This window comes from Xyrauchen texanus, chromosome 9, assembly GCF_025860055.1.
Source record: "Xyrauchen texanus isolate HMW12.3.18 chromosome 9, RBS_HiC_50CHRs, whole genome shotgun sequence".
Lineage (NCBI taxonomy): Eukaryota > Metazoa > Chordata > Actinopteri > Cypriniformes > Catostomidae > Xyrauchen > Xyrauchen texanus.
The window spans coordinates 6,878,343-7,119,733 of record NC_068284.1 but is presented as its reverse complement, the minus strand read 5'-3'; the positions used below and the strand labels follow the sequence as shown (position 1 = coordinate 7,119,733).

General features: G+C 39.5%; 7 protein-coding genes and 1 long non-coding RNA gene across 11 annotated transcripts; 6 read left to right on the top strand and 2 right to left on the bottom strand.

Moving 5' to 3' along the window:
- The first annotated feature begins 42,217 nt into the window (after positions 1-42,217).
- LOC127648994 (oocyte zinc finger protein XlCOF6-like) lies at positions 42,218-95,706 on the top strand. Its single transcript, XM_052133868.1, has 6 exons — positions 42,218-42,254; positions 42,412-42,627; positions 48,587-49,346; positions 62,885-63,481; positions 69,652-69,689; positions 94,625-95,706. The coding sequence occupies exons 2-6, from the start codon at positions 42,543-42,545 to the stop codon at positions 95,377-95,379; spliced, it is 2,235 nt and encodes a 744-aa protein (XP_051989828.1). The 5' UTR covers positions 42,218-42,254; positions 42,412-42,542; the 3' UTR covers positions 95,380-95,706.
- On the top strand, positions 53,161-54,276 carry LOC127649578 (uncharacterized). The gene is made up of 3 exons (XR_007971307.1): positions 53,161-53,368; positions 54,012-54,083; positions 54,252-54,276. It is a non-coding gene; the product is annotated as an uncharacterized LOC127649578 (long non-coding RNA).
- Positions 95,707-103,369: 7,663 nt separating the features above from the next.
- Positions 103,370-215,709, top strand: LOC127649569 (gastrula zinc finger protein XlCGF57.1-like). Of its 2 annotated transcripts, none has more exons than XM_052134733.1 (3): positions 103,370-103,401; positions 103,520-103,666; positions 209,009-215,709. In XM_052134733.1, exons 2-3 carry the CDS (start codon positions 103,582-103,584, stop codon positions 210,628-210,630), a joined length of 1,707 nt encoding a protein of 568 aa, XP_051990693.1. In that variant the 5' UTR covers positions 103,370-103,401; positions 103,520-103,581; the 3' UTR covers positions 210,631-215,709. The 2 variants fall into 2 exon arrangements, with proteins under 2 accessions (XP_051990693.1, XP_051990692.1); XM_052134732.1 differs by lacking the exons at positions 103,370-103,401; positions 103,520-103,666 and adding exons at positions 193,855-193,890; positions 194,115-194,270.
- LOC127649577 (uncharacterized) lies at positions 108,619-117,627 on the top strand. Its single transcript, XM_052134755.1, has 5 exons — positions 108,619-112,729; positions 113,040-113,311; positions 113,771-113,991; positions 116,749-116,908; positions 117,418-117,627. Exons 1-5 carry the CDS (start codon positions 112,656-112,658, stop codon positions 117,555-117,557), a joined length of 867 nt encoding a protein of 288 aa, XP_051990715.1. The 5' UTR covers positions 108,619-112,655; the 3' UTR covers positions 117,558-117,627.
- Positions 118,283-132,087, top strand: LOC127649575 (gastrula zinc finger protein XlCGF8.2DB-like). The gene is made up of 3 exons (XM_052134752.1): positions 118,283-118,335; positions 118,555-118,699; positions 127,189-132,087. Exons 2-3 carry the CDS (start codon positions 118,624-118,626, stop codon positions 128,136-128,138), a joined length of 1,026 nt encoding a protein of 341 aa, XP_051990712.1. The 5' UTR covers positions 118,283-118,335; positions 118,555-118,623; the 3' UTR covers positions 128,139-132,087.
- LOC127649571 (gastrula zinc finger protein XlCGF57.1-like) lies at positions 135,017-140,182 on the top strand. 2 transcript variants are annotated; one of them, XM_052134744.1, is made up of 3 exons: positions 135,017-135,068; positions 135,281-135,434; positions 138,233-140,182. In XM_052134744.1, the coding sequence occupies exons 2-3, from the start codon at positions 135,350-135,352 to the stop codon at positions 139,393-139,395; spliced, it is 1,248 nt and encodes a 415-aa protein (XP_051990704.1). In that variant the 5' UTR covers positions 135,017-135,068; positions 135,281-135,349; the 3' UTR covers positions 139,396-140,182. The 2 variants fall into 2 exon arrangements, with proteins under 2 accessions (XP_051990704.1, XP_051990705.1); XM_052134745.1 differs by having other exon boundaries at positions 135,034-135,068; positions 135,286-135,434.
- Positions 145,488-152,617, bottom strand: LOC127649576 (gastrula zinc finger protein XlCGF8.2DB-like). The gene is made up of 3 exons (XM_052134753.1): positions 152,603-152,617; positions 152,217-152,404; positions 145,488-148,972 (listed from the first exon to the last, which is right to left on the bottom strand). The coding sequence occupies exons 2-3, from the start codon at positions 152,299-152,301 to the stop codon at positions 148,035-148,037; spliced, it is 1,023 nt and encodes a 340-aa protein (XP_051990713.1). The 5' UTR covers positions 152,302-152,404; positions 152,603-152,617; the 3' UTR covers positions 145,488-148,034.
- Positions 164,726-179,682, bottom strand: LOC127649574 (gastrula zinc finger protein XlCGF8.2DB-like). 2 transcript variants are annotated; one of them, XM_052134750.1, is made up of 3 exons: positions 179,637-179,682; positions 179,160-179,318; positions 164,726-166,420 (listed from the first exon to the last, which is right to left on the bottom strand). In XM_052134750.1, exons 2-3 carry the CDS (start codon positions 179,242-179,244, stop codon positions 165,387-165,389), a joined length of 1,119 nt encoding a protein of 372 aa, XP_051990710.1. In that variant the 5' UTR covers positions 179,245-179,318; positions 179,637-179,682; the 3' UTR covers positions 164,726-165,386. The 2 variants fall into 2 exon arrangements, with proteins under 2 accessions (XP_051990710.1, XP_051990711.1); XM_052134751.1 differs by having other exon boundaries at positions 179,160-179,315; positions 179,637-179,673.
- Positions 215,710-241,391: the final 25,682 nt, after the last annotated feature.

Here is a 241,391-nt window from a genome sequence, read left to right as displayed (position 1 = left end):
TCCACTCTGAAATAAGAATGTCATTGTAAAAGTTGCAGACAGTGGCAACCTTCTTGTGACCTTACTGTGACCTTCATAAAATAAAAAGGACAAAAAGATGTTAGTAATATAATATAAATAATAACAATATAAATAGTTGCTGGAAGACACAGAAACACTATTTAAACTGATGTTTGTGCAATAGTTAAGCAGGTTGCAGTATATTCACACTGAGACTGAAATAACAGCAGAAGAAAACTGAACTTGGTGACTGCTAGTCCTGTGAGATCTTCACTTGAAACCCATGAGTCTTCAGCTCTACCCATGATCATAGATTGACATCTATGTTAAGGTACGTGCATTCAACTTACACATAAAAAGTACAGTAGATCATGTGACTTTATCAACCAACACAATAAAGACATTTGTGCATCATATGTACAATCTGGAGGGCTGTCTTCAAGGAGAGAGCTTTCAGCTCGACTGACTCTTGCGGCTCTAATGGGGCTTTCCGAAGACCCAGGAGGACCACGGAGAGATCCCATGAGGGGAAGAGGTGCGGCCTAGGAGGATTCAGCTTCCGGGTGCCTCTGAGGAACCTAATGATCAGGTCGTATTTTCCTAGGGACTTACCATGCACTGCGTCATAGTGTGCAGCTATGGTGGCCACATATACCTTTAAGGTGGAGGGGGACAGCTGCCCTTCCATTCTGTCCAGCAGGAAGGAAAGCACTGACCTGACTGCCCATCTCTGGTGGTCTTCGTCTCGGGGAGAACACCAATACGTGAACAGATGCCACTTCATAAAGCTGCCTCGTAGAGGGAGTCCTGGCCTGAGTGATCGTGTCTACCACTGCCAATGGTAGGCCACTTAGGTCTTCCACGTCCCACCCAAGGGCCAGACATAGAGGTTTGAGAGGTCTGTGCATGGGTGCCACATGGTACCCCATCCCTGAGAAAGAAGGTCATTCCACAGGGGAATTTGCCAGGGAGGGCTGTTGCGAGGAGTGTGAGGTCTGAGAACCAAGTCTGGGTGGGCCAGTATGGGGCCACGAGGGTAACTTGTTCCTCGTCCTCCATGACCTTGCACAGGTTCGGTTCAAGTAGGCTCACTGAGGGAAACGCGTATTTGCACAGCCCCCAGGGCCAGCTGTGTGCCAGGGCGTCTGTCCCGAGGGGGGCTCCCATCAGGTAATACCAGAGCGGGCAGTGGGAGGATTCCAGGGAAGCAAACAGGTCTACCTGTGCTTTGCCGAATCATCTCCAAATCCGCTGGTCCACCTGTGAGTGGAGTCGCCACTCTCCACTGAGCATCGCCTGCCGCAGCAGCATGTTCACTGTGGCGTTGAGGCTGCCCGGGATGTGAGTGGCCCACAGCGACTCCAGGTGAGGTGATGGCGGGCGAGTTGCAACATATGACGAGAGCGTACACCTCCTTGGCGATTTATATATGCTACTGTTGCTGTGTTTTCTGACAGGACCAACACATGCTTGTCTTGGATCAATGGCAATAGCCTCCACAGGGCGAGCAGTACAGCCAGCGATGCCATGCCCACCTCGGGACTCTGCTGCAGTCTCATATGCATCAGACCGTGTTGCGTGACCGCTGCCAAGGATGCCATATGCCCCTGGAGCCTCTTAAAGTGTTTCAGTGGAACCACTGTCCTCCGACCTGAATGACTTCAGACAGTTCAGCACCGACTGTGTGCGTTCACTTGTGAGGCGCACTATCATCAAGACCGAGTCTAACTCCATGCTGAGAAAAGAGATGCTCTGAACCGGGAAGAGCTTGCTCTTTACCCAGTTGACCTGAAGCCCTAGACAGCACCAGGTCCCTGTGCATGCACAACAACACTCGAGAGTGTGCTAGAATCAGCCAATCATTGATGTAGTTGAGTATGTGGGTGCCCACTTCCCGTAACGGGGCAAGAGCTGCCTCTGCTCTTCCTGAAGACATGAGGGGACAGGCCAAAGGGGAGGACCTTGTACTCATACACCCAGTCGTCATAAGCAAACCGTAGGAAGGGTCTGTGTCGAGGTAAAACCGAGACATGAAAATATGCATCTTTCATGTCTACCGCCGTCTAATGCAGGAAAGAATACCGGTGCTATGGAAAACATCTTGTTTAGTACTTGTACCTAAGCAGCTACTCCATCTGACCTCTACGACTTCAGACCAGTTGCCGTAAAGTTTTTATCATACATATATTTAATTTATTAATATTACTGGTTTTAATGTATAAATATATTGCACAGATCTTTTATTTGATATTCAGTGCTTGTTATGTGGATCTGAAATCTGCTTTTAGTATTATTGTTATTCTTAATCTGTTGACTGATCATGAGAAAATGGTGCCACGAATGGCTGCCTTGGTTTGGAGCTCTTCAGTTTTGTTTTTGTTTTGGTTTGTTTGTCTGGTGTTTAGAAATCTTTTTCCAGTCAGTTTTACCAGGGACGAACTGCTGAACATTCGGCAGCATATGCCAGTCAACCTTTTACCAGTTTTCGAATATTCTGATGTTTTGCATTCTAGACAGAGGCGCAGCTGTATTGTTTAAATGCGCTATGAAATGCAGGTGAGGGAGACGAGCCGGTGTGATGTTCAAACTCCATCGGCGCGGCTTTCGTACAGCGCTGCCGAGCATTCATCTAGCGAATCTCCACTCTCTTCCTAACAAAATGGCTGAACTACATCTCCTCACATGTACAAACAAGGACTTTTCAAACTCTGCTGTCTTGTGCTTCACAAAAACCTGGCTGAGTGAAGCCATTCTGAACAGCGCATTACATCTGCCGGGCTTTCAGCTGTTCAGAACGCATCACATCGCAGAATTAACGGGGAAAACGAGAGCCGGTGGAACATGCTTATCCATCAATGAAAGTTGGTGTACAGATGTAACAATGTTAAAAATGATGTGCTGTCCTAATTTGGAAGAGCTCTTTATTAACTGTAAGCCTTTCTACTCGCCACGGGAGTTTTCCTCATTTATTCTGGTGAGTGTGAATATCGATCCAAATGTGTGTGTGAACAGCATGTCAACAGCTGACTGATCAAATCACAGACACAGAACAGCAATTCCCGGACTCATTTATTATTATTCTTGGGGATTTTAACAAAGCAAATATCACACGTGATCTGCCCAAATACAAACAGCACATTACATGCCCAACCAGAGACAGGAACATACTGGATCATTGCTACACAACAATAAAGGATGCATATTGCTCTGTCCCTAGAGCAGCTTTGTGACTCTCTGATCACTGTCTGGTTCATCTTCTTCCAAACTACAGGCAGAAATTAAAATCAACCAAGCGAGTAGTAAGGACTGTACAGAGATGGACCAATGAAGCAGAGCGGGAACTACAGTCATGCTTCAATTTCACGGATTGGAGTGTTTTTGAGGCTGCAGCCACAGACCTGGACAAGCTCACAGAAACTGTTACATCAAATATCAGTTTCTGTGAGGATATGTGCATTCCTACTAGAACTTATTTATCATTTAATAACGATAAACCATGGTTTACAGGAAAACTCAGACAGCTTCGCCATGCCAAAAAGGATGCTTAGAGGGGTGGGGATAAAGTCTTGTATAATCAGGCCAGAAACACACTGGCTAATAGAAGTTACTCTGAGAAGCTGGAAAACAAGTTTTCAGCTAATGACCCTGCATCATTGTGAAGTGGCATGAAACAACTCACAAATTACAAGACATATGCAAGGATCCTTTTTGTTGACATCATTTCGGCTTTCAACACCGTGGTGGTGGTGTAGTGGTCTAATGCATATAACTGGTAAACTGGTAATCAGAAGGTTGGTGGTTCGATCCCCACAGCCACCACCATTGTGTCCTTGAGCAAGGCATTTAACTCCAGGTTGCTCCGGGGGGGATTGTCCCTGTAATAAGTGCACTGTAAGTCGCTTTGGATAAAAGCGTCTGCCAAATGCATAAATGTAAATGTAAACACCAGCATCCCAGCTACATTGTTCATCCAGAACAAATTACACCAACTCTCTGTTCCCATGTCTATCTGTAAGTGGTTCACCAGCTTTCTGACAGACAGGCAGCAGCTTGTGAAACAGGGGAAATTCACTTCTGGCACCTGTTCAATCAGCACTGGTTTACCCCAGGGATTTGTGCTCTCCCCACTACTCTTCTCCCTCTACACCAATGACTGCATCACCAAGGACCCCTCTGTCAAGCTCCTGAAGTTTGCAGACGACACCACTGTCATCGGCCTCATCTGAGATGATGATGAGTCTGCATACAAAAGGGAGGCTGAACTGCTGGCTGTCTGGTGCAGTCACAACATCCTTAAGCTGAACATGCTCAAAACAGTGGAGATGATTGTATACTTCAGGAGGAACACCCCAACACTGACCCCCTCACCATTCTAAACAGCACTTTGGCAGCAGTGGAGTCATTCAGGATGCCGGGCAGTACCATCTCACAGGATCTGAAGTGGGAGACACACATTGACTCCATTGTGAAAAAGGCCCAGCAGAGGTTGTACTTCCTTCGCCAGCTGAGGAAGTTCAACCTGCCACAGGCGCTGCTGATACAGTTCTACTCAGCAGTCATTGTTTCTGTCCTCTGCACTTCAATTACTGTCTGGTTTGGTTCAGCTATGAAATCAGACATCAGAAGACTACAAAGGACATTTCAGACTGCTGAGAGGATTATTGGTGAACTATCCCTTTAACCAGTAATCACAAACAACTGTGATAGGTCCATCTTGAACATCGCTGCGAAATGTAACAGATACCATGTGGCCACACTGTCAACACTTCAGTAGTAGTATGTAAAATAATTTACACCTGAATAATGACTTTAATAGACAACTAGAAAAAGTTCGTCGAGACAAACTTTAAGTTGGCTTGTGAAAGTTTGGACCAGAAAGTTTGAAGTTTAAAGTAGTTTGAAGTTTAAAGTAGTTTGAAGTTTAAATTAGTTTATAGTTTAAATTAGTTTAAAGTTTAAATTAGTCTAAAGTTTAAATTAGTTTGAATTTTAAAGTAGTTTATAGTTTAAATTAGTTTAAAGTTTAAATTAGTCTAAAGTTTAAATTAGTTTGAATTTTAAAGTAGTTTGAAGATTAAATTAGTTCAAAGTTTAATGTAGTGTAAAGTTTAAATTAGTTTGAATTTTAAAGTAGTTTATTGTTTAAAGTAGTTTGAAGTTTAAAGTAGTTTATAGTTTAAATGAGTTTAAAGTTTAAATTAGTTTAAAGTTTAAAGTAGTTTGTAGTTTAAAGTAGTTAAAAGTTTAACTTAGTTGCTAGATAGATAGATAGATAGATAGATAGATAGATAGATAGACACTCAGATAGATAGATAGAGAGATAGATAGATAGATATTTACCCTCAGATAGATAAATATTTACTGTCAGATAGATAGATAGATAGATAGATAGATAGATAGATATTGACCCTCAAATAGATAGATAGATAGATAGATAGATATTGACCCTCAGATAGATAGATAGATAGATAGATAGACAGACAGATAGATGCTAGCACGTTTTTAGCATTTTTTAGTACTTCGCTAGGTGATACTAGCAAGTGTTAACATGATGTTAGCACGTTTTTAGCATCTTTTAGCACTTCGCTTGGCGATGCTAGCATGTGTTAGCATGATGCTAGCACATTTTTAGCATGTTTTAGCACTTCGCTAGGTGATGCTAACATGTGTTAGCATGATGCTAGCATGTTTTTAGCATGTTTTACCACTCCGCTAGGCGATGCTAGCATGTGTTAGCATGATGGTAGCACGATTTTAGCATGTTTTAGCACTTCGCTAGGCGATGCTAGCATGTGTTAGCATGATGCTAGCACGTTTTAGCATGTTTTAGCACTTCGCTAGGCGATGCTAGCATGTGTTAGCATGATGCTACCAAGTTTTTAGCATGTTTTAGCACTTCGCTAGGCGATGCTAGCATGTGTTAGCATGATGCTAGCACGTTTTTAGCATTTTAGCATTTTTTAGCACTTCGCTAGGCGATGCTAGCATGTGTTAGGATGATGTTAGCACGTTTTTAGCATGTTTTAGCACTCTGCTAGGCGATGCTAGCATGTGTTAACATGATGCTTAATGACGCTTTTAAGCATTTTTTAGCACTTCGCTAGGCGATGCTAGCATGTGTTAGCATGATGCTAGCACGCTTTTAGCATGTTTTAGCACTTCGCTAGGCGATGCTAAGCATGTGTTAACATGATGCTTAGCACGCTTTTAGCATGTTTTAACACTTCGCTAGGTGATGCTAGCATGTGTTAAGCATGATGCTAGCGACGTTTTTAGCATTTTTTAGCACTTCGCTAGGCGATGCTAAGCATGTGTTAGCATGATGCTTAGCACGCTTTTAGCATGTTTTAAGCACTTCGGCTAGGCGATGCTAGCATGTGTTAGCATGATGCTACCAAGTTTTTAGCATGTTTTAGCGACTTCGCTAGGCGATGCTAGCATGTGTTAGCATGATGCTAGCACGCTTTTAGCATTTTAGCATTTTTTAGCACTTCGCTAGGCGATGCTAAGCATGTGTTAGCATGATGTTATGACGCTTTTAGCATGTTTTAAGCACTCCGCTAGGCGTATGCTAGCATGTGTTAACATGATGCTAGCGACGCTTTTAGCATTTTTAGCACTTCGCTAGGCGATGCTAGCATGTGTTAGCATGATGCTTAGCACATTTTTAGCATTTTTAGCACTTCGCTAGGCGATGCTAAGCATGTGTTATCATGATGCTAACACGCTTTTAGCATGTTTTAAGCACTTCGCTAGGTGATGCTAGCATGTGTTAACATGATGCTAGCACGTTTTTAGCATGTTTTAGCACTTCGCTAGGCGATGCTAGCATGTGTTAGCATGATGCTAGCACGTTTTTAGCATTTTTTAGCACTTCGCTAGGCGATGCTAGCATGTGTTAGCATGATGCTAGCACGTTTTTAGCATGTTTTAGCACTTCGCTAGGCGATGCTATGATGTGTTAGCATGATTCCCAAACAAATGACTCTAATGAGCCGGTTCTTTTGAATCTACAGTGTGAAACATACAGTGTGACCAGTGTAGTCTGATTCCCAAATTAATGACTCTAATGAGCCAGTTCTTTTGAATCTAAAGTGTGAAACATACAGTGTGACCAGTGTAGTCTGATTCCCAAAAAAATGACTCTAATGAGCCGGTTCTTTTGAATCTACAGTGTGAAACATACAGTGTGACCAGTGTAGTCTGATTCCCAAATTAATGACTCTAATGAGCCAGTTCTTTTGAATCTAAAATGTGAAACATACAGTGTGACCGGTGTAATCTGATTCCCAAATGAATGACTCTAATGAGCCGGTTCTTTTGAATCTAAAGTGTGAAACATACAGTGTGACCAGTGTAGTCTGATTCCCAAATGAATGACTCTAATGAGCCGGTTCTTTTGAATTTACAGTGTGAAACATACAGTGTGACCAGTGTAGTCTGATTCCCAAATGAATGACTCTAATGAGCCAGTTCTTTTGAATCTACAGTGTGAAACATACAGTGTGACCAGTGTAGTCTGATTCCCAAATTAATGACTCTAATGAGCCAGTTCTTTTGAATCTAAAATGTGAAACATACAGTGTGACCGGTGTAGTCTGATTCCCAAATGAATGACTCTAATGAGCCGGTTCTTTTGAATCTACAGTGTGAAACATACAGTGTGACCAGTGTAGTCTGATTCCCAAATGAATGACTCTAATGAGCCGGTTCTTTTGAATCTACAATGTGAAACATACAGTGTGACCAGTGTAATCTGATTACAACATTAATGACTCTAATGAGCCAGTTCTTTTGAATCTACAGTGTGAAACATACAGTGTGACCAGTGTAGTCTGATTCCCAAATTAATGACTCTAATGAGCCGGTTCTTTTGAATCTACAATGTGAAACTTACAGTGTGACCAGTTTAGTCTGATTCCCAAATGAATGACTCTAATGAGCCGGTTCTACAGTGTAGTGTTAAAAAAGTTGAACTTAGTTGCTAGATAGATAGATAGATAGATAGATAGATAGATAGATAGATAGATAGATAGATAGATAGATAGATAGATAGATCGATAGATCGATAGATAGATATTTACCCTTAGATATATAGAGAGATAGATATAGATAGATAGAGAGAGAGAGATAGATATTTACCCTTAGATATATAAAGAGATAGATATAGATAGATAGAGAGAGAGAGATAGATATTTACCCTCAGATAGATAGATAGATAGATAGATAGATAGATAGATAGATAGATAGATAGATAGATAGATAGATAGATAGATATTGACCCTCAGATAGATGCTAGCACGTTTTTAGCATGTTTTAGCATGTGGCTAGGAAGATTTTAGGTCATTACTTTTTGGCTGCTTGATAAAAGAAATCCTCTGAGGAGAGAGAGAGGGAGAGATGCAGGGCTGACAGGCCCTTTTTGTGTGTGTGTGTGAAAATGTCAGTTGGAATTTGAATTTCTGAACATTCCGCAATGTTAAGTCAATGGGAGTTTTTTCTGAGTTTGATCATCATTTTTAGGAAAACCGTAAGTCCGATCAGTTAGAAAAGATATAGCACACTATTCGGGATTAGTCTGAAGGTCTGTGCCGAGTTTGGTGCCTGTAGCTTAAAAGCTCTAGGAGGAGTTAGATATAGAAATTTCAGAGTAAGAATAATAATAACTAGAAAAAGTTAGTCGAGACAAACTTTAAGTTGGCTTGTGAAAGTTTGGACCAGAAAGTTTGAAGTTTAAAGTAGTTTGAAGTTGAAAGTAGTTTGAAGTTTAAATTAGTTTATAGTTTAAATTAGTTTAAAGTTTAAATTAGTCTAAAGTTTAAATTAGTTTGTGTTAGCATGATGCTATAGCGTTTTTAGCATGTTTTAGCACTTAGCTAGTCGATGCTAACATGTGTTAACATGATGCTAGCACGCTTTTAGCATGTTTTAGCACTTCACTAGGCGATGCTAGCATGTGTTAGCATGATGCTATGACGCTTTTAGCATGTTTTAGCACTCCGCTACGCGATGCTAGCATGTGTTAGCATGATGCTAGCACGCTTTTAGCATTTTTAGCACTTCGGCTAGGCGATGCTAGCATGTGTTAAGCATGATGCTATGACGCTTTTAGCATGTTTTAGCGACTCGCTAGGCGATGCTAGCATGTGTTAGCATGATGCTTGACGCGTTTTAGCATGTTTTAGCGCTCGCTAGGCGATGCTAGCATGTGTTAGCATGATGCTTGCTGACGTTTTTAGCATTTTTTAGCACTCGCTAGGCGATGCTAGCATGTGTTAGCATGATGCTAGCGACGCTTTTAGCATGTTTTAGCGCTCGCTAGGCGATGCTTAGCATGTGTTAAGCATGATGCTTGATGACGTTTTTAGCATTTTTAGCACTCGGCTAGGCGATGCTAGCATGTGTTAGCATGATGCTAGACGCTTTTAGCATGTTTTAGCGACTTCGGCTAGGCGATGCTTAGCATGTGTTAGCATGATGCTTAGCACTTTTTAGCATTTTTAGAACTTCGCTAGGCGATGCTAGCATGTGTTAACATGATGCTAGCATGTTTTTAGCATTTTTAGCACTTTGCTAGGCGATGCTAGCATGTGTTAGCATGATGCTAGCACATTTTTAGCATGTTTTAGCACTCAGCTAGTCAATGCTAGCATGTGTTAGCATGATGCTAGCATGTTTTTAGCATGTTTTAGCGTGTGGCTAGGAAGATTTTAGGTCATTACTTTTTGGCTGCTTGATAAAAGAAATCCTCTGAGGGAGAGAGAGAGGAGAGATGCAGGGCTGACAGGCCCTTTTTGTGTGTGTGTGTGAAAATGTCAGTTGGAATTTGAATTTCTGAACATTCCGCAATGTTAAGTCAATGGGAGTTTTTTCTGAGTTTGATCGTCATTTTTAGGAAAACCGTAAGTCCGATCAGTTAGAAAAGATATAGCACACTATTCGGGATTAGTCTGAAGGTCTGTGCCGAGTTTGGTGCCTGTAGCTTAAAAGCTCTAGGAGGAGTAGCGTATAGAAATTTCTGAGTAAGAATAATAATAATAATAATAAGTTTAAATAGGATTTCAGTAAGTTGGCTTTCACAAGCCAACTTAATAACTAGAAAAAAAAGTTCGTCGAGACAAACTTTAAGTTGGCTTGTGAAAGTTTGGACCAGAAAGTTTGAAGAAGTTTAAAGTAGTTTGAAGTTTATATTAGTTTAAAGTTTAAAGTAGTTTGTAGTTTAAATTAGTTTGTAGTTTAAATTAGTTTGAAGTGTAAATTAGTTTGTAGTTTAAATTAGTTTGAAGTTTAAATTAGCTTAAATTAGTTTAAAGTAGTTTATAGTTTAAAGTAGTTTATAGTTTAAATTAGTTTAGTTTAAATTAGTTTAAAGTAGTTTAAAGTTTAACTTAGTTGCTAGATAGATAGATAGATAGATAGATAGATAGATAGATAGATAGATAGATAGATAGATAGATAGATAGATAGATAGATAGATAGATAGATAGATAGATAGATAGATAGATAGATAGATAGATGGATTGATTGATTGATTGATTGATCCTTGCTACCCTGAGTACCATGAACAAAGCCAGAAGTCTTTATGTTGTTCTGTTGCAGAGATATGTGATTTGTTACTCGGTTGCTAGGGTAACCCAAGGTGGTTGCTAGACAGTTACCATAGTGATACTTATCAAGTCTCATTGACATCCTGATTGAAATAAATCAACCCAGAAGTCTCTATGATTTTCTGTTGCAGAGATATTTGATTTGTTACTCGGTTGCTAGGGTAACCCCATCTGGTTGCTAGGCAGTTACCTTAGTGATACTAATGAAGTGTCCTTGCCATCCTGATTGAAATAAGTCAATCCAGAAGTCTCTACGTTTTTCTGATGCAGAGATATGTGATTTTTTTACTCGGTTGCTACGGTAACCCCATGTGGTTGCTAGGCAGTTACCATAGTGATACTTATCAAGTCTCCTTGCCATCCTGATTGAAATAAACCAACCCAGAAGTCTCTATGATTTTCTGGTCCAGAGATATGTGATTTGTTACTCGGTTGCTAGGGTAACCCAATGTGGTTGCTAGACACTTACCATAGTGATACTTGTCAAGTCTCCTTGACATCCTGATTGAAATAAATGAACCCAGAAGTCTCTACGATTATCTGGTGCAGAGATATGTGATTTGTTACTCGGTTGCTAGGGTAACCCCATCTGGTTGCTAGGCAGTTACCATAGTGATACTAATGAAGTCTCCTTGCCATCCTGATTGAAATAAGTCAATCCGGAAGTCTCTACGTTTTTCTGATGCAGAGATGTGTGATTTGTTACTCGGTTGCTAGGGTAACCCCATGTGGTTGCTAGGCAGTTACCATAGTGATACTTATCAAGTCTCCTTGCCATCCTGATTGAAATAAATGAACCCAGAAGTCTCTCTGATTTTCTGGTGCAGAGATATGTGATTTGTTACTCGGTTGCTAGGGTAACCCCATGTGGTTGCTAGGCAGTTACCATAGTGATACTTATCAAGTCTCCTTGCCATCCTGATTGAAATAAATGAACCCAGAAGTCTCTCTGATTTTCTGGTGCAGAGATATAGTTATTGCTAAGCGGTTGCTAGGGTACTCTGTTTAGTTGCTAGGGAGTGGCTTGACAGCTGCCAATCATGAAACTCCAAAGGCTGCTTGTCAGTATGAATGATATAAACCAACTCCCATGCCTCTGTGACATTCAGAATGGAAGATAGCCCTCTATGGATTTTGGTTGTTAAGGTGCTCGACAATGGTTGCTAGGGAGGGGCTAGGAAGTGTTGAGGTGATTCATGATTGGCTGTTTGCTGCCCCGAGTCAAACGAGACCACCCTTGTGTTTCTATGACACTTCTGTCCGGAGATATCCCTTTGATATCTTTCATTAGAAGTCTATGGGAGTTGTTGCTAAGGTGCTTTAAATTGTTGCTAGGGCGTGGCTTGATAGCTTCACAATGATCCCGAGAGACTGATTGGTCGTCTGAGTAAAATGAGCCCGCCCCCTTGTCTCTATGACACTGTGATCCAGAGCTATGTTCAATACAAAATCCCTATGCAATGAGGGAGATAGAGAGGGAGAGATGCAGGGCTGACAGGCCCTTTTTGTCTTTGTGTGTTCCCAAATTAATGACTCTAATGAGCCGGTTCTTTTGACTCTACAGTGTGAAACATACAGTGTGACCAGTGTAGTCTGATTCCCAAATTAATGACTCTAATGAGCCGGTTCTTTTGAATCTACAGTGTGAAACATACAGTGTGACCAGTGTAGTCTGATTCCCAAATGAATGACTCTAATGATCCAGTTCTTTTGAATCTACAGTGTGAAACATACAGTGTGACCAGTGTAGTCTGATTCCCAAATTAATGACTCTAATGAGCCAGTTCTTTTTAATCTACAATGTGAAACATACAGTGTGACCAGTTTAGTCTGATTCCCAAATGAATGACTCTAATGAGCCAGTTCTTTTGAATCTACAATGTGAAAAATACAGTGTGACCAGTGTAGTCTGATTCCCAAATGAATGACTCTAATGAGCCAGTTCTTTTGAATCTACAATGTGAAACATACAATGTGACCAGTTTATTCTGATTCCCAAATGAATTACTCTAATGAGCCAGTTCTTTTGAATCTACAATGTGAAACATACAGTGTGACCAGTGTAGTCTGATTCCCAAATTAATGACTCTAATGAGCCGGTTCTTTTGAATCTACAATGTGAAACTTACAGTGTGACCAGTTTAGTCTGATTCCCAAATGAATGACTCTAATGAGCCAGTTCTACAGTGTAGTGTTAAAAAAGTTTAACTTAGTTGCTAGATAGATAGATAGATATTTACCCTTAGATATATAGAGAGATAGATATAGATAGATAGATATTTATCCTCAGATAGATAGAGAGAGAGATAGATAGATAGATATTGACCCTCAAATAGATAGATAGATAGATATTGACCCTCAAATAGATAGATAGATAGATATTGACCCTCAGATAGATAGATTGATAGATAGACAGATAGATGCTAGCACGTTTTTAGCATGTTTTAGCACTTCGCTAGACGATGCTAGCATGTGATAGCATGATGTTAACACATTTTTAGCATGTTTTAGCACTTCGCTAGGCGATGCTAGCATGTGTTAGCATGATGCTAGCACGTTTTATCATGTTTTAGCAATTCGCTAGATGATGCTAGCATGTGTTAGCATGATGCTAACACGTTTTTAGCATGTTTTAGCACTTCGCTAGGCGATGCTAGCATGTGTTAACATGATGCTAGACGCGTTTTTAGCATTTTTAGCACTTCGCTAGGCGATGCTAGCATGTGTTAGCATGATGCTATGCACGTTTTTAGCATGTTTTAGCGCTCGGCTAGGCGATGCTAGCATGTGTTAGCATGATGCTAGCGACGTTTTTAGCATGTTTTAGCGACTCGCTAGGCGATGCTTAGCATGTGTTAGCATGATGTTAACGACGTTTTTAGCATGTTTTAAGACTTCGCTAGGCGATGCTTAACATGTGTTAACATGATGCTAACACGTTTTTAGCATTTTTTAGCACTTCGGCTAGGCGATGCTAGCATGTGTTAGCATGATGCTAAGCACGTTTTAGCATGTTTTAACACTTCGCTAGGCGATGCTAGCATGTGTTAGCATGATGCTAGCGACGTTTTTAGCATTTTTAGCACTTCGCTAGGCGATGCTAGCACGCTTTTAGCATGTTTTAACACTTCGCTAGGCGATGCTTAGCATGTGTTAGCATGATGCTATGCTACGTTTTTAGCATGTTTTAGCGACTCGGCTAGGCGATGCTTAGCATGTGTTAACATGATGCTTAGCATGTTTTTAGAATTTTTTAGCACTCGGCTAGGCGATGCTTAGACGCTTTTAGCATGATTTAGCCCTTCGCTAGGCGATGCTAGCTTGTGTTAGCATGATGCTATGACGTTTTTAGCATGTTTTAGCACTTCGCTAGGCGATTTTAGCATGATGCTAGCACATTTTTAGCTTGTTTTAACACTTCGCTAGTCAATGCTAGCATGTGTTAGCATGATGCTTAGCATGTTTTTAGCATGTTTTAGCGTGTGGCTATGAAGATTTTAGGTCATTACTTTTTGACTGCTTGATAAATAAATCCTCTGAGGGAGAGAGAGGGAGAGATGCAGGGCTGACAGGCCCTTTTTGTCTGTGTGTGTGAAAATGTCAGTTGGGATTTAAATTTCTGAACATTCCGCAATGTTAAGTCAATGGGAGTTTTTCCGAGTTTGATCGTCATTTTTAGGAAAACCGTAAGTCCGATCAGTTAGAAAAGATATAGCAACTCGAGTCAGAACAGTTTGAGTATCTGAGCCGAGTTTGGAGTATGTGGAGTTAAAGCTCTAGGAGGAGTTAGATATAGAAATTTCACCGCTAAGAAGAATAAGCGGAATAATAATAAGTTTAAGTAGGATTTCAGTAAGTTGGCTTTCACAAGCCAACTTAATAATAATAATAATAATAATAATAATAAGTTTAAATAGGATTTCAGTAAGTTGGCTTTCACAAGCCAACTTAATAATAATAACTAGAAAAAGTTCGTCGAGACAAACTTTAAGTTGGCTTGTGAAAGTTTGGACCAGAAAGTTTGAAGTTTAAAGTAGTTTGAAGTTTAAATTAGTTTATAGTTTAAATTAGTTTAAAGATTAAATTAGTCTAAAGTTTAAATTCGTTTGAATTTTAAAGTAGTGTGAAGTTTAAATTAGTTTATAGTTTAAATTAGTTTAAAGTTTAAATTAGTCTAAAGTTTAAATTAGTTTGAATTTTAAAGTAGTTTGAAGTTTAAATTAGTCTAAAGTTTAAATTAGTTTGAATTTTAAAGTAGTGTGAAGTTTAAATTAGTTCAAAGTTTAAATTAGTCTAAAGTTTAAATTAGTTTGAATTTTAAAGTAGTTTATAGTTTAAATGAGTTTAAAGTTTAAATTAGTTTAAAGTAGTTTGTAGTTTAAAGTAGTTAAAAGTTTAACTTAGTTGCTAGATAGATAGATAGATAGATAGATAGATAGATAGATAGATAGATAGATAGATAGATAGATAGATAGATAGATAGATAGATACTCAGATAGATAGATAGAGAGATAGATAGGGAGATATTTACCCTCAGATAGATAGATAGATATAGATAGATAGATATTTACCCTCAGATAGATAGATAGATAGATATTGACCCTCAAATAGATAGATAGATAGATAGATATTGATCCTCAAATAGATAGATAGATAGATAGATATTGACCCTCAGATAGATAGATAGATAGATAGACAGACAGATAGATGCTAGCACGGTTTTAGCATTTTTTAGTACATCGCTAGGCGATGCTAGCATGTGTTAGCATGATGCTAGCACGTTTTTAGCATGTTTTAGCACTTCGCTAGGCGATGCTAGCATGTGTTAGCATGATGCTAGCACGTTTTTAGCATTTTTTAGCACTTCGCTAGGCGATGATAGCATGTGTTAGCATGATGCTAGCACATTTTAGCATGTTTTAGCACTCGCTAGGCGATGCTAACATGTGTTATCATGATGCTAGACGCTTTTAGCATGTTTTAGCACTCGCTAGGCGATGCTAGCATGTGTTAGACGCTTTTAGCATTTTTAGCACTCGCTAGGCGATGCTAGCATGTGTTAGCATGATGCTAGTACGTTTTAGCATGTTTTAGCACTTCGGCTTGGTGATGCTAGCATGTGTTAGCATGATGCTAGCACTTTTTAGCATGTTTTAGCACTTGGCTAGGCGATGCTAGCATGTGTTACCAGTGTAGACTGATTCCCAAACAAATGACTCTAATGAGCCGGTTCTTTTGAATCTACAGTATGAAACATACAGTGTGACCAGTGTAGTCTGATTACAACATTAATGACTCTAATGAGCCAGTTCTTTTAAATCCACAGTGTGAAACATACAGTGTGACCAGTGTAGACTGATTCCCAAAGAAATGACTCTAATGAGCCGGTTCTTTTGAATCTACAGTGTGAAACATACAGTGTGACCAGTGTAGTCTGATTACAACATTAATGACTCTAATGAGCCGGTTCTTTTGAATCTACAGTGTGAAACATACAGTGTGACCAGTGTAGTCCGATTCCCAAGTTAATGACTCTAATGAGCCGGTTCTTTTGAATCTAAAATGTGAAACACACAGTGTGACCAGTGTAGTCTGATTCCCAAATTAATGACTCTAATGAGCTGGTTCTTTTGAATCTACAATGTGAAACATACAGTGTGACCAGTGTAATCTGATTACAATATTAATGACTCTAATGAGCCAGTTCTTTTGAATCTACAGTGTGAAACATACAGTGTGACCAGTGTAGACTGATTCCCAAACAAATTACTCTAATGAGCCGGTTCTTTTGACTCTACAGTGTGAAACATACAGTGTGACCAGTGTAGTCTGATTCCCAAATTAATGACTCTAATGAGCCGGTTCTTTTGAATCTACAATGTGAAACTTACAGTGTGACCAGTTTAGTCTGATTCCCAAATGAATGACTCTAATGAGCCAGTTCTACAGTGTAGTGTTAAAAAGTTTAACTTAGTTGCTAGATAGATAGATAGATAGATAGATAGATAGATAGATAGATAGATAGATAGATAGATAGATCGATAGATCGATAGATAGATAGATATTTACCCTTAGATATATAGAGAGATAGATAGTTAGAGAGAGAGAGAGAGAGAGAGAGAGATAGATATTTACCCTCAGATAGATAGATAGATAGATAGATAGATAGATAGATAGATAGATAGATAGATAGATAGATAGATAGATAGATATTGACCCTCAGATAGATGCTAGCACATGTTTAGCATGTTTTAGCGTGTGGCTATGAAGATTTTAGGTCATTACTTTTTGGCTGCTTGATAAAATAAATCCTCTGAGGGAGAGAGAGAGAGGGAGAGATGCAGGGCTGACAGGCCCTTTTTGTCTGTGTGTGTGAAAATGTCAGTTTGAATTTGAATTTCTGAACATTCCGCAATGTTAAGTCAATGGGAGTTTTTCCGAGTTTGATCGTCATTTTTAGGAAAACCGTAAGTCCGATCAGTTAGAAAAGATATAGCACACTATTCGGGATTAGTCTGAAGGTCTGTGCCGAGTTTGGTGCCTGTAGCTTAAAAGCTCTAGGAGGAGTTAGATATAGAAATTTCAGAGTAAGAAGAATAATAATAATAAGTTTAAATAGGATTTCAGTAAGTTGGCTTTCACAAGCCAACTTAATAATAAGTTTATGTACAATATCAGTAAGTTGGCTCTCACAAGCCAACTTAACTAGAAAAAGTTCGTCGAGACAAACTTTAAGTTGGCTTGTGAAAGTTTGGACCAGGAAGTTTGAAGTTTAAAGTAGTTTGAAGTTTAAATTAGTTTATAGTTTAAATTAGTTTAAAGTTTAAATTAGTCTAAAGTTTAAATTAGTTTGAATTTTAAAGTAGTTTGAAGTTTAAAGTAGTTTATAGTTTAAATTAGTTTAAAGTAGATAGATAGATAGATAGATAGATAGATAGATAGATAGATAGATAGATAGATAGATAGATAGATAGATAGATAGATAGATAGATAAGTGTCATAGATAGATGAGTTTATTAGTTTAAATGAATAAATTTCACTGAGTTTTTTTCATAGAGTTTTTGAGTTTAGAGTTTATAAGTGTATGAATTCATGAGTTTATAAGTATACAAGTTTATAAGTTTGAGTTTATAAGTTTAAATATAAGTCTAAAAGTTCAGAGTTTATTCATTTAAGAGTTTGTAAGTGTATCAATTCATGAGTTTAATGAAAGTTTATGTTTAAATGAAGTACATTTAGTAGTTTGAAGTTAAAATTAGTTTAAAGTTTAAATTAGTTTAAATTAGTTTGAAGTGTAAAGTAAATTTTATTTTACTTTAATTTTAATTTAAAAATAAATTATTATGAGTTTAATACTTTAAGTGTCATAGATGAGTATTTTGGGTGGTTGCTATGGTGTTGCTAGGGTGTTCTAAGGTATTTTGGGTGGTTGCTAGGGTGTTCTGGGTGGTTGCTAGGGTGTTGTAAGGTATTTTGGGTGGTTGCTAGGGTGTTCTGGGTGGTTGTTTGTCAGTTGCTAGGGTGTTCTGAGTGGTTGCTATGTGCACACACACACACACACTAATGCACATAAACACACACACACACACACACACACTAACTCGCTCACACACTTACACACTCACACACACATACATGCTCACTAACTGTCACACACACACACACACACACACACACACTAATGCACATAAACACACACACACACACTAACTAGCTCACACACTCGCTCACACACACACACACACACACACACACACTAACTAGCTCACACACTCGCTCACACACTCACACACACATACATGCTCACTAACTCGCTCACACACGCTCACACACACACACACACACTAACTTACACACTCAGTGTGTGAGTTTAGAGTTTATAAGTTTGTTCATTTGAGTTTAAGAGTTCATAAGTGTATGAATTTATGAGTTTATTAGTGTACAAGTTTGAGTTTAGAAACAAGAGGATTTTAACAAAATTAGTTTGAAGTTTAAATTAGTTTGAAGTTTGAATTTAGTTTAAAGTAGATAGATAGATAGATAGATAGATAGATAGACAGACAGACAGACAGACAGACAGACAGACAGACAGACAGACAGACAGACAGACAGATAGATAGATAGATAGATAGATAGATAGATAGATAGATAGATAGATAGATAGATAGATAGATAGCTAGATAGATAGATAGATAAGTGTCATAGATAGATGAGTTTATTAGTTTAAATGAGTCTCAATGGCTCATATAGTATATAGAATGGCAGTTTGATTTAGTCTCTGGTTTCAAGGGATTTAGATTTGAATTTTTGGCAGTTGAGGAGTTTGAAAATCTGAACATTCCGCAATGTTAAGTCAATGGGAGTTTTTTCCGAGTTTGATCGTCATTTTTAGGAAAACCATAAGTCCGATCAGTTAGAAAAGATATTGCATACCGAGTCAGAACAGTTTGAGTGTCTGAGCCGAGTTTGGGTTATGTGGAGTTAAAGCTCTAGGAGGAGTTCGAGTTGTAAATTTTTGACAGAATAATAATAATAATAATAAGTTTAAATAGGATTTCAGTAAGTTGGCTCTTACAAGCCAACTTAATAATAACTAGAAAAAAAAGTTCGTCGAGACAAACTTTAAGTTGGCTTGTGAAAGTTTGGACCAGAAAGTTTAAAGAAGTTTAAAGTAGTTTGAAGTTTAAATTAGTTTAAATTAGTTTAAAGTAGTTTATAGTTTAAATTAGTTTGTAGTTTAAATTAGTTTGAAGTATAAATTAGTTTGTAGTTTAAATTAGTTTGAAGTTTAAATTAGTTTAAATTAGTTTAAAGTAGTTTATAGTTTAAAGTAGTTTATAGTTTAAATTAGTTTAGTTTAAATTAGTTTAAAGTAGTTTAAAGTTTAACTTAGTTGCTAGATAGATAGATAGATAGATAGATAGACAGACACTCAGATAGATAGAGAGATAGATAGATAGATATTTACCCTCAGATAGATAGATAGATCGATAGATAGAGAGACATTGACCCTCAGATAGATAGACAACAGACAGACAGAGAGACAGATAGATAGATAGATAGATAGATAGATAGATAGATAGATAGATAGATAGATAGATAGATAGATAGATATTGACCCTCAGATAGATAGATAGATAGATAGATGGATTGATTGATTGATTGATCCTTGCTACCCTGAGTCCCATGAACAAAGCCAGAAGTCTTTATGTTGTTCTGTTGCAGAGATATGTGATTTGTTACTCGGTTGCTAGGGTAACCCCATATGGTTGCTAGGCAGTTACCATAGTGATACTTATCAAGTCTTCTTGCCATCCTGATTGAAATAAATCAACCCAGAAGTCTCTACGATTTTCTGTTGCAGAGATATGTGATTTGTTACTCGGTTGCTAGGGTAACCCCATCTGGTTGTTAGGCAGTCACCATAGTGATACTTATCAAGTCTCATTGACATCCTGATTGAAATAAATCAACCTAGAAGTCTCTATGATTTTCTGGTGCAGAGATATTTGATTTGTTACTCGGTTGCTAGGGTAACCCCATCTGGTTGCTAGGCAGTTACCTTAGTGATACTAATGAAGTGTCCTTGCCATCCTGATTGAAATAAGTCAATCCGGAAGTCTCTACGTTTTTCTGATGCAGAGATATGTGATTTGTTACTCGGTTGCTAAGGTAACCCCATGTGGTTGCTAGGCAGTTACCATAGTGATACTTATCAAGTCTCCTTGCCATCCTGATTGAAATAAATCAACCCAGAAGTCTCTCTGATTTTCTGGTGCAGAGATATGTGATTTGTTACTCGGTTGCTAGGGTAACCCCATCTGGTTGTTAGGCAGTCACCATAGTGATACTTATCAAGTCTTCTTGACATCCTGATTGAAATAAACCAACCCAGAAGTCTCTACGATTTTCTGGTCCAGAGATATGTGATTTGTTACTCGATTGCTAGGGTAACCCAATGTGGTTGCTAGGCAGTTACCATAGTGATACTTATCAAGTCTCCTTGCCATCCTGATTGAAATAAATCAACCCAGAAGTCTCTCTGATTTTCTGGTGCAGAGATATGTGATTTGTTACTCGGTTGCTAGGGTAACCCCATGTGGTTGCTAGGCAGTTACCATAGTGATACTTATCAAGTCTCCTTGCCATCCTGATTGAAATAAATGAACCCAGAAGTCTCTCTGATTTTCTGGTGCAGAGATATAGTTATTGCTAAACGGTTGCTAGGGTACTCTGTTTAGTTGCTAGGGAGTGGCTTGACAGCTGCCAATCATGAAACTCCAAAGGCTGCTTGTCAGTATGAATGATATAAACCAACTCCCATGCCTCTGTGACATTCAGAATGGAAGATATCCCTCTATGGATTTTGGTTGTTAAGGTGCTCGACAATGGTTGCTAGGGAGGGGCTAGGAAGTCTTGAGGTGATTCATGATTGGCTGTTTGCTGCGCCGAGTCAAACGAGACCACCCTTGTGTTTCTATGACACTTCTATCCGGAGATATCCCTTTGATGTCTTTCATTAGAAGTCTATGGGAGTTGTTGCTAAGGTGCTTTAAATTGTTGCTAGGGCGTGGCTTGATAGCTTCACAATGATCCCGAGAGACTGATTGGTCGTCTGAGTAAAATGAGCCCGCCCACTTGTCTCTATGACACTGTGATCCAGAGCTATGTTCAATACAAAATATCTATGCAATGAGGGAGAGAGAGAGGGAGAGATGCAGGGCTGACAGGCCCTTTTTGTCTGTGTGTGTGAAAATGTCAGTTGGGATTTAAATTTCTGAACATTCCGCAATGTTAAGTCAATGGGAGTTTTTTCCGAGTTTGATCGTCATTTTTAGGAAAACCGTAAGTCCGATCAGTTAGAAAAGATATAGCACACTATTCGGGATTAGTCTGAAGGTCTGTGCCGAAGTTTGGTGCCTGTAGCTTAAAAGCTCTAGGAGGAGTTAGTCTTGGTAATTTTAGTCTCAGAAGAATAATAATAACTAGATTAAAAAGTTTGAGTACAAACTTTAAGTTGGCTTGTGAAAGTTTGGACCAGAAAGTTTGAAGAAGTTTAAAGTAGTTTGAAGTTTAAAGTAGTTTATAGTTTAAAGTAGTTTATAGTTTAAAGTAGTTTGAAGTTTAAATTAGTTTATAGTTTAAATTAGTTTAGAGTTTAAATTAGTTTAGAGTTTAAATTAGTTTAGAGTTTAAATTAGTCTAAAGTTTAAATTAGTTTGAATTTTAAAGTTGGTTCTTTTGAATCTACAGTGTGAAACATACAGTGTGACCAGTGTAGTCTGATTACAACATTAATGACTCTAATGAGCCAGTTCTTTTGAATCTACAGTGTGAAACATACAGTGTGACCAGTGTAGTCTGATTACAACATTAATGACTCTAATGAGCCAGTTCTTTTGAATCTACAATGTGAAACATACAGTGTGACCAGTGTAGTCTGATTCCCAAATTAATGACTCTAATGAGCCAGTTCTTTTGAATCTACAGTGTGAAACATACAGTGTGACCAGTGTAATCTGATTACAACATTAATGACTCTAATGAACCAGTTCTTTTGAATCTACAGTGTGAAACATACAGTGTGACCAGTGTAGTCTGATTCCCAAACAAATGACTCTAATGAGCCGGTTCTTTTGAATCTACAGTGTGAAACATACAGTGTGACCAGTGTAGTCTGATTCCCAAACAAATGACTCTAATGAGCCAGTTCTTTTGAATCTACAGTGTGACCAGTGTAGTCTGATTCCCAAATGAATGACTCTAATGAGCCGGTTCTTTTGAATCTACAAATCAAGAGATATGTGATTTGTTACTCGGTTGCTAGGGTAACCCCATCTGGTTGCTAGGCAGTTACCATAGTGATACTAATCAAGTCTCCTTGCCATCCTGATTGAAATAAGTCAACCCGGAAGTCTCTACGATTTTCTGTTGCAGAGATATGTGATTTGTTACTCGGTTGCTAGGGTAACCCCATCTGGTTGTTAGGCTGATACCATAGTGATAGTAATGAAGTCTTCTTGCCATCCTGATTTAAATAAACCAACCCAGAAGTCTCTAATATTTTCTGGTGCAGAGATATGTGATTTGTTACTCGGTTGCTAGGGTAACTCCATCTGGTTGCTAGGCAGTTACCATAGTGATACTAATCAAGTCTCCTTGCCATCCTGATTGAAATAAGTCAACCCGGAAGTCTCTACTATTTTCTGGGGCAGAGATATGTGATTTGTTACTCGGTTGCTAGGGTAACCCCATCTGGTTGCTAGGCAGTTATCATAGTGATACTAATGAAGTCTCCTTGCCATCCTGATTGAAATAAGTCAATCCGGAAGTCTCTACGTTTTTCTGATGCAGAGATATGTGATTTGTTACTCGGTTGCTAAGGTAACCCCATGTGGTTGCTAGGCAGTTACCATAGTGATACTTATCAAGTCTCCTTGCCATCCTGATTGAAATAAATCAACCCAGAAGTCTCTCTGATTTTCTGGTGCAGAGATATGTGATTTGTTACTCGGTTGCTAGGGTAACCCCATCTGGTTGCTAGGCAGTTACCATAGTGATACTTATCAAGTCTCCTTGCCATCCTGATTGAAATAAATGAACCCGAAGTCTCTCTGATTTTCTGGTGCAGAGATATAGTTATTGCTAAGCGGTTGCTAGGGTACTCTGTTTAGTTGCTAGGGAGTGGCTTGACAGCTGCCAATCATGAAACTCCAAAGGCTGCTTGTCAGTATAAATGATATAAACCAACTCCCATGCCTCTGTGACATTCAGAATGGAAGATATCCCTCTATGGATTTTGGTTGTTAAGGTGCTTCGACAATGGTTGCTAGGGAGGGGCTAGGAAGTGTTGAGGTGATTCATGATTGGCTGTTTGCTGCCCCGAGTCAAACGAGACCACCCTTGTGTTTCTATGACACTTCTATCCGGAGATATCCCTTTGATGTCTTTCATTAGAAGTCTATGGGAGTTGTTGCTAGCACGCTTTTAGCATGTTTTAGCACTTCGGCTAGGCGATTTTAGCATGATGCTAGCACATTTTTAGCCTTTTTAGCACTTCGCTAGTCAATGCTAACATGTGTTAGCATGATGCTAGTACGTTTTTAGCATGTTTTAGCATGTGGCTATGAAGATTTTAGGTCATTACTTTTTGGCTGCTTGATAAAAGAAATCCTCTGAGGGAGAGAGAGAGGGAGAGATGCAGGGCTGACAGGCCCTTTTTGTCTGTGTGTGTGAAAATGTCAGTTGGGATTTAAACTTCTGAACATTCCGCAATGTTAAGTAAATGGGAGTTTTTTCCGAGTTTGATCGTCATTTTTAGGAAAACCGTAAGTCCGATCAGTTAGAAAAGATATAGCAACTCGAGTCAGAACAGTTTGAGTGTCTGTGCCGAGTTTGGAGTATGTGGAGTTAAAGCTCTAGGAGGAGTTAGATATAGAAATTTCACCGCTAAGAAGAATAAGCGGAATAATAATAAGTTTAAGTAGGATTTCAGTAAGTTGGCTTTCACAAGCCAACTTAATAACTAGAAAAAAAAGTTTGTCGAGACAAACTTTAAGTTGGCTTGTGAAAGTTTGGACCAAAAAGTCTGAAGAAGTTTAAAGTAGTTTGAAGTTTAAAGTAGTTTGAAGTTTAAAGTAGTTTAAAGTTTAACTTAGTTGCTAGATAGATAGATAGATAGATACATAGAGAGATAGACACTCAGATAGATAGATAGATATTTACCCTCAGATAGATAGATAGTTATTGACCCTCAGATAGATAGACAGATAGATGCTAGCATGTTTTTAGCATGTTTTAGCAATTCGCTAGGTGATGCTAGCATGTGTTAGCATGATGCTAGCACATTTTTAGCATTTTTTAGCACTTCGCTAGGTGATGCTAACATGTGTTAGCATGATGCTAGCACGTTTTTAGCATGTTCTAGCACTTCGCTAGGCAATGCTAGCATGTGTTAGCATGATGCTAGCACGTTTTTAGCATTTTTTAGCACTTTGCTAGGCGATGCTAGCACGTTTTTAACATGTTTTAGCACTTCGCTAGGCAATGCTAGCATGTGTTAGCATGATGCTAGCACGTTTTTAGCATGTTTTAGCACTTCGCTAGGCGATGCTAGCATGTGTTAGCATGATGCTAGCACATTTTTAGCATTTTTTAGCACTTCGCTAGGCGATGCTAGCATGTGTTAGCATGATGCTAGCCCGTTTTTAGCATTTTTTAGCACTTCGCTAGGTGATGCTAGCATGTGTTAGCATGATGCTAGCACGTTTTTAGCATTTTCTAGCGCTCGGCTAGGCGATCTGCTAGACGTTTTAGCATTTTTTAGCACTCGCTAGGCGATGCTAGCACGTTTTTAGCATGTTTTAGCACTTCGCTAGGCGATGCTAGCATGTGTTAGCATGATGCTAGCACGTTTTTAGCATGTTTTAGCACTTCGCTAGGCGATTTTGCATGATACTAGCACGTTTTTAGCATGTTTTAGCATGTGGCTATGAAGATTTTAGGTCATTACTTTTTGGCTGCTTCATAAAATAAATCCTCTGAGGGAGAGAGAGAGGGAGAGATGCAGGGCTGACAGGCCCTTTTTGTCTGTGTGTATGAAAATGTCAGTTTGGATTTAAATTTCTGAACGTTCCGCAATGTAAAGTCAATGGGATTTTTCCAGTTTTTGATCATCCACTGTGGGAAAACCGTAAGTCCGATCAGTTAGAAAAGATATAGCACACTATTCGGGATTAGTCTGAAGGTCTGTGCCGAGTTTGGTGCATGTAGCTTAAAAGCTCTAGGAGGAGTTAGTCTTGGTAATTTTAGTCTCAGAATAATAATAATAACTAGAAAAAGTTTGTCGAGACAAACTTTAAGTTGGCTTGTGAAAGTTTGGACCAGAAAGTTTGAAGTTTAAAGTAGTTTGAAGTTTAAATTAGTTTATAGTTTAAATTAGTTTAAAGTTTAAATTAGTCTAAAGTTTAAATTAGTTTGAATTTTAAAGTAGTTTGAAGTTTAAAGTAGTTTATAGTTTAAATTAGTTTAAAGTTTAAATTAGTCTAAAGTTTAAATTAGTTTGAATTTTAAAGTAGTTTGAAGTTTAAAGTAGTTTATAGTTTAAATTAGTTTAAAGTTTAAATTAGTCTAAAGTTTAAATTAGTTTGAATTTTAAAGTAGTTTGAAGTTTAAAGTAGTTTATAGTTTAAATTAGTTTAAAGTTTAAATTAGTCTAAAGTTTAAATTAGTTTGAATTTTAAAGTAGTTTGAAGTTTAAAGTAGTTTATAGTTTAAATTAGTTTAAAGTTTAAATTAGTCTAAAGTTTAAATTAGTTTGAATGTAGTTTGAAGTTTAAAGTAGTTTATAGTTTAAATTAGTTTAAAGTTTAAATTAGTCTAAAGTTTAAATTAGTTTGAATTTTAAAGTAGTTTGAAGTTTAAATTAGTTTATAGTTTAAATTAGTTTAAAGTTTAAATTAGTCTAAAGTTTAAATGAGTTAAAGTTTAAATTAGTTTAAAGTAGTTTGTAGTTTAAAGTAGTTAAAAGTTTAACTTAGTTGCTAGATAGATAGATAGATAGATAGATAGATAGATAGATAGATAGACAGACACTCAGATAGATAGATAGAGAGATAGATAGATATTTACCCTCAGATAGATAGATAGATATAGATAGATAGATATTTACCCTCAGATAGATAGATAGATAGATAGATAGATATTGACCCTCAAATAGATAGATAGATAGATAGATAGATAGATATTGACCCTCAAATAGATAGATAGATAGATATTGACCCTCAGATAGATAGATAGATAGATAGACAGACAGATAGATGCTAGCACGTTTTTAGCATTTTTTAGTACTTCAGCTAGGTGATGCTAGCATGTGTTAGCATGATGCTAGCACGTTTTTAGCATGATTTAACACTTCGCTAGGCGATGCTAACATGTGTTAGCATGATGCTACGTTGTTTTTAGCATGTTTTGGCACTCCGCTAGGCGATGCTAACATGTGTTAGCATGATGCTAGCACGTTTTTAGCATGTTTTAACACTTCGCTAGGCGATGCTTAGCATGTGTTAGCATGATCTTGCTAGACGCTTTTAGCATTTTTAGCGCTCGCTAGGCGATGCTAACATGATGCTAACACGTTTTAGCATGTTTTAGCACTTCGCTAGGCGATGCTAGCATGTGTTAGCATGATGCTAGCACGCTTTTAGCATTTTTAGCACTTCGCTAGGCGATGCTAGCATGTGTTAGCATGATGCTTATGACGTTTTTAGCATGTTTTAGCGACTTCGCTAGGCGATGCTAGCATGTGTTAGCATGATGTTAGCACGTTTTTAGCATGTTTTAAGACTTCGCTAGGCGATGCTTAGCATGTGTTAACATGATGCTTAAGACGTTTTTAGCATTTTTTAGCACTCGCTAGGCGATGCTAACATGTGTTAGCATGATGCTATGCACGCTTTTAGCATGTTTTAACACTTCGGCTAGGCGATGCTAGCATGTGTTAAGCATGATGCTATGCACGCTTTTAGCATTTTTTAGCACTCGCTAGGCGTCATGCTAGACGCTTTTAGCATGTTTTAACACTTCGCTAGGCGATGCTAGCATGTGTTAGCATGATGCTAATGACGTTTTAGCATGTTTTAGCACTTCGGCTAGGCGATGCTAGCATGTGTTAACATGATGCTTAGCATGTTTTTAGCATTTTTAGCACTTCGCTAGGCGATGCTAGCACGCTTTTAGCATGTTTTAGCCCTTCGCTAGGCGATGCTAGCTTGTGTTAGCATGATGCTAGCACGTTTTTAGCATGTTTTAGCACTTCGCTAGGCGATTTTAGCATGATGCTAGCACATTTTTAGCTTGTTTTAACACTTCGCTAGTCAATGCTAGCATGTGTTAGCATGATGCTAGCATGTTTTTAGCATGTTTTAGCGTGTGGCTATGAAGATTTTAGGTCATTACTTTTTGGCTGCTTGATAAATAAATCCTCTGAGGGAGAGAGAGAGGAGAGATGCAGGGCTGACAGGCCCTTTTTGTCTGTGTGTGTGAAAATGTCAGTTGGGATTTAAATTTCTGAACATTCCGCAATGTTAAGTCAATGGGAGTTTTTTCCGAGTTTGATCGTCATTTTTAGGAAAACCGTAAGTCCGATCAGTTAGAAAAGATATAGCAACTCGAGTCAGAACAGTTTGAGTGTCTGAGCCGAGTTTGGAGTATGTGGAGTTAAAGCTCTAGGAGGAGTTAGATATAGAAATTTCACCGCTAAGAAGAATAAGCGGAATAATAATAAGTTTAAGTAGGATTTCAGTAAGTTGGCTTTCACAAGCCAACTTAATAATAATAATAATAAGTTTAAATAGAATTTCAGTAAGTTGGCTCACAAGCCAACTTAATAATAATAAGTTTAAATAGGATTTCAGTAAGTTGGCTCTCACAAGCCAACTTAATAATAAGTTTAAATAGGATTTCAGTAAGTTGGCTTTCACAAGCCAACTTAATTAATTAATTAATTAATATACTACACCTGCAAATGAAGCTTGATATTTCAAGGTAAAATTCATGCACATGGACGTTTATATTCCTTTGTTTTTACTAAATTATATCTCAAATGTTGTGATTGTTTAAAACATGTATTTTACATTCTCATGAGCTGAGGATCAGTATTAATGCTGAATAAATCACATTAATAATTCAAGTAAATGTATAGCAAATGAGTTCTGATAATAATGTCTTTCATTATTGGGGGTGGATAGGGTTCAAAACAGTGTTACTCTGAATGCAAACTTTAATACAGTGAAAAAGACACTCTATTAGCATAACATATATTGTATATAAATATATATAAATAAAAAAATTAATTCAACATTCTTTTTAATGTCCATGTTCTAAAATAAAATATTTTATGCCATGAGTTCATTTACTATTACTATTGTTTTAAATGGCCATGGAATATGAAGCAATGTGATGACAATTTTACCTGGTTGCAAAAAGTAGTCCATTAATTTACCTGATGAACTTTCACCATTTTCTGAAACTTTATGCTTCACAGAGCTAATGTGTGCTTCTAAATCACATGCACCTTTATTAGCAACTGACACATAAGTGCCAGCTTTACATGTCATACATTCTGCTTCCCATAGATCTCGACCTGGACGAAAGCATGGGAATTTTTTGTGCAAATCTTCTGTAAATTTGCACTTTCGTTTGGGCATTGTTTCCACTCAGCTGTCATTTGCTGCTACTGTCAAGCAACTGTTCAATGTCGAACACAACAGCGCTTCGTGCATTTGTGGAGAGATTGACAGGCAGGCATTTGGAAAATTGTTGCTGCAAGTCTCTTATAATTGACCAATTGGTGTACGAGAAGGCGAGACTTACAAAGAGGGGTTAAAGCAATGCAAATATGCACACAATCAAGTATTAGACCAGATGACTTCCCGGTTCAGAAAATGTAAGAAATTTAGACACTTTTTTAAGGTACGAAAAGGAGGACGTATGGTCACCCTACATAATACATGTACATTATACATTTCGTTGTGCATGTTGGGGTTTGCTGACATTTCCAATTTGCTGTTTTGGAGAGAAGGCATGTAGTTGAAAAGATGGAGTGCTCCATTTCACAAGTTTAACAGTTAGCAAAAAGTTTGCAAATCACTTACAGCACCTTTACTTGTTCTTGAGAAATGTATGTACATGCCATTTCACTCTAAAAAACACATTTTCTCTTATTTAGATGGTTTGAGGCACAAATGTGTATGGGATCTTGCGGGCTCCTCAGACAGAGGTGCTGGTGGTCAGTGCACCCTGTAGTCCTGGCAATGGCAACGAACGCTCAATGAAAATACTATGAGGTCAATTTGAATTAATATTGCAATTAGTGCTGCAAAAACTAATCTACACTCATGACCACTTTATTAGGTACACCTGTACAGGTTATTCATGCAATTATCTAATCAGCCAATCGTGTGGCAACAGTGTAATGTATAAAATCATGCAGATATGGGTCAGGAGTTTCAGTTAATGTTCACATCAACCATCAAAATGGAGAAACATTTTTTGATCTCAGTGATTATGTTTGTGGCATGATTGTTGGTGCCAGATGGGCTGGTTTGAGTATTTCTGTAACTGCTGATCTCCTGGGAGTTTTGTCAAAATGGTACCAAAACAAAAAATATCCAGTTAGTGGCAGTTCTGCTGATGGAAAATCATGCCACAGTCTAAATCACTGAGATCACATTTGTCCCATTCTGATGGTTGATATGAACATTAACTGAAGTTCCTGACCCGTATCTGCATGATTTTATGCATTACACTGCTGCCACACTATTGGCTGATTACTTATCACATGACTAATTAGGTGTACAGGTGTTTCTAATAAAGTGGTTGGTGAGTGCATATAATAAATAATGAAAATAATCAAAAATAAATTTCACTATTGTTTACTTGGATACGTGCACAGATAAGTTTTATCACTTTACAGATGTGAAAAATGCATTTGCATGCATAAACTCATTTGAAAAATCACTTTAGATGAGTTAAAGTGATAAACAATTCACAAATCAAGTTTTCCAAAGCATGGGAGCACTTTATCTTAAACACTTCAAGAAGATCATCAAAAGCATATAGATTAATGAGCGCTTGTGCTGTTTAATGTGCATGAGTTTCTCTCCAGCACATAACTTAAATGTTGGATAATGCATATCTGTTTATTTTATATGTGTGTATTTTCCATTTTGCTAAATAGTTTGTTTATATAAAGTCTTCATTAAACTCTATAGACTTTACTGAGCATGCTAGTGCATGCCCATCTGCATAAATGTTTTATATATATTCCTTACATTACTCAAATTGTCAAACAAAAAATCTGAAAGATTGTTTAAAAATATTTTTGTTGTAGTTGTTTATTTTTCTGGCTAAAAGAGGGTTCCCCGTCTGTCACTCACTTTGACATTGTGTCGAAGAAGCGACACTAGGGTTTCTCTTGAGAGCCTTTCGCATCTCTGAACTTTGACAAAAGGCCAATGAGAAATTGGCAGACAGAATTTGCATGTCCTGCCCCCAGACATACGGGTATAAAGGGAGGGAAATGCGTCTGTTTCATTCAGAAATTTTTTTCGGAGCTGACCGGTTGTGTGGTAGAGTTCCCAATTGGTTTCTTTTTCATCTCTGGCATCAGCGTATGCTGTTGGATCTAAGGCGCATATCAGTGGCTTTCTCCTTCTCCTGCATCAGTGGCTTTCTCCTTCTCCTTCAGCTTTGCCCCTTGGCGCTTCGACAGCGCAGATTAAAAGATAAATTTTCTTAAGAGTATTTTTCTCGAAAAGAGCAATACACAGCGGCATTGAACATCCTTTTCAGGACGCGTCTTTATAAAGATGCCTTTCTGCCCCTGTGTAGTTCGTGGGTGTGTTCGAGTGCTCTCCGCTCCTGATGGTCACAGGCGCTGCCTCGTGTGTCTTCGCAGCGATCACACCGAGGCAGCGTGTGTAGGTGAAACTGACCCCATCAGTTTAGTCAAAAGGTGGTGCTATAGAGCCCCCGTCGACACCTATTTACTAACTTTTGCCCAGGCCTAATGGCCAACAACTCTGTGTGTGTCAAAATTCATGACATTATAAGCATGCCAAGTGCCTCAACCACACATATATTGGAAGAAAGGAATGATAACGTTGCCATGGCAACAATATTTAAGATATCAAGAATCACTTCATAATTTGACATCAGCAGTGTCTTGACATTGTTGTAAACAATTTGGAAGCAATTCATGTACACATAAGAGGGCAATTTCGAAGTCTGTTATAAGTGTCACACTTCCTACCACCAGTTGGTAGCACTATGACAGTGACCCACTAGAGCCATGTGATCAACCCCCAAGACCAAACACCAAAAATCTCAATTTTGATCTAAATTGCACAGTGCACACATAAGATACTTCCTGTTTCCCTTTTTTGCCATATATTGCCTTGTAATGGCAACACCATTCAATATATAAAAAATTATTTCAAAATTTTGCATCTTCAGTGTCTTGGCATAATGTTGCCCACATTTAGGGCCAGTCACATGAATCCCTAGGAGTATTTAAAAGTTCAAAGCCTGCAATTTTCAATAAATCTAATGTCTGAGTTCCTGTTGGACGGAGCTAAGGGCCATAATGATAAAATTAGTCTAGCTTGATGAAAACTATACATGTACTAATTTTGGTGGCTGTTGGTGAAAAAGGGGTGCTATAGAAATTCTCTTAAATGCCACTATTACAGATGGCACTACAAAGCCCCCCTACAGCCCCTTTCCCTGCAACTTTGCCCAGCCCTAATGGCCGATGACTCTGTGTGTGCAAAATTTCACAAGTTTTCACATGTGAAGTACCCCAAATGTACCGAAAATCTTGAAAATAATAATAATGAATATAGCTGCAGCGGCGATTGTCAGGGGACAAGCAAGTATGGCAAGATCACCAAAATAATCAAATTTGAGAGAAAAGATCCTGTGGATGCTTTGGGCAGAGCTATTTTGGTGTGACAATTCAACTGCTTTGAGTTTGAGCTTTGAGATTTTTTTTTTAAGATATAACATCCCCAGTTTAAAAAATGCACTTAACTTGGCATGTAAACTCGGTGTTCTCTTGTTTATATGTTAAGTTTGAAAATTGCACTCCCAAAATACAGGCCAAGTAGTCATTGTAGGCCATGCCCCAAAACACTTTGTTTATAAATTTGGAATGATTTGACATCTAAAAATTCTTTAAACAACTTTTTGTCAGGGGCTCTGTAGATGATGTGTTCCTAATTTTGTGTCAATACAGTTACTTGTTAATTCAAGTAACTGTATGATTTAGCTGCACTGATGGATTCAGAAAAGATTCAGAATTGTATTCTAGCCTAAACGGATCTGGAGATTCGGAAAAAAATAGCTAAATATAGCGACCGATTGTCGCAATTTATTTTATACAACTTCATGTAGACACCCTGCTTATGTAAAGTAAGTTTCATAACCATCGGCCCTTCCCAATATGAGTTATTAGGTGCTGAAATCTGATTGGCCGCTGGTGGCCATATTTGTTGATTTGTCTAATCGATTTAAGAATATGTTAGCACTTGAACCAAAGAAGATGCATATTCAATTTGAACTACAAGGCCTGTAGGATGACGTCTTCACTGACCTCCAAAGCCTACAGCGCCACCTGACAGGCCGCTTCTGCCCTGCATGCCATAGCCCTCCTGCAAGTCCACCAGGCCAAGGCATTTAAAGATCTGCACTTGGGTAGTCCTGATCCCGACGTGCTGCACGAACTGCACTCAGCAACTGACATCACCCTCAGGGCCACGAAGGTCACAGTGTGGTCACTCGGGCAGGCGATGGCCACTCTCATGGTTCAGGAACGACATCTGTGGCTGAACCTGCTCGAGATACGCGAAGTGGACAAGACACGCTTCCTTGATGCACCTGTCTCCCAGTTCGGTCTTTTCGGCGACACCGTTGAGGACTTCGCCCAGCAGATCTCCGCGGTGAAGAAGCAGACAGAGGCCATATCACACATCCTCCCCACCGCAAACCTGCCACCACGGGCCACGCTCCATCTGCTCACCAAGGGTGTCCTCGTGTGGCTAAGAAACGTGCATCTCTGCTTCAACCCGGGCCCAGCTCTCAGCCCCTGCGTCAAGCGCCCCGCAAGAAGCGCATGCCCCCCCGTCTTGTGGACCCCTTCGAGGACCCGGAAGGCTCCCAAGCGGTCCTGAGAAAGGTGACGGCTTACGACCGATCTTGGACTTGCGAGTTTTCAACTGGGCCTTGCACAAACTCCTGTTCAAAATGCTCACGCAAAAACACATTTATGTCCGGCATCTAGATTGGTTCGCAGCGGTAGACCTGAAGGACGCGTTCACGTTCGACGGCCAGGCGTATCAGTACAATGTCCTCCTCTTCGGCATGTCCCTATCCCCTTGCGTCTTTACGATGGTCGCAGAGCATCTCTTTTCTCGACTGGAGTTAGACTCTGGTCGCAGAGCATTTCTTTTCTCGGCGTGGAGTAGAGTATGACAGCACGCCTTCAGGCCGGGCACAGCGGTCCCTTTAAAACTTTTCCAGAGGCTAATGGGGCATATGGCGTCCTCTGCGGTGGTTGCGCCACTGGGGTTGATGCATATGAGACCGCTTCAGCACTGGCTCCAGACTCGAGTCCCGAGACGAGCATGGTGCCGCAGCACGCGTGTTCTTGTAGCCAGCACAATCATGATGTATACTGAATTATCAGAATGTACTGCAATGAGATTTATCTTATTCTGCTCCGGGTTTATTGGGCCAAATACATATTATTTTTAGTGAATGAACATGATCTGATTGGTATGGAGGCCTGGCTAGAGGGCTACAATCAGACTTACATTACAGGTTTGTATAGACAGTAATTCTGTTACGTTTGAGCAATGAGGCAGACGAGGAGGTACGGATCCAAACGCAGTTCAAACTTTATTAAATGAACAGCACAGGAAAAACACAAAGGAACAGCCCACGATGGGGAAATGAAACATAAAAGTATAAACTAAACACGAGATGAACAAAGAGGGCATTCGAGGGAGAATCACACACCAGGTTGACATCAAACAACGATCGACAAAGACAGCACAAAGACACGGGGTATAAATAGACAAACGTGGGAACGGTGGCCAATGAAAGAACAGAACTCAAACAAGGTAACAAGGTGATAAACAGAAACCAAAGGCAAATTAACCAGGGCAGGTGTAAACAATGAACAGTGAATACGAACGCTAACAGAGGGTTGTGGAATCAAATAAAGGACTAAAGTGACAACAAGATGGAAAACGAGAGGGCAACAGTGAAACGAGACAGGGTGGACTATGGAATTAAATAAGGGACTAAAGTGAAAACTTAAGAAGTGAAAAGTGACAAGATAGAAAACAAGGGGGCAACAGAGAGACAAGACAGGGTAATCATTACAAATTCAAAATGTGAAAATGAAAACCTATATTATTCCAGACTGTGAGGGACCGAGCAGTCAAGGAATGAGGGCCATGACAACAGTTTCCCAAAATAGTCTTTTAATTAATCAGACCAAAATAATTCAGATAGAAACAAAAATAAAGTCCAAATAACTCAAATCCATGTTCAGGCCAATAAAAGAGGTCAACAGATCAAAACTAAACTCCAATATGGAATATGAGAGAACTTAACTGAACTGACCTTCCAAATGAAACAACTGGGACACATTTATACAAACGGACTAGTCCACATTAACACACAAGGGGAAAACAGAAAACACAAACTTCAAATACAATTACAAAATTCATTACAAGGCCAGTTAAAGAATTAGAATAAAATAAAATGCATATATTGAAATAAACAAATAAAAACAAAGAAAACCAACAAATTAGAAAAGAAAATCCAAAACACAACCACCCCATTTCCCCACAGTCGATCTGCTGTTTGGTAGCGGCAAGCAGAACTAAAGCAGCGGTCGAAGCACCATGCCGGTCCTTAAAACACTCGGACCACGAATCCGGAAACTCGCCGACCACTATTCACAGCCAACAGCTCCAGCCATCCACTCCGCAGCACCACAGTGGTAACTTAAACTCAGAAAATTCAATATTAATACAAGTATATGCCGTACACCATAAACTAGAATGTGTGCACTCCACTAGTCAATACAACACTAGTCAATGATGCACCACAACTTAAATACCTAAATATTATTACCATATACCTATGATATGAATACAGAGACCATTACAGTTTTTTACGATTGCTATGACAAATTTTTCAATACTTTTAACAATTTTCCAAAACTCTTAACACAGTTAGCACTACATCCGTATGTGTAAGCTATACTATTAACACATTTCTTGTTGCTTTAACACAAAATGCATACAATTAACACAAATTTAAAATGCTTGAACTTCTTTTACACACAAGCTCAAACAAGACCAAAACAATGGATTTTTACTGCCAAATTTACCAATGCTTTAACATTGTCAAAACAGATAACACCAATGTTCTAAACCTAACCTTACAGGCTAAAGTCAAGGTAAACAGCTGTTTATATTGTGAATTGAAACACAAATATATCCCCTGTATTTTATTCTACTGTTACAGAGAAACAGCTGATTGAATTATGCAAATATATAAATCACAGCTGATTCCCATCTAGGAAACACCATCAGGTGTTGAGGTTCTTTCAATCGCATGACCATATGGTATAATGTAAAAGAGGACCTTTTGGGCTGATCTTTTGTGGAAAGGGAACAATATAGAGCAACAAAAGAAAGAAAGAAAAATGTCTGCACTAGGTAGAGGAAGACGTATACCAGGACAAGGGAGAGGAGTGGGACAAGGTCAAGGGAGAGGAGTGGGGCATGGGCAAGGGAGAGGAGTGGGACAAGGACAAGGGCAAGGGAGAGGAGTGGGACAAGGACAAGGGAGAGGAGTGGGACAAGGGCAAGGGAGAGGAGTGGGACAAGGACAAGTGAGAGGAGTGGGACAAGGGCAAGGGAGAGGAGTGGGGGGAGGGAGAGGAGTTAGAATGCATGGTGATGCTCAAAAACATTAGTTACCCTAGCCAGAGCTAGGATAACTAATGAAATAAGAGCTACTATAATAGACCATGTCATAAACCACGGGCTACCATACAGAGAGGCTGGTGAACGAGTACAGCCAAATCTCAGCCGGGACAAGGTGGCATCAATTGTTCGGATTTTTAGAGAAACCAACAGGTAGGATATTGCTTCTCCTACTGCAAAGTGTAAATAATTTTACCATGTATTACGGTGACTGTGTGCCTCCGGTCTCTAATATGTCACTGTATTTTGTTCCTCTAAGGATTCAACGTCTACCTCCCTCAGGGGGCAGAGGAAAGCTCCTGAATGAAGAACAGGAACTTGCTATTGTCAACATGGTGATTGCTGACAATGAAATAAAACTGAAGGACATTCAGTCCAGAGTTGTAGAGAACAGCCTTGTCTTTAGGAACATTGTAGCAATCAGCACAACATCCATTTCTCGGACTCTAGCTAAACACAGAGTCCAAATGAAACAATTATACAAAGTTCCTTTTGAAAGGAATGGTGAGCGCATCAAAGAACTCTGTCACCAATACGTCCAGGTAAGGTTAGGCAATACAGTCATTACTGTACTATACATTGTGTGTTTTGCAGTAAACTACTCTATAAACTTGGAGTACATTAGGACATACAGTAGATATACAGCAAAGCATTTACATACACGGTGTCTGATTACTTTCAGAGAGTAATGGAGTTGGAGGCCAATCAAGTCCCACATGTAATGATCTACATTGATGAGGCTGGCTTTAACTTAGCGAAAAGGTGTCGGCGTGGAAGAAACATAATTGGCAAAAGGGCCACAGTTACTGTGCCGGGCCAGAGAGAAGCCAACATCACCATTTGCGCCGCAATCTCCAACGATGGTGCACTCCGGCATAAATGTGAGATTGGCCCCTACAACACCAACCGGATTCTCCTGTTTTTAGAAGACCTGCATGAAAGACTTGTGCCAGAGGTAGAAAGGGGACAGGTGAGAGACCACTTGCCAATATACGTGATCACATGGGACAATGTGGCATTCCACCATTCCCGTGCAGTCACAGCATGGTTTGACACCCATCCTAGGATGATGTCCCTTTTCCTTGCTCCTTACTCCCCTTTCCTCAACCCCATTGAGGAGTTTTTCTCATCCTGGAGATGGAAGGTTTTTGACCATCATCCACAGGACCAAATGTCCCTCCTGGATGCAATGGGTGCTGCATGCCAAGGCATCACATCTGAACACTGCCAGGGGTGGGCATTCCAAAAGATTCTTCCCACGATGCCTTGCCAGAGAAGACATCAGGTGTGATGTGGATGAGAACATGTGGCCAAATGCAGAAGACCGGGCAGATTAGAAGATGACTCTTTTTTTTTTTCTTCTTCTGGTGCTTTTTCTGTTCGTATATTTTGTATTTTCACATAATAAATGGCAGCTATATTGCATATTTTTGTTATCTTGCAGTAATGTCCTTTTGCAAATATAGTCTTTATTGCAGCAATTCTGTCTCTGTCTTCGTTTTTTCATTAACCGTTCATTCTCTAAAGCACTCTGAGATGGGTCTTTTTTTTATTTAATTTCTGCAGCAAAAGACCTAAACCCAACAAAACAAAAATGTAGAGGGGCTTCAAAACAAACTGCAGTGCAAAACAATCTATGATCAATACAATATACTGTCTGTTGTATAAGGGCATAGCTGACACATATAAAATAATGCAGTTTCTGTGATTCCATCTGATGTTAGTGTTTTTATGACATTGTGCTATGATTGACTAAATCTTCCTGTTGGACGAGAACATATGTTAGTGTTTTGAAAAATTATTTGATTTTGAGACATGTTTGCAGTGTTTTGGTAGACATAGTGTATTGTTGCTAGTGTATTATTGTATTTTGAAAATTAATGTTGGAGTTTAGTTTAGTGATTTTGAGCATGAAATTAAATGTTTTGCCAATTGTGTGTTGTAGGTGTGTTGGTGCATTAAGAGTTTAGGAAATTTGTTAAAAGTATTGAAAAAATTTTCATAGCGATTGTAAAAAACTGTAAGAGAACGAAAATAAGAAGCTCAAACAATATGCCAGATAATTTAAAGAAAGCATATGCACATGCGTGTGTATGTGCACGTGTGTAACATTACCGCTCATTGATGTGTGGCTGCCTCGTGGGCCATCACACAGACCATGAAATCCCTTATTTCATATTTCCACTCATTAAAGCCCTACTAGCAACTGTGTTTATGCATTAAATGGTCAATTAGGTCGTCAATGAGATTTTGTTTTTTGTCTTTGTATTCTAATGTTCATGCAGGCATGGAGTACTCACCCCTGCAGGGTCAGGCAAGTTCGTTTCAAGCTGCCCTCTCATTGGAGCTCAGCAGTGGTCTTAATTTTAGAAGGGCTAAATGGTCAGCTGTCCAACCTTTCCCTGGCAAACCTCTTCTGTGCCTTTTGTCAGAAGTTAGGGGTTCTCTGCACCATTCAGGGAAAGGTAAGTCACTTTGGATAGAAGAGTCTACGAATGACTACTTACTTGCAAAACATTTCAGAAATGCAGTCATGCAATGCAATCAGTTTGTTGTCCCTCAGCTCCAGAGGAATGACTGGGACAGTGCAGAGGGCTACACCCATGCGTCTCAGACATGTGAGCATCAGAATGGGACAATGGAGCAATAGAAGAAGTTGGCCTGGTCTGATGAATCACATTTCCTTTTAGACCATGTGGATGGCCGGGTGTGTGTGCGTCGTTTACCCGGGGAAGAGCTGGCAGAAGGATGCACTATGGGAAGAAGGCAGGCCGGTGGAGGCAAAGTGGAGCACTGGGAAATGTTTTGCTGGGAAACCTTGGGTCCTGATATTCATGTGGATGTTACTTTGACATGTACCACCTACCAAAATATTGTTGCATACCAAATACACCACTTCATTGTTATGGTATTCCCTGATGTTAGTGGCCTCTTTCAGCCGGATCATACGCCCTGCACACTGAAAAATATTTTCAGGAATAGTGTGAGGAACATGACAAAAATTTCAAGGTATTGACTTGGCCTCCAAATTCCAGAGATCTCAATCTGACTGAGCATCTATGGGACCTGATACAGAGTTACCACCTTCATATTGAATCTTACTAAATGGATCCTTAATAATAATATATTTAAACAAGTAAAAGGATGTGTTATGGGCGCTTGTTACCGTCCTTCCTATGCTGGTAAATGGGAGCATGATTATGTACTGAATCCTAGAACAAACCACTTTCTAGATAACATCATCTGGTGGGTACGTTACATTGATGACACTATCCTATTTTTTTCGGGTTCAAATGAATATCTAATAAAATTTCACCAATATCTTAATAGTACCAACTCAAATGTTAATCTATCCCTAGAGTACAATAAGGAAAAGATACATTTTCTGGACCTTGAAATCAGTAAGTTGTCTTTTTACATACGTCAATATTTAGGAAACCTACTGATAGAAATAGTTTTTCATGCTCCCATCCTCCTAAATTGGTACAAAACATACCTTTTGGGGGAGTCACGTGATGCCATGCGAGGAGCAGATGTGTAAACATCGAGCTAGTTTTTAATAATTTTTTATGTCATAAACTGGTGAGATTCAATACACCCTGCTACATAACTGTTCCTTGAAGTCAAAATCCTTGGGCTCTGGAGATATTAAAAGACACTTACGTGCTCAAGAAGAATATTTTTTTTCAACGGAGTTTGTTTTGTAGAAGAATAAACCTTCAATTCAATTTTGAGAATTAACTTACATTTTCTTTGTGTTTATTCTGCCTATTGGCTAGAGTTTGTTTAATAGATTATTTTCTGTTATGTAATTAAGTCTCACAAAATTTGTATAGAAACACCGGACTTGAGCAATCCGATGGCACATCCGATGAGGTAGGGTATGAAAATGATGAAACTAAAGTAAGTTTCTAAATACGATGATCTTATTTTGACTGAAACATTATAGGCTCCTGTAGATGGACACCAGATAATTCTTTGGATGAAGCAGGGACAGGAAAGCATAAAGGATTTATGAGTTTGAGTGAGGTAAGACTTGATAAACAAACTACATCCTCAGCCATCAGAGTCAGGTTTCAGACATCAGATGAAAAAGCATCAAGTCTCAGCTCTGTCAAGTCTGTGGAATTGCAGTACTGGCTTTGATTGTGTATGATAACAATGAATCAATATTTGGATATGAAATTAATAATTTAATTTAGGACACTACATAAACAGTTGGCAGTAACTATGGCTGCTGTGTGCTAATTACCTAGCGACTAAAAAGGACTATAGTTTGGCTTGATTTCCGTTGTTGTTGCAAGTAAACTTAATGAGTAAACTTACACCAATCATGTTAGATATCTAGTTATTCATTTATATAAATGGCACTTCTGCATTTATGAAGTTATAAAGTTAGACAGAGGTTTTCCTGATATGTAATGTGTAATATAGAAGAATGCAAATGTGTAAGAAAGTATTCTCCAGTTTTGTTATTTAAATACAATGCAATACCGCCTCACCTCATAAGCAGACTACGCAGTCTGATAGGGCACCAGCTCCCTAGGAGGGCACCATCTTACCCTAAGAGGGCAACAGAAAGTCCACCAGCTGCCCCTACTCGCACGTTTTAAGTTATTCAAGGACCCGAAAGCATGATCATATCATGCAAACCAACAACCCCGTCTACCTGGAACTCTGCGTAAGACATCAATTTGACCAGCGACAGCCCTGATACAGTGTATACCTTTTATGCCATAAAACATGTTGAGAATGTTCATGTACAGTATGTTGAAGATACTTAAATAAATATTTTCATAAAGATGAATATCTCTACATGTTTACCTTTCCCAGTACTTGTTGCAGTGTAGGAATAGTGGGGTACGCAAAGGAAATTTGTATAGTGCATTGTGTTGCACACATCTTGCACGCAGCACGCTTTCAATAAAAAAACAAATTTCTCTAATGTACAGTCATTTATAGCTTTTTCTCTGCACATGAATGCAGCAAGTGATGTCGAAGATGTTATCTGCAACCAATAATCTAGTGATTCTAGTGATTAGGTCAGAGAACTGTTGCTCACTGTTCAATTTTAGGATTGAGATGAAATTACAAGGATGGGTTAAAACTAAAGCTGGGGTGGTTTGCTGGAAGCAGAGGTATATGTTTTTCACATGCTTGATGATTTGAGATGTTTAACATGAATGTGGCCTATACCTGTGTGTAGAGTTTTTCTTCAGCAATAATGAACTATTGGATGAATGCACTTTAAATTTGGTGGTAGCGAAACTTTTTCGTCTTTAATCAGCCTGGTCCTAGCAGTGTCCCTGTGTGTGAAATTATTATATATTTATTTATTTATTTGAATGTGGTGGTGTGGTACCTCCCCTCACTACTGGCTTAAAAAGGTGGTGGCAGCAATTATAGCCTAACATGAAAGTGCCCACACACATACACTCTACACAACTAAGAATAATGTAAAACATTTCATACATTAAATATAATTATTGACACGTGATATCTGCAAGCAGGGGAACTGCTTAAAAGTAACAGAAAGGTTAAAGAAAAAGTGAAACATGAAAAAATGTATTATAATTTTATTCTGTCAAGTGGAACTCAAAACGATTTCACACAAAACGTTTTTATTTTATAACCCAACAAAATATAACTATTAAATATATCCCAATATATATATATTATAAATGTAAAAATTTAGCGAAACATTCATCTCTCTCTCTTTCTCTCTCTCTCTCTCTCTCTCTCTCTCTCTCTCTATCGCTCTCACACACACACACACACACACACACACACACACACACACACACACCACGCGCACGCGCTCGCGCGCACACACACATTTTATGTGGCTTAAAATATTACTCACCTGAATATATTGTATAGGATTTTCTAAATTTCGTCCATTATTTACGTATTTAAGTTTACAGTTAGACAAATAATTGTCTATGTATTTTGTGAAGCGTGTTAAATGGGACTTTTATTTTGCTTTTCGGAAAAAGACCCGAAAACTTTTTCCGCTGTTGATGTTGTTGTTGTTGTTGTGATGTCATAAGCGCTGCGCCGCGTCTCCTATTGCATAGGAAAGGTTTGTGTTTTTGAGCGTGTATAAAACGAAATAAATGTATGTTTTTAATTGTGCTGTAATAACATTGCAATATGACTGAGATCAATTTGATTTAGTAATCTTAAATTAATGTCGATTATTACTGAATGTAATATTGTATTGTTTCATTTGCTGATAGATGGTCTCTCATCCACACAGAGAAACAGAGTGATTTACTTTGTTTTTCATTCTGTTGATTTTTCACAACATCATAAACGTGACAGTTTCCAGATGAAACGACTGAGATCTGTGTGACAAACTGCTGTAAAGATGGAGTTTATTAAAGAAGAGAGTGAAGACATCAGTATTACACAAACATGTGGAATAAAAACTGAAGATACTGAAGAACAAAGAGGTTTGTATTTATTCTTGATTCTTTATTAACCTCACTTAGGTAATACAACTTCAGGCCATCGGGTTTTGATGTCAGTGAAATTACACTTAATTATTTAAGCCAAAATCCTCTCTAAAATGTCAAAATATATCAGTTTGATTTGATACATATTGCATACTTAACTAGAGAATGCATGAATTTAGTGAGACAGTTGCTGCTTCTGTTGCTTGTGAATGATGTTCAATGCATGGAGAGATACTTAACAAACAAGTGGCAGTCTGACTCTGAACATTGTCTTGTGTTACTACTTTTTACTTGAACAAATCATTCACCACAACTTCTCTCTTGGTGAATAATTTGTAATGTGAAATCTGGATAGTAAAAAAGTCATTTATGAATGGAAGTACAGACGGAAAATAGTTTTACCACTTGTACACACAGTGACTTTATCGCTTTATGTTACTAGTCTCTAGTGGCTGTTCCAACTGCTGTCATTGGTCGACTTCACTTCTGATCATATCTTGAAAATCTGATCACAGATTAGATGTATTTCCAGTAAAACTAACTTCTCTGTATTGCCTGCACTTGACTAGGGAGACTGATTATGTGAGCTCCACTGACTGGTCTTCTCTCCTTTTGGGTGTCACTGCCAAAAGTTGCTACTCATTTGTGTGTATAGTTAAAGTTCTCTAAACTCCGTCATGCCACTCACCATGCCCACATCTAGTCGCCACTGTTATTCGTATCGCTGAAAGTCGCTGCATGTGTGTACGGGGCTTTAGGCCTTTGACCTCAATCAATGCCAATTAATTTTACCCATAGATGTGGTGCTGGATAGTTTAATTTTAAAGAGCTAATTTGGCTACATGTTTGTACACAACAACCACCTCAATATTCAGATTAATATGCCTTGTTGTGTGCTGAGACACCTTTATTGAGAACCACTGATCTAAATGATCTTATCCTTGTCTTCTAGCCATTAACTATCAGCTTTGATGGAGCTTACATGAAAATGACAGAGTTAAAGGAATAGTTCACCCCAAAAATGAAAATTAACTCAATATTTTATAGTGGTGTGCACGAGTAATTGGCTGATTGAGAACTCGTTCTGCACCAGCTAGTCGAATATTATAAACGCTACTTGAATATTGCACATTTATTTTCCTTTACGCATTTGCCTGCCGTGAGCAGTGCTGAATTACACTGTTGCCTCTGAATCTCACATCAAATCTTTCAATTTAGTCCACTGGGGGGTGCTGTGGATCTGTGTCGTCGAGGTGCTGGATGAGAGAACATCTGAATCATCTTTAAAAACAAAGCTAAATGTGGCAATACTAATATTTTGATTCTCTATTGGTATCCAGTTCTTATTGGAGTCATGCAAACCAATGGATGATGACCTGCTTTTAATAGTGGAATGAAAATGCAAAGCGGTACGAGAAACTATGAAGCTTATCAGACCAGTATGTTTGATAAATATCTGAACACGTGCAGATAGGGTTGCGCGGTTTACCGGTACTAATTAAATACCGTGATACCAAACATATTTAAATGGTACTATATCATCTTGTTGCAAATTTCACTTATCATATTACTGTATGCTGTCTTTAGCATAATGATATGAGATGTGACAAATTTGGGCTGAAATCAGTGGATTTGAAAACCTGAAAACTCTGGATATGGCCAAGTGTGATCATTAAACAGCAGAAGGATCTAATTTAATTCAATAATATACAGTCACATGCGCTGCATGCTACAGAATGAACAAGAGGTGCCGCTGTGCTCTGTCATATGATTCCCACACACACGGGTGCACAAATGCGCATACACACAAACACTACACACTGCTGGTGCTTCATTTTCATGCAATGTGTTTAGAGTATAAACGGCTGTTAACACTTAAATGAACTGCTTGTGTGCAGTTCTGAGATTTCAGTTCAAGGGTCGTAATGGGGGCACTGTTGCCAACTGCTTTCAATGGAAAGTTGATAATAGTGATGAGTCATTCATGAACGATTTGTTCATTTTAAACAATCTTTTATATGACTTGAAAGAACGAGTAGTCTCAGAGAGTGATTCGTTCATTTCGTCATGGCCGCAAAAATCTGTGCTTGTATTTCATTCATTGGACGCAGGACAACCGCATTTGATCGGTACAGGAAACAGAAATGATTAGTTCACCTCACGAGTCAGTCTTCAGGTATGAGTCTTTCATTCATTTGTCACATGACAGACGCATATGTACCCATAGGCTCTGAGCAGGAAACAGAACTGATTAGTTCACCTCACGAGTCGGTCTACAGATCTGAATCTTTCGTTCATTTTTCACACAACAACTGCATAGACTCTGTATTGGAAAAATAAATGAGTTAATACTCCCAACCTTTAGTTTGATTGTATTTTTGCCTTTACAGTTTCAAAAAGCATTTCTGGTCTCAAATTTGAACTTCTTTATTACTTGCAATGTAAAAACTTCCAAATGTTTCTGTCATGGTTCTTTTCCATAACATTGTATCTGGTTATAAAGTGTTAGTTGAAGCTTCAAGTTTGCTTCTCACAAGTTGAAGGTAGTGTGGCTGCTTTTATGCCGCTCTCACCATGCTCACTGGAATTAGAAACAGGTGTTAGGCATAATTTAGCTCAGGTGTAAGCGCCCTTACCGCTTTCTCTCTCTCCGGATGGGCGCTTGACCATGCCCCCACTGCCACAATATCATAGACTTTAAAAGCTATTAGAAAACCCCATATTATTGACTTGACTATTGAATTGATTTTGAATAAACTGCCATTTATTTTTCCCTCATGATGCATCCTCTTGTAATATTTATGTCCTTATTTTGAACTGTAGACCCAAATCAAGTATGCCTTAAATAATTTCCCTTGAATTTACTGATAGTCATCGAATACCATTTTATTTTAATGTTATACTTAGCAGAAAATATCTTGTAAAACTTCCTGCATTAAATACATGAAAATAATTAATCATGACGATTCTTATGATTTTTTAAATGTACTTTATTGTCACACTACATGTATTTATCATGGTACAAACACATGCAACACAATGAACTGTAAGGTGTTATGAGAAAGATTAACATCGTTTGTCTTCTATGCGGAGCTTAGTTGTGGCCATGTGAAAACATTATTGATAGACTTGGATCCGAAGATCCATTCATGGACTAATCAGTTCTGTTTCTGGTTCAAAGCCTATATACAGTTGAAGTCAGAAGTTTACATACACTTAAGTCATTAAAACAAATTTTTTAACTACTCAACAGATTGCATATTAGCAAACTATAGTTTTGCCAAGTCGTTTAGGATATCTACTTTGTGCATGACATGAGTAATTTTTCCGAAACAGATGGATTGTTTCACTTTTAATTGACTATCGCAATTCCACTGTGTCAGAAGTTTACAGAAGTGTCTTTAAGCAGTTTGGAAATTTCCCGAAAATGATTTCAAGCCTTTAGGCAGTTATCCAATTTGCTTCTGATTGGCTAATTGGAGTCATGATGAGGTGTACCTGTGGATGTATTTTAAGGCCTACCTTTAAACTCAGTGTCTCTTTGCTTGACATAATGGGAAAATCAAAAGAAATCAGCCAGGACCGCAGAAATGTTTTTTTGGACCTCCACAACAGTCAGAGTTTCCCCCCCACAATCCGTAGGCGTAGGGAGGCGACTCTCTCATCCACCGGGGTAAACTCCAACGTAGTGGCGCTCAGCCGGGGGCTCGTGAGTATCCCCACACCCGCCCGTCGCCTCACACCCTGGGAAACTCCAGAGAAGAATAGAGTCCATCCCCTATCCAGGAGTACGGATCCAGAGCCAAAACTGTGTGTCGATGTAAGCCCCACCAGATCCAACTGGTAACGCTCCACCTCCCTCACCAGTTCCGGCTCCTTCCCCCCCAGTGAGGTGACATTCCACGTCCCCAGAGCTAGCCTTTGCTGCCCGGGTCTGGTCCGTTGAGGCCCACGGCCTTCACTGCCACCCATATGGCAGCGCACCCGACTCCTGCGGTTTCTCCAATGGGTGGTGGGCGCAAAGGATGTAGAGGGGGGTTTCACGTCGCCTCCATCTGGGCCTGGCTCCCGTTCCGTTTTTTCATAGAGTCTTTGTGAACCATTCTTAGTCTGGCCCCTCACCTGAGACCACTTTGCCTTGGGAGACCCTACCAGGAGCACATGGCTCCAGACAACACAGCCCTCAGGATCATAAAGGCACACAAACCTCTCCACCACGATAAGGTGCTGGTTCCCGGAGAGGAAGTGTAAATCAATCCCAGAAAAACAGCAAAGGACCTTGTGGAGGAGCTGGAGGATTCAGGTAGGCAAGTATCTATATCTACAGTAAAACGAGTCCTATAGACAACCTGAAAGGCTTCTCAGCAAGGAAGAAGCCACTGCTCCAAAATTGCCATAAAATAGCCAGGCTACAGTTTGCAAGTGCACATGGTGACAAAGATTTGAATTTTTGGTGAGGCTTACAAGCCGAAGAACACCATTCCAACGTGAAGCATTGGGATCGGCACCATCATGTTGTATGGGTGCTGTACTGCAGGAGGGAATGGTGCACTTAACAAAATAGATGGCATCATGAGGAAGGAAAATCTCAGAACATCAGCCAGGAAGTTAAAGCTCGTTCGCAAATGGGTCTTCAAAATGGACAATGACCCCAAGCATACATCCAAAGTTGTGGCAAAATGGCTTAAGAACAACAAAGTCAAGGTATTGGTGTGGCCATCACAAAGCCCTGACCTCAATTTGATAGAAATTCTTTGGGCAAAACTGAAAAGCATGTGCGATCAAAGAGGCCTACAACCTGACTCGGTTACACCAGTTCTTTTTGGAGGAATGGGTCAAAATTCCAGCAACTTATTGTGAGAAGCTTGTGGAAGACTGCTCAAAAATTTAAACAATTTAAAGGTAATGCTACCAAAAACTAACAAAGTGTATGTAAACTTCTGATCCATTGGGAATCTGATGAAAGAATAAAAGCTGAAATAAAGCATTCTCTCTACTATTATTTTGACATTTCACATTCTTTAAATCCTTGTAGTGATCCTAACTGACCTAAGACAAGGAATGTTTCCTATGATTAAATGCCAGGAATTGTGAAAAGCTGAGTTTAAATGTGTTTGTCTAAGAAGTATGTAAACTTCTGACTTCTACTGTAAGTTAAATACAATGGATGGGCTGTGATTTTGGCTATGTTTAAATGTAAAATGAACACTCAGTGAGAAAGTTAGAAGCAACAGAGCTTTTTTCGTGCCAAGCAGTGTACACATATGCCATTTCATCAGTGATGGCTCGAGTTAAAAATCTATGACCTCTGATAATTATTAAATTCTAATGAATTTAATAAAAAACTAAGCTAGTTGCACTATGTGGCGCTGCAGAATTTTTAGCAGCCTCAAGAGTCTGAGGTGGATGCCAGACACCAAGCAACAGTATGAGTACCTTATTATTGAAAATAATTGTTTCTAATTTTAGAAGATGCCATGCCGTCCTCCAGATGCATCAGGTGTGCAACCACCATTTAAGTGACCTTGCCGCTCGCACTTTATCAAATTTTTATTTAGAAATATGTATACAAAAATCATTGTGCGACGAGCAGCCCTATTTATTTCGGGAAAAAATGGCAATATAGATTGAAAGTCATTTTTAATTTTTGTATTATTGCTATGTGAAAATATAATTGATCCCAAGCCTAGACACTACATATCTTAGGTCCTATTCAACCAAATTTATTACAGTTTTTATCATCTTGATGTCTAAACCAGAATTTATTTGATTCTGTGGTGTAACAAAGCACAGATATTCCAGGTAGTCTCCGTTATGAGGTCCTACAAAGTGCATGTATTATTTTTAAAGGGATATTTGACACATTTGGTTTCAAAAGTTTTAGATTTATCATGTCACTCCAGAACACTGCTGAAACTGATTGGAAGTTCATGTTAACTGCTCATGTTCTTTTTAGATCAGATGGAGCTGAAAGAGGAAAGTCAAGAACTGAATGAAGAGGAGGAGAAACATCTGTATCAGAAACCTGATTATTTAAAATCAGAAGAACAAAGTTTTAATTGCTCACAATCTGGAAAGAATTTCTCACGAAAAAGACGTCAAAGAACAGGATCCAAAAAAGAATTCAGATGCCATCAGTGTGGAAAGAGTTACATGCATAAAAGAAGCCTTAATATTCACAGAAGAATTCACACTGGAGAGAGACCTTTTATATGTCATCAGTGTGGAAAGAGTTACATACACAAAAAAAACCTTAATCATCACAAAAGAAATCACACTGGAGAGAAGCCTTTAACATGTCATCAGTGTGGAAAGAGTTACATACACAATGAAAACCTTAATTGTCACCTGAGAATTCACACTGGAGAGAAGCCTTTAACATGTTCTCAGTGTGGAAAGACTTTCATGCATAAAAGAAGCCTCCAGATTCACATAAATATTCACTTAGGAGAGAAGCCGTTCACATGTCATCAGTGTGGAAAAAGTTTCACACTGAAAGATAGCCTTAATCGTCACATGAGAATTCACACTGGAGAAATGCCTTTCACATGTCATCAGTGTGGGAAGAGTTTTAGTCACAAAGGAGACCTTAATCGTCACATGAGAATTCACACTGGAGAGAAGCCTTTCACATGTCATCAGTGTGGGAAGAAATTCACACAGAAAGGAAACCTTAAGAATCACATGAGAATCCACACTGGAGAGAAGCCTTTCACATGCAATTAGTGTGGGAAGAGTTACAAAGCTCAAACAGACCTAAAAATTCATATGAGAGTTCATTCTGGAGGGAAATTACACCAGTGATCTGAGTGTGGCGAAAGGTTTGGAAACATAAGTAATAGTAAAAAGTAATAAATGCATGGTAGAATGGTGCTATGGTAGTATCGCGATACTAAAGCTTCAAAAATACTGGTGGTGTCACATAATTTTTAATCGGCAGTACCGTAAATTATGTTGGATGTGCGGTAGTAAATATTATTTTCACTAAAACCTTCATTTAAATCAGACCTATGTCTGCAATGACATTAAAAATATTGTCTTTTCGAGTGCCGTTACTCAGATGTGCAAGTTCAGGGAGGACGAGGAACAAGTATTCCTTGTGGCGCCGTATTGGCCCACCCAGACTTGGTTCTCGGACCTCATGCTCCTCGCTATAGCACCTCCCTGGCAAATTCCCATGAGGAAGGACCTTCTTTCTCAGGGACAGGGAACCATCCTGACTTGGAGGCCTCTGTGGTGACCACAACGCATCTGGACACTTGCTGTAGGGGAACTCCTGCCTGTAGAAATGCAAGGGCTGAATAAGTGGCGGCAGATGCTCGTAACAGCCACGCAATGTGTGCTGCAGCAACATGCCCATCTCGGGACTCAAGTCTGACCACCGCCGAGGATGCCATATGCCCTAGGAGCTGCACTGAATGCACGCTCACTTGTGAGGTACGCAATCATTGACACCGTATCTAACTCCATGGTGAGAAAAGAGATGCTCTGAACTGAGAGAGCTTGCTCTTTTCCCAGTTGACCTGAAGCCCTATGCGGTGCGTGAGCTTGAATCAGAATCACATGTGCTAGATTCAGTCAGTCATTGAGGTAGTTGAGTATGCAGATGCCCACTTCCCTTTACAGGGCTAGAGCTGCCTCTGTGACTTTCCTGAAGATGCGAGGGACAAGGGACAAGCCGAAGGCTCACCCTCATGCCATCACAGATGTACATGACTTTCTTCTGCAGAACACATTTGAAGAAAAGGTTCTTATTATGCATGTGGATGGTAACATGATTTTTGATGCTCCAAGAAGCACAGACAGTCAGCATTAACATCATCCATACGACTACAGTGGTTAAATGTCTTGTAAAGCGATACGGTCGCTTTTGTTGTGAAAAAGATAAATATTTAAGTACTTTTTAACTATAAATCTTTGCGTCTGTTGCACGTTTACAACAGGTGAGGTCACGGTGTCTTTCCAACGATGGCATGGCAACGTTCCATTCGTTGTAGCTGATACTCTCTACCTGAGCATTGCCTACATGTCTACCACCGTGTCTCCTGAGCTCTCGGTCTCTCTGAGGCTTGTTGGTCCAGCTTCCTCATCTCCCTGTGCTCCTGGTCAGAGTACTCCGGTTCAAATCAATATTGCTGTGCAAAAACTTGTATCTCCTCTTAAATCTAAACCTGAATCTTTATTCAGTAAAGATTCAGTAGTTGTAGTCTTATGGTCCACGCAATCCATGTGTCATTGAAAAATGTCTCTTTTAATACCATTTCTGTTCTTTACAGTAATTTGCTGATTTAAAAAAAAAAAAACAACAAAAAAAATTAACTTTTTACTGCAATCATGAAATACAGATGTGCTAAAGAAATTTCTAAAGATCCTCTTTCATTAATATGTGCTCACTGGGCTAAACTGCTGGTAGTATTAAGAGACAGTAGTGTTTATTTTCTTGTTCTAAATTCTTTGTACCAATGATGCATGTAAACAGCAAACATGTAATAAAACATTTGTATTGAATATATGTCATTTTAAAACATATTTATTGATGAAAACATTGATGGAATTTGTAAATATGTTAATTAAAAAGGGAATATAGTGGATCTAATGTATATACACTAGATGGCAGCTCAGTGGTTAAGGCTCAGGGTTACTGACCAGAAGGTTGGGGGTTCAAGCCCCAGCACCACCAAGATGCCACTGTTGGGCCCTTGAGCAAGGCACTTAACTCTGGGGTTGCTCTGGGGGGATTGTCCCTGTAATAAGTGCACTGTAAGTCACTTTGGACAAAAGTGTCTGCCAAATGCATAAATGTAAATGTAAATATACACAGATGAGCCAAACCATTATGACCACTCACAAGGGAATTGAATAAAGGTGATCATGTCTTAACAAGGTCTGGGCTGATTAGATAGTAAGTGAACAATCAGTTCTCGTAATCAACATGTTAAATGCAGGAGTAAAGACATGAGTGACTTTGACAACGGCCAAATTTATATGGCCTGACGACTGGGTCAGAGTATCTCTGAAATAGCAATGCTTGTGGGGTGCTCCCAGTCAGCAGTGGTGAGTACCTACAGACAGTGGTCACAGAATTGAAAAAGCACTGACAGAGTGTTGGGCGCCCAAAGCTGATTGATGCACGAGGGCAACGGAGGCCATCCTGTCTGGTCCGAACCAACAGAAGGTCTCCGAAAAGTCACAGAAAATGTTTATGATGGTTACGGGAAGAATGTGTCACAACACACAGTGTGTTGCACCCTGCTGTGTATTGGGCTGCTTAGCCGCAGACCAGTCAGAGCCATAACATGACCACCTGCCTAATATGCTGTTGGTCCTCCACGTGCAGCACCGACCCGCCAAGGCATGGACTCTACAAAACCATCTGACATTTACGCCCCACTTTGACAGCTGTTAAGCAGTCCATTGAATTTGAAAGGGACAACCACCATGATACTATATTCTAGAAAAGGAAGGATCTCAACCAGAGAGCCTTGCCCTGTATTCATTGACACATCAAAACAGCTTTGGCGTGGTTCTACTATAGGAAGTATATTTAGTAAAACTCTTGACCAACTGTTGCTGCATGACAGTGCATGAGAGGAACAGTTCGCATAGCCCCCTCTCGCAGTGATAGTAAAAACAGAACAAGAACAACAGAAGTTGAAGAATAGATGCATTTCCCAGCCTTGTTATTGTTAGTTTTCGAGGAGGTTGATAATATGGGGTGCCGTTTGTAAAGTGGCTCACGCTGAAAATAACAGCAACATTTTGTCACATTTAGCTTCAAACAATGTTTAAAAATCTGGTATGAATTTTTGACGGTCACTTTTTAGCACATTTACAACAATATTTGTTAACATAGAGATATTTTAAATAGTTAAATCTAAATATTAAATGCTACACTTAAATGTTAAATATAAATGTTAAATATAAATATAAATGCTATATAAATATAAATGATAAATATAAATATAAATGTTATATCTAAATTTTAAATATAAATCTAAATGTTAAATATAAATATAAATATAAATGTTATATCTAAATATTAAATATAAATCTAAATGTTAAATCTAAATGTTAAATCTAAATGTTAAATCTAAATGTTAAATATAAATGTTAAATATAAATGTTAAATATAAATATAAATGTTAAATTTAAATGATAAATATAAATATAAATGTTAAATCTAAATGTTAAATCTAAATGTTAAATCTAAATGTTACATCTAAATGTTTCGTGTGAAACTAAATATTTAGCTAATATGCAAATTTAAATGCCGGTAACCGGAAGTGCCAAAATAAAAGCTCGAGGAGGTCAGTGGGTAGTGTCAAATAACGAATAAAAAACATCTCATCAGGGAAATGGACTCTTGGACATGGATTATCATGATAAAAACTAACTAAAAGAATAAGCACGTTTGGATAAACTGTAACTGTAAACAGTAGACTACTTTGAGGTTTTAGTGTCACTTTTATGAAAGATGAGGGACTTATGACCTGTGGCCATTATAGCCAGCCACGAGGGGCTCACTTCGACTGATCTGTCATGTTTGCTTGCATAAAGGCCAGCAAGAGCCAATCCCTACCCGCCCCTGACCAGGAAAGGTACTGTCGGTCATGGCCGCTCTGTGAAGATGTCAAACGAATCGGCGTTAGCCGAGAACATCGGCAGAGCCGTCCTGGCGGCTATACAAAATTTTTCAACAGCGACAGCAACAGCCTCTGGGACACCACAGAACACCTCAGTAAGTATGTTTTCCAAATCACGTAGCGTTGGATTCTTGTTAAGGCTAACTTTACGAAACTAGCTAAGTAGAGATTTGCTACTAGCACCAATGCACTTTATGTGTAACACATTTGATTCTATAAGCCGTAAAACTCACACCGGTTAAGTGACGCAGTGGGATGAACTCATGAGTAAATAAATGTGAGTTCAAGATTATGTGAAGATGGTCTGAGCAGCAAAGCACACATTATATAATTTAGCGTAACAGCTAACGGAGGCTCACAAATGACACTGTAAATTGTCGGTCAAATGGAAATCTGCCTCTGTCCTCAGTCAGACATCTCACCTTGGTTTACCTGCTGGCATTTGCTCACAAGATAAAACCCGTTCTCTGCTTGGCTAGGAGAGAGAAAGAGTAATGCTGATGGAGGACAGAGGCAGTCACAATGATAAATACATTTAATCTAATGTTAATAAAGTACCAGAGTCAGAGTGCATACTGTTAAAAAACATAAAATGTATCTCTCTTTGTTTGCCAATCTCAACCCTGGTTTTTGACTGCTGGGCATATAAACATTAAAAACACATGGAATGTCTAATAATAATAATAATAATGTTGAATAATAAATAATGTTGCCCATATTTTGCTTTTGTCTCTTCAGGCTCCCACCACCTACAGTAACACACTGGGGCCAGCCACACCCACCACCTCCACTGGGACATCATATCGCTCGGTATACTTTCATACTCTTGTAACCTAGCTGGCTGTTTGTTGGTTTTTAATGTGTGTGGTGTAATGTTTCAGCATTAGTTCCAATCATGGTGGCATGTTTTACACAACACCAACATGTGACAAGATAACAATGTCTTTGGTATTTTGTTCATATTTTAAAACTCCTCAGGGCTCCAGCACCAGCGCTAACATACTTTTACCAGCAACAGACTTTGCTTCAGTGACCTGTCTTTCAGTAAGTATTCATTAATATTCATGTTCATATTTGTTTGATGGATTTCTCATTTACATTTCAGTAACCTCTCATCTTTTGAGTGTCAATTTTATTTAAACATTTTATTTTACATAAACATTAAAAAAAAAAAATGTACAGTACAATCTATAATTCTATTCAGTCAGAGAGATAATGAGTAGATGTGAATGCTCATCTGTTATAATGTCTGTAATTCTCTCTTTAATAACCATTGTTTGTTATAGAAACTTGCCAAATGTCATATTCTTTGCTGTGTTCTAGAATGACTACCAAGGAAGACATCAGATTTCCAAAGAGGAGCTCGAACATGTTCTTTCTCTGAAAACCACCTTTACAGAAGCGGCATCTATTCTTTCAATTTCAAGGCCAACTTTCTACAAGTTACTTCAAGACTATAATATGCCAACGTCAAAATTTAAGAGCATCAGTGATCAACAGTTGGATATTGAATTGTCACAAATAAAAACTGAACACCCAAATGTTGGAGAAGTGATGCTTATGGGACATCTCCGCTCCAAAAACATTGTGGTTCAAAGACAACGAGTAAGAGATTCACTCCGAAGGATGGACCCAATTGGTGTCCTAGCCAGGAGAAGAACAGCAATAGCTAGGCGAGTATACTCTGTCCCACATCCAAATTTCATATGGCATGTAGACGGAAATCATAAGTTGATTAGGTGGAAATTGGTTGTTCATGGTGCCATAGATGGCTACAGTAGGATGTTAATGTTTCTTCACTGCTCCAACAATAATCGTGCTGAAACTGTAAGAGATCTCTTTACTGCAGCTGTTCGACAGTTTGGCAGACCACTGCACATCAGGACTGATCACGGAGGAGAGAACGTTCAGATTTGGGAGGACATGCATGTGAGCAGGGGGATGGCTCTGTCTTAACAGGAAGTTCTGTACACAACCAGAGGATCGAAGCGTTTTAATCGAGACTTGAACAAAAACTGCAGCCATATTTATGCACCCATTTTTTATGAACTGGAATCCCTGGGTATCCTAGACATAGACAATGCAACAGACCTATTTTGTCTCCATTATGTCTTTCTACCCAGAATCAACCGCACTTTGGAGGAATTCAAAGCTGGATTTAACAATCACTCTATGTCATCTGAAGGAAATAGAACACCAGTTCAGCTTTTTACTCTGGACAGTGATTTGCCTCATCTTCACAACCCAGAACTCTCAACAGCAGGGGTAGTTTTTTGTTCCTCAGCAAACTCTCAAAGTGTACTTTCCCCATTGAATGACAGGGATTTGCAAGAACTGAATGATGCCATTAACCCTCTTCAAAATGACAACAACAATGGCAAAACATTGTTTCAGAGAACACAACAGTTTATTTTTGATAAACTTGTAAATGTGTGATCTCAGCATATAACATGTACAATTGTGTAACATTAGTCTTATTTCACTTTCAAAAGTACACTGTGAAACAAATTTCAGGGCTCTACAGATGTATTGATACATAACTGTCTTCCACTACATTGCAATACATTGTTCCTGATTTTTAAAGTACCTAAATGTGCAAAGTAAAACAACTCAGTGAAGTAAAACAATACTTGTCAGTGTTTTGTAATATCTTATATATTACATAACTATTGTCTCTTTATTATGTATTTCTTAGAAGATGGCTGTTCACAAGGTAAGAACAAAACGTGTTTTCAGTGATTTTTGTGATTATGCATTTTGCAGCTACTAAAAGGTTTGGTAAAGTGCTTGAGGAGTAGGAATAGAAGGAATTTTTTCAACACATGAACAAATACAATCTTCAGTTTATCACAAAATATTCAACATCAATAAATCTGAATATACATGGCTTTCAATGGTGAGGAGGGAATTCATAATTGTAATCTAAAAAGTACTTAATTTCTACAGAAGAACCTTACTTGAGTAAATGTCATTGTTAATTCCTTCACTACTGTTTCAGTATAAAAAAACTCTGGTAGTTAAATTCATCAACTATAATTGTTAAAAAACACACAACAAGGTTGAAGTAACTACATTAGTGATTTATTACTCTGACTGATTCCATATCCTTCCAATCATACAGTATAAAGAAGGGTCAGATACAGTCTCACAGAGGTAAACACTTTTTGTAATTAACATCCACAAACAGGAATATCGTTTATAACAATCAGAAACCACATGGAAACCAGAGCTGATAGCTTCATCAATCCTTTTATACTTAAACGTACAGCCAAACATTAAGTCCTTAAACTATAATGAACTGAAAGGGACTACGGTTGCACACTCTTGTTCAAGTACAGCTTTAAAATTACTGAGGTGTTCTGTGGTGTCCCAGAGGCTGTTGCTGTTGAAAAATTTTGTATAGCCGCCAGGACGGCTCTGCCGATGTTCTCGGCTAACGCCGATTCGTTTGACATCTTCACAGAGCGGCCATGACCGACAGTACCTTTCCTGGTCAGGGGCGGGTAGGGATTGGCTCTTGCTGGCCTTTATGCAAGCAAACATGACAGATCAGTCGAAGTGAGCCCCCTCGTGGCTGGCTATAATGGCCACAGGTCATAAGTCCCTCATCTTTCATAAAAGTGACACTAAAACCTCAAAGTAGTCTACTGTTTACAGTTACAGTTTATCCAAACGTGCTTATTCTTTTAGTTAGTTTTTATCATGATAATCCATGTCCAAGAGTCCATTTCCCCTGATGAGATGTTTTTTATTCGTTATTTGACACTACCCACTGACCTCCTCGAGCTTTTATTTTGGCACTTCCGGTTACCGGCATTTAAATTTGCATATTAGCTAAATATTTAGTTTCACACGAAACATTTAGATTTAACATTTATATTTAACATTTAGATTTATATTTAACATTTAAATTTAACATTTATATTTATATTTATATTTAACATTTAGATTTAACATTTAGATTTATATTTAATATTTAGATATAACATTTATATTTATATTTAACATTTAGATTTATATTTAACATTTAGATATAACATTTATATTTATATTTATATTTAACATTTATATTTATATTTAACATTTATATTTAACATTTAACATTTAAGTGTAGCATTTAATATTTAGATTTAACTATTTAAAATATCTCTATGTTAACAAATATTGTTGTAAATGTGCTAAAAAGTGACCGTCAAAAATTCATACCAGATTTTTAAACATTGTTTGAAGCTAAATGTGACAAAATGTTGCTGTTATTTTCAGCGTGAGCCACTTTACAAACGGCACCCCATATGATAAAGCCACAAACACATACTCAGCAGCTACAGTCACAGTATGTTAACGCTGTTTAACATAGAAAAGATGCCTTTTATCACGTGTCATTGGCATCTGGTTAGGACATGGTTAGACTGTGGCTGCCTCTCTGTTTGATTTCTCAGGATTACTAAATAGTAATCCTGTGAAATCAAACAGAGAGGCAGCCACAGTCTTAAGAGACAATAAGGCTGGGCATAGAAAAACATATATTCTTCGATTTAAACTCTTCAAACAAGTTTTGTAAACTGTGTTGTCTTCTGTTGTCACTTTTTTAGATAAACAAAACAAGTAATTGCTTGAACACCCCTTCTCACGAGTGGGAGCTGTGTATTCTGTTGCTCTTGAGGACTCTCATAAACATGCACAGTACAGAAACAGCAATATTTTCACTTAATAATACATTTAATTTTAGTTTGTTTCTCACCAAAATAGTATTGCATTCCTTCATAACAATTCATGATGCACATACAATCATTTATTAGACTTCTGAAATATACTTTTGTACCCTTTTGGATCTTAAAGTGGTAGTAACCATAAACTGCCACTGATATAATTAGTTTTTTCACAATTTCTCCCTTTTTTGTTTAGAAAAGAAAGTAATATGGGGTAATAACAACAGTTGGGTGAATACTTCATTTTTGGGTGAATTATCCCTTTATCATTATGTCATATAATATGTCATTCTAATGTGCTAATTTGGTACACAATATTAAGGATTAGGTAACAGTATATGATACAGACTAATGCTGAAAATGGGGCTTTGCATCAATGTAAGATAATAATAATATAAATTTATATTATAATTATATTATAATATTTCAAACAGTATATTATAATATTTCAAAACGTAATAATATTTTGCAAACATTACTAATGTTTTCTGCATTTTCTTTTATCAATTTATAGCATATATCCTTCAGTGAACAGAAGCATCAATTTCTTTTCTTTTTTAATTCTTTACCTTTCAAAATTGTAGGACACGATGCATATATTAAATGCAGTACAATATCAAAAAAAGTAATTTTTAAGGACATCAAAAAAAAAGGACATAACGGAACGAAATGTACAAATTCAAGTCAAATACTGGTGAATAACATTTTCTACTGTAAAATACCATTTATTAACATATACGTATATTTTGTGATCGGCGTGTTAAAAGGGACTTTTATTTTGCTTCTTCAAACAGCTGTTGTTGTGATGTCACAAGTACTGCGCCTCGTCTCCTTTTGCTCAGGAAAAGGTTTGTGTTTTTAAGCGCTTAATGTTTATAAAACGATACAAAAATTTTAAGAAGTATTTATTTATTTATTGTTTTTAAAATGTGCTCTATTTAAATGTCTAGCTCTAACCTTACCCTAACTCGCACCAGTATATTGCTAAAATCAATTTGCCTTTGTAATCTGAAATGAATGTATAGTATTCCTGAATGTAATAGTGTAATATTACTTTATGTGAAGTGATTCTAGTTTGTATCTGGTAAATGGCACATGAGTGTAATTTTCTGCGAGTATAGTGCATCTACACTTGAGGAACAGAGTGATTTACTCAGCTTTTTTACATTATGTCTATTATTCTCAACATTACAAAACGTGACAAAGTTTCCAGATGAGGAAGGAAAACTCCAAATGAAACGACTGAGATCTGTGTGACAAACTGCTGTAAAGATGGAGTTTATTAAAGAAGAGAGTGAAGACATCAGTATTACACAAACATGTGGGATAAAAACTGAAGAACAAAGAGGTTTGGATTTATTCTTGATTCTTCATTCATGTCACTTATGTTATGTGGGTAACACAACTTTATGCAGATTTTTCATTACATTTTTTTCCCAAATCGTCTGTTATCCATTTTTTTTTAATTCAATTTCACCATCAATAATCAAATTTATTCCTAAAGCTTTAATCAAATGGAAATAGAACAATTACTTTTCAAAATACCATTGCATTATTTCTTTTTAATCAAATGAAGTGCTTCAGTAAAGCTCCTCACTGCATAATCTAAAACACGAAATTGGTCTTATTTTTTTGTCAGATAAAGCGCTGCACAACAGAGCATCACCGTTAGGGTTGCCAACTTTCTGCAGCTAAATACGGGACATTCCAGATCAAAATACAGGACAACGATCAGCATATAAAACTCAACAATGGTGCCACAATACATGCTGGGGGTTGTTGTTGAGTTGCGTACTATTCGGACACAGAATGCATTACAGTATGAATCTGAAAATGAGTTAGTTGAGTGTCACCATTGTTGAGTGTCGTATGCTGAGTGTTGATGACTGTGTGCCAAATTGACTACTCATAAATCATCCTTTAAATGTCAAACAGCTTTGTTTTGATCCCTCCTTATGAGCACATTTGGATCATGCTACAAAATTATATTTCCACAGTAGTGATGTTTAGATTGTGAACGAATACGTTTTTTTAAACAAATCTTTTAATTTAACCAATAGTTCTTGTCATATTTCACGTTAACTGACGTCTATCCCTATTGAAGCCAATGAGCTCTAGTTTTGGTGGCTTTTTTTGCCTGTAAAGACTGACTATAGCACAGGGCAATTGCATTTGATTGCAGGCTGTGAAGAAACATAATTATTTCACCCGCTGAACGAACACACCCCTTCACTGAATCAGTCAAATTGGTCATTTGAGTCTGAGCGAGATGAGACGTCTGGTTCATGAACAAACTGCTGGTGTACTCATTTGTGAATGATGTGAATTTGTGACTTGGTCATCTCTTTGGTGTCGCTTCTGATGGGCCCCCACAAGTCAAGTCATTTTTATTTGTATAGCACTTTTCACAACTCATTTCAAAGCAGCTTTACAGAAAATAATGCTTTAACAGAAAAAGAGGCTGTAATATATTTATGTTTTCCGGTCATAATGGTGCAGTTTAATAAATACATGATTGTAAATTGTGCCTTAAAACAAACAAATAAACAAGTTAATTATATTTGTATTTAGACCCCAAGTGAGCAAGCTAAAGGCGACTTTTACAAGGAACTCCATAAGATGTTGGTTAATGGAGAAAAATAACCTTGGGAGAAACCAGGCTCACTGTGGGGGCCAGTTCCCCTCTGGCTAAAGATGAATATAATGCCAATATTAATTGTTTATGTGTAGTACAAGTCAAGATTTAAAATGAGTATACTAAGTAAGTGTCAGGGGCCAATGTTTAAACAAAGATTTTGTATGAACTGTAAGATTAATGATTAATGTCTTTAAAGTCCATCCTGAATTACCTATGGAAGTTCACACAGATGCATTGTTTGGCTGTTGAAGGCTTTAGTTGGTAATTCATTTATTATCTATGTATTCCATTTTAAGAGTGTAGTAAGGTGATTCAGGCAGAGGTCAGTGATGTACACTGCAGTACAACTGGCAGCTTGTGGCAGATACATTTCTGTTGGGGTCCATCTTAAGTCCAAGGTTCAGGCAAAGGCCTTTGAAGTTTCCCATGTCTTACGGCTGGAACTGGCATCAGTTTATCCGCTGTTAAGTCCATCATAGTAGACTGAAGTGATATCTGGCTGGCACGGGCTGCAGTTAGTCATCCCCACTCAGCAACATGTAGTAGTGGGAATCAGACATCTGGCAGGATTGGAGCTGGATCTGGCAGGCTCTGGTAACCTCAGAATAAGGCAGGGAAACAAATAGAATAATATTAGCGTAGATGCCGTTCACTTCAAAACAGGATTGTAGAATATGAAAAGTGTTTCCGGTTCCAGCAGACCTAAATAACGTGACATAACTATGAGTTGATGGATAAATTTGTTGTATGACTGGCTGAATAGATGAGTTTCGAAACATGAAAAATCTTTGTAAATAGTTAACAGAATTTTTAAATTAATAAGAATTTTAACAGGTAGCCAATGTAGCATTGATAAAATTGGGATTATATGATCATATTTCTTTGTCCTATTCAGACCTCTGCTGCTGCTGCATTATAACCAAATAAAGCTTATTTATTGAACTTGCAGGACAACCTCCCAATCATCCCTCCTCCTCCCTTACCCCTCGCCTCCCTCTTTCCGACCTATCCCATACCCCGGATTTCCCTTTGGAGCAGACGCCAGACAAGACTCTTTAAGCATACATTTGACCAATTGAAAGTAATTGATGGTCAACGCCTTCAGCCATGCATTTGACTCACATATCCGTATTTCTCAATTATAAATGATCGGTTGTATCGAGTGATGCCAGACACTCAGACAAAAGAAGATACAACCCAGTTGTTAGTACCAAATAGCTGTTGGGAAATGTTGTTCAAGGCGGCTCATCATAGTCCGATGGCAGGTCACTTGGGACTGTGAATAACACTAAGCCGTCTCATGGCCCGTTTATGTTGGCCGGGCATTATGAGCCCAGGCTGAAGAACGGCCCTCTGAAGAGGCGGGGTGTATCGTTCTGTCACTAAATATAAAAGAAAACAAATACAGTGCAGTACACAAACCCCATTTGTTCATGCTTATTATAGTATATACAGTATTTAATTTATTTTTATTTGAATGTCAAGATTAGAGAATTCAATAAACTCAGAACCTTTTCATGAAAGGGTTAAACATTCAAAAATCACTGCCTCAGGAAATGTCAGTATAGTGTAGGACTAGATAAATGTTTATAATATTTAAATATAATAAAAAATATATCTTGGTTAAGCATACATATAATTATATTTGAAAATTGCAGAGCATTTGACTAAATACTTCAAATAGAGGTAAGAATGCAGATAAAAATGGTTTTGCTTATGAGAGAGTAGTTGACATAACTTGTCCACTCCATAATCATTTTTATTTAACATCAAGAATTTAGGCAAAAAAAAAAACTCACATTTGTATAATGGAAGAAAATATCTTATGTCCTGTAAATGGTCACCAATTCAAATTTTTAACTATTTAAATCACATTTTGTCTAAACCAGTATATTTATATGGTCCCGAGGTGTAACAACTGAAGTTTTAAAAGGACAAATATTCTATGTAATGTCAATTATGAGGTCATACAAAGTGCATGTATAATATATAGTGATATTGGAAACATTTTGTTTTAAAAAGTTTTTGATTCATTATGCCACACTGTAGAAACTGCCTGAAATGTCATGTCGTCGTCTTATGTTTATTTTAGATCTGTTGGAGCTGAAAGAGGAAAGTCAAGAACTGAATGAAATGGAGGAGAATCATCGGTATCAGAAACCTGATCATTTTAAAGCAGAAGAACGACATTTTAATCGCTCACAATCGGGAAGGAATTTCTCACAAAAAAGAACTCCAAGAACAGGAGCCAAAAAAGAATTCACCTGTCCTCAGTGTGGAAAGATTTTCCTGCTTAAAGGAAACCTTAAGAGTCACAGAAGAATTCACTCTGGAGAGAAGCCTTTCACATGTCACCAGTGTGGAAAGAGTTACACACACAAAGAAAACCTTAATCGTCACATGAGAATTCACTCTGGAGAGAAGCCTTTCACTTGCCACCTGTGTGGAAAGACTTTCACTCGTAAAAGAGGCCTTCAGATTCACATCAAAATTCACTTAGGAGAGAAGCCTTTCACATGTCATCAGTGTGGAAAGAATTTCAGTCAAAAGGAACACCTTAAGAATCACATAAGAATTCACACTGGAGAGAAGCCTTACACATGTCATCAGTGTGGAAAGAGTTTCACGGAGAAAGGGACCCTTAAAAATCACATAAAAATTCATACTGGAGAGAGAAGTTTTGTATGTCATCAGTGTGGAAAGGGTTTTACAGAGAAAGGGAAACTAAATAGACACATAAGAATTCATACTGGAGAGAAGCCTTTCACATGCCATCTGTGTGGAAAGAGTTACACAGAGAAGGGAACCCTTAAGAATCACATAAAAATTCATACTGGAGAAAGAAGTTTTGCATGCCATCAGTTTGAATAATAGAGGTGCAGATACAGATACTGTTTGTTTACGTCAGATACTGAACTCACAAAGAAGTTCTTATTCATTCTTCACTCAGAGCCAAAAAGAAGTTCGAAACAGCTGAGCAACAGCATACTGTTTGCAAAAGCTGAGTAGATGCAAAAGTTGAGTATGATGACACTGATACTAGTGTATGGGTGGGTGTATAAAAGAGTGTTAATGGGCAGAATACAGACAAAAGAATGATAATAAGAGGCATTTCTCACTTTGGGCAGATGTGTGAGTGGATTTTGTCTACAGATGGCACATGAGTGAAGCAGCATATCAAACAACAGAGTGAATAGGCACTAAAGTGTATTTGTGTAGATTTCTTTTTTTTTGTAGACTAATTAAAAAAATAGCATGATCTATATTTGAACAATTGTACAGATGTAGGTGAGTTTGCACCAGCTCTCTAACTCTGCAAACTGTGTTCACGTTGATTGATTTTAACTGACCGAACTGAAATGGCCTCAAAGTAGGTGCAGCTTCAGGTCACACCCACCGATTACACGGACTAATGGCAGTAAGAAGGTATTAAGTAGGGATGGGCATTTACATTTACATTTATGCATTTGGCAGATGCTTTTATCCAAAGCGACATACAATCCCCCCGGAGCAACCTGGAGTTAAGTGACTTGCTCAAGGACACAATGGTGGTGGTCATGGGGCTCGAACCAGTGACCTTCTGATTAACAGATATGTGCTTTAGCCCACTACACCACCACCACTACAGTCATCAATAATTTGGTATTCAAAAATTAAGCTCATAAAAAAAACTAATATTTGAATATTCAATTATTTAAGGTAATTAATGAGAAAGAGGCGTTCTCAGTAAAGTATACTTATTTATATGCTCCATTTTAAATAATGGAATGTCCCTTACCTCAGCTAGCGTAGCCTTCTCGGATGCCATTTTTGTTGTTTACAGAAGCGTTGCGGGGATTACGTTGCTACGGGGATGCTGCTTTCTGACAAGCTGCACATTTACAAGAGTAAAGTGTACAACGCTTATACAGTACATTTAAACAGAAACCCAGCTTTCTCAAAGTAAACCACATTCTCACAATAACCCGCTTTTTTGGTGTCCATCTGAACGTACTGACAGAACCGTTTGCTCAACAAATGTGATCAACTTGTGTCCACACTCAACAGCGCCACCCAGTGCATTCTGTTATAACTGCCAGTTTTAGTTTGTGTGTTCAGGATTTAACATGCTTCTCACTGTATATATGGCCAGCAAAGCAAAACTTTTAAGTATTTTTACTATTCAAATAATTATTGCGGAACGAGTACTCAAGTATTCGAATACTCGTGCACATCCCTAGTATTAAGCAGCCGGTAAAAAGTTTGCACTGTTGAGCTGTTTCAAACCACTGAAACAAACTAAAAAAACACCTTCTTTTTGCCAGAGTTTGTTCTAAGCTAGAGGTTCTAAACGGGAGCCCCCAGGGTGTGTTCAAGGAGGCCAGGAGGTGCTAAGAGCTAATCAGTAGAGAGGGGGGTGTTATGTCACAAATGGGGGATGTTTCCATAATGTTACTAAAATCTATCATCAAGTTTTCTCTTTGCATTAAACCGTTTATCTAAAATTAGAATATACCAGTCCTCCATTGTACGGTTTGGTACACATTTATACCGCGGTTCATCTTAAGTCTAACGACACATCTTAAGGATCTTGTTTAATTTGGCAAATGGACAGGGGGAGTCACAACCTCCGCTAGTGCATCTGCATGGCTCTTTAGATGGATACACTCTGCCTGCCTATTACAGTAGGTACTCAATGAAAATGATACTTGTAAAACTTTAAATTCTCACATGTGAGACTCATTCGCAAAATCACCACCAGCATGCGCAAAGGGACACTTTTGCACCACAGTTTAGTAGTGTGAAGAAAGTGTGAGTTATTATGATTAACATTGTTAATATTATTATTTGTATTGTAGCTTTTACATTTTGATGTGAAGGAGATCTAACAATGTAAAATGAATGGCAGCATTAAAGTTAGAGCTTAGTCAGCTCTTGAAAATTACCATTGTCATATAGAAGAAAATGCTCGGATGTCAGCCTTTTTAATAAGTGAAAACTTTTGCTGAATTATTTATTTATCTTCCTGAAAATAAAAATGCATTGTGACAATTCATATTTTGATTTGATAGCCCTAGTTATAAAAAAAAAAAACACCACATTTAATTAACAGTGTTAGACTAATATAGAATGGTTCAATTGAAACCTTGCTCATAAGCGTAATGAAATATAAATGTGCTTATTTTGTTGTTATTATATGTGATATGCCTTTAAAGTTATGGAATTTGGAGTATGGTGTGGAGTAGTGAAAAGCTTCTTTGAAAACTCATGTGGACAATTAGCTTAGGGGTTGTGTGACTGGCTCTCATGCCCATTGCACATTCCTACAGGAACTGGTTAAAAACTCACTTTTCTTATACTATCTTATTGTTTACATTTTTTGTCTATTTGGATATATGTGGAGAGTAAAATACATCCAAGCAGATTCACAAAAAGTCATTTTGCGCTGGCACTGTCCTGTAAGATCATTGTTGGTAATTTGGTCTTATTATACTTTATATAATTTATACATGGTATTTTATCTTATATTTGTCACCACAATTGTGTTTTAAAGGTAAAATCATAGGCGGTACAGTCGCATACTGCTGCAGCATTCATGATTACATGATAAAGTTTATGATAACTAAAATACATTATACAGTAGCATAAGTATAGTTCACAATACTATGATACATTATTTGTTTCGTTCTATTGTGTACACTGCAGCCGAGCGAACTAAGAATATGCATGTAAATAACGAAGATGATGTTTGAGTAAGACTTCTGAAGATTTTGTTCTCCATTGGCTCACTTTTTTTTGCCCAAATATTCCACAGTTGCTACTGTGTTTGTGTTTTTTCATAGCTTTTTATCGTGCCTGCTACTGCATTGCACTGCGATCCCTTTACATCATTCTCTGGGATTCCCCCAGTGTACTTGAGCGCAATTGCTGATGTGAGGGACAGTAGTCGATTTTTAAAGTTTATGTGTTCTGGTGATTCATTTGTACAGTTCATATAAATTAAAGATACATTCTGTAGTTCTATAGCTATCTTTAGCATTGCTCTTCTTCGTGTACTTTAAGTACTGATGTGACAGTGGTGTTAGATGCTGTACTGACATTTATCAACCAGGATCAGCATGATCGTCTCTGCTGCCCCCGCCAGCTCTGGAATATCATTTGCATTTGAAAAATGTCGGAGTTGAGGTCATTTGTAAAGTTATTTATTACTTGTAAGGGGGTTAAGATGGGCAAGGAGGAGGCGAGAACCGGCTTGTCAATATAAATAATAATTTAATGAAAACTTAAACCAAAACATACAACCATAAACACACATGACGGACATGCCCGTAATTCTCTCTCTCTCGAACCGTCGTCACCGGCCGCCTTTATCCCTCGCGCGCCCCATCAGGCCAATTGGGGACCGGGCGTGCGACATTCTAGCCCGGCCCCGCCCCCCTCCGCTCCACATTACTATTATAATATACTAATTGCTTTGCTTAAAAACACATTTCAGAATCTTAGCGAACAAACCGTTAAGGACAGATTATTGTCCCTCAAATCAATAATCTTTGGAGACTGTAAATGTTTCACGTTATTTCTAAAGACAGTTATTACCTTTATTAGAGATCTGCTTTGCGTAAAATAAACCTCAATTATGTAGCGATACAGAATGTCATAGTATAGGAAAGATTAGAATTGTTCAAATTTAGCATGCCCATGAAAACAGGATTTGAAGAACTCGTTTTGTTTCCAAGTAAACCAACGTCATGGGTTTACTCAAAATCCACAACAATCGCTGGACTAAGCTACTAAATGAATGAAGATATGCCATTTCATAGATGTGGAGGTAGATGGGCCATCTTACTATAGCTGTGATAACAATGAAAAGAAAATGACACATTTATTTCCGGTTGCATTTGTAAACACGGCTGAAAACTAAAAAAAATTACTAACATGCGTTTACTACACACAAAATTTAAAAAGGTTTGATGGAAACTTGTATGAGTTTTCTGTAAATTCCACTGATACTATTTTAGAGACTGGTCTAAACAATTAATAATTGATCTCCTGTCCAACAAAATAGAAGCAACATCGGCATCACTACTCATGTTTTTCTCCATCATCAAATCTTTCCACCTTGAGTATCTGTACCAATGTTTACTCAGTTTTTTGTTTTTTTGGCTTTACTGGTCTTTCAGTCTTTTAGCTTCTGAACTTCTTCGCTTCTTTGCAGTACAGCTACTGAATCTCCTGATAATAAGTATGTTCCATTGTGTTGTTTTCGCTCTTCGCGTCATCAAACACTGCGCTAAGCATAGACACGCACATCGACATAGGCGGCAGCCAATGAGCGCGAGGATTCGCTGCTACTGCGTTTTGTGAAACATGACGGGTCATGTCATTTCAACACAATGTATAATAAAAACCCTTTTTTTTTATAGAAAACTATTATGAGTACAGTCTTTCATCTCATGTGAATGTACACCATTCAGATCACTCTTCACAAAAACACAATACGTAAGACTTCAGTTTCACTTGAACTCTGCATAAAAATCTAATTTGTCTTAATTTATATTTTGTTTTATATAAAAAACTTTTAGATCATGGCAGCAGTTACATAAAATAGTGTGTTTTATTACTTTTGTTTATTATAAATTATTATTTTTATTTAATGTTGCTAATCGATCATGTTTGATCTTGCTTGACAATGTGTGAATCCCTGCCAGCTGCTACTGCAGTTTTTCCTGGCTTTGAACCAGCCGAGCACGGACAAAGGACTATGAGTGTTAAGATTGGGAACTCTCCCTTTGCACCTTTCGCTTGTGGGGTACCTCAAGATTCCATACTGGTCCCAATTTTATTATCTCTATACATGCTTCCCCTGGGTTCTATTTTTAAGTAACACAACATTTCATGTCATTTGTACGCTGATGATACATGTCCCTCTTATTTCTGATGAAAAATTCTTCTATTATTAACTGAACATTAATAACTCTGATTAATCACTAAATTTAAATCAATGCTTACCCCTGGACGTTAGATGAGCTCCTTCTCTTGATATATTTTGAATCAAATTTTAAGACTTGTCTGTATTCTGTGACCTTTGTGTGAAAACAATTTGTGTATAGCTTGTACTTTTTCCACTCTTAATTGTTTTTATTGTACATGTATAGCACTTTGGTATTCACTTGTTGTTTTTAAGTACTTCAGAAATAAATTGACTCTAAGGGAAAGTTTGTATATTAGGTCCTGTAAATTGTCACCAATTCAAAATAGTTTTGAACCATTTTGATCACCTTTTGTCTACATCAGTATATTCATATGATCCTGCAATGTAACATATACATTTTTAAAGCCCAAATATTCCATGTAGTCTCAATTATGAGGTCATACAAAGTGCAAAGTATATATTTTATGGATGAATTGGAAACATTTTGTTTTCCAAAGGAGACATTATGTCACACCCCATGTCATCTACCCATGTAACCTACTTCCATGTCATCTACCCATGTAACCTACTTCCATGTCATCTACCCATGTAACCTACTTCCATGTCATCTACCCATGTAACCTACTTCCATGTCATCTACACATGTTCATTTTAAATCTGATGGTGCTGAAAGAGGAAAGTTAAGAACTGAATGAGTGGAAGAGAAACCTCCACATCAGAAACCTAAGCATTTCAAATCAGAAGAACAACATTATAATTTTCACAATAAATAATTATTTATTTATTATTTTGTATTAAGTGACATTATTTTTGTCACTAAAAGCACACCTATTTATATATATATATATAATACTGTACATTTTAAATGTGTTTGTGTTACAATGCATTATACTCCAAGGTATAAATATGAATAGGTAATTATTATAATTAATTATAATTGTGGGCTTCATAGAAAGTGTTTCCTTGATTTCTTTTGTAGACTAATTAAGCCAAAACAAATTGCATGACATTATCTTGGAAAATGTCTCTCTGTGAATGATCGTACTCATATATGTAAATTTGCACCAGCTCGCTAATAACGATACACGCTGGTGTGTTCTCGTTGACTGATTTTGACAGATTGTACAAGATAAACAGAGTGAGCTGTCAGTCTCAAGGTAGGTAGAGCTTCAAGTCACACCTACCGATGACGTGGGCCAATGGCAGTAAGGTGTTTAACAGCTGGTAAGACATTTTCCTAAAAGTTCACCAAGACCACCGAAACTAATGCAAAACCACCTTCTATTTGGCCAGATTTTGTTCTAAATGACATCGCCGGTTCGTTCTTTGATTTCATGTGAAGTATATCTGTGCCTTTACACGCATAAAGAATCCTTCAGATTCACAAAATAACTCACAAGCCTTTCACATGTCATCAGTGTGGAAAAAGTTTCACAGAGAAAGGGAACCTTAATGAACACATAGGAATTCACACTTGAGAGAAGGATTTCAGAATGTCATCAGTGTGAAACCAGTGTTCTGAGTGTGGCAAGAGTTTTGCAGAGAAAATCATCTGCGCAAGACTAACTTTCAGGAACTCTTTTTATGGCTATTAAACACCCTCTTACTGCCATTGGTCCAGGTCATCGTATGTACTGTATGACATGGAGCTCCAACTACTTTGAAGCCAACAACAAATTCCTATTTAGTCATTTAAGACACAGAATTATTAGCAAGCTGATGCAAACGTACCTACATCCGTATGATCGTTCGTGAAGAGACATTTTCCAAGACCTTTTTATTTATTTTATTAGTCAGATCTAATCTATCAAATCTATTCAAACACTCAAGTGCCTATTTATTCTAGCTATATACTTGTTTGATATGCTGCTTCACTCATGTACCGTCTACAGCTGAAAGCCATTGATAATAACAACATATCTCAAAAATCCTTTTGCTGTTTCTCAGTTAAAGCATATTTAAACACCATCTCAACATCTCAGTTAAAGTTAAAATTAGTACCATATGAATAAAGTGACACTATATTGTTTTCTTTTTTGCCATGACCCTGGACATTTCACTGTTCTTGTTCAAAACAAACAGATTATTTTGTTTGGAATTAAAAGGCACTATCAACATGGCGGACACGTAAATTACTCAAGTTGGTGGAAAGCAATGAACTCCACTTTTAGTAATTTGACTCACTTTACATTCAAGTAACCAATTTTGACATCAAAATGAAAAACAACTGACATAAACATCTCACAAGATATTGTCATCAAGGAATAATCAGCTGGTGTCACATATTGCATTACACTCAACTCAAACTCTATTTCAAAATCCCACTGAAAAGTGTATATGAATTCTGTAATTTAACCATCAATATATTGAGGTAATATTATCTACTAGAACACACTACACATAGAATTAGATTCTATTCTACAAGACTGTTTTGATCACGTGGACCGGGATATGTTCCGGTCCGCCTCTGATGACGACATCGAGGTCTATGCTGATAGCGTAACGTGTTTCATCAGGAAGTGCATAGATGATGTAGTGCCGACCAAACTATACGGATCTACCCTAACCAGAAACCATGTATTAATAGCGATGTTTTTGTGGCACTTAATGCGCGGACCTCCACTTTTAATCCTCGGAATGTGGAGGAGCATAAACAAACCAGTTATGCCCTCCGAGCAGCCAAATGCCAGGACAGGGACAGTTCAACACCACCGACTCTAGAAGCATGTGGCAAGGAATTAATATCACAGACTTCAAAGGGAATAAAAACTCTGTGAACACTGCTGCCTCTCTCCCGGATGAGCTTAATAATTTGTATGCTCGTTTTGAGGGTAATAACACAGCCCTCGTGGAGAGAGCTCCCTCGGCCAAAGCTACAGAGGTTAGTTCAATCTCCGTCTCTGTGGCGGATGTAAGCCATTTCTTCCAACGGATGAATATCCATAAGGCCACAGGTTCAGACTGCATTCAGGGCCGCATCATCAGAGCATGCATGAACCAACTAGCTGGTGTTTTTAACAGACATTTTAAACCTTTACCTCTCCTTGTCTGTGGTCCCTGCATGCTTTAAAACATCCACCATTGTGCCTGTACCAAAGCAATCCAAAATTACTTGCTTAAATGACTGGCGTCCTGTTGCTGATGACCCCCATCATCAGCAAATGCTTTGAGAAACTAATCAGAAATTACATCTGCTCTGTGCTGCCTGCCTCACTGGACTCACTGCAACAACCACTCCACTGATGATGCCATTGCATCTAACTACACACTGCTCTCTCCCACCTGGAAAAAAGGAACACATATGTGAGAATGCTGTTTGTAGACTACAGCTCAGCATTCAACACCATAGTGCCCTCCAAGATTGATGTGAAATGGCGGGCTCTAGGCTTAAACAGCTCGCTGGACTTCCTGTCCAGGAGACACCAGGTGGTTAGAATGGGCAGCAACATCTCATCACTGACCCTCAACACTGGAGCCCCGCAGGGCTGTGTTCTCAGCCCACTCCTGTTGTCCTTGTACACACATGTCTGTATGGCAACACATAGCTCCAATGCCATGTTTACGTTTGCTGATGATACGACAGTGGTAGGTCTGATCACTGACAATGATGAAAGAGAGGAGGTGCACACTGGTGTCAGGAGCACAACCTCTCCCTCAACATCAGTAAGACCAAGGAGCTTGTGGTGGACTTCAGGAGAAAAGGCAGATTACACAGCCCCATCACCATCAATGGAGCACCAGTGGAGAGAGTCAGCAGCTTCAAGTTCCTCAGTGTCTACATCACTATGGAACTCACATGGTCCGGCCACACTGAGGCAGTTGTGAAGAAGGCTCACCAGCACCTCTTCTTCCTGAGATGGGTGAGGAAGTTTGGAATGAACCACCACATCCTCACACGGTTCTACACCAGCACTGTAGAGAGCATCCTGGTATGGCAAAAGCACTGCCCTAAACCCAAAGCCCTGCAAAGGGTGGTGCTAACTGCCAGGCACATCATCGTAGGTGAACTTCACAAGACATCTACACCAGGCAGTGTTTAAAAAAAGGATCATCAGAGACTCCAGCCACCGAGCCATGAGCTGCTCTCACTGCTACCATCAGGCAGGTGGTCTCGTAGCATCCGGAACCGCACCAGCCGACTCCATGACAGCTTCTTCCCCCAAGCAATCAGACTTTTGAATTCTTGATCTCTCACAATCAATAATCAGCACTACACTTTATTAATCTCACACTGGACTGTTATAAATTATATTCTCTCTAAACAACACACAGGCAACAGCCTGAATGTCAATACAGCACAAAACAACCTACTGTAGTGTTTTATATATACTATTTTTATTGTATACTGTGTATTCTATATTGTGTGTATTGTATACTGTACATTGTATATTATTATTTGTATATTGTGTTGTGTGTAATTATGTGTATATTAGATATGTAAATAGTGTTGTGTAAATCTGATGTTTATTGTAAATTGGTATGTCTCATCACTGTCACGACTGCTATGTTGCTCAGAACTGCACCCAAGATATTCACCCACTGTTGCACCTGTGTATATGGTTGAGTGACTATAAAGTGATTTTATTTTATTTGACGAAGTATTGTTAGTGGAGCGTCTGTATTCTATTTATAATGTAGAGGCTGAAGAGACCACTGGTCCAGTAGATGGACATGTTGATGTGGATCGGGCTGGATAGACCACTTGAAAAGGAGATGGAGGTGTTGGTGCGGGGCGGGCTGCATATGCCACTGGAAGTGGAGACAGAGATGCTGGTGTGGAGCAGGCTGGAGAGTCCTCAAAAATGACAATTCTCATTTTTGTGTGAACTATCCGTTTAAGATGTAGTTGGACCAAACAAATTTTAAACTGGGCTCACATTGTTTCTTTAACTGTTTATGTAGTTCATATACTTGTTTAATCAAATGACATCTAATTGCAGCAGATGCTGATGTGGAGCTGGTTTTAGGGAGTTGTAAGTTGTAGGGATATATAAAGTTTCTTATGACACCACCTCAGGGTTCGGTTGGGAAAATGAGGAGACAGGGAGCAGTAACATGCTTAAGATACAGCTTTTATTATCTCTGCCTTCATGTGCAATGTACGCACACTTTTTAATGTTTTCCACTCATATAAACATAAACTACTTCACAAATACTCAGTAGATTCAACACTCAATGTACACAGATGGCAATGCTGCACACTAAATCTCTCTCTACTTCTCTGGCATGTTCAGCTGTTTTAAGGGCTTTCTCTGCTATCACTGTAATGAGAAACAGTTGTTAAAAATTATGTCAACCAGCTTGACGAGCCACACCACTCCCTCTCTCCCGCAAACAGACATATAACCACACCCCCATCACCAAATTGCTGATGTGGAGACTTGAGAAGAATTTTGCAACTTATGTGGGATGAGGGGAAAGTCTTCAAAATGGTGCCTCAATTGGTCGATGCTTGTTTTTGAAATTTTACGCCCCTCTCATCTTCCAAGTCAACACTCTTGTCTTCCACAGGAGTTATTGTATAGGGTCCCAGGAAGTTGTCCTCTAGTTTAAAATGTTTCCTCCACACCCTGTCCTCCAGTTTGAAGGCCAAGGTAATCCGGGCTGCATCAAGAGGAGCCGCCACCCCACCCTCTTTTGAAGAACAATGTTATGCATTTGCCAGTTCTTGTAAATTGGATGTGCAGTGATGGTCACATACCATACCAACTTTATTTGTTAAGCACTTTACAACAACCAAAGTTGACCAAAGTGCTGTACAGAAAAATATACATAAACATATGTACAATTAATAAGCATACAATAAAAACATTCAAAGTAACAAATACAATCAAGTAAATAAAGTCGACATCTTACTAGGTGTCAAAAGCCATAGAGAAAAGATGGGTTTTAAGAAGGGTTTTAAAAACAGATAAAGAAGAGGCCTGCTTAACATGCAAAGGCAGATCATTCCAAAGTCTAGGTGCAGACACAGCAAAGGCACGGTCCCCTCTCAGCTTACGCTTAGTTTTAGGCACAGTGAGGAGCAGCTGATCATCTGACCTGAGAGCGCGGACGGGTTTATAAGAGTGTAGAAGCTCAGAGAGGTATGGCGGGGCAAGACCATTTAATGATTTAAAAGCAAATAACAAAATTTTGAAATGGATCCTAAATTGAATAGGCAGCCAATGTAATGAAGCTAAAATAGGGGAAATGTGCTCATGTTTACGTGTGCCTGTTAAAAGACGTGCTGCTGCATTTTGTATCACCTGGAGACGGGTGATGGAGGACCCACTAACCCCCACATATAGCGAATTACAATAGTCCAGCCGTGTAGTTACAAAGGCGTGGATTGCAGTTTCAAAATGTTGTCTTGACAGAATTGGCTTTATTTTGGCCAGCTGCCTCAAATGAAAGAAGCTTGATCTGACAACAGCTTTGATTTGACTGTCAAATTTAAGCTCAGGGTCCACTTTAACTCCTAGGTTTGTAATGCTAGGTTTAATATAGGGTGCCAATGAGCCCAGATCTACAGGCGGGGTCCCAGTGGTGCCTCCAAAAACCATCACTTCTGTTTATTTATCATTAACATTTAAAAAGTTCAGAGCCATCCAGGCCTTTATGTCGTCGAGACAATTGAGTAGTTGTCCAACAGAGTTATCATTTTTCTTTTTAAGAGGTACATAAATCTGACTGTCATCTGCATAACAGTGGAATGAAATGCCGTACTTTCTAAGTATGGAACCAAGTGGAAGCAAATACAAAGAGAAAAGTAGAGGGCTGAGGACTGAGCCCTGTGGGACCCCACACAAGAGAGGAGCAGAGGAGGATACAGATTCACCTATGCTGACACAAAAAGTTTGATCCGCTAAATATGACCTAAACCACTCCAGTGCCATGCCACTGATGCCCACCCACTGCCTTAAACGTGAAATCAATATCTCATGATCCACTGTGTCAAATGCAGCAGTTAGATCCAAAACCACAAGGATAACACAGTCGCCAGAGTCAGTCGCTAAAAAGATATCATTAAAAACTTTTAAAAGAGTGGTTTCTGTGCTGTGCAAGGTTTTAAAGCCGGACTGGAAAACCTCTAGTATATTATGTTCTTCCAAAAAAAACAATAATTGACTGTGCACAATTTTCTCCAGGATTTTTGAAAGGAAGGGCAATTTGGAAATAGGCCTGAAATTAGCAAGAACTGACGGATCCAGAGCAGGTTTTTTAATCAGAGGTTGAACCACTGCATGTTTCAAAATTTCAGGGACCACACCCGAGGTCAGACTACTGTTTATAACTGCAACAACAGATGGTCCTACAGTGGGGAAAACCTCCTTAAATAGTCGAGGGGGAACAGCATCATTTGGAGAACCCGAGGGCTTCAAGTGACCAACTACCTCCTCTAAAAAAGAAAAAGTCACCGGCTCAAAATGATCAAAAACAACCGAGCAAGGGACAGAGATTGAAGGGTCTGAAGCTGAAGGCGCAATTTGAGACCTAATAGAAGTGACCTTATCAATAAAAAAGCTAAGGAAATTTTCACACATAGCAGGGGATGCCTCCATACAAGCATTCTGTGGTGCATATAAAAGTGAGTCAATGGTGTTAAACAAAACACGAGGCTTGCGACTATTTGCCAGAATAATATCTGAGAAATGTTTTCTTTTGGCATCTTTCACAGTTTCCTGGAAATGACGCCAGCAATCCCTTAACATTTGAAGAGACACCTGCAGTTTGTCCTTCTTCCACTTGCGCTCAGCTCTACGGCACTCACGTCTGGCAGCATGAGTCATGTCATTTAACCAGGGCTCAGATTTAGTTTTAGGCTGCCTGGATTTTAATGGAGCCACAGTGTCTAAAACAGTTTGGCAGGTGGAGTGAAACCATGAGCTAAGCTCTTCTGTGTGCAATACAGACTCAGGGGTGATGGTGTTCTGACTGAAAGCAGCCGAGAACTGAGCAGCAGTGGAAGGGTTAATCATGCGACAGCGCCTTGCAGCAGCGCGAGGTTTAAATGTATGACAGGCAAGAGCAGTCTCAAATAATACAGGCATATGGTCAGAAAACACTGCGTCACATATCTCTAGATTAAGAACAGGCAAACCATGTGATAAAACAAGATCAAGTGTGTGTCCATGTTCTTGTGTGGGTCCAGACACAGATTGCACAAGATTAAAAGAATCAATGAGGTTTAGAAAACCCTTTGTCATTGGCTTATCAGGACAACACACATGAACATTAAAATCCCCAACAATAAGAACACGATCATATTTAGGCATGATTTCAGCCAGAAAATCAGAAAAATCATTTAAAAAGTCCTTATTGTACTTGGGGGGCCGATAGACCACAACACACAACACTGTGTGAGAGCGACCAATCTCAAATAAACTCAGCTCAAAGCTGCTGAAAGCGGATGACAGCAATATCTGCTTACATTTATTATGACTCTTTATTTACAGTCGCTATTCCTCCTCCTCGGCCAGATTTTCGCGGGGAGTTAAGGTAGCAGCAATCATGGTGTAAAAATTCTGTGAAAGCGCTGGATTCACCATCACTCAGCCATGTCTCAGTTACACAGAGGAAATCCATTCCTCGGGACGTGAAAAAATCCTTTAAGACAAAAGTCTTATTTGCTAGAGATCTAGCATTTACCAGCCCAAACCTAGCAGTTACCGGCGGATCCGCAGCGCTGGATGTTCGTGAAACCCGACACAGAGACCGCAAGTTGCTGTTATTGACTCCGCGCCAGCGGGGACGAGGAGAGCAGGTGCCGCGGGGCTGGAACACCTCTTCCGGGCCGACGACAGGTATCAGCCAGGCGCCGACAGGGTCCAGCGAGCGTCGAGGCATAACGAGGCTAGTCACGACTCCAAACTCAGTCCAAAAAGGCGTAGAACACCATGCAAGACCGGCCTTCAACCTCACCAGCCGGCCACCACGACTTCCCCGGCGGCTTGTGCGCTTTCGTCGGCGCTCACGCCGAGAAGGTGAAGCCGGGGCGTGCCAAAGGTGAGCCGGGAGCCTCGCCAGGAGCGGGGGCAAGGTTTCACGTCCACCATCATCCAATTTTACTAAATATTCAACAGAAAATCGCAGATCCAGCAGTGTTTGGCGATCATACACCAGCAGAGAATCGACATCCCGAGCAAAAAGCAAGACAAACAGCAAAAACACACACAGCAATGACAGCGACAGGCGGCAAGCCACACACAATGGCGCCATCTTCAGCGCCTCAGTTAAATAGGACGTCCAGAAATGACTGGTGAGGGCAACACGGGCAGACTGGGAAAGCATGATCTACAGCTCCTCTTTCATAGACTGGTACAAATTGGGGATACATTTTTCACAGAAAAATCGATAGCTGGGAATTGAATGCGATGGATTATTTTGGAATGATAAGTGCAAAGTTCGGGACTCTAAAACACAATAGTGGCTGGCTGGACTGGCCAAACAGTAAGGCAATTAATAAACCACTGTTATGACAACTTAATTCAATAAAAAAGGATTAGTGCACAAGAATACATCCAAGAGAATAGATAAATGTAACTCCTTAGCGAGATTGTACGGCAGATTGTCTACTCTCTTGCTATCACCAATAAATACCACACTGAGAGCTAATGATGGCACGCTTGCCATAGGTTTCTGACCCCTGAATCATTTTAAGCTAGTCCTGAACATCCCTGCAGTAATAAGCAGTCTGCTCCCCAGCCCACACACACCTGTGATAATGGTACAGCCCACAGTACAACTTGCAAGATGAAAAAATAGAAAATTGGTGACAACTTAAAATCAAATAAATAAAAAACAACGAGGAACTAAATGTGCTGTATGCTTAATAAATAAGTAAATATACAGTATATTCTGATTTATTCATTTATTTAGGGATTTGGATTTTAAAAACAAAAGTAGAATATGTGTTGATAGGGGGTCATTCCTAAGTTCCCAGGGTCCTATGTTCTCCAGATTTATATGGCACATATTGAACACATGACAAAGGGCCCTACTTGCCCCTGATTTATAGGGTTAGTGGTTAGGGTTAATATTTATGAAACATAAGGGGGCCTGGGTTGCTCAGTGTGTAAAGACACAGACTATCACCCCTGGAGTCACGAGTTCGAATCCAGGGCATTGCTGAGTGACTCCAGCAATGCCCTGGATTCGAACTTGTTGCCTTACTGTTTGGCCACGAGTCACGAGTTCAAATCCAGGGCATTGCTGAGTGACTCCAGCCAGGTCTCCAAAGCATTCAAATTGGCCCGGTTGCTATGGAGGAGTCACATGGGGTAAACTCCTTGTGGTCGCTATAATGTAGTTCTCGCTCTCGGTGGTGCGCGTGAAGCCTCCACGTGTGCTATGTCTCCGTGGTAAGACGCTCAACAAGCCATGTGATAAGGTGTGTGGATTGACTGTCTCAGATATGGAGGCAACTGAAATTCGTACTCCGCCACCCGGATAGTAGCGAGTCACTACACCACCACGAGGACTTAGAGCATTGGGAATTGGGCATTCCTAATGAGAAATTTTATATATATATTATATGGATATTAGATTATATAGAATATTGAAATGGGTGCCTAGGGCCTGGGAAAATAGGACCTAGGTTTCCATGTTTTATGGAGACTTTCCATAGACATAATGGTTTTTATACTGTACAAACTTTATATTCTATCCCCTAACCCTCACAGAAAACCTTCTGCATTTTTACATTTTCAAAAAACATAATATAGTATGATTTATAAGCTGTTTTCCTCATGGGGACCGACAAATTGTCCCCACAACGACAACAATTTCGGGTTTTACTATACTTATGGGGAAATTTGGTCCCCACAAAGTGATAAATACACACACACACACACACACACACACACACACACACACACACACAAACACGTTGGTCTACCTATCATTATGAGGACTTAAATCCATAGACATAATTATTTTTATACTGTACAAACTGTAGATTCTATCCCCTAAACCTAACACAACCCCTAAACCTAACCCTTACAAAAAAACTTCTTGCATTTTCAATAAAACATCGTTTAATATGTTTTTTAAGCTATATAAATTATGGGGACACTACAAATGTCCTCATAAACCACATTTATAGCATAATACCCTTGTAATTACCAGTTTGTAACCTAAAATTTGTCCTCGTAAACCACATAAACATGCCATAGTTTATATACCTTACAATGGTACTCACCAGCATATATTTAATATGAACTTCTACAAATCGTTCCGTCATTTCCTTATTTTTTTTTATTAACCTATTTTGTGATTATTTAATTTAATCACAAAATTAAATTTTTTGGGACTTTTAATGGGACTTTTATTTTGGTTTTCTGACCCGCTGTTGTTGTGATGTCATAAGCGCTGCGCCGCGTCTCCTATTGCATAGGAAAGGTTTGTGTTTTTGAGCGTGTATAAAACGAAATAAATGTATGTTTTTAAATGTGCTGTAATAACATTGCAATATGACTGAGATAACTTTCATTTAGTAATCTTAAACTAATGTTGATTATTACTGAATTTAAAATTGTTATGTTTCATTTGCCGATAGTTGGTCTCTCATCCACACAGAGAAACAGAGTGATTTACTTTCTGTTTCTTTTTCATTCTGGTGAAGTTTTCAGATGAAACGACTGAGATCTGTGTGACAAACTGCTGTAAAGATGGAGTTTATTAAAGAAGAGAGTGAAGACATCAGTATTACACAAACATGTGGAATAAAAACTGAAGAAGATACTGAAGAACAAAGAGGTTTGTATTTATTCTTGATTCATTGGTTTTAAAAAATACTTAAATGTCAAATAGTAAATACTGCAAATTTCATTTTATAAAAAGTGACATATTCATGTTGTTACTTTTTTTTAAAGCCTTACAGTTGAATCTCAGAATTTCACACAATAAGTGACATTTATAGGTTATTTACACTTGGTCACTCGTGTGTCTTTACTGATCGGATTGCTATCCAATTGAAAAATCACATTTATTTTACACTTGGCCACATCAATACGTCTTCGAATATAAATTCGATCTTCATTTCCCACACTGTATGTGGGATTTTTTTATTTATGAGTAATAGAGCTCAGCGAGATGTAAAAAAAATATTTGATTGATAATCACCTTAAAAAATATTGTGATTTACGATTAAATCATCAAGGTCAGTTTGGGTCACTACTTTATTTTAAGAATGTGAAATGTCAGAATAATATTAGAGAGATGGATTTCTTTCAGCTTTTATTTCTATCATCACATTCCCAGTGGGTCAGAAGTTTACATACACTTTATTAGTATTTGGTAGCATTGCCTTTACATTTTTTAACTTGGATAAAACATTTTGGGAAGCCTTCCACAAGCTTCTCACAATAAGTTGCTGGAATTTTGTCCCATTCCTCCAGACAGAACTGGTGTAACTGAGTCAGGTTTGCAGGCCTCCTTGCTTGCACATATATTATCAGTTCTATGCACAGGTTTTCTTTCAGATTGAGGTCAGGACTTTGTGATGGCCACTCCAATACCTTGACTTTATGTGTTGCCTTGACTTGGAGATATGCTTGGGGTCATTGTCCATTTGGAAGACCCACTTGCAAACAAGCTTTAACTTTCTGGCTAATGTATTCAGATGTTGCTTCAATATATCCACATAACAGAAAGATCTTTGTTCTCATGTGCACTTGAAAACTGTAGTCTGGCTTTTTATGGTGGTTTTGGAGGAGTGGCTTCTTCATTGCAGAGCAGCCTTTCAGGTTACGTTAATATAGGACTTGTTTTACTGTAGATATAGATACTTGTCAGCCTGTTTCCTCCAGCATCTTCACAAGGTCCTTTGCTGTTGTTCTGGGATTGATTTGGACTTTGCACCAAACTATGTTCATCTCTTGGAGACAGAATGCATCTCCTTCCTGAGCGGTATGATGGCTGCATGGTCCCATTGTGATTATACTTGCTACTGTTGTTTGTACAGATAAACATTGTACCTTCAGGCATTTGGAAATTGCTCCCAAGGATGAACCAGACTTGTGGAGGTCCTCAAAATGTTTCTGAGGCCTTTGCTGATTTCTTTTGATTTTCCCATGATGTCAAACAAAGAGGCACTGAGTTTAAAGGTAGGCCTTAAAGTACATCCACAGGTACACCTCCAATTCAGTACACCACCTATCAGAAGCTCATTGGCTAAAGGCTTGACATAATTTTCTGGAAATTTCCAAGATACTTAATGGCACAGTAAACTTAGAGTAGATGTCCTAAATGACTTGACAAAACTATAGTTTGCTAATTTGAAATCTGTGGAGTGGTAAAAAAATTTGTTTTAAAACTTCAACCTAAGTGTATGTAAACTTCTGACTTGTAAAGACAATAATAATACAAATAAATAAGCCTAATAATTTCCCTTGTCTTCCCAAAATAATGCTGCCAAATATGTGTTTGTATTGCGTTTTGGTAATACAGTTAATGTTGCCAAAAGAAAATAAAACTCAATTTTAGGTTCAAGGAGAGCATGTCTTGCATTACTTTATGATTGAATCACTTTTCGTCTTTATTACTGATAATATATTGATACTGATAAGCTAAAGATATTTATTACTGAATCTGCAGAGTTGCAATGCTGATTCACATCACCTCCTGAGATTATCAGAGATAATTTGCAGTGTTCTCATAGATGACATTATTCCTGCAAACAGTTTTCAGACAAATGAAACAGAAAAAAATTGTGAAAACGTGTACATGTGCTTGTTCCACATGTCAGGCTCATGCTGCACGCCTGCACAGATTTTCTCAATTTTTTCTTTTTCTCCCCACTTTGGGATGCCCACTTCCCAATCGCCTCAATCCGGGTGGTGGAGGACGAATCTCAGTTGCCACCGCATCTGAGACCGTCAATCCACGCATCTTATCATGTGGCTTGTTGAGCGCGTTACTGCAGATATCTAGCGCATGTAGAGGCTTCACACTTTTCTCATGGCATCCACGCACAACTCGCCACACGCCCCACCGAGAGCCAAAACCACATTATAGCAACCACAAGAAGGTTAACCCTACGTGACTCTGCCCACTCTATCAACGGGGTTGCTTAGGAAGCCTGACTAGAGTCACTCAGCACGCCCTGTATTCAAACTTGTGACTCCAAGGCTGGTAGTCAGCGTCTTTACTTGCTGAGCCACCCAGGCCTCACCCTGGCCACTGTTTAATATATTTGCTGACTTCCCAAATCCTTGGTTTTGCCATTTCCCAATATTGTCGTTATTTGTCAGCAATCGGCATCAGCATTGTCAATATCCGATTACATCATCCTATCGCCCAGACCTGCAGAGTAACAACCTTACATCCAGGGTTAAAGTCATATCAGACCAGTCGCACAGGTATTGCGAGTCATCTTTCCTACTTTATGGATAACTATGCAATGTCCACAAGTAAGCTAATAATGAGATAATGAGCAATCAGACATTTAGGTATTTTAAGATATTTCGGTTTTTCAGAGAATGTATTTTTAACATGTGTATTTTGTCTTACTCTGCTGGCAGAGTTTTTATAGTAAAAAAATATACCAGTGCTTAAGAAGTAATCCAAAATATTTAGAATATATTACTGATTTTGAGTAATCAAACGGAATACATTACAAATTATATTTTACAGCATGTATTCTGTAGTAGAATACATTCAAAAGTAACCCTCCCAACCCTGGTCACAGGTGTATAAGGTCAGGTTATTTGATTCAGAAAATAAGCTGTTGTTCATGGAACTGAACATGAATAGGATATAATTAATTAAAACAATAATATCAGTCAAGTTTAACATTTACAGTACTTATTCTGTGCCTGAGCAATTTTGAGTTGTAGCTACCATTTTAAAAACCGGTGGACAGGCAACATTTGTCTTATTTTAATTGAAATTATTATTTAGTTTTTTTATTCTGCACCATGAATGCTTTATCCATGCATTTACTAAACCCCTCTGGTTAGAGTCAAAAGCTTACAATGGTGGTAAACGTTAATCAATGTTACACATGAGAAAGTCTTTCCCATTCATTGTTGTGCTGTGATGTTACTCTGTTGAGGAGTTTCTCCCTAATGGTAAAAGAAAAGACATCAATAACACAATTAATCTGTATTTTAACAGTTGATCATATCATAATAAGTCTTACAAATATAAACTCTAGTATTATATAGAAATAACAGGTTATCTGTTTAAATAATGCACACTGCGAGGTGATAATGCTGCCATGACACAAAGCTTAGCACACCTAAAGACGTTTTCAGGTTTTTATTTCAAGAAACTTTCAGGGTTTTCTCTCTAAAACACTCGTGAGTAGAACTACTTTCTTACGCCAAAGATTCAGTGTCTTGATTTGTTACAACCAACTATCACAAGTTAACCCATGGCACTCTTGAATACATGATTCTGATTGGTTAACAGATGTTCTAAGCCTTAGAATCTGAAGTGTTAAATTAATTATGAAGTAGTTCCAGGTGTGTTTCTGGTTTTACATCACTTCACCAAATTATCTAAGTTATTTTAAAGAGCCGTACAGGCTGCAACAGAAAAATAACCAAATAAACAAAAATATTAGTAAAGCAAATCAGATAATAATGTAAAAAAAATACTATATTATGCAAAATTACTTTTAATATAACCAGCAGTTTACTGCAAATATATAGTAGACTTAATGTAAAGCTTAAATGCATTTTTTTTTTTTACTGTATTCTACAAATACTGGCAGCTACTGTTATTTTAAGTAATTACATTACAGTTCAGGCAGCCAGATTGTACAGTTATATGACTGGCAGCCATTGTAACGGTATAAAGATAAAACAATAAAATAATATATATGTATATAATAATTTTTTTTAACTGCTACCCCAACTGTTTTAGATCATTTCAAATAAAAAAAATTTTAATGGCCGATGACAATATTTAGAGAATAAATAAATGAAAATATGCAAGCAATTTACCTGAAAGCACTCAGGCAATCGTTAATCACTATATGTCCCAATTTATGTGAAGCATACATTCAAACTGCAATCAGAGTGGTGGTGGCGGCGTAGTGGCTAAAGCACAGGGCTGTTAATCAGAAGATCACAGGTTCTAACCCCACGGCCACCACCATTGTGTCCTTGAGTAAGGCACTTAACTCCAGGTTGTTCCGGGGGGATTGTCCCTGTAATAATAATTGTAAGTCACTTTAAAACCGTCTGCCAAATGCATAAATGTAAAAAAATCGTTACGGCTGTTCTACTGTTTCAACTCCATGTATATTACTGCGCGCATCCATTTTCCTTTTTTCGCTTGTATACATCTCGCAGTTTGACTGCGTGCATTCGTTTTCTCTGTGTTTTATATCGATTTATTGCATCACTCTCAAACATCTGCTAAACAGGAACTAACACAAGAACAGCAAACAACTGCGTGAGGGATTCACATCGATCTCAAACACTTGCGCTCATCCACAACGACAACAATAAACAATTGCGGTAAGTCATGGCATCCACTCATATTATTGCTTCCTGCATTGCATGCCACATTATCACATAAAGGAATTAGTCAGGCTGACGGAGAAGGTTAATGAGTTGGAAACACGCATTCAAACACTAATGGAGGTCAGTGAGAATGAGATGCCGGTAGATACTGTTTCGCATGTGGTTAGAACAGAGAACAACACACACACATTAGTTCTGGCTGTAGAGCCCCTGCAGCAGGGTGTTTGGGGGACGTCTCCATGGCATACTCAGCAAAACAACACCACTTTCCTGTTCTTGTTAGGATTTCCAAACGATTCTCTCCATTCAGTGATGCACCCACTGAAAATCATGTTGAAAGCCTTGGTCATAGGTGATTTTATTGTAAGGAATGTGGATGTAGAGACTCCAGCCACTATCCTTAAATGCATTTCGGGTGCCAGAGCATCTGACATCATATCAAATTTACAAGTGCTGGCTAATGCTAAATGTAGATTTTCTAAAATTGTTATTAAAGATTAAAGATAATGTTAAAGAGGTATGTGAACTTGCAAAAACAATGTCAGACACTGTAATATGCTCTGGCCCCCTTCCTGCTCGCCGTGGTGATGAGGTTTATAGTAGATTACTGTCATTGGATGTCTGAGTGGGGTTCGGAGTATAGTATAGGATTTATAGACAATTGGAAGAGTTTTTGGGGTTGACCTGACCTGCAAAAGAGAGACAGACTCCATCCCTCTGGGGAAGGTGCCGCTCTCCTATCTAGTAATTTGAATCATAGTCTTAATAGTGAGAATATTTGACTAACTGGGGCTCATGTCAGGAAGCAGATAAACTGGCTAATCTGAACATCTGCTAGCTGCCTTGAGGCATCACACAGGTCACATAAACAACAACACTGTATCTGTATAGATATCACATAGAGACTGTGTCTGTTCCATGAACTACCAAACATAAAGCATTCCCTAAATCATTTAGGAAAAAAATTAGAAAATAACAAAACAAATTAAGATAAATATCATATAAATGCAGGGCTACTAAACATTAGATCTCTTTCAACCAAAGCACTCATTGTAAATGAAATTATTACAGACCATAGTTTGGATGCGCTCTGTTTGACTGAAACCTGGCTTAAACCGGATGATTATTTAAATGAATCTACTCCCCCAGGTTATTGTTATAAACATGAGCCTCGTCTGAAGGGTCGAGGAGGAGGTGTTGCTGCAATTTACAGTAACGTTTTTGTGTTACTCAGAGGACATATAAGGATATAAGTTTGTCTTTTGAATGAATAATGCTTAATGTGACACCGTCAGATACAATAAAAAATCTCTGTCATATTTTGCGTTTGCTACAGTATATAGATCACCCAGGCCTTATTCTGATTTCATTGGTGAATTAGTAAATCTTCTATTAGATCTAGTATTTAATGTAGATAGAGCTTTAATTGTTGGTGACTTCAATATTCACATAGACAATTTAAAATTACACATTGGGATTAGCATTTATCGATACTCTAGAGTCAGACAAAATGTGACAGGACCAACTCATCAACATAATCATATGCTAAATTGAATTCTGTCATATGGAGTTGATATTGATACTTTAGAAATTCTGCCACAGACCGATGACATCTCAGGTAATTTCCTCATCTCTTGTATGCTGCTATCAGCTAATGTCACTCACTATTGTTCAGGTAGAAATATTCTTTTGACAACAAAAGATAGCTTCACTAATAAGCTTCCAGATTTATCTCAGATATACTCAGTAACCCCAAAAGTCTAGAAGAACTTAAAATCAGAAAATATAAATACAGATTTCTCTAGCACTCTTGATAGTGTCGCCCCTTCGATTAAAGAAAAAAGCCCCACACCATGGTACAATGATCACACTGATGCTCATGCTCTCAAGAGAGCAACTCTGAAAATGGAGCACAAGTGGAAGAATTAGAGGTATTTCACGGTGCATGGAATAATGTTTGTAGCTACAGACAGCATATTTTAGCAAACTTATAGAAAATAACCACAAAAATCCTAGGTGTTTATTCAGTACTGTGGCTAAATTGGTTTGGTAATAAAGCTTCGACTGAACCAGATATTCCATTGCAACACAATAGTAATGACTTAATTAATTTCTTTACTTACAGTACCACAGAAAACAGTGTCATAATTTTCCTCATGAGCAACTTCAAACTTTCACTGTCATAGGTCATGAAGAGCTAACAAAACTTATCAAAACATGTATGTTAGATCCAATACCAACTAAGCTCTTAAAAGAGATATTCCTTGTAATCTCAGAACCTCTACTTAATATCACTAACTCCTTGCTATTGTCCCAAAAAACTTTAAAATGGCAGTTATCAAACCACTTATCAAGAAGCCACTGCTTGATCCTAAACTTATCAGAGTTACAAATTACCCGCTCTTATCATCTTTTTGCACTTAATTTCTGTTCTACTCTTTTTACATCTTAGTGCTGCCTTCAACCACAGATCACAACATTCTCTTGAATAGGTTTGAGAATTATGTTGGTATTTGTGGACTTGCATTATTATGGTTTAGGTCCTATTTAACTAATCAAATAAAAGTTAAGTATGAAGTGCCACAGGGATCAGTTTTAGGGCCTCTGCTTTTCTCCTTATAAATGCTTCCCCTGGGAGATATTTTTAGGAATCATGGAATAAGTTTCCACAGTTATGCAGACGATACCAAAAAAAAAAGAATTTATGCATTCATGACCTCAAAACTAGTTTATTGTAATGCATTACAGCGAGGGTGTCCTACAAGTTCAGTAAATAAACTTCAATTGGTTCAAAATGCAGCAGCCAGAGTGCTGACTAGAACCATGAAATATGATCATATTAGCCCCATTTTATCATTGTTACATTGGCTACCTGTTGTTTCATATTAATTAAAAAAATGTGTTAACTTCTTACAAAGCTTTGAATGGTCTAGCTCTGCAGTACTTTCATTATGATCGCAAAATTCTGTTAATAGTTTTTAGAATATCAAATCCACAAAAGTAAGTAGCCTCCTAAACTATGGAATAGTCTCCCTAACACTGAATGCAGTCTGGATGCAGACACACTCAGTTTAATTCTAGATGAAAAACTCATCTATTTAGCCAGGCATGCACATAATTTATCCATCAACTCACAATTATGCTGCTTTAGTTAAGTCTGCTGGAACCAGAAACATTTATCATGCTCTATAAATCTGCAAAATATGTAATGTATCTATGCTAATATTATTCTATTTGTTTCCCTGTCTCAATCTCAGGATTCATATCCCAAGGTTACCAGAGCCGGCCAGATCCACCTCCATTCATGCTTGATGTCAGACTCCACTGCTATATGTCTCTGAGTGATGATGACTAAATGATGCCGGTGCCAGCCAGACATCACTTCAGTCTATTATATGGACTTCAGGGGATGAACTGATGCCAACTCCAACCATAAGACATAAGATACTTCATATGCCATTGCCTGAACCTTGGACGTGGGATAGACCTCACCAAAATTACCCGCAGGTTGAACTGAATTTCACATGATCTCACTGATCTCTGCCTGCATCACCTTGGTCTAATGATGGATTACACTCTTAAAATGGAATACATAGACTTTCAGTTATTTGCCAACATAAGCCTTCACCAGCCAACTAACAAAGGACAATGTATCAATGTGAAATTCTGCAGTTAATCCAGGCTGAACTTAAAAGACAATAGTCATTCATCTTACAGTTCATACAAAATATTTGTGTAAACACTGGCCCTTAAAACTTACTTAGTTTACTAATTTTAAACAATGACCTGCACATACTCATGCTGGTTAGCCAGTGGGGAATTGACCCCACAGTGAACCTTGATTCACTCAAGGTTATTTTGCTCCATTAACCAAAATCTTATCACGTTTTGTGTTCCTTGCCAGTCACCTTTGGCTTGCTCACTAGGGTTCTAAATACAATGATGATTTAATTATTTATTTTTATACGTAATTTACAATCATATTTTTAAAAAAAATCTACACAGTGATGACTCGAAGATTTTTTAGATATTACAGTTTAATTTTCTTTTAATGCATGAGTTTCTGTAAAGCTGCTTTGAAAAAAAGTGTGTTGTGAAAAGTGCTATACAATAAAATTGACTTGACTTCATACAATAATGCAATATAGAGCTGAGAACTGTGAAAATAGCCCAGATGTATACAAGCTATGAATGTGAAGGATAAATACATCTGTATCCCGTCAACTGTTGGCCTGTGTGTTCGCCTCTGTAGTGATGCCGCTTAAATACAACTTAAATTGTTAAATACAAATAGGAGTGGTGGTGGCATAGTGGCTAAAGCACAGGGCTGTTAATCAGAAGTTTGCTGGTTCGAACCCCATGGCCACCACCATTGTGCTCTTGAGCAAGGCACTTAACTCCAGGTTGCTCCAGGGGGATTGTCCTTGTAACAATTGCACTGTAAGTTGCTTTGGATAAAAGCGTCTGCCAAATGCATAAATGTAAATGTAAACTTCCATGGGAAACACGGTGTCGCACAATGAGCATTTTCACCTGTTGCCCATGAATGGGGATCGCCCTCCAATTATTTTGCTGCTTAAATACGTAACAAGGAATATGCCAAAACATGGGACAATGTGTCTAAATGAGACAGATGAGATGCGGTTACATACTATACTACACAACTGTTCTTCTTAAATTATAAAATAATTATCTCTCATATCAAAAGTTTGTAAGAAATTGTGCATTACTTTGGTAGGTTAAAAAGCACAATCTGCTCTGCATTGGAGTCCTGACCATGGTTTATTTTGTGATTAAAAAATGGCTGACAATACAATTCCTTACATATCAAACAAATACAAGCAGAAATATTAGTATTAAATGTGTTACTTGTTGTGTCCAATGTTACTGGTTCTCTCTACATATTTCAAAGTTTCTTTGCAATGTCTGAATCATAATAGATTTCAAAAGAATCCTTAGAAAAATGTGCTGACCAAGCCATATAATCCACATTGACAAGTTCAGGAACAAAAATAAACATTGTCATACAGTCAGGTCCATAAATATTGGGACATTGACACAATTCTAATCTTTTTGGCTCTATACACTGCCACAATGGATTTGAAATGAAACGAACAAGATGTACTTTAACTGCAGACTTTCACCTTTAATTTGAGGGTATTTACATCCAAATCAGGTGAACGGTGTAGGAATTACAACAGTTTGTATATGTGCCTCCCACTATTTAAGGGACCAAAAGTAATGGGACAATTGGCTGCTCAGCTGTTCCATGGCCAGGTGTGTGTTATTCCCTCATTATCCCATTTACAAGGAGCAGATAAAAGGTCCAGAGTTCATTTCAAGTGTGCTATTTGCATTTGGAATCTGTTGCTGTCAACTCTCAATATGAGATCCAAAGAGCTGTCACTATCAGTGAAGCAAGCCATCATTAGGCTGAAAAATCAAAACAAACCCATCAGAGAGATAGCAAAAACATTAGGTGTGGCCAAATCAACTGTTTGGAACATTCTTTAAAAGAAAGAACGCACCGGTGAGCTCAGAAAGCCCAAAAGATCCGGAGAACCATGGAAAACAACTGTGGTGGATGACCGAAGAATTCTTTCCCTGGTGAAGAAAACACCCTTCACAACAGTTGGTCAGATCAAGAACACTCTCCAGGAGGTAGGTGTATGTGTGTCAAAGTCAACAATCAAGAGAAGACTTCACCAGAGTGAATACAGAGGGTTCACCACAAGATGTAAACCATTGGTGAGCCTCAAAAACAGAAAGGCCAGATTAGAGTTTGCCAAACAACATCTAAAAAAGCCTTCACAGTTCTGGAACAACATCCTATGGACAGATGAGACAAAGATCTACTTGAACCAGAGTGATGGGAAGAGAAGAGTATGGAGAAGGAAAGGAACTGCTCATGATCCAAAGCATACCACCTAATCAGTGAAGCATGGTGGTGGTAGTGTCATGGCATGGGCATGTATGGCTGCCAATGGAACTGGTTCTCTTGTATTTATTGATGATGTGACTGCTGACAAAAGCAGCAGGATGACTTCTGAAGTGTTTCGGGCAATATTATCTGCTCATATTCAGCCAAATGCTTCAGAACTCATTGGACGGCGCTTCACAGTACAGATGGACAATGACCCGAAGCATACTGCGAAAGCAACCAAAGAGTTTTTTAAGGGAAAGAAGTGGAATGTTATGCAATGGCCAAGTCAATCACCTGACCTGAATCCGATTGAGCATGCATTTCACTTGCTGAAGACAAAACTGAAGGGAAAATGCCCCAAGAACAAGCAGGAACTGAAGACAGTTGCAGTAGAGGCCTGGCAGAGCATCACCAGGGATGAAACCCAGCGTCTGGTGATGTCTATGCGTTCCAGACTTCAGGATGTAATTGACTGCAAAGGATTTGCAACCAAGTATTAAAAAGTGAAAGTTTGATTTATGATTGTTAATCTGTCCCATTACTTTTGGGCCCTTAAAAAGTGGGAGGCACATATACAAACTGTTGTAAATACCCTCAAATTAAAGCTGAAAGTCTGCAGTTAAAGCACATCTTGTTCGTTTCATTTCAAATCCATTGTGGTGGTGTATAGAGCCAAAAAGATTAGAATTGTGTCGATGTCTCAATATTTATGGACCTGACTGTATGTCAGATTACACAAAATGTCTGCAGTTATGAACGTTTCAACTCTTTCCTGGCATTGTAGTTGCTTTGTTTGTCAATAATAATTACAACAAACGTTCATTGATTTGTATAGGAATGGCTGTATCTGTCCAGCTCTTTTCTTGTTACTTACTCAAGCTGCGTACCAGTGGGTGGGACAAACAGGCGATGATGTAAATATTGGTGTTGTGCTGTCTTTGAGGCAGTCATGCATTAATGAGTACTCACTGTGACGTCACAGATTTACTGATGTTGAGAACGAGGCGTTTCTGAAGCTTGGTGTCAATAAATCCTCTTTTTAGACTGGTAAGGAAAGTCTAGGTTGCCACTGGAGTCCTCTTCCACTCCTCCATGATGACATCATGGAGCTGGTGGAAGTTAGAGACCTTGTGCTCCTCCATCTTCCATTTGAAGATGCCCCACAGATGCTCAATAGGGTTTAGGTCTGGAGACATGCTTGTCCAGTCCATCATCATCACCCTCAGCTTCTTTAGCAAGGCAGTGGTCATCTTGGAGGTGTGTTTGGGGTTGTTATCATGCTGGAATACTGCCCTGCGGCCCAGTCTCCAAAGGGAGGGGATCATGCTCTGCTTCAGTATGTCACAGTACATGTTGGCATTCATGGTTCCCTCAATGAACTGTATCTCCCCAGTACTGGCAGCACTCATGCAGCCCCAGACCATGACACTCCCACCACCATGCTTGATTGCAGGCAAGACACACTTGTCTTTGTACTCCTCACCTGGTTTCCGCCACAAACGCTTGACACCATCTTAACCAAATAAGTTTATCTTGGTCTCATCAGACCACAGGACATGGTTCCAGTAATCCATGTCCTTAGTCTGCTTGTCTTCAGCAAATTGTTTGGGGGCTTTCTTTTGCATCATCTTTAGAAGAGGCTTCTTTCTGGGACGACAGCCATGCAGACTAATTTGATGCAGTGTGTGGCGTATGGTCTGAGCACTGACAGGCTGACCCCCCACCCCTTCAACCTCTGCAGCAATGCTGGCAGCACTCATACGTCTATTTCCCAAAGAATGAGCGTTACACCGAGGCCTGTTCACTAGAGTGGAAACCAATTTGGAGGTGCAGGGTCCGTCATGGTCTGGGGTGGTGTTTCACAGCATCGGACTGAGCCTGTCCAATCTCAATGCTATGCGTTACAGGGAAGACATCCTCCTCCCTTATGTGGTACCCTTCCTGCAGGCTCATCCTGACATGATCCTCCAGCATGACAATACCACCAGCCATACTGCTCGTTCTGTGCATGATTTCCTGCAAGACAGGAATGTCAGTGTTCTGCCATGGCCAGTGAAGAGCCCAGATCTCAATCCCATTGAGCACATCTGGGACCTGTTTCCTGAATCAGAGGGTGAGGACTAGGGCCATTCCTCACAGAAATGTTCGGGAACTTGTAAGTGCTTTGGTGGAATTGTGGGATAACATCTCACAGCAAGAACTGGCAAATATGGTGCAGTCCATGAGGAGTTAATGCAGCTGGTGGCCACACCAGAAACTGACAGTTACTTTTGATTTTGACCCTCCCTTTGTTCACGGACACATTATTCCATTTCTGTTAGTCACATGTCTGTGAAACTTGTTCAGTTTATTTCTATCAGGAAGACACGCAGGCTTGAGTGAAGTTTAAGATGCCATTTATTTGATAAATGTAAAACAGGAAGTAATGTCTCTCTCTTTGGCGTAGGCCCCCGTCCGGCAGTCCGAGGGAGTTGTACCCGGAACCGTTATGTCCTGCCGGAGAAAGGAGGCAGGGGCGAGGAGCCAGACTTATAAAGCAATGGCTTACATGCGATTGGCTAGGCTAATGATGTGATGATGTACAGCTGCTAGTCTTCCCGCTAGAACTACGCTGCGCTTCCATGTCTGAGTTGTTGAATCTTTTTATGTTCATAGAAATATTTACACATGTTAAATTTGCTGAAAATAAAAGCAGTTGAAAGTGAGAGGACGTTTCTTTTTTTTTTCTGAGTTTATTTAGTTATTGTCCCACTGTTTAGTAATATTTAGTTGTGTTGAATATTGGAGTTTGCAGCATATGGTGCTGACAGAAATGTTAAACCAATAAAAAAAGTTTTGTATTTATGTCATTTGGGGTATTTTGTGATATTTTACAAAGGGTTTCATAATTGTTTTGTTTAATTTTGCACTTTTTAAAATGTATTCAGGATGAATGTGTAATTTGCACGCACCTCCTTCCCCCTCCCTCCAACTACCGTACAGCAGCATTCATTGGTGGTTATTGGCCCTTAACAACCGTGGTGGTAAAAAACAAATTGCCATTGCCTACTGGTTATGTAAATTAAAGTTACCTCTGAAAATCTTTGCAAGTGTGAAGCAGGCTTAACTGCCATATTTGAAGGAATTAACATAAGAATGACAGAATGAACCTTTAACAGATCAAAGATCACAAATAAACAGTTACTTAATGTGTATTGCTTTCTGCCAATAAGTTGTGTTTCACCTCTTTTTCTATATCACCTTATTCTGTCCTGAAAAGTGTTGTGACCATAGAATATGTGGGCCAACTAAGGCTGGGTGATTTGTATTAAAAGTCACTAAACTGACATTTCGCTTATGAGAAAGTTGTTCACATAACATATTCATGAGCTTTTTGTATTCAGCATCATGTTTTTAGATTGAAATGTACACATGTGCATAAGAGAAAGTGTACTTTACATCTTAGGTCCTGTAAATGGTCACCAATTCTTTTTTCTCAAATTTGCAATAATTTTAATTCCTTTTTGGGCTAAACCAGTACATTTATTATGGTCCTGCGGTGTAACCAATTAAGTTTTAAAGCACAAATATTCCATGTATTCTCAATTATGAGGTTGTACAAAGTGCATATATACATTTTATGGATGAATTAGAAACATACACATTTTTCAAAGGATTACCCACATGTACCCATGTACCCACATTTCATGTTATCTACTCATGTTCATTTTAGATCTGATGGAGCTGAAAGAGGAAAGTCAAGAACTGAATGAAATGGAGGAGAAACATCTCTATCAGAAACCTGATTATTTAAAATCTGAAGAACAACATTTTAATCGTTCACAATCTGGACATAGTGTCTCACAAAAAAGAAGTCAAAGAACAAGTGCCATAAATTCTCTCACCTGCCCTCAGTGTGGAAAGGAGTACACTCATAAAAGAGGCCTTCAGATTCACATAAAAACTCACACAGGAGTGAAGCCTTTCACCTGCCCTCAGTGTGGAAAGTGTTACACTCGTAACATAGACCTTCATGTTCACATAAGAACTCACACAGGAGAGAAGCCTTTCACATGTGATCATTGTGGGAAGAGTTTCACAGTGAAAGGGAACCTTAATAGACACATAAGGATTCACACTGGAGAAAGAAATTATGTATGCCATCAGTGTGGAAAGAGTTTCACACAGAAAGGACACCTTCAGGATCACATGAGTATTCACACTGGAGAGAAGCCTTTCAGATGTCATCAGTGTGGAAAGAGTTTCACACAGAAAGGACACCTTAAGGATCACTTGAGTATTCACACTGGAGAAAAGCCTTTCACATGTCATCAGTGTGGGAAGAGTTTCAAACAAAAAGGACACCTTAAGGATCACATGAGAATTCACACTGGAGAGAAGCCTTTCAAATGTCATCAGTGTGGAAAGAGTTACAAACTTCGAAGAGACCTAAAAATTCATATGCAAATTCATTCTGGAGTAAAATAACACTAGTGTTCTGAGTGTGGCAAGAGGTTTGTCGACATAAGTAATTGAAAAAAATCATCTGTACATTCACTGTGGAGAAAGGCCATTTAATTGCTAGTTTGTGGTTCAATTTATCACCTTAAAGGTGAAGTATGTAGTTTCTGGAATCACGAAGCATGTTATCAATGATTTTTCCTTATACCTCTTAAGTTGGTTTATACTTCTGCATCAAACCTAAAGCATAGGCTCCGGTTAGTGACCTTTGCAAAAGGTTAAATAATTATACATTTCATAAACAAATAAAACTGTAAAACTGAATAAAAGTGGAATTAAATGTATTTATTTAATTATTTGAGCATTAAAAACAAGTTCATAAAAGTACATTAACATGTTGAGAATTTATTCACATACATGTCTACCATGCAGAGAAAGATGAAACAAGGTATTAACTGTATGCTTGTTCTTGACTCGCTTAATAATAAATACATATTTTGGAATACTTTTGAGTGCTGAAAAAAAATTAAAATTAATGAGTAGGGGTGCACCGAAATCAGCATTACACATACACACTGGTCCTCTTGAAGATGATAGAGTGACCTTTGGAGGGTGAGTCGGTGGCAATCCTGAGCATTCACAAATTTTAACTTTCAGATATGCTGTAATTTAGATGAATATGCCAGTTTGTTTTAAAATGTGTAAGAACATGTGTATGATTGTGAAGCTGCCCGGTTATTCTGACTCGCTGCACTGTTAGCACGGAGAGGATTAAGACACTGCAAACAGGCATAAAAACAAATTAAACAACAATTAAACATGCAAATACAAATCTGAGTATACGTGATGTAATGTGCATCGCAACAATCAGACATTGTGTGGAGCGATAGAGACTGTTTGAGCGATCATGTGTGCTATTAGCTTCTCCCCCTTCAACATGAGCATTCTCCGTGTCAAATCAAACATGCATGCTCTCCAGGTGCTCTAAATATCTAATCAGTCACTCATTCCAGCCCTATTTGTAATCATTTTTAATTTAGAAATTTTTCCAGCAATTGTTTAGAGACAGATTGTTTAACTTTTAATTGACTAAATCACAATTCCAATGGGTCAAAAGTTTACATACAATAATGGCACTTTTCCACTGCACGTTACATTCGACTTGACTCGACTCTGCTCGCTTTACTTTTCTAAGCTTGCTTTTCCATTGCAGTATAGTAACCTGGGTGGGATTATAGGCTGATCATCATAGTTGCGTCGCCCCATCCAGCTCTCGTTGTATCATCTCCTCGGCTACTAACGAGAGGACCTCGTTTATTGACCAAGGCATGGTTTTGCGCCCAGCCATTTCTTTTTACAATTTAAAATTTGCGTGAACAAATGATACTGCTATCGATGTTAACTTTAAATCTAGCGGGTTGTTGTCCTGTGTCGAAGCTCCAGTGACACTGGTAGTGACGATTCTCTCTGACCAATCAGTGATCTGCAGGTTTTTGACGTCACATTTAGTATTGGCTCGGCACGCTTGGAACCTCGACCGAGGTGGTACTAAAAAAAGTACCAGGTACATTCCACAGTGGAAAACTCCAAAAAGCAAGCAGAGTCGAGTCAAGCCGTACCGTCGAAAAGCCACATTAGTTAACTTTAGGCAGCTTGGAAAAGTCCAGAAAATTATGTCAAGTCTTTAGACAATTAGCCAAGTAGCTTCTAATGGGAGATGTACTGAATTGAAGGTGTACCTGTGGATGTATTTTAAGTCCTACCTTCAAACTCAATGCCTCTGTGTTTGACATCATGGGAACATAAAAAGAAATCAGCCAAGACCTAAAAATAATTATGGACCTCCACAAGTCTAAGACAAAGATCCAAGCAAGTGTAAGAGTTACCGTCCAATTTCCCTGTTCCGGTTAGATATAAAATTTTGGCTAACCAATTAAGTAAAGTTATGACATCTCTTATACATATAGATCAGGTAGTTTTTATTTGGGGTCGTAGCTCTTCTTATAATATTAGGTGTTTCATCAATATCATGTGGTCAGTGGCAAATTATCAGACTCAAGTCGCTGCCATCTCACTTGACGCCAAAAGGGCATAATGCATATTGACGTCTTTTATTTGGAGTGGTAAGCGCCCCTGATTACATTTTAGTAAGATGCATAGTCCGATTGACAAAGGTAGGCTAGGCCTACCCAAGATTTTGTTTTATTATTATGCGTTCAGTCTCAGACATTTGGCTCATTGGTCGCTTCCACCTGAAAGAGCCCCGCCCTGGTTCTGCATTGAACAAGACGTTCTTGACCCTATTTTGCCTTTGCAAAACCTTTCTGTCAATCTAACCAGAGAAGTTAATTCACACCCCGTTATTTCACAATTGCACTGTTTAATTCAGATATTTATCTAATGTTGCCACGAGGCTATGGCTAAACCCCAAACTGCATTAATAATCCCCTTTTTGTTGGTCAGAGTGGATTGTAAGAGGTGTTAATACACTCTGTGATCTTTACAAGAGTGTTGTGATGAGATCCTTTGAAAATTTGGTTTAATATTTTGGGATCCCCAGATCTCAGTTTTTTAGGTATCTTCAGTTACGCCACTTGCTCTGTACTATATTTGGGAATAGCATACACCCCCCTATAGCAGCAGATACTCTAGGAGAGGCCATGAGGCATCAGTGTTTTACTCCTTATTGATTCAGAGTCTGGAGGACAGAGTATCAACCACTCTCAAGAGATTTAAACTTGGAATTGGAGGAGGGAGAATTGGCTAGGATTTTTTAAAACATAACAAATGCATCTAGAGATGCAAGGGTGCGCCTTATACAATTAAAGATTTTACATCATTCTATTGGACCCCCTCAAAATTGTATAGGCTTGGTCTTAAAGACACACCCACCTGCTGGCGATGCCAATCAGAGGACGGAGGTATAACCCATGTCTTTTGGGGGTATGTTGAAATATAAAGGTTTTGGTTAAAGGTGCAGTCTGGTGTGCGATGTGTTCAGGTATCGTTTTGCACCAGACTCTGTATCTTGGGTGATGGGGTGGTCATTGTGATTGAAAGTATACACATAAACAGTTGGGTCTTAACCAGATTCATGATCACCAGGCAGATCATTTTAGGAGCTGGAGGTTTGGCTGGAGTGTACTCTTTTCAGGAGAGGTGCTCGAAGATGGAAAGGATAGCGGCCTTTGAAGAAGTAGCATTCAGTCGCTAGTGCACCTCTTGAGGTCAGGAGAGTGAGGTTTACACACTGCACAGATATCTACCAGCTGGCTTCCGTTACACTCATACACTGTTCATCGGACTCTAACAAAAAGCATGTCACAAAGCTTCTTTTGCTGCTCATGGTGCCGATAATTGGCTTGATCCTGGTATCGCTGCTTGCAGCTACACTCACCTAAAGGATTATTAGGAACACCTGTTCAATTTCTCATTAATGCAATTATCTAATCAACCAATCACATGGCAGTTGCTTCAATGCATTTAGGGGTGTGGTCCTGGTCAAGACAATCTCCTGAACTCCAAACTGAATGTCAGAATGGGAAAGAAAGGTGATTTAAGCAATTTTGAGCATGGCATGGTTGTTGGTGCCAGACGGGCCGGTCTGAGTATTTCACAATCTGCTCAGTTACTGGGATTTTCACGCACAACCATTTCTAGGGTTTACAAAGAATGGTGTGAAAAGGGAAAAACATCCAGTATGTGGCAGTCCTGTGGGCAAAAATGCCTTGTTGATGCTAGAGGTCAGAGCAGAATGGGCCGACTGATTCAAGCTGATAGAAGAGCAACTTTGACTGAAATAACCACTCGTTACAACCGAGGTATGCAGCAAAGCATTTGTGAAGCCACAACACGCACAACCTTGAGGCGGATGGGCTACAACAGCAGAAGACCCCACCGGGTACCACTCATCTCCACTACAAATAGGAAAAAGAGGCTACAATTTGCAAGAGCTCACCAAAAAAGAATGAGAACATGGATCCATCATGCCTTGTTACCACTGTGCAGGCTGGTGGTGGTGGTGTAATGGTGTGGGGGATGTTTTCTTGGCACACTTTAGGCCCCTTAGTGCCAATTGGGCATCGTTTATATGCCACGGCCTACCTGAGCATTGTTTCTGACCATGTCCATCCCTTTATGGCCACCATGTACCCATCCTCTGATGGCTACTTCCAGCAGGATAATGCACCATGTCACAAAGCTCGAATCATTTCAAATTGGTTTCTTGAACATGACAATGAGTTCACTGTACTAAAATGGCCCCCACAGTCACCAGATCTCAACCCAATAGAGCATATTTGGGATGTGGTGGAACAGGAGCTCAGTGCCCTGGATGTGTATCCCACAAATCTCCATCAACTGCAAGATGCTATCCTATCAATATGGGCCAACATTTCTAAAGAATGCTTTCAGCACCTTGTTGAATCAATGCCACGTAGAATTAAGGCAGTTCTGAAGGCGAACGGGGGTCAAACACAGTATTAGTATGGTGTTCCTAATAATCCTTTAGGTTAGTGTATATTTATCATACATTTTTTTTTTTTTATTTTCACAGTTGTCACAGACGGATATTTTGCGAAACCCAAATGAAAGTTGGTTATACTGTACATGTTTTTATATTACCACTTTGTTATCTTAATTGCTTTTTCTTTTCGTTTGAAGTGAAATTTGAATGTAGAAATGTCTTTGGTTTAAGTTTATTTTTTTTTAAATTAATTAATTACATTTCCTATTAAAAATCACTAAAGCAAGAATATTAACAGATCCCTCATAGATAGATAGATAGATAGATAGATAGATAGATAGATAGATAGATAGATAGATAGATAGATAGATAGATAGATAGATAGATAGATATTTGTTATAAGAATATTGTGAACAATACTGTACCCTCTTGTTTAGTTGTACATTTGGCCTTCCACATCTCTTTCTGTCCTTGTTAGAGCCAGTTGTCCTTTGTCTTTGAAGATTTGTCTTTTAATTTCAAACATTGTATAGCCTTCATTCTTCAAAACAACGATTGACTGAAGAGTTTCTAGAAAAAGCTGTTTCTTTTTTGCCATTTTTTTTTTTTTTACCTAATATTGACCTTAAGACATGCTATTCTATTGCATAATGTGGCAACTCAAAAACAAAGACAAAGTTAAGGTTCATTTAACTAATCAAATAGCTTTCAGCTCTGTTTGATATAATGGCAAGTGATGATGATTACTCAGGGCTGTCTAGATTGATCAAAAATGTATTTTTTCAAATAGTGTTTGTGCTGTTTTTTTACATCAGTATTGTCCTGACTATACTTTGTGATCAGTTGAATGCCACTTTGGTGAAATAAAGTACCAATTTCCTTCCAAAACTATATAAATATGGTTTAATTAATATTTTCATGTTCAGCGGTGCTCTTTTTTTATTTGATTTAGAATAAACATGTAATGTGTGTGCCAACTCCCCCTCCCTCCAGCCACAACTCTGTTCAACATCGGTGATTGGCCCTTAACATCCACTGTCATAAAAAATTGCCATCAAAATAGCCCTACTTATTATGTAAACTGAAGTTATGCCTGAAACTCGTCAGAAATATCAGACAAAAAGAAGTCAAAGAACAAGATCACCTTCATTCTTCACACTTTTGTCCCATGATTGATATACAGCAAAGTGCCCCAAAGGACTTTTGTTTTCATCTCTACACATACTGTGTTGTTCAGCCAGTTGTGAGTGTGTTTTGGAAGTAGCTCTTGACCCCCTCTGTGGCAGGGTGGAGGGCGGGGCCGGGTAAGTGATCATACACACCCGGTCCCTTATCTGGCTAATCAAGCCTCCGAGAGGGATAAAGGCCGACTGCAGAGGGTTGTGCGGGAGAGAGAGAATGCGTTCTTGGTCACTCAACGCGTGAGTCACTCCTCTCCCCTCTATTGCTCTCATCTCTCCTTTTATCTCTCTGTTGCCTGTCACTCTAACACAGAACAGCTGTTAGTAAAATACCCACTGGTGTAACTCTTACCACTCTTTGCTCCCAGTCTCGCACTTCATTCACAAATTGGCACTCGACCATGCCCATGCCCCCACCTCCACATACCCCATCGCCCAATTCAGGTCAGGGAGCCATCTGACCTGTCTGCTACTCCTGTCATGGAATGTTGAAGTCTCTTTCCCTCTATGCAAGAAAACTTTGGCAGTCAGGGGTTCCAGATGTCAAATGTTAGGCTTTATTTAGCAAAGCAACAAAACCTGAGATGCCAGCTGTTCATCTGACTATCCAGTACTAGACTATAATAATGATAAATCGGATTAAATTCATGCAGTGGATACGGTATATTTTGTTAATTAATTATTTACAATAATCGATATTACGTTTGTTTAGTCTAGTTGTCATGTCTCTTTAAAATGTAAACGCCCTGCCCCACATATAAAGGCCCCTAAGTGCATGACATCATTGACATGACTGCTTGCTTGGTGCCGCTCTGGTGAAGCTTACTTTAGCTATAAAATGGAGAATAATAAACCTCCACTCGCAGTCGGGATGAGGAAGTCTCTTACTGACTTTTTTGAGGAGTAATTTTCTCTCTCTTTATCTTTCTACTATATCTATCCACTCCATGTTGGAGCTTTTGTATTCCTTTGGAATTGGAAACATATAGGCTTACTCATTTTTTATTATTAATAGGCCTGGTTCTACGGGGGTGCTAGAGATCGCGATGAAGATGAGAGACAGCTTTTTAGTGATTATAAAGGGAGCGCTCATTTTGTGCTTTCTATGCTATATATAATCCATTCAGAATTTGTATAAAATTAGTTTTTCATGCTGCTAAGAGGAGGACCAAAGGCCACGTACACAGTGCAAGTTTCGGGAATTACATCTGCATATAAATGCGGGATTCACTCTTGAAATAGCAATGACTGACATATTGATAACCATAGCATTGTTTGTTCCTGAATAAAGCAGCCTTCTTGACAGAAATGGTTCAAAAGTCTGCTGACTGACTCACTAACAGTCCCTTGCCGCCACCTACTGATGTAACAATGTAACTGCACTGAGATAGTTGTACAATCCAGCCTGTCTTATCAAATTTTATATTTTTAATATCTAATAAACTAGTTTCATGCATTTAAACAAGTCTTTTGGAACAAATAATATTATAACAATGTGTCACATCAATCATCCAGTTGTTTCTAGGGTAGTAGATACTACATTGGTAAATAAATGCTAGAATAATTCTGTTGAATGTACACTACTGCTCAAAAGTCTCTTCTGCTCACCAAGCTGTTATTGATTTGATCAAAATACAGTAAAAGAGTAATATTGTGAAATATTAGTGAGTCTGGAAGCCATCTGATTATGTTCTACTGTTTTTGAGACATTTCAATGTATTTTGGAATCACATGCTTTTACGGGTCTTCAAGTGCCTTATATGTAGTCCCCTGGTATATTTGCCATAGTTGCCCTTTTGGGTCTGCTGCTTTGCCACCCTCAAAATGTTTGCCACCCCCCTTATGGGGACACCCCATAAGACTTGATTCAATTCGAGCACTGCTTGTGTCAATGTGATATTTCAGTTAATTTATTTTTTATTTTTAATACATTTGAAAAGTTATCAAAAACCAGATTTTTGCTTTAGCATAAGGCTTCAACATAACAAAATGTGGAGAAAAACCCCCACAAAAAACAAAGGGGTCTGAATACTTTCTGAATGCACTGTACATTCTAGCATATATATATATTGTTATACATATACATACTATAATACATGTTACACATGAATACATATATACAAATCTGAGAGTAATACAACCTATAAGATACATTTAAATATTATACTATTTTCTAAATGTAAACATCAAGAGGAACTTCCATGTCATAAACACAAACATATATTTGATATGAATTTGTACATGTCGTTCTGTTTCCTTATTTTTACCTTGTTTTTATTGTTATTTGTTTTATAAATGTATATTTATGACAGCGTGTAAAGAGACTTTTATCTTGCATTTCAGAACAGCTGTGTTGTTTTGACGTCACAAGGACTGCGACGCGTCTCCTCTTGCTTTTGACAGGTTTGTGTTTTTAAGCACTTCATGTGTATAAAACGATATAAAATGTTCTTAATGTACTTATTGTTTTTAAATGTGCTTTAATAACGTGTTAAAAACATTTATTTGTATTTTTTGCAAGCAAACTTTCCAGATAAGGAGGAAAAAGGTGAAGTGAGATCTGTGTGACAAACTGCTGTAAAGATGAAGTTTATTAAAGAAGAGAGTGAAGACATCAGTATTACACAAACATGTGGAATAAAAACTGAAGATACTGAAGAACAAAGAGGTTTGTATTTATTGATTCATCATTAGAAGTTTTACTCCTAAAGATATTATTGTACTTATAAAATAGATGTATAAAATTGTGTTCACAATATCAAAATGATACCAGCAAAATTTCACAATTTTCGATAGCACAAAATAAAAAAGTCCTATGCATTTGAACACACTTGTTTTGTCTGTAAATATTTTACATTTCATTGTAAATAATACATTAAATGGAGTGATTTTTTTTGCACTCCTATAATCCAGTGGATACACAGAAATTAAAGGGATAGTTCATCCAAAAAAGAAAAATTCTCTCATAATTTACTCATCTTCATGCCATCCCAGCTGTGTTCTTCTGCTGAACACATTTCAAGGCAAATATAAAAATATCTAGGCTCAGTAGGTCCTTAAAATTAAAGTGAAAGGTGATCAGACCTTTGAATCTCCAGAAATCACAGACAGTCAGTATAAACGTCATCCATACAACTCCAGCGGTAAAATTAATGTCTTCTTAAGTGACACGATTGCTTTTGGTGTAAAGAAAGATCATTATTTAAGTACTCTTTAACTATAAATCATTGCTTCAGCTATTTCTCTTTAACCCTCCTGTTATATTTGGGGTCAAACTGACTAAACATCTTTGTAATCTCTTAAAAATATTATAAACATTTTTCTAGATTTATTAGAAGGCATAAATATGTATTTCTTGGGGGGTCACGTGACGCAAGATGGCGGAGTAGACATATTTCTGCTGAGTTGCTGTGAAGCCCTTTGAGTTTAACTTTTTTAGAAATCTGGGAAAATGTAGGCGTCGTGGATGCAAGATATGACAGAGAAAAGACAGAATCTAAATTACTCTCTGAAGAGAAAAAAAAATCTAAATGATCGACTCCCGTGCATACACCTAAAATTGCAGATGTGTTGTTAACGGCTGGCGAGATTGACACGCTAGTTAAGCGTATTACTTATGAAGTCCTCTGTCTTCCTGTCATGGAAGCTTTCTGTCGTGATGGCGCATGTTGTGGATGTGAAAAACCGCGTTGCCAGAGTTGAGTCTCGCATGGCCAGATTAAAATGGAATGTGCTCATTGCATCTCGACCCACCAAAGTTCCACAGGTGAGAGACCCCGTGCTGTGATCCTGAAACTTCATAACTTTCAGGATAAAGTCTGCATCTTACAAGCTGCTCGAGCTGCCGAAAAGCTATTGTACAAGCAACATATCATCTTCATTTACGAGGACTTCTCGGCTGTGATCATTAGGAAAGGGCAGGCATTCGGGGCAGTTAAAAACGCCTCCACGAGAAGTGAGTTGGCAGTAATCATCCGGCGGTCCTCAGAGTGCAGTATGAAGGTGTCAAGTTCTAACTTGGCACCTAACTTGGCCTGTCTCGACTCCCATTCACCAGATTGATACATCCTGTCTCAAAGTGGCTGAATGACTCTTAAACCAAACTAAGCTAATATTTTTCTAAGGGACCCGAATGATTTTAACTGTACCCGGTGATTTTAACTGTATTCTTTCGCCTGAATGAGATAAATCCACCTCGTCGAAAGAAAGACGATCTGGTAGGGCTTGTGTCCTGGAGACGTGTCAGGAACTGGGTTTGGTAGATACGTGGCGGGTTCTACACCCTGGGGAGTGGGATTATACATTGTTTTTCCAGAGTACACAAAACCAGCAGTAGAATAGATTATATTTTTTTCACCTAAAGCTTCCCTTCATAATGTATTGGACTGTGAGATTGTCATATATGATCATGCCGCTGTATTTCTTAATTGAACTCTTTCTAATGTCAAACATCATTGGGTTGCTTGGAAATTCCTTTCTTGCTTGCTCATGACCCAAATTTAGAATCTTACATCAAGGAGCAAATCGGATTGTTTTCAAAGACGGTAAAACTCTTGGGATCTCTCCTAACTTGTTATGGGACACTGCAAAAGCGTATATTAGGGGGTTAAATATTTCATATTTTTCAAACCTGAAAAAGAACAATTTGGCAGATCAAAGAAGGCTTCAAGTGAAGCTTCAAGATCTTCGTTCTAGATACAACACATCCCCTTTCGATGAACTGCTGGCAGAAATTAAAACTATACAAATCTCCCTTGAGGCAATTCTTACAAAAAAGGCAGAGAAATCATTATATTTGCAAGGCAGCGGTTGTATGAATTTGTGAATAAACAGAAATCTGGCCAACCATTTATGCCGGCACTCTCAGGCTTAGGTTATTTCCATAATTAAAGACAATGTTGGGAATGTATGTCACGATAGTGAAGCAATCAGTAGTCTTTAGGGCATTTTATAAGAAACTATACACCTCCCAACTGGAGTCAGGTCCAGGTGAATTGCTAGATAAGTTCTTTGCCAATTTGTCTGTTCCGACACTGTCTAATGAGCAAAAGCAGGTGATTTTTATCTTAAATGCTTAAGGGGACTGGCTAGTGGGAAAGCACCTGGGCTGGATGGCTTCATGGTGTAATTTATCAAAACATTTAAAGACTGTTTGGTTGCCTCTATGCATGATATGATACAGTACTCCTATGATTCTGGTAATCTGCCTAGTTCTTTGTTGGAAGCTAATATCTGTGTTCTCTTAAAGAAGGGCAAACCCCCTGAGGATTGTAGCTCTTACCATCCTATTTCTTTGCTTAATGTAGATTTTAAAATACTAGTGAAAATTCTAGCCACTCATCTTGAGTTGGTGCTTCCCACTATCATAAACATAGATCAGACGGGCTTTGTTAAGGGGAGATTATCGTCCCATAATATCAGACGGTTACTCAATATTATTAATCATTCAGGTCTTTGTGCCAAAGGTGGTATAGTAATTTCGTTAGATGCCGAGAAACATTTTGAGTGGCCAATTGAGTGGCCGTTGTTAGATTTGAATTTGGGGAGTACTTTTGTCAATTGGGTCGAGATTTTATATACACTCCCGACTTCTAGTATAATTACAAATGGTGTCCAATCGCCTAAATGTATCTCATCCCGAGGCACTAGACAAGGATGCCCGCTGTCACCATTATTATTTGTACTGGCTATTGAGCCATTAGCGATTGCTATCAGAGAAGATCCTGGCATTAATGGGATTTCCTTTGCGAAAAAGGTCCATAAAATCTCACTCTACGCAGATGATGTCCTAATTTATCTAGATTCACTACAGAATTCTATTGCCAGATTAATAGATTGGATCTCTGATTTTGGTGCTTTCTCTGGGTATAAGATTAATTTTGCAAAGTCAGAGGCAATGCCTCTCTACGATGCACACTCTCCGGACTTGGCAGTCTGCTACACTGTGTCCGCAAAAGTATTTTGTTGCAATGAATAACAGACACAACCCCTTTGGTGGCTCAGTGGATAAGCATTACTAAGGGAGTTATCCTTAATGAAGCCTATTCTACGGCGTTAAGAGATAAACCCTTTAAATTCTACAGGACCTGGGGCCCCTTTCTTAAGTATTTGGGTCTAGAGGTGGAACTTATGTTATCCTTGGGAATTCAAAATTTAGCTTGGAAGGAGTAGAGTTTTTTTTTTTTTAATTTATTCTATTCATTTACTTATGTACAGGTATTATGTAGGTATGGATATGTGTGCATGAGCACCTGTGGGCATGTATATATCTACACGCATATCCATTAAAGATTTCTCTGACTGGTATATATTGAATCCTTCTTTTAGAGTTTGATATGTACTATGAGCAGATTTCTATGTTAAGTAATACAAATAAGGGATTTAGGTGGAGGTTCCATATGTTTGTTATATGTGCTTCCTCCCTTTATGTCTTGTTTCTTTTTAAATTTATTTGTTCTGAACTATCCCTGTAATTGCCAAAAAATTGCAATAAAAAAAAAAAGTACTTCACATGTTTCAGAGGTTTCAAAATCCTTGCACACATTTTGACTACATTGGTGATGTTTGGGGTCATTTTGATCACAACCTATTTTATGGTAACATAGAAAAATGTACAGCTTTATTTTTCTCTACTGTTTTACCATTTCTTGCTGACTCTCTCCAATGATATTGTCAACTTATTACAAAAGTATCCTATACCTTTATGCCCTAACATGAGTTTTTCTATATTAGAGAGCTTTTATGAGTTTCTGGTCCCCTTTCAATGTTTCATGCCTCTGAAAACCTCTATTTGACAAACTGTGAATGCTTGATATCAACAGCTTTTAATAATATAAAGGCAGAAAACAAGTAATAATGTGTTTTCAAACATATGACTCTTTTTTTCCTATAAACATGATTCAAAAGGCATCGGTTTCAGATGCAATAAACATTTAACATGTACATGGTAAACTTTGTGCAAGGGATTCTGAATTTGTGTTTGACATGCCACACACTATCAATAGTGCCTCAGAAGATTTTAATTATTATTATTACTACAACTTATTGTTAAAACAACATAATAATGTGTTTACACACACTGTATGTCTACACTAATAAACACAGTTTTACAACCATAATTCAAAAGGCATTGCTTTCAGATGCATTAAACATACATTTACAAATGACCTGTACATTATGTGCACAGTGTTATATTTTAGCATCTTCAAAGTAGTCACCATTTGCCTAGAATTTGCAGAAATGTACTCTTGACATTTTCTCAACCAACTTCTTGAGGAATCACCCTGGGATTTGTTTTAAACAGTATTGAAGGAGTTCCCATCTATGTTGGGCACTTATTGGCTGCTTTTCTTAATTATTTGGTCCAAGTCATCAATTTAAAAATGTTTAACTTTATTTTGTAATGAAATACATTTATATGGTGACACAATTATATTTTTGTCTGCAAAACTAATACTAAGTTTAATGCTAAGCTTCAAACATTTAACCATACGCTTCAGATCAAAAGATTTTTAAGATCATGAGAAACATTTCAGTCGAGTTTTTCAAAACTTTTGACTGTTTGTGTGTGTGTGTGTGTGTGTGTGTGTGTGTGTGTAATATATATATATATATATATTATTAGTTTACATGGGCTGCACACTTCTCGGTGGATTAGTGCTCTACTCTGTCATCTCATAAAATGCTAATAATTGTCTATGTCTGGTATGGTGTCCAGTAATATGTCCATTAAATGAGCTGTCTGCTTAACACAGCCTTTGCTGCCTTTTTTCAGTTTAATAATCACAGTAGGACATATCACGATTTTAAATGTATTAACTGTGCATTTCAGAGTGAAGGGAGTAACAAAGCACATGCTCAGATTTATTTGTGAGCATTTGAAAGCAGTCGTGTGTCAGACAGACAGCATGCGGTTACCGGATTCAGTCGGATTTGTCATCTCCACAGTAGTCAAGAAAGTCTTTCAATCCAAAATACTTACTTTTCTGTGATAAATGTTAGGTAAGGGTGTGTATGAGTAGATGAGAAAGTCTGATGCTGGTGCAGGGCAGTTGTTTTCTCTTTCCCTCATCAGTGGTGTTAAGAATATCGGAGCCGTTTAGTAGTTTGAATTGGTCTAATTGCTCCATAGCACATTCAAATAGAAAATTCTTATGTGGAATTCAAATGTATTGCATGCACCACGATACAGAGGGAAGCCCAATTTAATCATGCATGTGAGCCAGTCTGCGCTATCCTATAATCGATGCTCACATTTTGAGGGAAGCCCATTTGACCTGAAAGCTTCAGTCACATCTGTGTCCCACATAAGAAGCATATTTATTGCTTATAAAGCAAGAGGAATATCTTAAGGTTGCTGTGAATGGACGTGCCTGGCATTAGAATGTCAAAATAAAGGTGCTTCTTTAAGAAATATTCATCTGTTTTTACACGTTGCATCAATGATATTGCATAATTGGGTATTTGATCGATGCATCAATCCAGATTGGATCGTTACACCCCAAATTGTTACTGTAGTAAAGTCATGGTTCATTTTTGTAATGTAAGGTTAGAGTTTAGGTTAGAGGCTTGATGTAAATGAAAACAATAAACACTGCAACAATGCCACTATAATGTATGTTAATATTTGGTGTGTAAATGACATCTGACACCATTTTCACACAAAGAAGATGCTTTTTTTGTTGCTATTTATGCAAACATACTCTGCCTAAAATAAAACATGTTTCCTTCAAGTGTTTCTCAATGAAGTAAATTGCTTCAAATTTTTTAAGTAGGTAATTTTTTCTAATGTCTGTTTTTTCCCAATTTCACATTTTTCTTTTTTTCTGAATTCTATGTTTAAAATTAGATAATCAAAATAGTGTCTTATCAAATTAAATTAGAAGAGTTTCTTTTTGAAATACCATTGCAAAGATCCTCACTACATCATCTAAAACATAAAACATTTCTTATTTTTGTCAAAATAAAGTGTTGCACAGCAAAGCATCACATTTTAAATGAAAACATTGATGAAAACTGCCATTCAGTACAACAGCACTCTTGCTTGTGAGATATACTCTTTGGAACACTATGGCTTTCTGTCTTGCTTTGGAACAGTAATCTAAATATAGCTGCACAATTAATCAAAAACTGCACAATTAATCAAAAAACGAATCACGATTATGGCTGCCACGATTGTGTAATCGTGAAAACTGACGATTACAGCATTCAATTTAAGTCTGCTCCTGTTGCGTCAATGGTTTGTACTTTACAATGTGTTTTTGCAGCGGTTGAGGATTCTAACCAATCACAGACAAGTCCGATGAGCAATGAAATAGCCATGGCCAATCAGAGCCACTTTAATTAGTCCTCCCTATTACGATCAGTAATGACAACTGATTCTAATGTGCACGTTTTAAACCATCTGAATGCCCAGATGCTTGCTTTATATTCCACCTCTGTTTATGGTGGCACACGAAAATTAATAGGCTACTGAAGAAACATCACCTGACATCGAGAAGAAGCTGTAGACAAAGAGCGAAAAGCACTTTGGAATTATTTTGATGTTAAATAAACAACACAACAAAACTAAAACACTCCTGTTCTAATCAAAGCATAAATGGTGTAAATAATAATAATTGATTTTTATGCTGATTAGACAGCTTTGTTTTTAATGAGAGCATTCCCGAGAGTAGCCTACAGAACATTATGCGGAGCATCATTGAGCTTGCTTTGGTCTCAAACAGTGTAAACCTGCTGTGAGTGACAGAAGACATTGTAATGGGAGAGTTCTGTGTACAATTTATAAAAAATTTATTAACAGTTTTGTTTTGTCATGTTAATAATTAGGCAAAAAATACAAAAAGCAATAAAGTAATTCAGCTGAAATGTTCTAAGTTTGTTTTGGAGGTGTAGGCCTAACCAACATAAAAATATGGCATGAATAGCATATTTCAGGAATCACCGTCATTATCGCGTCTGCTCTAATAAGGCCCATTAGCTTTAACATTTCCACAAATTGCACAAACTCTGACCACAAATTACTGTTTTAATTTCCAAAGTGCAACCACTGAGGCCAAAAATGATCTAACGATGATCTTACATGAACAAGAGCACTTTTGACGATCTAACGGGATGAATGTTCAGCTGTCCCGCCACTAAAGGGCTTACTGAACACAGTAAGTAACTTGGTCAGTTTAAATCAGCTGTTAAAAAGTTTGAATTTTGAATATGTCATTATTAGGTCACAATTAGCATTAATTCTATTTTTTCTATACCATAGATATCCATTTAAAATACATTTTATTTGACCTAACATCCTGAAAAGATGCTTAAAATAAACTGGAATGCAGCTCATATCCACCATTGAAATCTGCTACTCTGAAGAACTGCACGGCTCCTTATTCTTTTTTTTTTTTTGTGCCTGGAACCCTGTTTATATGTGCATCAGGTGTTTCAACCAAAAAGTCTTCCACATTGGATGCTCCTAAGCTTCCTCTGTCCTCAATCCTTGGCTCCTCGAGAATTTATACGTCCTTCATTATGGCGGAATAGCAGTACAGTGATGATGCACAATATCTGCTACTAACTGTTGTATGTACTTCTTGTGTCAATGGTTTTTAATCCACTGATTTAAATAATCACTGGAATGCTACTCTATATTTAATCCCATTGGTTTTTTGACCTGTAATTGCTTTTAATTTTAAGGGAAAAAACTACAATTCATATGTTGAGTTGGGTTCGGCTATTTGTTTGAATTACACTCGTAGTGCATCAGTACATTGTGGTGCATCGATCTTTCAAAGTAATTTAGTTGCATCGATTTTGGAATCGATTATCATTGCTGTTTTAATATATAATATACCCAATATAACCATCTCATATTACACAAACCTTATTTCACTTTGAAATAATGTTTTTGCTGCTGAGTTTACTCAGCAAACCTACATAAGATAAAATGGATGGATGGATGGATGGATGGATGGATGGATGGATGGATGGATGAATGCTGTCATGTTCGGCTTTCTGTGTCTTTATTCAAACCTTTTTGCATCCATGACAAAAGCTCATTCCTTCGACGATAAACGTGAGTCCAACCATCACCCCTGGTGAGATAAAACAGCAACTTGTCAGTGAAGAGCACTTTTTGCCAGTCCTGTCTGGTCCAACGAATGTGGGTTTGTGCCCATCGGTGACGTTGTTGCCGGTGATGTCTGGTAAGGACCTGCCTTACAACAGGCCTACAAGCCCTCAGTCCAGCCTCTCTCAGCCTATTGCAGACAGTTTGAGCACTGATGGAGGGATTGTGCATTCCTGGAGTAACTCGGGCAGTTGCTGTTGCCATCCTGTACCTGTCCCACAGGTGTGATATTTGGTTGTACCGATCCTGTGCAGCTGCCACTGAGAGGACGATCAGCTGTCCTTCATCTCTCTCTGTCTTAGGCGTTGTATCATTTGTTTTTTTATTTTAATTTTTTTTCAAAATGGCTATTGTAAGCAAATATCAAAGGATTTTGCCCTTCTGTAATTGGGAAGAAAATCCTTTTAATCAGTCTTGTTCTGTTGTCTGTAGTTCTGTTCTTTTCTACTCAGTTAAAGGTCTACTGAAGTTTAACATGTAGGCTATTTAATTTTTAAATGACTACTTTGAGGCACGACAACTCTTGAAGAAATCTCTGATGTGTAACACATCAGATCTACAGTCTGAAGAGGAAGAGGAGGAGATTCGGCCAAAAAGAAGCCCAAAGCCGATGTAAGTATACGTATATTATCCTTTATATTCTTCATTAACTTTTGGCCTCTATATTTTCTCAAAAACATAATTTAGTGTTATGATATGATAAACCCGACAACCACCACACAGGTAAAGCCAGCTGAAATGGAGTTAAATGGTCAGTATGTTTCCTGGTTTCTCAGAGAAACCATTCTCAACCAATTACACTGATTTACAACTTAAGTTCTTAGGCCAGTGAAAATATTTATGTAATTATTAAAAAGAGCATCTGCAGATCAAGATAAGATATTTACTGCTGATTGTTGTTTTTTTCCAATCTATTTTATAGTCATTTCTTGGGAGACTCTGATGAGAGCGAGGAGGAAGGTACTCAGAAAAAGAGAGCCAGGGGTCCAGGCAAACTTTTAACACAACCACCAGCCCCTGTTATCTCACCACCACCTTTTATCCCAAGTAGCGGCACTGTTGCTCCACCTCCACCCATTTCACCACCTCACTTTTCACAGAGGCCAGCAGAAGAGCAAACTCCTTCTGCAAGCAGGGTCTACAGACCTACCTGGCGGGGGGGAAGATGTGGATCAGACAGTATTGCCTGCTCTGGTGAGCAATACCTCATTGGATATAAGACTCAAATAGTGTTTATTTTGTCAGCTATTATTTCATGTATTCTTAGTCCTGTGTCAAATTTACTTTTTAGCTTTTATCATATTTAGTTAACCTTATTCTGTTTTTTAGTTCTTTTTTTATATGGGCATTTTAATCTAGTTTTATTCAATGAAAACGTTTTTGTCATGCTGTATAATGGTTAAAATGATAATCACTTAATCATTTAGTTGAGCTTCTGTTTATGTTTGCTGATCAATGTTTATATGTGAATAAAAGCCTAAATTAAATTATTTAAGGCCTATATTTAAATTTATATATATATATATATATATATATATATATATTAATTATTCCCATCTGTTCAGTGAATTGTGCCTTAATGAGTTGACCAATGCAGAATTAAATTTATTTATATATTACAAACTTTTTTCTTTCTTTTTTTTTTTTTTACAGCTGCAGAAATCCACATAATGAGCTTGCTGGAATTAATAAAACATCAACAAGAGCAAATCATGTCTAAAGTTAATTATTTGATGAGCAAGTTGAACCCAGCAGGCCAAGACATGGAAATGGCTGACAACCCAGTTGAGTTTCCATTAACATCAATGGAAGAAGTGGAGAATTTTGAGGAGTGGCTCAAAAATCCCGCAAATACTCAAACAAAGTTTAGTGTGGTGAGTTGTTTTTCCAAATCTCATTAAGGTGTAAGTTTACATTACATTCTAGCATTTCCTTACTGTTAAAGTGCCCCTATTATGTGATTTTGACAATCACTTTATTTATCATGCTTTTACAACTTTGCAGAACGTTTACATTCACAAACAGCTACGTATGTTACACACTGCATGAAAGGGAATATTCAAAAGCCATAATTGGGGCACTTTAAAATTACGATCATTTTGTTTACAGTGCAGGTTAACATTGGGGTGTGAAAAAACACATGCTATGTTAGTTAATTATTTTTAAAGGTACACTGTAGTTTTTTTATGTATTTTATTAGCTAAAATCAATGTCTTTATTCATAAATATGTCCTCATTGGTGTAAAATTACCTCTGCCAATGATCTGAGTTATCCTCGTAAGTGAAGAATTTCTTATCTTTGATTAAATGGGACGGGTAAGTTCATGGAGGCTTCTATGTCGTTCCGCCATCTTGAAAAACTATTATACCAGAGAGGGACAAAAAGCACTATCCTACCTCAATGCGTTACCACAACGCGTTTTCGTTCAAAGCCAGCATCACGAAATTTGAAAGGCTGCACTGCACGGTCCTTTATAATGCAGGATCATACTTATGCCGAGCCACAGGAGAAGGAATCCTTGTCACCAAAAAAGCAAATAATTTAATTTAAAAGAAAACTTGACCGGCGAATTTTAAAAAGTGTAAATATCGGGATAGCTTTTCCCAGGTGGAAATAGCTAATGAAGGAGAAAGACTTTGAAAGGGGAAGACTTTGAAAGACGCTGAAGCTGACTGCTTTCTTCTCGACAAGTCAGTCAACGTTACGGTCTAAATTACAAGCTTTTTTTCATTGCTTGGTTGTGTAATTCATTATATAGGCAGCATAACAGTAGAACGTGTATAGTTAAACTCGATGAACTGCTATTCAAAGACATGTTGTCATAGCTTCTTGGCACATAACGGCTACCATAGATGCAACACGCATTTGAAAAAGCAAGGCGCTAGAGTATGGAATGATTTTCCGGACATTATTCAAAAGGAATTGCAAATTGTATTTACAACTGTGTTTCCCATATCTTACGAGTTTTGGCCCTGTCATATTTAAATAGCAATTTCAATTACCATGTCTGCTTTTTCACTTTCTCAGCGTCGCATATGTAGCCAGCCAAAACTCAAGTGGAATACTAATTCCCTTAGTATTTCCATTGATGCCTTACACGGAAACCTGTCAATCAGGGTCAAGGGTGGGAGTATGCTATGGGGCGTGTTTGTCTTGGGAAGTGACATCACTCACAGTCGATGGTCAAGAGTCATTATATAAACAAGCATTAAAAGTAATGGACCAGAAATCTGTAAGATGGCATCACTGCATCATTCTAAGGAAGCATAATATCTTGAGTTTTGACAGTTTTGTAAATTTTTCTTTTTTAAAACTAATTTTTAAGTGTGTGAACAACGTTGCACCAGAAATATTCTGTCAACTAGTACATAAACAAAAGAGCGGAATAAGAACTAGAGGCACAATAAGTGGAAACTATAGCCGCAAAACGTAGAACAACATTTGGTCAGACATCATTTTCATTAAGAGGCATACATTTGTGGAATGCATCTGAAATTAAAACATTGACAGACTTCAAGGTTTTTAATACACATTTAAAGCAATGGCTGAAACTGAAACAACTTTGTGAACACTGACTGTACAGGACATAACACAATGCATACAAACATAATGTTGCATATGTGAGCACGCACAGACATATGCACCCTTTTGTGTTCTTGTATTGTTAAATGTGTCTAGACTTTGATTTATAGTGACTTCCACATCTACTTAAGCCCATATCTTATTTCATATATGGGATGTATTTGTTGTATGTATTTTATTCATTATAAATCTTAAACTCAATACTCTGTAATTTTTGTTTTAAATTTATAAGCCTAACCAGGGACAGGGGTTGCAAATTAGTCATGGCTAGAAACATGTATGCGTGGCATCTACTTTGTATTCTTTATAAAGCAATGTTCTATGCATTTGTCCCTGTCAAATAAACATTAAAATAAATACAAAATAAATAAAGAGGTGATGCCCTGAACAGACGCCGGTTTATTTGATCTTGACCGTCGACTGTGAGTGACGTCTCTTCCCAAGACAAACACGCCCCATAGCATAATCCCACCCTTGACCCTGATTGACAGGTTTCCGTGTAAGGCATCAATGGAAATACTAAGGGAATTAGTATTTCATTTGAGTTTTGGCTGGCTACATACGCGACGCTGAGAAAGTGAAAAAGCAGACGTGGTAATTGAAATTGCTATTTAAATATGACAGGGCCAAAACTCGTAAGATATGGGAAACACAGTTGCAAACGGACTTTGCTTTTCCATTTGAAATCTGGCAGTCACTGTACGTTCGCTTAAACGAAAATGCAAACGGTAATGCGCGATTTGCAATTGCGTTTGGATTATGTCACATTTTATGCGTCCACAAATTGAAAATGCAATTGCAAATACAATTTGCAATTCCTTTTGAATAATGTCCGGAAAATCATTCCATACTAGAGAGCACAATTCGTTTGAATGCAAAATACAATTTCACCGCTAGATGGGAGAAATTCCTACGCAGCGTACCTTTAACATTTTAAGCAAAATATCTTTTATCAGCCATTTTATAAATGTTTTTAATGGTCTTCCAGCCAATCAGAAAGTCATATTGTTATGCCTATAATAAATAACACATTTTTGTTACATTTTAGATTTCCTCCCTGGCAACTATTGGGGGCCATGACACCAAACGTGTCACATGGAACATCCTTTCCCGTATGTTCCATGACGATGTTGGGAGGAGGATCAATTGGAAGGGCATGAATGGGAAAAAATCATTCAATCAGATGGAGTCTAAAAAGTTACTCCTGTGTAAGTAAATGTATTAAATATTGTCTGGCTAAAAAATACAAGCTAAAAAAAACAGTTTTTTTTTTTAACAGTTTTAAACTGAAACAGTAACACTTTTTTTGTTTAAAATTTACAACATTAATGTAAGGAGCAAGTATATCATGAATCCATCTTCCAAAGTGTGATTTGTCTTATCCTGAATCACTACAATACACCTATAATAAGTGTTTATATTCAGACTATTTTAGACAGCGCGGGATGCCAACCGCTACGGAGTATCCCATTACCTGCCGTGACTTGCCATAGAAATAAACCAAGAGAAGTAGCTCTGGCTACAATGTTCTACCGCAAGACGCATACATTTCTATTTATTAACCGCTAGAGCGCCAAAAGTTACAGTGTACCTATAAATGTCAGATTGTACACTTTTGTTTTAAAGGCAGTGGTTATGTCTATCCTTTAAAAAAAACAACTTGGTAGATTCAATGTGATTTCATGTCATTTAATGAAAATCTGCTTGTGTATTACAGGTGCTGTGAGAAAGAGCCATGTCTCCCGTGCCGCCACCAATGACGAGATTACAACGAATGTAATACGTTGGTTCAACCTGGCAGCAGATAGGGGAAGCTCAAGGAGCCGTCCCACTGTCAGCATCCTGACCCAACAGTAGTGACTTTTTTTATTTTTTTAATGTTTTTTCATTTAGTAAAATGTTTTTCATTCAATAAAACAATGTTCTGGGAACAATTTATGGTTCAATTTCATTTTTCTGTAATGTCTATTCAATGTAGCCTGTACATGAATAAAACTATTAAAATAGTAAATACATTTATAGACTTTAATGACCTATTTTTTTTATAGTTTTATTGTTACTGGCTAAAAATTATGATTTTCAAATGTTGAATGATTTCATGTTTTATTAATATTAATGAAGGCAGACACATTAATAACTATTCAAGCTTTTAGTCTATATAAAAAACATTAGATTTGAAACATTTCTGTAGTTTTGGCCAGATTACTAGTTTTGAATGAGGGATCTGAAATGTTTTCAGACCGAAATGCACGGGTCCAGATCGGATCCGCGGCTGGTGAGCTGCTTTATCAGCGGATACGGGTAGGGTCTGCCGCGGATCTAGTCTGGATCCGCAATCCTTATCTGTTCCGGATTCGTTGCGCTGTGCAAGTGGACTCCGTTCCGGAGCTTGTGATACCTCCGTGGAAGATCCGTTCCGGAGTCAGTTTGCTACCTGGGAATGAATTATTATTATTATTATTATTATGTTAATTTTCTGGTTTTGGTCAGAACTTCTCTGGACAGGACTTTTATTCTGTTTCTCCGAACCGCTGTGTGTGTGTGTGTGTGTGTGTGTGTGTGTGTGTGTGTGTGTGTGTGTGACGTCATCAGGGCTGCGCCGTAACTTCTCTTGTTGTTGTTTAACTGCAAAAAGGTCTGTGTGTTTCAGAGTTTAATGGGTTTAAAACATTATTACCGAATACAAATTTCATCGTAATATTTTATGTGAAGTTCATATAGTTGTTCTCTCGTAAAAGAGAGATTGTGTTATTTTCTGTGTTGCTTTACACATTTCCACATGAGAAACAGAAAGAATAACTTCACATTTATTTTTCTTTCTGTTGATTTTTCCAACATCTTCAATGTAATGAAGAAAAGTTTCTAGATACGGAAAAAACTCCAGATGAAACGACTGAGATCTGTGTGACAAACTGCTGTAAAGATGGAGTTTATTAAAGAAGAGAGTGAAGACATCAGTATTACACAAACATGTGGAATAAAAACTGAAGAACAAAGAGGTTTGTATTTATTCTGGTTTCATCATTAGAAGTTTTACTCCTAAATATATTAATTGTACTTGTGAAATGTATGTATAAAATTGTGTTCACGATATCAAAATGATACCAGCAAAAGTTCATGTTTCTTGATACAAAAAAATATTTTAACACACTCATTTAGCCTTTCATTCATTCATTAAATTTCAGTGTAAATAATATATTACATGGAGTGACTTTTTGCACTCCCAAAAGTCCAGTGGAAACACAAGGGATAGTTCAGGCGAGTGGTCAGTGGATGATGCTGCTGCCCCTCCCCCCAGCGAGGGCGAGGAACGTTCACGCGCCACTGACAGGGAGATGCTCCGTGTGCTTAGGCAGGCAATCACTCTGAATGGTCTCCCCCAGAGAAACCTTAACAGTCTCACCTCGATGAATGGTTCCAGCAGTCCGGATGCCGTCAAACGGCAGTGTCCCGCAAATCTGCCCAGTTCTTCCCTAAAGTTCATAACAAACTATCCAAGTCCTGGCGCTCAACCATATATGGCGCACTTGTGCAGTTCCCTTTCATACGCCATTCTCTTTCATGTGGATCACGGGGAAGAAAACGGTTATGCCCAATTACCCCTTGTGGAGGAGGCGTAACGGCACACCTCTGCCCAGCGAGTAACAGGTACATCCATCCAAAGCGTGTCGACAAACATCCGCACTGGTGGGAAAAGCTTACTCAGCAGCAGAACAAGCTGGATCAGCATTCCACACAATGTCGTTTTTCAAGCCAAGCTCCTCAGGCAAATGGACTGAGCACTGCTTCGATCCAGAGATATTCAAAGAGCTCCGCACCGCAACAGATTTAGCGTTGCATACCACAAAAGTCACTGGGCAGGCCATTGGCAAGTCCATGGTCAACCTGGCAGTTCTGGATCGACGTATATGGCTGACCCTCACAGAAATGAGTGATAAGGAAAAAGCCTTTCTTTTGGATGCTCCAGTGTCTCCAGCCGGACTTTTTGGTGGCTCTGTGAATAAGTTTGCTGAGCGTTACATTGTGATTCAGCATCAGTCATAGGCTATGAGCCACTTCATGCCCAAATGGAGTATATCACAGCCGGTTCGCCCTCGCTCTGTTTCGAGCCAGCGCCCGACCAAAAGCCCCACATCTGCTGCCTCGCTGGCACCTGTGTATCAGCACGTGCATCAAAAGCGCTCCTGACAGGCACAACCCTTTGAAGCGGAAGCAGAGCACGCGGTTCCCTCCGGGTCTGCTCCAAAAAAGGCCTGATTGGAAACACAAAACACTGTTCCCCATCTCTCCACTACTGTTTGTCGGGAAAGGAATATTGTCTTGCACTCAAATAAATGCAATAAATAATGCAATAAGTGCAAAAAAGAATACAGCATTCATTGCAAATGCACGAGATGCTCACACATTCTCAATATAGAGCCCTTTTTTCCTCTTCAAAGCACACACATTATGCGTAACCGCTTCCCTACAGTGAGCGTCGCATCATGTCATACAGTGAGCAAACCAAATTGCTCCCTGTCCCATTATGCAAATGCGTGGCGAGCCCTAACGGGTATTTCAGAATGGGTGCAAAAACGATCGAACATGGTTATACTATCTAATTTTGCACAGTGGCCACCCCATTTCATTGCCGTTCTGTCTTCCACAGTTTCTTCCGAAGACGCGCCCTTGTTACGAGCCGAAATACATTGTGAAAAACGCAATAGAGATTGTGCCAAATTGTCAAGTACAAAAAGGGTTTTACAGCTGTTATTTTCTTGTTCCAAAGAAAGACTGCGGGCTTCGGCCAATCCTGGATCTAAGACATTTAAATTGTTTACTCAGAAATGGATCTTATCACATGTTTAGTTTGTGTCGATAGATCTGAAGGATTAACACTTTCATATCCAAATTGTACGACATCACAGGATTTTTTTGAGATTTGCATTTGAGGGAACAGCATATCAATTCAAAGTCCTGCCCTTCGGACTGTCTTTTGTTCTTGCTCATTCACAAAGTGCATTGATGTGGTTCTCGCCCCTCTGAGACTGAGTGGCATATGCATCTTGAACAACCTCGATGATTGGCTGTTACTGCCGGAATCACTGAATCCACTGAAACTGTTTCAGAATGCATTGGGATTTGTGGCGGCGGCGGATTCTGTTAGGTCTCTTACACATGAGACATCTTTAGTGCAGGCTGAAGCACCGGGTGCCCACCACTGTATAGCTGCTTTAGCACCATGGACAGCTCTTGCGTTTTACCATTGAGGTGTCTTGCTGGGACAAGTTGTCACTCAGCGTCTAAAGCTATGGGCTGTATTCCTAGACTTAAAAGCTTTCAGTCAGAAATATCAAACTGTCATGTCCTGGTCGATGCAGGCCGACAAGTTCAGAAAAATTAGGTTTTTCAGAAAATTCAAAATGGACGATGTCCAAAATGGCCGACATAGGGATTTTTCATATCGTTGGTCTCGCTATGCCCCACTGAATGTAATAAGACCAGTTTGATGATTTTATGACAAATTGTTCAGAAGTTATAAGCAAAAATTAGCTTTTTTCTCGTGACAAGTAGGGGGCAGTGCGCCAAAACGCAAACCTCAGGGCCTAATGCAGATGACACTTAGCAATTTCGGTCCCAATCCCTCAAAGCGTTGTGGCATTCTGACCGATCTATTTGCCTCAGTGGAGAATACCCACTGGCCCCTCTGGTACTCGAAGTCCCAAGTTGTCTGGCGGAAAGTGGTGACCATGGATGCTTCCAACACATGTTGAGGGGCGGTGTGCAATGGACGCCTGACTTTCGGCACCTGGACAGGTGCGAGGATGGCGTGGCACATCAACCGCTTAGAGCTATTGGCTGTAATTCTAGCCTTAAATGCTTCCAGTCAGAAATAGCGAGCTGTCATGTCCTGGTTTGCTCAGTCAACATGCCAGTTGTGGCATAAATAAACAGCCAAGGCGCAATTTATTCACCGCCACTGTTGAGACTGACATGTCACCTCCTCCTATGGAGCGAGCATCATCTCACCCTGAGAGTGACTTATGTCCCAGGCCTCCTGAATTACGGTGCGGGCCTACTGTCACGCTAAGGGGTTATACCGGGCGAATGGAGACTTCATCCTCAAACTGTAATGAGGATTTGGGAAATATTCAGCAAAACAAAAATTGATCTATTTGCCTCAGTGGAGAATTCCCCCACTGGGAGCGGATGCAATGGCACACAAATGGCCAGCGAAATGCAAATATACATTTCCCCCGGTATGCCTTACTCTCTCTGTCTTATACAAAGTCCGATAGGACAAGGAATCAGTTCTATTAGTTGCGCCGAAATGGCCCCACCTGCCATGGTTTCCGGAAATGATGGAGATGCTGTACAGCTTGCTCACCATGGGAAATACCACTAAGGAGGGATATCCTCTCAGGCGTGCGGTGCAATCTGGCAGCCGCAGCTGTGGAACCTGCATGTGTGGCCCATGAACTGGGTGCACTACACACACCAGAACTGACGTGTTCAGTCATGAACACCATTTTACAAGCCAGAGCACCGTCCATGAGAAGTCTCTACGCACTAAAATGGAAGGTGTTCACTGATTGGTGTCTCTTACATGGCAAGGACCCAGCAAACTGCCCCATACATGAAATTCTAACAGCGATTAGACACAGAACTCACACTGTCAACGTTCAAAGTGTATGTGGCAACTATATCTGCATATCACGCACATGAAGCCGGTGCCTCTATAGGCAAGCATGATTTAATCATAAAGTTCCTTAAAGGAGCAAGATGATTAAACCCACCTCGGCTGGCTACAGTCCCAACTTGGAACTTAACTTTAGTCCAAAAAGCTCTCGCAGGGCCCCACTTCGAGCATTTGGACTTTGTTGATTTGCGTATGCTCTTTATTAAGACCACACTACTGCTGGCTCTGGACTCAGAAAAACGGGTCGTTGACCTGCATTCACTATCAGTCGACAATTCATGTCTGGAATTTGGCCCGGTCTTTCAAGAGCCTCTGTCAAACCCAGGAAAGGCTATGTTACCCAAGGTGCTAACCATGCCCATCAAAGCACAGGTGGTGGTTCACCTTCAGGCCTTCTTGCCTGCTCCATTTAATTCAGATGAGGAACAATCATTGCATTGTTATGCCCTGTGTGGGCACTACATGCATATGTTGGGCATACTTTCCAGTTCAGACTATCTGATCAGCTCTTTATATGCTATGGAGGATGCACAAAAGGAATGTCCATCTCCAAGCAAAGGCTCTCTCACTGGATTGTCCATGCAATTGTCCTGGCTTATGAGTCACAGGGTAAGACTTGCCCAATTGGTGTTAAAGCACACTCAACTAGAGGCATGGCCTCCTCATGGGCATGGATAAATGGTGTCCTTAAAAGTCATATGTTTTGCAGCAGAATGGTTCTTTCCAAACACATTTGCAAGGTTTTACAACCTTGACGTAATGTCTCTCTTTTCACAAGTCCTCTCAGTTTAGAGCACTTGCTATTTATTTTTGAAATTATGTTTGCGGCGTGATGGGATTCTGTTCCCCAAATGCATAGCTACTCAATGTCAAGTGTACGGAGTCATAAGGGAACGAGACATTGCGAAAGCTAGCTGCACTACAAGACTCAGAGTTCTTGAGGCACGAGCTATGCGCTCCTTGTTCTCAGTCAGAAATTCTGAGGAAATGGTGTCTGTGCACCAGTTTTTAGAGCAGACAGTTTCATGCCCAAACAGGCGGGGCTCAACGCCATAGCCAATATTATAATATTGGCGTTATTGTAGAGAGGTTTCAACTAGGTTGTGTATGAAGGCACCCCCTTATGCGTAGCAATGCAATATCTCATTCCCGAGGTTACATACGTAACCGAGACGTTTTTTCTCTATTAGAGAGCTTTTAGGAGCTTTTGGTTCCCTTTCAGTGTTTCATGCCTCTGAAAACCTCTTTTTGACTAATTGTGAATGCTTGATATCAAAAGGCAGAACACAAGTAATGCGTTTTCAAACGCATTACTCTAAAGGCATCGGTTTCAGATGCAAAATGTTTTTATAAACATTTAACATAATGTAAACTTTGTGCAAGGGACTATTCTGAATTTGTGTTTGACATGCAACACACTATCAATAGTGCCACAGATAAAGGTATACACATTTGAATTGTATTATTATTAGGGGACAAACCCCGAAGGGGTAAAATACCCCTATTGTTTTCATTAGTTTTGATTATTATTATTATTATTATTATTATTATTCCACTATTGAGTCTATGGCAGCCCATAGAACCGGTAAAGTTAGAAAATTTGGCACACAGATAGAGAACAGTCTGATCTGTTACCACAGCAAAATTGGCATTTCTACCTCAAACTATCTAGCGCCACCAACTGCCCAAATTTGCACTTGCATTTATATTAATAACTTTTGAACCGTGAGTTCTAGAAATTTAAATCTTTTTACCTCTGATTCCTTGGCTCAATATAATTAGACTGAATATGTCATGTAAATTTTTCCTCTATTTTGAATTTTCTGAAAAAAAAACTTTTCTAACTCGTCCTAGGCCATTTGTCCGATTTGCATGAAAATTGGCCTGCATCATCTAGAGGCACTTATGACACAAAGTTATTTGTAGAATTTTGATAAACCATACCGTTTTCAAATGGCGCTTCAATAAATTAGATGATGAATGCGCAAAATTTAACTTGAGGCTGTATCTCCACAATGCTTTGAGGGATTGGAAAGAAACTTGGTAAGTGTCATCAGCATTAGGCCCTGAGGTTACCTGCAGTGTTTTAGCGCACTGCCCCTAGTGGTCACGAGACCTTTTTTCTTATAACTTCTGAACATTTTGTCATAAAATCGTCAAATTGGTCTCATTAGATTCGGTAGAGTATAGTGAGTCCAACGATGTGAAAAATAGCCTATGTCGGCCATTTTGGATGTCGTCCATTTTGAATTTTCTGATATACCTACTTTTTCAAACTCGTCCTAGGCCGTTTGTCCGATTTTCACGAAAATTGGCCTGCATCATCTAGAGGCACTACTATATATTTATAGTATTATATATTATAATATATATTTATATAGTATGCTGCGCATACTATAAATTTACTTATTAAACACAGCCTTTTGTGATTCACAGAGCTATCGCACGTCTTCAAGTGGCTTCAAGTGAATAAAATGCATGAGTCATATGAACTGCTTTAATGGTGTTTTTATGGATCTTTTATGTCATTTTTGGAGCTTGACGATAGGGCTGAAATGATTAGTCGACTTAAAAAATGTAATTGATGTAAGATGTTTAATATCCATATAATTTAAGTCAACAAGGTCTAAAACTTCCAAGCTCTAAAGATAAAGTTTCATAAAAGTAATTCATATTACTAGAGTGGTTTAATCCATGTCTTCTGAAGACATGTGAATAACTTGGGTCTTATAATCAGTGTGGGGTGTTTTTACTATAAATCTTGACATCTGTAGTCCTTGGCACGATTATGATTTAAAGCACAATTACTTCTCACTTGACATGCATTCACCTTAGAAGCAACATATAAGATATTTAGACTTGCTTTTAGAGAATAGATGTTGAATTTAAGTACATTTTGTCTTTGCTGCACTCGCAGAAATGAAAAAATACACGTATATACTTACACTCACCTAAAGGATTATTAGGAACACCATACTAATACCGTGTTTGACCCCCTTTCGCCTTCAGAACTGCCTTAATTCTACATGGCATTGATTCAACAAGGTGCTGAAAGCATTCTTTAGAAATGTTGGCCCATATTGATAGGATAGCATCTTGCAGTTGATGGAGATTTGTGGGATGCACATCCAGGCCACTGAGCTCCTGTTCCACCACATCCCAAAGATGCTCTATTGGGTTGAGATCTGGTGACTGTGGGGGCCATTTTAGTACAGTGAACTCATTGTCATGTTCAAGAAACCAATTTGAAATGATTCGAGCTTTGTGACATGGTGCATTATCCTGCTGGAAGTAGCCATCAGAGGATGGGTACATGGTGGCCATAAAGGGATGGACATGGTCAGAAACAATGCTCAGGTAGGTTGTGGCATTTAAACGATGCCCAATTGGCACTAAGGGGCCTAAAGTGTGCCAAGAAAACATCCCCACACCATTACACCACCACCACCAGCCTGCACAGTGGTAACAAGGCATGATGGATCCATGTTCTCATTCTGTTTACGCCAAATTCTGACTCTACCATCTGAATGTCTCAACAGAAATCGAGACTCATCAGACCAGGCAACATTTTTCCAGTCTTCAACTGTCCAATTTTGGTGAGCTCTTGCAAATTGTAGCCTCTTTTTCCTATTTGTAGTGGAGATGAGTGGTACCCGGTGGGGTCTTCTGCTGTTGTAGCCCATCCGCCTCAAGGTTGTGCGTGTTGTGGCTTCACAAATGCTTTGCTGCATACCTCGGTTGTAACGAGTGGTTATTTCAGGCAAAGTTGCTCTTCTATCAGCTTGAATCAGTCGGCCCATTCTCTTCTGACCTCTAGCATCAACAAGGCATTTTCGCCCACAGGACTGCCACATACTGGATGTTTTTCCTTTTTCACACCATACATTGTAAACCCTAGAAATGGTTGTGCGTGAAAATCCCAGTAACTGAGCAGATTGTGAAATACTCAGACACCAACAACCATGCCACGCTCAAAATTGCTTAAATCACCTTTCTTTCCCATTCTGACATTCAGTTTGGAGTTCAGGAGATTGTCTTGACCAGGACCACACCCCTAAATGCATTGAAGCAACTGCCATGTGATTGGTTGATTAGATAATTGCATTAATGAGAAATTGAACAGGTGTTCCTAATAATCCTTTAGGTGAGTGTGTATATACACGTATGCACTTATATTTAAGAGACATTCTCTTAAAGCAAGTTTAAATATCTTATGTGTTGCTTCTCAAGTAAATGTATTTAGTTTTTTAGACCATTTTAAATGGAAAACAAGAGAAATACTTGGTAACAATAGGACTTTGTTGCAGTGAATTTCTTTACTGAATTAAACTTAAGAAAAAGTATTTTTCCCCCCGTTAATTCAGTGAATGTCATTTAGAGGTATTTTTAAAAGATGATTTTTGTCCTCTTTATTGTTAATAAGCATGTTTAATACAACCTTTTAAGTCGGGACACAAGCTGAATAATTGGTTAAGAGCTAATGATTCATCTTTGCAATAATCGCAGAATAGTCACATAATCGTTCTTACAATCGTTAGATTAATCGATTATCAAAATAATCGTTAGTTGCAGCTCTATTACGGTGCCTTTATGTCCTTTTTGGAGCTTAATGGTGTTGAACCCCTTGACTTCAATTTTATGGATATATTCACTTCATATCTCCATTAAAATATCTTTAGTGTGCCTCTGAAGAACAAAAGTCATTCTAGTTTGAGATGCATAAGGGGGAGACTTTTTTTTTCATAAGTTTAACTATTTCTTTAATTGCTCTTGAATTTATTTTTAACAATTTAATATTTTTTACTTTAGACCTGATGGAGTTGAAAGAAGAAAGTCAAGATCTGAATGAAGAGGAGAAACATCAGTATCAGATGCCTGTTGATGTTATTACTGGTGATCAATCTTTTAGTGGCTCACAGACTGAAGAAACAAAATCCAAAAAATCTTTCACTTGTTCTCAGTGTGGAAAGCATTACACGTGTCAGGAAAGCTTGAATTCTCACATGAGAATTCACGCTGAAAAGCCTCCTTACACATGCAATCAGTGTGAAATGAGTTTCAATTGCAAAATATACCTCCTTACACACATGGAAATTCATGCTAGAATGAAATCTTTCATATGCAATCAGTGCGGAAAGAGTTGCAAAGGTGTAAGAGGTCTTGAAAAACACACAAGTATTCAAACTGGAGTGGAGTTTTATGTATGCTATCAGTGTGGAAAGAGTTACACAATGAAAAAAAGTTTGTATCATCACTTGGGACATAACACTAGAGAAGGGCACTTAACCTGCCATCAATGTGGAAAGAGTTTCACAAAAAAAGGAAACCTAAATGTCCACATGAGAATTCACACTGGAGAGAAGCCTTTTACCTGCCATCAATGTGGAAAGAGTTTCACAAAAAAAGGAAGCCTAAATGGCCACGTGAGAATTCACACCAGAGAGAAGCCTTTCATGTGTCATCATTGTGCAAAGAGTTTCACAACGAATGGAAGCCTTACAGTCCACATGAGAAATCACACTGGAGAAAAGCCCTTCACATGCCCTCACTGTGGAGAGAGTTTCAAATTAAAAAGAGACTTTAATTACCACATTGGAATTCACGCTATTGAGAAACGCTTTCATGTGCCCTCAGAATCAGAACCAGAAGGAGCTTTATTGCCAAGTTGTCTCACAGACTCAAGGAATGTGTCTTCAGTGACAGAAGCTTCCAGTACACCCAAACCCAAAATAGATTATTCCTCTTGGTTTAGAGAATAAGTTCTTTTGACAGAAAACACAATTTCTACACTTATTTTTAACATAATGGAGGAACAATATTTTCATATTACCCAATTAATTTGCCTCAAACAATCATCCATGTGATTATCTAACCAGCCAATCATGTGGCAGCAGTGCATTGTATAAAATCATGCATATGCGGGTCAGGAGCTTCAGTTAATTCACATCAACCATCAGAATGGGGGAAAATGTGATCTCATTGATTTGGACCGTGGCATGATTGTTGGTGCCAGATGGGTTTGAGTATTTCTGTATCTGCTGATCTCCCAGGATTTTCACACACAACATTCTCTTGAATTTACACCGAATGGTGCCCAAAACAAAAAACATCCAGTGAGTGGCAGTTCTGTGTATGGAAATGCCTTGTTGAAGAGAGAGGTCAACAGAGAATGGCCAGACTGGTTAGAACTGACAAAGTCTACGGTAACTCAGATAACCACTCTGTACAATTGTGCTGAGAAGAATAGTGCTGGGATGAGATGCGGGTTGGCACTGTTTTGGCGGCACGAGGGGGACCAACACAATATTAGGCAGGTGGTTTTAATGTGGCTTATGTGATGCATTTTTGCAATTTGTTAGTAATGTTTTAAAACTGTAAGGGTAACTATTAAGAGTCTTTGGAGTCCATCAAAAATGGACTTAAGAGATGCAGTGGTTGGTGAAGTGTCATTTGCTGTTTGACACTGACACTGACATTGACAACTACCATCTGCAGTTGGTAGAAGTTTATTCTTGGTGAAGATGATGCGGGCAGTGGTCCTCAAAGTGTTCCTCATTGGCTGGTTAGTGGTCATAGCTTTGTAGTAGTGGTGCATGAGGCTGGACTCAAAGCTGGGACTGGCAGGTTCTGATAACTTCGGGATGGAATTCTGAGATAAAGACAGGGAAGCAATTGACAATGTTAACACAGATGATTTTCATTTCATTTTACAGCAGAATAATAAATATGTAATGCAAGTACAGATTGGGGAAAAAATTGGGTGCACTACACATGCACTACAAACCATTTTTATTTTGTTTACAATTTAGTATAGTGCTTTTAAAACTATGGAACCTTTTATTTTATGTACTTTTACGAAAATACCAAACTTGTAGTCAAAAATCTCATCTGTATGAGTCATGGTTCCAGCTGTGTCACAGCAGTTGCTCAGCAGTCATTCCCCCAAAAGAAAGAATGGTCGAATTAGTAAACATTTGAATATATAGGCCTGGAAAAACTAAAAAAACTAAATAAGATCTCACCAAATGTAACAAAAGAATACCCAAACAATGTAAGACACAGACATGGGGAAATGAGGGCTATAAATGCACGGAACTAATGAACACAAACAATAAACATTTGGAAACTGTATGGCAGGGATGTAATTGTATTTCCATTGTTGATGTTGACCGCTGAGTCTTCTTGTCATTCCCTTGGCATAGGTCGGTTTTGATGTGATGGAGGAGTCAGGATAGATGACTTCTGCAAACATACTAGTTGTAAACCTATTTATGTAGCATGCAACATCACTCACTGCTTGGCTGGTTGTATTATGCCAAAAGACTCTGAGGTAGATTTGATTGTTGACTGGATATTATAAATGTTTGAATTCCTGAGACAGCAGACCTTGCTGTAGTATAATATGATTTGAATCTAGGAAAAACCCAACCTTTTTAATACTGGAATTCCTCAACATCATAAATTAACAGACCAAGCATCAACTTCCTACTGAAGGCCAGTCTTTTGACAATAAAATAGTCAAGACACTCTAAACATCCTAATTTAACCCTCTGGGGTCTGAGGGTGTTTTGGGCCCTGGAGAAGTTTTGACATGCCTTGACATTTGTGCTTTTTTCAGTTGCTTAAAAACATATTAATGGCTAAAGTCTGATAACACTGTATTCAGTACAAACTGGGCTACAATAATATGTGAGCAACATGTGTGTACATGTTTGTATTTATGAGAAAATAACATTTATGCGTGGTTTTTGCAAAAACAACAATTTTAAGTCACTGAAATAAGGCCATATAACACATACTAAACATTTGTCCACAAGACTTTTGAGAACTGGATCTTGTAGCCTAGAGTTTTTGATACAAAATGATGTGAAAATCATCCTGATCACTCATTCATACAAAACAATATAGTCATTTAACTTTTGTGTGACAATTTTAGAGCTGAATGGCAATATGCGAGGAGGCGTGAACGATCATGAATATTGATGTGATTCACACCTGAGGACACAAAGACCACTCCTCTGGGCCTATCAATGAGGGATAGAGAATGAATGTGAGGAGACTTAATGATCAAAATCAAGTTTTAAGTTAAAATAAGTAATCTGACTATATATTTTCTTTACATAAAACTACTTAATTTTAGACCTACACTACCGTTAACAGAAGGCTCTTCTGCTCACAAAGACTGGATTTATTTGATCCAAAATACAGTTAAAAACATTGTGTGAACTCATTTTACTTCAGAAATCATTATAATATGCTGAATTTCTAATATGGGCATATTTAAAGTGCATTTTACTCATTTACACCTGAAGACATATTTGCAAGCACAAGCTTTGTTGATGATAACGAGGCAGCATTAACATGTTAAAATATAATCTAACATTCATATTATTTTTATATAATATTACATATCATATTTATATCATATAGCATACAATGTAAATAACAACATTTACATGTAACTAAAACTTGCCTATTAGGACATATTTCAAATGTCAATACTTTGAGTCCTGTCTGGAAACAGCCCCGCTAGTAAAATCTGTATATAAATAGAATGTCAGCTAATGAAAACTAATTTACTTACTCGTCCGAAATTGTATCCTCTGCTTGATCAAATCTCTCTTCAAAATACAAATGTTCATCGGAGTCCCACTCTTCTTGTTAACTCATCTTACATCCAGGAGTTTACAAGCACGCAGAAAAGTTTAGTTGTGTTTGTTTACATCAAATCCCGCAGTCGGGGGCGTGTACTTTTCCCTTGATCGTCTCATTACATTAGCGTATGAATGGCGCGCTCTGCTGGTGGGTGGGATCACATTAGAGATAATGAAGCTGAGCCAGGAAAACCGTACATCGCTTTGTTTCATACAGATTACATTGCAGGAGAATATTTGTTTTAAATTTGAATTGTTTTATTTAAAAGTAGACATTTTAAGCTTTCTTTAGACATATGTTTCATGTTTGTGTGAGAAGAATTCACGGAGTTTAAGTTCATTTTAGTGACGTGTTTCTGAAATATGATCGTGAACACAGAGACTGCTGAAAGCTCAACCTTTTTATTTTATTTATTTAAAAAAAACACAAGGTTTTGATGTTAATATGAGTGTACACAAAAAAGAAGACCCTCTATAGTTTATAATCATGTATTGATTTTATTTATATGACCATAAATGACGGAGTATTTTAAGTCTATGTTGCTGCTATGTGGAAAAAAAACAGCAAAACGCGCCGGCGCGTTTGCCGACCCCAGAGGGTTAAAGCGAAAAGGGTCATTGGTCAGGATGGTCCATCAAAAATGGACTGAAGAGATGTCCTTCTGAACTTCCACACAGAGTTAAAGCAGACTTTTCCTTGAAAGGTGTCCAAAAGACCATCAGATTTGCATGATTTTAAAACTACACATTTCATCTTAATCCAGGAACATTCTACACAAAGTCACAGTACTTTACCGATTTAACATTATAAAATGTACAGAATGCATTTAAATCCCAGATTTATACAATACCTAATTGTATAAATTCTGTCAATCGCTTTGAACTGTGGTAACATGTATAACTGACAAATTAATGATTATAACCTGATGTACCTCTGTAAGGCATTGTCAACAGACTCCATAAAGTTCATTTTCACTGTTTCACTATTTAACATTCTGTCACTCTTCTCACCAACCTGTCTCATGTGTATATATAGATTAGATTTTATGTTTAGAATAGCAATAAAGTTTGTCTGTATTCAAAGATGATTGACTGTGGTATATTTTGATAAATAATCTCATCCCTGTTTCTAAAAGATTTAGCTTCAAAGCTGTACCTAAATATGTGTGATATTATTTTCAATAAGCCATGAAAATAATATCACTCCAATAAGTTAATAAATCATAATTCACTTATTAAAGCTAATTCCTTACAGTAGAAATTGTGGGTGGATACAACGAGACGTTGTATTACAATTTTAATGGTGGAGAATTTTATTCAAATAAGTAATCTAGTTATTTGTCATGTATCTAATTTATAATGGTTGTCAAACGTGACTAATTCCATTATATATTTGATTACATAATAATGTAATATAAGGACAGTTTAATTTAGTTCATAGCTCACATACTTCTAGACCCTAAATTCCCTTACATATAATGGTGTGAGAATGAGGGCACTTTAACGGTTCCCGTCTAAATTCATCAGTACCAAATATCCTACACCTTGCTACCAAATCAGTTGTGATGTGTAATATACAGTAGGTAGATATTATGCCTAATCTTAAAAATGTGGATATAAACATGAAATTAGACAAATCAAACAAGACCAAGGGCTGAGTGTCCTGAAGTATTTTCGTGTGAGTGCAAATTTATTTATTTATTTTTCTCCTAAATTTAGATTGCCCATGTTGTGGCAAAACAATAATTAAACAAATATGCATCAAGATAAGAGACATCGGGATCCAAATTATATTTTAAAAGATAGTTTATTCTTTTAAAAGAGGTTTGTTCACAAAAATATCGCGACAGCTACCTCGCAATAGGAACAAGACCTAACTCGCACAGAAAACACATGGCCTATTTATACCCCCCTGTCCTCAAAGTCCCTTCTTCCATAATTTTCCACTCATCCCAGTAAAACCAGATTTAGCTGGTTTTATAAATACAAAAAAGATACAGTGGACTGAGCACAGGACAGAAAGAGAGATGGGAGGGGGTAAGCATAGAAGTTATCATTTAGTCTTGAAGTTTAACAAATATCAATATATCAATCTCCTCTAAACTTTTCCACTGCGTTGTCTAACAACTACTTTCCAATAAGACAGTGAGTTTGCTCTGGCTGTTGCACTGGTCAATTATATTCTGCCACAATAATTTGTATGGTTTTAGAAAGGTATTAAATGTCATGTACCCTTTGCATTGCTGCGACTTCTGTAGTGAAATCTCCCAGATATATTTTGCATTTTCCAATAAAGCATTTGAAAAGAAAAAAGCTGACTTCAAGCATAGAACAGTCCAAGGACCATTATGGTAATTTTTGGGTTTTGTAAAGACTTAAATATTTTTGGGACTATGGCTACAGAAACAAAACATAAAATGTCATACCCTACTAGCACAAGGGAAATGTAAATACATTTCATAATATTTACATCAGCAAAGTGCTGTATCTAATCTATTTTGTGTTATTAACATGCACATATGTTTGTATGAAAGGAATGTTTTCTGAAAAGTGTCAAAGGGTCTGAGAAAGGTCACTTGGTAATGGCATTTATTTGCTCTACTTTTACAAATCACATTGAAAGTGAGATGTGCTTTTTCCGATTTTTCATCTTATTACTACTAAATGGTTCTTTTAATCATAATTGAATCATTTCTGGGATAATTTTTTTTGGGTTGGTTAGTTTAATTTGGATTATGATATTCGATATAACTGAGCATTATGTCTTAATACACATATCAACATTCTTCTGCAGGTCTATATCTACAGTATATTCAGCTTCTTAAAATGATTTTGTTACTATAACAGTAAAAATTATTTATGGTGTCTGAATTACCGTAATTACAAGATTTTGATGACTAAAAGTCATTCACTTCTTTTAAGAACTTGTAATTAAAGGTTTTAAATTCTAAATTCTATGAAAGCTTCAACTTAACATTTGTGACGTGCTGTAAAAAAATATGGCATCAGTATCAAAGTTAGATATTTCTTCATATTTCATTATATTATTCAATTGTTTTCAGAAGTTATTCTTAAACATTTAGTGGCAGAATAGCTCTGTGTAACTTGTGAAAACAGTGAAATAATAAAATGACAGATGAAGCAGAAACATGTGTCTAATATGAGTTAATGAATGTAGTGACAGAATATGACTGTAGATTACAATTACAACACTGAACTGTTAGACTTGTCACACCCCAGAATTTTCCAGAGATCACCCTCATTTTAAAGAAAGGCTGGTAGGAGAACAGAGGATTGATTGTTCATGCAACTCATTTTTCATGGAAATGGCTTTGTGGAATGATAACAGTAGGAAACTACAATTAATGCCATGTGACAATTTTAAATGTGTTGTGAAAAACTGATAAAATATAAAACAATATATTTGGAATAAGAGAACTGTAAATGATCATTTATTAAAATTTATGAATTCAAGAAGACAGTTTTGAAGCATTCTGACCCTTTAACTGAAATGAATTGAGTAATTCAAAATCAAAACAATTAAACTCTATTATGTGATATATTAATGACGTAATAAAGAAAACAACGTTAAATAAATATTTATATGTATTAAAACATACTAATTAAATAACAAAATAAAAACCTGTGAAAACAATCTCTGTAATGGATTTTGTGTCCACAATTGCACAACATTAACACAACTGCATAAAAACTGAGGACATATACAGTATATGACTTTACATGTATTGATATAATTATAATACCATAGATCTAACGCTTAAATTTGCACCTAAATGGGTTATGTTATTGTTTGTTACACAAGAGATATTAAACAAATAATGAAAATGGCCTACTAACACTTGCAACTTTATTATAATTATCATTATTATTAGTATTATTATTATACTTTTTCTGGTTTTAGACTTTTATTTTGTTTCTCTGAACAGCTGTGTGTGCGCGCGCGCGTGTGTGCGTGCGTGTGACGTCATCAAGGCTGCGCCGTGACTTCTCTTGTTGTTGTTTGACTGCAGAAAGGTTTGTGTGTTTCAGAGTTTAATTGGTTTAAAACTTTATTACAAATTTAATCGAACTTATGTGAAGTTCATATAGTTGTTCTTGTAAAATCCGCAACATGTTTGTGTTGTTTTCTGTGCTGCTTTCCACATTTCCACATGAGAAACAGAAAGAATAACTTCACATTTCTTTTTCTTTCTGTTGATTTTTCCAACATCTTCAATGTAATGAAGAAAAGTTTCTAGATACGGAAAAAACTCCAGATGAATCGACTGAGATCTGTGTGACAAACTGCTGTAAAGATGGAGTTTATTAAAGAAGAGAGTGAAGACATCAGTATTACACAAACACGTGGAATAAAAACTGAAGATACTGAAGAACAAAGAGGTCTGTATTTATTCTTGATTCATCATTAGAAGTTTTACTCCTAAATATATTAATTGTACTTATGAAATATGTATAAAATTGTGTTGTCACAATAACAAAATGTCAATAGATGACTTTCTTTCGCTGAACACATTTGAAGAGAAATATAATCAGTAGGTCCTTAAAATTCAAGTGGATGTTGATCAGACCTTTGAATCTCCAAAAATCACAGACAGTCAGTATAAACGTCATCCATACGACTCCAGCGGTAAAATTAATGTCTTCTGAAATGTCACGATCATTTTTGGTGTAAAAAAAATATAAATATTTAAGTACTCTTTAACTATAAATCATTGCTTCAGCCTTTTTTTTTTTCTTTAACCCTTTTTCTTTAAATATTTGGGGTCAAACTGACTCAACATCTTTGTAATCTCTTAAAAATATGATAAACATTTTAGAAAAACTTTTCAGACTTTTCCTAGATTTATTAGACAAACACATAAATATGTACTTCACATGTTTCAGAGTTTTTAAATCCTTGTACACATTTTGACCACAACCTATTTTATGGTAACCTGGAAAAATGTACAGCTTTAATTAATATAAAATTATTGATATTGTCAACTTATACAAAAGTATCCTATACCTTTATGCCCTAACATGAGTTTTTCTATATTAGAGCTTTTATGAGTTTCTGGTTCCCTTTCAATGTTTCATGCCTCTGAAAACCTCTATTTGACAAACTGTGAATGCTTGATATCAACAGCTTTTAATAATATAAAGGCAGAAAACAAGTAATAATGTGTTTTCAAACACATGACTCTATTTTTCCTATAAACTCTTTCAGATGCAATAAACATTTAACATGTACATGGTAAACTTTGTGCAGTGGATTCTGAATTTGTGTTTGACATGCCACACACTATCAATAGTGCCTCAGAAAATGGTATACACATTTTAATTAAATTATTATTGTTATTATTATTACAGCTTTTTGTTAAAACAACATAATAATGTTGTTACAAACACTGTAGGCCTACACTAATAACCACTAATTTTACAACCATAATTTAAAAGGCATTGCTTTCAGATGCATTAAACATACATTTACAAAAGATCTGTACATTATGTGCACAGTAGCACAGAGGAGGACTGAACATTGGGTATCAGTGGACATTAATATCACTGGTTTCTTTTTGAGGATCTGTGCTGTTTTTTGCAAATAAATATGTAAAATCTGTTTTTTATTAATGTCATAATTTTCCAAAATATACAGTGAATTAATTTGCCCTTTCTTACAAAAATAAAAAAATATATTAATCAAACAGCACAAAGTATTGTTTGTTAACACAATTGTGATTTTCCTATGCAAACCGGACATGCCATTATAAATATAAAATAAACATATCAATATCAAATGCCATGTTTTATCCTAATTCTTTGTATAAAAAGATTGGTCATTTTGACCCCAAACATTAAAGTTGTCACACAAATGTAAACACAACAGGAGGGTTAAATGTTTTCAACAGAAGATGGAAACTGTTGTTACTGTGATTTTATTACAAAATACCATGCCAACACTATGTAAATAAATAGAATATTTTATTGAGTGCTCTGAAAAGGGCAAATCCAGTATCCACATTGTGAAATCCATAACAAAAATAATGTCACATACATTTGCTTAGTGTTGTCATGATACCAACATTTCAGAAGTCTGTACCAATTCCAGTGAAATTTCAGTTCTCTATATTAATTTGAAAACATGGCCAAAATAAGCTAATATGGTAATGTACTATTGAATACACCTCGAAATTTAAAGGACTTGAAGGATTTGCTGCTAATTTCTTGGTGCCAGATACCACAGGACACCTTCGGGGGTCTTGTAGAGTCCATTCCTCGGGGGGTTGGGAGTGACACGCCCCTCATTTTTAAGAGTTACTCCTAAATTTCCACATTTTAGCATTTTTTTTTATACAGGCCAAGGCCTTTCATCTCAATACGCAGTTGATATAGACCTGCTTATAGACCCTAAATTGTCAAAAGTTATCAATGTGGCTTTTGAGTTTTGCCAAGGCATTCAAATTGTTGTCACGTTCATAATTTTTATATCACACAAACAATATTAATACAAGTTAATCTTTTAGCTTTTTTACCTTTTAATATGAAACTTCATATGAAAATATAAAGGATTTTTAAAGGGATAGTTTTAATAAAGGAATAGTTCACCCAAAAATGATAATTCTCTCATCTTTTACACTCCCTTTGCCATCTCAAACTTATATGACTTTCTTCTGTGGAACACAAATTAAGATATTTTCATTGATGTATGATGTGTTGATATCCAGACAATGTATGTCAGTGTGGTACAAAACTCCCAAACTCTGAAAAGAACATCATAGAAAGGCATCATATCTTGAGTGGTTTAATCCATGTCTTCTGGAGTGGTATAATCAGTTTTGGGGGAGAAACAGACCAAAATGTAACTCCTTTTCCCTATAAATCATGACATCTTTATACTCCTTGACACAATCATGATTTGAAGTTCAGTTAAACTTCCTCTCGCTTGGCAGATTAAACTACTTGAGTATACTTTGTATCATTTTTGGAGCTTAAAATTTTTGGACCCATTGACTTACATTGTATGAATATATTACATCATATCTCTATCAAAATAGCTTCATTTGTGTTCTGCTCAAGAATGTATGTTATTCAAATTTGAGACCGCATTGGGGAGAAAATGATCATTTTGTGATTTTATCATAAGTTAACTATTCATTGTTCTTGAATTTATTTTTAACAATTTCATATTTTTATTTTAGACCTGATGGAGTTGAAAGAGGAAAGTCAAGATCTGAATGAAGAGGAGAAACATCAGTATCAGATGCCTGTTGATGTTATTACTGGTGATCAATCTTTTAGTGGCTCACAGACTGAAGAAACAAAATCCAAAGAATATTTCACTTGTTCTCAGTGTGGGAAGAGTTTCAAAACAAAAGGAAACTTTAATCTTCACATGAATATTCACACTGAAAAAAACCCTTACACATGCATTCAGTGTGGAAAGAGTTGCAAATGTAAACGAGCTCTTGAAAGACACATGAAAATTCACACAGCAGAGAAGCCTTACACATGCAGTCAGTGTGAAAAGAGTTTCAAATGTGAAGTGTCACTCCGTAGACACGTGGAAATTCACTGTAGAGTGGCGTCTTTCACTTGTGATCAGTGTGAAAATAGATTCGAATCCCAAGTAAGCCTTAATAAGCACATGAGATCTCACTCGAGTGTGAACTCTTTTGTATGCCCTCAGTGTGGAAGGACTTTCCAATACAAATCAGGTCTTGTTATCCACATGAGTATTCACACTGGAGAGAAGCGTTACACATGCCACCAGTGTGGAAGATGCAGCAAAGGTAAACAAGCTTTTGAAAAACACATGAATATACACACTGGGGTAAAGCCTTTCAGATGCAGTCAGTGTGGAATGAGTTTCAAAAATAAAAAAGACCATGATTTTCACATAGCAAATCATATTAGAAATAAGTCTTTCACATGCCATCAGTGTGGGAAAAGTTTCACAATTAAAGAACGCCTGGATCGTCACACGAGAATTCACACAGCAGAGACGCCTTACGCATGCAGTGCATGTGAAATGAGTTTCAAATGCGAAGTGTCATTTCGTAGTCACATGGAAATTCACGCAAGAGGGATGTCTTTCTCATGCGATCAGTGTGGAAGGAGTTTCAAATCCCAATTAAGCCTTAATAACCACATGAGAATGCACAAAAGAGTGAACTCTTTCATATGCCCTCAGTGCGGAAGAACTTTCAAATACAAAGAAAGTCTTGCTAACCACATGGGAATTCACACTGGAGAAAAGCCTTTCACATGTTGTCACTGTGGAATGAGTTACAAATTAAAAAGAAACCTTGATAACCACATAGGAATTCATGCTAGAGAGAATCATTTTCACATGCCATCATAATTGGAATAAGAATTAGAAATGTTTTATTGCCAAGTTTGTTCATGGACTCGAGGACATTTGTCTCTTCCAGTACACACAAAATAGACCGTGATACACAGAATAATAAAATTAGTAAAATAAAATAAAGAAAATTCAATAGAAATATAATAGCAAACAGGACAGGGTAACACACTTACAAAAATGCTACATACACACCAGGCCTCAGAAATAACTGTAAAAAAGATGCTTTCAATTTACATGATTTAATCATGTACATCGATTCCACATGAATCAATTAAGTAACATCGACATAATTTTTCCTCTTGGTTTAGTTCATTAATTCTTTGTCAGAAAACATAATTAGTTTCCATAGTTTAAATACAATTTAAATGACCCAATTAAGTAGCCTCAAAGTGTCTCTGACGTCATTCATTTCTTCAGTTTTTTTTCATAGCTTTATGTCCCATTTCTGATTTACAAAATTAGGTTATGCTAGTTCGGTAATGGTATGTGTTAGCATGCTAAATTTTAAGTACTTGAGTAAAAAGTGTCGTGGAATATCGCGATGAATCTCTCTAAGTTGTAAGAAAACTCTTGAGTCTTGAGTTCCAGATGCCAAAGTTGTAGTTTATTGAACACCAACAAACATGAGACCGGCCAGCTGTCCGTTCTGACTCATTTTTCTAAGTTCTCAGTTATATACCTTTTTTGTTATCTTGTTACCCACTGTCTCTGACGCATGAGGTCACTGCCTTGTCTCTTTCCCACCAATATGTTCTACGTCCTTTGTTAATTAAATATTGGTGGGAGATCCTCGTCTATCTATTAAAAAGAAAAAGAAACATATATCTTTGGTAGCCTCTCATAACTTGACCTCATGTTACAGTTCATGGACAGAGTACATCAACTCCTAGAAACATCTGCGTAAACAGCCATGTCTCCATCAAATACTTTTTATCTTTTTCCTGCATTTTCAGCACATTCTCTCAATGGGCAGCCTTGTTTGTTCATACACATTGTTATTTGAAAGAAAACACCAGCTGCAAAATTATAATACATTTAGCTTATTAAAACAAGACACCATTCATATAACTGATTAAAAGTATCTTTGAAAAGATACATACCAGCACACCAAGGATTCTCATCAGTGTACTATTGATTAACAGAAACACTTTTTGTTTTTGAAGAAATACACTTGTTTTTCAAGGTTATATACCATTCTTTGTGTTCTCTGCAGTATCAACACTTTTAGTAACCTCATATGCTCTCTCCTGGCTCACTCAAAGGCCTGGAAACTCATATAAGTATTTTGATATATAAAAACATACTAAAATATTGAATGATATATAAAAACATACTAGAATATTAAAATATACTATAAAAGTAGTTAAGCAAAAGCTCCACTCCTAACCTCAATGGTTGCACAACGTAACAGAATCAGTTCTAAATCTCCTTTTCTCATCTTGTTCAAAAATAATACAACACTTAATTAAAAAAATGTTACTCTCCCAATCAAGTCCCACACAAAGCATTCTGGAAAATAGTTCTAGCAGGCATCTCATCCAATCACAATACAGTCCCCACTTCATAAACCTGCTTAACTGTCTCTCATTGTTGAATACTTCTGTTGGTTTCACCTCTTCTACCCCATCACCACCAGTTTAGGTCCCATCCTGGGTGGTGTTAAGCTGCGCTCCCCTGCCATAATTATTTCCCGGTGGTCCTGCGGAATGGGCTGCGATAAGTGTAAACAGTCCGCCGCATTATGCAGAATGGGCCGCAATATGCAGCAAAGTACAGCAATATTTTGGGCCAGTTTCTATGTAAAATCCATGCCCGATTTTTTTGTCCCAGTTTGCCCATGAGTGTGGGGTTGCTTTGCTGCTTCAAGTTAGGAAGACTTGCAATAATTGAGGGAAACATAATTGAGGGCTCTCTACCAGAAAATCCTAAAGGGGAACGTCCAGCCATCAGTCCGTGAGTTGAAGCACAATTACCACTGGATTATGCAGCAAGACAATGATCCGAAGCATAAGAGTAAGTCCACCGCTGAATGGCTCAAAAGAAATTAACGTTTTGGAGTGGTGTAGTGAAAATCCTGACTTGAACCTGATTAACATGCTGTGGTAGGTCCTTAAACGGTTCATGCTTGAAAATCCTCCAATGTGGCTTCACAAAAGCAGTTCTGCAAAGAAGAGCGGGCCAAAATTCCACCACAGCGTTGTGAAAGACTGATCTCCAGTTATCAGAAGCATTTGATTGCAGTTGTTGTTGCTGCTAAAGGTGGTACAACCAGCTATTGAGGTTAAGGGGGCAGTTAGTTTTTCACATGGGTAATAAAGGTGTTGGATAACTTTTTTGCTTCAATAAATATATATATTTGAAAACTGTATTTTGTGTTTGCTAAGGTTGTCTTTGTTTTATGTTATATGAAGATCTAAAAAAAATTGTATGAACAATACACAAAAATTTAAGAAATCATGAAGTGGCAAATAATTTTTCATAGCACTGTAAATTGAAAACAAATAAAAAATTATTTCTGTGCAGTTGTTGAACATACATGATTGGTCCACATTCACCCTACTTAATTTAATCTAGTAGAGTTCAGATTTTCAAGAATCAAATCACTTTATTGTCACACTACCAAGTACACAAGTGCAACAGTAGGTGAAAGTCTTGTGTGCAGTTCCGAGCAACATAGCAGTCATGACAGTGACGAGACATATACCAATTACAATAAACAATATATTTACACAACACAATTTACATATCAAATGTACACATACTTACACAACACAATAATAATATACAATGTACAGTAAACAATACACACAATATAGAATACACATACAATAGAAATTAAAAATAAGAGTATATAAAAAATATATACAGTAGTTATATTGTGAGATAGTAAGATTAATAAAGTGCAGTGCTGATTATTGATCGTGAGAGATCAAGAGTCCAAAAGTCTGATTGCTTGGGGGAAGAAGCTGTCATGGAGTCGGCTGGTGTGGGTCCTGATGCTGCGATACCGCCTGCCTGATGGTAGCCGTGAGAGCAGCCCATGACTCTGGTGGCTGGAGTCTCTGATGAGCTCTCCAAGCTTTTTTCACACGCCGCCTGTTATAGATGTCCTGGAGGAAGGGAAGCGCACCTCCGATGATGACCACCCTTTGCAGGGCTTTGCGGTTGTGGGCGGTGCTATTGCCGTACCAGGCGGTGATGCAGGCAGTCAGGATGCTCTCTACAGTGCTGGTGAAGAACCGTGTGAGGATGTGGTGGTTCATTCCAAACTTCCTCAGCCGTCTCAGGAAGAGGAGGCGCTGGTGAGCCTTCTTCACAACTGCCTCAGTGTGGACGGACCATGTGATTTCCTCAGTAATGTGGACACTGAGGAACTTGAAACTGCTGACTCTCTGCACCGGTGCTCCATTGATGGTGATGGGGCTGTGTTCTCCGTCTTTCTTCCTGAAGTCCACAACAAGCTCCTTGGTTTTACTGACGTTGAGGGAGAGGTTGTGCTCCTGACACCAGTGAGTCATTGTTCTCACCTCCTCTCTGTTGGCTGTTTCATCATTGTCAGTGATCAGACCTACCACCGTCATAGAATTACATTAATCAAAAGCAAAGAAAACAAGTAAAGAATATAAACACAGTTTTGTTGTATAGATTGCAATATGATTTAGTAAATAAAAAATTAAGAAATTCAGTGATGCTGGCTGTAATTTGCCCCTTCTAAAACACAGTGACATCTTTTCCATGGGATACATCTCCCAACATGGTTGTTTAATGCTGCGTTCTATTCAAGTCAGATTTGGGATATTCCTACTAGATATCTCTGGTCTCCAACCATAAAGGCAGTCCGTTGCCAGATGCTCGGAAGTGTCATGATCTGGTGGGTCTGCCTGTATCTTTCCTGTGTGTCTGCCTGAGTTTGTTTTCCCTCATGTGTTTTCCTTTTTCCTGTGTAAGTGGCGTCCCGCAAAACACTGCCACATGGCGGGATCGTCCGGCACTCTGTAGGAATATGTTGTCTCTGGTGACCAAAGCCTACAGTGCTGCTGGACAGGCTGCCTCTGTCCTGCATGCCATGGCCCTCCTGCAAGTACACCAGGCCAAGGTAATGAAAGAGCTGCATGTGGATAGTCCTGATTTCGGCAAACATCCTCACCCTCTGGGTGGCAAAGGTCACGGCGCAAGCAATAGGGCAGGCGATATCCACCTTGGTGGTCCAGGAGCGCCACCTGTGGCTGAATCGGGTCGAGATGAGGGACGCAGACAAAGTTTGATTTCTCAAAGCGCCCATCTCCCAGATTGGCCTATTCGGAGACACCATTGAGGACTTTGCCCAGCAGTTCACGGCAGTGAAGAAACAGATGGAGGCTATACAGCACATCTTGCTCTGGCGCGGCTCAAGATCCCATACCCCATCTGCTCACCGAGTGCGTCCCCCTGTGGCGGCGAAAGCCCAGGCGGCTCCACCACAGCCCGAGCCCAGTTCTCGGCCCCAGTGTAGAGCCTCACGGCCTGGCACGAGGACCCGGAAGCCTCCTAAGCGCCCATGAGACGGACAACCCTGAGAGAGAGATGTCTGCTACTGAGCTGATACCCAGACCACTCCATCCTCTGGTGGAGTGCCGGAAGGTAATCCTTTGTTTCATTTTATTTGTGTTCGCCACACCCTGAACTGGACCCCTAGTGAGTGACAGAAGGGAAAAGTCTTGGTTATTGTTGTAATCTCCGTTACCTGATGGAGGGACTGAGATGTTGTATCCATCTTGTTATAACACTGTACTAGCCACTGAATTGGCTGGGACCTTGTCTTGGCTCCTCAGCACAAAACCTGAATGAGAGTGGGATTTCCAGCTCCTTTTATACCTATATGTCCGAGGGAGTGGCATACAAATTCCACTCGCCAATTCTCATTGGCCTTTTCTTAAAGATTGCGGTGTTTTGTGGCTCTCAAGAGCAACCCTTATTGTCACTACATCAGCACACTTCTCGTTCCCTCCACCTTTGGGAATGGAAGTTACGACAATAACCACAACATTATATAATGTGATGGACCGAATCCATTTATCAACAGACCGAATCCATTTATCACCATTCTAGAACAGTCAAATCTAGAATTGAGCATGAGCTTGCACCAAGAAAAATCATTTTTGGCCAAAATACACATTGAAGCAAGAGAGGAGATATTTGCAGAAGATCTTCCAGGTATTTACTGTGGCATTACTGCAGATTATATTAGTAAATATTGTCAAACAAATGTTTTTGCTTCGTCAGAATGATGTAATACTATAAGTTCTGTCATAGCAAATTTACTAAAGCTTGGAAAGTTGTTTTTGCAGATGTTGCATGGGTTTAATACTGTTCTAACATAATGTTTTCTTCTTACAGTGTGATGCTGATACACCATATGAAAATGGCTTTCACCAGGATGGATCAAGTCCTGATCAAATGGATGGTGTGCAAAGGAATAAGAATCAAACGGGAGTAATTGCAGCCTTCAGTGCAAACATTCCTTTAAACATGACTTTGCTTTTGTTGTTGCTTTATATAAAAAATATGCTCACTTCCTGCAATGTGCTATTGCAAAGATATGAGTAAAGAATCATTCAAAGTTGTCCTTTATTTCAGAAGAGGCTATTAACACAGAAAAATAAAAATGGTCATATTTTACCCTCACGATGTTTCAGGAGATATTTTTCAGAATTATCACAGCCCGCCCTTTAAATGCAATGGCAGTGGATTGGGCCTCCGTTTAAAGCTTATAGGACCCAAAAGATCTCACACTCATAAACTAGTTCATGAGACTTGTGTCACATAAAATAAGAGATGCTTCTTCAAAGTGATTTGTGTCCACGTGTTCGTTTTGTTCTTTTCTCTAAGCTTTAAAGTGAGATACTTTCAACTGCCATTGTGTTATAAGATCGCCTGTGATGTTTGTAGAGTATTAAAGGGTACTTATGTAAAAATGTAATGTTTAGTAATATTTCTAAAGCAAAATGGCTCAAAAATATTATTTGTATCTTACTGTATTTGATGACAAATTGTGATTCGGAGATGTTTAAAGTGTTAAATAAATGTGATTACACATCAAGTTGGCAGTTTTGAATATGCTTTATTGAGTACAAATATGCCGTTCATATGGTACAAAATGCTTGTCAGTGGGGCAGTACCCTTAAAAGGCTAAATCTGCACCTTTTCCAGTGGTACATTATAGTACCATATCAGTGAGGTCCTAGTCACCAAGGGCACATATTTGCCTCTTAAAAGGTACAAGCTGTAAGGGTACAAACATTTTTACCCACATTTAAGGGTACACGGATGTACCTTTGAGGGTTCTTCCTCAGTGACAAGCCACTGTACCCCTTAAAGTACAAATTTTACACTTTCTTTTTTACTGACAGTGCAGGATAACAACACAGAAAATATGAATAAGTAATTAAAGACACACTTCTTTCAGCTGCTCCCATTAGAAGTTGCCACAGTGGACCATTGACTTGGCACAGGTTTTATACTGGATGCCCTTCCTGATGCATCCCCAGTGGCTGGGGAACTCTCACTCACACCTGTGGGGCTATTCACTTAACCGGCATGTTTTGAACATGTGGGGGAAACTGGAGCACCTGGAGGAAACCCACATAAACATGCAAACTCCACACAGAAGCGCCCAGCTGAGCTGTGAGGTGACAGTGCTGAGCCACTGAGCCGCCCTAATTAAAGTCATGCTAAAAAGGTTTAAATATACTTCGATCTATTCTTTAAAACTAGAATTGTTTGTAGAGTTTTGTCTTTAAAATACTCCTTAAACATAAACATAGGATCACCCATAAATGTTAGCTGGTGATGTTGGACAGTGGATCATGGAAATACACCAGAGTCATTGCATTAATAATAATGAGGTTGATGAAGATAGCCTGTGATCTACCTATAGCATTTGGAAGTTAATAGCCCTGTCCCAAATGGCGCACTTCATGCAGACTTTCGGTCTCGTGGACTTAAATTGCGCGTGCTCGCTGAGTCTACGAGTCCGTAGGCCGTCCCATTTAGCATTTTAACGCTCTGAAGTGTGCTCAGCAGCGCCCCCTTTGTACCCTTGAAGCGGTCTTCCGCGAAGCCCGCATAGATCCAGGCTTCACGCACTTCAAGTACCCAGGAGTCATTGCGAAAGGCCAATCAGACAACTGGTGTGAAGAGCGCTTTCGCTCACGGACACAGACAATTGATAACATGGCTGAGAAGAAAATATTTAAGTGTAAGTATCATTATGGTTTTTATGACTGTGTACATTTTACCAGTTGTAACCTACAGTTTATACAAACATTATGGTCATCGACCAGTGGTTGATGTCTCAAACATAGTAATAGCGCGCTGAATAATAATAGGCTGATCGCATAACGATTCATTATATAGAACCGAATGGCAGGGCTTTACTGAGTCATATGTAAGTGAAGTATGGATATTTAAACCTGTAAATTAAAAACGACATAAAAAAAACAAGGTGCACATAAAAAATATAAAATACACATATATATATATATATATATGTATATAAAGAAAAAAGAAAATTAAACAGTAAATCAAATAATAATGACTTAATGCATTAACGACTTTTGACAAGTTATATGTTTATCTACAAAGTCAATAACATTTACTTGCTTACCCTTTCCTCCGTGCATAACATCAGCATTTGTATGCATGAAAAATAATCTTGTCTTCTACGACGTCGGAGCATATAAATGTGATTTCTCTGCATGGCAAGCCATCTCACAAACACAATAGTAAAAACAACAACAATAGGCAGCATATTTCCTCGAACCGAACCTGCAGCTCCTGTCCAACAATAACCACGCTTCACGATCGAGTCTGTCCCAAAAATACTTCTCAATGCGCCCTTGTGGACTTGCGCGAGGGGCCCTATAAGTCTGCACTACATGACGTCACCAAAGTGTGGACTCTGAGGAAGTCCACAAGTCCGGAGTGTGCCATTTGGGACAGGGCAAATGAATGGCGCCAATTAGTCTAACGCTAACTACCACCCCTGAAGTCACGACTTCGAATCCAGGGTGTGCTGAGTGACTCCAACAAGGTCTCCTAAGCAACCAAATTGGCCCAGTTGCTAGAGATAGTAAAGTCACATGGGGTAACCTCATCGTGGTCACGATTTGTAGTTCTCGCTCTCAATGGGGCACGTGGTAAGTTGTGTGTGGATCGCAGAGAGTAGCATGAGTCTCCAAGGTGTCAGCACAATGAGCTACGTGGCATGATTGATGGGCTCAGAAGAGGAGGCAACTGAGACTTGTCCTCCTCCACCCTGATTTAGGTGAGTAACCGTGCCACCACGAGGACCTACTAAGTAGTGGGAATTAGGCATTCCAAATTGGGAGAAAAGGGGAAAAAAAAAATGCCACAAAAAAACAATGTGTAATTGGTGCATATTATGGCAATGTACAAGCATGTTAGCACATTAGCATCATAAATGAAGAATGTAAACATTCAAATTAAACATTATCTACTTCATATACAGTTTATTACTTTAAATCATCATCGAATGGTTAAAACAGTTTCTTTTTTACTGATCTCATGTGAATTCTACTTCTAAAATGAGGCCTGAAGTCATTAATAACACATTTAATGTCACATTAGCTGATGTTTTACATGTAGTCTTGTGCATTCTCAGATTGAACGCCTCTCCCAGCAGCATAGCTGGTGTCCGAATCTTCGCAAACAGTATGCCGTCGCTCAGCTGTTCCGATCTTCTTACTAGCTCTGAGCGAAGAGCTTTGCCGTGAGTGAATCGGAGACTTTAGGTGCTTCCTAAGGTGTCTTTCTTGTGTGAAACTCTTTCCACATGGAGTGCAAATATAAGGCTTCTCTCCAGTGTGACTTCTCAGGTGCTTCCTAAGATATCCTTTTAGTGTGAAACTCTTTCCACACTGATGGCATGTGAAAGGCTTCTCTTCAGTGTGAGTTCTTGTGTGCTCTTTTAGGTATGATACATAAGTGAAACTCTTTCCACACAGAGAACATGTGAAAGGCTTCTCTCCGGTGTGAAGTCTTAAGTGCTTCCTAAGGCTGCTTTCTTCTGTAAAACTCTTTCCACACTGAGTGCATATGATAAGCTTCTGTCCAGTGTGAATTCTCATGTGCTTCCTAAGATATCCTTTTAGTGTGAAACTCTTTCCACACTGATGGCATGTAAATGGCTTCTCTTCAGCATGAATTCTTGTGTGGCCATTAAGATATGATATACAAGTGAAACTCTTTCCACACTGAATGCATATGAAAGGCTTCTCCCCATTGTGAATGGTCAGGTGCCTCTTAAGATATACGTTTAATGTGAAACTCTTTCCACACTGATGACACGTGTAAGGCTTCTCTTCAGTGTGAATTCTAATGTGGATATCAAAGTTTCCTTTATGTGTGAAACTTTTTCCACACTGAGGGCAGGTGAATTTTTTTTTAGACCCTGTTCTTCGAGTTCTTTTTTGTGTGAAATTCTGTTCAGTCATTGAGCAATTAAAGGATTTCTGATGATGTTTTTCCTCCAAGTTATTCAATTCTTGACTTTCCTCTTTCAGATCCATCAGGTCTAAAATGTACATAAATAGTAAGTAGATTATTACAAATATGAAACAGGAAATACAACTGAGCTCCACTCAAAGACAGCAAAAGGCCAAATAAATTATTATTTTCTTTAGAATTATAAAGACACATTTTATTTTTTGTATTTCATTGGAAAAAAATGTCCACACCTAGTTTTATTAAGGGGCTGTATTTGCTGCTGTAAAGGCTTTAAAGCTTGATGTTGTTTGCTTGCTTTTTACTTTGAGGGCTTTTTTATCTTACCATTTAAAAGAAACCGTGTCTCATCTGTTGACACTTGACGGAAGTGGCTGAGGGAAATATCAAGGGACATCAGTGACAATCACTGCACATCTTCTGTCATGTTACTCGTTAAATATAAGAGAATGATCGCTCATCGCCTATTCTACTCAGTTTATGCAGCAATGCATATTCCATCCTGCTCTGTGCGGCGCAAATGTTAAAAGCATCCGAGTAGCACTTTCTCGCATTGCTCCACGATCATGCCAAGCTTGAAGAATTCTAAACACACCTGTACTGCAGAAAATAGTTGGTTAGGAAAACCCATGACTTTTCCAAAACAGTTCATGTTAACTTATTTGTCCATGACATTTCCAGATCTGAAAAATGTTATTTGTAAATTCCATGATTTTTCCATGATTTCCATGACTATACAAACCTTGTTATAACTGAATTGTACCCAAATTACTCAGAAACTAATATAATCAAATAAAAAACAGAATAGAAACATCAATACCATCACTACACTTAAGCATCACCTCAGTCTGTACTTAAAGCTGCGCTGCACTACATAAAATGTTTTGAAAATTAAACATTTTCAATAAAGATTGAAAATTATTCGAGGTTTGGCTTGATTTAGTGTTCATTGCAAAAATATAGAGATTTTTTTTATTTCTCAAGCAACTTCTTCAGGTTTCACCCTGGGGTGCTTTTTAAACAGTATTGAAGGAGTTCCCATCTATCCAGGGCATGTATTGGCTGCTTTTCTTTATTATTTGTCCAAGTCATCCATTTAAAAAAATAAATAAAAATGCATTAAATATTTGTTTGTTAAATAATTAAATAATTCATATGGTGGCACAATTATATTTTTGTCAACAAAACAAATTTTAAACATTTAAGCATACGCCTTCAGATCAAAATATTTTTAAGATCATGAGAAACATTTCAGTCAAGTGTTTCAAAACTTTTGACCAGTTGCATATGAAGATCAGCTTTCTCAGTGGAAAAATAGCATCCAATCGGGGGTATTTCTCCCTATTTCTCGGTAGCCGGTGCACAAGAGTCGATCACTATAGAAACCGCAATGTTCTTCGTCATTTTAAACAGCACCCATTGTGTAATTAATCAGTCTGTTGTGTCTCTCAGCTGTGATGAGCCTTAATGCAGAAGTTGTTCGTTTAAAGCGGTTAAAGCTATTTCTTAGCTTTAGTAGTGTAGTAGTAATACACACGATCACAAAGAGCTGTTGCATGTAAACAGTGGCTGACACGGACCCACTTCACGTCACCTAACTGGCTCATATTAGACACAAAAATGATCTTTTGCCACCACCTGCTGCTACATATGTAATGTCAAAAAGAAAAAAAAGACAAACAGTTGCTATTATCACATCTGCACTGCTCTTACACTTTAGTTTAGAATGGCACGAACACAAGCGGAGTGATACACACACACAGTGAAGCGTCAAAAGTGCTGATGCTGTAAGACCATCAGTGCTCATGGAACGTCTCTCTTGTCCAATCAGATTCGAGGACCAGAACTAACTACAATATCATGGAATAAACAGACCTGGATTTTTGCAGAATATGTAGACCTTCATATATAAGATTTTATAATTACGGTTTCAAAATTATTTTAAATTCCAAAAAAATTTTTTTTTCTAAAACAACACTTTCTTTTGTATTAACACATTTTACAAATATTTATGCTTATACAGACTGTGCAATAAATATTTATAAACAAAACATTATGGTGATCATTTACACTCAGTTAGTGTGGGATTCAGACCCAATTATCAAGTGTTTGCAATTATATGGTGCATGTGTTAATCATTACACTATGCAGCATTTCTAGCATTGCGAAATAGGCTGAACTAATTAATAAAAGAAAGAGAAGGTGCATTTTTATGTACAATAGTAGAAATTACCGATTCACCTGTTGTTAAACACATGAATCTCTTAAAAATCACAAAATATCAATATCTCTCACATTTCTTTCTTATAAACACAACATTAAAAAAAAAAATTCCTGTGGAAACAACTCAAGGTGATCGCCAAGGAATGTAAAATGACTGAATTCAAATCAGCAACTCTTCTTTGAATTAGTCTGATTTAATAACCCAAGTTATTGCTGAACTGACATCAGATTGCTTACAGCCTGCATTTAACACCAATTTATGGATGTTAAGGGCCATTATACGATTGGCTTAAGCCTGTCACACACCGGACGAGAAGCGTCACGCCGCGTTGCATATAGGACACATCGCAGGTATATCAAACACTGGGCACGTCGATGCGGTTCAGGTGGCAGACAGTACACACTAAAGTTACCAAGGTTTTCCCCTTCTTAAAGAATGAACAAGGCTAGTGTAAAGAAATCTATGTCCTTTGAAAATGATTTGGGTCAAATTTAATGGAAAATATGCGAGTTGCTGTCCGTGGCGTGGCAGAAATTTGAGCAGCCTTCGGAGTCATAGGTGGGCACTGACAGATGCCGAACGGCGGTGCAAGAACATTCGTCAAAATCAACTGTTTCGAATTTTACAACGCACCATGTCGTCCACCAGACGTGTCCTGTGTGTGAAACCCTTTAGAAGACTCACATGATCCAAGTTGATGCTCTCTCCTATGGCATACCATGGAGGTTGATATCTCAGTATAAAAGAGGCTGAGTTCGAAATGGCATACTACTCGTACTACTTCTGTCATGTGTCTGTTAAATGCTGTATTTAGACTATTCTCCAGCATCCTCCCATCTGCTGGTTTGTTCTTGTTTTTCTGTTCTTGTTGTGTCTCCATCTTTCCTTCAGTAGACTCTTCTTGTTAACACCAGGTGTCTTTGCTAATGATGTACATACTTTAATTGTCTATTTGGGCAACACTCAATACTATAAATTACAGTTTTTAAACTTCTTTTCATGTGTGTACATTTGAAAAATACATTTCTTTAAGTAAAACGATCTAATAAGGACAAATTGCTGAGTGCACTTATTAAGAATAAATACAAACCTCTTTGTTCTTCAGTATCTTCAGTTTTTATTCCACATGTTTGTGTAATACTGATGTCTTCACTCTCTTCTTTAATAAACTCCATCTTTACAGCAGTTTGTCACACAGATCTCACTTCACCTTTTTCCTCCTTATCTGGACACTTTGTCACGTTTATGCAAGCAAGATGTTGGGATTACTGAATAAAACTAAAATGAAATGCACAGAAAATAACATCATATGTGGATGTATTTATTTTCAGTAATAATCTGTATTCATTTCATATTAAAAACGAATCTTTGGTAATATTAGCATATTATTGGAGCATATTAGTAAAGCTTAAAATCATTTTTGAGCGGTTTGTATCGTTTAATACAACTTCAATGCTGAAGCGTTTAAAAACAAACCTTTCCTCAGTCGAATCACAACAGTGGCGCAGCCCGTTTGACGTCACAACATTGAAGAAGCAAAATAAAAGTCTTGCCCACAAGCTGTGTCTAAAATCACAAAATGATTATAAAATGATAAAAGACCAAATGAGAATGAAATTTCAAGAGGTGTATATTTGGGGTAATACTTACGTTATCACATATAGTGCTGAGAATATAGAAATAACCAGGCAGGGTGTCCCTGGAATGTGGATGTTTAAAAAGTACTCAAATGACAAAAAAAAAAAAAAGGAAAAAAGTCTTCCGTATATTAAATATAACAAAACGTCTTAAATGGAGTTTCACAGAGATCTTAAGTTTATTGAGAGAAAGACAGGAGGTGCCCATTTACCTGCATCCCACCTTTTGAACACAAGTTGAAATGGTAAGGCTATAAAATAATGGTTAAAATGATGATACGATTTTAAACACTATTATTAATCAAGATTTTTCTGTCATTAAATTGTTTTTTATTGCTAAAAAAATAAATAAAAATACAGTGTGTTTATATAAAAATCCCCAAATCATTAAACTGTATCTCTCATGCTGAACAATGTGTTAAACTACAAACTCATTTGCAAACAAATTAATTTGACCAAAATTAAATAATGTTTAAAATTAAATAATCTTTTCAGCCAAAAGTTACTCTTTATTGTGTTTGCACTTCATTTCTCTTTATATAATAAACTAAGCAAAAAAAGAAACGTCCCTTTACTTTCAACTGTTTATTTATTTCAGCAAACTTAAAATGTATACATATTTTTATGAACCTAAAAAGATTCAACAATGAAGACATAAACTGATCAAGTTTCACAGACATGTGACAGACATAAAATTAACAGTCAGTATCTGATGTGGCCACCAGCTGCATTAAGTACTGCAGTGCATCTCCTCCTCATGGACTGCACCAGATTTGCCAGTTCTAGTTGTGAGATGTTACTCCACTCTCGCACCAAGCCACTTGCAAGTTCCCGGACATTTCTGGGGGGGAATGGCCCTAGCCCTCCAATCCAACAGGTTTCAGACATGCTCAATGGGATTGAGATCCGTGCTCTAGCCATGGCTGAACACTGACATTCCTGTCTTGCAGGAAATCACACATAGAACAAGCAGTATGGCTGGTGGCATTGTCATGCTGGAGGGTCATGTCAGGATAAGTACCACATGAGGGAGGAGGATGTCTTCCCTGTAACTTCTCTGATGTCTGGTTAGGACCTGCCTTACAACAGGCCAAGAAGCCCTCAGTCCAGCCTCTCTCAGCCCATTGTGGACAGTCTGAGCACTGATGGAGGGATTGTGCGTTCCTGGTGTAACTCGAGCAATTGTTGTTGCCATCCTGTACCTGTCCCACAGGTGTGGTATTCGGATGTACCAATCCTGTACAGGTGTTGCTAAACATCTGCCACTGCGAGGACGATCAGCTGTCCTTCTTGTATTCCTGTAGCACTGTCTTAAGCGTCTCACAGTACGGACATTGCAATTTATTGCCCTGGCAACATCTGCAGTCCTCATGCCTCCATGCGTTATTTTAAAACCATTAGTGTACATGTGTTTTTCTTGCAGATAATTTGGGTACGACACCCCACCACAACAACAACCCATTTAAAATAGATTTTGTTCAATAATCACTGTAGGGTAATTCACGTTTGTGTGCAAGACCACGGAGGGGTGTTTAATGCGTGAAATTACTCTTTTAAATTGGAATTTATTTTCAAAAGTATATGCTGTTTGTACGATTTATTTATTTATAAAATATTTGAAATTTACAAGAAAAAACGTACCGTTTGTTACTTGATGTTTAACAGGCTTTTTCAGTGTGCAATTCAGCGCATTTCAATGAACGCGAAAACTTGGACTGCATCGATCAAATGTGTAAGTTTACATAAATATAATTATCTTGTATTTATTATTAGACGTCTGTAGATGTTATGTGACTATATTATTTAAATTTTACTGTCTGGACCATTAGATAATAATAAACTTATATGGATCAGAGTGGTGTGGTCAAAACAGGCATTCTGAAAGGTAGGTATACATTATTTGCTGTCTCTCTCTCTCGACCATGTAACAATTTTGCTAAAACAAAATGTGATGATGTGCAACAAAATGTACTTTCATAGCCACTATACAGAAGCTGAACAAATGGGGTAACCTTGATAAAGTTAAGCATTAGTTTAACAAACATGGTTATATTACTATAAAGGCAAAGGTCAAATGTACACCTGTTAGGTCATAAATCATAGGTAATTAATCATTTTTGTCATATTTTCTTCTCGCAGGAAATTTTATGATAATCACAACAAACAGTGAATCGCCACAAACCAGTCAGAGTGCCCATGATGACCCACGTCCACTCTCAAAAGCACCTACAATGGGCACGCGAGCGTCAGAATTCGACCTTGGAGCAGAAGTTGAAGGTCGTCTGGTCCAATGAGTCGTGTTTTTATTTACATCATGTGGATGGCTGTGTGCGTGTTTCCCTAGGGAAGTGATGGCAACATGATGGACTGTAGAGAGACGACAAGCCAGTGGAGGTAGTGTGATGCTCTGGGCAATGTTCTGCTGGGAAACACTGGGTCCGTTTATTCATGTGGATGTCAATTATACATGTGCCATCTACCTAAACATCATTGCAGACCAGGTACACCCCTTCATGTCAACGGAATTCCCTGATTGCAGTGGCCTCTCTTGGCAGGATAATGCACCCTGCCACACATCGTTCGAGGATGGTTTGAGGAACATGAAGAAGAGTTAAAGGTGTTGACCTTGCCTCCAAATTCCCCAGATCTCAATCTGATCGAGCATCTGTGGGATGTGCTGGAACAACAAATACATTTTCTTAACTTCCAAAACAGCCCGAAAGTGCCGGAGCAGAGCATTTGTTTGTAAACCTTAACTTCATCAATAACGTGTACATTTAAAGCTATCACCTCCTCTCACCATGTGTGCTGTTAACATGTATATTTATACATTTACTGTAAAAGTATAAAGAGATTATACAGTAATATACAGTTATGCGCAGCTATTGTATCAGAAGCAAGAAATAGCCAGGAGACACGGGTGTGGATTTTTGAAATTGCTTGTCTCTGCAACCCTCTTGCCACACCCAGAACACTAGTGTTATTTTAGTCCAGAATGAATTTTCATATGAAGTTTTAGGTCTCTTCGAGCTTTGTAACTCTTCCCACACCGATGACATGTGAAAGGCTTCTCTCCAGTGTGAATTCTTATGTGATTTTTAAGGTTCCCTCTGTCTGTAAAACTCTTACCACACTGATGGCATACAAAACTTCTCTCTGCAGTGTGAATTCCTATGTGTCTTTTAAGGTTCCCCTTCTCTGTAAAACTCTTCCCACACTGATGACATATGAAAGGTCTCTCTCCAGAGTGAATCCTTATGTGTTTCTGAAGGTTTCCTTTTTGACTGAATCCCTTTCCGCACTGATGACACGTGAAAGGCTTCTCTTCGTTGTGAGTTCTTATGTGTTTCTTAAGGTGTCCTATTTGATTGAAACTCTTTTCACACTGAGAGCATGTGTAAGGCTTCTCTCCAGTGTGAATTCTTATGTGAGTATTAAGGTTTCCTCTATGTAAGAAACTCTTTCCACACTGTGGACATGTGAGAGAATTGTGGTCTCTTGTTCTTGGAGTTCTTTGTAAGAAATTCTTTCCAGATTGTGAGCAATTAAAACTTTGTTTTTCTGATTTGAAATGATCAGGTTTCTGATTCCGATGTTTCTCCTCCTCTTCATTCAGTTCTTGACTTTCCTCTTTCACCTTCAGCAGATCTAAAATGAACATAAGTAACTGAATTAAATTTGCAATAGTTTCAGCAGTGTCCTGCTGTGTCAATGAATCTAAATATATTTTTTTTTGCACAAAATGTTTCCAGTTGTTCTATAAAGTTTTGTATGATCTTATATTTGAGACTTAATGGAATAATTGTGCTTTTATTGCACAATATAAACTTCATTTGCTACACCGGACCATATCAATGTACTAGACAAAAATATTAAAATTGTAAAAACTTTGGTTGAATGGGTTTACAGGATCTAAGATACATAAATGTCCCTTATACATAAGTATACATTTCAACCTTATCTTGATGTAGAATAAAATATTTCATGACTTTTGCATAAACTAATCTAATTTTATCCTGCACAATGAAAACAGTGTTGTGGCATTCTCACTTCTTTTTGGAACATTTAGTCAATGTCTCTGCAATCTTCACATATAATCAATGCTTAACAAAAAAGTTTTATTACATTTGAATAGTATAAATATATTAGCATAATTGCAGTATACTAATGCTTCTTGAGGCAGTGGGAGATAGAGTGATGGGGATGATTATATAAGGAATATCTGATGACGGAGCATTGAATTTTTTGAAAAATAATGCACACCCCAAGGTGGTAATGTGGCCACAATGTGAATCAGAGTAAATTATTATATTTATACCACAGTTATCACACCTTAAGACATTTTCTGTGTTTTTTTTTGTCTCTAAAACGCTTTTGAGTGGAACTACATTGTTCCGCCATGGATTCATCATCTTACTTTAGTACAGCCCAAGCCTGTTGTTGCCATTTTGAATATGCCACTAGAGGTTTCGGCTAAAGCAGGTATTTAAATTGTATGCTGTATGATATAAATATGATATCTAATATGATATAAAAATAATATGTTTAGATAATATTTTAACTAGTGTTAAAATCCTCATTATCATCAACAAAGCTTGTGCTTGCAAATATGTGTTCAGGTGTAAATGAGTAAAATGCACTTTAAATATGCCCATATTAGAAAATCAGCATATTATAATGATCTCTGAAGGATCATGTGACACCGAAGACTGCATTAATGATGCTGAAAATTCAGCTTTGATCACAAATGCATTTTACAATATATTCAAATAGAAATTCATTCTCTTTCTGTCACATTCCTCATTGATAGGCCCAAGGGAGGTCTCCTCAGGTGTGAATTACAATCAATATTCATGATAGTTCACACCTCCTCGCATATGACCTTTCTAACACTAACATTGTCTTACAAAAGTTAAATTACTATATTGTTTTGTATGAATGAATGATCAGGATGGTTTTCACATCATTTTGTATCAAAAACTCTAGGCTACAAGATCCAGTTCTCAAAAGGCTTGTGGACAAATGTTGAGTATGTGTTATATGACCTTATTTCAGTGACTTAAAATTTTTGTTTGTTCAAAAACCATGCATAAATGTTATTTTCTCATAAATACAAACCTGTACACACATGTTGCTCACATATTATTGTAGCCCAGTTTGTGCTGAATACAGTGTTATCAGACTTTAGCCATTAATATTTTTTTAAGCAACTGAAAAAAGCACAAATGTCAAGGCATGTCAAAACTTCTCCAGGGCCCAAAATACCCTCAAACCCCAGAGGGTTAAAATCGATCCTGTATTTGACTGGTAACCACTAAAACGCTTGAGGTCACATCATAAAAAATGCAGAGTAGGACTCAAGCCTATGTTTAATAGTGAAAGTAAGAGCATTTTCACATGCACAATGCAATGAGAACTTACAGGATTGGGACTAAACAGCTGTGTTAACAAGAAAGCCACTTGTTAGTGAGACTAATCGGGAAACAAACAACTTCAATTTGCTAGGGAGCATAAAGATTGGACTGTGGAGCAATGGAAAAAGGTCATGTGGTCTGATGAGTCCAGATTTACCCTATTCTAAAGCAATGGGCGTGTCAGGGTAAGAAGGGAATTGTTGCACCTGTCATGCAGAGTTCCCACTATACAAGCATCTGGAGGCTGTGTTATGATCTGGGGTTGCTTCAATTGGTCGGTCAGGTCTAGGCTCAGCAATGTTATGCAGCAATAAAATTAAGTTAGCTGACTAATTGAATGTACTGAATGATCAGATTATCACATCATTGGATTTTTTTCTTCCCTGGCTGTACGGGCATATTCCAGGACAACAATGCCAAGATTCATCTGGCTCAAATTGTGAAAGAGTGGTTCAGGGAGCATGAGGAATAATTCTCACACATGAATTGGCCACCACAGAGTCCTGACCGTAACCCCATTGAAAGTCGTTGGGATTCACTGGAGAAGACTTTACGGTGTGGTTTGACTCTCCCATAATCAATACAAGATCTCGGCCAAAAATGTATGCAACTCTGGATGAAAATAATCTGGATGTTGTGATGTTGCATAAGGTTTTCAAAACAATGCCACAATGAATGTCACTATATTTGTATGTAGTTTTACAGTTGCTAAACAGTTTATTAAGTCACAGGAGGATATTAACAAAATGTTTAGCTTTGGGGAACATTAAATATGGCACCAGAGTGACTTTAAAAATATGTTTAAAGAGTGATGTTTTAATGGAACAGGATAAACATCACTGCAGATTAATGGTAGTGTGTTCACCAATTCAAGACAGAATAAGATAAAACCAGAAATACATGTGAAAAAATGTTACAGCAGAAAGCAACACACATTAAGTAACTATTCATATGTGATCTTTGATGTGTTACAGGTTAATTCTGTCATTCTCATGTTAAAGTGAAAGAGTTCACCCAAAAATTTAAATTTCAAAATGTTCTCATCCTCATGCCTTATTATTATTATTATTATTAATGAATGGTGTCTAGACCTTTAAAGCTCCAAAATCACATACAGGTGATGTCCAATCCATTAAAATTTTTGATGTGCTGTACAGCTAATCAAGTCACTTATTTTTCCTGTCCAACTGAACTAAAATTATTTCATTTTCATTTATTTCATTCATGTGTAAACTGATTGCTAAGCACGTTATGTCCTTATATATTTAAATAACTTCCCACCATTACATCAAAGCACCTCGTGATGTTTCTCGTCTCTAAACAGGACTTCTACTTTGAATCTAATGGGTCTGCCATTCATAATACAATATTAGTTGTCACTACTCCTCTAAACTTGAACAGCAGTCTGCTGGGTTAGAGGGAGTTGCTCAACTCAAAACTGGCTAAAAATATCTAGGATTTGTCTTTGTGTTCACATCGATGTGCTTTCAAAAGTTGGGGCTATTATCCAGCAGGCGTTTTCATGTTGTTTAATTTGTGTGTATTATAATAAGAGGTGATCTGGCACTGGAGTTTGTTATTTTTAATGTTAAAATGAGTGCTCGTTGCTGCTGTTATCAGTGGTATTGTGTAACAGTGGGAAGCAATGTTCCCTATCCGTTACTCACTCAACGTTGCGTCTTTAAATGCAGGCTTGATGTTTTTAGAATCCTAGCCCACACTCCCTCCTCCAATACCAATTTGTAATCTTTCTCCCATAATCTCTTTATATAAGTTAAAGCTCTGTCCCCACACTCTGAATTAGCAGGGAGTAATACACTGATGCCTCATGACCTTTTCCAATAGCAGTAATCACCATTCCCAGAGTATCTGTCACTTTAGGGGGGTGTATGCTACTCCCAAAAATAGTACAGAGCAGGTGGCATAGCGTGTAAATACCTATAAAACTGAGATCTGGGAATCCCAAAATGTTGGACCAAATTTTCAAAATATCTCAACACTCCACTCTCATATAGGTCACTGAGTGTATTAACCTCCCTCACAATCCACGAGGCAACATTTAAATAAATGTCAGAATTAAACACTCAGGACCAAGTGCAAATGTGAGATTACGGGGTGTAACTTAACTTCTCCAATTAGTTTGATAGAAAGGTTTTGCAATGGCGAAACAGGAGCAAGAATTTCCTGTTCAATACAAAACCAGGGAGGGGGTCTCTCAGGTGGAAGCGTCCGAATGCATAATAATAAAACTAAATCTTGGGTAGGCCTAGCCCACCTTTGTCAATTCGCCTATGGAACTTATTAAAATATGTATTCTAGGAAGCTTTCCATTCCAAATGATGGTCTTCGCTATGCTATCAAATTGCTAGAAACAAGAGAAGGGGGCAACCTCAGATAGAGATTGTAGCAGGTAGTAAAATTTTGGAATACAATTCATTTTAACAACATTAACCTTCCCAATCAAAGCTAAATGTAATGAGCCCACTTGCACACTTTGCTCGAAAACATTTTTATTAAGGGGTCAAAATTAACTAACTAAATCAGACAAATTTACTGGGAATAAAATGCCCAAATACTTAATGCCCTGTCTGGGCCACTGGAAAGTGCCCGGCTGAGAAGCCATTACTGGGCAGTACGCTGTCAGAGCCAAAGCTTCAGATTTAGACCAATTAACTTTGTATCCTGAGAATTTAGAAAAGGAATTAATATTTATGTGGAGGCAAGGCATAGATCTAGAAGTGTCAGAGACGAATAATAAAATATAATCTGCGTAAAGCAAAAGCTTTTGCACCAAACTCCTGCCACCATCCCTGGAAAATCACCTCCATTCTTTTCGCAGCTGCAAATGGTTCCAGGGCAAGAAAGAACAATAATGGGGAAAGTGGGCAACCCTGCCGGGTGCCCCAATCTAGGGTAAAATAATCTGAAATTAATCCATTTGTTTGTACTTAATCCATCAAATAAATGTACTCCCATACCCATACATTTCCAAAATCTTAAAAAGATAATCCCATTCTACCATATCAAATGCCTTTTCTGCATCAAGTGAGATGGCAGCGTCCTGAGTCTGATCATTTGCCACTCACCACATGATTTTGATGAAACACCTAATAAATTATTATCAGAAGAGCTGTGGCCCCGAATAAAACCCACATGATCTATATGTATAAGAGAGGTCATAACTTTACTTAATTGATTATAGCTGGATCAGGGAAATTGGACGGTAGCTCTTACACTCGCTTGGATCTTTGTCCTATATAAGAATCAGACTGTGTCATGGTTGGAGGAAACTTTCCATTCTTTAATGATTCTGTATAAATTCTAGCAAAAGTGGAGCCAGTTCAGAAGCATAAGATATAGGCAAGGACTTGTCTACCTCACAAAGCTCCTCTAAGGTTATCTCAGAATCAAGAGTATGTTTTTGCTAAGTCGTCAGTTTGGGGAATTCTAAAGGTTCCACAAAATTTCTAATATCTTCATCAGTAGACGAAGATGTGAACGAATGTATAGTCCCTACCTGATGGGTTCAAAAGTCTCCAAATACCAATAAGACAAAGATATTTATACATCCTGTGAAGCGCCAATGTTGCTCTGGCGGGCTTACACACTTTTGCTTCACTATGATCAAGGACTAAGTCCATCAAAAGATTAAAGTCTCCTCCCAATATTATCATGAGGGGTGCCAGCAGCCTGCAACATCCCTTCACAATCTATAAAAAAGCCCTGATCATCAGCGTGAGGTGCGTAAATATTTCTGCTAAAACATTAATGACTCTTCCTAATTTATCATTAATCTGTTTGAGACATTTTAATTGTAGATGTTTACTACATATTTACTTATCAATGTAATGACTCCCCAGCTCTTATTCGAGCCAGCACTAAAGAAAACATGTCCACCCCATATCTTCCCAAATTTCTTCCCAAAGCTTCCAGTGAGGAAAGATGAGTTTCTTGAAGAAACAGTCCATCATATTTCTTAAGTTTAAGAAAGAAATAACATTCCATCATTTTATGGGGTACCCCCAACACATTCACTTTCCACTTGGAGAGAGACAATCCACTAATATTAACATTTGACATATTAGAAAAATAGAATATGTGAAAAATTTAATTATAAAGACCACATTCTCCATTAGTAAAACAAACAACCCCCAATATAAAATAATATAAAATTATAGAAAAAGAAAAATGTGTGCATTAACCCCACGCACACCCTCTAAACTCAAACAGTCCATTTACACCTATGATTGCTCAAGACCGGTGCTTCAATACAAATTTTGTGAGACAGAATTACACAGCAACAAAAAGTCTATAAAACAAACTCAATCCAATAAATGGAATAAACACAACAAATGTGTAGATTTATCCTAGTGGAACCAGCACAAAAGAAAGAAAAAAGGAATGTGTTGTTCAGTTCCTCGGGCAGTCAAACAAATGTTCAGTAACTGGCCCATTCGGCCAATGCATGAATGCAACAAAAACCCAAACACTCCAATGTCCTGCAAGAGATATTCCACAAAACAAACTCCAGGCCACAGGAGGCGTGAGCATCAAAAACGTGCAGACTTATCCACAAGCTGTCCCGAATAAATTATATTACACAAACAAACTCCAGCCGCTAGGCGGACCCAGCACAAAAAGAGACGAAAAAGGCACCCAGCTTCCTCGGCCAGTCAAATGTACATTCAGTGAATCGGTCCACTAAACAGCAACACGAATTTTAACAAATGGCTTACTCACGCCAATGTTTTTCTGAAGGACAGTGCTTCCTATGGGCATGTAAATTCTCTATGTCCATCCTCGTTTGGAAGGCTGAGTCCTCCAGAGGTCACATTTGTCGGCTGCATATGTCATTGAGGCTCTCTTCTCAGAAAAGCGAGTAGGACTTTTCAAATGCAGCCTTCAAATGCAACCTTCTTTCATGGGAATTCGGAGGATGCATGATGTGTATCCTTCGTGGGCACTCACAACCCACAATTCTTGCTTCAAAGGAAATGTAAAAAAAAAAAGAAATTACGACAATTTGCCCATAAATATGATGTTAGGATATTATAATGTTAAGTTGAAGAACCCCAGTAGATGGGTGCATAGTATATCATATGTATAATTATATTTATATATAATTAAAATAAAGTATTAGACTAAAAGTACACCTGTAAAATATATTTTCTGTTCTCTTTACATCATATTTGTTTGTTTTATCTGTAAAGTACTTTGGGTCAACTTCTGTTGTTTTTAAATGTGCTCTTTAAATAAATGTTGACATGACTCAGCGGGCACCATCCACATGGAAATATGTTTGCAGTCTTTTGGCATTAAACTGCCAGCCAACATTAAGAGATGCATCCTACTCTTAACAGTGTTTAGAATTAAAGTGGTTTTGACCAATGGATTGTTTTTATTAGAACACAAAACCTTCAAACTTTTAAATATGAAGTGTCTGGAAAAACAAGTTTACAATTTGTGTTACTTTTTCCAAAATTAAATAAACTTTAAAACTGACTTAGAACTACTAAGAGAGAAAAACAAATAATGCTTCAAGAATGATTTAAAACCATATGTTATATTTATATTTATAGCACTGTTCTCATCAAATCAAGTCTGTCTCGTCTCATTACATGATCCCTGTCATACTGTTTCCAAATGTTTATTGTTTGTGTCCATTAGTTCCATGCATTTATAGCCTTCCCTTTCCCCACGTCTGTGTCTTGCATTGTTTGGGTATTCTTTGGTTACATTTGGTGAGATCTTATTTGTTTATTTTTTAAGTGATTATGTTTTTCCAGACCTATACATTAAAAGGTTCAACCATTCTTACTTTTTGCATATGTATTATTCTGCTGTAAAATGAAATTAAAATCATCTGTGTTAACATTGTCATTTGCTTCCCTGTCTTTATCTCAGAATTCCATCCCGAAGTTATCAGAACCTGCCAGTCCCAGCTTTGAGTCCAGCCTCATGCACCACTACTACAAAGCAATGACCACTAACCAGCCAATGAGCAACACTTTGATGACCACTGCCCGCATCATCTTCACCAAGAATAAACTTCTACCAACTGCAGAGTGTGCCACTTCAAACAGCAAATGACACTTCACCAACCACTGCATCTCTTAAGTCCATTTTGGATGGACTCCAAAGACTCTTAATAGTTACCCTTACAGTTTTAAACATTATTAACATATTGAAAAATTGGATCACTGAATCTATTCAATGAATGCATGACTTGTATTACATTACTGTATAGCAAAGTAATATAGGCATATATATATGTACTGTAAACCAAGAGTAAGACCTTCTCAAGGTATTTTTTTGTTTATTTACTAGAGGACTTATGGATTTTTTTTTTTTTACATTGCATCACTTGTGACACTTGCTATTTGCTTGTTTACTGAGGCCAAAGATGATGTTCTATAAAGCTGATTATTAAGGCAGGATTTCTGCCAAATTGCTTTTAAACGGTGTACTATGAAAAACACTACACATATAAAAACAACTTAACAAAAAAATTTACATTTTTATTACAAAACATTAATTAAAGGCATGTTTAGGAACATTGGTTACACTTAAATCCTCATACTCAAACATAAATTTTTTTGTGTGGGAGACACACACACACACACACACACACACACACACACACACACACACACACACACATCTATATAACACACTAATCAGCCACAACAATAAAGCCAACTGCCCAATATTGTGTTGGTCCCCCTCATGAAGCCAAAACAGCCCCAATCCGCATCTCAGAACAGCACTATTCTTCTCACCACAATTGTAAAGGGTGGTTATCTGAGTTACCATAGACTTTGTTAGTTCTACCCAGTCTGGCCATTCTCTATTGACCTCTCTCTTCAACAAGGGATATCCGTCCACAGAACTGCCTCTACAGATAGTGGTGTGTGAAAATCCCAGGAGATCAGCAGTTACAGAAATACTCAAACCAGCCCATCTGGCACCAACAATCAAGCCACGGTCCAAATCACTGATATCACATATTTTTTCCAATTATGATGGTTGATGTGAATTAACTGAAGCTCTTGACCCATATCTGCCTGATTTTATGCACTGCAGCCACACGATTGGCTGGTTAGATAATCACATGGATGATCGTTTGAGGCTAATTAATTGGGTAATATGGAAATATTATTAATCAATTATGTTAAAATTAAGTGTAGAAATAGTTTTTGGTCAAATAATTTATTCTATAAACCAAGAGGAATAATCTATTTTGGGTTTGGGTGTACTGGAAGCTTCTGTCACTGAAGACACATTCCTTGAGTCTGTGAGACAACTTGACAATAAAGCTCCTTCTGGTTCTGATTCTGAAGGCACATGAAAACGTTTCTCTCTAGTGTGAATTCCAATGTGGTAATTAAAGTCTCTTTTTAATTTGAAACTCTCTACACAGTGAGGGCATGTGTAGGGCTTTTCTCCAGTGTGATTTCTTATGTGGATTTTAAGGCTTCCATTCGTTGTGAAACTCTTTCCACAATGATGACATGTGAAAGGCTTCTCTCCAGTGTGAATTCTCATGTGTGTCTTCAGGCTTGCTTTTTTCATTAAAATCTTTCCACACTGATGACATTTGAAAGGCCTCTCTTCTTTGTGAATTCTCATGTGTGTCTTCAGGCTTGCTTTCTTTATGAAACTCTTTCCACATTGATGACATGTAAAGGGCTTCTCTCCACTGTGAATTCTCATGTGGATATTTAGATTTCCTATTTGTGTGAAACTCTTTCCACATTGATGGCAGGTAAAGGGCCTCTCTCTAGTGTGAATTCTCAAGTGACGATACAAACTTTGTTTAAATGCGTAACTCTTTCCACACTGATAGCATACGTAACTCTCCACTCCAGTGTGAATTCTCATGTGTTTTTCAAGACCTCTTCTACCTTTGCAACTCTTTCCACACTGCTTGCATATGAAAGATTTTACTCCAGCATGAACTTCCATGTGTCTAAGGAGGGATATTTTGCATTTGAAACTAAGTGCACACTGTTTGCATGTGTAAGGCTTTTCAGTGTGAATTCTCATGTGATAATTAAATTTTCCTTGACAAGTGAAACTCTTTCCACACTGAGAACATATGAAAGATTTTTGGGATTTTGTTTCTTCAGTCTGTGAGCCACTAAAAGATTGTTCTCCAATAATGACATCAACAGGTATCTGATACTGATGTTTCTCCTCCTCTTCCTTCAGATCTTGACTTTCCTCTTTCACCTCCATCAGGTCTAAAAGTTAAAATATTAAATTGTTAAAAATAAATTCAAGAAAAATCAAAGGAACAGTTAACTTATAATAATAATAAAAAATTATAATTTTCTCCCCCTTATGCATCTCAAATTGTATAACTTTTTTCTTCAGTGGAACAAAGATTTTTAATGGAGATATGATGTGAATATTTCCATACCATTTAAGTCAAATGGTTCAACACTATTAAGCTAAAAAGGACATAAAGGTAATTAATTTGACTTGAGTGGTTTAATCCATGTCTTCTGTGTGTACAGCATCCTGTGCATGTGTCAAGCGAGAAGTGTAATTGTGCTTCATATCATGATCGCGCCAAGGAGACTACAGATGTCATTAATGACCGCCCCATCGCCTAAAATACAGAGTCTGGGGTCAAATGAAATTTGAGGGTCCAATACGTCACACTTAAAACTCTGAACCCTCAACCAAAAATCTTGGATCTTAACACACCACCAAAGGTGGGTGTGTCCAATAGAATCAATGTAAAATTTTAAACATATCTAAATGTAGACTTGACGTTTTTTAGAATCCTAGCCCATACTCCCTCCTCCAATACCAAGTTTAAATCTTTCTCCCATAATCCCTTGAGAAGTTAAAACTCCGTCCCAAAGACTCTGAATTAGCAGGGAGTAATCACTGAAGCTTCATGACCTTTTCCAAAAGCAGTAGTCACCACTCCCAGAGTCTTTGCCGTTTTAGGGGGGGGTGTATGCTACTCCCAAAAATAGTACAAAGCAGGTGGCGCAGTTGTAAATACCTAAAGAATTGAGACCTGGGAATCATATATTGAACAATATTTTCAAAAGATATCAACACTCCACTCACATATAGGTCACTGAGCATATTAACTTCCCTCACAATCCACTCTGTCCAGCAGAAAGGAGACTTATTAATACATACTTTTGTGTTCAGCCATATGCTTGAAGCAACATTTAAATAAATATCAGAATTAAATACTCAGGACACTTTTGTCCATACCAAGAGCAAATGCGAGATAACGGGGTGTAACCTAACTTCTCCGCTTAGTTTGATAGAAAGACTTTGCAATGGTGAAATAGGGGCAAGAACTTCCTTTTCAATACAAAACCAGGGAGGGGCTCTCTTAGGTGGAAGCGACTAATGAGCCAAATGTCTGAGACCGAATGTATAATAATAAAACAAAATCTTGTCAATCGGCCTAAGCGACATACTGAAATGTAATCTGGGATGTTTACCATTCCAAATTAAGGACTTCGCTTTGCTACCAAACTCGCTTGCTTGAAATAAGAGAGGGGGAAATCAATAGGGAGAGTTTGTCACGGTGTAGCGTGGCCACATAAGGGGATGTGATATTTATATGGGGTATGACATTAAACTAATTATGTTTGTCATTATTGCCTATTAGTTATATTTCTTTCCCCTGTTATCTGTCATTCCCTCAGCTGTTGTGTGTTGATCCCCATCTCTGTTCACGCGAGATCTTCGCGTGTTTTCATGTTACGTGTTTTCCTGCCACGTAAACAGGAAGTATCATTGACTTTCTATTTAAGGAACCGCTATGCCGGTTGTCAGACGCTCATTTGCGAGTACGCTCATTTTAAAAACTTCACTCATTCATTCATTGGATTTACACTGGTGTCTGACCTGGAAGCGCTGGGCGCCGTTCCTCCTGGAGTATATTCGTGTGGCTCGCAGCCTGGATTACTTTTATTCTGAGGACATTGGCCAGTCATCATTCAACGCAAGATCGAGCTCATCGGACTGTATAAAAAAACCCGGTGAGGCTGATCTGAACACTGTATATAACTCTGTGCACTCTGGACTTCACTTTTACATGTATATGCACCTTGTCTAATTCTATTGTAAATATTAATGGTTTTTAAATACACTTGAGTTGTTTTGTTTATCATAAGTGTTGATATATTTATTTTTTCTACTCCTTAACCTATCATTAGAAACGGTACTGCTGTTCCCAAAATTGTGTAAACTCCACTTAAAGATTTTGGGGAGTGTTACAACGGGTAGTTGAATTCTGGAATACAATAAATTTTAATAACATTAACCTTACAATGATAAATGTAAAGAAAACCTTTTTATTAAAGGTAAACTAAATCACACAATAAAATGCCCAAAATCTTTAATGCCCTGTTTGGGCCACTGGAAGGCGCCAAGCTGAAACGTTATTACTGGGCAGTAGGCTGTCAGAGCCAAAGCTTCAAATTTAGACCAATTAACTTTGTATCCTGAGAATTTAGAAAAGGAATTAATAATTCTGTGGAGGCAAGGCATAGATCTATTAGGTTTGGAGACTAATAATAAAATATCCTCTGTGTAAAGGAAAGCTTATGCGCCACACCTCACACAACCACCCCTGGAAAATCATCCTCCTTTCTTATTGTGGCTGTAATGGTTCCAGAGCAAGACAGAACAATAATGGGGAAAGAGGGCAACCCTGCCGGGTGCTCCTATCCAGAGTAAAATAATGTTTTTGCATTATTCCAAAAACATCCAAATATGTTTGTATTGCAGCTACTGGGTGTCCATAAAGTAATTTAATTAATCCAATAAAAGAATTAATCCAATAAAAGAATTCCCGAACCCACACATTTCCAAAATCTTCAAAAGATAATCCCATTCTACTATATCAAATGCATTTTCAGCATCATGTGAGATGGCAACGACTGGAGTCATGGATCATTCGCCACTAACCACATGATATTGATAAAACGCCTAATATTATCAGTAGAGCTACGGCCCAGAACACCACCTGATCTATATGTATAAGATATGTCGTAACTTTACTTAATCTGATAGCCAATAACAATATTTTAATGTTTAGCTGGATCAGGGAAATTGGACAGTAACTCTTACACTCGCTTGGATCTTTGCACTTATCCAGGCTTGTGTCATGGTTGGTGGAAGCTTTCCATTCTTCAATGATTCTGTATAAACTTCTAGCAAAAGTGGAGCCAGTTCTGTATCTAAAAAATTCAGTGGCAAAGTCATCTGGGATGGTAAATATTTCCCCACCAGCAGATTTCACTGAGGGAATGGTAGAAAAAGACTCTCTCTGTTTTATATATCTAGACAGAGTTTCCCTGCCTTGTCCACTGACTTAAAGTATGACTGTCTTGCCCAGAACAGCCAAGACTCCACCTTCATTATAGTATTATATCTGTATTTCAATCGGGTCAGTTCTCTGAGGCCATCAGACGACATTCGGCACTTCAGCTCTGCCTCGGCACTTTTAATCTTCCCCTCCAATTCCATGAGTTCTTGAGCTTTGAATTTTTGGTGAATGAGGCATACTGTATGATCCGGCCCCTAAGATCCACCTTAAGTGCCTACAAAGCCAAGCCCACAAAGGATACTGAGGACCAGTTGGTCTTCATATAGACATTGATTTCAGCCTTTAGCATTTGTTGGAATTCAGGATTTTGCAAAAGGGATACATTAAACCACCAACTATATGATTTCTTTTTCTTCGTATGTGGCAACAGCTCTAAACACACCAGGGTGTGATCTGAGACTAAAAAGTTTCCAATTGAGTGATCAACAACAGATGAAATGAGGGACTTGGATATAAAAAAAATCTATTCTAGAGTAAATCTTATGGACTGATGTAAAAAGATTTATAGTCCCTACCAGATGGGTTCAAAAGTCTCCCAACTTTTTTCACATCCTGTGAAGTGTCAATGTTGCTCTAGGGGGCTTGCACATTTTTGCTTCACTATGATCAAGGACTAAGTCCATCAAAAGATTAAAGTCTCCTCCCAATATTATCATGAGGGGTGCCAGCGGCTTGCAATATCCCTTCAAGATCTATAAAAAAAGCCCTGATCAAAGCTAGGTGCATAAGTATTAGCCAAAATAAGAATTTGTCCCTGAATTTCAGCTAAAACAATAATGACTCTTCTTAATTTATCTTTCATCTGTTTGGGAGACATTTGAATTGTAGATGTCTACTTATCAGTTTAATGACTCCCCTGCTCTTACTCGAGCCATCACCGTAAAAAAAAAAAGCCCACCCCATACCTTCACAAATTTTTCAGGTTACTGTAGCGAAAGGTGCGTTTCTTGCAGAAACACTACATCATATTTTTTATGCTTAAGAAAAGAAATAACCTTCCTTATTTTTATGGGGTGCCCCAACGTATTCACATTCCACGTGGAGAGACAAAATCCACTCATATTAACATATAAAATTTCTGCACTCCCCGAATCAACCACGCCTCTCTCCCGTCAAGCTCACAAAGTCCGGGAACAAGAAAATGCTGGGGTACCTCCAAGAAAGCCCCCGCTCGGGCAACACAAGATCTCCACTGGATGTTCCCAGAAACCTGTCCAGAACCGATCGGGGCTCGTCTCCCCCTGCGGACCGCTGAACCACATTCCCTGTGGAATGTTGGCTTGACGCCCAACCCACGGCCTGCAATGTTGAGCAGACACAGAAAGAGCCCATACGGGAAAACATCGAAGTCTGACGCAGGGAAACGAGGCAACGAGTGCGGAGTGGGACAGGGCAGACATTATGCATGTTTGTTGCTAGAGAACAATATTCAAGATTACAGCGCAGAAAGATCACAGCAGTTGTCCACATCACTGTTGTTCTGTCACACTCTACTCTAGAGACGATGAGACGAACAACCGTTGTTATGAAGTCTTGCGGTGCAAATGGAATCAATCCAGTGTCCGACGTAACCTAATCATTAGCAAGGGAGCTAGCATTAGCAAGTTCATCCAGTCTGACATTACGTTACCAATGGTGCGTTGTGAGAGAAGCTAAGAGCGTTTTCAATTCATTCCTATGAAAGCCGAGCATCGTGCTCGCAAGGTGGATCATAGGATTGGCAGCGGTGTGGCGCAAACTCTCTTCTAGCTCTGTGTGCGGATTTCGTCCGCCCCAGTGGAAACACAGCCTGAGAAAGCCAAACTGCTTGTATTTAGCGAAACGCAGTAAATATCGATATCGTAAATTCCTCAAAAGCTTATCGTGGATTTTCTTTATCGTGATATACAGTGAGGAAAATAAGTATTTGAACACCCTGCTATTTTGCAAGTTCTCCCACTTGGAAATCATGGAGGGGTCTGAAATTGTCATCGTAGGTGCATGTCCACTGTGAGAGACATAACCTAAAAAAAAAATCCAGAAATCACAATGTATGATTTTTTAACTATTTATTTGTATGATACAGCTGCAAATAAGTATTTGAACACCTGTCTATCAGCTAGAATTCTGACCCTCAAAGACCTGTTAGTTTGCCTTTAAAATGTCCACCTCCACTCCATTTATTATCCTAAATTAGATGCACCTGTTTGAGGTCGATAGCTGCATAAAGACACCTGTCCACCCCATACAATCAGTAAGAATCCAACTACTAACATGGCCAAGACCAAAGAGCTGTCCAAAGACACTAGAGACAAAATTGTACACCTCCACAAGGCTGGAAAGGGCTACGGGGAAATTGCCAAGCAGCTTGGTGAAAAAAGGTCCACTGTTGGAGCAATCATTAGAAAATGGAAGAAGCTAAACATGACTGTCAATCTCCCTCGGACTGGGGCTCCATGCAAGATCTCACCTCGTGGGGTCTCAATGATACTAAGAAAGGTGAGAAATCAGCCCAGAACTACACGGGAGGAGCTGGTCAATGACCTGAAAAGAGCTGGGACCACCGTTTCCAAGGTTACTGTTGGTAATACACTAAGACGTCATGGTTTGAAATCATGCATGGCACGGAAGGTTCCCCTGCTTAAACCAGCACATGTCAAGGCCTGTCTTAAGTTTGCCAATGACCATTTGGATGATCCAGTGGAGTCATGGGAGAAAGTCATGTGGTCAGATGAGACCAAAATAGAACTTTTTGGTCATAATTCCACTAACCGTGTTTGGAGGAAGAAGAATGATGAGTACCATCCCAAGAACACCATCCCTACTGTGAAGCATGGGGGTGGTAGCATCATGCTTTGGGGGTGTTTTTCTGCACATGGGACAGGGCGACTGCACTATATTAATGAGAGGATGACCGGGGCCATGTATTGCGAGATTTTGGGGAACAACCTCCTTCCCTCAGTTAGAGCATTGAAGATGGGTCGAGGCTGGGTCTTCCAACATGACAATGACCCGAAGCACACAGCCAGGATAACCAAGGAGTGGCTCTGTAAGAAGCATATCAAGGTTCTGGCGTGGCCTAGCCAGTCTCCAGACCTAAACCCAATAGAGAATCTTTGGAGGGAGCTCAAACTCTGTGTTTCTCAGCGACAGCCCAGAAACCTGACTGATCTAGAGAAGATCTGTGTGGAGGAGTGGGCCAAAATCCCTCCTGCAGTGTGTGCAAACCTGGTGAAAAACTACAGGAAACGTTTGACCTCTGTAATTGCAAACAAAGGCTACTGTACCAAATATTAACACTGATCTTCTCAGGTGTTCAAATACTTATTTGCAGCTGTATCATACAAATAAATAGTAAAAAAATCATACATTGTGATTTCTGGATTTTTTTTTTTTAGATTATGTCTCTCACAGTGGACATGCACCTACGATGACAATTTCAGACCCCTCCATGATTTCTAAGTGGGAGAACTTGCAAAATAGCAGGGTGTTCAAATACTTATTTTCCTCACTGTATATCGATATCATTTTATCACCCAGCCTTAGGGTGCAGTTTGTTTTTAAAGGAATAATTCACCCAAACATGAAACTTCTCTCATCATTTATTCACCCTCATACCATCCCAGATGTGTATAACTTTCCTTCTGCTGCTGAACACCTTTAACCCTCCTATTGTGTTTAAATTTGGGTGACAACTTTAATGTTTGGGGTCAAAACGACCAAGATTCTGACCAATCTTTTTATATAAAGTATTAGGATAAAAAATGGCATTTGATATTCATGTTTATTTTATATTTATAATACAAAAAATCCTTTTTTGCAACAGCAAAATCACAATTGTGTTACAAACAATAATTTGTGCTGTTTGATGTCTCAGTTTGTGGTATTAAGTAATATATTTTAATTTTTTTTAGGAAAGGGCAAATTAATTCAATGTATATTTTGGAAAATTAAGACATTTGCAACATACAGGTTTTACATATTTATTTCCAAAAAACACAGATTCTCAAAAAGAAACATTTCAACAATAAACCAGTGACACTAATGTCCACTGATACCCAATGTTCATTCCTCCTCTGTGCTACATAATGTACAGGTTGTTTGGGTGGGCATGTTTTCTTTAGTGCTGGCTAAGAGCAGGGGAGTCATTACATTGAAGTAAATGTCTACAATTCAAATGTCTCAAATAGATTAAAGATAAATTAGGAAGAGCCATTATTGTTTTAGCAGAAATTCAGGGGCAAAGGTTGATTTTTTTTCTAATATTTACGCACCTAACGTTGATGAACAGGGCTTTTTTTTATAGATCTCGAAGGGATGTTGCAAGCTGCTGGCACCCCTCATGATATACTATTGTGAGGAGACTTTAATCTATTGATGGACTCAGTCCTTGATCATAGTGAAGCAAAAGTGTGTAAGCCCCGTAGAGCAACATTGACGCGTCGCAGGATGTGAAAAAAATCCTGGTCTTACAGATATTTGGGACTATTAAACACATCTGATAGGGACTACAAATGTTTTCATCTAAAGCCCTCATTTCATCTGCTGTTGATTGTTCAATTGGAAACATTTTAGTCTCAGATCACACCCTGGTGAGTTTAGAGTTGTTGCCATATACAGAGAAAAAGAAATCATATAGTTGGCTTAATGTATCCCTTTTTCAAAATCCTGTGAAATCAGTGTCAGTATCTTCTGTGGGCGTGGCTTGGGAGGTACTTAAGGAGGTTTTAGGGGTTCGATCATACAGTATGCCTCATTCATCAAAAAATCCAAAGCACCAGAACTTGTGGAGTTGGAAGGGAATATTAAAAGTGCCGAGGCCGAGCTGAAGCACCAAATGTCATCTGATGGCCTCGGAAAATTGACCCGATTGAAATATAGACATAATTCTATTTTGTCACGGAAGGTGGAGTTTTGGTTATTTAGGTACAAGACATATTTTGAGTCAGGGGACAATGAAGGGAAGCTTTTGGCTAGATATATAAAGCAGAGAAAGTCTTTTTCTACCATTCCCTCAGCGAAATCTGCAGGTGGTGAAATATTTACCACAGCCATTAATATTAATAATGCTTTTAAAGAATTCTATCTTGATCTCTAAAGCTCCATGTCATGTCTACTGATGAAGACATTAGTGGAACCATTAGTTCATACATTTTAATAAAAAATGATTGATTCTGAGATAAACTTTTAGGAGGTTGATGAGGAAATTAAGGCCTTGCCTACAGACAAGGCTCTAGGGCCAGATTGTTTTGCCGCTAATTTTTTAAAATCTTTAGCTACAGAACTGGCTCCACTTTTGTTAGAAGTTTATATGGAATCATTAAAGAATGGAAAGCTGCCGCCAACCATGGCACAAGCCCGGATGAATCTGATTCTTAAAAAGTTCAAAGAACCAAGCGAGTGTAAGAGATACAATCCAATTTCCCTGATCCATAACATTAAGCATCTCATCAGTATTGTGTGGTCAGTGGCGAATGATCAGACTCCGATCGCAGCCATCTCACTTGACACTGAAAAGGCATTTGATATGGTAGAATGGGTATATTGAAATATACGGGTTCGGGAAAACTTTTATTAGATGGATTAAATTACATCATAGACAACCGGTAGTGGCAGTACAAACAAATGGATTCATTTCAGATTATTTTACTCTGGTTAGGGTGCACCCGGCAGGGTTGCCCTCTTTCCCCATTATTGTTCTGTCTTGCCCTGGAACCATCAGCAGCTGTGATGAGAAGGGAAGATGATTTTCAGGGGTGGTGGCTGGAGGTGTTGGAGCATAAGCTTTTGCTTTACGCGGATTATATTTTATTATTCGTCTCCGACCCCATTAGACCTATGCCTTGCGTCTATAGAATTATTAATTAATTTTCTAAATTGTCAGGATAGAGTCAGTTGGTCTGCACATATATAGCGCATTTTTTTAACCTTAGAGGTTACCAAAGAGCTTTACACTGTGTCCAAATCATCCATTCACACACACATTCACACTCATACACCAATGGCGTATGGAGAATTTAGTTTCTCATGGTCCGAGAGTCCTTCAGGTGCGTTTTGGCAAACACAGGCGGGCTGTCATGTGCCTTTTACTGAGTAGTGGCTTCCGTCTGGCCACTCTACCATACAGGCCTGATTGGTGGATTGTTTCAGAGATGGTTGTTCTTCTGGAAGGTTCTCCTCTCTTCACAAAGAAATGCTGGAGCTCTGTCAGAGTGACCATCGGGTTCTTGGTCACCTCTCTGACTAAGGCCCTTCTCCCCCGATGGCTCAGTTTGTGGTCTAGGAAGCTCTAAGAGTCCTGGTGGTTCCACTGCGCTCATTGGGACCTTCAATGCTGCAGAAATTTTTCTGTACCCTTCCCCAGATCTGTGCCTCGATACAATCCTGTCTCGGAGGTCTACAGACAATTCCTTGGACTTCATGGCTTGGTTTGTACTCTGACATGCACTGTTAACAGTGGGACCTTATATAGACAGGTGTGTGCCTTTCCAAATCATGTCCAATCAACTGAATTTACCACAGGTGGACTACAATCAAGTTGTAGAAACATCTCAAGGATGATCAGTGTAAAAAGGATGCACCTGAGCTCGATTTTGAGTGTCATGGCAAAGGCTGACACTCGTTTATTTATTTTTAATAAATTTCCAATGATTCATGTTGTCATTATGGGGTATTGTTTGTAGAATATTGACGAAATATAATGAATTTAATCAATTTTGGAGTAAGGCTGTGACATAACAAAATGTGGAAAAAGTGAAGCGCTGTGAATACTTTACAGATGCACTGTATATAGATAAACACATAAAAAATTGGGTTCTGACCAGTATCATGATTGGCAGGCAAATAATATTAAGGGGATGGAAGTCGGATGGAGCGCACTCATTTCAGGAGTGGTTTGAGGAGATGGTGAGGGTGGCTGCTTTCGAGGAAGGGTCAAGCTGAAAGCTGGGGGTTCGAAATTTCTTTGATAGGAAATGGGGAAACTACTTAAGTGTTTTTGGGAGACTCTCGGGGAGGGGTGGTGAAGAGAGTAGTTTAGTTTTAATTATACATGATTATCATATTTTCTTTTTTGATTGATTTTTTTCTGTTTGTTTTTTATTGTGTTTTTTTGGTGTGTGTGCGTGTGTTCCTATTGTGACCACAGGGGTGTTCGTTGGGGGTCAGGTGGGTGATAGGGGAGGAGTAATAGTGTGGGTTAAAGGTTAAATGTGTTTCAATGTATATATGTTGTGTTTTTTCTTTGTGATATGTCTATGAATTAAAAAAAAATGTTAACTAATTTATTTCAAGTCACCTTTTTCTGTGGCACTATTGACACAAATTCAGAATAGTCCCTTATGTTAAATGTTTATAAATGTGTATTGCTCTGAAAAAGAGCAAAAGAGTCATGAGTTTAAAAACCCATTATTATTACAAATACTTGTTTTCTGCCTTTATTTTATTAAAAGCTGTTGATATCAAGCATTCACAATTCTTAAAAAAAAAGGGGACCAGAAGCTCATAAAAGCTCTCTGAAAGGGCTGTCATGATGTGAATTTTTGATGGTACGATTATTGTATGATAAAAAAATAAAAATCACGATTTCACAATTTGTATGACTATCTGCAAATTCACCTATTATGCAACAATAAAAACCTCCACAAACATATCACAACTTACATTTTATTGCAGCAATCGTTAGGACATGCAGTAAAGATGTATATTCCTACATTTAACTGAAAACAAGTTGGAAACAAGTAGGTAAAGTACTTGTTTTTAAGTTTTTGCCATTTTCTCTATCTGCCCTCTGACACCAAAACGTACTGTACCTTTTCAACAAAAAGTGATGTATACCATTTAATAAATAAAAATTTTATTAAATATAAATAACCCCAAAAAATAACAACTTTTTAAACCATATGTTTAAAATAAAACGGCTAGGAGAACCTTCTTTCTTTATTCAGTATTCTAATGATCAGCCAGATAATCACAGCACTTTTACGCTCACGGAAATCTTATTCAAGTAGGAAATTTTTTTTGGAAGCATCACATTCACAATACAAAGCTGAACCCCTCCTCTATTAAACTTAAAACAAACAACTCTTCGGATTTACAGTTTCAATTCAGTGTCTGACTTTACCAAACGTTAAGTCATACACTACATATAATATTTGCTGTGTTTGTAAAATTATTACCTTCATCTGGGCATGAATCTCTGGATGGTGATCCCTCAGGTGCTGGAACATATTAGATGTTTTCACTGCTTTTGCTGGCACTTTTCGTCTGCACGTTTTGCATACTGGATAAGCATCTTCAACAACTCCTGTGTCATTTTTTAGAGAGACAAAATGCTCCCAAATAGCTGATTTAATTCGCTTTTTCGGCGGATACAACTCCGGGAGATTGCGTTGCTCAACCATGTTTTCATTTTGAGAGTTTCACGTGCGCTGAAATTTCACATCCTGCAAGCGCCCAGCCTTACCTAGACAATGACCTCGTGAAATCCGTTACCATAGTAACAGCCTCACAGACCTGCCAGGCAGAGGGCAGGACACACGCATGGCGCAAGTTGTTAGACCCACACCGAAAAACAAATTGTTTTTAAAATAGACAACATGGTTGATTTTTCCGGTTTTAGCCATAGGTTCCAAATTCTTAAGGTTTATTAACTGTGACCATTTTAATCACGGTTAATTGTGAAATCGGGTAATTGCGACATCCCTACTCTCTAATAGAACTCATTTTAGGGCATAAAGGTATGGGACACTTTTGTAATAAGTTGACAATGTCATTGGAGAGAGTCAGCAAGAAATGGTAAAACAGTAGTGAAAAATAAAGCTGTACATTTTTCCAGGTTACCATAAAATAGGTTGTGATCAAAATGTGTACAGGGATTTTGAAAACTCTGAAACATGTGAAGTACATATTTATGTGTTCTTCTAATAAATCTAGGAAGAAAAAATAAGTCATAAAGATTCAAGTTTTTCTAAAATGATTATCATATTTTTAAGAGATTACAAAGATGTTGAGTCAGTTTGACCCCAAATATAACAGGAGGGTTTAAGAGAAATAGCTGAAGCAATGATTTATAGTTAAAGAGTACTTAAATATTGATCTTTTCTGTCACCAAAAGTGATCGCGACATTTTAGAATACATTAATTTTACCGCTGGAGTCGTATGGATGACGTTTATACTGACTGTCTGTGATTTTTGGAGATTCAAAAGGTCTGATCAACATCCACTTGAATTTTAAGGACTGAGCTAAGATATTTTTCTTTTTGCCTTGAAATGTGTTCAGCAGAAGAAAGTAAGTCATACACAGCTGGGATGGCATGATGATGAGAAAATTATAAGATCATTTTTCTTTTCGGATGAACTATTCCTTTAATTTCTGTGTTTCCACTGGATTATCGAAGTGAAAAAAGTCACTCCATTTAATTTATTATTAACATTGAAATTAAACATTTTATCAGGCTTAACGAGTGTGTTCAAAAGCAAACTACATATTTTTTGCTGTACAGAGAATCATGAAATTTTGCTGGTATAATTTTGATTTTGTGACAAACCAATTTTATACATATATTTCATAAGTACTATTAATATCTTTAGGAGTAAAACTTCTAATGATGAATCAAGAATAAATACAGACCTCTTTGTTCTTCAGTATCTTCAGTTTTTATTCCACATGTTTGTGTAATACTGATGTCTTCACTCTCTTCTTTAATAAACTCCATCTTTACAGCAGTTTGTCACACAGATCTCAGTCGATTCATCTGGAGTTTTTCTTCCTCATCTGGAAACTATTCTTCTTTACATTGAAGATGTTGGAAAAATCAACAGAAAGAAAAAGAAATGTGAAGTTATTCTTTCTGTTTTTCATGTGGAAATGTGGAAAGCAGCACAGAAAACAACACAAATATGTTGCTGCATTACGAGAGAACAATTATCAGAACATCACATAAAACATTACGATGATATTTACATTCAGTAATAATCTAGACACACTTATTTCATATTAATACATTGAACAATAATATACAAAATTGGTAAACATTTAAAATAACTTAAAATCAATTTAGAATGTTTTGTAAAGTTTTAAAGCCATTAAACTCTCAAACACACAGACCTTTCTACAGTCAAACAACAACAAGAGAATTCACGGCGCAGCCCTGATGACATCACTAACGCACATGGTGGTTCAAATTAAACAAAATAAAAGTCCTTTCACTTAGAGCTGTTTTGGTGAAAACCACAAAATTAATATATTAATAATAATAATAAAGTTGCCAGTGTTAGCAGGCAGTTTGTATTCTTTGTTGAATATCCCTGGTGGAAAACATTTTAACATAACCAATTTAGGTGCAAATAAAATTGTAATAATAATTATAACAATACCAGCACATTTAATGTCACATATATTTTCAAAATGTTGATAATTTATGAATAAATTAATGTTGTGCCATTGTTGCCACAAAATCCATCACAGAGATTGTTGGCACAGGCTGTGGGTTTAAACTTAGTTTTAAAAAGCAAGCAACATAAAAACATAAAAGTCGATAAAAAATATTTAAAATCTAACAAAAAACTTGTCTGACACATTTGTCATTTATTATTAATATGATTATGATTTAATAATAGTGCATTTAATAATAGCACTATAATGGTTGTGCCAACTTTTTAAATAACTTAACGGGATAGTTCACCCCAAAATGACTTTTTTCAACTTATCAACCCAGATGTTCTACTGAACATAACATATAATATATAAGCTTTAGATCACATGTCAGGAGTCACTGCAGTAACCAGAACCAGATAAACTGTTGGCACTAAAGCACAGAAATAATCTAGAAAAACTTATTTCATATTAATAACTCAAAACGATCTCAATAATATAAACAAATTGTTGGAACACATTTGAAACACCTTAAAATTAATGTATGTTTTGTAAAGTTTTAAACCCATTAAACTCTGAAACACACAAACACACAAAACGTTCTGCAGTAAAACGACAAGAGCAGTGTCTGATAGGGATGTGTGGGATCAATCCTCACACAAAAATATTGATTCTAACATATATATTTTTTTTAGTCTAGTGATATTATTGTTTGGTTGACATGAATGTGAACAATGATTATAAGCTTCAAAGTGAAATAAAAATGATTAGGCTTTATTAGTGAATACTTGAGCAGGATGGGAACTAGTTCTACTTCCGGTCATCTTAACATGCACAAATACTGAAAGACACAAGCAGACAAGCTTTTTCACTGGTCATGAACAATCGAGTCTCCCTGATAATCGGGTCTCCAGGGGGTTACCGTTTGTAATTCCTGAAGAAAAAACATATTGTGTTATCATGATAACGACTCGGTTACTAACGTAACCTCGGTTCCCTGAGAGGAGGGAACGAGTATTGCGTAAGTAGCTTACGCTATGGGAAAACTCAGTTTCTTGAGAAATATTGAAGTCTTTATGTAAAACGCATTGCAGCTGCACAGCAGACAGCAATGAGCGAGGCAGCTCGATCATTGGCTGTGCTGCGGCAACTTGCTCGAACCAATGGTGGGGCGACTCTGAACGCGCACGCTCAGAGCCCGCCAAGATGGGCGTGGCTAGGGCTATATATTAGGCGCCCCGTCATGAGAGTTCTTTAGGTTCAATCGACTGAAGCGAACTGACCAAGCACAAGCACGGCAGCTTACGCAATACTCGTTCCCTCCTCTCAGGGAAACGAGGTTACGTTAGTAACCAAGTCGTTCCCTCTCGAGAGGTCTCTCCTATTGCGTAAGTAGCTTACGCTATGGGAACACCATGCAAAACGCTGTGTGTGCTGACTTCGCTCTATAAAGCCAGAGGCAGATGCCTGAGCCTTAAAGCAAAGTGATTATTCAACGAGCGACCAGCGGCGAGCTATATAATGGGATAATACAGACGCCTTTGCCCCAAGGTGGCCCATGGTGGAAGCTCATTGTAAAAACATAAGCACATATCTTATGTACTGATTTTTTTACTTACTGATATGCATAAAAAACCCTCTAAATCAGTCAGAGACGGACCTTATAAGGGAGGAGATAATGCTCAGCAAATACATACTCCAGTTCATACTACAGTCAGGCTGATCGAATGTTGGAATGCCATGAGGGGACCTGTAGGTTATAAAACCTGATAAATGTCGAAGGCGAGGCCCAGCCTTCCACCGCACAAATATCTTCAATGGGTATCCCACTCGACCACGCACACGAGGAGGCCATGCTCCTCGTAGAGTGAGCTCTGACGCCTAAGGGGCATTGACGGCCCTTGGCTTCATAAGCCAGCGCTATAGCATCCACTATCCAGCGCGATATTCTTTGCTTTGAAACTGCGAGCAAATACATACTCCAGACCATTCCAAATATACTCTGAGCGCCCTGACCGGGCAGAGTAAATTAGCGTCGCTTTTGTCTGCTGGAGACGATAGCGCTGCCAGAGATATAACCTGTACTCTGAAGGGTGTGGAGAGCACTTTAGGAATATACCCGTGCTTTGGCCTAAGGACAACTCTGCAGTCGTTAGGTCCAAATTCCAGGCAAGCAGCGCTTGATGACAGCGCGTGCAGGTCGCCCACTCTCTTGACTGAGGCGAGCGAGAGCTGTTTAAGGTGCACGGTTCGGAGAGGTTCGAACGGGGCACTCTTGAGTGCGTCCAGGACCGTGGCCAGGTCCCAGATCGGCACCGAGGGGGGGTGAGGAGGGTTCATCCTCCTAACGCCTCTTAGGAAACTAATGATTAGGTCGTTTTTCCCTAATGAGCGTCCCTTGTCAGGATTGTGTGACGCCGCTATGGCAGCCACATAGACTTTGGCGTGGAGGGTGTGCGGCCCGCCTCCAGCAGCTCTTGCAAGAAGGCGAGTACACTTGGTATCTCGCGACGATTTGGGGTTCAAGCTCTTGGTATCACACCAGTCACTGAACACTTTCCACTTTTGGGCATATAAAGCCTCGTAGGGGCGCTCGCACCTCAGTGATGGTTCTCAACACTCCACTGGGGAGGTTCTCGGGAACCCGTTGAGGGGCCATGCATGAAGGGCCCACAGATCGGGGCGGGGATGAAGAATCATCCCGTTGGCCTGCCTGAGGAGGTCCAGCCTCAACGGAATCGGCCATGGGGCAGATTGCATCATCTGCATCAGTTCTGGAAACCACATCTGGTTCTTCCAGAGTGGGGCTCTACCAGGAGCACTGCACATTTCACTGCCCTGATCCGACTGATGACCTGAGGTAGCATCGCGATCGGGGGAAAAGCATACAAGGGGCAGTTCGGCCAGGCTTGGGCGAGCGCGTCCGTGCTTTTTGAGAAGAAAAGAGGGCAGTACGCATTTTCCCTGGAGGCGAAGAGGTCGACCTCTGCCTCGCCAAAGGTTTGCCATAACCACTGAGCCGTCAGGGGGTGGAGAGACCATTCCCCTGGGAGAACTTTGTCTCTGGACAGCATGTCCGCTCCCTGGTTCAGGACGCCTGGCACATGCGCTGCTCTCAGCGGCGCAGGTTGTGCTGTGACCATAAGATGAGCTCCTGGCCATAGAGTGCAGGGAGCTCGACCTGAGTCCACCCTGGCGATTTATATACGATACTACCGTCATGTTGTCCGTTCGGACCAGGACGTGTTCGTTTTTCAGGTACGGAAGCAGGGCTCTGAGAGCCAAGGCGACCGCTTTCATTTCCAGACAGTTTATATGTAGGCACTTTTCCGGGTTTGACCAAAAGCCGGAGACAGGCCTGCCCTCGTAAAGGGCCCCCCATCCTATTTTGGAGGCATCTGTCGTGATCATTTTTCTCCGTGTGTTCACGCCCAGACTCACGCCGGTTTGATACCAGTCGACGGCTTTCCAGGGCGTCAGGGCTTTTATACAGCCGTGATTCGCTCTGATTAAAAAGTGGCCCGAGCGCCACGTGTGAGTGAGCGTACTTTGAGCGTACTAGATGGCTGATAATCCAAGATCTGTGCGTTGTCAACTGACTCTCTGATTGTGCTATGATTAGCCAGTCGTCGAGGTAATTCAGTATTCGCACTCCCCGCTGTCTCAGGGGGGAAAGTGCTGCGTCCATACATTTCGTGAATGTACGGGGGGCCAATGATAGGCCGAATGGTAGTACTGTGTACTGGTATGACTGTCCCTCGAAAGTGAATCTCAGAAAAGGCCTGTGATGAGGCGCTATCGGGATGTGAAAGTAAGCGTCTTTCAAATCCACTGATAGGAACCAATCCCAGGGGCGAACTTGCATGAGGATATGTTTGGTCGTTAACATTCTGAACGAGCGAATCATTAAAGCTTTGTTCAGGTGTCTAAGATCTAGGATGGGGTGGAGGCCACCGTCCTTTTTCGGAACGAGAAAATAGCGGCTGTAAAAACCCGCCTCGCTCATAGAGGGAGGGACAGTTTCTATTTCGCCCTTCTCTATCAGTTTGAGCACCTCGGTGCGTAGAACATGTGAAACATCTTTCCTCACTTTCGTCTCGACCACCGCTGAAAAGCGGGGTGGTCTGCGAGCGAATTGAAGCGAGTAACCATGTTTTATTATGTTCAAAACCCATTTCGGTATGTCGGGGATTTTTTCCCCAGGCTTTTGCTCGCACAGATATGGGCTGAATGCTGGCTGGGGGCGTGTTGCAGTGACGTATGGGCCCCACCGGCGAATCGCCTTGTGCTAACACTGAGCTTACAGCTCAGAAGTGCGTGGCAGCTGAGCAGCTTTGTTGAGTGCCGAGTGCAGGGGTGCGTGTGAGATTACAGGCACGCGTGCTATCTCCATAATGCTCGCAGCATGAGCTGGAGAAATGTTTGAAACTGTATCGACAGTGTTTACGGGTGGGGGTGCATACATTGTAATAGGCACGCGCCACTTTCATAAAGCTTCCCGCTCTTAGCGGGGAGTTTCTTGGCTCGCGCGTCGCATCTGTGATGGTCGCGGCATGAGCCAGAGAACTGTTTGAAACTGTATGGGCAGGCTTATGGGTGGGGGCGATATACTGTAGTAGGCACGCCGCCACTTTCATAAAGCCTCCCGCTCGCGGCAGGGGGTTTCTGGCCATGCATACAGTGTTTGTGTGTAGGGGTGCATGCATGACAGCAGGCACGCACGCTACCTTTATAGTATTTCCCGCTTTTACTGGGGAAGTGTTTATAACTGTGTGAACAGTGCTTGTGTGTATTGGTGCATACATGACAATAGGCACACGATCTACATTTATGGGGCGTCCAGCTGGAGCTGGGGAAGTATTCGGCACTGTTTGGACAGTATTGATATGTGGGAATGCGCACTTTAGTGTGGAGATGTGACCCCTTAGTGACACAAGCAGAAAATGACTCTTTTTGTGATTTTTGTGTGTCGCCGTTAAAACGGCATTTGATTGCAGGTGAGCGAGTTCTGTGACTGGCCCATTGACTGCTGCACAGACATTTCCAGCTGCCTGTAAGGGGACTGGGTAATGTTTTACACGTTTTGGAGAGAGTGGTCCGGCTTTTGCGAGACACGCACTCTCTCTAGTTCGTCGTGAACTTCGGGGAAGAAAGGGGAGGGTCTCTGTCGAGGGGCCTGCTGGCGCCCCTGTAGGAACCACTCGTCCAGCCGGCTGCAGGCGGGTTCTTCTGGAGAAGACCAGTCGAGCCCGAGGTCTTCCACGGCTTTTAGATAGGATGCGGACGATCTCCGAGTCCATTCTGGTGCCCGTGCTCGTGTCCGCTAATGTGGACGGCGCAGGGTCGAAGGCCGAGCCCAGCCAGTCGTCGGATGCAGCGTCAATGGAAAGGCTGTCATCCTTTTCACCGTCGTCCCCTGACGCGCCGAACGAGGCGAGACCCACCGCTCTGTTGGAGGGGTGCTGGTCCGCCTGCGTGAAATGGACTGGTGGCAGGGAGTTCTCGGGTAGTGGTGAAGCACTGCTCTGGCGGCCTCTGTGAGCGGCGCTTTTTCTTGCGCGGCTCGAACAGAGGGGACGGCAGCACGGTGGTAGCAGGCTCGTTCGCGGCGAAGGCGGCGCAGCGAGCGCGCAGCTCTGTGAGGCCCAGGGAATCACATTCGGGGCATCCGCCTCGAGTGAGAGCAGCTTCTGCGTGGTCGGGTCCCAGGCAGCGAGTGCAGATAATGTGACGGTCCCCGTCAGGAAGAAGGCCTCTGCACGAGGCGCAGGTGGAAGGCATTTGAAACAACGCCTCGAAATTGCTCTTTTACTAAAATACAAAAAGCGTCGCAGAGGCGAACACTTGTAAAGTAGCTTAGCAAAAGGATATCAGGGTGATGCGCGCCGGATGGCGTAGCAGAAGGCTTTGAAGGCGGCTGAAGGCGCCGGCGTCCTCGTAGCAGTCCTGCTGTAGGCTTGTCGACGGCGGGCGAAAAGGCTCCAATAATCCGGAGGATCCAGCGAAGAGAAGGTCTTTGCTGAAGGAGATTAAATCTAAAGAACTCTCACGACGGGGCGCCTAATCCACGGCCATCTTGGCGGGCTCTGAGCGCGCGAGCGTGAAGCGCGCGCCCATTGGTCGCGCGTCCAGAGTCGCCCCGCCATTGGTTCGAGCAAGTTGCCGCAGCACAGCCAATGACCGAGCTGCCTCGCTCATTGCTGTCTGCTGTGCAGCTGCAATGCGTTTTACATAAAGACTTCAATATTTCTCGAGAAACTGAGTTTTCCCATAGCGTAAGCTACTTACGCAATAGGAGAGACCTCTCGAGAGGGAACTGATTTAGCCTGCATGCTAACAGCTCTCAGTTTTTCAGCAGCGCAGATGTCTGTAATATTGTACTATAACAGGTCATTTAAAAGGGAAAATTATATTTAACCCTATTCTGTGATTTACAGTTTAAATGAATAACATTTATAATGCATGAATTTCAGGCTGGGAACTATCAATTTATTTATTTATTTAAAGATTTCCTTAACATTCTTTTCTTTTCTTTTCTTTATATAGTGGAGTGGTGTTGGTGTAGTGGTCTAAAGCACATAACTGTGCATAACATAATCTGGTAATCAGAAGAATGCTGGTTCAAGCCCCACAGCCACCACCATTGTGTCCTTGAGCAAGGCACTTAACTCCAGGTTGCTCTGGGGGGATTGTCCCTGTAATAAGTGCACTGTAAGTCGCTTTGGATAAAAGCGTCTGCCAAATGCATGAATGTAAAGGTATTATATCATGTTATGAAGTTTAATTGTTTTGATTTTGAATTACTCAATTCATTTCAGTTATGGTCAGAATGCTTCAAAACTGTCTTCTTGAATTCATAATGATTTTAATAAATGATCACTTACAGTTCTCTTATTCAAAATATATTGTTTTATATTATATCAGTTTTTCGCAACACATTTAAAATTGTCACATGGCATTAATTGTAGTTTCCTACTGTTATCATTCCACAAAGACATTTCCATGAAAAATGAGTTGCATGAACAATCAATCCTCTGTTCTCCTACCAGCCTTTCTTTAAAATGAGGGTAATCCCTGGAAAATTCTGGGGTGTGACAAGTCTAACAGTTCAGTGTTGTAATTGTAACGCTATAGTCATATTCTGTCACTACATTCATTAACTCATATTAGACACATGTTTCTGCTTCATCTGTCATTTTATTATTTCACTGTTTTCACAAGTTACACAGAGCTATTTTGCCACAAAATGTTTAAGAATAAATTCTGAAAACATTTTTTTTTACAGTATGTCATGAATGTTAAGTTGAAGCAATTTAGAATTTAAAACTTTTAATTACAAGTTCTTAAAAGAAGTGAATGAATTTTAGTCATCAAAATCTTGTAATTACGGTAATTCAGACACCATAAATTATTTTTACTGTTTTAGTAAACAAAATCATTTTAAGAAGCTGAATATACTGTAGATATAGACCTGCAGAATAATTTTGATATGTGTATTAAGACATAATGCTCAGTTATTTTGAATATCATAATCCAAATTAAACTAACCAACCCAAAAATTGGTCATCTCAATCCACATCAGAAATGATTCAATTATGATTACAAGAACCATTTAGTAGTAGTATGAACAATCGGATGAAAGCACATCTCACTTTCAATGTGATTTGTAAAAGTAGAGCAAATAAATGCCATTACCACGTGACCTTTCTCAGATCCTTTGACACTTTTCAGATAACATTCCTATCATACAAACATATGTGCATGTTAATAACACAAAATAGATTAGATACAGCACTTTGTTGATGTTACTAGTATGAAATGTAACACGTATTTGCATTTCCCTCGTGCTGGTAGGTTATGAAATTTATATACTGAATTTATAATACTGAAGCTGAAATGATTAAGGAAATACCCTTATTAGATTCGAAATTCGACTGTCCTAAAATTACCAAGCCTGGCATAACTAGGGGAGATAAAGGCTATTAAGAAACAAGTGGATCTGGAGTGAACCAGAGACACTACCACAGGTAATTAATCAGTTGTTGCAGTTTTTGCAAAGTCTGGCTGCATCAAGAATGGATATCACCCATGCGGCTAACACTAAACATATGAAAGTCATTTCAATGTGGTTTGGACTGACATCATCGCTATCAACCGACCATAACAAAGACATCCTGTTCATAAACATATTCCTCAATAATATAAATCCGGAAATTGCTCGTTTCATTCGAATTACTACCCCTAATCTAACCATTATGCAAATTGACTAGCTCGGAAAGCCCCTCCGTGAACTATCCACCGCTGGTGTATTTGACACATGCAGTTCTACAAAACCACACCTGCCATGGCACAGTTAATGCAATTCAGAGATGGTTCTGGAGTTAATGTGGGTGTGTGTTGCTATTGTTGCAAACCTGGATATTTTCAACGAGAGTTCCGCAAAAACATTTATGATACAAGGAACACCCAACATTGGCGCCCTGATTGCGACCAAAGGCATCAATCACAACTGCGGTGGAATGAACAAAATGATCATTCTGGACATTGTGCACCCCGGTATCCCACAGAGTGGACACTACGTTAGGGCTGCCCACAGAGTTATGAGCCCTCGTCCTACTCTCTAGCTTCAATATTGCATTTTGTCTTGCCTTTCATTTCATTGAGCATTGATCGTAAACCATACACATTTCTGCTAGACACTGGCGCATCAAAAAGCTCATTAACAGCTCATTGCTATGAGGGCTTAATTACGGGATGCACTAAACTCTGTTGGAATTAATGGCATTCCCATCAAGTGTCAGATGACACCCAAATTACCCGTAACCTCACCTGACAACCCCACTTTGTTTAAAATGCATGATTTTGTTATTTTGCCTGACTCTCCTTTCTGCCTACTGGGCTGTGATCTGATGCATTAAATTGAGGAAAAAATAACCTTTGAATCTAACTCACAACAATTACTGTTTCCCTCAGTATATTGTCGTCTGTGTATACAGGACAGTGCAGAGAAGTTTGCAGCTCAACATCTGATAACACTTTTGCTGCAAAACAGGAACTGCCCAACGTCAACCCGGCACTGTGGGTCACCCACATATATAAGGCGGGCCTGGCCACTACCTGCTCCCCACCGCTGCGAAGCCCCACCAGGCACGTCAAACATGATCATCCCTTTAGTGCCCCTCGCACGGTACTTGGACGCATGGCTTTCGCTTTCAAACCCGTCACGCTGGCTGGCCAGTACCATCCGAATTGGCTACGTGATTCAGTTTTCCAGGCATCTGACCCGCTTAAGTGGCATCCGTTTCACTTCGGTGCATGGCGAGAACCCCAACACCATGCGGGCTGAAATTGCAACCCTGTTACACAAGGGCACGATAGAGCCTGTCCCTACAGCCGAGATGAAGAAGGGTTTCTACAGCCCCTACTTCATCGTACCTAAGATAGGCGGTGGGTTGCGGCCAATTTTGGACCTGCGAGTTCTCAACCGGGCCTTACACAGACTCCCGTTCAAGATGCTCATGCAGAGACATATCCTAACATGAGTTCAGTGTCAAGATTGGTTCGCAAGGTCCTCCACTTCTGCTTGTTCCAGTCACCTTCTCCCCGGAAGTGCACAACGAGCTGACGAATTCGTGGAGAGCACCTTCTACTGCCCGAATCCAATCTCCTCGCTCGTCCCCTCTCACTACCCTCGATGCCGGGGTGGCCTATGGATACACGGAGGTCCCCCAGGTGGACAAAGCGGTTGCGATGCACCTGTGCCCACAGAACGCGGCCACCTTGCAGGATTGTCCGACACTCCCCTCCAAAGCCTGCCTGCGAAAGCCTATGGCACCACTGGACAGGCCGCCTCCACGCTGCATGCCATGGTCCAGCTGCAAGTCCATCAGGCCAAGGAGCTAAAAGATATGCACTTGTGTGCAAGTGCATATGCAAAAAAGATATGCAAAGGGAGCACATCTGTGGCTGAACATGAGATGCGTGACACCGACAAAGCACGCTTTCATGGGCATGGGCATCAGACTGCACATAACCTTTCCCAATGCCCCACTAAGACGTCATATTGTTTTTATTAGGTTTCCGGTATCCGAGCAAGGTTTTCCTTTGCGGGTTGGGATCAAGCGACGTGACAAGCGTGGGAGCAGGACGCGGCCACTTAGCTATAACACACATCGGGGAAGGCGTTCTTTTCCAGTCCTATTTTTTCAGGGTGAAAAGATCCCATGGAGATCACATCCAGACCACGATGCTGAAGTGGGACTCCTGTCTGCAGAAAACAGAGGTCTGTCCAAGGGTTGAATAACTGATGGTGGAGGGGGGGAGAAAATCACACGATATGTGCCACAGCATCTCGCATCTCATGACTCGAGTCTGGAGCCAGTGTTGAAGCAGTCTCATATGCATCAACCCTAGTGGCACCACCGCGGCTGAGGATGCCATATGCCCCAGGAGCCTCTGGAACTGTTTTAGAGGGACTGCAGAGCCTACTTTGAACGACAAGAGGCAGTTCAGCACTGACTGTGCATGATCGTTTGTGAGGCGCGCCATCATTGAGACTGAGTCTAACTCCATGCTGAGAAAAGAGATGCTCTGAACCTTGCTCTTTTCCCAGTTGACCTGAAGCCCTAGACGGCTGAGGTGCCTGAGCACCTGGTCCCTCCAGAGTGAGCTAGGATCAGCCAGTCGTTGAGGTAGTTGAGTATGCGGATGCCCACTTCCCTTAGCGGGGCAAGGGCGGCCTCTGCGACCTTCGTGAAGACGTGAGGAGACAGAGACAGGCTGAAGGGGAGGACCTTGTACTGGTACACCCGGCCCTCGAACGCGAACCATAGAAAGGGTTGGCGTCGGGGCAAAATTGAGACATGAAAGTATGCATCCTTCAGGTCTACCGCTGGAAACCAATCTTGATGCCGGACGCATGTTAGAGTGTGTTTTTGCGTGAGCATCTTGAACGGGAGTTTGTGCAGAGCCTGGATGAGAACTCTCAGGTACAAGATTGGCCTCAACCCATCTCCTTTTTTTGGGGACAATGAAGTAAGGGCTGTAGAAACCCTTCTCCATCTCAGCTGGAGGGACAGGCTCTATCGCATCCTTTTGCAAAAGGGTAGCGATTTCCGCAAGCAGGGTCCTGGCTTTTTCGCCATCCACCGAAGTGGGCTGGATGGCGCTGAAACGGGGCGGACACCTGGCAAACTGAATCGTGTAGCTCAGTTAGACGGTCCTGGCCAGCCACCACAACGGGTTGGAAAGCATAAGCCATGTGTCCAAGCTCTGAGAGAGGGGCACTAAGGGGATGATCGTTTTTGACATACCCAGTGGGGCTTTGCAGAGGAGGGGAGCAGGTAGTGTTGCGTCGGGAGGCAAATTTGCATCCTGAGGCATGTGTGTTGAGAAAAAATTCGAAGCACTTACCTTGCTTTGTGTAACCAGTAGGGAGCGGGTTAGTTACTGAGGAGGAGGTCATAGTGAGGCATCCTCTGGACTCGTCAGAACCGGTTCAGTTTATACGTCCAGAGCGTCCTTGAAGAGGTTCGTGAGACGGGGGCGTACGCTTCCTGTGGTTAGCTCTACACTGGGGCTGAGAGCTGGGCCCTGGTTGAGGCAGAACTACCTGCTGGTTTCTTGCTGCCTCAGAGGGATGCCCTCAGCGAGCAGACGGGGCTCGGCAGGATGTAGTCCAGCACCGAGGTAAGATGTGTTGGATTGCCTCCATCTACTTTTTCACCACTGAAAACTGCTGGGCAAAGTCTTCAACTGTGTCGCCGAATAGACCGAGCTGGGAGATGGGGCGTTGAGAAAGCAGGCTTTGTCAGTTTCCCGCATCTCGTCCAAGTTCAGACATAAATTACATTCCTGAACCACAAGGGTTGACATCGCCTGTCCGAGTGCCTGCCCTGTGACCTTTGTGGCCTGGAGGGTGAGGTCGGAAGCTGAGCGCAGTTCAGGAATACCCATGTGCAAATCTTTTAGTGCCTTGGCCTGGTGAACTTGAAGGAGGGCCATGGCATGCAGGGTGGAGGCGGCCTACATTCACGGAGGACCGGGAAAGCATATCGGACATCTGGCCATCAGCCTTGAACTGGATGGGAAAACCCGAAGGTGGCAGCCCAGCTGAGTCCCCGATGCAGCGGCGAGGTCATCATCCTGCTCCATGGTGCCAACGGAGACATCAGACTGGCCATGATGTCATGACTGGCCATGACTGTCTCATGTCGAGCCTGGACGGAAGCAATCTAGCATGATGTGGAGGGTGGGTGCTTTGTGGAGATTTACCCGGTGAAACCGCGCCTGCTGAACCCCCCAAATCGCCTCATTGCCAGCCGGGTCATCCTCAATCCCGTGGGAAGAAGGAGCAAGGTGGGGGGCGGCTGGAGTGGCATTCCCTTGAAGTTTCCCAGGGGCGTGGACTTCATTGACGTGCAGAGGAGGGAGAAAGCCGCTGGCAATTCACCGTAGATCCAACAGCAGTGAGTGGAACAGTAGTGAGTTTTTCAGCTCGCTGAACACACAGCTACTCAGCTCCGTAGAAATAATCGTACTGAACAGATGCACAATCTCCACCTTTTATACCCGTATGTCCAGGGGCGGGACATGCAAATTCTGTTCGCCAATTTGGCATTGCCATTTTTCATATTCAGAGGTATCCGAGGCTCCAAAAAGTAGCCCCTTGTGTCACTACAATCGACACAATGTCGAGTGAGTGACAGAAGGGGAACTCAAGACACCTGTGTTTTGTTTCACCATTTGTTGTGCTGCATCAAGCTTTTTCAGCTCTGACGTCACAAATCAACATTTTGATGAAGTTCAGGTTGCAAAGAAGACTTAATGTGTGAGAAATCATCACTGCTGACACATGATCTAAAGCTTATATATTATATATTATGTTCTGTAGAAGAAAGAATGTCACACATCTGGGATGGCAAGAGTGTGAAAAATGTCATCAAGTGATTTACAAAGGTGTTACAACCATTATAGTACTGTAAGAAATAGAAATGTTATTTCTATCTCAGCTCTGTCCAAGAAAGAAATGCTGTGTGTTCATTATCAAACATCTGTTTCATATCAGCATGGAGTTGAGCTGAGCCCCCTCCTCACTCTGTCTGTGTGTGTGTATATTGTATTAGTGTGTATGGCAAATGGTCCGACGGGCTCTTCAGGACAGACGGAGTTTACCATATAGGTCTGATCGGCTCACAAGGAGCCTTTGCCATATGGAATTGTTATGTGATATTGATATGAGGTAATGTTTGCTCTGATTGGTTAGTGATGAGAACTCCCCTTTTACTATTGTAGTATATCTTTGCATGCTACATATTGGAAAAGCTGAGCTGAGCTGCATATTTTTGTTCGCTCCCCAACGTTGGAAAAAATGCTTTGTACTGATTCATTCACGACTCAATAAAAGACGGAGAGAAAAGGCACTGCTATCGTTTAGACGAAAATTATTTCTAACAAGTACCATTATTAAATGGTTCGAATTAATTATAATAATATTAATAAAATAATAATTATATGAGACAAATGTGTCTGTTTGTTAGTTTTTATTTTCTTTAATTTTTTATCGACTTTTATGTTTTTATGTTGCTTTCTTTTTAAAACTAAGTTTAATCCCACAGCCTGTGCCAACTATCTCTGTGATGGATTTGGTAGCCACAATTGCACAACATTAATTTATTCATAAATTATAAATACATTTAGGAAATAAAAATGACATTGAATGTGCTGTTATTTTTATAATTATTATTAATATTTTATTTGCACTGGGTTATGTTAAAGTTTGTTCCACCAGAGATATTCAGCAAAGAATACAAACTGCCTACTGACACAGGCAACTTTATTAATTTATTATATTAATTTTGCGCTTTTAGTCAAAACGTCTCGGAATGAAAGGACTTTTATTATTTTTTTAATTGGAACATCCATGTGCTTTCGTGACGTCATTAGGGCTGCGCCGTGAATTCTCTTGTTGTTGTTTGACTGTAGAAAGGTCTGTGTGTTTCAGAGTTGAATGGGTTTAAAACTTTATTACCGAATACAAATATCATCGTAATGTTTTATGTGAAGTTCTGATAATTGTTCTCTCGTAATGCAGCAACATGTTTGTGTTATTTTCTGTGCTGCTTTACACATTTCTACATGAGAAAAAGAAAGAATAACTTCACATTTCTTTTTCTTTCTGTTGATTTTTCCAACATCTTCAACGTGATGAAGAATAGTTTCCAGATGAGGAAGAAAAACTCCAGATGAATCGACTGAGATCTGTGTGACAAACTGCTGTAAAGATGGAGTTTATTAAAGAAGAGAGTGAAGACATCAGTATTACACAAACATGTGGAATAAAAACTGAAGATACTGAAGAACAAAGAGGTTTGTATTTATTCTTGATTCATCATTAAAAGTTTTACTCCTAAAGATATTAATAGTACTTATGGAATATATTACAGTTGTGCTCAAAAGTTTGCATACCCTTGGAGATTTGCTAATATATGTACCGTTTTTAAAGACGAGTAAGCAGGCCAAACACATATATTTTATTTCTTATGGGATTCATATTCAACTGTAGGTTATAAGAAAGGCACAATCATAAAACAAAACATGGTAACAAAGTAAAAAATGGACCCCTGTTCAAAAGTCTGCATACCCTTAGTTCTTAATAATGTGTATTGCCCCCTTTAGCATCAATGACAGCGTGCAGTCTTTTGTAGTAGTTGTCTTATGAGGCCCCAAATTCTTGCAGGTGGTGTAGCTGCCCATTCATCTTAGCAAAATGTCTCCAGGTCATGCTAAGTTTTGGTCATCTTGAATGAACCACACATTTGAGATTTCAGGCTCCGTGATATTAAGGTCAGGAGACTGTGATGGCCACTCCAGAACCTTCACCTTTTTCTGCTGTAACCACTGGAGAGTCAACTTGGCCTTGTGCTTAGGGTCATTGTCATGCTGAAAAGTCCAAGAGCATCCCATGAGCAGCTTTCATGCAGAAGAATGCAAATTGTCTGCCAGTATTTTCTGATAACATGCTGCAATCATATTGCCATCAATTTTCACAAGATTCCCCATGCCTTTAGAGCTCACACACCTCCAAAACATCAGTGAGCCACCACCACGCTTCACAGTGGAGATGGTATTCTTTTCACTAGAGGCCTTGTTGACCCCTCTCCAAACATAGTGCTTATAGTTGTGACCATAAAGCTCTATTTTGGTCTCATCACTCCAAATTACAGCGTGCCAAAAGCTGTCAAGGTATTGTCAGGCATATTGTAACCAGGCTTTTTTGTGGCATTGTTGCAGTAAAGGCTTCTTTCTGGCAACTCGACCATGCAGCTAATTTTTGTTCAAGTATCATCGTATTGTGCTCCTTGAAACAAACACACCGTCTTTTTCCAGAGCAGCCTGTATTTCTCCTGAGGTTACCTCACGATTAGATTCGATTACAATTCAAAGGGTATCGATTTGATTATAAAATTATTCTGGATACATCACGATGCATCTTGTCCTTCAATTTCTTTCTTTTTTCAGTTTCCTCAAAATTTCTTTTTTATTCTCTATTTTCTCTTTCAGCTTTTTATTTAACAGCTGTTTCAAAAAATCAGAACGAGTCACGTTACATAAACTGGCCTGTTACCTTCATTATGAGCTGTGAACAAAACATGGAACATCCACAAGATTAAATAAATGCTTCTATAATTTAAAAGAGTATCTCAGTTTTTCAGTTTCTTTCTTAAGAACCTTATAAAAATCTCTTAAAATCACAAGAAAAATTATAATATTGGTTCCCCATCAATACACACTTAATACTAATACTTCAACTGATTATATTATTATTTTTGTTTAAGAATTGTAACAAGGCCAAACATTCAAGGGTATGTAAACTTTTGATCAGGGCCATTTGGGTGATTTCTGTTATCATTATTATTTAAAAAGGAGCCAAACAACTATGTGATAATAAATGGCTTCATATGATCACTATCCTTAAATAAAAGACATTGCATGATCAGTCATATTTTCAAAATCAATGCCAAAATTTTGAAATTTCTTCCAGGGTATGCAAACTTGTGAGCACAACTGTATAAAACTTGAGTTATCACAATATAAAAATGATACCAGCAAAATGTAATTATTCTCAATACAAAAAAATATGTAGTTTACTTTTGAACGCACTAGTTTTGCCTTTTAAAATGTTACTTTTCAATGTAAAAAATACATTAAACTGAGTGATGTTTTGCACTCCAATAATCCAGTGGAAACACAGAATTTAAAGGGAGAATTCGTAAAAAAAATAAAATTCTCTCGTAATTTACTCATCTTCATGCCAGTTACTTTCTTCTGCTGAACACATTTCAAGAAAAATATCTGTACTCAGTAGGTCCTTAAAATGCAAGTGGATGTTGATCAGACCTTTTGAATCTCCAAAAATCACAGACAGTCAGTATAAATGTCATCCATATGACTACATTTTCCATATGGTTAAATTAATGTCTTCTAAAATGTCACGATCGCTTTTGGTGCCAAAAATAGATCATTATTTAAGTACTCTTTAACTATCATTGCTTCAGCTATTTTTCTATTTTTCATTAACCCTCCTTTTTAGGGCTGCCCCCTTTTAGTCGACCAACCGTTAGTCGATGAGAAGAGTCTTGGTCGACCAAGTTTTGATTGGTCTGTTGGTCGTAAAAAAAAAACTGCACAGGACACTGACGAACACTGATATTACCGCTGGTTGGACGCTAGTTGGTACTATGGGGTAATCTTCGTTAAGCAGGGTTGGGGTTAAGCCTACACAATAAATCAAGACACCTTGATTTCAAACTTTTATATTATTTTAACTAAAAATTCAAATGAAACTGGGAAAAAATTAAGTGCAATTAAAATGTGTGTTGTTCAACTTTTTGAACAGTTGTCAACATCTCTCTGGCAAAGAACCTGCTTCATCTGTGCATTCTCTACTGGTCGGGTATTTCGGTGTCAGGGAAAATATATCATGTGTGTGAATAAATGTATTTTGTTCCCTCCTTCACGATATATATATATATATCTCGCAATATCCAATTATTCGGGGGGAACGGTGAATATTCTTGCTTTAGTGATTTTACATTTTAAATTAAATTAATTTAAAAAATGAAAAACTTAAATCAAATACATTTCTAAATTCAAATTGCACTCCAAATTAAACGAAAAATCTGCGTGTGTCTGCGTACAAATTATTTGTAATATTAATTTGATAATAATAGACTAATAATAATTGAATACAAGGGGAAAACAAGCCAAATATCATCTTGACATCAAAGGCATCATTTATTGGCGATCACTCTGACCATCATTGAGTGTTTTCCGTTGTTTTTCCGACACATTCAGGATCATTACAGCTATTGCCAATGCCACTTCAGTTCACTTCGTGCATGTGCTTGTAAAATTTATATTTTAAACCATTATTATGGTTTAGTATTTCTGTGTAATGTAGAACAGTGTTAGCAATGTAACTTATAACATTCTTTCTCAGCCCTGGAACTTAAACCATTTTCTGATGCCCCCCAAAAAATATATTTAAGTAATTAAATTAATATCATAAATGTGTGACTAGTCGACTAATGGCTTAAACTAACGACTTCTAGTCGACTAGGAAAATCTTTGGTCGGGGGCAGCCATACTCCTTTTATATTTGTGTCAAATTGACTAAACAAATTTGTGATCTCTTAAAAATATGATTTTTAAACTTAAATCTTTCCTAGATTTATTAGAAGAACACATAAATATGTACTTCACATGTTTCAGAGGTTTCAAAATCCCTGTACACATTTTGACCACATCGGTGATGTTTGGGGTAATTTTGATCACAACCTATTTTATGGTAACCTGGAAAAATTTACAGCTTTATTTTTCTCTACTGTTTTACCATTTCTTGCTAAATCTCTCCAATGATATTGTCAACTTATTACAAAAGTATCCCATACCTTTATGCCCTAACATGAGTTTTTCTCTATTAGAGCTTTTATGAGCTTCTGGTCCCCTCTAAGTGTTTCATGCCTCTGAAAACATCTTTTTGACTAATTGTGAATGCTTGATATCAGCAGCTTTTAATAATATAAAGGCAGAAAACAAGTATTTGTAAAAACAACATAATAATGTGTTTTCAATTACATTACTCCAATTACTATTTTTCCTATAAACATGATTCAAAAGGCATCGGTTTCAGATGCACTAAACATTTATAAACATTTAACATGTACATTGCAAACTTTGTGCAAGGGATTCTGAATTTGTGTTTGACATGCAACACACTATCAATAACGCCACAGAAAAAGGTATACACATTTGAATGAAATTATTAGGGCCCAAGCACTGAAAGTGCTCTTTACCAGCCATTTGAAAATACTGGATTGTGAAATACTCCTCCTAGGGGATTTATGTGACAGGGACCAAATCTGGGCAACATCATGCCAAGACATTGAAGCTGCTAAATTGTGAACAGATTTGTTATATTTCAAACAGTGTTGCCATGGCAAGGCGATAAATTAATGGCGAAGAATGAAAAAGAGGAAGTGCTCATATCTTCGCAGTGCATTGTGCAATTTAGGTCAAAATTGAGATTTACAGACCTGCCAACCTGTACGCATTTTACAGCAAGTACGCTGATATGATCTGTCACTCTAAACTATGCAAAAAGCTGGTGACTCCTTTTTGTTCAATTGTGCATGTGCAGTACTCAAATCTAACAGCAAGAGGCAGCAGCATCTACCTGCCGAAAAGCAAAAGAAGAAGAGTTCGACCAATCATAGCGCTGGTTCATTCCGCCAACTATCAAGCGGGGATGATTGACAAATGCATAATGTCAATAATTTCAAGAGATTGCAAATCGATAGCACCACAAAATTGGTTTTATCCCTCTCGTTCTTCCTCCGTCTGGCCTGTTCCTCAAGTGAGGACGGTACTTTTAACACCTTTGCAAAGGTAAACAGGCTGGGGTGGATGTGGAAAGTTGAAATTGTGAACCGAGTTAACTTCACGCAGAACTGCCAAACTTGGGAAAATATTTAACGTTAATAACGTTAGTCTAACGTTACATAATTTGCAAGCTAGCTTGCTTGTTCACCAGGCATTTAAGCTGGCAATGTAACGTTAAGTTATATCTTCCGTGTTTCACAGATTGTTAAACATGATTTTCCATATTCATAATTATTATAGGAGCCAAACCCGTCACCGTAATGAAGGAGCAGATCATGTCAGGATGAAAAAAGCGAGCACATGTGCCGCATAAATAACGTTACCTAGAAAGTTACCAGGAGGTGTGTGTGCCTTGCAGTTAAAATAATCATGACATCAGATGAGGAGGACACTGACAGGGAGAGAGAGAGAGCACATGTAGCACATTTGTTTAGAGGTACAGTCAAACTTTGTACACATATAGATCTCATCAAGCTGGACAACTTTCGTGCTGACAGTCATAAGCTCTGCCCAATAGGAAGCTGGCCATTTTGGATTGTTTGAAAAATGCATGCTCAGGAATTTGATATACTCCTCCCAGGTGTTTCATGTTGCAGGTACCAAATGTGGGCAACATCATGCCAAGACATTGACAATTTGCTAATTTGCAAAAGGATTTGTGATATATCTAACGGTGTTGCCATGGCGAAGCGAAAAAACGTCAAAAATGGAATAAGGAAATGTCTCATATCTTCCTCGTGCAGAAAATTAAAAACATAAGAATTTTGCCAAATGTTTGTCCTTGCAAGCTGATCACATTGATGTGACTATTGTGACTCACAGTTGTTGCGCCACCAACTGGCGGAAGGAAGTGTGTCTCTTTGAAATGACTTTGAAATATCCCTATTATGTTAACCTGAATTGCTTCAAAAATATTTAGAATAATGTCAAGACTTCAGATATATAATTTTGAAGGGATTCTTGATATTTTAAATACTGTTGCCATGGCAATGCATTCAATTTCATCATTCCTTTTTGTGCATATTCACATGTTTTGAGGTATTTGGCAAGCTTAGTTTTTAAAGTTTATTGTTAAAAAACATATATCTTAATTTTTATATAAATAAAATCTAATACAAATATAAACTGAAATGTAAAAATAATAGAAAACTATTTCATAATCTGTATATGTAATGAGTGGCAATTACAATAAATGTCCAATAGAGGGCATCCAAGCTCCATGAATGATTCCCAAAATGACAGGAGATTTTTGGTGTCCTGTCAAAGGGATCCCTGTTTTCGTACGGTATGTGTATGAAGTGTGTTAAGAACTACGTTCTTAAGTTTAACTATATTTCTAATTTCATGTGTTAAACATCTCCAGTTCTTGAGTCTGGAGTTTCTGCACTTGGGTTCATCATGGGTGGTGAGGAATTCTGTAATGATGTGCTGACAATAATGAAGAGACTATGACATGAAGATGAACCCTAGTGCAGTTTTATTTACAGATGTGCAAACAAAAAAACATAACTATACACGTGAACATAAACTTGACTTGACACAAACTAGACTTGACATAAACTTGAGACTTGACTTGACTATAAACATGACATGACTTGGGAGAACATAAACCAATGAACAAACAGAACACTAAACCAGATAGCAAGACTAAATTAACTTTAACCAATGAAAAGGCAAGACTAATAACAAAGTAATCAAACAATGAACCAATGAAATCAAGACAAATTAACTGGGGAAACACATAGCAAGATCACATGAGGGAACAGGAAATCACATCACCAGGAACAAACTTGAAAATAGAAACATGAACAAAACACATAAACATGACATAAAAAACATGAACAAAACACATATACGTGACATATGAGATAGAGATAGTCCTCAATAAGGAAATTTGTTTCCACCGTCGGTGCGTAGAAAAACAAACACAACAACACATACATATTAACCGTCAAAACAATCACAAACATGACATCATACCACAAATGCCAGAGCATACGATGGCATCATAATGGTTGATTACCTATGTGTTTAAAGCTCGTATAGCCATTGGATCAAAACTCCTACCATAACTGGCCTTTCTGCACATGGGTAGTCTATACCTGCAGCCAGAAGGAAGGAGGATGAAATACTGAAAAAGTGGATGGTCCGGATCATTTAAAATTGTATGTGCCTTCCAAAGCGTATTTAAAGTAACAGTCTGATAAATTTGGGGTAGGAATACCAAACATTTTTCTCATTAGATTTGTTATCTTTAAGAGTTTGTTCTTATTGGTAACTGTTAGCATATGTAAAAAACAAATGGCACCATACATAAGAACTGACTCAATAATACTTGGATACAGAAGCAGCAGAAGACTAGGCTGAACTGACAGATGTTTACGAATAAATGTCAGTCTCTGTTGACAGCACTTGTAAATACCTAGAGTGTGCCGATTGAAGCTGAGCTGTTTATCTAATGTAATGCCAAGATACCTGAAATGTTCCACCCTTTCCACCATCTCTCCATTAATGATAATACTGGAAGGCTGGATCAGTGTTTTGGAAGAGCTTAAAACCAGTTCCTTAGTCTTTGAAATATTAAGGAAACAAAGTTGTGGGGGAGGCGGATGCAGAGCCAGAATCCCACGTCATGGTTGACGAGTCTCTGTCTATGCCCATGACCACAGAGGTTGTTCCCGAGACTCAGTCCATACCCACGACCACAGAGGTTGCTCCCAAGACTCTGCTCATTTTCAAGACCAATCAGGTCTTTTCCCAGTCATCCAGGACACTTAGTTTCGAGCCTGCCCTGGGTTCATCTCTTGAGCCTCCCAGGGATCCACCTTCCACGACTTTGCTCCACGTCATGACCGCCACGCCAGAGTCGGCTCCATGCCAGGTCACAGCCACACCAGAGTCGGCTCCAGGCCAGGTCACAGCCACGCCAGAGTCGGCTCCAGGCCAGGTCACAGCCACGCCAGAGTCGGCTCCAGGCCAGGTCACAGCCACGCCAAAGTTAGCTTAGTGTGACTGTGGCAGTGTTTACATCAAGTGTGGAAAAAACATTTATTGTGGGAAGAGAGGTAGAGACAGCAGTGGAAAGGCGAGAGGGTGAAAGAGAACGGAGGTTACGGTGAAAAGAAACTGTGGCAGCGGGGGCATGGTCAAGCGCCCGTCCGGGAGAGAAAAGCGGTAAGGGCGCTCACACCTGAGCTAAATTATGTCTAACACCTGTCTCTAATTGCAGTAGAGCGAGGAGAGCGGATAAAAAGCCAGCAGCCACAGAGCAGAGGGAGACCGACCTACAGCAACCCAGCGTTTCTGTGTTGATGTGTGTGTGTGTGCACATTATAAAAGACAATAAAAAAGGCTTACCTTGTGCCGGAGACCTGTTTTCCTGTCCTCTTTTGGAGAAAGTTACTACACTGGTGCCGAAACCCAGGAACTTTGATAATGGAACAGAGTCGCCCCATAGAGTCCTCCCAGCTGGCGGAAGTCCTCCAGTCCCTCGCGACACTCCATCAGAGCCACCAACAATCCCTGCTTGAGCTCCGGCAAGACCAGGACCGTCGGTTCTTCGAAATCATGCGGGCTCAAGCAGAGGACCGGCACGCCATCCGGAGCCTCCTCAGCCAGGAGGCCGCCGCAGCCGCGACCCCGGACACCCGCGCCACATTGCCCCCACCCGCGTTACAGAAGATGGGGCCGGCAGATGATCCAGAGGCGTTCATCGATCTGTTTGAACGAACGGCGGAAATTTGGGGGTGGCCCCAAGACCAGTGGGCAGCCCGCCTAGTCCCTCTCTTGTCCGGGGAAGCACAGCTCGCGGCGCAACAACTGCCGGCAACAAGCCTCCTGGCTTACCATGATCTGAGGAAAGCCATCTTGCAACGGGTTGGTCGGAGCCCGGAAGAAAGTCGCCAGCTCTTCCGGGCCTTGAAGCTCGAAAAGCCGACCGCCCGTTTGCGTTCAGCTCAGCGGCTCCGTGATGCCTGTCGGAGGTGGCTGCTCGCGCGGGACCGCGACGTCGAGGAACTAGTCGACCAGGTGGTACTGGAGCAGTTTGTCCAGCGTTTGCCCCGGAAGACGGCCGAGTGGGTCCAGTGCCACCGCCCGGCGTCGCTGGAGGAAGCTGTCCGACTCGCGGAGGACCACATGGCGGCGATTCCCAGGGCGGATGAGCCCTCTCTCTGTCTCCCCTTCCCCTGTGTCTTCCCCTGTTTTTTTCCCTCCCTCTTCCCTCTCGCTCTGCTCTCTCCCCAGGGTCCGTTCCTGCCCCCGCAGGCGCGGAGCGTTTGTAAGACCAGCTTCCCGGCCTTGGGAACATCCGCCTAGCCCTTCCCCATCCTTCAGCCGCTCTCCTCCTCAGGTGGGGGCACCCGCCAGCACGGGTGCGCCGCAGCGCCTGGGCCGGTCTGCTGGAGGTGCGGAGACCCGGACCACTTCCGGGATCAGTGTCCGCTGATGGAAATAGGGGCAGTGGTGCGGGTCTCCGATGTTCCACAGGATGCCCCGATCGGGCTGGAGCGCATGCAGATTCGGTAAGAATCCAGGGGGTACATACCAAGCTTTGTTGGATACCGGCTGTAACCAGACCACCATCCACCAACGCTTGGTTCAACCCGGGGCTTTGGGCTCAGCTAAACTGGTGAGGGTAAGGTGTGTGCATGGGGATATTCACAAGTATCCCGTGGTGACTCTGGCGATCAAATTCAGGGGAGAAAAACATAGTGTGGAGGCAGCGGTTAGTTCCCGCCTCACCCATCCGCTAATTTTGGGTACGGATTGGCCGAATTTTAGAAAGTTATTGGAGGGAGTTTGTGCGGATGGGTCCTGCGTGAAAGTGAAGGGGTGTGTGATGTGCGATGCTTTGGCGGGGGAGGCGGAGCCAGGGCCGTCCTCTGCTGCTCCGAGTGACGTGGGAAGGGGCGAGGTGGACGCTCCTCCTCTCCGGGAATTCTCGGAGGGGGACTTCCCCTTGGAGCAATCGCGGGATGAAACCCTTAAGCACGCCTTTGACCAAGTGAGAGTAATCGATGGTCAACATCTCCGGCCGGGTGTCGCCGTTTCATACCCGTATTTTTCACTTATTAAAGATCGGTTATACAGGGTGACGCAGGACGCTCAAACAAAGGAGGAAGTAACCCAATTATTGATTCCACGGAGCCGCCGGAAATGGTTTTCCAGGCGGCTCACTATAATCCCATGGCCGGTCACCTAGGGGAACGGAAAACACTTCTCCGTCTAATAGCCCGTTTCTATTGGCCGGGCATTGGCGGTGACGTCCGCAGGTGGTGTGCGGCGTGCCGTGAATGTCAGTTGGTAAACCCACCGGCCACCCCAAAAGCGCCATTGCGCCCTCTACCGTTAATCGAGGTCCCCTTCGAAAGAATTGGGATGGACCTCGTCGGCCCATTAGAACGGTCAGCACGCGGACATCGCTCGTGTTAGTCCTAGTGGATTACGCGACGCGATATCCGGAAGCAGTGCCTCTGAGCAACATCTCCGCACGTAGTGTTGCAGGGGCACTCTTCAAGATAATCTCCGGTGGGGATTCCGAAAGAAATCCTCACCGATCAAGGCACGACTTTTATGTCACGAACACTTCGCGAACTTTACGAGCTCTTGGGCATCAAATCGATTCAGCACTAGCGTTTACCATCCTCAGACAGATGGCCTAGTGGAACGATTTAATAAAACGCTCAAGAACATGATTCAGTAAATTGCATACACGATGACGCTAGGAATTGGGATAAGTGGCTAGACCCCTGTTGTTTGCAGTACGAGAGGTCCCGCAAGCCTCCACGGGTTCTCCCCGTTTGAGCTGCTGTACGGGCGACGCCCGCGGTGTCCTTGACGTCATCCGCTGGCGTGGGAGGAGGGACCTTCTAACAGTAAAAATGAAATTCAGTTCGTTCTCGATCTTAGAGCAAAACTCCACACACTGGGGCAACTAACACAGGAGAATTTGCTCCAAGCTCAAGAACGCCAACGCCGGCTGTATGACAGGGGTGCTCGGCTACGGGAATTTGCACCGGGAGACAAGGTACTCAGTATTACTCCCAACATCGAGCTCTAAATTACTCGCCAAGTGGCAAGGACCCTTTGAGGTCACACGACGAGTGGGGATCTCGATTATGAGGTTAGACGTACCGATAGAGGGGGCGCGCCAAATTTATCACCTCAACCTCCTGAAATTATGGAGGGAGGAGCGGCCTCTGTGACGCTGGCCACGGTAGTTCCGAGAGGGCGGAGCTCGGACCGGAGATAAACAAAAACTACAATCTCAACACTCCGGTTCCTTGTGGAGACCAACTCTCACCGCGGCAGCTCACAGAGGTTTCTGAATTACAAAAAGAATTTGCGGACGTGTTTTCCCCTCTACCGGGCCGCACAAACATCATACAGCACGAGCCGGCGCGGTGGTGCGTTGCCGCCCCTATCGCTTACCCGAACATAAAAAGAAAATAGTACGGGAGGAATTAGATGCGATGCTTGATATGGGCGTAATAGAGGAATCCCACAGTGATTGGTCCAGCCCGGTTGTTCTTGTTCCCAAGAGTGATGGGTCTGTTCGATTCTATGTGGATTACAGAAAAGTCAACGCGGTGTCTAAATTTGACGCGTACCCAATGCCCCGTGTTGATGAACTGCTCGATCGGTTAGGTACTGCTCGATTTTATTCGACCTTGGATTTAACGAAGGGTTATTGGCAGATCCCCTTGACACCAATGTCCCGTGAGAAAACAGCCTTCACTACGCCGTTTGGATTACACCAATTTGTGACGCTTCCTTTCGGTTTGTTTGGGGCACCAGCCACGTTTCAGCGACTCATGGATCGGATCCTCAGACCGCACACCGCGTACGCCGCTGCCTATTTAGATGATATTATCATTTACAGCAATGATTGGCAGCGGCACATGCAACATCTGAGGGCCGTCCTGAGATCGCTGCGGCGGCGGGCTCACCGCAAACCCCAAGAAGTGCGCGGTTGAGCGTGTGGAGGTACGGTATCTGGGGTTCCACTTGGGTCATGGCCAGGTGCGTCCCCAAATTGATAAGACCGCGGCGATTGCGACTTGCCCTAGACCTAAGACCAAAAAGGGGTGAGGCAGTTCCTGGGGCTGGCTGGCTATTACAGAAGATTTGTACCCAATTATTCGGACGTCACCAGCCCGCTGACTGACCTCACTAAAAAGGGGCTCCAGATCCGGTCCAATGGTCAGAGCAGTGCCAACAGGCGTTCACGCAGGTTAAAGCTGCACTTTGTGGGGGCCGCTTTTGCATGCACCTGACTTCTCTCTCCCTTTGTATTGCAGACGGACGCTTCAGACAGAGGGCTGGGGGCCGTACTTTCGCAGGTGGTGGAGGGAGAGGAGCGCCCGGTGCTGTACATTAGCCGGAAGCTCTCCTTAAGGGAGACTAAGTACAGCACCATAGAGAAGGAGTGTCTGGCCATCAAGTGGGCGGTCCTCACCCTCCAATACTACCTGCTGGGGCGGGCCTTCACCCTCTGCTCGGATCATGCCCCACTGCAGTGGCTCCACCGCATGAAAGATACTAACGCCCGGATCACCCGTTGGTATCTGGCCCTCCAGCCTTTTAAGTTCAAGGTGGTCCACAGACCGGGGGTGCAGATGGCTGCCGCTGACTTCCTCTCCAGAAATGGGGGGGGAGTGGTAGGCAGGCCGGATGACGCCCCGGCCTGAGTCGGGCGGTGGGGGTATGTGGCAGCGGGGGCATGGTCAAGCGCCCGTCCGGGAGAGAAAAGCGGTAAGGGCGCTCACACCTGAGCTAAATTATGTCTAACACCTGTCTCTGAGCAGAGGGAGACCGACCTACAGCAACCCAGCGTTTCTGTGTTGATGTGTGTGTGTGCACACATTATAAAAGACAATAAAAAAGGCTTACCTTGTGCCGGAGACCTGTTTTCCTGTCCTCTTTTGGAGAAAGTTACTACAGAAACCAACCACAAGTGGCCTACCATCCTCTGACAAGGAGGACAGCAGGACATCCAACTCCTCAAGAAAGTTTGTCAGCTGACCTGGAGGGTGAAAGATGACAAAAACATGTATTTTTGTGGGTTGCATTGTAGTAATGGTATGGAATTCAAAACATTTATTGTTACATAGTGAAGACTGTTGTGAAAAAGTCCAGTTGCAAACCTACCGGTATGTCGAGGGGGTGTGAGAGAAGAAGTTGTTGGAGAGAGTAGCAGGTGTTGCTGTGTCCTCTGGACGTATCCATATCTCCGTCAGTGCCAGGATGCTGAGGGTGGATTGTGTGTCAAAGGCTGGAATGAAGTCAGCTTTGTTCACAGCTGACTGGCAGTTCCAGAGTCCGACTGAGAACGAGAGCGGAGCAGGTGCTGAAGTGCAAAGTAACCGTAGGTTGTGTGGGTTGCATTTGGTCTTGCATCTATATCGTGTAAACGTCTGTAACAGATAACAGGGATGTGCTTGAAGGCATGTGCTATTTGTAAAGTAGACATATTAGTATGTAGAAGGAAAATAAGTGAAGAGATAAAAGTAAAAGATACTTAAGTGTAATGGTGAGTGGCACCTTGTTGGTGTCCTTGCTCGGTGGACTCGCACAGGAAGACTCGTTGATCTTTACACAAAAAGGTCTTCACATGAGGAGGGATCATATATACATGATTTTAATGAGCCATTCAGTGGAAAAAAGCAGGACACTGTTTACAGATTAAAGAAAAACAATGATAGTTTTACACACACTGGATAACTAACTCTAAATCTAGCAGTGAATACTCTGGGACAAGTCAAATCAATATAGCACACACACAACAACACACGTTTAAGTGACTCAAGTTCAAGACAATAAACAAATAGCATGAGTCTAGCAATGAATACCACTCTGTAACAACGTAAAACCATTAAATAAAAACACTTACAACTGCAGAATCCTGTAGATAGATTGCTTTTCCTGAATGACTATGAATCTAGTGGATTAAGTATCTTACATGGCGCTGGACACGCCTTAATGCTACTTGGCACAACAAAGCTGGTCACATGGTCAATCGAAACTAAGGGTTGCACGAGGTGATAAGCGCGACCATCAAGATCATCATCTTTCACTGTCAAGATCATCATCTTTCAATCATTAGATAAAAACTCTTAATCGAATTGAATCGTTTTCAGAGTGAATAAAAACATGTTTTGTCTCTTATCTCAAGAATCAGTGAAATATGTTTAAAGAATAATTGTATTCTTTCATAATCACTCAACAAACTCAGCCTCATTAAAATCCATGTGACTTTCTTTCTTATGCAGAACATAAAAGGGGAAAAATAATAATATCCCTCAATCTCAATACTCAGTTCATAGAGACTCGCTTTAAATCTTAAAACAGGACCCTAAAGTGTCAAAAGATGTCCATGTGGCTGGTGCGTCATATTGTTTGTCTTATCAAGGTATACAAATTGTTGTCACATTCATGTTTATACCACACAAACATGAAGTTAATCTTTTAGCTTTGTGAAGCTTTTTTTAAATGGAAAAAATAAGGAAATAATAAAGGAATAGATCACCCCAAAATGATCATTCTCTCATCTTTTACACACCTTTTTATCATCTCAAACTCGAATGACTTGTTCTTCTGCAGAACATAAATTAAAACAAATATAATTGATGTAAGATGTGTTAATATCCATATAATTGAAGTAAACGGGGTCTAAAACTTCCAAGCTCTAAAAATAACAAAGGTTTCATAAAAGTAATTCATATGACTAGAGTGGTTTAATCCATGTCTTCTGAAGAGAAATAAGCAGTTTTGGGTGTGAAACAGACCAAAATGTGTATCTGTAGTCGACATCTTGGTTCGATCATGATTTGAAGCACAATTACACTTCTCGCTTGACACATTCAGGACGCTGTACACACAGAACACATGGATTAAACCACTCGAGTTGAATTAATTACCTTTACGGTGCCTTTTAGTAATTTTTGGTGCTTAATAGTGTTGAACCCCTTGACTTAAATTGTATGGATATATTCACATCGTAATTCCATTAAAATATCTTAATTTGTGTTCCTCTGAAGAAAAAAAGTCATACAAGTTTGAGATGCATAAGGGGGAGAAAATGATCATTTTGTACTTTTATCATAACTATTTCTTTAATTGTTCTTGAATTTATTTTTAACAATTTCATATTTTTATTTTAGACCTGATGGAGCTGAAAGAGGAAAGTCAAGATCTGAATGAAGAGGAGAAACATCAGTATCAGATGCCTGTTGATGTTATTACTGGTGATCAATCTTTTAGTGGCTCACAGACTGAAGAAACCAAATCCAAAAAATCTTTCACTTGTTCTCAGTGTGGAAAGAGTTTCACTCGTCAAGGAAGCTTGAATCGTCACATGAGAATTCATGCTGAAATGCCTCCTTACACATGCAATCATTGTGAAATGAGTTTCAAATGCAAAATATCCCTCCTTAGACACATGCAAGTTCATATTAGAGTGAAATCTTTCATATGCAAGCGGTGTGGGAAGAGTTTCACTCGTCAAGGAAGCTTGAATCGTCACATGAGAATTCATGCTGAAATGCCTCCTTACACATGCAATCAGTGTGAAATGAATTTCAAATGCACAATATCCCTCCTTAGACACATGCAAGTTCACATTAGAGTGAGATCTTTCATATGCCATCGGTGTGGAAAGAATTGCGAAGGTAGAAGAGGTCTTGAAAAACACATGCGTATTCACACTGAAGTGGACAGTTACGTATGCTATCAGTGTGGAAAGAGTTACACGTTGAAACAAAGTTTGAAACGTCACTTGAGAAATCACACTGGAGAGAGGCTTTTCACATGCCGTCAGTGTGGAAAGAGTTTCACACAAAAAGGAAGCCTAAATATCCACATGAGAATTCACACAGGAGAGAAGCCTTTTACCTGCCATCAATGTGGAAAGAGTTTCGTAAAGAAAGACAACCTGAGGCAACACATGAGAATTCACAAAGAAGAGAGGCCATTCACATGCCGCCAGTGTGGGAAGAGTTTCAAACAAAAATGTAGCGCATATATCCATAAGAGAATTCACTCTGGAGAGAAGCCTTTCTCTTGCTGTCAGTGTGGAAAGAGTTTCATAAAGAAAGCAAGCCTTAAGAGACACACGAGAATTCACACTGGAGAAAAGCTCTTCACATGCCTTTACTGTGGAAAGAGTTTCTCACAAAATGGAAATCTTAATATCCACATGAGAATTCACACTGGAGAGAAGCCTTTCATATGTCATCATTGTGGAAAGAGTTTCACACTAAATGGAAGCCTTAAAATCCACATGAGAAATCACACTGGAGAAAAGCCCTACAAATGCCCTCGCTGTGGAAAGAGTTTCACACAGAATGGAAATCTGAAAATCCACATGAGAATTCACACTGGAGAGAAGCCTTTCATGTGTCATCATTGTGGAAAGAGTTTCACACTAAATGGAAGCCTTAAAATCCACATGAGAAATCACACTGGAGAAAAGCCCTTCACATGCCCTCACTGTGGAAAGAGGTTCACACAGAATGGAAATCTTAAAATCCACATGGCAATTCACACTGGAGAAAAGCCCTTCACATGCACTCACTGTGGAGAGAGTTTCAAATTAAAAAGAGACTTTAATTACCACATTGGAATTCACGCTAGAGAGAAACGTTTTCATGTGCCCTCAGAATCAGAACCAGAAGGAGCTTTATTGCCAAGTTGTCTCACAGACTCAAGGAATGTGTCTTCAGTGACAGAAGCTTCCAGTACACCCAAACCCAAAATAGATTATTCCTCTTGGTTTTTAGAATAACTTATTTGTCAGAAAACATCATTTCTACACTTAATTTTAATATAATGGTGTAACAATATTTTTAAATTACCCAATTAAGCAGCCACAAAGTACCCCTGATTTCATTCATTTCATCAGTTTCTCATAATATTTTTTGTCACACTTTTGATTTACACAATTATGTTATGCAATCTCGTTAACAATGGCATGTGTAAACATGCAAAATGTTAAGTAGTTATGTAAAAAGTAATTAAGCAAAAGCTCCACTCTTTACCACAATGGTTACCCAACGTAACAGAATTGGTTCTAAATCCCAAAATCACTGAACACCTTTGTCTTTTCTCATCTTGCTCATAAACATAAAATAACATATAATAACTTAATTTAAAAAATGTTACCCTCCCGATCAAGTACCACACAAAGCATGCTGGGAACTATAAATCCCCCCTACCCAGTTTAAGTTATGTCAACAACAAATGTGTTTATGAAATACCAACACAAACGTATTAAGTACAACTCAATTTAAAACATTTAAGTAGATTGGATACAATTAAATTAAGTTCAATTGTAAATTAAATGATTGTAGGGGGCTTGGTAGCTCAACAAGTAAAAACACTGACTACCACATCTGGAGTCGCAATTTAGAATCCAGGGCATGCTGAGTGACCGCTGGATGTCACAGAGAGTTGCGTGAAGCCTCCACACGGACTAGGTCTCCGCGGCAACGCGCTCAACAAGCCACGTGATAAGATGCGCAAATTGACATGCTTAGATGCGGAGGCCGAGTCCATGTCATTTGTGATGCACTGAAATAAAAAACAAAAGATGTAGCCAGAGTTTGTTTCTCTATGTTCCCCAACACACACATGCACAACACACTTATCAGTTAACCAATATGCTTTAATGGATCGGTTACCGAGATAACTTGCAAGAAGAAAAAAAAAGACAGATATGTAGCAACGTATTAGAAACTAAAAAGGGACTTCCGGTGACGTCATGACCGAGGCTCACAACAAACAACCAAAATGGCCACCGCTTGAAAGGACAGAGTGCTAAAAAAGACGACCAACAATGTCAAAATGACACAGGACACAACAAAGAGAACATGGCGACAGTGATAGCCGAGCTGTGCATGTTAAGAAAGGAACACACTGAAGCCTCAAAAGATAATAAAGACACTTTATCAAGGGTAGAATCTGCACTCAGCGAAGTAGCTGAAAGAAACACAAAACTTGAGCAAAATATGACAGATTACGAACAGAGACTGAGTGACGCAGAAAACAAGACACAACGAAATGAGAGAGCCCTTTGCTATCTGTTACGAAGAGATGCTAGCCTATCAGCAAAATGTGAAGACCTAGAGTCCAGAGCCAGACGGAATAACATCCGTATACCAAGCGAGCCCTCCGAGATCTATTATCATCAGATTCCTGGACTACAGCATCAATGAACTGGTCATTCAAGCGGCATGGAAACACCGGGGAGGAGCGACATATAAAGGGAAGAAGATCTTTTTTGACCAGGACTACACGTCAGACATCCAGAAGAAACGTAAGCAAGTAAGGGATGTGATAAAGCAGCTTAAAGAGAAGAACATGAAACCTCAATCGCCATTTCCTGGAATCCGGAGCGAAGACCTTGCGGATGCAACCACGACACTTGAAGAGATGGGTATTCAAGTCCAAATAGACGAACGCGAGAGGCTCCAGGTGGAACTTTCATGGAATAGCTGGAAGGCCACGACATCAAACCGGGAGAACTTAAAGACCAACGCGGATCTGAAGAGCTTTCTTCACGGTGAAAATGTAACCACAAATTAAACAAATTTGGACTGTGAGGAGAGTTTATGTTAAAAATTAAAACATAAGGACGTGACACGAACTTACTTTACAGGAAAATTCCGTTCTGGCTAGTTATGTTATTGTAATTTAAAAACACGATGTTAAAAGGGATTCTCCTCTGCCGTGGAGCTTTCCCCTTTTTTTGTTAATTTCTCTCCTCCTTTCTGCTATGGTTAGTGGAGGCCATAGCAAAGGCAACTTGTGTACGTGTAACCTAGTTGCAGCACTATGTGCACAACCACGGAGAGACCGGTATGCTTGTTGGTCAGTCGGGTTTTTGGAAGTTTGTACTTTTCTTTGTATGTTTTTGTTGGATGTTATTGTATATAATTCTTACAACTATGCAGTCAAATAGGGTGCTTTATGAACAAGGGTATAATTTTGGAAAATATATGTTAACTCTTAAAGACAGAATAGAGGGGTATTGTTATCCACATGGATAAGTTGACCATGGTGAGCTAAAATGTCCATGGATTAAACCATTCTATCAAAAGGAAAAAAATATTCTATCAGTTAAAGGAATTGCAATGTACAAAGCACAAGCCAACCGAACAGTTTCTAAAGTTACACACCCAACATCAGGCAGAACAGTATCTCATCCCAAAGATGTAGTTGATGCCTTAGCATAATTTTACCAAAACCTATACAATGAACCCAGATTACAAACAACAGATGATACTAAAACTTTCCTGGCCGGATTTGGCCTCTCCACATTATCAGAGGAAGCGTCACTACATATGATAACAGACATTACAGAAATAGAAATAAAAAGCAATAGCAATAAAAAGATAAAAAAATATTAAATCTCAAGGAGTTGACGGACTCCCTGGCGAGTTCTATAAATACTTCATAGAAAACTTAGCACCGATATTAATTAGCGTGTTTAGATATTCTCTCTCCAAGAATAATCCTCCTGAGACATGGTCACAGGCCATTTTATCTGTGATTCATAAAGAAGGAAAAGATCCAACACTCTGTAAGGGATACAGACCCATTAGTCTGATATGCAATGACCAGAAATGATAAATTAAGACTATAAATAAGAATAAAAACTAAATTAAGTATTTTAGCAAGGAGAGTTCAAGAACATATTACAACATTGATTAACCCAGACCAAACAGGGTTCATTCCCAACAGACAGGGAGCTAATAATATAAGAAGAACTTTCAACATTACCTGTGCCAAAAAAAAAAACAAGCAGACATTAATGCTAATGAGTTTTGATGCACAGAAAGCATTTGATACGGTGAACTGGGACTTTTTATATAAAACATTATCCGTAATGGGATTTCACACAAAGTTTGTACAATGGGTCAGAGCTATATACACAAATCCAAAGGTGCGTGTCAGAGTAAACAGATGCTGTTGTGAGTTTTTTTTACTTATAGAGGGGAGTGAGGCAAGGAGAATGCCTCAGTCCCCTGCTCTTTGCTATTAACATTGAACATTTGGCAGCATCTATAAGATGGAATAAGGAAATAAAAGGCATAATGGACATGGGAAATAAAGAACATAAGATATCTCTTTATGCAGACGATATCCTGACTTATATAAGTGATCCAATCATTTCTATTCCTGTGCTGATTAATACCTTAAAGGAATATGGAGAACTTTCTGGCTACCAGGTCAATCAGTCAAAATCAGAGGCAACTATGTTAGTTGGACAATGGCCTGTGCGACTGGAAGAATAGAAACTATAAGAATGTCCTACCAAGATTACTCTTTCTCTTCCAATTATTACCTGTATATGTTCCCATCCCCCCATTCAATTTTACTACATTAGACAAATGGCTATCCAAATTTTTATGGCAAGGCAAACGACCCAGACTTAAATTTGGAAGACTGCTTTGCCTAATCTGAAAAAATATTATTGGGCAGCCCAACTCCGATCAAAGGTTGCTTGGATATGCCAAGAAACTGACACTATATGGGTGGGAATGGAGCAGAGTGAATATCCAGATATGCCACTGGACATTTGGGGGGAAAAGGTTACTAATGTATGGATAAAAAATATGGTCAGTTGTGAGAAAACTACAACTTCCTATGACAATATCCAGAGCTATAAAGATAACAAACATCATAGATTTCCCTCCAGCTACATTTGATAAAGGATTTCAAAGATGGAGAGAGGTGTGTTTAGTGGTTTTAGACCAGCTGTTTGAGGGAGCTGTTCTAAAAACATTTGAACAGCTCAGAGACAAATATGATCTACCAAATCAAGACTTTTTCAGATACATTCAAATAAGACATTATCTACACAGACTTCTCCCCACCACCAATATCTGCTCCCCACCATCCAAGACAGAGCATTTAATCATATCAACAACTGAAGAAACAGTGAAAGCAAAGTTCATATCACATATATACAGGATATTACAGGAAGAATTAAAAGAAAATAATCTAGATATTAAAGAAAAGTGGGAATTAGAGATGAATACAATGATTTCTGATAAGCAATGGGAGATTTCTTGTGGTCAGGGACATTCCAGTAGCCCTAACTGGAAAGAATTTGGATGGAAGAATAAAATGAGGTATTTTAAAACTCCAGCTATAACATCAAAGAGTAGCAATACCTCAGAACAATGTTGGAGGGGCTGTGGCTCATTGGGAGACCACACACATATATTTTGGGACTGTCCAAAGCTATCAGAATACTGGCAAAATGTACAAAAGGAAATCATTTTTTTTTTTTTTTGTCTATATATGTACCGTTCAAACCATCACACTTTATATTAGGAGTACTGCCAGATGACCTTGAAGAAAATAGCCAAACATATTTATTGAGAGTCCTCCTGATAGCAAACAAAGTAATAACATCCTCCTGGCTGAAGCCACACCCTCCCACAATAACACAATAGAGGGAAAGAATTCAGGATACTTACCACATGGAATATATGACTGCATTATTACAACTGAAAGCAGACGTATTCTTGAACAAATGGACCCCCATTGCCTTACATTTTCATCTGATATGATATTATGATATGCAAAACTGTTTATTTATTTTATTATTTTTTTCTTTATAAAGGCAGTGGTTATTTCTAACATGCAAGTTACTCCACTTATTTCTCTGTACCCATGTAATACTATGTATATTGTTAAGATAATGAACGATCCCTGCTTACACCCTTTAATGTTATGCTTTGCCTCCGATGACTGAGATCCATGGACTAATAGCCCTTTAAGAGGTATGCTTGTGGCACTTTATTGTACTGTAAATAAGATGTGTTGTGATATATTGTATGACTGCACTGGATAAAAGGAAATAAAAAGAAGTAAAAAAAAAACTAAAAACTAAACAAAGCAGTTTCACATGGAACTTTACAACTGGTAAAATCAAACATGGCTTCTCCTTTCCCCTTTAGTGGAAGAGTTGGTGCAGTCAAGCCGGTGCAGTTTCATCATGGTTAAAATAAAGAACTTTTAGAATTAAGCCAAGTCACCCACACAATATCTCTCAATATGTATAGTACTAAAAACAACAAATCACAAAATAAAAATAATGAAAAATGGTATTAATAATATTAAGGCCTTTTAGGCTTAATGTACTGTATACACACTAGTAGGTGATTATTGCTGTAGTCTCTTGGTCCATGCAGTGTTGTCAGCTTGAACCAGAAACCCTATCATCTGGGTTGTCTGTAATAGCTTAATAAATTAACTGTAAATATTTTAATATAAAAATATTTATTTATCACTAAAGCAATCAGCAAATCTAAACTGATTAAATAAAACCGCACCTATTTATTATTGATTTACTGTATTTTCAACTTGCTTAAATGTGCACTTAGTAATTCTTTCCTCATTTATAAAGTTTAACTCCTTAAAACATGAATTGTAATTTTGCAATATACACCAATGTGCCAAAACAATATGACCACCAGCCTATTATGCTGTTGGTCCTCTGTGTGCCGCCAAATTAGCACCGACCTGCCGAGATATAGACTCTACAAGACCCCTAAAGGTGTCCTTTGGTATCTGGCACTAAGACAGTACCAGCAGATCAAGTTCTGTAAGTTGCTAGGTGAAGCCGCCATGGATCGGAATTGTTTGTTCAGCACATTCCACAGATGCTCAATCGGATTGAGATCTGGGGAATTTGGATGCCAGGGCAACACTTTGAACTCTCCATTATGTTCTTCAAACTATTCCAGAACAATGTGTGCAGTGTGGCAGGGGACATTATCCTGCTTAGAGACATGCCATCAAGAATACCATTGCCATGAAGGGGTGTACCTGGTCTGCAATGATGTTTAGGTAGGTGACATGTGTCAAATTGACTTCCACATAAATGGCCGGACCCAGGGTTTCCCAGCAGAACATTGCCCAGAGCATCACATTCCCTCCACCGGCTTAACTTATCTTCCCACAGTGCATCCTGGTGCCATCACGTCCCCAAGTAAATAGCGCACACGTACATGGCCATCCACATGTTGTAAAAGAAAACAGAGCTCATCGGACCAGGTGACCTTCCACTGCTCCAAGGTCCAGTCCAGTTATTTTTACCTTTGGCAGCAGCTGCTGCGAGGTGCACACACAGGCATCATTGATTTGTATGCATGTGCAGCGGTGAGCAGAACTGCTCCACATTGTGCCATTTTCTGCAAATTATCTAGAGACTTGCGACTGTCATATCCCATGCAAAATGACCCTTGTCATTATTATTAGATAGGGATGTTAATACTAAAATAAATTGAAAATGAAGTAGAAATGAAAACTAAATAAAAATGTTAAACAATAATAACCCTGGTTGTAATGACTTAACACACCTGTTTAATTTTCTGTAAACATTCACTTTCTTTAGTCTATGTTTGTGTGGAGAGGAAAAACTGACAAATTATTGAAATGTCAACAGGACGCATTAAGAAGTGTGTTGGAGGACAGTTTTGTCTTCATACACTTAAAGCATTTGCTTCTGTTCTGAAACCATTTTGAAGTTTGTTCAGCAGGATACTAATAAAATATGTAGACATGAAGTAACGTTCCCCTTCTGTCACTCACTCGACGTTGTGTTGTTTGTAGTGACACAAGGGGTCTCTTCTGAGAGCCTTGCGTACCTCTGAACTTGAGAAAAGGCCAATGTCAAATTGGCAGACAGAATTTGCATGCCCCACCCCCAGATATTTGGGAATAAAGGGGAGCGGATGAGCGTCTGTCAGATAAGTCTGTCAAAATAAGGTTACAGCGCATTGCAGTGGTAGAGATAGTGACGTGGCAAGGGGAACACAACGTCTCGTTCAACAGAAACCATGACGTTCCCCTTCTGACACTCACTCGACGTTGTAAAAGGTGTCATATACCGCTTTTAGGTTCTCAGTAGCCATACAGAAACGACATGACTTGTATGGGAGCCAGCCGGCCAGCCGCGGCCTTTTCTCTCTCTATGTTTCTGCGGGTGGACCGTACCACGGAAAATACTGCGTGCGGTCCATGTAGATATGCAAAGCATGTACTGGACACAGAAACAAAGAGGCTGGGTCTGCCTCCTCCCAGGGCATCGCTTAAAGGTTCACGACCTGGTCCCTGAAGGGGGTCGTAGGAACCATGGGCACGTAGCCTGGTCGTGGTCTTAGGATGAGCAAGTGTCGCTGACAGAGAAGGCTTGCAGGTCCCCGACCCTCTTGATGGAAGTGAGCGTGATCAGGATGGCCATCTACAAGGAGAGGGCTTTGAGCTCGACTGAATCAAGTGGCTCAAAGGAAGGCCTGAGAGGACCACTGAGAGATCCCAGGAGGGCAACATGCTTGGCCGTGAAGGGTTCAACCTCCGGGTGCCTCTAAGGAACCTGATAATTAAGTCATGCTTACCAAGGGACCACTACTGCGTCGTGGTGGGCTGCGATAGCAGCGACATACACCTTCAAGGTGGAGGGGGACAGCCTCTCCTGCAGGAAGGAAAGCACTGACCGAACTGCGTATCTCTGCGGGTCTTCAGATCTGGAAGAACACCAATTTGCAAACAGATGCCACTTGCCAGAGGGTTCCCCGTCCCTGAGAATGAACGTCCTTCCTCAGGGGAATTTGCCAGTAAGGTGCTGTCGAGAGGAGCGTGCGATCTGAGGACCAGGTCCGGGTGGGCCAATAAGGAGCCACCAAGGTAACCTGTTCCTCGTCCTCCCTGACCTTGCACAGCACCTGTGCAAGAAGGCTCGATCTGCCGTCGTGTTGCGGTCACCCGGGATGTGAGTGCCGAGCAGCGAGTCTGAAACTGTTTAAGAGGAACACTCGGTTGTGAGGCGCTGACATTGAGACTGAGTCTAACTCCAAACCAAGAAAAGAGATGCTCTGAACTAGAGAGAGCTTGCTTTTTTCCCAGTTGACCTGAAGCCCTAAACGGCTGAGGTGCATGAGTACCTGGTCCCTGTGGGCGCATAGTAACTCTCGAGATTGCACTAGGATGAGCCAGTCATTGAGGTACTTGAGTATGCAGATGCCCACTTCCCGTAGCGGGGCTAGGGTTGCCTCTGCGACCTTGGTGAAGACGCGAGGGGACAGGGACAGGCTGAAGGGGAGGACCAGGATATATTGAAGCAACAACTCAAGACATCAGCCAGGAAGTTAAAGCTTGGTCATAATTGGGTCTTCCAAATGGACAGTGAACCCAAGCCTACAAAGTTGTGGCAAAATGGCTTATGGACAACAAAATCAAGGTATTGGAGTGGCCATCACAAAGCCCTGACCTCAATCCGATAGAAAATGTGTGGGCAGAACTGAAAAAGTGTGTGTGAGCAAGGAGGCCACAAACCTGACTGAGTTACACCAGTTCTGTCTGGAGAAATGGGCCAAAATTCCAGCAACTTATTGTGAGAAGCTTGTGGAAGGTTACCAAAAACATTTTACCCAAATTAAACAATTTAAAGGCAATACTACCAAATAAAAACAAAGTGTATGTAAACTTCTGGAATGTGATAATAAATAATTCTCTCTACTATTATTCTGACATTACACATTCTTAAAATCCTAACTGTCCTAAGGCAGGGAATGTTTTCTACAATTAAATGTCAGGAATTTTGAAAAACTGAGTTTAAATGTATTTGGCTAAGGTCTATGTAAACTTCTGACTTCAACTGTAGATCTCAAATATGATTTAGTCAATCGACCAACCAGCGATTTAACTTTTTTTTGTTTCAGTGATTCTGGCTGCAAGAGAGCTTTATGCCAGTCAAATTAATAGATTGATTATTTATTCCTACATTCTTTTTTAATTGGCACCCCTTGACTTCCATACATGAACTTTTGTGTCTTTGAGATTTTAATGGGTTTAAAACTTTACAAAACATACTAAATTGATTAGTTATTTTAAATGTGTTCCTACAATATTTTAATATGATTGAAATCTTTTTAAAGTATTCATATGAAATAAATTTGTCTAGATTATTACTGAATATAAATATCATTGTAATGTTTTATGTGATGTTCTGATAGTTGTTCTCTCATAAATGCAGCAACATGTTTGTGTTATTTTCTGCTTTCCACATTTCCACATGAGAAACAGAAAGAATAACTTGACATTTCTTTTTATTTCTGATGATTTTTCCAACATCTTCAACGTGACACGTTTGCGCGTGTGTCTGTGAGAGAGAGCGTGTGCGCGAAAGTTCGGTAGGCCTGGTAATTTTTTAATTCATACAAACCCGATCCTGAAGTCCTACTTGAAAAACTGACCCCAACCCAAAACCGTCGTGTTCTCAGGTCCCGTCCAGTAACCGTTCTGACAGATGCGTTTTCACATTAAAAAAGAAATTGGAAAGGTGAGAGCAGAACGCAGGAGTCGATCTCGAGACATGTTTTTATCAGTTGAAGAATTTTTGTAACTTGACAATGTCAAAATATGCAGAGCTCCTATGAGAGATGCTTAAAACACAGTGAAACGACGCAGTTGTCAAAAGACATCCATCTAGCGAATGTTTACATGGAAAAAGATTGAAGAACGACGTGAGCGGACGCAAAAACACGTTCAGTTTGAACAGCTGAAGTTTCTCAAAGTTACCTCTCAAAAAGTCTTTTGTTTCAGTTGATTGTAGGTACATTTATACTGTATCCAGCGCTGTATTCGTAAATATCCCGATATTGTTTTACTGTGTGAGAAACCGCTCCAAATGATTCAGTGAGAGAGTGCTCCAAACGAATTGTACTGAATCACGACTCTATTCATACCATTTTGCCTGTTTGTCCAATTCACTGAAAATAACTGACTCAAAAGAATTATTAATTCGCAAATCCACATTTAGTGTGCCATTTGGGAAAGGGCCAAAAGAGATGGCTGAACCTCACATTATGTGTGGAGATGAAAACAAAAGAGTCTGCTGTATATTAATCGCTTACTAACTTTGTCTGTGTAAAGATATCCGGTATTTTAACTCCATTGTCACGATGACCTAATCACCATTAAACAATAGGCGTGAATCCCAGAAACTTTATGTAAAGTAGATCTAAGAAAGAGTTGACATGACTTTGAGTTTTGGGTTTTCATTTTCTTCTGTTTTGAACAAGCCATTGCATTAACCTGTTTATGATCAGACATATGGCAAGAAGACGTGATTGGCGCCATCTAAACAGAACACCCTCCCCAAATACATCTGGAATACACAGCTGACACCAACAAACATCGCTTTGGTGCGGTTATGGAGTGGACTGTGGCTAATTCTGATGTTTGATTTCGTTCTTATCATGTCCATTATCTGACACAAGGAGAATAAGCAATGGAATCAGCGCTCATGTCCCTCCCTCATAAACAGCATGTTTGGAGCCAGTTATGGTTATGCTCATGGTGGTCTGGTTATGAACTGCGGTGCGTTTTCTGTAGAGATTGACCGATAATCTGATTTTCCAATATTCTTTCAAATATTGAAGCATTTGTCTTTAATCGGATATTGTTTTGGTAATATCGGATCCAACAATTACTGGCGCGATCTAGCAGGAGTTTCTCAAATTGCACGTAAGAAGGCCATTGCAACAATGCTGAGGTAACAGGTAACATAACTTGCTTTTGCAATGTATTGCTTGAATTAAGACATTTAATTAAATATGACAGTCATTCGTGCTCTCGTGAGATTTATTACATAAATGCATGATGTGTAGTTGAAGCACTAAGAAACGGAGACAGATTCATGTGAATACAAATCCTGTAAAGTCCCAAAAACGTACAATTACTTCACATGAAACAACTCGAAGAGCCTTGAATGAGTGTGTTGGAAAATGACGGTTGTGTTTATTAGTCTTGTAAAGTTGACATTCAGGTTGATGCTCATGTTCCAATGGAATGTCTGGCCGAATGCCAGAATGGCCACCGTATGCAAGCACAGCTTTTAACAAGATCCACTTGTTTCAAATTCCCTAAATTATATTAACATTTACTAATTAAACTTTATTTCACTATGAATCATCATCTGCACTATTACATCTTGTGGAAATTAATTATCTCTGTGACACCGTTCGAGTAAAAATTTCACGTAAACACAGACATTCTCGTGTCACAATTGACGTGTCTAAAATAGCTTTGTGTCGGGTGACAATTAGAGCATTGATCAGATTTTTGTGTCATTTGCTGCAATATAGGCTGCAGATGTGCTGCGCACTGTTAAGCAAAAAATATCAGCTCTGTCAGCAGGTGTTTCATGAGGCAGCTGCTCTAATCTAAAGACAGAAAGAAATTAATAATAAAAAGGATGTACTCTTTAATCGCTGCATTGTATTAATTGTTTTTCACTTTCCTAAGAACGTATACAGTACTTATTCCAGCAAAATATTCCAGGTGAAATGTTAAGTTCACCATTTGAAATCAGACGTTGTCAATTTATTTTGCCTGTTGTTGTAATTATTATTTAAATAACAAGTTATGTATTTATTATTGTAATATAAAATTTATGCACAAGACCTCCCATTTACCCTAAGGAGAAGCAACAAATTTACAAGTGCTGGCTAATGCTAAACGTAGATTTTCTAAAATTGTTATCCATGTCGGCACTAACGATGTCCAGCTTCGCCAGTCGGAGATCACTAAAGATAATGTTAAAGAGGTGTGCAAATTTGCAAAAACGATGTCAGACACTTTAATATGCTCTGGTCCCCTCCCTGCTCATCGTGGCGACGAGGTTTATAGTAGATTAGTGTCACTGAATGGCTGGATGTCTGAGTGGTGTCTGAAGAATAAAATAGGATTTATAGACAATTGGAACAGTTTTTGGGGTAGACCTGACCTGCTAAAGAGAGACGGACTCCATCCCTCCAGGGTAGGTGCCGCTCTCCTCTCTAGTAATTTTGGCTCATAGTCTTAATAATGACAGTAATTGACTAACTGGGGCCCAGGTCAGGAAGCAGACAAACTGGTTAATCCGAACATCTGCTAGCTGCCTTGAGACGTCACACAGGTCACATAAACTACAATACATAGAGACTGTATCACCTAGATATCTCATAGAGACTGTGTCTGTTCCCCGAACTCCCAAACACAATACCCTCACTAAATCATTTAGAAAAATTTTGATTAAGGTCAAACTTGAACAAAACAAACAAATTAAAAATACACATCATATAAAAATAGGGCTACTAAACATTAGATCTCTTTCTACCAAAGCACTAATTGTCAATTAAATGATTACAGATCATAGATTGGATGCGCTCTGTTTGACTGAAACTGGGCTTAAACCGGATGAATATATTAGTTTAAATGAATCTGCTCCCCCAGGTTATTGTTATAAACATTGGTGTTACTCAGAGGACAGGATATAAATGTAAGTCTTTTGAACTAATAATGCTTATTATTATATTATACACCGTCAAATATAAATAAAAAATCTCTGTCGTCTTTTACCCTTGCTACAGTGTATAGATCACCCGGGCCTTATTCTGATTTCCTTAGTGAATTAACACATTTTTTATCAGATCTTGTAGTTACTGTAGATTACTTCAACATTCACATAGGTAATGAAAATGATACATTGGGATTAGCATTTATTGATATTCTCAACTCTCTTGGAGTCAGACAAAATGTAACAGGACCAACTCATCACCATAATCATATTCTAGATTTAATTCTTTCATATGGAGTTGATGTTGATAATATAGAAATTCTGCAGCAGAGCGATGACATCTCGTATCATTACCTCGTCTCTTGTATGCTGCAATCAACTAATGTTACTCAATTTACACCACGCTATCGTTCAGGTAGAACTATTCTTTCGACCACTAAAGATAGCTTCACTAATAATCTTCCAGATCTATCTCATACACTCAGTAAACCACAATGCCCAGAAGAACTTGATGAAATAACAAAACATTTAAATGCAGTCTTCTGTAGCGTCTGGAGGAATCAATGAATGGAGAATCATGGACTCGGCTATTTTGGAGACAAAAGGACCTCTGTAAGATCACGGAAATGGTCTGTGTTAGTACGAGGAACTGTTGTCAGAGAGACAATCCAACTATTGACAGAGGATCCTCGTGATGCCCCCCCCCCCCCCCACACACACATGTGACATCCTCGTGTTACCATGTGAGGAAAAACCATGTGGAACTTTGAATTACAAATGTGTGTGCCTTTCCCATAAAGCCTAAAAGGGCTTATTTTTAATGAAAAGTGTTTTAATCCCTGTGTGCTGTGCATTTTGGTGTTAGATCAAAACTAGTAGAATAGTTTAACATGTGTGTAGTTTTAAACCCTGAGGTTTCATATTTAACAGCCCAAGGGTGTATATTCCTTTTAAGTGATACCAAACACATTTTTCTTGGTATCAAATTAAACCTTACGATGTGTCCTAACGGAATATACATATAAGATAACCGTAGAACTGTGTTCTGTTAGGTTTTTACCATCTTTTGAGTTGTTCAAAGCGAAGGTCTGACTAAATCATGAAGTATGCGAATGAGCCGTGACCGAACAAAGGGGCAATAAACCAAATTCCCGCCTGAAACTTCCACTCTTCTTATTGGTCGAGCCAATGAGAGGTGGGACACATTTTCTTAGGGCATAAATTGCACCAACAACGGACCTTCACTCTCTTCTCTTCGAACTCTTCTCTTCAAACTCTTATCTTCGAACTCCTTTGCTGCTTACTTCAACCCTCTTCTCCCGTACCTCTTCAAGCCATCTTACATCTCTCACTTCTTCTCCCGATCTTCTGCAACCCTCCGGAACACTCACCAACTATTCAACAAGTATTCCTAAGACGCTTCGAACTTCTCGGAACAACCCTTCAATTCCTCTTCAAGTGAGTTTCAACTCCACGCTCTGGAAACACCGCACCGAAGTCCTCTGTCTCAAGAACGCCACGAGGACACGCAGTCTCGCTCAAGCAACACAAAGGTCTAGTGTGCAAGTATGATTTCACCTGAAATTCCAACGCGTTACAGTGTGTAATTCCAGTTGCTGGCTCTTAAAGGGTTAATTGTTGTAATAAGTTTGCCATACCTCCAATAATTCTTCACTTTCCCTTACTGCATTTATTTCGTTTATTTTATGCTTATTCTGTGTTATATGTATGTTTGTCAATTGCACTGATATATCATAGTGCCTTGTATTAAACTCAATTATACGCGTAATTGTCTGTGTGTGTTGGTTACAAAACAAAGCCTCTTTAATGTGCGATCTTAAGCTACGAGCTGATATTATCAAAGAAAGTTAACGTGCTTTTGATGAGTGAGCTTATAACTAGGAATAACCCCTCTGGAGAATTGATCAAAAGTACCAAATAAAGTGGTTCGGCGGACGAACTGACTGGTTGCGGTAGCCTACGGGTCAATTTCATTGAGGTGTTATTAAAATTAATATAGCCTGTCTGCATATGATGTATATTCCTAAGTAATCATAATTCGTTGTGTTTAATTATCTATATATATTTGAAGCAGACTCTTGGACTATATAAGCCCGTTTGGGGCGTTTTTACATGTATGGGTGTTCGGGTCACACTGTATGACTAATCATTGATTTCGATCAGTAATATTAATAGTACATTCCCCAAACCTGACCTGTTCACACCCTACATATTAATGGTGGAGAATGCGGGCACATTTTAAGCTTTGTTTTGTGAACGAATGCATTGTCAATTTTGTGTATTTTTGTTGTTAATTTTGTATGCAGGCCTTGAACTGAAAGGCACAAAGCCGATTCTCAGTTCAGCATTTAACAGCGGCTAAATATATGTCTTACGTTTATTTTTGCCACTGTTGATTGCCACAGTAAACTGCAGTTCATAATATTAAAATTGCTTCTGTAAATACGTGCTATATTTTAATATTACAAACCCCCCTGTTCAGAACGACGCTCTTCTGTCGGGGCGATAGAAGACTGGGGAAAGCGATGCTCCTCTTCCCATCTTAATAAGGCCTGAGATTATAACGTTATAAAATTAACTCCTGGTTTACATTGACGTAGCTAATCAATTGGAAACCTAATACATTTTGAATAAGTGCTATATTTCTAATGTGTATGGGAGCCTAACACAGACGTACAATTCCTGTTGTTCACATTTACTCGTAGGGCAGAAAAAAAGAATCTGCCACGCCATTTATGTAAAGCATAGCACCAGATAGAAAGAAAGAAAAGACCCGCCGAGGTCTCAATTGAATAAGTGTGATTTTGCAGAAAATCACAGCGTAACACACGCCCAGATTTGAGTCACACCGAAATATAGGGTGTTATTTTGCTAACAAACAATAGAGGGCAGCCTGTAAAAGCTTGATTAGTTCTCAAGTTACTCCCACCCCATGACGTCATCTTGCGCGAGCGCAAGTACGCCATCGTGTGGACATTAACAGACAGGTCATATATATTTAGTTAATTTAGTTCTCAAATTACTCCCACCCCATGACATCATTGTGCTCGAGCACAAGTACGCCATCGGGTGGACATTCATTGTAGGTCATCTCTTTTCGCAAAACCCTTTCACCCTGTGAAGATTTACAGGGCAGTTTAACTGTCAATACATATTGGACTTTCAAGCTTTGCATGTGCTAATATTATGGGATGTTAAACAATTCCTCTGCCTCCGACTGTTACATTTAATTGGTTTCAAATAAAACTTGAATTAAAATTTAAAGTTAAGTCTCAGTCCAGTTGGTTTATTTCAGATACCATCACTGATATCTTACAGCAATCTGATTATCGTCGGACACAATTCTGATCTCTAACTTTTCTTACACTTATTCAAATTTGGTTTGAAACAAACTAATTTCGAATGTAAATCTGAATTAAGTCTCTCATGTCAATAATTAATAATTAATATGATTAATTATTATTAATTATTATTGATATAAAAAAAAAAAAATTAAAAAAAAATTATTTTTTTTCTTTTCCCCTCCCTCTTTGATACTTTATTACGACTGTATCCTTACTATCTTAGATGCTACTTGACATCTCTTTACAAGCTTATTTAAATTGAGTTTAACAAGTTGAATTCAATTTAAATTAAGTTTGTCTGTTAACCCTGCCTTGTTTACTTCTGTCTTTTCTTGTGGTCAAATTGTTTGATAATTAACATCATTATCAAACTTCTCGATTTATCATCAATTGGTACAGCTTTGCCTGTTATTTCTACACACATAATTACTCAATTTGGTTTAAACAAGAAAGCCTTGATTCACTTTAAGACTTTCACTTGCTGAATCCTGTTCTGTATTTGTATGTAGAATTCCCTAGTGTGCTGTGGTGATTCGACCGTCATCTCTGGTTGGTTCCCAGCAAGCTGGTTTGTCCGACCGGCGTTACCGACGCTGGCTGTATGTGAATCTCGGACTCTTCTGTCTCTTTTCATTGGTGCGCACGCAACGACATCAGCAATTTGGCACTCCAAAGAGAGTCAACCCCGTCAGTCGACACACACGGCAAGTTTGGAATAATTACCTAAACCAGGGCCTAAAGAGGGGCCACTCTCACGAGGGTTCTAGGGAAAATCCAAATCTTGTTGTGCCGTCTGACAGTTGACACCTTGGTGTTGCCGGTTGTGTTTAAAGTCAAGTTGTTTGAGAGGGCGCACCGTGATAGTAGCAGAGGGCCCGGGGACACTGCTGCCCAGTGTTCGGGACCGTTGGAAAGATTGACCACGCGCTGGTCCCCAGCAGAGTGACATCGATTCACCCCAGGCAAACTAAAAGAAGGTAAAATCCATCCACCAGTATAGGCCACATAATACTAGACATTCCCCGGGTCATTTAAGCATTTGACCCATTCCTTTTCTTTCTCTCCCCTAAGCCACACCATCTTCCTAGGGTTTATACCTCGATAGCGCCCCACCCTGTTGGTCCTATCATAAACCCTAGCAGTGGTGGTAGACTTAGGCCCTTTTTCTCCTGCCTATCTATTCCTAACATTAATTGTGTTCTATTTTATTCTGCTGTTCTGTTCTGTTGTAGTGTGTACTTCCAGTTCACAGTAAGACAGAGCCTACAAGAGCCATCAAGGAAAACTGAATAAAGAGACAAACAGGCAGCCCGCATCCTCAGATAACCCTTGTGGGCTGCCGCCTTGTCAAAGTCTTTATTTAGACCTGCACTGACCCGCGAAATTCAGCCCACTAACTGTCTAACTGTCAACCCCAGTTAGTCAAAATTACGGCTTATAATAGCCACCTCATTGTAGCTCGCTAACCCTACGCGTACTTGCATTGGCCTCTTTGTGTGTGCTGTTCTTTTCTCTCGCCCACAGTAAGCCAGTATGTCCCGTTCGTCCAGTCCCGCAGCCCACTGGGATCACCTTGAGGCCTGGTTGAGCGCAATGACGGACACCGTCCTACCCAAGGACGCCAGGGACCTACAGCCCCTAGGTCGAGAGCAACTGGACGCCGAATTGGACAGCCTAATGGCCCATGACCCAACACAGAGCTACAACCACAAAGAATGGACCAAGATCATCGGAAGTCTTGCCCACAATCTCGTCGCCCAGGCACGGATAAATGAGAAAAGCAACCTCGACCTGGAGCAGGAGGCCGCAGCACTAAAACTCCAAGCTGAGGAGGCCCGTAGGAACCAAGCAAAAACTCAGAGTCATCTAGATCAGCTACGCCTCGAAACCAAGGAACAGCGAAAGGAAGAGGATGAAACGGACCCAGAACAGGAAAAGGAAGTAGAAAGACTTCAAAATGCCCTGGAAAAACTTCTCCGAGACACAGACCAAAGAGAACAATCGGAGAGAAAAGCCAGAGAGGAACTCGACGAAAAGTTGCAACAAGCCGAGTCTCTCCTTGCAAGAGCAGAGACTGCACTAAAGGACAGAGATGCTAAAGCCAAAGCCTGTGAAAAGCACCTGAACATGGCCCGAGCTGAAATCCATGAACTTATTCAGTACAGAGACCATCTCCGATATGAACTTGACACTGTTCATAGAGAACTAAAACATTCTTATAGACTGCAAAGTGAACAGAAAAGGGAAACGCACATCACGGAGGTTCCCCTGACCAGTGGGCCCAATCTTTTCAGCCAAGAACTCAGAGCTGACAAGGGGGGTGAAAGTCCACCGTTCAACATGTCACCAGCCAGCCTCCAAGAACCCCCGTCAGCAACAAAACGGTGGGAGCCCGCACACCAAAGCCTGGTCACTGACCAGGGCATGGCTCCCAAAGAACTTGACAAGCTGGCCAGAAACATCCCCACTTTCACCCCAAATCCTGCAGGAGGCCACGACGTGCACGCCTACCTGCAAGACATAGACTTTCACTTGCACACTGTTCCCAACGTAACCATGCGGGACAGAGTGTACCTGCTAAGAATTACGTCTAGTCGTGACGTGCGCAGTTTCCTGGATCGACAACCAGAGACTGTCAAATCAGACTACCTACAGCTACGGCAGGCCTTCATCAGAGAATTCTCTGATCCAGAGTCAGAACAAGGACTCATCGCCGCTATGGACCTCAAACAGGCCCGACTGGAAACTCCACAGGCCTACTACAGCCGCATCCGACGAGCCTACTTCGGAGCACGAAACGAACCTGGCATGGAAGAAGATTTCAACTTCAAAACTCTTTTTCTCCGAAACCTGCATCCCACAGTGAGCCATCACTTAGGGGTCCTGGCCTGCCCTCGTAGCATGACTACCCAACAGCTGCGAGACTTAGCCCATAAAGCTTTCACCAAGCAGAAGATTGCTTCTGAAAAGACTGTAAAAATCCAACCATTTGCCCTGTCACTGATCAGCTCAGAGCTGGCACTAGAGGGCGCCCAACAGCACCACAGTAACAGACCTTTTACCACGAGTCAAGACCGTTACATGACAGAAGAGGGCAGCACAACCGTGATGGTGCCCGCCCTAAGCACCAAAGCGGCGCTCTGAAAGATTCTACGACGGCCCACGGCCACCCCACAACCAAAAGGGTGGAGCCACGTGGGAAGCCAACCGACGGCCCAGACAGAACCGAACCCCGCCAACGAGAACGTCAAGCCCAGACAGCCCGCAGCGGAACACCTCGCGGCATGCCTCAGGCAAGTCCAAGTCCGAGCCTACCCCAAAGAAAAACAGTGAGGCCACGCCAGAGGCCGCGAGAGCTCTTGAAAATCCTGAAAGAGCTTCTCCATAAGAAACCTCACAAGGAAGACAAAGTGGACAGGTCGGACTCCTCATGACTAAGTGTAATGCCTGAAACCAACACTCTTCCTGACTTCCCTCCTACTGAACCAAGCACCCAGAGCACCGTTCTTCAGACACGGACTACCGAACCAGCTATCACATCACCAAGTGACAGCGACACCCACTCACTGCAGTTGACAACCACACATCCTGCAGCGGACAACACAATTCTTCACACCAGTGACCAAGCCCCGAAGATACCAGAAAGTGCTGTTTTGGTTGTGTGTCTCTGCACCGAGTCACCCGAGACCGACCCTAACTGCTTATCGATCACCACACAAGCCCCAACACCAAAACTCCTGGGGAATCTGATCGAAAAGGGGGTAGCACGAAAACTCTATCTCGCCATCACTGCGGAACATGAGGTGAGACTCGAAGCCCTGGTAGACACTGGAGCAGACCTCACTTTGATATCAGCTGAACTTTTGAAAGACTCAAATTTGAAGCTAAGAGGCAAAATCGAACTCTAAAATCTCAAAATTGTGTGCTAAATGTACAGTCATACAGCCAAAATGACGTCCGGCTTGAACAGATAGCTCTCATTCACTTGACCATTGGCCCTATGAGTGTGGTACACCCTGTGTACATCTCACCAATGAACACATATCCCTCCTTATCGGAAAAGATCTACTAGACCGCCTGAGCCCCTGCTGGACTTCAGACAGCTGAAGATGTGGGCTCAAGTGCGAGAACCTCTCCCCCTTCAGCCACCCCGATCACCTGAACCAGACTGTCAGGTCACAAAGGTCACGGGAACTCTCACAGCCAGCCACAGTGACACAGCATCAGCACCCGAGCGACATTCAAGTTCGCTACTCTGCACATTTCAACTCACCCAAGACTTTGACACCTTCTGCCCCAAGGTTACAGCTGACCTGCACTTGAATGGTGTAAATGCCACTGACATCATACTAGCACTATGGGCAGACAACTCAGCCATCAGCCTCTCCCTATACAATGCTCTCATTGAAGACACACCGGACCTTCCATCTGCCAGTAAGCGCACCCGTTTTCCTTTGAACTCATGCCCATCAACAATGGTGACTGCCAAAAGGATCTGTGCCTTGAACTTGAAGTGGAACTACCGGTGTCTGACAAACTACTTCTTGGTCCTTCCAGACCTGCCCCATGATGTCTACATTGGAGCAGACATTCTGATTCGCCTCAACGCTCATGTAGACATTATTAATGAGGTCTTATGGGCCCCACTGACTTTACAGCCTCCTGTGATTCCAACCAACACTGCTAACCTCCGGTCAGGCCAGACCATTCCAGAGGTCTGCACCTTGGTCAACGAACAGGAAACTGTAGTACCAGCATACACCAAAGGGGTCGCTGTTCGGCTCAACATGCGCTGTGGTCAAACCCTAAACCACACGCTGGGTTTCTTTCAACCTTCACCCGAATGCGTTGAACTTGGACTCACACTGGAAGCCACGCCCTCACTGAAGTGTCATCCCGTGCTGTTTACATCCTCTTCAACAACTGCATGGCAATGGACATCACAATTCCAAAAGCCTACCGGGCAGGATGGCTAGTGAGCCACGACTTTCATGACTTTGAACTAACATTACCAATCATTGGACCCATCCCAGCTTCAATGATACCCGAAGGGCACACAGACAACACCGCCTTCACAACCCCCTTCAAAATCATCTCCATAACTTCAGTCATGCCAGTGGACAAAGACCAGGTATGCAGAACAGAACTGACAAAGGACCAACACCTTGCAGTATACACAGTCTCCAAACAGTCTACCTGCGTAGATTGACGACACTGCCGCACCTCTGCCTACCAACACGACAGACGACACACCGACAGAGGAGCCATACCCAGGATTTGAGTCTCAAGTTCAGCAAATTCTAAAAGACGCTGACGCAATTAACAACGATGCAAATCGACAAGAACTCAGACGAGTCCTTTACAAATTCAAAGCATCATTTGCCAAAGACTCTTTAGATTGTGGTCTCACCGAGCTCCACACCGTGCGCATCCCAACGCACCCTAATGCTCCTCCCACGTTTGTCAGGCAGTACAAGATCCCCATCGCGTCACATGAACCGGTGCAAGAGATCATCGACTCCATGCTTGAAAAAGGTGTCACCCGTCCATGCAACAGCACCTATTCTGCCCCCATCTGGCCCGTCCTCAAAACAAACGGCAAGTGGCGACCCACCATTGACTACAGGAAACTGAATCAACAAGTGCCACTGTCACGATGGCCCATGACTCAGCTGGAGCAGGAAATACCCAGAATCAGAGGAGCCACCATCTTCTCTACACTCGATGTGGCCTCTGGATTCCGGACCATACCAGTGCATCCAGAAGATCAGCACAAGCTAGCTTTCACTTTCGGAAACAGACAATTCACTTTCGCAAGGTGTCCGTTTGGCTATGCCAACTCACCTGCTGAGTTCAACATCTTCCTGAACAAAGCATGCCCAGATGCCAGAACAAGAGGCAATCATATCTACCTAGATGATGTTCTCATGAAGAGCACAACAGTGGCTGACCACATGAAAGAAATAGACTATGTTTTGAACCAATTGTCCACTGCTGGCGCCAAGATCGCCCTCCACAAAGGACAGTGGTGCCAAACCAAGGTCAACTACGTGGGCCTACTCATAGGATCACAGGGCATCGAACCACAGTCCAGCCGTATTCAAGCCGTTCAAAACATCAAGCCACCCACCAACATCTCGGAGCTGCGAAGTTTCCTAGGGGTGTGCAATTACTCGCGGCAGTTCATCGAGAGCTACTCAGACATTGCAAAACCTCTAACTGCCCTTCTGAAAAAAGACTGCCCATTTGTATGGACATTGGTCCAAAAACAGGCCATGGACGAGCTAAAACGACACCTCTGCACCGCTCCGTGCCTGGCTTACCCGGACCCACAAAAAGAGTTCTACTTAGAAGCTGGATTCTCCAGCCACTGTCTCAGTGCTGGCCTGTACCAACGGCATGACCAAGACAAGAGAGTAATCGCATATGCCAGCAAGACACTTCTTCCACCCGAGAGTAAATTCTCAGACTGTGTTTAAGCTCTGCTCTGCACTGTATGGGCCATCCAGAGATTCTCCAACTACATTGGAGCCCAAAAGGTTATCATAGAGACTTGCCACCAGCCTGTGATGTTTCTCAACAGCCAGCGTATCCGAGATGGCGTGGTCACCAATTCACGCATAGCCACGTGGTTAATGGCCCTCCAAGGGCGCAATGTTGAGGCACGATATGCCCAGAATCATAAGTCGGCACTAGGCAATGGCCTGGCTGCCTGCCAGAACTGCTCTGATAACACACCAGCTGCAACGATGGATATGGAAGAACAACAACAACTAACCTGTCACAGGTTCTTTGAAGAAAATGCGTGCCAAGGTATGCCCACAGCCTACGTCGATGGATGCTCCTACAACCAAGAGGGCATTCGTCAAGCAGGAGCAGGTGTATTATGGGTAAATGACCTGCCGTGCCCACCACAGCACTTCAAGCTGGGCCCGCAGTCATCACAATATGCGGAGGTCGCAGCCATTCTCATAACTCTGCAAATCGCATCGACCCATAACATCAAAGAACTCCTGATCTGCACAGACTCAAACTAAGCCAGACTCAGTTTCACATGCCACCTTCCGAACTGGAAACAAAATGGCTTTAAAACTTCGAACGGCAAGCCTATCAAACACCAACACCTGTTCCAAGAATGTGATGACATCACAAGAAATCACAACATGATTGTCTACTGGAAGAAGGTGAAAGGACACTCAAGGCAACCAGGCCTTGACAAAGACTTGAACGACCAAACCGATGCACTTGCCAAGACTGGCGCACTGCACGGTACTCTATGGTCACCTCCAACCCTCCCACCCACCATGAACGTTGCAGTGATAACCCGAAGCAAACGAACTTTCCCTGCAACAGTGCCACCCTCACAGCCTCTAACGCTGACTCACGAGATGTCAAACAACCACATAGCGGACATGCAAGACTCTGACACATCCATAAAGACTTTCCTGAACCACCTCTCTGACCCCACCAACCACCCTCTAGCGCCGTCTGACCTCACTGACGACCCATGCCTCAGACGACTGCATGACATAAAGCACATGCTGCATGTGATAAACAACATTTTGTGGTATGCACCTGATGACATCACAGCGCCAAGGCTCGTGGTGCCACAGTGCCTAAGGGGGGTCATGCTAAGTTATGCCCACAACGCACCATGTGCCGGGCACCACGGCGCCAGAGCCACTTATGAGACACTGAAACAAGTGGCATACTGGCCCCGCATGCAGGAACATGTGACAGAATATGTCAGAGAATGCCTGGTTTGCTGCCAGTTTCAACCGGCAAACCCAAACCACAGAGCTCCACTGCAACGCAGGAGAGTCACATTCCCATGGTCAGACCTCCAAATTGACTGGGTAGGACCTCTGACCAGGTCGACGAGGGGCAACAAATACTTCCTCACAGTCGTGTGCCAGTTCACAAAGTGGGTAGAGTGTCTTCCAGCACCCAACGACACTGCCCAGACCACTGCATACCTCCTGATGAACCACATCTTCTCCAGGTTCGGACTGCCCCTGAGAGTCAACTCAGACAGAGGCACTCACTTTACGGCTGAGATTATGCAACAGATCTGGAAACTCCTGGGAGTCCAAGTTCAACTACACGTCAGTCATCATCCAATCTCATCTGGCCAAGTGGAACGATCGAACCGAACCGTGGTCAGTATGTTGAAGAAGTATGTGTCTGCCAATCAGAAGGACTGGGATGTAAAACTCCCGCTGGTGCTAATGGCTCTCAGAGCCACCCCGCAGAACTCGACTCACGTGTCTCCCTTCGAACTAATGACTGGGCGGCAGATGACACTGCCACTGCATCTGCTGTATCAGCCAGGAGACTCCAGCCTTGTCACAACCTGCACCACTCACCAGTACCTCGACGAGCTACACCGGCACCTGAAAGCAACATTTGCTTTTGCACAGCAACAGCTTCAAAAGAGTGCCGAAGGACAGAAAGCATACTATGATCAAAAAGCATCGCACCAAGAACTGGACGTGGGCAACAGGGTCTGGTATTATAACTTCATTCAGCCATCCCGCACAGCCTCCCATCGGCTGTCAAAGAAATTACTGCCCCACTGGACAGGACCCCATGAGATCATTGACAAACTCTCCCCGGTGGCGTACCGGATCCAACTAAACCGGAGACAGAAAGAGCCGGTTCTCAAATGGGTCCACCGTAATCAAATAAAACGACATATGGCTGACAGGGAAAAACGGGGAGGGGCCAATGCAAACTAACCTGATTTCCATCCTAGGAGTCGAAAGACCGTCCTGCACTACCAAGGACGACCCTCGCTGACCCCCTTGTCTCTATCCCTTTTTGCCCTTACTAGGATGCTGCTGTGGTTCGCCATCCTGTGCCTCCAGTCAACCAGAAGTCAACAGCAGTCGGACATCATCTCACCCGGTTCGGCATCAGGCATCGTCCTGAGGGAACAACCGGGACTCCTGATCACCAACTGCCGGACCCACACCCAGAAATTGTACGTTCGACTCGACCCCCGCAACGTCTACCGGGCCCACTACCCCCGCGCGGTAGCCCAATACAGCTGGGCAGGTGCCCGATGGACCGAGGACTCCCTCGCTCACGCTGAGGCCGATGTCACGCACATGCTCAACCAACTTGAGAAAATGACTGCCACACAAGCGGAGTTAGGTGGACACAACCACCGCTCCAAACGGTTCCTGGGAGCTTTGCTCGGAGCTGCCGCTGCCGTTGGAACTCTGTTTAACATTGGTATGTCTAGTGTCAACGCAGTGAACCTAGCCACCGTGAGGCGGCATGTGGCCGAAATTCAAACTGAGATACCCCAGCTAAAAGAGCAACTCACCACACAAAGTGCATCCCTGCAGACCATCGGCAAGACCTTGAGAGGAACTGTGGTAATTCTTAACACTCACAGCGTTCTGCTGAACCAGCCAGTGAGCTCCATGAAACAGCTGTTCAACGTCTTCCAGAATGACTTCGCTCAAACGCAGCTGGTCACAGCCCTGATGACAGACATGCTGCGGAGGTGAGCTCCTCCATTGACAGCCTAGCCATGGGTAGAATTCCACCGCACCTGATACCCTTAAGCCTTGTATAAACCGTGCTGGCTTCCGCCATCACCACAACGACTGACCCGTTACAACTACACCTTGCCTACTCTCTGGGTAGCGCCATCCCACTCTATGTCTAATCCTGAGCAGAGGGAAGTGGGTTTTCTCCTGAACCTACCCATCATAGAGTCAAGCCAAATCTACCGACTCAAGGACATTGTCAACATCGGGTTTTGGAAAAGTAACACACACATAAAGATCCACACCCCAGACGTGGTGGCCTACCACCGACAGCCACCCACGGCTGTACCTGGCCCCAAATCTGCACATGTGCACGTTGACCAAAGACATTCACTACCTCTGCCCCAGCAAACCCTTCCTCAGAGACAACACTGACGGAATCTGCGGGCTGCAACACCTGGGCAGCGATACCCGCTGCCCGCACGATGCCAAGCCTCGCGACTCAAGTCACCGAGACACAAGCCGAGATCGTAGGCTGACAGGTGGCTCGTTAACACTCCTGTGCAAGCAGCGCACACTCACCTACGCACCAGCATGACACCGCCACCGCCTCACCTTGCCCAACCAGAGCATGTGGATTCAAGTCCCGAAAGGTGCCATCCTCCACCTCGACGACCTGGCACTATACCATCTCCCAGGTGAAGAGTACGAAACAGAACTGGAAATCCCATTTTTTTTCCAGAATCAAAACCTCACCCTAGATCCAGAACTGGAACTATGGATCGAAAGAGAGGGCTCCCAGTTAATTGGCATTGCTCCAATCGACACAGCCCTCCAAGCCTTGTCTCGAATGCCCATCTTGACCACCTCACCTGTTGTCCGAGCCTGGACCGCAGCGGACACTGCGCTGTGCATCTCTATGGGAATCAGCCACCTCCTGACACTAGGCCTGGCCTTCATCCTGTACAGGAGGCTCAACGAGATGCAAACATCCACAGCCAAGCTCACGAAAGCCATGTCCGTAGGTTTCCGACGGAACCCCCGGAAAGAGGGGACCACAACAGAGACCACTCTGAACCTCATCGAATTGAGCCCTCCGTCCGAATAACCACCTACTACAACACCCTCATGATTCACCTGCCATCCGCCATTGTGATGATTGTCGTCCGATGATGTCTCCAACAGGGACGCCACCTGATCTAAAAAGGGGACTGTAGCGTCTGGAGGAATCAATGAATGGAGAATCATGGACTCGGCTATTTTGGAGACAAAAGGACCTCTGTAAGATCACGGAAATGGTCTGTGTTAGTACGAGGAACTGTTGTCAGAGAGACAATCCAACTATTGACAGAGGATCCTCGTGATGCCCCACCCCCCCACCCCCCACACACACATGTGACATCCTCGTGTTACCATGTGAGGAAAAACCATGTGGAACTTTGAATTACAAATGTGTGTGCCTTTCCCATAAAGCCTAAAAGGGCTTATTTTTAATGAAAAGTGTTTTAATCCCTGTGTGCTGTGCATTTTGGTGTTAGATCAAAACTAGTAGAATGGTTTAACATGTGTGTAGTTTTAAACCCTGAGGTTTCATATTTAACAGCCCAAGGGTGTATATTCCTTTTAAGTGATACCAAACACATTTTTCTTGGTATCAAATTAAACCTTACGATGTGTCCTAACGGAATATACATATAAGATAACCGTAGAACTGTGTTCTGTTAGGTTTTTACCATCTTTTGAGTTGTTCAAAGCGAAGGTCTGACTAAATCATGAAGTATGCAAATGAGCCGTGACCGAACAAAGGGGCAATAAACCAAATTCCCGCCTGAAACTTCCACTCTTCTTATTGGTCGAGCCAATGAGAGGTGGGACACATTTTCTAAGGGCATAAATTGCACCAACAACGGACCTTCACTCTCTTCTCTTCGAACTCTTCTCTTCGAACTCTTATCTTCGAACTCTTGTCTTCGAACTCCTTTGCTGCTTACTTCAACCCTCTTCTCCCGTACCTCTTCAAGCCATCTTACATCTCTCACTTCTTCTCCCGATCTTCTGCAACCCTCCGGAACACTCGCCAACTATTCAACAAGTATTCCTAAGACGCTTCGAACTTCTCGGAACAACCCTTCAATTCCTCTTCAAGTGAGTTTCAACTCCACGCTCTGGAAACACCGCACCGAAGTCCTCTGTCTCAAGAACACCACGAGGACACGCAGTCTCGCTCAAGCAACACAAAGGTCTAGTGTGCAAGTATGATTTCACCTGAAATTCCAACGCGTTAAAGTGTGTAATTCCAGTTGCTGGCTCTTAAAGGGTTAATTGTTGTAATAAGTTTGCCATACCTCCAATAATTCTTCACTTTCCCTTACTGCATTTATTTCGTTTATTTTATGCTTATTCTGTGTTATATGTATGTTTGTCAATTGCACTGATATATCATAGTGCCTTGTATTAAACTCAATTATACGCGTAATTGTCTGTGTGTGTTGGTTACAAAACAAAGCCTCTTTAATGTGCGATTTTAAGCTATGAGCTGATATTATCAAAGTAAGTTAACGTGCTTTTGATGAGTGAGCTTATAACTAGGAATAACCCCTCTGGAGAATTGATCAAAAGTACCAAATAAAGTGGTTCAGTGGATCTAACTGACTGGTTACTGTAGCCTCACGGGTCAATTTCATTGAGGTGTTATTAAAATTAATATAGCCTGTCTGCATATGATGTATATTCCTAATTAATCATAATTCGTTGTGTTTAATTATCTATATATATTTGAAGCAGACTCTTGGACTATATAAGCCCGTTTGGGGCGTTTTTACATGTATGGGTGTTCGGGTCACACTGTATGACTAATCATTGATTTCGATCAGTAATATTAATTGTACATTCCCTAAACCTGACCTGTTCACACCCTACACTTCTCTAGCACCCTTGATATTGTCGCCCCACTTCGATTAAAGAAAATTAAAGAAATAAGCCCTGCACCATGGTACAATGATCACACTCATGCTCTCAAGAGAGCAGCTCGGAAAATGGAGCGCATGTGGAAAAATACAAAATTAGAAGTATTGGTGCATGGAAGGATAGTGTCTGTAACTACAGACAGGCACTAAATGCTGCCAGGTCAGCATATTTTAGTAAACTCATAGAAAATAACCACAACAATCCTAGATGTTTATTCAGTACTGTGGCTAAATTGGTTAGGAATAAAGCCTCAACAGAACCAGATATTATGTCACAGCTCAAGAGTAATGACTTCATGAATTTCTTTACAGATATAATTGAAATAATCAGAAATAAAATTGGAATTATGCAATCATCTGTCATAGCACCTCAGAAAACAGTGCCTAATAATTTTCCTCAGGTGCAACTTCAATCTTTCTCTGTCATACTTGTTTGATAGAACCAATTAAGCTCTTAAAAGAGGTATCTCCTGTAATCTCAGAACCTCTTCTTAATATCATTAACTCCTCGCTATGCTTAGGACATGTCCCAAGAAACTTTAAAATGGCAATTATCAAACCGCTTATTAAGAAGCCACCACTTGATCCTGGAGAACTTGCTAATTATAGACCGATTTCAAATCTCCCATTTATGTCAAAAATACTAGAAAAGGTAGTATCCTCCCAAATATGTTCATTTCTACAGAGAAATAGTATATATGAAGAATTTCAATCAGGACAGAGACTGCACTTATCAGAGTTACAAATGACTTTCTCTTATCATCTGATCGCGGCTGCATTTCTCTTCTAGTGCTTTTAGATCTTAGTGCTGCATTCAACACGATAGATCACGACATTCTCTTGAATAGGCTGGAGAATTATGTTGGAATTTGTGGAGTTGCATTAGCATGGTTTAGGTCATATTTAGAAGACCGCTACCACTTTGTCTATGTAAATGAGGGATTGTCAAACCAAACAAAAGTAAAATATGGAGTGCCACAGGGATCAGTTTTAGGGCCTCTGCTTTTCTCCATGTATATGCTACCCCTGGGAGATATTATCAGGAATCGTGGAATAAGTTTCCACTGCTATGCTGACGATACACAACTTTATATTTCTTCAAAACCTGATAAGATTTCACAATTCTCAAAATTAGCAGAGCGTATCAATGAAATAAACGATTGGATGGCCAGAAATTTCCTTCTACTCAATTCTGACAAAACAGAGGTTCTAATTATTGGACCAAAACACTCTAAAAATAAGCCGCTAAAATATAATTTGACTCTAGATGGATGTACTGTTACATCATCTTCAACAGCAAAGAACTTAGGTGTTATATTTGATACCAATCTGTCCTTTGAAAATCAAATTACAAATGTTTGTAGAACAGCATTCTTCCACCTAAGAAATACTGCTAAATTAAGGCATATGCTCTCTGTTGCTGATGCCGAAAAACTAATTATTGCGTTCATGACCTCAAGACTAGATTATTGTAATGCATTACTGGGAGGATGTCCAGCAAGATCAATAAATAAACTTCAATTGGTTCAAAATGCAGCAGCCAGAGTGCTAACAAGAACCAAGTAATTTGATCATATTAGCCCCATTATATCATCGTTACATTGGCTACCTGTTAAATTCCGTATTCATTAAAAAATTCTGTTAACTACGCACAAAGCTTTGAATGGTCTAGCTCCACAGTACTTAAGTGATCTTCTACCATGCTATATTCCAACACGTTCATTAAGATCGCAAAATTCTGGCCAGAAATATTGAGCATGATCTCTAAATCTGCAATAAATTTAATGGCATCTATGCTTATATTATTTTATTTGTTTCCATGTCTCAACCTCGGGACTCCTATCCTGAGGTCACCAGAACCGGCTGCATCCAGCTCCATTCCTGCTTCGTGTTGGACTCCACTGTTACATGTCGCTGAATGATGATGACTAAATGCAGCCGGTGCCAGCCAAACATCACTTCAATCTATTATGACGGACTTCAGAGGATGAACTGATGCCAACTCCAACCTGCATCACCTCGGTCTATTTATGAACTACGATCTTGAAATGGAATGCTTAGACTAACAATTGCCAACAAAAGCCTTCATCAGCCAATTAACAAGGACAATTGCATCTATGTGAACTTCTGCAATTAATCAAGATGGACTTCAAAGACATTGGTCATTAATCTTACAGTTCAAACACAATCGATGTTTAAACACTGACCCTTAACACTTACTTAGTTTAATCATTTTAAACCATGATTTGAACTATACATAAGTAATATTTACATTATATTCATGATGTTAGCCAGAGGGGAACTGGCCCCCACAGTGAGTCTGGTTTCTCCCAAGGTTATTTTTCTCCATTAATCTACAT

What these genes read in the sequence shown, in the direction of transcription:
- LOC127648994 (XM_052133868.1), top strand. Translation starts at nt 42,543, where the DNA reads ATGGAGTTTATTAAAGAAGAGAGTGAAGACATCAGTATTACACAAACA. An exon ending in AGATACTGAAGAACAAAGAG is followed by an intron (nt 42,628 to 48,586) that starts GTTTGTATTTAT and finishes TGTTCTTTTTAG; the next exon opens with ATCAGATGGAGCTGAAAGAG. An exon ending in AGTGAGCTGTCAGTCTCAAG is followed by an intron (nt 69,690 to 94,624) that starts GTAGGTAGAGCT and finishes TGTTCATTTTAG; the next exon opens with ATCTGATGGAGCTGAAAGAG.
- LOC127649569 (XM_052134733.1), top strand. Translation starts at nt 103,582, where the DNA reads ATGAAGTTTATTAAAGAAGAGAGTGAAGACATCAGTATTACACAAACA. An exon ending in AGATACTGAAGAACAAAGAG is followed by an intron (nt 103,667 to 209,008) that starts GTTTGTATTTAT and finishes TTTTTATTTTAG; the next exon opens with ACCTGATGGAGCTGAAAGAG.
- LOC127649577 (XM_052134755.1), top strand. Translation starts at nt 112,656, where the DNA reads ATGTGTAACACATCAGATCTACAGTCTGAAGAGGAAGAGGAGGAGATT. An exon ending in AAAAGAAGCCCAAAGCCGAT is followed by an intron (nt 112,730 to 113,039) that starts GTAAGTATACGT and finishes TCTATTTTATAG; the next exon opens with TCATTTCTTGGGAGACTCTG. An exon ending in CTCAAACAAAGTTTAGTGTG is followed by an intron (nt 113,992 to 116,748) that starts GTGAGTTGTTTT and finishes GTTACATTTTAG; the next exon opens with ATTTCCTCCCTGGCAACTAT.
- LOC127649575 (XM_052134752.1), top strand. Translation starts at nt 118,624, where the DNA reads ATGGAGTTTATTAAAGAAGAGAGTGAAGACATCAGTATTACACAAACA. An exon ending in AAAAACTGAAGAACAAAGAG is followed by an intron (nt 118,700 to 127,188) that starts GTTTGTATTTAT and finishes TTTTTACTTTAG; the next exon opens with ACCTGATGGAGTTGAAAGAA.
- LOC127649571 (XM_052134744.1), top strand. Translation starts at nt 135,350, where the DNA reads ATGGAGTTTATTAAAGAAGAGAGTGAAGACATCAGTATTACACAAACA. An exon ending in AGATACTGAAGAACAAAGAG is followed by an intron (nt 135,435 to 138,232) that starts GTCTGTATTTAT and finishes TTTTTATTTTAG; the next exon opens with ACCTGATGGAGTTGAAAGAG.
- LOC127649576 (XM_052134753.1), bottom strand. Translation starts at nt 152,301, where the DNA reads ATGGAGTTTATTAAAGAAGAGAGTGAAGACATCAGTATTACACAAACA. An exon ending in AGATACTGAAGAACAAAGAG is followed by an intron (nt 148,973 to 152,216) that starts GTTTGTATTTAT and finishes TGTACATTTTAG; the next exon opens with ACCTGATGGATCTGAAAGAG.
- LOC127649574 (XM_052134750.1), bottom strand. Translation starts at nt 179,244, where the DNA reads ATGGAGTTTATTAAAGAAGAGAGTGAAGACATCAGTATTACACAAACA. An exon ending in AGATACTGAAGAACAAAGAG is followed by an intron (nt 166,421 to 179,159) that starts GTCTGTATTTAT and finishes TTTAACTTTTAG; the next exon opens with ACCTGATGGAGGTGAAAGAG.